Consider the following 288,358-nt stretch of genomic DNA (forward strand, 5'->3'; position numbering starts at 1 on the left):
CCTATTTTATCATAACAGTTCATCTGAAAAATTGTAAAAAGGAACAGATTTCAATTACCTTCATCAACTTAAACAAGTATGGGTAATTAGTGAAAGATTTTCATGAGGTACACAATCTTATTCTTTTTTTTTTTATTTTTTCTTGAGACAGAGTCTCACTTTGTTACCCAGGCTAGAGTGAGTGCCGTGGTGTCAGCCTAGCTCACAGCAACCTCAATCTCCTGGACTCAAGCAATCCTCCTGCCTCAGCCTCCCAAGTAGCTGGGACTACAGGCATGTGCCACCATGCCCGGCTAATTTTTTTTCTATATATATTAGTTGGCCAATTAATTTATTTCTATTTATAGTAGAGATGGGTGTGTGTGTGTGTGTGTGTGTGTGTGTGTGTGTGTGGCTCTTGCTCAGGCTGTTTTCGAACTCCTGACCTTGAGCGATCTGCCCGCCTTGGTCTCCCAGAGTGCTAGGATTACAGGCATGAGCCACAGCGCCCGGCCCACAATCTTATTCTTGATTCTAATAACTATGTACCCTTTTATAGATTTTGTAGTTGTTTTCTTTTTTGACTAACCAATCTGGGCAGCAGCAAATTGTATACATAAGTCCCTGGATCTTTAGATTTTGCTGAGTGTTAAAAGTGTTTCTTTTGGTATAGATTCCCAGTTGCCAGAAATTGGAATCACATACTTTCAGAGCCAGATGATCAGTTTCATAGGCATCACCTGGAAACTTGTCAGAACTATAAACTAGTCCAGAGCAACTGAATTAGAAACTCTGGAGGGGTGGAGCCATCAGTCTGTTTTAGTAAGCCCTTCAGGTGATTTCAACCTACACTGAGGTTTGAGAACTGACTTGAGTTTAACCCTGTGATTTTTAGATAAGGACATTAAGGTCCAAAAAGGTTGTCACAAATTAGAGAAAGTGCTAGAATCTTCTAGGTAGGTTCTAGAATGATGAATCATCCCTCAGGAAATTTGATTATTGGGCTAATTGCTAAGCAGTATTTGAAAGAATGCTAGGTGGGAATAGATATTGGGGGAAGCATCTGTCTACCATTTAACACACCTGGTGGGCTTCTTAAAGTTCAATCGCATTTTTGAGCCATTGAAGTTAAATCTGAAAGAAAAGTTTATTTGATCTAATACTTGTTTTATTCATTTGATTATTCATGTGTCTTATTCCCTGAAGCAAAGTTAATGTGTCATTTAAGTAAATACCCCATCATTCCATCACTCCTGCTTTCTATCTAATGAATCTCTAGGGTGAGCCCCTGCAGCTTTCATATTTTAAGAAGCTCCTCCCATTTAAGTTTGAGAATGACTAATACAGAAAAAAATGTTTAAAATGGTTAAGAATAAAACTAGTTGGGCTAGACCAATATTTTCAACATCTGCTAATTTGGGTTCTACAGTGAAAACTCATACATTTTACAAATGTATATATCATAAAGCCAATATAACATTAGGGTTTGCTCCAGAAATTTGTAATAGAATGGTATTAAAATGCTTAAGCTAGTTTCCTCATCATCTGGGAAAAAAAAATTCACTGTAGTAGGGCCAAGAGATCACCAGAGTAAGAACAAGAGTTGAAGCCAGGCGCGGTGGCTCACGCCTGTAATCCTAGCACTCTGGGAGGCTGAGGCGGGCGGATTGCTCGAGGTCATGAGTTCGAAACCAGCCTGAGCAAGAGCGAGACCCCGTCTCTACTATAAATAGAAAGAAATTAATTGGCCAACTAATATATATATATAAAATTAGCCGGGCATGGTGGCGCATGCCTGTAGTCCCAGCTGCTCGGGAGGCTGAGGCAGGAGGACTGCTTGAGCCCAGGAGTTTGAGGTTGCTGTGAGCTAGACGCCATGGCACTCACTCTAGCCTGGGCAACAAGCGAGACTCTGTCTCAAAAAAAAAAAAAAAAAAACAAGAGTTGACACAATGTGCCAAGCACCCTGGTGGTGGCTCATGCCTGTAATCCTAGCACTTTGGGATGCTGAGGCAGGAGGATTGCTTGAGCCCAGGAGTTTGAGGTTGCAGTGATGATGCCACTGCACTCTAACGTGGGCAACAGACTGACACCCTGTCTCAATAAAAAAAAAAAAGTTGAGACAATGGATCTTATTGTGAACTACACCTCATCTAAGATGGTAATGCCTGGAGCCAACCTCGACTTTCCACAGTACAAATAAAGGTCATAGCTTGGTATCTCAGCAGGTGTCAGGAGTTTTCGTTTTTTTCAAGATTATATTGTGTGAGGTAGTCAGGTTTAAGAAAAAAAAGTACAGTATCTGGAGAATAAGGACAGAATCATAACTTCACAAGGTCAAACACATCTACCTTAAATTTTTTGTATTTAACAGTATTCAAGGTGTTTTCACAAATTTTTATCTATGTATGCAACAGTCCTATGTAGAAAGAAATTTGTACTAGCAAAACCGTTTTCAAAGTTTTAAATACTGAATCTTTGAAGGAAAAAAGAAAGCGAAGTTGACAGAATCAGAGGAATGACAGAAAAGGTTGTGAGGAAGCAAACCCCAGAAATGGTAAGCACAAAAAGCGGAGGGCCAGGGAGCGGGCAAACCAGAACAGACAGGGGCTAATGTGGCAGGGAAAACAGCTTTAGTGGATAAATACAAAAAAGCAGGAGTGTAGGAAATTTGGGATTTACGAAACTGCAAATTACTTTGTAACAAAGAGGATGAGGTCAAAACAGAAAAATGAAAAGTCAGGTGGCACTTAAAGCTACATGGAAGTTTTCTGAGCATTATCCCTGCCCGGGTGAGGTGTGATCTTTCACAGAGGATGGTCCCAAGAGTCCAGGCTGTGATCTCCTTCGGCCTCCAGTCAGGAGCAGAGAAAGCCTCAGAAGTTCCTCCGGACGATGACCTCCACCGGGGTCGCCCCAGCGTGAGGACAGCGCCGAGGTGAGTCACGGAGAGCTCCAGCAGGAAGCCAGCGGAGCCGGCAGCGCGCTCCCGCGCGGCTAACAAAGGCAGCGGGAGGGGAGACTTCCCGAGCTCCGCAACCCAAGGTGGCCGAAGGGTTAACTGCGCGACCGAATCCTGCGCGCATCCCGGCCCCCACCCCCGCCGTCGCTAGGAGACGCCGGAAGTGGGGGAGGGGCGGGCGGCGCGGGCGAGGGTGGGAATCTTTTTCGGGCGCCGGGGGCGGAGGGCGGGGAGCGCGCGTGCGCGCGCCCGGCCGTCCGTCGCCGCGGTGACCGTTCTCGCAGCCCGTCGGCTCGCGCCCCGCCCCTGTCGCCCCCTCCCCTGTAGCGCGCTGGGGCTGTTTTTCGCTCCTTCGGAGTTACCGCCGCCGTCTCCGCTGCTCCTCCTCTCCCGGTCTCGGGCTTCCCTGGCGGTGCCGCCGCTGCTACCTCTGCGGGCTATATGAGGAGGAGGAGGAGGAGGATGTGAAGATGGCGGAGCTGCAGATGCTGCTGGAAGAGGAAATCCCGGGGGGCCGCCGGGCCCTCTTCGACAGCTACACGAATCTGGAGCGGGTGGCCGATTACTGCGAGAACAACTACATCCAGGTGCGACGCATCCCCCGGCTCGGGCGCGTCGGGTCTCGGGGTGGTGAGGGGCGCGTGGGGGATCCCCAAACGGGGGCCTCACGCCTGGGGGCGTAGGGGCGCGGGGCCGAGGCCGCCGCCGGGACACGGCCCGCTCAGCCTCCGGTGGGGAGGCGGGTGAGGAACAGGGTGAAGCCTGGGACCAGTGAATGGGTGGGAATCCAGTGGCTGGAGGAAATCGTATCTTTAAAACATTTTTAAAAGCCGTGAACCAGTCCTCAGCTCGGTGCGTGAGTCGCGCGCGTCCCGCCTCCTCGCTTCTGCCCTCGGCTGCCCCCGCACTCCGTGCGGGTCTGTGCTCCGGATGGGGGAGGAGGCGGAGAGTGGCATTTTCTATTTGACGGAATTTTGCTCCCTCGTTTGGTAGAGGTTGGGGGCGGATTGATGGATTGCCCCCACTCCCCAAATTCTGGGGGATTTTGAAGGGGCTATATTGCTGCAAAGTGAAGTGCCTCCGTTTTCTATTCCTGTGAATGCATCAAAAACCTTTTTCTTAATTTTCGGGGTTCTAAAAGGGGAAACGGCAGATGAGCAGTTGTGTCTTGTTGGAAGTTAATGCCATTTTTCTCCCTATGGAGAATGGGAAGTTGCATGATAATCTGGTTTTCCCCCTCAGTCCCGTTAGAATAGGTAATTTTCCTCTGGGAAGAACTGTGACTGTTTTAGAGAGAATTAGGAAAATGAACCACATGGTTTAATTTTTTCCCGTGATGGTTGGTTTGGCACAGGTGCTCATAGTGGTAGCGGGTGTGTGTGTGGAGGCGGGGAATATTGGGTGAGATAAGATCCAACTGCTTCTGGATGAAGCAAAAGATTCTGTGAATTAAAAAAAAAATCCTTTAAAAATTACATGAAAGGTTAGGTTAAAACTCACAGTTGGCAAATGCAGCATCTTTTGTTTTCTTTATGGTTATTCTGAATTGCAGGTTCTGCCTCCATTTTTTTCTTTATTTAAATTCTCTTGGTATAAAGGTGGAAATGAAACCAGTATGTTAAATTGTTTCTTCAGTCTTTTTTTTTTTTCTTCCCTGTTTCCATCCCCATCTCTCTAGGCATCCTTAACATCAGCTGTATTGGAAAGCATTCTCAAGTCTTAGTGTAAATTTAAAAAAATAGCTGTTAAAATTCATAGGTCCATAAATTTTGTAAGGGCCACATGGTTAATTAAGGATGGTGTTGTGAGATTTTATTTGATTAATCATATAGTGAACTCTGTATTTCTTGTAGAGAACATTAGTATTGGAGAATGAATCAGATGTAATTCAAACCTTTTCCCTCCCGAGAGGCAGTTAAGTATGGCTAGTAGGAAGGAATGTGGTCAAAAGTCAAAGATTACTATAGAAAAAATACAAATGTCCATATTTGTAGGTACTTTGCTGATAGTGGGATAGGAAAGATTCAAAGGTATATTTGCTCAATTTTTTTAGTAAATGTATTTGAAATGTATTTATGGTCCAGAGCTGTGTCAAGGATTGATGGTTACACACCTAGTGTCTGCAGAGTTTCATAGTCTGGTTAGCAAGGGAGGCTGATCTGTGAGCAAATTAATACCATATAGTTAGTTTACACTCTGTAGTGAACTGCTGGTGGGAAGAAGAACTAGGGGAAGCAGTGCTATCCTGAGAGAATTCATAATCCCTAGGAGAGGCAAAACCTAAAATATTTAAGTGGTAATTCCATTGCCTTGTGCAGCATATTATGGGAAACAGTTGTAGGTCAGCAGAGAAATTGAAGGTGGAAAAGTGATTGGATTGCAGTTACTGCAGTAAGTAAGAAAAAGAAATGGATTTGTCTGTCTTTGGAAGATAATTTTTATTGTAATTTGAAGGTACCAGTTCCTTTTAGATCAGGGGTCCTCAACCCATGGTGAATTGTATAATTATTTTATTGTATATTACAATGTAATAATAATAGACATAAAGTGCACAATAAATGTAATGCGCTTGAATCATCCTGAAACCATACCTCTCACCCCCACCATGGAAAAATTGTCTTCCATGAAAATGGCCCCTGGTGCCAAAAAGGTTGGGGAATGCTGTTTTAGATTATAGTTGCTACATTAAGGTAAAAATACATGGATAAGTAAAGCTGAGAGGTTAATGGCATCAGCAATTATCTTTTTTATGTTTTATTCATTTCCTCTAGCTGAAAAGAGAAGAATGTTACTGTCACCAGTATGTGTTTTAGCAGCGAGACTCAAAATTTAATATGGTAGTGTTTTAAAATTTAAAGCATAAATATTGATTTAATAGAAATGGATTTAAAAGTATCTTATTTCCTCAATTTAGCATCTGAAGTAGATTTTACACTTTTACGTCTTAGATTATCATCTGTTTTAGTATCCAGTGGGCATATTATTGGTGCACTCTCCCAGGATGATAGCTCTTACATGATTTGTTATAAAGTTGACAAACAAAATATAGTGATAGTGGGTTTGTGCTGATCTAGCTGTACATTGGCCTTGTGACTAAAGCACTGATCAGCAGGGGTTTTGATGCTGCCTGTGACCCTGCAGTAGATGAAAGTTAATTGATGGGGATTGGTGATCAAATGGTCAATTTAGCCTTTTTATAGCATCATGTCTTAGCCACTAGCTTGAGTTAACTAACTAAACACTCATTTTATTGTGTGGAAATGTAATTTTTGCCTATAAAGCAGAAAAAAATTGATCATATGTAGTAAGTGTTTTTGCTCAGTGTTTTTTTTTTTTTTTTCTTTTTTGAGACAGAGTCTTGCTTTGTTGCCCAGGCTTGAGTGAGTGCCATGGCATCAGTCTAGCTCACAGCAACCTCAAACTCCTGGGCTCAAGCAATCCTTTTGCCTCAGCCTCCCGAGTAGCTGGGACTACAGGCATGTGTCACCATGCCCGGTTAATGTTTTCTGTGTATACTAGTTGGCCAATTAATTTCTTTCTATTTATGGGCAGAGATGGGGTCTCGCTCTTGCTCAGGCTAGTTTCGAACTCCTGACCTCGAGCAATCCGCCTGCCTTGGCCTCCCCCAGTGCTAGGATTATAGGCGTGAGCCACCGTGCCCAGCCTGCTCAGTGTTCTTAAGTAACTGGTTTTATGCCTAGGAATATAAAAAAAAAATTTAAGGTAAATAAGAATATTCTAAATGTGGATTATATTTAGTGTGAAAGTTGAGCAAAGAGAGGGAAATAATTGTCCTTCTGAAAACAGTTGTGCTCTGTTTAAATTGTGTCTTAGAAAAGTACCCTTCAGAAACATTGGTTTTAGGAGTGATCAGATGATGCCTGTATTAACATATATATATGAAATCTACAGATAGAGCAGGATTGTAAATAGTTGTTTTCCAGATTACTAATGCAGTTAACATTAGAAGTTTAAAATCTTTTTTCTTTTTTTTTTGTGAGACAGTGTCTCACTCTGTCACCTGGGGCTACAGTGCAGTGGTGAGTGGTGTCATCAGAGCTCGCTGCAACTTGAAACTCCTGGGCTCAGGCAGTCCTCCTGCCTCAGCCTTCCTAGTAGCTGGCAACTTGTGCAGGTGCACACCACCACACCCAGCTTATTTTTGTATTTTGTTTAGAAACAGGGTCTTGGATCTCACTCTTGTTGGTCTCCAACTCCTGGCCTTAAGCAATCCTCTCACTTTGGCCTCCCAAAGTGGTTGGATTACAAGCGTGAGCTACAAATAAATTTCAAACTATATTACAAAGCCATAGTAATCAAAATGTGATACCGGAGTAAAAACATACATAGACCAATAAAACAGAATAGAGAGCCCAGAAATACGCATATATGTGTGTGTGTGTGGATGGATAGATAGATAGATAGATAGATAGATAGATAGATAGATAGATAGATAGATAGTCAACTAGTTTTGATAAGGGCACCAGGTACACAATGGGAAAGGATTGTCTCTTCATTAAAGGGTGTTGGGAAAACCGTATATCCACATGCAAAAGAATTAAATTGGACCTTTGTACCAAACACAGTATTAACTTGAAATGGATTAAAGACTTAAATGTAAGACCTAAAATTGTAAAACTTCTAGAGGAAAACATAGAGAAAAAGCTCCTTTACATTGGTCCTGGCAATGATTTTTATGAATATGACACCAAAAGCCAAGATAAACAAAACCAGAAATGAGAGTGATTGCATCAAATTAAAAACCTTCTGTACAGCAAAGGAAACAAAATGAAAAGGCAGCCTATGGAATAGGAGAAAATATTTGTAAACCATTTATCTGATAAAGAGTTTATATCCAAAATATATGAAGAACTTAATAGCAAGAAAAATAAAAAATCAGGTTTAAAAATGGACATAGGGGGCCGGGCGTGGTGGCTCACGCCTGTAATCCTAGCACTTTTGGAGGCCTAGGCGGGCGGATTGCTCAAGGTCAGGAGTTCGAAACCAGCCTGAGCGAGACCCCGTCTCTACCAAAAATAGAAATAAATTAATTGACCAACTAAAAATACATATATACAAAAAAATTAGCCGGGCATGGTGGCGCATGCCTGTAGTCCCAGCTACTCGGGAGGCTGAGGCAGTAGGATCGCTGAGTCCCGGAGATTGAGGTTGCTGTGAGCCAGGCTAGCGCCACGGCACTCACTCTAGCCTGGGCAACAAAGTGAGACTCTGTCTCAAAAAAAAAAAAAATGGACATAGGACCTAAATGGACATTTTTTCAAAGAACACATACAAATGGCCAACAGGTGTATGAAAAGATGCTCAATAGCAGTAATCATTAGGGAAATGCAAATCAAAGCTAAAATGAGCTGTCACCTCACACCTGTTAGGATGGCTGTAAAAATGAGAGATGTCTTGGCAAGGATGCAGAGAAAAGGGAAGCCTTGTACACAGTGGTAATATAAAGTGGGACAGCCATTGTGGACTTTCCTCAAAAATTAAAAATTGGACAACCATATGATCTAGCAATTCCACTTCTGGATATATAGCACAGGGAATGAAATTAGTATGTCAAAGAGAGATCTGTACTCTCATGTTCATTTCATCATTATTCACAATAGCTAATATATAGAAACATCGTGTTATGGATGAATGGATAAAGAAAATGTGTATTGTATGTACAGTTGTCCCTTGGTATATGTGGTAATTGGTTCCAGGACCCCTGAGTGTACCAAAATCTGTGCACACTCAAGTCCTGAAGTCATCCTTATGGAACCTGAGTAAAGAAAAAGTCCATCCTTATATGCATGTTTTGCATCCCATGAGTACTGTATTTTCCAGCCAAGTTTGTTTGAAAGAAATCCCTGTCTGTATAAGTGAACTCATGCACTTCAAACCTGTATTATTTGAGTCACCTGTATATACAATGGAATATTATTCAGCCATAAAAAGGAAACTCTGCTCTTTGTGACATTGTGGATGAACCTGGAGAACATTATGCAAAGCGAAATAAGCCAGACACAGAAAGACAAATACTGTATAACTCACTTATATGTGGAATCTAAGAAAGTCAAACTCATAGAAAGAATGGTGGTTGACAGGGGCTGGAGGAGGGCACAGGGGGAGAAATGGGAAGATGTTGGTCAAAAAACACAAACTTTCAGTTACAGGATGAATAAGCTCTGGGAAATTTAATGTACTGCATCGTGAATATTATTAATAGTGTATAATTGAAAAAATAGATCTTAAGTGTTCTAACTGCCTCCCACCAAAAGTAACTATGTGAGGTGATAGATGTGTTAATTACCTTGTTTGTTATGATCATTTTGCAGTCTATACATACACCACTAAATCATGTTTTACACTTCAAAGATGTACAATTTTTATTTGTAAATTATACCTTAAAAAAAGGTTAAAAAAAAACAACAAATTGACTATAAGCCACAAATGATCAGCTTTTAGTCTTTTTTTTTTTTGCACATATGAGAACACTTTAATACTAAATGAATAAGAAAGAATCATGGATATAGTAATAAAATAAATAACATAAATACTATAATAATAAAGATGAAGATTAAGGAAAAGACCAAAGAACCTTTCTCTATTCCTTGAGGTTTTACATGAATCGTAGGAAAAGACCAAAGAACCTTTCTCTATTCCTTGAGGTTTTACATGAATCGTAGGGGGAAAGTCAACAGGGGCATATAGATGCAAGATACCTACCCTAAAAGCATGATTTCTGTTGGACTTCAAAATGCCACTATTCTTGCTACTATTGATACTGCTACTACTTCTTCGCCATGTGCATGTTCTCCAAACAGCAGTTAGATTCTCCTAAAACTTAAATTATATCATTTGCCTGCTGAAGCCTCAAAATGGCTTCCCATCTTGCTTTGTAAAAGCCAAAAGTCCTTTCAGTGGCCTACAAGGCCCTATGTGATCAGTGCACAAATACACCCCCCCCAACCCTGATCCATATCATGCATTTTTCCCCACCTTTATTTCTCACCATTCTTGTTACCCTACTCCAGCAATATTGACCTCTTGACTGTTCTCCGTGGTATCAGGGCATGCAGTTCTTACCTTGGGGACTTTGAACTTGCTGTTACCTCTGCCTGACACATTCTTCTCCCAGATACTCACAAAGCTTGGTCACTTAGTTCTTTCAGGTCTTTGCTAAAATGCCGCCTTCCCAGGGAGGCCTTCTCTAACCATCTTATATAAAATAACAATGCCCAGCAAACATTCCCTAACACCTCTACCCTGCTTTTTCTCCATGGCACATATTAAAGTGACACATTTATATGTTTGTTGCCTGTTTTCCCACAGTACAACATAAACTCTTCAAGAGCAGGGACTTTATTTCTGTGCACTGCTGGAATCCTGTCACTAAAAACAGTAGCACAGAGTAAGCACTTAAATGTTTGTTGAACTGTGTTTTCATCATTATTTTTAAAAATTTTCTTGTATCACACCTGTAATCCTAGCACTGTGGGAGGCCAAGACGGGAGGATTGCTCAAGGTCAGGAGTTCGAAACCAGCCTGAGCAAGAGCGAAACCCCATCTCTACTAAAAAATAGAAAGAAATCAACTGGCCAACTAAAAATATATAGAAAAAAAGATTAGCCGGGCATGGTGGCGCATGTCTGTAGTCCCAGCTATTCGGGAGGCTAAGGCAGAAGGATTGCTTGAGCCTAGGAGTTTGAGGTTGCTGTGAGCTAGGCTGACACCACGGCACTCTAGCCCAGGCAACAGAGTGAGACTCAGTCTCAAAAAAAAAAAAAAATTTCCTTGTAGTGCCTGTGTCAGGAGAAAGCTAAACAGGAACTTTAGACTTTTAGAAATCTATATTTCACCAACTTTCATGGATTTGCACTAGAGGCTCCCGATAAGTAGGTCCACTTTAGGTCTATGCTCCAGTCTAGTAGGATTTGAAATAAGAGGAGAATCCAGTCAATGCAACCTCTTTTACTATACTCAGGGACTTGACAGCACAGAATTCCTTCCCTCCTCATCTCATCTAGAGGTTCTCTTTTCTCACAAAAAGACAAGGACCCCTGGAATATGTGCTGTACCTCGCATAGAGCAGGTACCCAGACTGACTACATTTCAGCTTCGGAATCAGCCCACACTAAACCTCTCCCGGTTCCAGAAAACCAAAATAGAAAGCCTTCTCAATCACATAATTGAATCTCATAGAAGTTTTTATTTCAGTGATCAACAGAATGCAGTAAATGGAATCTGCACTGATTCAACATTAGACATGTACCTCTACCTGAAACTGCTATTAGTTTTTGACTAGCCTAAATCTTTATAACTTTTTAGGCACATCTTTAAAGTTTTTGTACCCTGTTATACAAGGTAAGTTAACTTCTTCCTTGTGGCAGTCTAGTAATGAGAATTATGTTCACTGGCTAGATTCCTTTATAACTAAAGGCCTCTAGACTCTCAGACTGCCCATAATACCTTGAGACCATAATTTAATGTAGATATTTAAGCAAATCACAGTACAGGGAAGGCCAATAATCTACAAAGCGGAAGTGCACGGTATGAACACTCCATAGATCTTTTTTCCCCCAACATTGATAGTCAAACACTAGATAAGGAGGCCCACAGTTAAATACCAAATTATCCTTCCCCTCACTGCTATCCTTTCTGAAAGATACAACGATCTCCCCAGAAATTCGAAATGAATCCACACAAATGAGAGATTTTACCTATGTGGTCCCACAATCAAATTATAGAAAGCAGTTCCACTATCAGAATTACAGGAAGCAGTTAATGGGCTTTTGAGAAAAGCATAGTCCCACACACAGTAATACACATCTAATAGAGTTTTCCATTTATCTGTCAATTATTGTCACAAGATTAACATTAAAAACACACAATCAAATACACATATAATCCTCAATTCCCCCCCCCCCCATACACAAATTGGTCTTTGTTCTTTGTCAGATGACATAATGTTCCAGGAGTGACAAAAGATGGGAGCCAATTCCCCCATAGCCATTTCTTCAGTCATCCCATCAACAGCTCTTCATTTCTTGAACTACCTTCTTTTTCCAAAAAGGTAATGCTGAGATCAGTCAGAAAGGCTTTCTGAGGCCTGGCGCAGTGGCTCACGCCTGTAATCCTAGTACTCTGGGAGGCCGAGGCGGGCGGATTGCTCAAGGTCAGGAGTTCGAAACCAGCCTGAGCAAGACCCTGTCTCTACTAAAAATATAAAGAAATTAATTGACCAACTAAAAATATATATACAAAAAATTAGCCGGGCATGGTGGTGCATGCCTATAGTCCCAGCTACTCGGGAGGCTGAGGCAGTAGGATCACTTGAGCTCAGGAGTTTGAGGTTGCTGTGAGCGAGGCTGATGCCACGGCACCCACTTTAGCCTGGGCACAAAGTGAGACTCTGTCTCAAAAAAAATAAAAAAGAAAAGAAAGGCTTTCTGAGAAGACTGGCTTGGATTTCTGGGTCTGTTCCAGTCGATTCAAGATGAATTGGCTTGTATCAATGAAGCGCTCAATGTAGTTCACAAAACAGGCCTCAGCCCGACTGTCCAACTTTGGCCCAGGCTTGTCCATGCACTTCTCCCAACAACGTTCGGTCATCTGGTGCACACCACCTGCTGGAAGCGCTGCTTCTGAGTCTCCACCTCCATGAAATGCTGCAACTGCGGATCCACAGCGCCCAAACCTGCTGTGGAGGAAGAGGAAGAGGAATCCATCCCAGAGCGACCACGGGTCAGCACCAACTCATCGACCTTCACGTGACTCTGGGACAGAACTGGAGCCACAACCCGCCGCCCTGGGGACCGCCCAGCAAGCCAGTTTTTAGTCTTGATCTCATCTCCTATTATACTTCTTTACCATCCTTTGTTCATTCACTCAACTCCAACTACTTTGGCTTCCTTTTTTTGAACATACCAGACATTATTTCTGCCTCAGAGCCTTTTTATTTTGCACTTGCTGTGCCCTCTGTCTGGAGTACTCTACCCTCTAGTAGTTACATGACTGGTTCTTTTACCTCCTTAAGGTTTTTGCTGATATGTCCCCTTCTTGATGATCCCTTCCTTTCCTGTTCACTCTCCCCCTTGCTTGTACTTTCCATGCTTTATTTTTCTACATATTATCTCTTAAGATAGAATGTATCTAATTTGTTTTCCTACCCTGGTATGTGAGGGCAGGGATTTTTTGTCTGAGAGCAGTGAAATAAATTAGTTTTGCAAATTTGAAGAGTTTATAGATTTATGCTCATGAAAATGAAAGTTGGCAAATTTTTTTTTTCATTTCTAACTCCTTTATTTCTCTACTAGAAGCTTTTCGTTTTTTTCTTTTTTTTTAATTTTAGCGTATTTTGGGGGTACAAGTGTTAAGGTTAGATATATTGCCCATGCCCCCCTCCCCCCTCGAGTAAGAGCTTCAAGCGTGTCCAAGAGGTGCTATATCACCATTGTTTTTTAAAGCTGAGTAGTACTCCATGGTATACATACACCACATTTTATTAATCCACTCATGAATTGATGGGCACTTGGGTTGTTTCCACAGCTTTGCAATTGTGAATTGTGCTGCTATAAAAATTCGAGTGCAGGTGTCTTTTTCATAAAGTGACTTTTGATCTTTTGGATAGATGCCCAGTAGTGGAATTGCTGGATCAAATGGTAGATCTACTTGTATCGCTTTGAGGTATCTCCGTATTGCTTTCCACAGAGGTTGAACTAGTTTGCAGTCCCACCAGCAGTGTAGGAGTGGTCCTATCTCTCTGCATCCACGCCAGCATTTGCTGTTTGGGGACTTTTTGATAAAGGCCATTCTCACTGGAGTTAAGTGATATCTCATTGTGATTTTTGTTTGTTTTTTTTTTTTTTTTGAGACATAGAGTCTCACTTTGTCGCCCAGGCTAGAGTGAGTGCCGTGGTGTCAGCCTAGCTCACAGCAACCTCAGACTCCTGGGCTCAAGCAATCCTTCTGCCTCAGCCTCCCGAGTAGCTGGGACTACAGGCATGCGCCACCCTGGCTAATTTTTTCTATATATATTAGTTGGCCAGTTAATTTCTTTCTATTTATGGTAGAGACGAGGTCTCGCTCTTGCTTAGGCTGGTTTTGAACTCCTGACCTCGAGCAATCCACCTGCCTCGGCCTCCCAGAGTGCTAGGATTACAGGCGTGAGCCACTGCGCCCAGCCTCATTGTGGTTTTTTTTTTTTTTGAGTAAACAGAATTTTATTCAAACTTTACAAATATCATTTACATTTAGCCTGAGATTAAGCATGAGAAAGTTCAACCCTCATTGTGGTTTTGATTTGTATTTCCCTGATGATTAGAGATCTAGTTGAACATTTTTTCATATGTTTGTTGGGCATTCTGTCTTCTTTTGAGAAGTTTCTGTTCATGTCCTTTGCCCATTCTTTGATAGGGTTGTTTGATTTTTTTCTTGCTGATTTTCCTGAGTTCTAAATAGATTCTAGTTATCAGCCCTTTATCAGATGTGTAACTTCCAAAAATTTTCTCCCATTCTGAGGGTTGTCTATTTGCTCTCTTGACAGTTTCTTTGGCTGTGCAGAAACTTTTTAATTTGATCAGATCCCATTTGTTTATTTTTGTTGCTGTTGTGATTGCCTTTGGGGTCTTCTTCATAAATTCTTTGCCTAGGTCAATGTCTAGAAGAGTATTTCCGGCACATATTTTTTATTTGTCCAGCGTATTTAATGTAGATGTGGTCAACAGAATTGACACTAATATTTAACACATGGTACTTTAGAGTTAATTAAGCAGTTCATTTACTGTTAGTGCAAGGCTTATTCTATTGTGAATGCTCATCAAATGTCTGAGCTGATGTGCAGCTTCCTGGGAAGTAAGCAAGGGAGATATTTATATTCATATTTTTAAAAATTAGATAAACTCAGATTTACCACTGCCTGCTAAATTATAGGTTATTAAGTATGAAATGTCCAATTTCCTTAGGTACTTAAATTTGATATGTGATAATCTCTGACATTTCACTTTGACACTTCTTATTTTTATTGTGAAGGTACATCCTCATTCTTTCAAACATATGGTTTTCTTGTCTTTCAAATTGTTTTTAGATTACTTTTTATGAATCCATGGATAAGTCAAAAATTCGTGTTATTTTCAAATATGAGTTCCATTGTGGAACCAGTGCAGTGCAGACAGCTCAAAATATCAATGAAGAGGTTGGGAAGGATGTAGCTAATGAACACATTTACATCAGTGGTTTGAGAAGTTATTTTCTGGTGATTTTAATCTTGAAAATGAGACACGTGGGTGACCTGAGACCAAGGTGTATAATGATGAGCTGAAAGCTGTAGTGGAAATGAATCCATCTCAACCATGAATTAACAGTAAAGTTTGATGTTACTATTCCAACAATATTAGACCATTTATCGGCAAGGTAAAGAGGCTGGATAGGTGAGTTCTGATTGAATTACATTAGAGTTGAGAAATCTTGAAGCTTGCCTTTCTTTGCTGTCACAGCATAAAGGTGAACCATTTCTACACCATTTTGTTACATGTGATGACAAATGGATTCTTTCTGACAATCGCAAGCATCTGGCACAATGGTTGGATAAAGATGAAGTGCTCAAACACAGTCCAAAACTGAATATGCATCAAAAAGTGGCTGTGTCTATTTGGTGGTCCAGTGCTGATATTATCCACTACAGCTTCATGAAACTTGGTCAGTCAATAACAGTGGATGTTTACTGCAACTAATTGACGAAATAATGAAGATGCTTACAATTAAGCAGCTGAGATTGGTCAACAGAGATAGGCAAATCCTTTTGCAAGACAAGGTTTGACCACATGTTGCACAAACAGTGCTGCTCAAACTACAGAGGCTAGACCTAGACACTCTTTATCATCCACCATATTCACTAGACCTTGCACCAACTGACTACCACTTTGGTGGTAGTCCAGGCTCCAAGTCCAGGCTTTAGACCACTTTTTGCAAGGAAAACTATTTAGTTGTCAACAAGCTGTGAAAAATGTCTTTTGTGATTTCGTTGCCACTTGCTCTCCATGCTTCTTTGCTGCTGGTGTAAGCAAGCTACTATTAAGATGGCAAAACTGCATCAGTAGTTTAGGCACATACTTTGATTAATTGTACTGCTTCTTAAGATATAATAAACTACACTTTTGATTCAGAATTGGACATTTCATATTTAATGACCTAATAATTCTGTGCAGAGCAGAATTATGTTCATTTTTTGCCTCTAATGTCCTCAGTTCTTAGTGTTCAGTATTTTTGTTGAGTAAAATGAACTTAAGACTCGCATCATTTATTATATATTTTTTCCTTCCTGTTCATTCAGAATTATTTATTGAGCATATTCCCATTCTGCAACGTCAATGGTAAATAACTCATGGACCTACAGCCCGATTCTGTTACTGTTTTGATTTCTATGAACAGTCTTTGTTAGAAATTTTAAATTAATGGGGTTGAACTAAATATAACATGGGACTATTTTTCTTTTGTGATTCTTGCTATTGTTTGGCCTTATCCATTTGTCTGTTGAAGAATTTGAATATAGGTAAGGAGATACCTTGTTAGGAACTTCTAGAACCTACAAAACAAAGTTGGATAGGAGGAGCCAACAAGGGACGCCATCCTTTTTCCAGTATGTACCACAAGTCTTCTGTCAGGAGTTAGTGCTTGAATAGTGATTGTTCTTCTCCCTCAAAACCTTTCATTCTAAATGTAGAAGGGCAGGCTGGGTTGACAAGAGGGAAATTAAGTCATTTAGCTTGATACATGCATGGTCTCAAGCAGTCCTCCTGCCTCTGCCTCCCAAAGTGCTGGGATTGTAGGTGTGAGACACTGTACCTGGCCCATGAACATGTCTTTTATTTAGGTCTTTATGTCTTTCAATGATGCTGTGTAGTTTTCAGTGTATGAGTCTTATTCCTTCTTGGTTAAATTTATTTATTTATTTTTTTTTTTTACATATATAAACACAAGTGTATAAATTTATTTATTTTTTTATTTTTTGAGAGAATGTTGCTCTTTTGCCCAGGCTAGAGCGTCCTGGCATCAGACTAGCTCGAAGCAACCTCAAACTCCTAGACTGAAGCAGTCCTGCCTCAGCCTCCCAAGTAGCTGGTACTACAGGTATGTGCCACCACACCTGGCTACTTTTTTCTGTTTTTGGTAGAGACGGGATCTCGCTCTTGCTCAGGCTGGTCTCAAACTCCTGAGCTCAAGCATCCTCCTGCCTCGGCCTCCCAGAGTGCTAGGATTTACAGGCATGAGCCATTGGCTTGGCCTGGCCTGTCTGGTAATTCTGACTTGAGAACTTCAGTTGCATTGTTAGTTCCCATCCTCCTAGTTCTGTCTCCTGAACTCAACTTTGCCAACTGTAATATCCTTTTTAGCAGATTTCTTTTTCCTCCTTCCAATCCAGGATCCAATCTGGGATTTCTTACTGCATTCATTTGCCATGTCACTTTGCTCTTTTTAAATCTAGAACTGTGGTTCCCACCTCCCCACCCCCCGGGCCACTTGTTAGGGACTGGGCCATAGAACCCCCCAACCCCTGGTCCATGGAAAAATTGTCTTCCATGAAACTTAGGAGGGGACCGCACAGCCAGAGGTGGAGGTGAGTGAACAAGGGAAGCTTCATTTATATAGCCACTCCTCATAGCTCACATCACTGCCTGAGCTCCACTTGCTTCCCTACCCATGGGATAGTTGTCTTCCATGAAACTGGTCCCTGGTGCCAAAACGTTTGGGGACTGCTGATTTAGATATTTCCTCAGCTTTTCTGTTTTCATCATTACATTGACATTTTTAAAGAGTACATACTAGTTTTTTGTTTGTTTGTTTTAGAGTGTCCCTCAAAGTGGAGTTCTCTGATTGTTTCCTTGGTATTACATTTAATTTGTACATTTTAATGTATTTGGCAGGAAATAAGTGATGTATTCTACTCAGCACATCGTAACAGGAGTGTGTTCCATTATTGAGTGATTTTAAGTTTGACCACTTGTTTCAAGTGGTGTTTGTCATATTTCTGTCCTACAAGGATACCTTTTTTTGTCTTTGTAATGATTAGTTTTCTCAAATTGAGTTTAGTATCCATTTATGAATTTGTCTTTTAACAGTTATTGCCATGGCTGTTGCAAAATGATGATTTTCTTACCATTTCTTTTTTTTTTTATTTATTATTTTTTTTTAAGCTTTTTTTTTTTTTTTTTTTTTTTTTTTTTTGAGACAGAGTCTCACTTTGTTGTCCAGGCTAGAGTGAGTGCCGTGGCGTCAGCCTAGCTCACAGCAACCTCAAACTCCTGGGCTCGAGTGATCCTTCTGCCTCAGCCTCCCGAGTAGCTGGGACTACAGGCATGCGCCACTATGCCCGGCTAATTTTTTTTTTTTTTTATATATATCAGTTGGCCAATTAATTTCTTTCTGTTTATAGTAGAGACGGGGTCTCGCTCTTGCTCAGGTTGGTTTTGAACTCCTGACCTTGAGCAATCTGCCCGCCTCGGCCTCCCAAGAGCTAGGATTACAGGCGTGAGCCACAGCGCCCGGCCTCTTACCATTTCTTGACCATTTATTACTTGGCAATCATTCTGTTGTAAAGAAGAGCTCTATGTATCCATCCATCAAGTATGGACTCATGGAGTCGTCTTTATTTCAGTGTGATATAGTCCATTAGTCATTATTAATTTTGATCATCTGGTTGTCACAGTTTTGGCTAATTGGGAGTCCCTTTAAGCTGAATTTTCTGTCCCTTTGATATGTTTTATAGTATTACTTTCTGGCTTAATTCACTGTAAAACAGTATTTCCCTTTTCTAAATATTTTCAGATCTCAAATTTTTTTCTTAAAAGTTTCTTATCCTAGGGTATAAACATACAATAAATTGCCATTTTAGGGTATCTTCTTTTCTCCTATTTGTTGTATTTAACATTCTCCATTAATAAGGGACATGACACTGTTTTTAGAAATTTTCATACCTTATTGTGAAATGACTTTTTCATGGTTTTAACATGTATTTCAAAATTAATTTCAAACTATATAATTTCTATTGTTTCACCTGGGAAGATATATTTTCCCTTGGTATTAATGTACATTTAGAGTGAATATTATGGCTACTACTACCTCGTTTTCTATATTTGGTATTAGTTTGAGCTTGCCTCTTGTGTTAAGTACTGTGGATGGGCTTGCTCAGTATCCATTCCTTTTACCTTGTGTAAGGTGTCTTACTACAGAGGAATATGTGAAAGCTCCCTTGGAGATAGGGTTCTGGATGTGATCTATGTTTGAAAAAGTAGGTGCACTCACATGATAGAGGGGGAGATGGTTAAGAAGTTGCATTTTTGCTCTGGCTGTGGTTTGTGATAACTGGAACAGTTTGGAAACGCTGAGTTTTTCATTGGCAGTGTTGTATTGTCCAGTTACTAGCTTCCATTGAGTGTTGAGTGCCAGAATGTGGCACATAAATCTTTTGGATGATACGCATTTACCTCGCATGATGGATTCTAAGGCTAATAGTAAAGACATGGCAGTTTCCTGATCGTTGTATAGGCTGGTAATGTTCCTGGAGTTAAGATTTTCAGTGGTTGCTGTCTTATTTTCACCCCTTTGATTGTGTTAGATGTGTCTGTTCTTGGTGGATCAATTCTGTGATTTTGTCAGGGACATGATATCTGAAGGTGCATCTTAGAGCCTACTCTTCTAGTGTTTCCTGTTATCTGGTAAACACCCAGTTACTTGTATAAACTTCTCTTAGGTGACTGTGACACCGTTTCTTTTAGCTGAACCATGACTGATCTGTGACACCATTTCTTTTAGCTGAACCATGACTGATATACCCTTGATCCCTAAGAAGATTATTTAACAAAATATTCACTGTATAATTGGTTGTGATTTTGCTTATTTTTTTCTTGCCCCTGCAAACGTTATAATCTTTGGTATTAATAGATTACTGTTAAGACCTTTGTTAGTTGTCTTTTGGTGTAGAGAAGAGACTATGATGTGCTTAAATTTAATCAGTGCTACTCCTTGTTGAAACTCTAATAATATCTTACTTTCTTACCTTTGAATTAGAATGTAGTGTCATTTGGTTTCTTTCCATCTACAAGGTGTAGGTGCAGGAACATAGGTGAAAGACTTCTACCGTGTTGCCCAGCCTGTTAGGACTTCTAACTTGAGTTTGAATTTACATTTATGGTCATGTTTTTCCTTATGAATTTTTTTTTTTTGTAGATAGAAAAAAGTGACTATGGAAAAGGAGATCAATCTATAAATAATTGGTCCAATATTTGTAATTGTAGTTATAAATTTGAGAATTGTGGAGAAAATAATAGGTTCTCATGGTTTAATTTTATTAGATCTCAGAGTTTAATATTTTCAGATCTTTGTTAATCCAGGTGTAAACATAAAGAGAATTATGAAATAGACATATTTCTGATTTTCCGTTAGTCTAAATGCTAAATGTTACTGTTCTTTTATACTTTTCCATCTGATTCTTACTCCATGGTAAAGCTTTGTGCTTAAGCTTTGTTTATTGAGCAGCATAAAGTTACCATTTCACAATTACAAGTAAAGACTGTCTGCATATTATTGTTCATAGAAAGGAAACTTAATCTTTAATGACTTAAGAAAACAAGAGTGCTAGTAATTGCTTTTAAGTGCTAATGGTCTGTTCTGATGAAAAACTCAAGAACAATATAACTTTTTGTAAATCTTTTCTGTTTTAATAAGATGAGTTTGCTTATGACAAATATTTGCTTATAATTGTTACTGACTTTTCCAAATAAGATTTCAGAATAGTAAGTTCTTTCTCAACTGCTTCAATCCTTGAGAGGTTTAATTTTACAATATGCAAACTAGAGAGGTCTGCCAGATGCTATTTTGGTATTTGGCATCTTTTTCGGATTTTTGCTAACAACAGCAACAACAAAAACCTTTATTTTTTTAGTTGTATGTTAGAGGAAAATACTTCCGCTTGGGGATATATGGGACTAGTAAGCATGTTTATCACCAGTGTGTATAAGAAGGAAAGTGAGAACTTGAGATAATGATCTTCTGTATTTTGGGTTTATTATTGGAGTTGTATAATCATAAATACAGCACACTTTCTCTTTTCATAATTCCTATAGCCTTTATCTTCTCTGTCTCCTTTTTACTGTTGTTGGTTGAATTGAATTAACTCTTTCTTCTTCCCATTTTTAACTCTAGGATATGTAAACTTGTGCTTTTCACTTTTTTCATTCCATGTTTTTGTTATCTCTTTCAGTTAACATCTTTTCTTTGAGGGAAGTGGCATTAACCTGTAAAGTAGGAAAAGGTGAGCTAGCTTGCTTTGGGGTGAGCAGAGGCAAAATAATAAACTTGTGGCCAAAAGGAGAGTATGTAACATAAAGTGTCATTCCTGTATTTTTATCTTCTGAGTCTTGCAATGTTAGCTTTTGAAATGGACCCAGTAAACCTTAAACCTAAGCTCTTGTTTTTGCTGCTCCACTTCATATACTATAGTGGATTTTTAAATTTATTCAACCATTTATTTCTTATTTACTAAACTTGAATTTGTCTTAATTTTGTATAGTTTACCCTTACTTGGGTAGGATTTTTATCCTCACTTGAGTTGCAAATGGAGTTTTCCTTTTAAAATCCTAATTAAGCTAAAATGATTGCCCTGGCAAGTATATCAGGTGCTTTTTTGGTTGTAGTTATATTGGAGCCATTGCATGTGCCTAACAGCGTAATAAGTGATCACATAGAAAGCAAGGAGTGATGGGTTTGGTCTGTGGCCATACCACAGAAGTGAGTTGAGTTGAGATCCCCTAGTAATTCATTTATGTTAGTCTTTGTTTTTTTCTTTTTCCATCTGTAAATGGGAAGAATGATAGGCTTCTATGACTTGGGGTACGAAAAAAAAATAGGGGCCGAGGCGGATGGATTGCTCAAGGTCAGGAGTTCGAAACCAGCCTGAGCAAGAGCAAGATCCCGACTCTACTATAAATAGAAAGAAATTAATTGGCCAACTAATATATATAGAAAAATTAGCTGGGCATGGTGGCGCATGCTTGTAGTCCCAGCTACTCGAGAGGCAGAGGCAGAAGGATTGCTTGAGCCTAGGAGTTTGAGGTTGCTGTGAGCTAGGCTGGCGCCATGGCACTCACTCTAGCCTGGGCAACAAAGTGAGACTTTGTCTCAAAAAAAAGACTCAATAAATAAACAAGCAACTACAATTTCCCAAACTAAACTTTGGTTTAATTTGAAACCTAAGTCATAACAACTATGCGTTATATATACACACAGTTGGCCTGTTCAGGGTAAACCTAAAGTATTATGGAGGTATCCTTTCAGTCCTTATGTAATTTCTATTCCTAGTTCTTTAAAACAGGGACTATCATCTTATTTGTATCTCTTCTCTCAACTGCTCTGAAAGGCTAGCATATGGTAATCAGTAAATGTCTGCTGAATTGAATTCTAAGTTTTTCCTCTGCACTTTTTCCTTGGGAGGTAATGTCATCATGTCACTTCATGCTATGGTTATTTGTGTAATATTCCTATTTCCACTATGGGATTATAGGGTAGATGTGTCTTCAGAATAGGGATCACAGTTTATTTTTAAAGATTTCTTTTTAAATCCCTATGCCATCAGAACCTCACACAAAAGAATAAATATTAGTTTGAGGTTGAGTGCCATGCAACCTCAAACTCCTAGGCTCAAGTGATCCTCCTGCCTCAGCCTCCCGAGTAGCTGGGACTACAGGCATGTGCCACCATGCCTGGCTAATATTTTCTATATATTTTTAGTTGGCCAATTAATTTCTTTTGTATTTTTGGTAGAGATGGGGTCTCGCTCTTGCTCAGGCTGGTTTTGAACTCCTGACCTTGAGCAATCCTCCCTAGGATTACAGGCGTGAGCTATCATGCCTGGCCTACTTATTGGGTCTTTAGTAATGAGTTTTTTGGTTTGTTTTGAGACAATAGGGCCTCTCTGTTGCCTGGAGTGGAGTGCAGTAGTGCCATTGTAGCTCACTGCAGCCAATTCTGGGTTCAAGAGATCTTCCTTCCTTGGCCTCCCAAATAGCTGAGGACTATAGACTTGCACCACCACACCAAGATAATTTTTTTTTATAAAGATGATGTCTCTCTGTGTTGCTGGGGCTGGGCTTGAACTCCTGGGCTTGGGGAATCCTCCTACCTCTGCCTCCTAAAGTGCTGGGATTATAGGCATGAGCCACCGCACCCATTCAGTAATAGGTTTTTGGTTTGGCAATTTGTCTAAGGTCTGGTAGTTGTTTAAGGAAAAAATTTGATGGAGTATTTATCTTTTTTTTTTTTTTTTGAGACAGAGTCTCGCTTTGTTGCCCAGGCTAGAGTGAGTGCCATGGCGTCAGCCTAGCTCACAGCAACCTCAAACTCCTGGGCTCGAGCGATCCTTCTGCCTCAGCCTCCCTGGTAGCTGGGACTACAGGCATGTGCCACCATGCCCGGCTAATTTTTTATATATATATCAGTTGGCCAATTGATTTCTTTCTATTTATAGTAGAGACGGGGTCTCGCTCTTGCTCAGGCTGGTTTTGAACTCCTGACCTTGAGCAATCCGCCCGCCTCGGCCTCCCAAGAGCTAGGATTACAGGCGTGAGCCACAGCGCCCGGCCTGGAGTATTTATCTTTTATAATGTTTTCAGAATTATGCAGTTTGGTTGCATTCTAGATATTTAGGTAATTCACCAGTTGATCAAATATTAACATGAAAGAAATGATTTGAAAGAGAAAAGGTTTATCAATAGCATCTTATGTGGAAATAAATGTAACAATGGTTCAGGTTAGTACTTTCAAGTTAATTCATTTCTTTTTTTTTTTTTTTTTTTTTTTTTTGAGACAGAGTCTCACTTTGTTGCCTAGGCTAGAGTGAGTGCCATGGCGTCAGCCTAGCTCACAGCAACCTCAATCTCCTGGGCTCAAGCAATCCTGCTGCCTCGGCCTCCCGAGTAGCTGGGACTACAGGCATGCTGGCCACCATGCCCGGCTAATTTTTCTTTTTTTAATATATATATTAGTTGGCCAATTAATTTCTATTTATAGTAGAGACAGGGTCTCGCGCAGGCTGGTTTCGAACTCCTGACCTCAAGCAATCCGCCCGCCTCGGCCTCCCAGAGTGCTAGGATTACAGGCATGAGCCACCGCGCCCGGCCTGTTTTTTTTTTTTTTAGACAGAGTCTCACTTTTGTTGCCCAGGCTAGAGTGAGTGCTGTGTCATCAGCCGAGCGAGCTCACAGCAACCTCAAACTCCTGGGCTCAAGCCATCCTGCTGCCTCAGCTTCCGGAGTAGCTGGGACTACAGGCATGTGCCACCATGCCCAGCTAATTTTTTTTTCTATATACATTAGCTGGCCAATTAATTTCTTTCTATTTATAGTAGAGACGGGAGTCTCGATTTTGCTCAGGCTGGTTTCGAACTCCTGACCTCGAGCAATCCGCCCGCCTCAGCCTCCCAGAGTGCTAGGATTACAGGTGTGAGCCACCGTGCCCGGCCAAGTTTATTCATTTCTAATAGTCTCCACGTTAAACCTGAAAAGTTTTTCAAAACTCAATTATTTTTATTGATATGAAACATGCAGGAAGTAATTAGCTTAATATGTAATGGTGGAAAACATGCATAATATATACACAAGCCTTTTTACACGATGAAGCAACTCTGAAAGATTTCTTTTTGATGTGGTTAATGATGAGTTATATATTGACTTGATAATTAAAAGTAAATTTATAAGCCAAAGTTTAATGATGGCTAAGTTAATGGAAATTTCTTTAAAAAAAATAATAATTTAATATCATTCCACCTGGGTGAAGTGAGGAATTTATTTTTTATTAAACTTTGTTTTTTATTTTTATTTATTTTTGAGACAGGGTCTCTGTTGCCCAGGCTGGAGTGTGCTGGCCTCATCATAGCTCACTCCAACCTTAGACTCTTGGGATGAAGCCATCCTCCTGCCTGGGCCTCCTAAAGTACTAGGATTACAAGAATGAGCCACATCGCTGACCTTGACTTTATTTTTTTTAGAGCATTTTTAAGTTCACTGCAAGATTTAGCATAAGATGCAGAGATTGCCCATCTACCTCTTCCCCCAACATATGCATAGCCTCCCCTGTTATCAGTATCCCTCTCCAGAGTGATACATTTATTACAGTTGATGAACCTACATTGGCACATCATTATCACCCAAAATTTCTTTTATTTTTTAATATATATATATATATATTTATTTTTTTTACAGTACAAAGAACTTTTTCCCCCTGAACTATTTGGGAATTGAGTTGCTGACCCTGATGCCATATCATTCCTGAATACTTTAGGGGGTGTGTGTGTGTGTGTGCTTTTCAAACAGGAACATTTTTCTGCTTAATCGTAAAACAATCATCAAAATCAGGAAATAATATTGATAAATCAGTGTCTAATTCTCTGATTTCTATTACAAATTTGCTATTTGTCCCAATAATGTCATTTATAGAAAAAGGGTTTAGTTCAGAAATGTGTGTTGTAGTTAATTGTCATGACTTTTTAGTCTCCTTCAATCTGGAACAGTTCCTCATCTCATCTTTCTTTGGTTTTCATGACCATGACACATTTGAAGATTATAGGCAGTTATTTATTCAGAGTATCCTTTAATGTTCCAGTGTTTCCTCATGACTAGAATCAAATTATATATTTTTAGTAGGAATGTCACAGAAGTGATACTGTGTTATTCTCTTCCTTCCCGTCAGGTGGGTTATGATTTTAATTTGTCCCAGTGCTGATGATGTTCATTTTGATACCAGTTGATTACAGTTGTATCTGCCAGGTTTCTCTACTGTGAAAGTTACTCTTGAAATATTTTTTGTAATTAATAGTATCTTGTGGGGAAATACTTTGATATTATGTATATTTTCCATTCTCATTAAACTTCCAGCCCATGTACAATATTAGGGTTCCCCAGAGACAGAACCAATAGTATATGTGTATATATAGATACTTATATGAGAGTGGATTTATTAGGGAAATTTTCTCATGTGATTATGGAGGCAGAGAAGTCCCATGAAAGTATCAGCAAGCTGGAGACCCTGGGATGCCAGTAGTGTGACTCAGTCTGTGTGCAAAAACCTCAGAACCAGGGAAGTCACTGGCATAAGTCTCAGTCTGAGGCAGAAGGCCTGAGAACCTGACAGTTGCTGGTGTAAGTCTTGGGATCCTAAGGCCTAGAGAGCGTAGAGTTCTGCTGTCTGAGGGCAGGAGAAGAGTGACCCAGCTTTAGTTTCAGATAGGGGTGGGACTAGAGTGGGGCGGGGAGAAAGAATTCATCTTTCCTCTGCCTCCTCTACTCCCCCTCCAGAATCCCAGTTAGTTGAATGGTGCCCACCCACATTGAGGGCAGATCTTCCCCACTCAGTCTCCCAGGAACTGACCAAGGGCCAGTCCTTTCTTGGAATGTGCAGAGTTTGAACATCCCAAGCCTCTGTACAATAACCTCCAATAAAAATTAATGTGTTTAAGGAAGGAAAAAAGCATCTCTCTGCTGAATTTTTTGCAGTGCTAAACATTTACATCATAGAGAAGTAACTTGTTTTAGACACTTGTGAAATACCAAAATGGACAGTAATTTAGGGGAAAATTCAGAATCAGTGCAGCAAAATAGAAGGAGACTTATTGAGGACAGACGTTATTCCAGCCACTTCAATACCCTGATTAGAAGGAATCAGTAGTCAACCTTACGTAAATTATAAATTTGTGTACTTGCCAAAGAAGAAAGGAATTTTGACTGAGGTCTTTCTTGCCCCGCAGAATGAGAGAAACTGCCTCCTGGGCTTTTTAAGGAGGAGCCTTGTGCCTTGGGATGGTTAGTCCTGGCAGCAGGAAGTCTGCCTTGGGGCTTTCAGAATCTCAACTCCTTTTTCTTGTAGAAAAATCCATCATTTCAGGCGTGGTGTGGTGATATATGCCTATAATCCCAGCATTTTGGGAGGCTGTGGTGGAGGGTCACTGAGGCCAGCAGTTTGAACCCGTCATTCTGGGAAGCAACTCAAAGTGTCAAGCAGTTAGTTTTATAATATATTATTAAAAAACATATTGGGGTTCATGGAGCTGGCTACAGTAGGGTTTCATATTTATTTGCATGTGGATGTCAGTTGTCCCAGCATCATTTGTTGAAAAGATTTTTGTTTCCCCATTGAATTGTCTTGGCCTCTTTCTCAAAAATTGCCCATAAATGTACAATTTTATTTATGGACTCCCAATTCTTTTCCATTGATCTATATGTCTATCCCTATGTCAGTACCATAGATTCTTGATTACTGTACTTTTTGTAGTAAGTTTTGAAATTGTGATATGTATGTCCTCCACCTTTGTTCTATTTCAAGATTATGTTGGCTAGTTTATAGCCCTTAAATTTCCACATAAATTTTAGGATCATTTGTTAATTTCTGCCAAAAATGCACTGGGAATTTTGATAGTAATTGTGTCGAATCTATAGATAAATTTGGGGAGCCATATTAATGGTATTAACTCTTATAATCTGTGAACATAGGCTATCTTTTCATTTATTTAAGTCCTTAATTTCTTTCAGTGATGTTTTGTAGTTTTCATTGTTTAAGTTTTGTATAGTCACATGCAGTGTAACAATGTTTCTGTCAATGATGGACCCACATATGTGATGGTGGCCTCATAAGATTGTAATGGAGCTGAAAAATTCCTGTTGACAAGTGACATAGTAGCTGTCCTAATGTCATAATGTGATACATGACTCACATGTTTGTGGTGATGCTGGTATAAACAAACCTACAGTATTGTTAGACATATAAACGTATAGCACATATAGTTATGTAAAGTGTATAATAATAAATGACTATGCTACTAGTTCGTGGATATACTGTACTTTTTATTATTTTAGAGTGTATTCCTCTACTTATTAAAAAAAAATTAACTGTAAAACAGCCTCAGGCAGGTCTTTCAAGAGGTATTTCATAAAAAGGCATGGTTACAACAGATGACAATTCTATGGATGCTGTTGCCCCTTGATGACCTTCCAGTGAGACAAGATGTGGAGGTAGAAGGTAGTAATATCTTGACCCTGTGTAGGCCTAGGCTAATGCATGTTTGTCTTAGTTTTTAACAAAAAGCAAAAGCAAAAAAAAACAAACAACAAAAAACAAGAAAAAAATTTAAAAATAAAAAACTTACAGGATAAGGATGTAAAGAAAAAAAATATCCTGGGCAACATAGTGAGATCCTGTCTCTACAAAAATTATTTTTTCCCAAATTATGAAGGCATTCTTTTAGTTTCTTTATTTTCTCCTAGTTTTTTGGTATTGCTTTGAAAAAGTCAACTTTTATTTTGATTCTCAATTCTTTGTTCCTTTTTTTTCCCCTTCCCTCCTGGAAGCTTGTAGAATCATTTGTACTTCATGATGTTTCTTGCAGTGGGCATTTTTTTCATTAATTGAACTGATCATTTGATGGGTGCATTTAGTGGAGACTTATACTCCACCTCAGCACTGGAAAATTGTATGATTTTTGATTCTAGTTTCTTATGCCCTGTTATCCCTTTCTGATATTTCTGTTAGATTTTGGCCTCTTGGATTGTGTCTCCAAAGGTCCCCCCCACCCCCATTTCATTTTCTCTTAAAATGTCTCTTCATTGTCATCTTAATGGGATTTGGTCAGTTAACTGAAGCAAAACTATGAGTAAACTGTTTTATAGCATATTTTAAAATACAGGTATTTCTAAAAGTTTTTGGTGTTATGCAATCTTTTTCAGGTAATAGGATGGCATTAGAAGGATTACAAGAACTTTTATGCTTATATATGCACAAAGTATTCTTCACATTATGACTTTTTTTTTTTTGAGACAGAGTTTCACTCTGTTGCCCGGGCTAGAGTAAGTGCCGTGGTGTCAGCCTAGCTCACAGCAACCTCAAACTCCTGGGCTCAAGCAATCCTTCTGCCTTAGCCTCCCTAGTAGCTGGGACTATAGACATGTGCCACCATGCCCGACTAATTTTTTCTCTATATATTTTTAGTTGGCCAATTAATTTCTTTCTATTTATGGTAGAGACGGGGTCTCGATCTTGCTCAGGCTGGTTTTTTTTTTTTTTTTTTTTTTTTTTTTTTTTTTTTGAGACAGAGTCTCGCTTTGTTGTCCAGGCTAGAGTGAGTGCCGTGGCGTCAGCCTAGCTCACAGCAACCTCACACTCCTGGGCTCCAGCGATCCTTCTGCCTCAGCCTCCCGAGTAGCTGGGACTACAGGCATGCACCACCATGCCCGGCTAATTTTTTATATACATATCAGTTGGCCAATTAATTTCTTTCTATTTATAGTAGAGACGGGGTCTCGCTCTTGCTCAGGCTGGTTTTGAACTCCTGACCTTGAGCAATCCGCCCGCCTCGGCCTCCCAGAGAGCTAGGATTACAGGCGTGAGCCACCGCGCCCGGCCTCTCAGGCTGGTTTTGAACTGCTAAGCTCAAACAATCTGCCCACCTCGGCCTCTCAGAACATTATGTCTGGAAGAATGGGAAGCATCTTGAATGTTTTTTAAATTACAAATGCATGAAAAAGGCAAATGATGAGGAAACTGTTTTTAAAGCTTTATATTTAAAAAGCAAGATTTATGTTAGATTTCTTACCAAATACTTATTTTTTTTCTTAAGGTTAAAATAGATATTATTATAAAGCTTGTGATTTATCACTTTTTAGGTAAACATGTATAGTTAAGTCTAAAATGACCTACTTTCAGATATGTTCCAGAAAAGAATTATGGTATTTTATAGCCAAAAATGATCTCATAAATCCAGTATTTTCAATGTAATGTATAATAACTGAGTCCTTGAGATTATGTGTCTTATTCAAGACCAAATGAGACAGTAGCAGAACTAGAATAATAACTCAAATGCCCTTATCCTTTTTTGTATCCACAGTGTTTCTAAGAAACCTCACTTGTGGCTTTAGTGATAGGTTTTGCCCAAAACAGTCAACCACAGTCTCAGCAAATAACTAGTTGAATTTATTTTCTGAATCTCACAAAGATTAGTCTGTGATCAATTGTTTTATTTTTAATGTGACCTCCTTTTTCTTGAGCTCTCCTGTGATACTTTCAGTGTATAGGTGAATATTAAGTTTAGTTGCCTCAGTTATTTCCAGTTAGCCTATATATAGGTTGTCTAGACAGATGAAATAACAACTTGACCATTTTAAATGTCATGTTATCGAGAACTGAAGCTAGTATTAATAAATGTTAAACTATTAAAAGGAACAGTGTTTTAGGATTGGTTGGTTTCAAGTGACAGAAACTGAATTTGAATAAGCTTAAACAACAAAAATGTGAACTTATTCATTAAGCCGTGTGAAGAAGTAGGAATGATTGGAATTGAGGACTTAAACACCTTTAGAGCTCTGTAAGTCATTTCTGCTTCTTTCTGCATGTTGGCTTCATCTTTTCAAATACTGTCAGATATCCTTACATGTATTTCAGGCCTTATTTATTAATAGCTTTGAGGTAAGAGGATGAAGGAATTCTTTGTTCTAGAATCAGTTTGAAAAATCCAGGGGAGGGTTCTGTGTCATGGTCCTGTCTTTTGTACAAAATCACTGTGGCCTAAAGTGGGCAAAAGTATTGGAGTAGGCCCAGGGTAGGTCAGACCCTGGGATATGAAGAGAAGGCATCATTTCTTTTTCCTTTTTTATTTTTTTTTTGAAGACAGGTTCTCTTTCTGTTGCCTGGGCTACAGTGCAATGGCGTCATCATAGCTCACTGCAACCTCAAACTCCTGGGTTCAGGGGATCCTCCTGCCTTAGCTGCTCGAGTAGCTGGGACTATGGGCATGCAGCACCATGCCTAGCTAATTTTTTCTATTTTTGGTAGAGATGGGGTCTCATTTTTGCTCAGGCTGGTCTCGAACTCTTGAGCTCAAGTGATCCTCCTGCCTCAGTCTCCCAAAATGCTAGGATTACGGATGTGAGCCACCACGCTGGCACTGGCATGTTTTTCCTTTTTAATCTAGATGTAGAGAATGCTTCTGAGACAAACGTGATCCACTGTGACAGGTTAAATAAAGTTTCCCTTAAAAGTCACCATGAGTCTTTTTATATATACCTTTATATTTCCCTTCTTTCTTTTTTTTTTTTTTTTGGAGACAGAGTCTTACTCTGTTGCCCAGGCTAGAGTGCCATGGTGTCAGCCTAGCTCACAGCAACCTCAAATTCCAGGGCTCAAGCAATCCTTCTGCCTCAGCCTCCCAAGTAGCTGGGACTACAGGCATGCGCCCCCATGCCCGACTGATTTTTTCTTCCTTCCTTCCTTCCTTCCTTCCTTCCTTCCTTCCTTCCTTCCTTCCTTCCTTCCTTCCTTCCTTCCTTCCTTCCTTCCTTCCTTCCTTCCTTCCTTCCTTCCCTCCCTCCCTCCCTCCCTCCCTCCCTCCCTCCCTCCCTCCCTCCCTCCCTCCCTCCCTCCCTCCCTCCCTCTTTCTCTCCCTCTTTCTCTCCCTCTTTCTCTCCCTCTTTCTCTCCCTCTTTCTCTCCCTCTTTCTCTCCCTCTTTCTCTCCCTCTTTCTCTCTCTCTTTCTCTCTCTCTTTCTCTCTCTCTTTCTCTCTCTCTTTCTCTCTCTCTCTCTCTCTCTCTCTCTCTCTCTCTCTCTCTCTCTTTCTTTCTTTCTTTCTTTTCTCTCCTTCCCCTTCCTTTGTATATATATTTTTAGTTGGTCAATTAATTTCTTTCTATTTTTAGTAGAGACGAAGTCTTACTCAGGCTGGTTTTGAACTTTTGACCTTGAGCGATCCTACAGCCTCAGCCTTCCAGAGTGCTAGGATTACAGGTGTGAGCCACTGCCCCCGGCCTAATTTTTTCTATATATATTAGTTGGCCAATTAATTTCTATTTTTAGTAGAGACAGGGTCTCTCTCTTGCTCAGACTGGTTTCAAACTTCTGATCTTGAGCAATCCTACAGCCTTGGCCTCCCAGAGTGCTAGGATTACAAGTGTGAGCCACCATACCTGGCCGCATTTCCCTTATTTCTGTATGAACTTATAGCATCTTCTAATTTCGAAGTTGAGAGGTGAGTTTTCACTTACCGCATTTTCACCTCTTATGAGAGGTGTTATGACATGTTAATTATATCAGTGAAAGTATCTCCAAATCACATTATGAGGAAGAAAACCCTCTTGGGTAGGTTCTTATAACTTGTATGTCATAAGCAGTTTTATTTCTATTAATAATTTGTGGTTCTTGTTGAGGGGTGGTGTGTGTATGGGGAGTGGACATGGAAAGCATCTTATTACTTTGGGCCTTTTAAATCCCTATTGACTGAAATTCTTTTTTTTTTTTTTTTTCTTTCTCTTTTTTCCCAAGAGACAAGGTCTTGCTTTGTCATCCAGGCTGCAGTACAGTGGCATGATTATAGCTCATGGCAACTTCAAACTCCTGGGCTCAAGCGATCCTCCTGCGTCTACCTCCTACAGGAATGCGCCACCATATCCAGCTAATTTTAAAATTTTTTTGTTGAGATGAGGTCTTGCTATGTTGCTCAGGCTTGTCTTGAACTCCTGGCCTCAAGCAGTCTTCCCACCTCAGCCTCCCAGAGTGCTAGGATTACAAGTGTGAGCCACCATGCCTGGCCTCGATTGTGATTTTTAAAAAGCTTTCTATGAGACCAGCCTGAGCAAGAGTGAGACCCCATCTCTACTAAAAATAGAAAGAAATTATATGAACAACTAAAAATATACAGAAAAAATTAGCCGGGCATGGTGGCGCATGCCTGTAGTCCCAGGTACTTGGGAGGCTGAGGCAGGAGGATCGCTTGAGGTTGCTGTGAGCTAGGCTGATGCCAGGGAACTCTAGCCCAGGCAACAGAGTCGAGGCGCTGTCTCAGAAAAATAAAAAAATAAAAAGCTGTGTTAATAATTGACCTGCAAAAATTTGTGTTTTAATTTACTTTTATTTAGTTATTGGTATACTAATTAACAGCTGACACCAGGTTTTTGGTGCTTGGCAAATGTTTTTATGTTTTACCTTATTTAATTTTAGCAATCTCTTGAAATACTACTCTCATCTTTATTTTAGAAGTAAGAAAACAGGCTTGTGGTTAGCTTCTTAAACTTTAATGTGCATATGAACCACACAGATGTATTGTTAAAATGCAGATTCTAAATCAGTAATTTTGGGTTGGGCTCAAGGTTCTGCATTTCAAAAAAGCAGATTCCAGATGATGCTGATGAAGTTAGTCAAAAAACTACAGTTTGAGAGGCAAATGCTTATTATAGAAGTTTAAAAACTTGCACAAGGTAACACATCTAGAAAGTGGCAGAGTCTGTGTTTCCAGACTTTCAGTGTGAAACTGCTATGCAAGTGAGGTTGAATTTTATTTCTTGTTTATTACTCATTTTAATTTTTCTTTCATGAATTTCCTGATGTATTCCTTGCTTTACCTTTGTGTTTTTCTTTTGGATTGACGTCTTTCACTTTATTTGTTGTAGGATTTTTTTTTTTTTTTCGGCATATTATGGGGGTACAGATTTTAAGGTTTCAATAAATGCCCATTTCCCCCCCCCCCACAAGTCTGAGTTTCCAGCATGACCATCCCCCAGATGGTGCACATCTTACTCATTATGTATGTATATACCCGCCCCCCCCGCCCCCCTGCTCAATACCCTATTACTGTAGTACCTATGTGTCCACTTAGGTGCTACTCAGTTAATACCAGTTTGCTGGTGAGTATATGTGGTGCTTGTTTTTCCATTCTTGGAATACTTCACTTAGTAGTATGGGTTCCAGCTCTAACCAGGAAAATATAAGATGTGCTATATCACCGTTGTTTCTTAGAGCTGAATAAGTACTCCATGGTATACATATACCACATTTTATTAATCCATTCTTGGATTGATGGGCACTTGGGCTGTTTCCACAGCCTTGCAATTATGAATTGTGCTGCTATAAACATTCGAGTGCAGGTGTCTTTTTGTAGAGTGTCATTGGATCTTTTGGGTAGATGTTTTTAATAGATTAGTAGTTAGACCAGTTTTAGGTTTACAGAAAGATGAAAAAATAGAGAACTCCCGCCATTGCCTCTATTATTAGCATCTTGCATTAGTGTGGCACATTTGGTAAAATTGAGCCAGTATTGATGCATTATTATGAAATATTTATATTATTATTAAATGAAGTCCATAGTTTACATTAGGGTTCACTTACAGTTTCATACAGAATAGTTTCATTGTCCTAAAAATTCCCGTGTGCTCCAGCTATTCACCACCACTCCCCTAAACCCCTAACAATCACTGATCTTTTTTATTATTTCCATAGTTTTGCCTTTTCCAGAATGTCCTATATTTGGAATCATACAATATATGGTCTTTTCAGATTGGCTTCTTTCAGTTAGCAGTATGCATCTAAGGTTCCTCCATGTTTTTTTTAATGGCTTATTAACATATTTATTTTTAGTGCTGAATAATATTCCATTGTATGACATACCACAGTTTATCCATTTACAAATTTATTTATTTATTTTTTTAAGCATCAGTTTGCTGAAATGCCATTAACCTATTGAAGGACATCTTTGTTGCTTCTAAGTTTGGCAATTATGAATAAAGCTCCTGGCCTCAAGTGATCCTCCTGCCTCAGCTTCCCAAAGTGCTAGGATTACAGGCATGCCCAGCTAATTTATGTCTTTAACTATTGGATGCTTTTTTTTCCCCTTACATTTTGAAGCTTAATTTTATAATTTAAAAATTTTATAATATAGCACAAGAAAGATAGTTGTCTTTCTTGAACATTGCTGTATATTTAGAAAACTTTATCCATCTAGAGATCAGATAATAAAAGAAGCTCTCATTTATTGAGCTCTGCCATTGTGTCAGGTTTTGTGCTATAAATTCTTGGCATATATAATCTCTTGCAGTACTTGTTTTTCACTGTCTGAGTTAACAGTATCTTCATCATTATCTTTTGTATCCCCAAACCCCCTCTGTTCTCTTCATTCTCATATGATTACCTTGCCTCATACTTCATAAACTGTACCATATGAATATATTATTTAATCAGTCTCATGCTTTTTTCTCTTTCACCATCACTAAGTCAATGAACAACCTTGTCTGTTTCTTATTTGATTTTTGTTTTAAGATAAAGTTATAAATAGAAATTATAAAAATTGAGACTAAAAATATTGAAACCCTTGTGGTAGAGGTATTTTTTTAAGAGTGTTCTTAGTGCCTAGTAAAACCAGAAAGTAGTGTTTCATAGTGTCAGACTTGGGTGTATCAGAATGCTGCTTTTTCAGTCATATGCTGAAGTGGTTCTAGAATTGCTGTATTGGGGAATTTTAGGGGTAGCTCTAAATTTGAAAATGTATTTTCTTTTTTTTGAGACGGAGTCTCTGTTGCCCGGGCTAGAGTGCCATGGTGTCAACCTAGCTCAACAGCAACCTCAAACTCCTGGGCTCAAGCGATCCTCCTGCTTCAGCTTCCCAAGTAGCTGGGACTACAGGCATGTGCCACCATGTCCGGCTAATTTTTTTCTATATATATTTTTAGCTGGCCAGTTAATTTCTTTCTATTTATAGTAGAGACAGGGTCTTGCTCTTGCTGAGGCTGGTCTTGAACTCCTGAGCTCAAATGATCCGCCCGCCTCAGCCTACTAGAGTACTAGGATTACAGGCGTGAGCCACTGCACCTGGCCTGAAAATGTATTTTCTTGAACACTAATTGAATGCCTATGGATGTAGCATCCCTCTCCAAGATGCTGTTTGGCTATGGCTTGGGGGTAAAATTAATGGCCAAGAAAAAATTATTTGGATTTATTAATAAGTTCTAATTCCAGTGTTGTAATGTAATGACTTAGAAGCCAAGAAGAATGAGCTTTTTACAAATTAAAAAATTTACGTATATAGTTTATACAGCGAGATTATTATATATAAAATGTTTTACCTATAAAAAATTGTAGGCCGGGCGCGGTGGCTCACGCCTGTAATCCTAGCACTCTGGGAGGCTGAGGCGGGCAGATTGCTCGAGGTCAGGAGTTTGAAACCAGCCTGAGCAAGAGCGAGACCCCGTCTCTACTATAAATAGAAAGAAATTAATTGGCCAACTAATATATATAGAAAAAATTAGCCGGGCATGGTGGCACATGCCTGTAGTTCCAGCTACTCGGGAGGCTGAGGCAGGAGGCTCGCTTGAGCCCAGGAGATTGAGGTTGCTGTGAGCTAGGCTGACGCCATAGCACTCGCTCTAGCCTGGGCAACAAAGTGAAACTCTGTCTCAAAAAAAAAAAAAAAAAAAAAAAAGGTTGTATACCTAGTGTGGACCTGTTGTGGTTATTGGTACAAAGTAACAGTGATGTAGAAATTTTCTGACATTTTCACTTGAAGATTAATAGGGTCCATCCTGAGTAAGAGTAAGACCCCCGTCTCTATAAAAAATAGAAAAAATTAGCTGGGCATGGTGGCACGTGCCTATAGTCCCAGCTACTCGGGAGGCTGAAGCAGGAGGATTACTCGAGCCGGGGAGTTTGAGGTTGCAGTGAGCTATGATGACCCCACTGCACTTTAGCCAGGGTGACAGAGCCAGGCACTATCTCCAAAAGAAAAAAAAAGAAAAGAAAAAAAGATTAACAGGGGATGTGGTTCATTTTTTTACACATTTACTTAAGGCTTGTCATGAAATGGTTTATCTGATGTAAAAGATACATAACAAAACAATCTGTGAGAATTACTTCTGTTTTTCTGAATCATCTGTGTAGTCTGTTAAGAATTCAGTTTTTTTCTTACTTAAAGATCTCTGAACGTTTGACATCATTGATGTTCTCAACATGCCTTCTTTATATTGCACTTCATGTTACCCCTATTTAATCTGCACTACATTTTATTTACCTTATTCACCTTTGTAATTTATGTGAATCTTCTCCTGTAGTAGGTTCTTAAGAGCAGATATGTTTTAAAATTTCTCAGCTCTGAGAATAATGTCTTGTGTATAAATCTTATTCTGTCTTGGCTTCTTTGTCATGACACTATTATAACATTTGTTATATTGAATGAAAATGTAACTTTTTTTTTTTTTTTTTTTTTTTGTAACAGAAGCCACAGCTGGGTGTGTGTTGCTTGTAATTTCAGCTACTGGAGAGGCTGAAGGGAGTAGGATGGCTTGAGCCCAGGAGTTTGAGGCTGCAACAGTGAGCTTTGATCATGCTACTGTATGCAGCCTAGGCGACAGAATGAGACAGCCCTCTCTTTAAAAACAAACAAAATAGTGGCCACATGGTGTAGCGTTGATCCTTACAATTTCTTCCTATCTGTCATTTTTTGTTATTTTTATAGAGAGGATGGTACCAGAATTTTGCCTATTCTGTTAATAAAAATAATTGCTAAGTTGTCTATGAATTTTGTACAAAAATAAATATCATTAATTCTTTCCAGTTCATGGAATGAAGTCTTAATCTGTGGGATCAAGATCCGAAAAAATATCTATCTCCTTCAGGCTACATGTTTTCTGGGACTGTGATCTTTTTTTTTTCTTTTTTTTTTTTTTCAACTATTTTGTAAATGCATGGGACTGTGATCTTAATGCTTATAGGACTGTATTTGCATTTTTTATATTTTTTACTATTTAGATATAAACTGTTGGCCGTGCGCAGTGGCTCACGCCTGTAATCCCAGCACTCTGGGAGGCCGAGGTGGGCGGATTGCTTGAGGTCAGGAGTTTGAAACCAGCCTGAGCAAGAGCGAGACCCTATCTCTACTGTAAATAGAAAGAATTGGCCAACTAATATATACAGAAAAAATTAGCCGGGCATGGTGGTGCATGCCTGTAGTCCCAGCTACTCAGGAGGCTGAGGCAGCAGGATTGCCTGAGCCCAGGAGTTTGAGATTGCTGTGAGCTAGGCTGATGCCACGGCACTTACTCTAGCCTGGGCAACAAAGCTAGCTCTGTCTCAAAAAAAAAAAAAGATAAAAACTGTCATAATATTTCTTAGACTTGATTAATGGACAGAATTTTAATTTTAAATGGAAAGAAAGAACTTGACTTTCTGTGCTGACTTAATTCAGTAAAAATATTTAATGTTCAAATATAAAGTTAGGTATAAACTACTTACGATTAAGGCTAAGGTGATTAAAGTTCTTGTAACAACTATAGATTCAAAATAAATTTCCAAATAAGACAAAAATATGAAATTAATAAAATTTAAATCAAACAGTAGCGTCGTAGATGATATTTTGTCAAAACTCAGTTGTCATTTGAACTTTGAATATGGTGGTGGGTTTACAAACTCTTTTGTTTACTGTTATGGAGTGTGTTATGAACCTGTTTGTACTACAGATGTGCCTGATCTGACTTGTCTCCTTCCTTAAAGCTATTTAAGCAATTGCAAACCCTTTTTAAAAGTTTTCATTTGTACAGTACAGTGTAAATGCATCATTTATATAAGTTTGTCTATTTTATCTCATTAATTTATTCAGCAATTAAAGTACCATGGCTTGGTTCTAACATAGTTGAACCCCAAAGCAGTACTGAGTTTGCTTTATGTTTCTTATTAGTTATCATTTGGTTATTCCATATAATCCAGATTATGTTAATATATTAATTTTATACTTTTGTATATAAATTGTTGTGAAAATAACAAAATACAAAAATTATTGAAGAGAACTGCTGGTTCTTATAGAGTGAACTCCTGTTTGGGAAAAGTTATCTAGCATCATTCATAGTTATTCTTAGATTGATGCCATCTAATTTATAAAAATACTAAAATCTATGGTGCTTATTTGAATAATCTGCTTAGGCTATCCTACTGTGAGAAATTTTGACAAATATCAACTAGAAGAATTGAGATTTATTGCCTTCAGCTATAGGATATTCATGTTAAAAATGTAAAAGTAAGCATTTATAGGTATACTTTATAAGCACAATTTTAATTTTATATAAATATGTGACTTTAATGGCTATATAATTTTTAACATCTTTTATTTGCCTCAACCAACAGTAATGAAATTTGAAAAGGATGTGACTATGTTGAAAGTAACTGTTATGGAATCCTAGAATGTATGCTGCTTTGTAAAAGTATTTGTCTTTGACCAAGTTTGGTGTCATTGCTGTTGTTAATTTAAGCTTTGATAAGACTGATTATTAAGGATTAGAATAGAAAAGGGAAAAAAAAGAGAGTGATTCTTAACTCATTTCAAGTTAAAATGGTGTTATTTGGTTATTTTGTTAACTGTCTCTTCAAAAGAATTTTACTTCCTTTGCTTCCCCCAAGCCTGGGAAAAATTTCTATCTAGGGTTGGTTCTGATTTGTATACTATGTGGAAGAGATTGGGTTATAGTGAATTTTGGACAGTTAATGGTCGATCACTCAAGGAGATCACAATTATATTAAATATATAATTTATAGTTTTAGAAAGTGTTTTTATGTTAATTATCTTATTTGTTGTTTACAATTTATCAGAATGGTTGAATGATGAATTTATCTCCTGCTTCATAATTGAGGAACTGTGATTCTTGTACCAGTTGACATATTGTAGCAAATGATAGTGCTGAGATTAACATAAAAGGTTTCTGGTTCAAAGACTGTGTACTTTCAACTAAATCATGGAGTCTTTCTATAAAACTAGGGCAAGTAGATGTTGTTTGGCAGTTAGTATCGTGTTTCCCCGAAAATAAGACCTACCCATAAAATAAGCTATAGCAGGATTTCTAAACATTTGTGCAATATAAGCCCTACCCCAAAAATAAGACCTAGTGGTGGGCGTGGCTACTCAGCATAGTATCTGCACAACCCATGCATTTCGTCTCGAAGCGGTAAAGAAGACCAGTAACCCTTCTCATCTGCCCCATGAGAGCTCTATTGCTCCACATGAGAGATTGGGGCCAGTGGTTCTAAAGAAAATAGAGTCACAAGAAATTCAGGATGGAATTGGGGTTTGGAGAGTTATGATGATGTTCCAGAAGAAGATGACTTAACTATATTTGAATAAATGTAGATTGTTGTACCGTACTTAAAAAAAATAACACATCCCCTGAAAATAAGCCCTAGGGTGTCTTCTTGAGGAAAAATAAATATAAGACCCTGTCTTATTTTTGAGAAAACACGGTAGCATAGAATATGTAACTTTACCTTTGCTTTGTTCTGTAACCTTGGAAGTAGTCAGTTAACTACTTTTTACTGTCTAGTCTCTATTTTTTCAAGTAGGGTTTATGATTCTTGGCAATTTATATCCCATAGAGTTATAAGACTTAAAATGTTTGGGAAGAAAGGATCTTTTTATTACTTTTAATTTACTGTCATTATCACCACTTTTGTTTATCATTATATTACTTTAATCAGACATTAGGTCATGGCCATATTTCACAGAGCGAAAGGAAGGAGAAATGCAGGAAGGTAGAAAAAAGAATGTCCAGATTTATGCATACAAATCAATGCTACCCTTCCAAGTGATGTATACTTGCTGCCATTATGCAAAATATCCATTGGATCTTCTTTTTCAAATAATAGCTTCAGAGTTTTATTTGTATCTGTACAAAGATTTTTTTGTTCAACATGAAAATATTTGTGCATTCAGTTAATAGTTCAGTTTTGGGTTTACATGATACCAATAATTAGTTTTCAGAACATTTTTGATTTTGTGTAGATGTAGCAACAGAATGATTTTGGTGAGTACTTTTGTAGGTTAGTTTGCTAGAAATGGGTTATCTTTGAACTAATAATCATTGGTTTGTTTTTTCCTTTAGTCAGCAGATAAGCAGCGAGCCCTAGAAGAAACCAAAGCCTACACCACCCAATCTTTAGCAAGTGTCGCCTATCTGATAAACACCTTGGCCAACAATGTCCTGCAGATGCTGGATATCCAGGCATCCCAACTACGAAGGATGGAATCTTCAATTAATCATATTTCACAAGTGAGACCACACTATTTTTCTATTTGCCTATGGCCACCCTTTATAATAAACACAGGTTATCTGTAATGTTGGCAGCCTTTATTATGTGACTTAACTCACATGTATGATTTGGGAAATAGAAAACCAATATTAGGTGGTTGCTTTACTTTTTGTTTTACAGATTTTTTAAAAAAAATTTTAGAATATTACAGAGGTATAAATGTTTTGATTACATGTTTTGCTTTTGTGCAGTTTGAGTCAAAGTTACAGGTGTGCTCATCACTAAGGTAATGTGCATTGTACCTATTAGGTATAAATTTACCCAACCCCTCCTCCCTCTTCCCACCTACTTGGTTTCTATTGAATTTTACTGACATATGTGCACATGTGTGTTGATTAGTTCCAATTTAATAGTGAATACATGTGATGTTTGTTTTTCCATTCTTGTGATACTTTGCTTAGAAGAATGGTCTCTAGTTCCATCCAGGTTGTTACAAAAATTATTAGTTCACCTTTTTTAATGCGTAGTACTCCATAATATACCACGTTTTATTAATCCACTTGTGTTGATGGGCACTTGGGTTGATTCTACATCTTTGCAGTTGTGAGTTGTGCTGCTGTAAACATTCTAGTGCAGATGTTTTCATGATAAAATGACTTTTTTTCCTTTGGGTAAATTCCCAATAGTGGGATTACTGGATCAAATGGTAGGTCTTCTTTTAGTTCTCTGAGTTATCTCCATACTGTTTTCCATAGAGATTGTACTAGTTTGCAGTCCCACAAACAGTATATAAGTGTTTCCTTCTGTCCACATCCACTCCAGCATCTGTTGTTTTGGGACTTTTTGATAAAAGCCATTCTCACTGGGGTTAGGTGATATCTTATTGTGGTTTTGATTTGCATTTCCCTGATGTAGAGATGTTGAGCATTTTTTTATATATTTGTTGGCCATTAGTCTATCTTCTTTTGAAAAGGTTCTGTTCATGTCTTTGACTCACTTTTTTATGGGGTCGTTTGATTTTTTTTTTTCTTGCTGATTTTCTTAAATTCTATATAGACTTTAGCTATCAGCCCTTTATTGGATGTGTAGCATGCGAATATTTTCTTCTATTCTGTAGGTTGTCCGTTTGCTGTCATGATAGTTTCCTAGGCTGTGCAGAAGCTTTTTAATTTGATCAGGTATCATTTATGTTGTTGCTGCGAGTGCCTTTGGGATCTTCTTCATAAATTCCTTGCCTAGGCTGATGTCTATAAGAGTTTTTCCGACATTTTCTTCTAGAGTTCTTAGAGTTTCATGCCTTAGGTTTAAGTCTGTTATCCACTGTGAGTTGATATTTGTGAGAGGTGTGGATCCTGTTTCAGTCTTCTACGTTATCCAATTTTCCCAGCACCATTAATTGAATAGGGATTCTTTCCAACAAAGTATGTTTTTGTCTGCTTTTTCAAAGATTAGGTAGCAATATGAGGATGGTTTTATATCTAGGTTCTGTGTTCTGATCCATAGGGCTATGTCTCTGTTTTAATGTTAGTACCATGCTGTTTTGGTTACTATAGACTTGTAGTATAGCTAGAAGTCTGGTAAAGTGATGCTTCCTGATTTGTTCTTACTGCTTAAGGATGTTTTGGCTATTTGGGGTCTTTTCTGGTTTCATACAAAGTGTAGAAGTATTTTTCCTACGTCTGTGAAAAATGATGTTGGTATTTTAATGGGAATTGCATTGAATCTGTAGATCACTTTGGCTAATATAGACATCTTAACCAGGTTTATTTTCCTGATCTGTGAGCACGATACATGTTTTTCCATCTGTTTACATCCTTTGCTGTTTCCTTCCTCTGTGTTTCCTAGTTCTCCCTGTAGACGTCTTTCACCTCCTTGAATATATTCCTAAGTATTTTATTTTCTTTGTTTCTATTGTGAAAGGTATTGAGTCTTTGATTTGGTTCTCAGCTTGACTGTTGTTGGCTTATATGAATGCTACTGATTTGTGTACTTTGATTTTGTAACCTGAAACTTTGTTGAATTTATTTATCAATTCCAGGAATCTCTTGGCAGAGTCTTTGGAGTTTTCTAGATATAAGATAATATCACCAACCAAAAACAACAGTTTGACCTTTTCTTTCCCCATTTGGATATTCCTTCTTTTGTTTGATTGCTGTGGCTAGGATTTCCAGCACTATGCTGAATAGAAGTGGAGGTAGTGGGCGGCCTTTTCTGGTTACAATTCTAAGAAGGAATGGTTTCAATTTTTCCCCATTCGATATGATGTTGGCTGTGGGTTTGCCATATATGGCTTTTATAATTTTGAGATAATTTCCATCAATGCCTATTTTGTTAAGCATTCTTATAAAAGGGTGCTGAATTTTGTGAAATGCTTTTTCTGTATCTGTTTAGAGGATCATGTGGTATTTGTTTTTACTTTTGTTTATGCGGTAAATTACATTTATAGATTTCCATATGTCGAGCCATCCTTGCATCTCTGATACGAAGCCTACTTGGTTGTGGTGGGTTATTTTTTTGATGTGCAGCTAAATTTGGTTTGCTAGGATTTTATTGAGAATTTTGTATCTATTATCATAAGGGATATTAGTCTGTCATTTTCTTTTTTGTTGTGTTCTTACCTGGCTTTGGTATCAAGCTGATGGCTTTGTTTACTAGCTGGGGAGGATTCCTTCCTTTTTGATGTTATGGGATAATTTCTGCAGTATGGGAAGCAGTTCTTCTTTGAAGGTCTGGTAAAATTTGTGTGCGAAACCATCTGGTATGGGACTTTTTTTTTTGTTGGGAGATTTTTTTTTTTTTGAGACAGAGTCTCGCGCTCTTTCCCAGGCTAGAGTGCTGTGGTGTCAGCTTAGTTCGCAGCAACCTCAAACTCATGGGCTCACATGATCCTCCTGCCTCAGCCTCCCAAGTAGGTAAGACCACAGGTGCCTGCCATCATATCCTGCTACTTTTTTTTTTAAGTTTTTTTTTTTTTTTTGTATATATATATTTTTAGTTGGTCAATTAATTTATTTCTATTTTTGGTAGAGACGGGGTCTCACTCAGGCTGGTTTCGAACTCCTGACCTTGAGCAATCCGCCCGCCTTGGCCTCCCAAAGTGCTAGGATTACAGGCGTGAGCCACCACGCCTGGCCAAGTTTTTTTTTTTTTTAAGAGATGGAGTCTCAGTATGATGCAGGCTGGTCTCAGACTCCGCCTCAAGTGATCCTCCAACCATGGCCTCTCAAAGTGTTGGCATTATAGCCAATGAACCACTGAACACAGCCTCAAATACTCTTTTTAGACGTAAATGATTAGAACGGTTTTAATAAAAAGAATTTTTAAATGTGCAAATTATTGTTTTTGATAAATCTTGAGAGTTCAGGATTCTTTTGAAATTGACTAATCTATTTTTGAGAGTTGAGAGTCTAAAGTTCAGCAAATTTGTATAATGAAACCAAGTATAGTCTAGGCAATCAAATTAGATACAGTAGGTCAAGCATATATTTTTCCTATTTGAAAATTTATCAGACCAATCCAGAAGGATTTGTTATTTTTGATAGTATTTAATCTTTAATCTGAACTTGCCATTATAAGGGTTTCTTCACATCCCATATAAACGTCTATAGATGTATAATTTATTGCTTGTTGTATTGTTGTGTTTAAGTTTTCTTAAAAAAAGAATGAGTTTTAATGAGTGAGAGAGAAATTTTATTTTGGGACATCCTCCTGAAGGAAATAATCAGTGGCATTTTAAATGATGAAATAGATGAACTTGGTTTTCTATAGGAGAGAGGCCTATTCTTGAGGCTCTTAAAGGTTTTACACATTTGAAGTATTGGCAAAGGACCTGAAAAATAAAGTAAAAAGAAAAGAGCAAATATAGAAGAGAAATTAGTATATTAGAGTTTCTAAAAAGAAGGAACTTTTATTAGTTATTAAGAGTAAGTAGGAGAGATGTGGGTAAATGATGACAAGCAGCAAATGGCAATGAAAGATAATCATTTATTTTCTGATTAGAATTATGTAGTTCTTTGGTAGAAAAGGGTAGCAAGTTCAAGGAGCAAGGGAAATACTCTGGATTATAAATGTATGTGTTAATTCTGTTAATAAGAACATTTTCTTTGAGTATCTTATGAATTGGCATTTAATTAATATGGTCTGATTAATGCCATCTTTTTAAAGCTATTTGGATAGAATAAGTAAAAAATAGGATAGAGATTAGTAGGTCAGAAATAGTAAAGTCTACTTTACTATTTTTACAGAGCTGTCAAGAATATGTTGAACCATTTTTATTTGGAGTTGGGTGTCTAGATGGCAATACTTGGAGAGGTTAAGGGAACTACAGTTCTACAGTGCCTGTTAAGTTTATATAAAGTATATCTTAGTATGTCGGATGAGGGGTTGAGTATAGGAGAAATGGACTGATAGAGGCCATGTCTAAGAAAGAAGAGTAATTTAAAAAGATTTATGTATTTCCTAGCATTTGCCAAAAGGATTAAAATTTTTTGATTATGTTGAATGTACAGACAGAATTCTGTATTTAAAAAAATACAGAATTCTGTATTTTAAAAGTCAGTTGAATATCAAAATTATTTCCTCTTTAGACTGGAAGGTTATTCTGTAGTGTAAAAGGAAATGTTTTCTGTTTACAAAGCAAATACTCCAAAGCAAGGGTTGCAAACTTTTTCTATAAAGGACCAGAGGGTAAATATTTTAGATTTTTGTGGGCCACATATGGTCTCATTATTCTTTGTGTGTATGTGTTTTTAACAACTATTTTAAAATGTTAAAACCATTCTTAGCTTGTGGGCCTTATAAAAACACCCTGTGGGCTACCTTTGGCATGTAGCCATAGTTTGCTAGCCCCTGCTTTAAGATATTTTGTTTCCTAAATGTTTGATTCTTAAATTATATTATTATTCTTTGGATTATTATTTAAAATGTTATATGTTTCTATTTATTTATTTATTTTTGAGACAGAGTCTCGCTTTGTTGCCTAGGCTAGAGTGAGTGCCGTGGCGTCAGCCTAGCTCATAGCAACCTCAAACTCCTGGGCTCAAGCAATCCTGCTGCCTCAGCTTCCTGAGTAGCTGGGACTACAGGCATGCACCACCATGCCCGGCTAATTTTGTCTATATATATGTTAGTTGGCCAATTAATTTCTTTCTATTTATAGTAGAGACAGGATCTCGCTCTTGCTTAGGCTGGTTTCGAACTCCTGACCTCAAGCATTCCACCTGCCTCGGCCTCCCAGAGTGCTAGGATTATAGGCGTGAGCCACCGCGCCTGGCCTTAAAATGTTATATGTTGCTAGAGGGAGCCCAGGGGGTTCTTGTCTTAAGACTATATTTTTGTGCAAATTGGGCAAAAATACTGGACTCTGAGAATTTGTAGAGAAGATTGAATTGAAGCAGCAAAGAAATCAAGGTTCAGTCGGATCAGAGCAAAGATAGCATGTTTATTGGAACAGCAGTAGGTGTCAAGAGTTTTTAAGATTGTCTAGTAGAGTTGTTCAGGACTAGTAGACATTAGTTATCTCAGGTATTCAATTTCTTTTCCCATCAGTATCTTTTTTCTGTTTCCCAGGTACAAACCTTGTTACTTTCAGTCTCCTAGTGTTCTCCCTTTTAGTGGAAATGAACACTGAGTTGGATTGGATGGGAAGGGTCAGTCCATCTACATTTTACTCTGGCTCTTCTACAGACTTGTGTGACATTTGACTTCTTTGAACTTTAGTTATCTCATCTGTAAGATTATAGGACTAATTGGATGATTTCTGAGCTGTCTTCCATCTTGAATTCTTTATTTTTCTGAGATTTTCACTAATGAGCTTGATTTATATTTGCTTGTCTTTCTGTTCTATTGGCTCTGCAATCCACCTCAATCTGTGTCCATTGGTTTTAGCCCTCTATTATTTTGGTATAACAGAACTGTTTCCCAGATTACTCTGAATTGGAATCTGAGGATGGGAATTCCATTGACTCTACCAACTATAGGAATAAGGAAGAAATACTTTAACAAAACAAAATAATAATCCATTCTTTCTAAGTGTCAGAAGTTTTGAAAAACAGGGCAGAATTGATTGGGAATGTATAGTATCAGACACTTTTTTTTACTAAAAGGACAGTATAGTATTAAGTAGTTTGTTAATGTATGCATAAAGCAGTATTAAAATAGGTTCGTAATGTGGATTACCTTACGTGTTTGGAGATAAATTTTAAGGAAATTCTGTCTAGCTTTGTTGCTGTTACCCTGTCAATTCTTTTTTTTTTTGAGACAGAGTCTTACTTTGTTGCCCAGGCTAGAGTGAGTGCAGTGGCGTCAACCTAGCTCACAGCAACCTCAAACTCCTGGGCTCATGCGATCCTCCTTCCTCAGCCTCCCGAGTAGCTGGGACTACAGGCATGCGCCACCATGCCTGGCTAATTTTTTGTATATATATATTTGAGTTGGTCAGTTAATTTCTTTCTATTTTTAGTAGAGACAAGGTCTCGCTCATGCTGGTTTTGAACTTCTGACCATGAGCGATCCTGCCGCCTCGGCCTCCCAGAGTGCTAGGATTACAGGTGTGGGCCACGGCTCCCAGCCTGCTGTCAATTCTTATAAGTGAAAAAATTTACAGAACATTATTCAAACTAAAATTCTTATATATTTGTAAACTAAAATTCTTTTGAACCAGGCCCATCTTTTCTTCTCAGATAGTAAAACCAGTTAGTACCATCTGTATTCAAATTCATCGTGTCTTAAAATAAAAGATTGAGAGGTCAAAAGGCAACATAAAGAACTTTAAAAAGTAGTGCTCATCCTACCTTCCCAAGAGATGACTGGGACTTACTGGGCCAGGCATTGAATTAGTTTAGCAGGTAGCAAGTAAAAGAGATAGAAAAATATGATTGTAAAATAATAATGAAGATTGAAAGTAATTTTTCTCAAGAGTTGGGTACTGAAAGGCAGTGGCAGGTCTAAACCCTGAAGAACTCAACATACAGGATAATTTTTGTTTAAAGGTTTTATATGTATAGCCTTGCTTAAAAATTCCCAATTTTAAATAAAGGAAATACCTCTGAAGTTATTATATGTAATTATGCACACAAAGTGGAATTTATATACTTTCTAATTAATTACCTATATATAGTTTTTATGCTACTTTATATAAAATAACTGAAAATTACCCATTTAGTTTTAGTGACTAATTTGTTTTATGAATAATACATAACTTGAAGGATATTTATAATTTGTTTATTTGAAATATTAACTTATTAACAAAAAAGACATTGAAAAACACCCAATTTAGTTAATCCACTGTAACTGTTTGATTGCAGATGTTTCCCCACACTGATGGGCAGCTAACTGAGGTAGTGCTATCCACTACAGTCAACTCTCAATTATCTGTGGTAATGGGAAACAACAATGCATGGGTAATTCTAAAACGGAATATTTTATACAGTATGCTCCTGTCATCTGCTGGGTCCTGAGCATGTGATTGGGTTCATGAGGGAGAGGTGGGAGTGGAGTTCAGGCTTGCAGAGGGGCTTGGAGTCAGTATGATTATCTCAAGGCAATACGAGGTATCCTGTAGGAACCTGGGTTTGGCATTATCTGGCTGAAGTGTCATGGGGGAAGCCTGCAGCATGCAAGACCAGCTTGGCAAAATCAGTGAGAAGGATAGGGAAATTAATTAGTAAGGAACCATGGGAGAAGAGATGTTTAAGCCCTGCACAATTGCAGTGATATTCCTTGGTGTGGTTTTTTTTTTTAGGTGAACAGGATCTGTAGCAAACAATAATACTATTGATAGCAGTGTACTTGTGTTAGTTTTGGTCTACTTTGCTAAGGGAACACATTTTTCGCTTGTCACAGGTGAGTGTCGTTATTGAGGCCTCTTCTTAATAAGTTTATTATTATAAAACTAGTAACTTTAGAAACCTAGGATAAATTGGAAATGTTTTCTTACTATTAAAATTCTTCCTAAATATGTGTTTAACAGTAGTTAGAACATTTAATGAATTTCAGCAGTATAATATGAAAGAATATTATGGGGACACTTTTCAGTTAGCAATGATTGTGCCTCACTCACATAAGCTCATTCATTGACTATGATACTGGCACTGCACAAGTTGAAAGAATATTATGAAGACAATGGCAGTAATAATTGCTGAAAGTTGTGAATTTAATAGAGGAAAACCATATATATTTTTTAAAATACATTATGTACATTAAAGAGCTTAAATTTCTTTTAAAACTGATGATTGGTTATAAGTTGATGAATGTTGAAGCTGGGCAATAGGTATGAGAGAGTGTTTATCATATCATTTTTTTAAAAAGTTAATGACTCCCAATATCTATACTTAGGGAATCATTAGAAGTATTAGCCTTATATCAGCTCTTGTGAAAAGTTTGGAAACAGTTGCTATTTGAGAGTGAGTAATGTAACAGACCAGCTAACTATAGTCCATTCTCTAGAGATCATTGGTTCTCAACCCGGGTAATTTTTACCCCAAGGGGACATTGGGCAATGTCAGACATTTTTGGTTGTCAAAACTTGGGGTGGGGGAGTGCTACAGTTATCTACTCGGATGCTTCTCTATATCTTGCAATGCTCAGGACAGTCCCCCCCAACAAAGAATTACTGGACTCAAAATATCAGTAGTGTCATTGTTGAATAACTCTGCTTTAACTTTTCTAAGATGTAAGCATTCTTTTATAGTAGACCGCTAGAAACATTATATAGCCAAACTAAATTATTTTAACTTTCCATAGATGTACATTTTCAAGAGTTATGTTTTAAATATATACCTTCAGTTTTTATTGAAATTTGATGTAAGATGCTACAAAGAACATGATTTTTTTTTCTTCATATGTTTCCACTTTGCCTTCTCTCCCAGGAAGCTTAGAGCTAAATTTTATGCTCTGTTGTAACAACTGTGCATTATTTAGGCTTACAGTTCTATTGTATTTTTCTTTGCTATTGGTCTTCTTTTTATCCGTAATGTTATAATGGTCTATAGGTTTGGGCTGTGTGTATATTTATGTGCATATGAAGAGAACATACAGATAATATGTAAATGTCCCCAATCTCTAGACCAATTCTCATCTCTGTATGATGAAATGAACATATTTCTAATTTATATTTTAATGCTTTTTAAAAAAGTTATATTTTAAAACAATCTTAAAATATGTGCCTGTTATGAAAATACTATATATTAGTGCAATAATTGCAAAGTTGCTTCCCACTTTTCATTCTCCAAGGGTTTATTAATTTTTCTAGCATGAACATTTGAAATTGAAATTCCAGTTTGCTGTAAGGTTGAGATTCTGTTATGGTTGATCAGGTTTGCCTGTAGTCCCAGCTACTGGGGGAGGGTGAAGCAGGAGGATCGCTTGAGCCCAGGAGTTTGAGGTTGCTGTGAGCTAGACTGATGCCACAGCTCTCACTGTAGCCTGGGCAACAAAGTGAGACTCTGTCTCAAAAAAAAAAAAAAAAAAAAAAAAGAATTGACAGGATTCTTTGGTTTCATTTCTGAATAAGTGAAGTACATTTCTAAAAACTGAGGAGAATAAAAATAATGTCTTAAGAGGATTACATTCTCTGATAAACCTTTTATTGGTCTGACAAAGACCAGTTATACAAAAAAAGGCCATATTTTGTTTTTTTAATTTTGAAGCATACTTGAAAAGTATGAAATAATTTTCCATATTTTTAATGATTCAGGATGACTCATTAAACTTTATTCAAAATGTGATTAATTTCCATTTCTCTAGAGTTAAAAATTAGATAAATTTTAATATCATAACTAATATGCAAACTTCTCTTTTCTATTAAAGCTCTCCCAAGCAATTGAAAAGGAAAGCAGTTCTCATAATTTACCTAACCTGCACAGAAAAAGTTCAGACACAGTTTTTTCTTAAAAAGAAATGCTTAAAATGATAATTTTACTATCATGTTTAGTTTTTAGTTTGATGCTTCATTTAGACACTTATTAGCTCTGCAACATATAGATCCTGTTTTTAAGATCTCTTGGTTGTAGAGAAATAAGGCACTTAGAATTTGTTTCAAGTTTACCTCATATTTTAGGCAATCTAGAAGGATGAATGATCAGCTTTCAGATTTCTTACGGTGGTATTTAATAATGTCATGATTGGTTATCATCTTTCCTTCTCATAGTTATTACCAGGTTTTTCTTTTAGAAATGGAAATTTGAGGCTGGGTGCGTTATCTCAAGCCTGTAATCCTAGCACTTTGGGAGGCTGAGGCGAGCGGATTGCTTGAGGTCAGGAGTTGGAAACCAGCCTGAGCAAGAGCGAGACCCTGTCTGTACTAAAAACCAGAAACAAATTAATTGGCCAACTAAAAATATATAGAAAAAATTAGTTGAGCATGGTGGCACATGCCTGTAGTCCCAGCTACTCAGGAGGCTGAGGCAGAAAGATCGCTTGAGCCCAGGAATTTGAGGTTGCTGTGAGGTAGGCTGATGCTATGGCAACAGAGCGAGGCTGTCTCAGTAGACAGACAGACAGACAGGTAGGTAGGAAGGAAGGAAGAAATTTGAAGTAGGACTGGGGAGGAGTTAGCAAAAAAGTATGTCTGTTAATTGCTACTTGAGCCAGGAATGGTAGTAAGAGAGATGAACAATTTTAGTGAAGTGTTTATCAAACTCTTTTGACTGTAACCCACAGGAAAAAAATGTTACATTGTATTCAGTACACAATTAATGTATATACTTATGCACACAACAGATGTTTCAAGAAACAATACTGTATTTGAAATAATTGCTACTCATATACCACTAAATTTTAACTTGCACTTTAAAAATACTGCTTTTAGTGTATTAATTACCTGTGTATGTGAAGAAATTCACCTTTTGTTGGCAATTAGAAAACTGTAAGAACACATTGTCATTCTGTACTAAATTATGTCCTATGTGCACATTTAGTGAATGAATATAAATGAATGAAATAGTTTATAAACATTGTGTCATGATAAAATATAAGCAGCTTGGCCCAAGCAAACTTAAGTTTTTTGTCAAAAATTACTCTCATTTTTAACATTATAGTTATATTTTGGCCCTCTTTATTTTTTTTATAAAAAGATGTTTAAACACTAATAGAAATTACACTAATAGGTTATTTTTTAAATGTAGCCAGATTAATCATTAGGGCTTTCTTAATCATCATGTTAGGCTAAATCTTAATGGAAAGGGAAAAATTAGCATGCTTTAACCTAGGGATTGGCAAACTTGTTGTGAAGAGGTCACCTAATAAATATGTTAGGCTTTGTGGACCATAACATCTCTGTTGCAGCTACTCATCTCTGCCATTGTATTGTAAAAGTAGCAAAAGACAAGTAAGCGTTGCTGTTTTCCAATAAAACGTTACTTATGGAAACAAAAGTTCGATTTTGATACAATTTTCATGTGTCATAGCATTTTTTTCCTTTGGGTTTTTTCCCAACCATTAAAAACCATATACACACATGGAACTAAAATAAAAAAAAAAACAAAAACAAAAAACCATAAACACCACTGTTACCTTGTGAACTGTAAAAATCAGGTTATGGGCCAGATTTGGCCTGTGGGTGAAGGTTTGCCAACATTTTGTTAGCTTAAAAATGGAGAAAGTCAGTAGTCCTGAAAGGAGAAAGTGTAGCAAGCATGGTTGAGAATATGAATAGCAATATTAGATCTCTGAGCACTTATATTTTGATCTTTCTGTGTATCAAAGATATACATTTTTGTGTTGTTTTTATATCATATTTTGCAGACAGTTGATATTCATAAAGAGAAAGTTGCAAGAAGAGAAATTGGTATTTTGACTACCAATAAAAACACTTCAAGAACACATAAGATTATTGCTCCCGCCAACCTTGAACGACCAGTTCGTTATATTAGAAAACCTATTGACTATACAATTCTAGATGATATTGGACATGGAGTAAAGGTATGTGTAATTTTTATCAAGCTTTTTAAACAGTAGTGCATAATAAAACTAACTTTTTAGAAAATTAAGTTTTATCTTTCCTTTCCTAGAGGACCAAGTCTTGGCCCAGTTGTGGTTGTGAAGATTCCTCGCAACTGTAACTGTTTATCTCACTTCTTCCTTTTTCTTAGTGCTATGTTCTCAAGTTTTAAAGAACCATCTTTGAATGAATTACATTTGCTTAACTACTTAAGATAATACCTCATATAGATTGAGTAAATAAGTGTGGGGTAGTCTAATTTTAATGATTTAATGACTGAATAAAAAAATCATTCAGCGTGCTATTAAAATATTCACTTTATCATAAATTTTTCAGCAGACTTTTGGCATTAGTTTTTAAACACAACATACTGAAAAACATGTACTTTGAATTTTTCTAAGATAATTTTATCTGAACATTTTGGATGGGAATAGTGTAGGTAAAAGTAGTGTATGAATGAATATTTCCACTGCTTTTGAGTATTTAGCCATTATATATTTTGGTTATCTTTTAAGATGTTTTCGAGTGCCTAGTTTGTATATACAATACCATAATCAGGCTGGGTGTGGTGGCTCTGCCTGTAATTCTATCACTCTGGGAGGCTGGTGACAGGAGGATCACTGGAGGTTAGGAATTTGAGACCAGCCTAAGCAAGAGAAAGACCCCATCTCTACTCAAAGAAAAATCAGCTGGGTGTTAGGGCATGTGCTTGTAGTCCTAGCTGCTCTGGAGGTTAGGAGGATTGCTTGAGCCCAGGAGTTAGAGGTTGTAGTGAGCTATGTAGTGAGCTATGATGGCGCTGCTGCACTTTAGCCTGGGCGACAGAGCAGCAAGAGTCCACCCCCTTCCCCGAAAAAAGCCACAAAAAACCAGAGGGAAACTCTGGCTCAAAGGAAAAAAGTACTATAAACTAAGGAACAGGTAAGGGTGTGAGGAGTGGAAAAATAAAACCCCCCCAAAAACTAAGGAACATGTAAATTTTATTTAAATCTGTGTTTGTACTTTAACTATTCAGAGCTTTAGCTAAGTGCAGAGTTATTTAAAATTTGCATCTGATCAGTGATTTGGAAGATAATGAATTATCAAATGTGACTTTAAATAAATATACATATATGCCTATATGAAACTGTACGATTCATTTTTTTCCTAATATAAGCATATTTAAATAAAAACAACTCAAACTACAAGGTGTCACCAAAGTCTCCAAACAAAGGTACAATTTTGTAAAATGTTGTAATGAATATTTTATAAATAAAGGTACATTTGGCTACAATTTCTCATTTTCCCTATGTATGGCAACTTTTGGGACACCCTGTATTATGGCTGGAAATCAGTTAAATCTAAATTTAATGTAGATCTAGGTATAAAGAAAATACATGGTATAAATTTAAAAATTTTTTTCTTCTCTGAGTTTTAATATAAGCACTATTATCTAGAATTTGATATTTAATTTTATAATTGATGCCCACATGCATTTAGATTTCTAATTATAGCATGTTAAAATAGGCTGTGTAATTGGATGGTTAATGACTGAAATTTATTCTAACTTGGGAAAATTTATTCAAGGCTAACAACTGCTAATGGAATATTTTAGCATATTGCCAGAATCTAATGCCAAAGACACTGTAAGTGATAAAACATCACATTTGTGTTTGCCCACTTATATAATTAGAAGGTGATTTTCCTCCCCATTCTTTTTTAATCCTCGAAGTAAAATGTTATTCTTTTAGGACTCTGTATGTAGTCCCTTCATTGTTTGGACTTTTAGTGTTTAATAAGGTCACTAATTTGAAGAAATATTTAATAAAATTATATCTTTAAATAAAACAATGTCTTAAATAATTTCATCAAAGAAACTCCTGTTCATGACACATTCTGCTTTAACCACTCTTTCTATGATCTACTGAAACATTATTTTGTTAATGCTGAATGCTTAACTTGTTTTTTGTTTTATTCCTTTCTCTTCACATCTTGAAGTTTCAACTAACCTTTCAATGCTTTTTTTCCTTACCTCTTTTATTTGCTCCATTTATGCATTAAGTGGTTGCTTAGATTTAAGGTAAGAGATTCCAGGGCTTGATTTCCATTCTTTGTCCTTATGTAGAATATTACATATGGGGAGTAAAGAGATATTTGGCACTTGGCCTTTGAAAGCAATGAATAATCTCTCTTTTTTATTTTATTTTTGTCATGCAACTTTGTGATGTCTTCATGTTCTTTGCGGGCAGATATTCTTGTCTATTTTGTTCACTACTCTATCTTTTGTGCCTAGAACAGTGCCTAACACATTAGGTGCTTAGTAAATGTTTGTTGAATGAATGATTATTTTGCAGTGTTAACATATTTTGTGAAACTGAAATGCAAGCTACCCTATCATAAAATGTTATGAAATATAATTAGCTGGATTTTTGTAAATATAGAAATTTTATGAATTGGAGGGCCAACTAATGTGCTTTATTTAACCCTCCCCCTGTGTAATAGCCTTTTTATTCTATAAATGGTATGCTTTCTCATACACTTTAGGACAATATGTCATTATCTTTTGACTTAATCAACGTAGAGATATTGAGAAGCAGAAAATATTCAGTGTTGTGGTTTTTTTTTAAGTTGCAGTATCAATATTTTTTTGCTAAAATGATTTTCAACTAGCTATATAAAATACATACTTCAGTATAAACTTTGAGTTTAAAAAAGTGAATATTATATGCAAAACATCAAAAGCTCATGATAATGTTTAGCAAAATATAAGTTAAGAATTAGAGATAATATTTCCTGTTGTAATTCATTTCAGTAATATTTTAGTATTGGGAGGATTAATGGTTAAGGAAATTCAACAATATTCAAGAAGCCTGTTAAATAGGTTACTACAATTATTTTCATCAAACTTAGCATGCATTTCCTCTTTGTTCTTTTTTTCTTAGCCAACCTTTATAATTTCTTTTTAAATTTATATTTTTTCAACTGAACACCGTGTTATTTGCCATGTCATCAATGTAGTAAATGATAAGAAGACAAAATGACTGAGTTCTGAATCATTAAGTACTAACCATGGCCACAGAAATTCTATTCGATCATAGTAGATAGATCTGACTAGAGGAGTCCAGGCAAATGTACATCATGTGTTATTGATTGGATGGTTGACTCCAAACCTTGAGTCTTGGTGAGTAAAACATGTGGATTTGTGAGGAGATTCCTTTTGCTTAAAATAGGTGGCTTGCAGTGAACTAGACCTAAAGCAGGCTGTGTGGTTGCCTTGGCCCATTTCCTCTAAAGTCTTCATTCAAATTTTGCTTATTATTGTGTTAATCTCCAAAGTGATAGAAGTACACAAAAAGATTAACTGAAGAAAAGGCACAGAAATGGACAAATGTTTTACCCATAAAGTTTGATCATCTTGCCCAAGCCACTCTATCCTATGCTCATTTCCTGTAAACCCTGCTTTGATTCCTTCTTGAGTTTCCTGAGTTCAGGATCTATTCTCATGTGGGAGACAGGCCAAACTGAGAGGCTCCTAGAAAAATCTAACTACAGATCACACTTAACGTAATATCCCTTAACATCACACTTAGATAAAATTCCTGAGCTTTTTGGGGACCTATGAATTAAGTGCCTTAGAAGTTTCCTGCTGGTCAGTAGGATTATGGATTCCTTATCCTCATTTAAATCAGGGTAGCTGATTAAATGGAGCTTTAAAATGTGCTTATAATTTAAAGTATATTTAAGATCTAGCCTTTTTTCCTTCTTAGTTCTTTTTAAGCTCTATTTTTGTCCCATTGCTGTCAGACATGTAATACTTTTCATAAAAAAAGTATTTTTTATGCTTTTAAAAAGTAGAAATACTTTTCTAAAAAAGTCATACTTTGGGACTAGACATATGGAATTTGACTCAGAAGAGACTGCCTTGTTTTAAAAGTTGAATTTGTAGGCTGAACATGGTTAACTCCTGTAATCCCAGCACTTTGGGAGGCTATGGCAGGTGGATTGCTTGAGGCTAGGAATTCTAATCTAGCCTGAGCGACACATACTGAGATTGCATTTCTACAAACATTTTTTAAAAAATTAGCCGAGTATGATGGCATACTCCTGTAGTTCCAGCTGTTTCAGAGGCTGAGGCTGGAGGATCGCTTGAGCCCAGGAGTTTCAGGTTACAGTAAGCTATGATGATGCCACTGTACTCTATCTAGCTCAGGCAACAGAGCAAGACCCCATCTTCAAAAAAGTTGAATTTTTAATATTTTGTACATTTGATGATGAACCTTAATGGTTCTTGTTATCCAAAATTTGGTTAAGTTTTTTCTTCAGTCAAATTATGGATTTTCATTCATGAGACTTTTAAAGCAATGTGATGTTTTTACAACACAGGGCATAAAAAGGCCAGTGGATAGAATGCCATATTGGAGGTGTTTTAATATGTACCTGAGGCCATATAAAAGTGAAATGTACCTTGAACTGGGGTTCCCTTTCCCTGCTTTTTAACAGTAAAAAGACTTTTAAGACCCTGTTACTGAGGTCAATATGATGTATTATACATATTGATGTGGTAATACAATAATACAATTATACAATTAATATAATGGATTTTTCTGTTGAAAGCATTAAAGTCACGAGTGAAGTTAAGCTTATGTACTTTTTAAATAAGCATATTAGTTTATCAAAAATAATAAAAATTATTAATATAGTGTTATTTCAGTTGAACATTGCCCAAGCAGACTGAATAATTAATGAGCAGTGATGAAGTATTTTACAACTAACAAATTAATAATATAACACATTTAGAAATTTTGCTGGGCTGGATGCAGTGGCTCATGCCTATAATCCCAGAGCTTATAGGGAGGCTGAGGTGGGAGGATCACTTGAGGTTGAGGGTTCAAGACCAGCCTGGGTATAGTGAGACCTTGTCTCTATAAAACAATTTTTAAAAATTAGCTGAGGGTGGTGGCAAATGCCTGTAGTCCCAGCTACTTGGGAGGCTGAGGAGGAGGATTGCTTGAGCTCAGGAGTTTGAGGTTGCAGTGAGCCATGATTGGACCACTGCACTCTAGCCCAGGCAACAGAGCAAGACTTGTATTTCCCTATCTCTGTCTCTTAACCACTTCGGTACGAGCGTCGACTTTAGCCGACAGTTATGATATGACTTTCCTAATTTTTCATTTATCAAAGTAAAATTGTGAACATTTAAAAATAACGTAATGAAAATATATATGTATATGTTACCTATTCTGATTTTACATTACAAGTAAACTGCCTGTAAAGTAAAACAAGCTTTCAGTGCTTTCATGCTTTCCTCATCACACAAGAGCGAAACAGGTTTGTCATCAATGCACAGCACAAACTATAGTGCGGACTATGAGTGCCGGCTGTGGGCAAGGCTTTGCGGCCGGTGAGCGCCATACCAAAGTGGTTAAAGAAATTTTTTTTTTTTTGCTGAAGATCTTGAAGATCCATAATTTAGCCCCATGTAAAAATGGGCTAATGTTTTCACGTGAGTATTGTCTTTAGTACATGTTTGTCATTCCCTGCAGAAATATGATAAAATTTCTCTCACACGTCCTCCATCTTTTCCATGTAGCTGAGAGTTCAGTCTTAAACATTTATTTGACACAGCATTTGGAAGAAGTACTCTGTAATTATAGCAGCCCTTGGGTAATCCATCTGTTTTTGCCTGTCAGTTCCAATCTTTAACTGTCAACTCTGTTTTGACAAAAGCCTGTTGTTAGAAACTGTTTTCAAAATCAAGCAGAAATTTGTGCATCTTTCTTTTTCTTCTACTTTCTTTACCTGTTTTATTCCCCCCTTACTCCTAATCTTGTATTTCCGTATCTCTGTATTGTATTACAGGACTCTTGACTCTTTAAGTTTTTGCCTTTTAACCTTCTTACTATTTCATCTATACTGAATTGATACTTCAGTTCCCAGTTTTTGGTTTTCCTCAGAGGATCTTTTGGTCCTTTTCCTGGTAGCCCTTAGAAATTGAAGTAGTAATATATATTCTGTGAGGAGAGGGATAGAGTTCTCTAGGAAGCCAAAGAATCATGTACTGGATGGTACTATAATGGGGAACAAAATGTATAGAGAGTGAAGGCCCAAAGATGCTTGACCACAGCTTTTTCCCATCTTAAATATTTCACATATAGTTATAAACTACATACATTCCTCTTTGTATATTTAAATCCTGTTCTTTTTAAAATTAATCTGGCTCAGGTTTTTCCTCTATGAAACCTTTTTAAATAATTTCTTCACATACTGATAAATTCATTTTTGTTGATTTCTGCAGAATTTATAGACATTCCTTTTTGTTTTAAATATGTGAGTCTTATTTATTCTAAAATACCTTAAAAGCACAGAAATCCTTTTATAGACGATTGTGTCTCCCTCACTCCCCCTTTTTTTTCATATGCCTTCCGCTCTTGTATCTAGTAGTCTGATAGGTGGTTGAGAAATGAGGAATATTCCACACATATCATTTTAGAATGCATCTGCCACTGTTCTTTTGTACCAGGTCATCTGTCAGTGGAATATTTCATAGCAGAGGTAGTGTCTTCTATGAACTAGAGATACTTGGCTGGCCAACTTTAGAAATAATGCTATAGTTCGGAGGATGCTAGAAAGCACTGAGATTTGTAATAAAAGTTATATTATTTATCAGTATTCAAGGAGATACTGAATGTACCAAAAAGAATAGAGCATGAGAGATGGGTGCACTATAGAAAAAATATTAAGGCATAACAATTGGCCTGATGGGCAATGCCAGTTTTATAGATTGCCAAAGTCTGGGAACCTAGATGACTCTTTGGTCATAAAGAACTGCTCCCACCTCTAGTATTATCTGCATTCCTTCATCATAGGCCAGTGGGAAAGTGAGTTGTGGCTAGGCATTAACCTTTATCCCTAAATGAAATATTTCTTATGTTTAGAGATTTTTCTCTGGTAGTGGGGATAAAAAGGGACTTTTCCTCCTGTTTCCTGAAGTTTCATTCCAATTTCCAGATAAAACTTTGAAAAGTATAATGAGCACTCCTATTCAGGATGCAGGACTATTAACTGTGTGTTTATGTTCCAGATGATATTTCTGCTATGTTTGTAACTTTTAAAAATATTTCAAGTGGCATTGCTATTATAAAGTGGCTGCAGTGTTGCTTTGTTTTATTTGTCCTGAATTTATGGTGTGTGTATACCAATATACACAGGAGCACACTAGTTGAGTTCCCCTCCATGAACACACAGTTTAATCACGTGTTTTGCTACTTTTTGAGAAATGTTGTTTTCTTTTAAAAATTGCCCTCAAAAAATAGTTTTTAGGATTAATATGGCTGTCCAGTAAATATATTTTTACCAAATTAGGTTTGAAACATAGTTTAACGTTAATTATAATACAGGTTTTACCTATTGTAAAAAAGTTTAGGCTGTGATTGTATAGTGGTTAGTACTCGGTGTACAAAAAACAAAAGTTTTGTTTGGCATTTATTCCTGTCCATCCTTTTCCTTAAATTAAATGGCAGTATTTATATTCTTCATAGCATATTCATTGTTTTACTTAGCATAGAAACATTTTCTCACAGAGGAAAACTGCCTTGAAGAAATACTGAAAAACTCTTTTAGCTTAATAGAAAAGGTAGTGCAGTATCAGTGAAGTATAAAATTAGATTAGGCATTCTACAAGGACTCTGATTTTTTACAGTGTTTAAATTACTGATCCAACCTCATTTTCCAACAAATATAATCACTTGGTGATTCCATAGATCATAAAATGTACTGAGTTTTATTTATAGAAATGCCCACCAGATTTTAATTTATAGATGATTTTATATTATTTTTTGGGTAGATTGAAAGACTTGTAGGCCAGGCGTGGTGGCTTACGCCTGTAATCCTAGCACTTTGGGAGGCCGAGGTGGGCGGATTGCTCAAGGTCAGGAGTTCGAAACCAGCCTGAGCGAGACCCCGTCTCTACCAAAAATAGAAATAAATTAATTGACCAACTAAAAATATATATACAAAAAATTAGCTGGGCATGGTGGCGCATGCCTGTAGTCCCAGCTACTCGGGAGGCTGAGGCAGTAGGATCGCTGAGCCCCGGAGATTGAGGTTGCTGTGAGCCAGGCTGACGCCACGGCACTCACTCTAGCCTGGGCAACAAAGTGAGACTCTGTCTCAAAAAAAAAAAAAAAAAAAAAAAAAAAAAGAAAGACTTGTAGAAGATACTGCAATTTAAACAAAAACATTTTATATACCAAAACCTAAAACAAATCAAAGTTAGAAAGCTGTTTTCAAGTATTCTAGCTGTTCCATGTATAGAATAAAATTCTCTTTTACTCTTTTTCAATTCCTGCTCCTTTTCCTTCCTGTTTCTGGCAAAATGATGCAGTTTCAGTGTTTGATTCACTTCTCCCTCATCACTTAAAGTAACTTTGGATTTTATTTTGTTTAAGGTTGAGCTTAAAGGACTTTGGTTATTGTTTTAGAAATCTTCTGGTATCATAAATTAAGATTTACAGTTTTAAAAGCTGTTGGTTATTTGTCATATTACTCCTCTAAAATTTTCCTCAAATGTGAATTGATTTTTTTAAAAAAACTGTTTTTGGCACATTCTTTTAAAGATATAATTAGTGTACCCTCTGCTTATTAATGAGGGGGAGAGCAAGGATAAGTTAATCTTTATTCTTGATAATCAGCTTGTTTTGTATTTATTTAAAAGAAACAACAAAAGGATTACAGATAAAAGCTTCACTTTAAAATTATTGACATTTCAAAGGTATCATTTGTCATTAAAGATTGTTTTAACATCACACACAACTTGTTCACTGGGCTATTCATTTGAATAATTTCTTTCTTGATATATTATTTCTTGCTATTCAGATAAGTATTTTAGGATTTTTAAAAATTCCATCTTGGGCTGGGCACGATGGCTCATGCCTGTGATCTTAGCACTCTGTGAGGCTGAGGCGGGAGGATAGCTCAAGGTCAGGTGTTCGAAACCAGCCTGAGTAAGAGCGAGACCCCGTCTCTACTAAAAATAGAAAAGAAATTAATTGGCCAACTAAAAATATATAGAAAAAATTAGACGGGCATGGTGGCACATGCCTGTAGTCCCAGCTACTCAGGAGGTTGAGGCAGGAGGATCGCTTGAGCCTAGGAGTTTGAGGTTGCTATGAGTTAGGCTGACACCATGGCACTCAACCCTGGGCAAAAGAGTGAGACTCTGTCTCAAAAAAAATCCATCTAAGCCAGAGTTAGTTTTGATAACCTCAGTACTCTGTGTACAGTTATGATTTGCTTTCTTAAAATTTATATTTTGAAATTACAATTACAACTGTATTCTGAATTCAGTAATATAATGTCTTGCAGTTTCATTTTGCAAATATAATTTGAATGCTCTAGACATTTTTTAAAAAAATTGAGATCCTTTTTTGACTTATGTTTTGAAGATGGCAGTTCAGAATATTAGGGGCTTGAAATAGGGTCAGTTATGAACCTATATGGTAAACATTAACTCATATCCATTTGTAGTCTCAGACAACTTGAGGTTGCATTTGAACTACATTTGTGAGTGACTTCTGTTAGCTCCTTAAATTATCCAAATTTCTAAAGCTTTCTGTAGAAGTGCTGACATACTGCTTTGGTTATATCCATTGTTCCCAGATTATCCATCTTTCCTACACTGGCATTTTCAGTTAGGGTTAGGAGAGTGAGTGGAGTCATGGTTCAGCTCGGACTTAGGACTATGTCACATCTTTCTCATGCTTGAATTAACCTTCAGTTTGGGCCTGAATGGGTCCAATTCCCATTGGAACTAGGACATTGCCTGTGGCCCTTGTGCTGCTCACAGTTGAATGGGATACCTCAGCCCTAACTTTCTGGTTCAGATGTTTAGGAACATGACTTGAACTTCTAGCAGTTTCAGGTAGGTAATTCCCTCATAAGAAAACATTAACAAAATCTAAATTGTAAGCCTGGTCCACAATTAAATTTTTTTCTTTACATCATATAATTTATATTCTCTAGTTACAGTGGATCATACTCATAGTTGCATATTTTTATTTGAGAAATGTATTTTGTTTGTGATATACTTGCTGTCTAAAGGAAGCTGTCTAAAAAATAATTGCTTAAAGACATTATTGTTTATTAAAACTAAATTTTTTACAATTAGTCTATGTAATTTCAATTGAATGTGATATCAAATAGTCTAACCAGTGATCTGTTGGTGTGATGGCCTAATGGCAAATAAAGTCTTTGCATACAAGTTTATAATCATTTGAAAATCTCATGTTAGGAAGAGTCCTTTGAGTACAACTGTAGAATAATTAGTAGAGTAGAAATTGCATATGAAATGCATGGCCTCTAATTTTTTTTCCTATATTCAAACCTTCCCTTCCTTTGTTAAATAGCATAGCATTATTTCCCAGCAGTGCCACTTTATTTCACTCTGCATATAAGTTGAGTTGAGTTTTCCTGAAAATTTTTTAGGTGAGTACCCAGAATATGAAGATGGGTGGGCTGCCGCGTACAACACCTCCAACTCAGAAACCCCCCAGTCCCCCTATGTCAGGGAAAGGGACACTTGGGTGAGTATGTAACTAAGTATTAATAATAATTGGACACTATTTCATGTAGTGTTGTGTTTTAAAATGAAACACAACATATATTTAAAGTGTTTTTGAATATTTGGAGAACATTGTCTTATTAGAATTATCTTTTATGTGTGTAAATTTCCCTTTTCCTGGGAAATACATCTTCATACTTTAAAAATATTTTGTTTAGAAATTATTTTTCTGGGGCCGGGCGCTGTGGCTCACGCCTGTAATCCTAGCTCTTGGGAGGCCGAGGCGGGCGGATTGCTCAAGGTCAGGAGTTCAAAACCAGCCTGAGCAAGAGCGAGACCCCGTCTCTACTATAAACAGAAAGAAATTAATTGGTTTATTAAAATTTAAAAAAAAAAAAAAAAAAGAAATTATTTTTCTAATGAATTTTAAATTTGAGGTAAAAATCTTAGCCCAATTATAAATGTCAGTCTAATTTTTAATTCCTTTTTTTCAGAAAATGTTTATACACTTTTGTATTGCAGTTGAACTCAGACTATCCTTCTCAAGAAGGCAGTGTAGATTATAAAATCCTGTAAAATTTGTTATGAGATTATTGAATAGGTTTAGTTTGGTCCTACAGACCAAACTGGGCTCTGGATTTGACTTTTCTTAAAAATGATCAATCAGTGCAAAAGCATGACTTTTTTTCTCTACAGCATCATAGTATAAACTTGGTTTATTGTGATAGAGATTTATGATCAAGTGGGCATAATATAGCCCAGAAGCCAGATGGCTAAAATTCTGGTCCAGCTCTGCTGTTTACTCTGTGGTCCTGCATAGTCAGCCTTTCAGCAATTAAGTTTTTTCATCTGTAAAAGGGGGGTAATATTTGTCCTATATAAACTTTTCAGGGTCACTATACCACAAATTGGATTTTAAAAATGTGTAAGTCAAAGACAAATTGCTTTGGACAACCATTGGCTTTATGATATATGCTAAAAAGTTATTAATTGACAATCTTATTTTTGGCCCCCTCACCAAAAAAACAAAACACCCCCAAAAAACAAAACTTAATCAAGCACTATGGATCAGGGCATGAGTTGGGATTTAATGGAGGATTATGTTGGAAGAGAAATAGTTAGGACAGTGGGAGACAAAAGAATAAAAATGAATTCTAACCAGGAATAGGATAGCTTTTATTTGTGATAGACAAAATTCTACCATAGTTCTAATTCATCTTAGAGAAGAATCTAGTGGATCAAATAAGATTTAAACTTCAGACCTTTTTTTCATGTATAGTGCCTAATGGCTTTTGTTAGGTTTAAATCAAGATTTTTAGCAAGATAACCCACTTAGTCTCTAGAAAAATAAAATTTCCTGTTGCTCTCAGAAATTGAACATATGTTCATATACCACTATTTGTTTTCCTTGTGTATTAGCACTGATAATGCAGAATACTTGGAAACCAGAGTTACTGAGCACCACTCTACCAATTGATGGTCACAGCCTGGTTTCGCCCCTTGTTCATGTCATTGCCTTCACTGTATAGTGCTCAGTTATCAAAGGGTTTTTTTTCTTGGATGAAACAACATTTTTATTGTCTGGGAAAAATTGCAACTTAGATGTTGGAAAATTAACGTTTCCTATTTTATTTTTTATATTTACGTTATAATTTCAGAGATGCTTGAAATTATAACGTAAATATAATTAAAATTTACTATTTTAAATCCAAAGTTCTGACATTCTTTTTTCTTCCTTTGACCCACTATTCCATCCAATGCCCCGTATTTATTTTAAATTATTAATGTTTATGTGTATTTATACAAGGAGACTTTAAAAGGTAGTAGAGTGAATGGAGTCATTGCAAAGTGATCTCATCCAAAGTCAGCCACAATGTGAATGGCCCAGGAGAATAATATTTAAAGGACCTCTGGGAGCCTTTTGGGAAGTCAGTTATTGAGAAATTACATAAGTCACCTGAGAAAATTATATTAGGAAAAGAAAACTTCTTAATTTTCACATCTTGACCAATTTTTATTCTTTTAAAAACCAAAATCTTATATACAAGATGTCAGTTTCATGTCAGTTGAGTATTTATCATTGTTAAAAAGTATTTTTAGAAACTTAGAGATGAGAACTGATTTAATAATCACTTATTTTCCAGTGTGCATCCTATTCCCTATCATATTTCCTTTCTTATTCTTCTCATCCTCTTCCTTTAAAAGGAAGTTTTGGGAAAAAGAGGGAAATATATATTAATAAATTCCAGTCTGGTTTATATTTTATAGTTCAAAGTAAATAAGCTTAGAAAGACTGTGGTGGTCTTTCCCTCCCTCTTGTGAATGTTGAACTCTGAGGGGGTAAAGAGAAAAGAGAGATTAAGGTGAAAGTTGAAGGAGAAAAGTGAATTCAGAATGGAAGATGAGATTAAATTTTGTTTTTTTGTGTACAGCTATACTTTAATTTCTATGTATTTAGTATATAGGAAGGGAAATGAGTTGTTATGGCTAGTATTGATCATCAGTGTGGGGATTGTAGATCCAAAATCTAGTTCCTATGTTTGATGAACATCTTTGGTTAGGGAGAGAGGGGAGAGGAGGATAATTAGTGCATTCATGCAGTACTGTTGGGAACATGATACTAAAATAATTTAAACTCTAAGAATAGGATATGGGAGACATTGGCTTAAATGGTGGAGAACCTTTGTGCTCTCTGAGAATAAATGAACAAAATTGCATTAGCACAGGGAATTGAGGTTGGAAACTAAAAAAAATAATACTCAACAAAACCCTAATGATAGAGAAGTGAAACTTTAGGAAAGACTGAAATTGGTAGCTGGGTTGTGTTAAAACACATTTCCTATCTCTGATTACAAATTGTATTTCACTACTGGCAACTCTATGAATTTATTGTGCCGAAATTTGCTTAATCATACAATACATACGCTCTTCTTTTTGTAGGCGGCACTCCCCCTATCGCACACTGGAGCCAGTGCGTCCTCCAGTGGTACCAAATGATTACGTACCTAGCCCAACCCGTAATATGGCTCCCTCGCAGCAGAGCCCTGTGAGGACAGCTTCTGTGAATCAAAGAAATCGAACTTACAGGTATTTTTTCTACCTCAGTGCAAAATGTGATGGTCATAGTACCAGAATCTGTTCAGATAACTTCAGTTAGATCTCTCTCATTTTCCAAGCACTAATAAGTTCTTTTCCTCACTCTACTCTCCCAAACCTCATCTGATTCCACTTCTCTCTCCTCATGTTCTGATGCAACTTTGAGCAGTCAGGTACTTGAAAAAGAACAGACATCTTGAAGTGCAAACTTCTCTACAAGGTTAATAGTTTAGTTGATCTGAAAAAAAATTATGGACCAAATGTGGGAAATTTCAAGTTGTTTTTTGGTGGAACTTTACAGATGAAAAACTATATTTAATAAAACATTAATATGGAATAGTATATTAAGATATGATTGTAAATTAAATAATATTTTTAGGAAAATGTTTTTATTATAAAACAAGTTTCTTCAGACAGGCATTAAACTGGAATATAAGAAGGTAATATTTGTTATTCTAATGTGTTGAGTCCCAACATTTATTAGTCATATTTGTGGAGAATTTTTTCTTCTGAGAAGTTTCTTTAATATACTCTATTAAAAGGTGGTCAAAACAAGCTGTAGAACTCAGTTTTACCCCAACTTTATTAAGAAATTCGTATGTGAAGTGAAAGGCTTCAGAAATTTTGGGAAGTGCTGATATCTTATTACATGTGGATATTCATATTTTGGTGGCTCTTATTTCTTTAGCAGCAGTGGGAGTAGTGGAGGAAGCCACCCAAGTAGTCGGAGCAGCAGTCGGGAGAACAGTGGAAGTGGGAGTGTGGGGGTTCCTATTGCTGTTCCTACTCCTTCTCCTCCCAGTGTGTTTCCAGGTAAAACATTAATGGTGCTTCATCTTCCCTTTTCCTTCCTGAATTTGATTTTAATTTGTGATTTAATAACAGTGGGCTTTCTTCATAATCAGGATTTTTTTCTTTAGGGCTCCATAAATGTTGGAAAGTCTTTATACATTTGTTATTTTTAACCAAGTGATTTGTAAGTTTTTGCTCACTTTGCACTTCCTTTTTGCCTTTGATGATGTGGCTCAATTGCTGCTTTGAGATTTCAAGTACCACTTTGGTATGGAGTTATATGTTTAATTCCAGCTAGTGGTATGACAGTGCATGTCTTTGGACACAGTAGGGACTCAGTGTGAGAATCATATTGCTAACAAAGGACGAGGCAAATATAAAAGTAGTTTTGACAGTTAATTTTAGTGGATCTTGGAACTTAGTCTCTGAAAATGCTACCCTTTTTTTCTCTGAAACAAGAAAATATGCCTATTTGATCTGAGGACACAGTTGAAATTTAGTTTTAAAAGCATCACACAGATATAAATAGAATATTACATAGTTAATTTATTTACAATAATAAATAGATAATACCTTTTAAAAAATGAAGAAAAAGATTTGTGGTTTTTTTAAATTCTTTTTTACCTGTTAAGATACTGCCTGGAATGTCTATTTTCTGATTTGTGTAATTCAAAATGGAATACTGTTTTGTTTTGTTTTTTTTTTAGTATATTACATTCAGTTTTGTATACTATTTAAAGAATATTGTGCTAAAAATAACAATATAAAGGGAACACTTTTTTTTTTCCAGAGTGCTGCTTTCAGGTAAAAAGGAATGTTTGCTTTTAATGAATTAAAAAATCTATACATTACCTTGGGCATCTTGAATTATTTGCTGTATACCTAATAATCCTTTAACATAAGTTTCATCCTTTATTTCAACTCTCTATTCTTCTGGTTAGTGTTTAAGCATACTGAATATCTAACATTGAATATTCCAATGCCTTTTCTAACCTCCCTAATGTGACTGCGTCATTAATGCTGCCTCTTACTCCTCTTTTCCCATCAGCCCCCGCTGGCTCTGCTGGCACTCCTCCCCTTCCTGCTGCTTCTGCATCTACCCCTGCCCCTCTTGTTCCTGCTACTGTCCCTTCCTCCACTGCCCCAGACGCTGCTGCTGGGGGTGCCCAGACCCTTGCTGATGGCTTCACTTCTCCAACTCCCCCTGTTGTTTCTTCCACTCCCCCTACAGGTGAGTATTGGCAATATTCATTGACAGGCAGATCTGGTCGTCTGGCTTTTCTTACCTGCATCTCCAGCTTTATGATTTTTTTGTTGCTGTTGTTTGGTTTGGTTTAGTTGTACTTCGTATTAAAACAAAATGAAGGGCCAGGCGCGATGGCCCACGCCTATAATCCTAGCACTCTGGGAGGCGGAGGCGGGTGGATTGCTCAAGGTCAGGAGTTCAAAACCAGCCTGAGCAAGAGCAAGACCCATTTCTACTATAAATAGAAAGAAATAAATTAATTGGCCAACTAGTATACATAGAAAAAATTAGCCGGGCATGGTGGTGCATGCCTGTAGTCCCAGCTACTCGGGAGGCTGAGGCAGCAGGATTGCCTGAGCCCAGGAGTTTGAGGTTGCTGTGAGCTAGGCTGACGCCACGGCACTCACTCTAGCCTGGGGAACAAAGCGAGACTCTGTCTCAAAAAAAAAAAAAAAAATAAATAAATACAACAAAATGAAGAATAATGAACTAACCATAAAGTAGCATGTGACCAAAGGTTAGAAATTTTCTGGGAAAGTCAGGGTAAAGTTTTTCATACATTTTTCCAATAGGGTAGCATAAATATTAATATACATGTTTTATTTCTTAAATTTCATTTATTAGAGATTTGTGAATTTAGTATGGAACTACCTTCTATATGGTTTTGAGATCGTCATTAGAAATATTGTTTGTTAGCGGTTAAGTCACTAACAAAAAAGCCTATGATAGTAATTCTAAGATATATTTTATAGGAAATATTTGATATAACAAATTGAAAGTCTAAGTCTATTTTACCAGAATCTGTTGCTTATCATAGCAGCATTGAAAATCATAGACAATGGACTTTTAAAGAATTTCAGGTTTAAGTTGGCCGAGAGTCTACATATTCATAATTAAATGTTAATTTAATAACAGGTGCCTGGCTCATAGTAGTTACTAAATAATGTTTATTATGTGAGTGGATAATTAATTATAGCTTTTTAAAAGCAAAAAGCAAGATAAATGCCTTATTAATTATCAATTTATGACAGTGTAATATCTTTTATACAGTGTCTTTAGGTCTCCAAGTACTTTCTGTACTTTTTATTAAGGTACAATTTATTTACAGTAAAATTCACCCTTTTTAGTGTATATATCTGAGTTTTGGCAAATGTATACAGTCATGTAACCACCACCACCACCTCAATTGAAATGTAAAACAGTCCTGTCATCCCCCAAATTTACTCCATGACCCCTTGTAGTCAATCCTTCTCCTCCCCTCCCAGCTCCTGTTAAGCCCTTGATCTATCTTTTATCTCTAAAGTTTCACCTTTGTAAAAATATCATATAAATGAAGGCATATGGTTTGAAGCCTTTTGGATTTGGTTTTTTGGTCAGATATATATGAGATTTACTCATGTTGTCGAATGTTTAAGTATTTCATTCCTTTTTATTGCTGAGTACTGTTCTATTATTTGAATATACCACAATTTGTTTATCCCTTTCCTAGCTGAATGACATTTATTTAGATTGTTTCTAGTTTTGAGTGAATAAAGCAGCCATAAACATTCACATATAGGCTGGGCGCAGTGGCTCATGTCTGTAATCCTAGCACTCTGGGAGGCCAAGGTGGGAGGATTGCTTGAGCTCAGGAGTTAAAGACCAGCCTGAGCAAGAGTGAGACCCCGTCTCTACTATAAATAGAAAGAAATTAGCCAAACAACTAAAATTAGAAAATATGAGCTGGGCATGGTGGCATGTGCCTGTAGTCCCAGCTATCTGGGAGGCTGAGGCAGGAGGATCGCTTGAGCCTAGGAGTTTGAGGTTGCTGTGAGCTAGGCTGATGCCACAGCACTCTAACCCAGGGAGGAGAGTGAGACTCTGTCTTAAAAAAAAAAACAGAGTTTATACAATACAATTGAGTTTCAGAGTTTGATACATATGTAAAAACATTAAATGCTATAGCAAATCTTAAGTGCCATTATAATATTCTTTATACGACATCATATTAATCCAAGTCTGATACATTTATGGAATTCCTGAGGCACAATTTTAGTCAGGTAAAACCATTTTGTAATCATAAATAAGATGAAAATTTGTCAGAAGTGTTTTTTTACTTACACAATATTTAATTAAAATTACCAAGAAGATGGAATCACATATTAAAACAGAATAAAGACAGTAAGACTGCTGAGAAATGTAAAGGCTGGAAGAGAGGGTATAACTGCATTGTTTGTGAACATAAAGATTTGAACAAAGCAAACAAGCTTTCATTAAATTCTAAATTATTTTTATTAAGCCTTGTCTCACTGAGTTTCATGTAGTTCATTTTAGAACTAAAAAATTTTCTGGATAACTTTAGGCACACATGGATAAATGACTGTGCCCAGTATCTTCTATTTCTTCCCTATCCTTCTTCTCCCCCTTTCTCATGAAGTGCTTTAATGAACTCTTGCCCTCTGGCTTCCTGTTGGTCTTGGCAAAAGTGTTTTTTTTTTCTTTTTCACTTTTCCCTCCCTTTCTCATCCTCCTTCCTTTTCTTCTTCTTTTTCTCTCCCCTCCCCCTATCTTCCTTTGTCTTTTCTTCCCTTCATACTCCCCTCCCTTCTCCTCTTCTCTCACTTCTCTCTCCCTTGACTCTGCTACTTTCCTGCCTGCTGGAATGCTGTCTCTTGGGTGCTCTAGTGCTCTGTCTAAGCCCTCAGCTGAATGTAAGTCAGGGCAAAATTTAGGAACTGGATTGTAGTATTGGCAAATTGATGGATTTGGGAAGTGTTTCTCCAATTGGCATTAGCTGTTGAAGACCTCTCAAGAAAGCGAAATACAATAATGTTGATGTTAAATATGTACTGGTTCAGGAGTGATATTAAAATTAAGATATCTTTTGGTTGATTTTGCATTTTAGTTTTTTTCATAATTGTGAATTTCTTTAATTGTAAAACAAGATAATCTAGCTTTAGAGATGGATATTTTTGATTGAATAAAGATGTGTTTAATTTGGAAGCATGTCATTTCACCTTTTGATGAAGTACTTTTTCCTTTAAACAGATTTCTTTACTACCTTAAATTATTATTATCATTAGCATTATTTATTATTTTGGAATAAGACTGTGCATCAGACATTTTTTCTTTTGCTTTCCCAAATGTCATTCTTGTTTAGTTTTCTATGTTTAGAGGCTGTTTTTTGGGGGATAAAAATTTGAATTAATTGTGATGATTTTGAAAACTGATAAAATTATTAATTTAACAAAATCATAATGTGAATTAGTAATCTATTTAGATGTAGCTTTTGCAGACTTAATCATATTTTTGTTTATTTTCCTCCTTTTGCACTTTGATATATAGTAATATCAGCTGAGTAATCAATATTGCCTTGCATTGTGTTTTTCAGATAGCAATTAAATTTTAATAATTATTAAGATTTAGGCATGGTAGGTAAAGTGTTTCATTATCCAAGGTAATTTTCTTTTATGATAAATTTATGTTCTGTCGCCTTTCCAGGTCATCCTGTTCAATTCTACAGCATGAATAGGCCTGCCTCTCGCCATACTCCTCCAACAATAGGGGGCTCATTGCCCTATAGACGCCCTCCTTCCATAACTTCACAAACAAGCCTTCAGAATCAGATGAATGGAGGACCTTTTTATAGCCAGAATCCAGGTTAGATTTTCTTTTGCGTTCTATAGAATGTGTCAGTGGAAAACATTCAATTAAAAATACGCCCTTATATAAATAACTAGCACATGATAGATGGTTTATACTATTTATTGACTGGAAGATGAATGAATACTATGTTGCTAATACTGTATTTGTCAGTTATTTTTTTTAAATCAATATGTGATTTCCAAGTAAAGTTGTAGGACTTAATTTTTCCCAGCAGAATCCTTTTGAATGTGCTAGTGGTTATTTGCTGTTAAAAATAATATTGTGGTGATTAGTATTTCCTTTATTTTTATTTATTTATTTATTTTGAGACAGAGTGTCACTTTGTTGCCCAGGCTAGAGTGAGTGCCATGGCTTCAGCCTGGCTCACAGCAACCTCAAACTCCTGGGCTCAAGTGATCCTATTGCCTCAGCCTCCCGAGTAGCTGGGACTACAGGCATGCATCACCATGCCCGGCTAATTTTTTCTATGTATACTAGTTGGCCAATTAATTTCTTTCTTTCTGTTTATAGTAGAGACGGGTCTCGCTCTTGCTCAGGCTGGTTTCGAACTCCTGACCTTGAGCAATCCACCCGCCTCAGCCTCCCAGAGTGCTAGGATTACAGATGAGAGCCACCATGCCCGGCTAATTTTTTCTATATATATTAGTTGGCCAGTTAATTTCTTTCTATTTATAGTTGAGACGGGTCTTGCTCTTGCTCAGGCAGGTTTCGAACTCCTGACCTTGAGCAATCCACCCGCCTTGGCCTCCCAGAGTGCTAGGATTACAGGTTTGAGCCACTGTGTCCAGACTATTTCCTTTTTATTTAATTAGACATCCTTGCTGTGTGAGTAACAAATAATGAAAGTTGAGTGTACATGAACAGAATTTAGAAGTGTCAAAGGAAAAGGAAAATGACATTTTTTAAACTACTTTGATTATATTATCTTACTTGATTCTCATATCAGACCCATTATGGGAAAACTGGAACTTGGGAAAAATTGACTTACCTATAATAATTAATGATAATAAATAATTGCAGCATACATAAATAAAAATTAGTTTGGCACATATTTAATGCTATGCATAATCATTATTTTGCTTAGTCCCCAGAGAAGGCAAGAGCAGATATTAGACTCTATGATTATTATAGACATAGCATGTCAACTTATGTTTTTTGGATTTTTGCCAATAGGCTAGTAGGCCCATGTGTGAACAACTCTGATATTAGGAGATAACCCATTCTATCTTTGATAACCCTTGAATTTTATGCCATTGAAATTTGTCTATTGTACTGCTACCTATGGTTATAACCTTTGTAGTCTTGCAGAAGAAATTCGATCTTCTATATAGCACTTACAATTTAAAGAATGTTTTTTGTATTATCTCATTTGATTCTTACAGTCATGTACAAAATAAGATTGGTGATCATTTTCATATGTATTTTACAGGTGAGGAAACTGAGGCTGAGGTGATGGATGATTCCATGTTCTTTCTGTTGCCCTTCTCACCTTTAGATTTTTAAAAATCTTTTTCTTACTCTCTGAAGTCTCTTCTTTTCTGGGGGAGGGGGAGAGGATGGGAAGATGGGAAGGATGCCTCATTATAATGTATAGTTCATGAAAGCCTGAGACCTTGTCAGTCTTTTGTATAGTTATTTCCTGGATATGTTGCTCAGGAACTATTTGTTGAATGTCAAATGAATCCCTTGTTCCCTTATCCAAATCCCTTCATTGTTCTGTGTCCCTGTAAATTAAATGCTATATTTGTAGTCTAACAAATTCAAACCATAGTGTGAATACCAACTGTCTTAATTAAAATATACTTCTCTTACTGCTATCTTTGATCACACTTAATGTTTTTGGTTGTACCATTCTTTTAAACTCATTTTGAACTTAAATTTTGACAAAACTGTCCATCTTTTTCATGCATTCTCTTTTTAAGCCATGTTTTCTAAACCCACAAGTGTTGTTAAATGTTGTTTGTAATTAAATGCATTTTTTATTCCTAAATTTCAGTTTGTTAGACATAGCCTGTTTCACAGTTCTGCTGAAGATAAGCTCTTTTCTTGGCTCTCTTAGGAGTCTAGACAATTATTGCTTATGGCCTTATGCAGGCAGCTTCCTTATCCTGTCCTGTAGAGTTTTGAAAGAATGGTCTCAGTCCAAAATGGGTTGGTTCCATAATGGAGCTGGGAGATGCTTCACTGTTACAGTTTAAGACCAGCTATACATGATATATAACAAGTAAATACAGGGATATTTCATGCTTTGTGCATGTACGAACCAGAGTAGTCCTATGAACCCCTGTAGGTAGAGTTTATTTGAAGGCTGTTTAAGCACATATTAAAGTGCATTTTAAAATACATATTTCAGTACTTCTTTCTTTGGAACTTTTACTTTCACACACTTGAAAGTATATGTTAAAGTAGAAATATACTCTGCTTTATGGAATGATTTTAAGTATTTTTTCACACTCATGGAAGTAAGGTGAATAGGGATTATTGGGTCTTCAGCGTAATGTGTGAGGCAATTTAGTTGTAGTTTTGTTTTTCTGTTCTCTGTTAAATTCTGCCTTTCTTTTTTGGGGATTTGGTAACTGTTTAAAGAATGTGACCACAATTTTGTTGGTTAATCAGAGTGCTTTTTCTAAACTAAAGATTTTTTTTTACCAAACCATGTTCTTTGCATAGCATTTTTTGTAAGACTTAATGCCTTATGAACCAAGTGTGTACTTCCACTTCATTTGCATTAGAATATTATATAAGAGCTGGGCACAGTGGCATCAGTCTATAATGCCAGCTAGTTGGGAGGCTGAGGTGGAAGGATTGCTTGAGCCAAGGAATTCAAGGCTGCAGTGTGCCTGTTAATAGCCACTGTACTCAAACCTGGGCAATGTAGTGAGACATCATCTCTAAAAGAAAAAAAAGAATATTGTATAAGTCTCTTGTATTATTTCCACTGGCCCTATACTTCTCCTTGTTTTTTCATATTTAAAATAAGAAAGATTCCTAGCACTCTGGGAGGCTGAGGTGGGTGGATTGCTCGAGGTCAGGAGTTCAAAACCTGCCTGAGCAAGAGCAAGACTCTGTCTCTACTATAAATAGAAAGAAAGAAATTAATTGGCCAACTAATATATATAGAAGAAATTAGCCGGGCATGGTGGCTCATGCCTGTAGTCCCAGCTACTCAGGAGGCTGAGGCAGCAGGATTGCTTGAGCCCAGGAGTTTGAGGTTGCTGTGAGCTAGACTGACGCCACGGCACTCACTCTAGCCTGGGCAACAAAGTGAGACTCTGTCTCAAAAATAAATAAATAAATAAATAAAATAAGAAAATTTGTTGTGCTTTCTTAAGTAGCTAATTTTATGATTTAACAAAAATAATCCTAGGTATGTGTTTTATGAGCCGGTTTTTTTAAAAATTAAAAACAGTTTTTTAAAATTTAACAGTTGGAGACTTGATGTAGATGCATGTTTCTGAAGAAGTGAGTTAATGTGAATGTAAACTCAGTGGGATTCGGTGAGGTATAAATTTAGCAGAACTATTACTGCTACATTTGTTAATGTACAATTTGGTTAAAGATTCCCCCCCCCCCCGAAAGACAAGCCCCTGGATGGTTTGAGTTTTTAAAAGGGGATTATAACATAGGAATTAAAATATGGAACACCCAGTGTCTATTGCCATTTGGGAGCACAGATCTTTTCTAATGAGATTATTTCAGAAACAAATTATTGACCAGGGCATAACTGAAATCCCTTTGGTTCTCAATGTTCCTTAATCTAATCCAGCCAGAGAAACAGAAATACCAATTTATCATTCATCTTGCCAGTAGTGAGGAGGGTCATTGAAACACATAGGGCTAACATGAGTAAACAGTCTTTACTTTAAATGTAAATATGAGGCACCTTGGTGGTAAAGAAGACTATGCATGTATCTATATATAGGTATTTGTACATATATATTTGCATATACATATGTAAACCTAGTTTGGTAAGGAATAATCACTATTGTGGCATTTAAGTAAGTACTAAGGCCTTTAGTAGAAAATAGCATTTTACTGCTCATATTTTCTTACAACAAAAATTTAAAAAAAATCGAATTCACAAAGTGGAATGTTGATTCCAACAGGGACAACTATATGTGTATATGTATGTGTATATATATATATATACATATATGTGTATATATATATATATATATGAGAGAGAGGACTTTCTGAATGGGTATGCTGTTTTACAAATGGAAAATGTCAGGCTTTATTAATGGTATTAAAAACTACCAAAAAGAAACAGGGTAAAAACAATGTTGGGATGATGATATTGCAAAAGAAAAGCTGTATTATATGTTCACTAAATGATTAGTTAAGTTACAGTATTACCATAAATCTCCAGAAGAATACATATATGGTGAACTTTAGCAAAGTATAAATAGCAAGTAACAAGAGGCTGTTTTTGAATCTTTTTTTTTTTTTTGAGACAAGAGTCTAGCCTGGGCTAGAGTGCCATGGTGTCAGCCTAGCTCATAGCAACCTCAAACTCAAGCAATCCTTCTGCCTCAGCCTCCCAAGTAGTTGGGACTACAGGCATGTGCCACCAGTGCCCGGATAATTATTTCTATATATTTTTAGTTGTCCAGCTAATTTCTTTCCATTTTTAGTAGAGACGGGGTCTCACTCTTGTTCAGGCTGGTCTTAAACTCCTGACCCTGGGTGATCCTCCTGCCTTGGCCTCCCAGAGTGCTAGGATTACAGGTGTGAGCTACCGCGCCCGGCCTGTTTTTGAATCTTTATTTGAGGCAATCTTTAGGGTGTGCTGGATCCTTGAGTGTAGCCTTTTGACTGAATCCAAATTTTACAGAACAAATCCTTTTAATAACAAAGCCTTTTCTAAACTCTTTGAATTGAACATTTAAAAGCACCAAGCCTCAAATCCTTTTAATAAAGTGATTTGTTCTGTGAAGTTTGGATTTAGTTGAGGAGCCACACTTGGAGATCTGGAAAGCCACATGTGGCTTCGAGGCCCCAGGTTCCCCACCCCTTAACCAGGTAAACCAAATAGACACTTTACACGGTTCGACACAAGTTATATTTTTAAATTGTTTTAATCTGCTACTCTTTCTTGGGATAGCTTCATATGGTGATTTTTTTCAATATGAAAAGGAATAACAAAATGATCCAATTTTTTAGAACCCTTCTTAATCCGTAGGACTAATAGCTATTTGGTAGCCACATTCTTTTCCATTAGAGAAGCTCCTTTTACTGATAGGTTAAGTTCACTTTTAAATACTCTCTGTTCTAAGTTGATATCCATGTTTAGAAAATATTTTACTCTTAAAATAAATAGCTTAAATTATTTCTATCACTGGAATGTATAATACAAGTATCTAAACTTGAATGGGCTGTCATAAGTATGGCCTCTAAAGGTGATGTTCTTTAGTGGTTTTAGAAACAGTATTTAGAGTTTTTATGTTGTCTGACTTTCTCGGTATTTATAAAGCTGTAAAAATAAAATGTAAAAGCCCAGTTTTATTTTTTCCAAACTCTTTGAATTGAACATTTAAAAACACCAAGCCTCAAAGATGGTGCTTCAGAGGACTTTATAAATAACCAGGAAGGTTATTCTTAGAATATCTGTGTAATTCATCAGCACAGACTCATCCCCTGAGTTTGGTTTGCTCTGAGCACATAGCTATCATTCTTATAGCTGTTCTACTTATGATCTCTATAAACTATAGTCACTTGGTGAGCCTGTCTTCACATTAGCTTCATTGTTGTATATTGTGAAAATAATATAACTAAAACTAAGTTTGGAGACCTTTTGGCAGTTATAGGGAGAGTCCTGTCATATGAGGAGTCATCTTAGCTAAATGGAATGAAAACAAGTTTATAAAGTTACTTCCCGCTCTTACGTGTGCACAAAATGCCTTGGGCTAGAACTGAATATTGCAAACAATTCTTTACATCAAAATTCTCCTTAAATTTTTCTAGAATAGTTCATTTTCATCTCAATTCTTTTAAGGAAGATAAATCTAGCTAAAATGGCTCAATATATTCTGGTTCACAGGTGTTCTATTTAGATGAAATCTTATGGTCCAGAAAGAAAATGCTATGGTATCAGAGTTAATTTGGACCACCATGTTAAAGGTTTGCTCTGGGCAAAAAGTATACAATTTGGGGTGACTTTTGTAAACCCCAGATGGGACTGAATTTTTGAACATGTGTGGACTAGCTTTGAAAAAAAATCTTAACTTGCTATGAAGTAAGTCTGTTTAAGGAAGATCTGAGATTGTTTTTTTCCCTGGCTGCTGTTGGTGGACTTATTCACTGTGGTTTCAGATTTGTACTTTAAAAACTAGAAAAGAAATAAGCATATTCATCTTAAAAAAAATTCAGTATACCCACAACAAGACTGTTGTAGGTTAAACACCTAATCATTCTTTTTTAGCCAAGTACCAAAAGGTTGTGTTTTTATTTGATAGAGAAACAATGACTGAAGTGGGAAATTTCCTACTTTTCTGTTACAGGGAAGATTGGGATATGTGCCAACAGAAGTGTTTCATCTTATTTGATGTGAACATGCACCTTATTTCTACTCTCCTAGTGCCAACTGCTGTCTGCTGCTGTTTCTCAGTTTTATCTATTTTGTGTCTGCTACCGTCTCTGTTCATTGACTTCTGTTTATCCCAAGTATTGGAAACAAGGTATTGTGAACAATTGTTCCAAGCCTCTGAGTGGGAGACAGACACACAAGCCAAGGATTTGCTGCGAAGATTGTGACTTTAGGGGAAAAACCTAACCAAATGTATCTTTTAAAGAAAGGTACCATTTCTAGGGTTATAGTGCTCTGTTCCTTATGTCAAGATATTCTTCAAGATTATTTGCTTAACTCTGCCTGTGCATTTGTTAATGTTCTCCTTGCAACTATCCATGGAATTAACTGTTGTTTCTTTACTGATGAGTACTCTCTCTGTACCTTCTGATTTTTCACATAAACTCAATCTGTATTTTCCCATTACCTCTCATAGTTATGCTTAAATGACTTTCATACATCTCATTTAATTTATCATATCATTATCTCTCCCTGACCTACCTACTTGCCAGATCATTTCTTACCCAGCATTACCCATCAAAGTGAATGTAGTTAATGGCACGTCTACTTCATAGTTATGAAGGCTAAAAATTTTAAGAATCACCTTCAGCTTGTTGCTCTCTTTTATATACTAGCTAAATCATTAGTTGTCACATCTTTTCCTACACTTTACAGTTCTCACCTTTTTGTTTCTAGAAATGGTTTTGATTTATTTAATATTATGTGCCAGGCACTAGGTTATGCTTTCTGCATCCATTGTCTTTTTTATCTTTGCAACCACTATGTGTAGTAGGTTGTATTATATCTTTTTCATCTCATATTTATAAAATAGGCTGGAAGAAGTTAATTGACTTGCTGTCTTAACAGCAGGGAAATGATACATCAGAGACTTGAGGCTGGGTGACTTTAAAATCCAATCTCTTTCCACTAAGCACTCTTTCACCTGGCATATAGTGTCCTTCCCTTTTCATGTCTACTCACTCATCTTTACAGATCTTTTACTTTCTCTTTCAGGTATCTTATGCTAGCCATATGGAAACATTTCTGGTCCTATGAATTGATCATGCTATTTTATGCCCCTCAGCCTTTGTCCTCACTTGGTTCTCTCAGCTTGATTATCTTTCTCATCCTCTGTCTGCTTGGTGAACTCCTTTTCTTCAAGTACCTGCTCAGAAGTTATTTCTTTGTAGCCCTCCTTAGTACCACTGCCACCCCACCACCACTCAGGGAATTGTTAGAAATATTGTTGAGTGAAGATTATTATTATCTCTTCTATTCCTGAATGGGATATTATCTCTTTGAGGGCAGAGACTCATTGATCTTTTCAGTTTTATTTGTCTTAACTATAATTTGGAGCTAAAAAAGCATGCTCTGTAAGAAGGTGCATAACATACTTCATACTCATTCTAAAGGAAACTATAACCATAGAGTTAATCTTGTGAAATTGCTTGGTATGTACCAGTTTATTCATGCATTTGTGTATGTTAAACATTTGTTGAAGCCTTACTATTTCTAGGCACTGTGCCAAGTGTTTGAGATGGAGGGAATGATACCTTGGGAAGGAGAATGCGATGATTTGAATAAGGCCAGTACTTTTCTGTAATGTCAGGGAGGAAATGTGCCAATGTGTTAGAGTTATGAAAAATTGTAATGACATAGCACCTGACTCTCAGAGAATGGTTTTGATACTGGTTTCCAAGCAGAGTGCTTGCCACTTAGTAGGAAGTCAGTAAATATTTGTTTAATTAATGAATGAAGAACCAATTAATTTGGCTGTTATTAAAGTAATAAAAAGTATAAATTTAGAATATTGGGATGTAATGGTTTTTTTTTCCTCCTGTATTGACAAAGATTTAAACTTACAACCTTCAAGGGAAAATTCAGAAAACCAACTTATTCATGGTAATCTATAGAAATTCTTTGAGAGGGTATGTTATCAATATGAAAAAGATCAATTGCCATTATATGTTAGGGTAGATCTGTTATATGATAAATGTTTGTTTTCTAATTTTTAAAAACTTACTAAAAATTCCCTAAATACTTTATGTGCTAATGAATTATCCATCAAAAGGGGATTCTTAAGAGCACTTACAAAATGTTTGTGAATAGTGATTTCCCTCCTTTATATGTTTGCTTTATTATATTATCCGTTCCTTTTAATGTAACTCGCCCTTACCCCTTATCCTCCACACCTTTTTTGTTTTTGCAGTATCTCTTGCTCCTCCTCCTCCCTCCATCCTACAGGTAACTCCTCAGTTACCTTTAATGGGATTTGTGGCCAGAGTCCAAGAAAATAGTAAGTTTATGTCTTCTTTATGCTGTAGATCAGATTATAGGCATAAAATGTCATTTATATATGATTGACTAAATGGTCATTCATTTGCTGATATTTCAAATATTTGAATATTGTGAACAAGTCACTCAAGAGCTAGTGGGGATGATAATATAATTAAGATGGAATTTTCTATTTTCAAATAGCTTAAAATCTAGTAGTGAAGTTTAAGACAAATATAAAATGAAGCACATGTAAGAAAAGAAAGATCACACCTAGATGAGGAGATACTCTTTAATCACCAGATATCCCATCTTTTTTGTCTGGTTTGCTTAGATAAGTGGTAGTCTAGTTTCCTATCACTGGAATTTTAGGGTCTGGTAGGTGGCCTGTGACTCTTCCTTCTGTCCTGTGATTCCAGGTGTAACAAGGGCCATGCCATGGTAGGGCCGAGAGGACCAAGCTGCCAGTCTGTCTCCTAAGAGGCCTCATAGATTGGCAATGAATTTATGGTGGCCTATGGTCTAGTATTGAGCCATGCAGAATCAGATAAATGATGTTATTGACACATTAAGCCTTCTGCTAGGGAGGCATTAAGAAAGGTCAGGAGGCCTGTATCAACATTCAGTGAGGAATTGCTGTCAGAGATACCATGAATATAGTCAGTATGATGGATGAATTCTTGTGAGCTGTCTACATGAGGGGCCACATCACAATCATAAGGTTGCATGATGTGCATGAAATCTGAATTAGGGGAATTATATTAAATGTAAGCTCCATGAAAGCAGGGAATTTTTTTTTTTTTTTTTTTTTTGCCTGTTTTGTTTGCTGGCTGTTTCTCCAGCACTTAGAAAAGCATCTGACACATAGCAGACACTTTTGGTCCTCCTTTTTTTTGTGCTTCTACAGCTGACTTACTGCCTGCCCCCCTTTATTGACATTCTTTTTTAAAATGTGTTTGTATTTTAACTGGTTATAATCCAATCATATTGGCCCGAGGGCGCAGTGTCTCTTTCACGTGCCTTTGCATCTCTGTTTGCTGATTTCTGAAAATAGTCTGTTTTACTTCTGTTTATTGGAAGGCACCCCCTACATACCTGTAATGTTTACCATACTATGATTTCTTAAGATGTTTTATTAAATTTAAGAGCTATTTTTTCACATATAATTAGGTAGATTTTATGTTTTTAAATTATGCTATTGGGACCCACTGTTGTTTTGGCTTGTGTGTGACCCACACTAGCCCAGGGAGAAAATGGCCTCTCAGCAAGGTTCAGCTGGTCCAGCATGTGGCCAGCACAGCTATAGTGTAACCCTGCGCCAGGCTTGTGAGGTCAAGTGTAGGATAGAAGGTCACTGTTCACTGTTCTTTTTAAAGATTTTCTGCTGCATCTAAACAGGGTAAATTGGGACCAAGTAGAAAAGGATTTAATTATAGTATCAGAATTGAAGGACATTTCCAACGCTGTGTCTTTCTACACATCCATATAAGGTGGAAAATCTAAGTGTCATTGTAGAAAAAGTTTTTTCTCATCACAAATTCATTTTAATCACTATGATTAATGAAGATAGTCACTTGAATAATACCTTGGTGAGAGTTTTTTTTCTGATTTTACTACCATAATGAGTGTGTAACTTGGAGAATTCCACTAGTCAGTTGCTACTGCATGTTTTACAAGATGATGTTACTCATTCCGAACAGAGTGGTTGTGAGCAGATTCTGGAGTAAAGGTCAGATCTTAAAACTGAAATTGCAAGATGGATTTGAAGACTAATTCATGAGTCAAACAGGAATGTTTGTATAGGACCTAAATGGTTATTTATTTTTCAAAAAAACTAGATTTGAAAGTTGAACAGGATTATGAAGCAGGATGTCATTAGTTTTCACCAGTCATTAGTGAAAGTTGCAAAGTTTGTAGAAACATCAAAATGTTTCATGAATAGACCTAAAAAACCCCATTTTATTGAAATGCATGATTACCACTTTAAGACTTAGAAATGTTTTAAGTAGATGATTATAAGACATTATTATAGCAGCATTACCTATATTTTAAAAAGTCATTCTCAAATTTGGCCACCCTATCACAATTGATTACCTTTTGGGATAGTCTTTTTCATCTCTTTCTATGGTCATATACATTTTTCATATACAAAATGTACAAAATAAAAATCATGTATAAGATATGCTGTGACTGATTTTGCAGAGACATAGCAGGACTTATACATTCAAATGAATGTTATCTTCAAAACATTCACCTTAGATATATACCTTTCTTTTGGAATTATCTTCAAAGCTTTTCGGGTATATTATTTTGAAGATACTCTGTGGTAGCACATATTTACTCTGCATTAAATTTGATATTTGGAAGAAGTCTGGAATCATTTGGAACCAGTTATAGTGAACCAGTTATACTAGGGTAAGAATTCTGGTTAAGATCCTATTATTCTCCTTAAGTTCCTCCTGCAGCTTCCTACTGCTCTTTGGTTAGAGTCTAAGCTGTTGTAAGGTCCTTTCAGCCTAGTCCTCTTCAGCTTCCTCATGCCTCTTTCTAATGAACTTTCTATGGTTCTTTGGAAGTTTCCTGCTTTCTTACCTTTGTACTTGTTTTATTCTTTATATCTTACATGAAATATCCAAACCCCTATACCATCCTACCCCCTTCTCCCCATTAACTCTTACTCATTCTTCAGGTCTCAGGAAGCCTTTCCTCACCCACATAAGAGGTTGGTCTATGCTATGTGTTTCCATAATATCTTAAAGCATTGCACTTAATTGTAAATGAAAGTTTGGTTATCCATGTCTTCATGCCTTTTGCCTACTGCTCTTCCTCAGTGCTGAGCGTAATACTTAGTCATAGCAGGCTCTTAGTTGATGTTCGTTGAATGAATAATAATGAAACATGATTTTAAAGTTATTGAATTTATCTTATAGTAGTGTAGCTTTTAAGATAACAGGCATTGGAGTTCAGGTGTTCTTCTACTTACTTGCTGTAGGAATACTTAATCTTGGAAAACCATTTTCCACATCCATAAAATGAGGATTCAAAAACATCTCCCAAGGTAAAGATTAAATGAGATAATGTATTATAAAGTGCTATCTGAATAACTGGAGCGTTTTAAGTCAAAAAATGTTAATCTTATTAGACTGGCTGTAAGCAAATTGTAAGAAAGGTAAAAATGAGCAATGGCAGCATTTTTGAGTAATTTTGTAGTGTCATTTCTGAAAGTGATTGTTTTGAAAGTTCCTTTGGATCTATTTTTTGTGTGTGTGCTTGTTTAATGTCAGTCTTTTTACCTTATGAATGCAAATTGGATATATTCTTTCTCACTCTATCCATGTGTAATTTTTCTTAAAGTGTATGCTAAGATCTCATATCTGTATCTTTTTTTATCAATAACCATTAAAACTAATGAATTTTTGTTTAATGAGTAAAGTTTATAAAGTAGATCACTGTAGAGTGGCACAGCAGATGGGAAGAATACTGAAATAGGACAGAGTATGGTGTTGATGTGACTGAGTCTTACCAGGCATCTATAATCTTCTAAAATCCATTTGATTCAATCAGTAGGCTTAGATTAAAAAAAAAGAAGAAGAAAGAAAATAAACAGGATTGCTCAAAGAATTTTACAGAAACAGAATTGGAACCCATAAATAATAATTAGTGCTGTTTATTAAAACTGGGGAGCTGATGAATGCAGGTTTATTAATTTTATTCTGTTGAGTTGTGCTCAAGTGTATACCAAGCATTTGGAAAGCTTTGAGTTCCGAGTTTGAAGGTAATCATTTAGATGTTACTGTGAGATGTTACTGATTACCTGAGCTGTGGAAGCAAATCTCCATAGGAGAGATTTTAAATATTTTAAATCACTCTGATAGTACACTTAGATATTTAGCCTGATTCCCCAGAATCATTCTGTAAACAAACAAAAGAAATAAAACATCTTTATGGATGAAGTTACCCAAATTTACCCAGTTTGATAAAATACTATAAAAAATTTTGAGAGGAAAGTAGCAGATTATTAAAATGTGTCTATTCCTTGGATTCATTCTAATTTGTTATAAGTGAAATATGGTTATAAATGTCCAAATTATTAATATTTATGATAACTTCTCTTTGGATATAGTATAAAGCTACCTTGAAAAGAGGATTATGTATTAGCATAAATAGGTTCTAGAGGGTCAGTTAATAATTAGGCTAAACTTTATTCAGCATACATCAGCACTAACCCAAGGGGGAGAGAGAAAGTCATGCTTGGAGATTTAGAACATTAGTTAACACAAAGACTTCTCTTGCACACTCATTTTTTGAAAGATGATTATTTTCAAATCTAGGTTTATATTCTATGAACTAGAAGCTTGGAGAAGAAATACTGAACTTTGCATAATGTGTAGTTTTGTTTTCAGCTTGATACATTCTTAGTTTCAGATACACCACCTCCACCACCACCTGTGGAAGAGCCAGTCTTTGATGAATCCCCCCCTCCACCACCTCCCCCGGAAGATTACGAAGAGGAGGAAGCAGCTGTGGTTGAGTATAGTGATCCTTATGCTGAAGAGGACCCACCATGGGCTCCAAGGTCTTACTTGGAAAAGGGTAAGTTTCAGAAGGATATCTGGTGGGATGGGAAGAAACTTCCCTACATAGAAATGAAATTTGCTGGTACTAAAGCAAATCTTGAGTGATTTTTACTAAGTAAAGTTTTATTTATTTATCTTTGTTTAACTTGGGTAGAGAACAGAAATCATGTGTTCTTGTGTGCCTGGCATAATGTAAGACTTATACATAAGTAAGGTTGTCTCCCCATTTTGCAATATAGGAAGTTAAAGTTCAAAATTTATGTTACGGAATGCAGCAGAATATACTGTTACAGAAAAGACAGTATTTCATATAGTTATATAAGAAGCTCTTACATATAATATTTGCCATGTACAAGGCTCTGTGCTATTTTATGTGGATCGCCTCATTTAATATAATAATGCTTTTGAATGTTAGCACTATTATAATTCCTATTATACAGTAGAGTAAAAAGAAGCTTAGGAAAATTAAGTATATTTGGTAAATTAATAAGTGATAGAGTTGGGATTTGAACTAGGTCTTGTAACTCTAGACCCACGCTCTTAACCGTTGTCCCAAGCTTGAGCTCTGGTATCTGGCAGACCTGAGCTATACAGTTTAACTAGCATTAAATTCTTCCTAGCAAACTCCTACTTTTATTTGTCACTGCTCGTTTTCTATCTCTTACTTTTATAAAGCCATCTGCTCTTATGGTCTTCTGGCTCAATGATATGACTTCTACCTACAAGTGTAAACAATGTATGAATGTATAGTAATTGTCAGACATCATTTCCGTCCTCACAAGATTGTGACAGTCCCTTGTCTTGTTCATATTTATATCTCTAAAAATCAACATGGATGCTCTATTAATGATTGTCAGAAAATGAATAGTGCCATTAATTCTGTCTGGGGATTCCCATAAAGCTGCTCAGAGGACATGACATTTGTGACATTCCTTAAATGAAAAGTAGGAATGTCACAGGCAGAGAAGAGGGAAAGGAAGGACCTTCCAGGCAGAGGGAATCCCTTGAGCATGAACGTGTGGCTGTTGAGGGCATGGTGAGTAGTGTCCCGTGTAAGGGGTTGTCGGTGGGTCATAGGGAGAGAGTGGTTGGTATGGCTGCACAAAGGGAAGTAAGCTGTAATTAGGTGGTGGAAGGCCTGGAATATGATGCTGAGGTGTTTGGACTTTTTTCTTTTGAAAAAATCTGGTAGCTGAGGTAAATTGTGGAGGATTTTTAAACAAGTTAATGATAAGGTATCATGTACTTATTTAGCCTTTTTTTTTTTTTTTTTTTGAGATACCCAATCCTGAGGTAGAATGTATTGAATAGGAGGAAAAGTGGAAGTTGGGAATACCAATTTGGATAAGGGCCTAAGCTGAGGCATTGGTGCTGAAAACCTTGTTCACATAAGTCAGTTAGATGCAAATGGAAGGAGTTTTCACATGGCATTGTCACTTCACTCTTTTAACTCCTTCAGGGTTATTTGCCAAAAATCAAATAATGCTCTGCATTTAAAAATCATATTTTATGGTGTGTTATTAAGGTCTTAAATTTTGTTGAAAGCAAAGGAATGTGAGCCACCCCACTTGCAAAAGGATTGGGTTATGCGATCACTGAAGTAATTCTCTTTCTTAATAACAATGCCAGTATTTTGAATGGTTCCTTTGGTATCCAGAAGTATTTTACACTTTGAGATAGTGCACCACTGTACTTTTGTTAAGCAGGAGAACGAAAAGAAAATGAGAACTTGTATGACTGATGCCTGACTGAATGTGTGATCTCAAGTAGATTAGTTTTAGGAAGCAGTATTTATAGGAGTTGAAAATCTAGAAAAAGAGTCTCTATGTCATCCATACTGCTTTAGAAAATCTTCAGGTTCCCCGAGTGATAAAGGTACTCCATCTTTAAAGAAGCGTGCAATGACTGGGGCAGTGACCATGATAATGGAGAAAAGTGTTTGGATTTGAGAGATTTTAGGAAGTAGAATTGACAGGACTTGGAGATGTAGGGGAAGGTGAATGAAGGGAAGGCAAGGATGACACCAGGTTTCTTGGCTTGGGCAGAAACTCAAGGAGTGTAAGAGAACTAGGAGAAGATACTGCCATGGAAATGGAGGAAAATATCAAGAAAAGGGGACAGAGGTAGTCATCATTGCCAGACAGGGTGGGAAGGTCAATTAGGAAAAGAACTGGAAGAAGCTGTGAGTCTCAGTTAGAAGGTTGTTTCCCTTGAGTGAGCAGTTTCATTAGAATGGAGAGGGTAGAAGGAATATGGCTGCATTCCTTAAGCAGCATTATTTCATAGAAACAGAATCCCCAATAGGATCTAAAACATCTCTTAATTTAGATTACACTGTTAAGTAGTTTAACAAACTCTTCATTGATAGTGTCAAGGTTTAACTGTGTTCCACCTCAGGGCAGGTTATACATAAATTACAAATTATGTTAAATGAGGTTTTACCGACTTAGGGTAAACTTTTCATTTTCCATATAAATAAAATTAACTCATAATTTTTTTTCAACTTATGTGATTTAATACAAAGTATATTGAAATAGATAATTTTACTAACGTTTTGATTTTCTAGTAGCTTGCAAGTTGAGGCTACTTAATTTCTAGGTGTGGTTGCTAATGCCCTACAATTGGTGGTCATTCTTTTTTAGCTTAGACTAGTCACTTTTATGTAACATTGTCATTTTGGACTCCTTCAACATTGTTGTTATTTTAGTATCACCTCAACTTTTTTCCCCAATACATGTTTAAGTTATAAGTATCCAAAATGCCAGGCTCTGTGTTTGGTGCTAGTTTGCAGTGTGGAGAGATTTTATGTTTAGATTGCTGTTCTTGTTTCAGTTTACTTTATGAGAGACAATAATTTGAGTCCTCTTACTGGTCATTTATGACCATCATATGACACCATTATTCTTTGCTTATATTTAACACTGCAGCATACTTTATATAAAAGTATAGGATTAGAGTAAAAGACAAGCATTTAAACTAAGAAGTTTTGTCCAGTTACTAGACATTCATAAAATATGTTAGAATACCTAAAATTCAAAGGCTAAATTTGAATAAAGCATTTTGAAATTTGGAGTGTATTTTTATTGTAGCAGAAATGTTGAGAAAAACAATGTAGGCACCATTAGTCTTTCTCTATTTCAATCATAACTGCACAGAAACCAGATATTTAGCATTTCCTTTAAAAGTTTTTTTCCTCATGTGCTGCTAAATTCCTTGTGTAATTTAGCTACTGTGTGGTGTGTAATATAGATGTGTAATTGGAAATTATTTATTAGACTTTCCTCAATATTGCCAAAACCATTTTTTCAGACTAAATAAAATCTAGACAGATTTTACTTATCTCACCATCAGTATTTTGAATATCGGTGAAAATAGAGTAAGATACTCATATTTAATACATACCTCTTTAGAGTTATCTTGATAAAAGTCTCTTGCACTAAATCAAGTCTGTTTTTCTTTTGATGAATAGCTTTATGGTGAAGAATTAAATGAAATAAACTACTGGTGCATATCTTATCCAGGAATGAAAATGAATATTCTTAACAGTGTATTTTTTTTTTTTGAGACAGAGTCTCACTTTGTCACCCAGGCTAGAGTGAGTGCCGTGGTGTCTGCTCAGCTCACAGCAACCTCAATCTCCTGGGCTCAAGCCATCCTGCTGCCTCAGCCTCCCGAGTAGCTGGGACTACAGGCATGTGCCACCATGCCCGGCTAATTTTTTCTATATATATTAGTTGGCCAATTAATTTCTTTCTATTTATAGTAGAGACGGGGTCTCACTCTTGCTCAGGCTGGTTTCGAACTCCTGACCTCGAGCGATCCGCCCGCCTCGGCCTCCCAGAAAGCTAGGATTATAGGCATGAGCCACCGCGCCCGGCCTAACAGTGTATTTTTTAGATTAAAAAAAAAGGCAGTTAATGTCATAATAGTGGTCACTAATTTTAACAAAAGATGTTTAGCAGTTGTTAAAGCTCTCAGTGCTACACTACTATAGAGTTCTAGAATATTCAATGTAAATCCTATCTAATCCTATTTCTACATTTTGAAGGAGAAAATGGATGCACATAGAGCTTAATAACTTCACTTCTGCTAAACATTTTTTCTATAGCAACAGCCTTTATAGCATCTTCTGAATTAGTGTTCAGTGGGTTTGTGTTTTTATAAGCATCAAGAATGTTGTCATTCCTTTAAAAATGCTAGACAGCATTAGGTTGACTAGAAATACTAAATACTCTAACTTGTGTTCTCTTATATTTATAGTTAAACTTGTATATCATTTCATTACATTTGTGTTTAGGTGTTTGGTTGTCCTTTGAGAAATACACACTGAATTATTTCTAGCTAGGACCCTCTAAAGTACTTTCTTTCTGGCATCCTTAATATATCACTAGAGTGGAGAATATTCACAGTTTAAGAAGGCTATTTAAGTTTTACTAAAGCAGACCAGAAACACAAATTTCCATTAGCTAGGGCAAGTTGCGATATCTAAAGTCCGTGATGTGCTTTCTGTTTCTCATTTATTTATGTGAGGCATAAAGTTGCACGAGAAACTAACAAAGACAGTGTATCTTTTCAGAATAATGGATAGATGGAAATTTTATTGAGTAAAATTCTGAGTGGTATAAAAAAGGTACAGGGGTAGATAAAGAGATTGGAATAAAAGATAACACTTGAAGTGGATTTGAGCAAGTTGCAAGGTATCCCAGTGTAACTTAAGAGTTGAGATAGATGTAATATTTATGAACCAGAGATTATTTGTGATAGTTGTTGAAGGGGCTCTGTTACCAAGTGAGTTAAGCAATAAAAATCACAGGAGACCGTGAGTGTTTTGGTTTTCTTACCACTTTTAGTCTGCTATTGTTATATTAAGTTGATGACATAATGTGGCATATGTTTTGAAAGAATATATATGGTGACTCCTATCATTCATGCATTTAACTTTTGGGAATTCATCCTCCTTTCTGCTCAGTGAGTAGGCATGGGCTCTAGAAAGTGTGAGAAAGGAGACATAAATCTGCCATTCCCTTAGTCTTGTCTTATTTCTTATTTGTCTTTCATAGTGTAACTCACTAGTATAATTCTGTTTAAAGGAAAGCATTTTTTTTAACATAATATGTCTCAACACAAGCCCAAATGAAAAAATAGCCATCTTTCTTGATTCTGAAATTGTGCATCTCTCTTCAATGAGATAGTTTCCCATAGCCTTTTGAATGGTAAATTTGACTAAGTGTGTTTTTTTATCATTTGTACTCAATTTAGAACTTAACCTCCCTAGAAAATAGTATGCCATTGTATAGAACTGGGTATTACTAAGACAAAAATATAAATTTTTGTTGGTGTTTAGAAAGTCACAACGTTTGAGTGCTGCAGAAGTTGGGAAAAGGATGGATGTTCGCTAATTTGGTTCTTTACAGGAATATTCTTTTTCACATCCTATTGTGTTTTTTCCCCTCCTAGTTGTGGCAATTTATGACTATACAAAAGACAAGGAAGATGAGCTGTCCTTTCAGGAAGGAGCCATTATTTATGTCATCAAGAAGAATGACGATGGTTGGTATGAGGGAGTTATGAATGGAGTGACTGGGCTGTTTCCCGGGAATTATGTTGAATCTATCATGCATTATTCTGAGTAGAGCTCAGAAGGGCTGTGCTTCCCTTACAGGAATAGTCAGGTCTTCCCAGGTTATCTGAAGGCCCTGGGGATTCCACTCCAGTGAAATAGAATGAAGGATACAAATGATAAAAATTACTTACTTTTTTGATTTATCCCCCAGTATTAAAACAAAAAAAAGCAAGCTGAGTCTGAACAAATGGATCTTTCTGCCATCATTTGTACTATGCTGAGCTGTCTGGATTGAAATAAAGTGACCATTTCTGAATATGTCAAGGTATAACAACGTAACTATGTAGCTAAAACAAATCTGATTAAGACTGATGCAGAAAAATCTGGGATCTTGCTCAGGAATACTGTACACCGTTGGGATCTCTCCTCCTGCAGAATCTGTGGCATTGGATGTTCTTCATTGCCTGTGCTAAGGGGTTAACCTTATGGCCCAGTGGATACCATAGCCCCTCATTTTCTTCCACTTGTATGAAGAGGAGGGAACCAACATTTAAATACCATTCTTAACCATTTTTACTATTGTTGTAGATGGCTTCTTTCCTCTTTAACACTGTAAATTCTGCATTCTCTCAGCACTTGAGTGCTTCAGATGAGTTAATGCTGAACTCAACTTGCATCCCTTCATGTTTCTGTTTGTAGATTATAAGGATGATGAAATGTGAAAGTCTCCAGCATTCCAAGGGTGGTTAACAATTGCCACAGTTTGATTTTAATGTGCTGCTGCATGGGACTGCGTTGTTGCTAATGACCAGTGTATCCATATGTACAGTGTGGTAGGCTGGTTCATATGCTGAGGTAGGTGTGCAAAGCTAGATGTGAAGGTTCCTAAGGTTCTAAAGAGACTGAATCATAGAAATGTTCTCCTCAACAGGCATCCTGAACCCTTGCCTCAGGTGTTGTTTTGAGGAGTAGGATCTTGGAGGCCAGGCCAACTGTTACTGTCACTTCTTTCATTATTTAGAAAAACACTGTTCTTTTTTGGAAGATAATAGTGGTTATTTTCAAGTCTCTTGACAGTTCCTAGGAATAAAAGGCTTGCTACTGTGCTCTCTGAATGTTATTAATGGCCAGTGTTAGTTGCTGCTGTGTCAATTACTCACTTAACTCTAGAAAAGGTAAATATTCTCCTGATTTTATGATTGGACTCTGAAGTAGCTGCTCTTAGTAAGAATTTGAACCTTATATTTCAGACTAAGAATTTAATAGTGGGATAAGAGTAATAGGCCAAAATACCCAATCACATTGATGAAAATATAATTGAGAGAAATAATAACAAAAAATATTTCTCTCCAATCTGTACAATAACAGCTTCAAATCCAGTGGGTTTTGTAGGGCAGATGGCTTTAATTGTCACTACTGTAATCAGGGTAAGAAATATGGAAAAAATCCAGGAGAGTTTGCTTCTCAGTGAGTGAATATTGTAATGATGGGCCAGCTCATGGTTAGGCCCAAAGTTGCCAGTGTGGGTTCTTCCAAGTCCCAGTGACTTGACCAGAATACAGCTCTGCCAGGTAACTTCCCTGTGCTACATTAAAGGGGAAAGGCAATAGCTGTGTACATTTCAATTGTAGGCCTTGAAGTGGCCTACATGATAGGGTAGGACAGGTAGTAGAGGAACTTGATTGAAAAATGAACAAGTATAGTAGTATATGAGGAAATGCAGATGAGTGTAGGCAGAAGTTAATATTTCACTTGCAGATTTGTTATTTGAGCATAAAACTTCATCACCATTTAACCAAGATCCAGCTATAGTTTCCTTATCAACTTATTTTTGTTTTGAAGTTGCAGTTTTTAAAAAAATACATTGCAAGTTAGATTTGCTATTTTGTGTTTAGGTTTTCCCAACACTTTGGATTTAGCTTTCATTGACTTGTGTCCAGTACACATTGCACGTTGTTCTTTTATTAGGTCACCTCAACATCTCTTATTCCTTATTTTCCTTCAAAGAGCCCTCAATGTCCTCTGAGCCTTTAGTTCCATTATGGACCCAAATTTGACTGCACGTAGATAGGTTAAGCTCTTCATTGTACTGGTGTATAACAAGGAAAACTGATTCGAAAATTAAATATTCCAATTATTTATTTAAATAGCTTCTTTCTGAGACAGCTTAGTGGATTAATAAGGCAGAGGGTGTTTTGAAATTCAACAAATAGTTCCCACAGCTCATCACTAAAGAAGCAGAGAAGACAACTGTGCAGAAAGCAAAGTTTGTGGCAGTGAGCGGGAATGCAGCTTGCCTGTTGGACCCCTGCTGGATTGGGGAGTGCAGAAGACACTAACGTCCATTATACTGAAGACCTGCAGTGGGGGGAATCCATGGGTCAGCTGATTTTTTCCCTGTATTATTTAGTACTAATGTGTGTGTGTGATTTTTGTTTTATAAACAATACCTGTTGGATTTTCTGCATATTTTGAATTTTTGTATAGTTTTGAATTCTGTAGATTGTCTTGGAAGGATACTGTGTAATGATGATGGGCCAGGCCTATAGTAATTGGAGACTTTTAATGTATGTAATATTTCATAGATTGCATGCTATTAATAGTCTGTGAGGGTAGTATTTCCTGTTTTATTGTAAGTTTCCCCATTTATCTTTTTATAAACTAGAAGTTGGTTGGCATTAGGAATTCCAAGTGAATGCAGAAAATCTTACATGCTACATACTGTTAATATTGTAGCAGATAATCCGAGTCTAAAATCTGCTGACCAGTAAGCAACCATTTTATCAGTATAGAGGGAATATAATGGGAAAGGGCATTCTTTCCTTTTGAAGTGTTTCCTTTTGATTGTGTTTCTATTCCCCTTCCTTTTTTTTTTTTTTTTTTTTTAAGAGTGACTGAATAGTTGTCTCTTTTTCTTTTTTGGTATTAATATTTGAAAGTCCATGTGGATATAAATGAAAATACACTTTCTTGTTGTCTTTGACCTTATTATGGCCAAGGCAATGAACCAGAAACAGAAAAATAGTGCCAATATGTCAAAATCTAGACCTGAGAGATTCAGCCTGCTGTGTTTGGAATAAATATGAATCTTTTAAGCTGTCTTGTTTAGTATTTTCCATCTTTTGACTACTTCCTTTCTATGTCCTTCAGAAGCACCTGCTGTTCCCATCTCAGGATTGGCAAGGGCCTGCACATTTTGCTAAATGTTCCTAAAAGTCATTGGGTATGAGACGTTTTCAACCTCTCCTTTCTTTCCTCTTGCTATTCTTTATTATCTAGCTGGAGAGAATGTTTTATGCATCTTTGCAGTATCTGTCCTGTAGCTGTGCTTCTTAGTGCTAGTTTTATTTTTAATTAAGATTTTTCTGTTTGGGAGTCATCAAAATCATGGTAGTTTGCTTTTATCTTTTTGTGTTAATTTTTTAAGTGACCTTTCTACATTAAGAACTGTTCTTTTGTCTTGTATAATCTTTTCTCCTCTGTGGAAAGAGCATGGCATGTCTTGAAGGACATCTTTACCTTTGAAAAGGGTTTGGTGGAGGAATTGGCAGGTGACTGCCAAGTCTTTCAAAAGAATGGGGATCTATTCACTTCTTGGCTAAGAACTCCTGATTGGTGTGTTAAGGTGATAATTTTCCTTAGATGATTTACTTAGAATCACAGAATATTAGAGCTAGATGAGATCTAAAAAATTTTTGTGGTCTCATTTGACTGATGAGGCAAGATGTTTTGTTTTAGATGAACAGCTATTTTACAGTGGTAGAGTTCCTGACTCAATGCCCAGTACTCTTTCCAGTGCACCGCAGCTGTCTTAACTAAATGTGCTGTAGTTTTCTTTAAAAATTAAGAGTTCTACTTGATGTTTTCAGGAATATACTTGAAAAGATATGCCATGGTTTGATAAATGCCCTGAGTTGTTTAAAGGAGTGTACTAAATACAGCCTTAGTGAAAATAATCTTCATTTACCCCTTCTAAAACTATACTCAGCATAAACACTTTTCCATAAGGTGTAGTAAAAATACTGGCAGGAGCATAGCACAGCAATCTGCCTTATTTGAGAGAGCCTTATAAAATAGTTATTAAATGGAGGCATTGAGCTCATTACCTTTAAGTTTCCTTTATGCTGATCTTTGTTCCTGTTTTATTGAGAATATCATAATTCTAAAAAGAATGAAATGACAGGGCCTAGTTGTGTATAAATGATTCTTGATAAATATCTTAAGATTTTTTATAAAAAAAAGACCAAAAAAGCTTATTTTCACATTAAAATGAAACCTCTTTTGCAACTTCAGAATTCTATGGAAAGCAGTTTTTAATCATATTTTGTGTCCATGTACCATTTTTCTTAAAATGGTTTACAAAAAAGAATGTAAACAATTTGTGATTTGGCTAGTTGTACTTTTTAAGCTCCCACAGGGAGAGCTGGTGGTGGTGTGAGTTGAGTAAAACCCATTCAGGAAAACTCGAGGGAGCAGTCTGTTGCCAGTAATGTTCCTTGTATGTGCCATTAAACCACCTCCAGATAAGTGAGGAAACATTCACTTTTTAATTTTTTAATTGTATTTGGAATTGTTGCTGTGTACTAAGAACTTGACCTAAATAAAATCCCACAAAGTATATTTAAGTGTCTTTGTGAAATTATGTAAGTGACCCTTTTCTAAGGTGGTATCAAAGTTTAATTGTTGGAGATAATTCTTGACTTTGTAGCTGTTTTTAATTACCGAAGTAAGTCTTTTTAGACTTTAGATACTTAAAATGTTGAGCCTTAATCAGGTTTGATTTCTGAAGTTCTTCTATTCAAGATAGCTGCTCTAATTATGAAGTGTTTTCTATCCCTATTTTTGCTCACCCAACCTGGGCTTTTATCACTTTCTTCCAAATATATCTAATTCTGTTAATGTAAGATTTTTTTCAAACACTGAGGATGGGTGCTAACTAAAATATATCACAGACTGGTCAGAGGTGTGATTTAAAAGACCCAAAAAACCTCAAACCACAAGCAAGCCTTATGTGTGTGGTTGGTTAAGAACTCAGATTATGAACTGACTAAAAGAATTTTTTAACCACTTTGGTGCGGCACTCACTGGCCGAGAAACCTTGCCCACAGCCGGCACTCATAGCCCGCACTATAGTTTGTGCTGTGCATTGATGACGAATCCGTTTTGCTCTTGTGTGATGAGGAAAGCTTGAAAGCACTGAAAGCTTGTTTTACTTTACAGGCAGCTTTACTTGTAATGTAAATCAGAATAGGTAACATATACATATATGTTTTCATTTCATTATTTTTAAATGTTCACAATGTTATTTTGATAAATGAAAAATTAGAAAAGTCATTTCACGGCTGTTGGCTAAAGTTGCTGTGCGCATTCATCTGTGGCTACTGACTATAGTCCAAGCCACAGGTGTCATCTGGTACTGAAGTGGTTAATGATTATGTTTGAAAGTAACAATGGAGAATAATGCTTCAGTTTTCCCCACCTTCCATCTTATTTCCTCTGTGCCTTTCTCTTTTGGATATCATTAGGTGATGTGGAATAATGTGGAATACCCATTCACATTTTAAAGGCATACTTTTAAGAAAAGGGTTTCTCTTATCAATAGGAATTTTAGGCATGAGAGTAGTCTTGTCTCAAGATGTTTAGTATCCAGCCTTAATTATCCTCTTAAGTAACTGCTTTTGAGTTACTTTGGGATGACACATTTGGTTGAAATTCTTTGTGGATTTGGGAGCAGGGGTAGATGCCATTTATTCTGTTGTCTTGTCTGCCTGTGTTCATTATACAATGTATACTGCTGCTTCCGAAGCCAAAATATAGGTGCAGTTTCCACAACCAGGTATGACTGACACATGGTGAATGAAGGGGGGAGGGCTTCCATATTTTTACCTGAGTTTGGTAAATAATGATGATCTAGAAACAGCACACATTTGTGTACATACCTTCACATGGCATTCAGACACATAACTATTACTCCAAATCTTTGAAACAGCGTCTTTTTTTTGTACCTAGGTCTTCGTTTAAAGAAAAAAATAATTAAAACTATCATTCTTAATTGTATTGCTAAAGTCTGTTGGTATAAACTATTTTTTACTTAAAAGTTAACAAATTGAACACATCAAAATGTAGTTTGTTGAAGGGAGGCAAGATGGTGGATGAGAAACACCTCCAGCCAGAATGTCCCTGCAAGAAGAAACTGTAGATGAAAGAGAAAAAAAAATAGGCAAATATAGATTGGATGAGGGTCGCAAGGATGAGTGCCTGAACATGCAGGAGACTCCATGGGAAGAGGTGGTGGAGCAGAACTGGAAAGAGAAAGGCATCAGCAGGGATTAAGTCCTGAGAGACTTGGAGACAAGTGACAAGGGTAAGTGGAACAGTTAAAATTTCCCTCCCTTACACCTTGGACTGCTGGTGAGCTCCTGAGCTGCTGGAGAGACTTGCCAACACCAGCCCAGAGACTGCTGCTGCCAGTGAACAGCGAGCCTCTTGCAGACAGGGCACCAGACTCCCAGCTCCCTTGGGGCACCTCCTGCCCCACAGACGCAAGCCAATGGGCAGGCACCATATTGCTTCATTCTCCCCTTCTTATACCCGCTGCTGCCTAGAGAGAGAATTTAGCCACCACCCAGAGGCATCCACAGGGAACAGGACCTTTCCTTTTGGGGCCCTGCAGTGGACTAAAGGGTGTTTGATTTGTGAGCTCCATGCCTGCCAGCCATTCCTGGTGCTGCTTGCCCAGTGATTCCAGCAGAGCGGGGCAAACCCTAAGGCAGAGAGACATTCATCTAGCTTGGGTGCCCCATGGGTGACTTGGGACCAGCATTCTTCTCCCTGGCATGGTCAGGGATTGATCTCTGGGGCCCAGGGGACAGGCCTGCAGGCCAGATCCTGTATATCCAGGTCTTGACCACATTGCCTGGGGGCACAGAGGAATATTTGTGAATTAGTCTACTGAGGTGTGTGTTCCTTCAGGGGCAGATCCTACTGAGTCCTAGCTGTAGTGTGCTGGAGGTCACCCCTCCTCCCATGGGAGGGCCATACTCCCAGGTCAGGCTGTGATCCTGGGCAGGGAACCTCCTGGCCCACATCATGGTTAAGGTAGGGAGCTCAGCTGGCGTGAGGTCCTGCCTGCTGGCAGAGGCCCGGGTGGAAAGGAGCAAGGCCAACTCCATACTGCGATTTTCAGACAGCCCCACCCTGGCAGCTTTGCCCAGAGGCAGGGAGCAGACCTTTGACCCCTGCTAAAAGCATCTGTGGAGCTAGAGGGCAGGCTCACCCCCCCACCCACCCCTAGGGGGGTGGAGAATAAGGACACATCTGGAAGTCCCATGGCCCCACCCATCACCTGAGGCACCAAATGCCTCTCCAGAAGAACAGGAGCTGGTTACAGGACCCAGAAACAACACTGCAGCTTGCTTCTCCCAGCAACTGCCACCTAATGACAGGGAGGTCAGTTTGAACGCCCTTTAACTGTATTTACCAACTCATACAGGATGTGGTTGATTCTCACCCACTAGCTCAGAGACTAAACTGTGCCATTATCTAAACAAAAATCCAAAGGTAAGAAGCAACAGCTGCTCCAGATGGAAAGGAATCAGCAAAAGAACTCTCAAAGTATGAAGAATTGAACTTAAAAGATACCTCCAAAAGGGAACACCAGCTCTCTAGCAAGGGGTGAAATCAGGGCACTGAAATGACAGAATTTTAAACATGGATTATAAGAGAATGCAAGAGAAAACGGATACCCAACACAAACCACACAAAAAAATCCAGGAAATGGAAGAAAATTCACTAAAATTGAAATATTAAAATCAAACAGAACTTCTGGAAATGAACTTATTCAAGGAATTATAAGACAGTGAAAAGATTCAAGAATAGGCTAGATCAAGCAGAAGAATCTCAGGGATTGAAGACAACACCTTTCAATTAAGTCAGTCACAGAGCAGAGAAATAAAAGAGCAAAGCCTACAAGAAATGTGGGATTATGTGAAAGAGGTCTAACATAAGAATTATAGGCATCTCTTGAGGGTGAACAAGAAAATACAGTAGGGTTGGATGAACTATTTGAGGATATAATGGAGGAAAACTTCCCTGGCCTTGCTAGAAATCTAGATATCCAGGTATAAGAAGCTCAAAGGACTCCTGGGAGATTCATTGCAAACAGGATGACACCACTACACATAGTCATCAGACTGGCCAAAGTAAACACAAAAGAGGCCCTCCTACGAGCTGTAAGGCAAAATAAGCAGGTAACCTACAAAGGAAAACCCATCAAACTACTCAACTGAGACCTTATAAGACAGAAGACTCTGGGGCCTCATTCTTAGTCTCCTCAAACAGAATAGTGCCCAGCCTAGAATTTTGTATCCTGTAAAACTTAAGTTTCTTATGAGAAATAAAGACCTTCTTAGACAAGCAAAGACTGAGGGAATTTCATCAAGATGAGACTTGCCCTCCAGGAAGTACTCAGGACAGGGTTACATACAGATCAACACAAGAGACACCAGTGTAAAATCATCCAAAGCTAAAGGTCAAAGGCCAGATATCACAATGGCTCAAGATAAAGCAACAAAGTTCAGTTCTACAGGATGAACAGAAATCTGCCTCACTTATCAATTCTTTCAATAAATGTGGATGGCTTGAACTGCCCACTAAAAAAACATAGGCTGGCCAAATGGATAAATATACACAAGCCAACTATGTGCTGTCCTCAGGAAACGCACCTAACCCACAAGGATGCATTTGGGCTCACGGTGAAGGGATGGAAAACAATATTTCATGCAAATGGAAACAAAAAGAAAGCTGGCATAGCAGTTCAGATTTCAAATAATTTAGTCTTCAAGTCAACAAAAGTAATGAAAGACAATTGTCACTATATAATGGTGAAGGATACAATGCAACAAGAAGACATAACAGTTCTAAATATTTATGCACCTCAGGTGCACCCAGATTCATAAAGCAAACCCTATTTGATCTAAACAATGATAAGCAGCAGCACTGTAATAGCCACAGACTTCAACACCCTTCTGACAGAATAGGACAAACTTCCAAACAGAAAATAAACAAAGAAACAATAGACAAACAGAACTCTAGAACAAATCGGCCTAACAGACATTCATAGAACATTCTATCCAAAAACTACTGAACATACATTTTTCTCGCTCATGGGATATTTTCTAAGATTGACCATATCCTAGGCCACAAAACATGTCCCAACAAATTGTACCATGTATCTTCTGAGACCACAGTGGAATAAAATTAGAAAGCAACAGAAACTCTCATCTATACACAAAGTTATGGAAACTAGACAACCTTCTGCTGAACAATTATTGGGTTGAGGAAATTAAGATGGAAATCAAAAGATTCTTTGAACTAAATGATAAAGGAGACACAAATTATCAAAATCTGTGCGACACAGCTAACGCAGTCCTGAGAGGAAAATTTATATCCACGGATGCCTACATCCAAAATACAAAAAGATCATCAACAATCTATGAATCACCTCAAAGAACTGGGAAAGGATGAGAAAACCAATCCCAAACCCAGCAGAAGAAAAGAAATAACAAAGATCAGAGCAGAACTTAATGAAACCAACAACACAAAACTATACTGAAGATTAATAAAAGTTGGTTCTTTGAAAAAAACAAAATTGACATGGCTTTTGATTAACAAGAAGCAGAAAAGGAAGGACTCGAATAAACTCAATCAGGAATGAAAAATTACAACTGATACCATGGAAATAGAAGACATCATGTGTGAATACTATATAAACCTCTATGCATATAAACTTGAAAACGTGGAGGAAATGGACAAATTCTTAGAAACGGACAAATTGTTAGAAACACACAGCCTCCCTAGGCTCAATCAGGAAGAAATAGAATTCCTCAACAGACCAATTTTAAGAACTGAAATTGAAGCAGCAATAAAAAATTTTCCTCAAATGTAAAGTCCCAGACCAGATGGTTTCACACCTGAATTTTACCAGACCTACAAAGAACTGGTGTCTATCCTGCAGAAATTATTCCACAACATCGATAAGGAAAGAATCCTCAACACATTTTATGAAGACATCGTCACTCTGATACCAAAACCAGGAAAGGACTCAACAACAAAAAAACTATAGGCCAATATGCCGTATAACTGTAGATGTAAAAATGCTCAATAAAATCCTAGCAGAACAAATTCAGGTGCTTATCAAAAAAATAATCCATCACGACCAAGTGGACTTTATCCCAGAGATCCAGGGTGGTTCAACATATGCAAATCTTTAATCCACCACATAAACAGAAGCAAAAATAAAGACTATATGATCTTCTCAGATGCAGAAAAAGCATTTCACAAAATTCAGCACCCTTTTGTGATAAGAACGCTTTAACAAAATAGGCATGGATGGGACTTACCTCAAAATGATAAAAGCCATATATGACAAATCCACAGCCAACATACTGAATGGGGAAAAATTGAAAATATTCCTGCTTAGAACTGGAACCAGACAACATTGCCCTCTATCACCACTTGTATTGAAAATAGTGCTGGAAGTCCTAGCCAGAGCAATGACATAAAAGGAGGAAATCAAGAGCTTCCAAATGGGGGCAGAAGAGGTCAAACTCTCACTCTTCACTGACAATATCATCTTATATGTAAACAACCCCAAAGATTCTGCCATGAGAGTATTGGAATTAATAAGTAAAGTCTCAGGTTACAGAATCAATGTACAGAAATCAGTAGCATTCCCATACACCAACAGTCAAACTGATGACCAAATCAAAGACTCAACAGCCTTCACAATAGCAACAAAGAAAATACGTAGGAATATATTTAAGGAGGTAAAAGACTTCTACAGGGAGAACTACAAAACACTGAGAAAGGGAATAGCAGAGAATATGAACAGGTGGGAACCCACACCACGCTCACACGTCAGCTGAATCGACATTGTTTTTGTTTTTATTTTTTTTGAGACAAGAGTCTCACTCTGTTGCCCAGGCTAGAGTGCCGTGGAGTCAGCCTAGCTCACAGCAACCTCAAACTCCTGGGCTCAAGCGATCCTTCTGCCTCAGCCTCCTGAGTAGCTGGGACTAGAGGCATGCACCACCATACTCAGCTAATTTTTTTCTATTTTTGGTAGAGACTGGGTCTCGTTCTTGCTCAGGCTGGTCTCAAACTCCTGAGCTCAAATGATCCACCTGCCTCAGCCTCCCAGAGTGCTAGGATTACAGGTGTGAGCCACCATGTAGGATCGATATTGTTAAAATGTCTCTACTACCCAAAGTGATCTACAGATTCAATGCAATCTCTATTAAAATACCAACATCATTTTTCGCAGATCTAGAAAAAATTCTACACTTCATGTGGAGCCAGAGAACACCCTGTATAGCCAAAGCAATCTTAAGCAAAAAGAACAAATTGGGAGGCATCAATCTATCAGACTGCAAGCTATGCTACAAGGCTATAGTAACTGAAACAGCATGGGACTGGCATAAGAACAGGGACATAGACCAATGGAATATAACTGAGAACCCAGATATAAAGCCATCCTCATATAGCCATCTAATCTCTGACAAGCAGACAAAAACATATGCTTGGGAAGAGAATCCTTATTCAATAAATGGTGCAGGGAAAATTGGATAGCCACATGTAGAAGACTGAAACAGGATCCCCACCTGTCACAAAAATCAACTCACGGTAAAAATAACAGACTTAAACCTAAGGCATGAAACTATAAGAATTCTAGAAGAAAATGTTGGAAAAACTCTTACAGATATCAGCCTAGGCAACAACAAAAATAAATGGGACCTGATCAAATTAAAAAGCTTCTGTACAGCCAAGGAAACTATCATGAGACCAGACAGACAACCTATAGAATGAGGGAAAATATTTACATGCTACACATCTGAGAAAGGGTAGATAACTAGAATATATATAGAATTCAGGAAAGTCACCAAGAAAAAAATCAACCCCATTAAAATGTGGGCAAAGGACTTGAACAGAAACTTTACTAAAGACAGACTATTAGCCAATGAACATATGAAAAAATGCTCAGCATCTCTAATCATCAGGGAAATGCAAATCAAAACCACAATATCACTTAACTCCAGTGAACATGGCTTTTATCAAAAAGTCCCAAAACAGTAAATGATGGCATGGATGTGGAGAGAGAGGTTGTACTAGTTTACAGTCCCACTCATTCACTGACAGTGGAACTGCAAACTAGTACAACCTTTATGTAAAGTAATATGGAGATACCTTAAAGAGCTACAAGTAGGACTACCATTTGATCCAGCAATCCCATTACTGGGCATCTACGAAAAGGAAAAAATGACATTCTATAAAAAAGACATCTGCACTAGAAGGTTTATAGCAGCACAATTAACAATTGCAAAGCTGTGGAAACAACCCAAGTGCCCACCAATACATGAACGGATTAATAAAATGTGGTATACATAATACCATGGGATACTACTCAGCACATAAAACACTGGTGGTCTAGCACCTCTTGTATTATCCTGGATAGAGCTGGAGCTTATTCTACAAAGTATCACAAGCATGGAAAAACAAGCATAGCATGTACTCACCATCAAACTGGTATTCACCTGATCAGCAGTTATGTGCACGTAATAGTAACACTCATAGGCTGTCGGGCAGGGGGGAGGAAGAGATGGGTGTGTTCACGCCTAATGGGTGGGGTGTGCACTGTCTGGGGGATGGACAGGCTTGAAGATCTGACTCGGGCAGGGCAAAGGCAATATATGTAACCTAAACATTTGTATCCCCCATAATATGATGAAATAAAGAAAATGTTTATTCACCATCATACTTAATTTGTTCTTATTCTGTATGGCCTATTTTGAGGTACCCCAACATAAAAAGCAAAAGCAGGCTCTTAATAGTACCGATCCACAAACACTCAAGTCACCATGTTTAAATGAAATCTATTTTTTTCTTTTTATTAAGGATTGGGTAAACTGACATAATGAAAACATGTAACTGAAAAACAAATTTACACTGACTGTATGACTACTGTCCTAAGCCATTACAATAGTTTACTGACAGTAAATGGCAAGAGCAACTTAGAAAATAACTTAATCCAGCAGAACAAAAACATCGTCAGTAGTACTGAATATATCTCTTTCATATATATCTCTCTATATAGTTTTACACAATCAGGGAGCAAGGCACATAATGAAATGAGAGCATACATTTATGCAGAAGAAAATAACAAAGCTGAAAGAAAAATTGTAACTTCATCTTTACTGAGCTGTACATAATCCTTTGAATGATGTCCTCTATCTGATACTTTATAATGCTGTTCCTTGTGTCTTTTTCATGCTTTAAAAAAGTATATTTCTACTTTGTTTCTATATATTTATGGCAAAGCTCCCACAGCCTAGAAGTCTGTGTGTGAGCATTGACTCTTTTTTTTTTAAAGAAATGGGGAAGGAAGGGAGGGAGCAATCCCAGTTAAATATAATGTGCAATTTTCCTTTAAAATAGTAAACAATGTTTTTACAACACTTAGCACAAGCTAATGATGTTTAATCTTAAATGTACATTCTGTAAGAAGAGTTCATGAGTGGCTGATAATTAAGCAAAATCATTTGAAACATTCCAGTTTATATTTTTCTAGGAGGGATTATTTACAAGTAGAGAAAAAAATTTAAGAGGTGGGGAATCATGAAAAATGGCAGTTTTTGGTATTACGTCACAATAAATTTAAGGAACAAATGAAGTTTCCAAAATGTAAGGTTTTCCCCCTCCCCGGTAAGTGCTGTAGGCATGTTTTACTGCCTAAGAAGAAGAGGTTGAGGCTTCCACAATCATGAGCTTGGTATTAATAGCCATCCATGATCAACATACCCACTTCCCAGTGTAGCCATCTTTAAAATATGACTCAATTCGCTTTTCTAAATGTCTTTGGTAAAAAGCAGCCAGACCCCGTTTTAGGTAGAAGCCATCTCTTTTGAGACAATCACTTTTTTCCATTTCTGCCAAAACTTGAAATACCTTCCTTTGCTTTCATTAGCACCTCAAAGTTTGCTTCGATTTTTTAAAAAAATGCTATTCTGCCAAAGGAATTCAAGGCACTGGGGATTACAGCAAATATTGTTTTCTCTTCTAAATGTTTTATTACTTCAAGCAAAGAGCAAACCAGTTGGGGAGTTTTTCCCTTCAAGTGTCTATCAAGTATGTTGTTTTGCTTATATCCAGCAACTTCATTCTACAGCTAAATTTCAGATTTGTTTTACATGGAGACTGTACAAGGGCACAGTAAGAATTGAAAACTTATTTTCTTTGAGAGATAGAATGGTAAAGGTATAGAAATGTTCTCAAAAAGACAGTAGGTATTTAATTCTGTTCTACTTGCATTTCTCTTTGGATCAACTCTCAACTTTGTAAGAGGTCATATTCCTACAGGGTTAGGGGTACCCTGCTTTATACAGATGATGTCAAGTATGTGTGTGTATAAAATCAAAGTGCCAAAAGGTACTTTCAATCTAAAGGTGTTTTTTTTTTAATAGTTATCCTTGCAAGTGTATAAGCCCAAATTTTTATATCTAATTTATTGAAAGTCATTATACCTACAGTCACATAGGATTATATAGGTTTAATTTAAACTTGAATAAAATCTGTGGGATTACATCAGTTAAAATATTCTTTAGGCTAATTTATAATCTTGCATCCTTGAAACAAGCTGCTTATTCTCCCAGAATAACAGCTTCTGAGACTTGAATTTGATATGCAGCTCCTATTAACTTTGATCTCAGGAGTTGTCACTTTACTAAATTACTATGATTCCCCAATTTTTTCTTTCTTGGTAAACTCAACATTGTTTCCAGTGACAAAACAGATGTAGAGAGGGGGAACCTAAGATAGTTCACAGTCCCCGTATTTTTTTACAGGGTATGCTGTCAGTGGGCAGGAGCACCTTTTTTTTTTTTTAGAGGACTGTAAAACACCCATCTTTATGTTACTTCATTTGAAATTTTCTGATGGAAACAGTTTTCTATAACTTAAAACTCTGCAATCTTTCTCATTTTAAAAAGTCCCAGAAATTTAAAAAATCCAATTTATAGTTAAGTGGGTATCTGTAAAAACCTCAATAGTTACTGCTCCCAATGAGAATTATAGCAGCTAAGGGAAAAATAAATTTTTAAGTTTGAGTAGTAAAAGCCAAGCTGGTAAAACTCAACACAGAGTAGTCTAAAATATAATAATTATATTACCTATGAACCTGAATTAGTTTTACTGAGAATAGGTTCTTTTGTCCTTCAGAGTTTGTGCCCAAACTTAAAAAGCATAGAGTGATGCAATTTTGAAATTATTTACAGTAGAAATTAAGAGTGTCACTAATAAAGCAAGTCACTATATCTGATAGGCACCTGTTTACACTGCTCTCCATAGCAGGATGAGATCATCCATGCTGCTGACTTCAGTATGGTTAAGTCAACTGTCCAGATTCCTTCTTTGACCTGAAGCAGCCAAGCTGGGCTAGAGCTGCCGAGCAGAAGGCAGTGAAAGAAGGCACAGTACTAATGACATCTGGCAGTAGATGCTTTCCAGGATTACACCAGAAAAGAAGAGGAACTACAAGATATACAGGAGTCTCAAGAAAAAAACCCTACATCCCAACAAAAATTCAAATGTAAGAAAAACTCACTAGGGAGTAAAACACTAGAAGTATAACCTAAAGTTCCATTTTAGATTTTTTAAAATTCAGTTGTTTCATACATATGGTATAATTTAGTTTTGCTTTTTTTTTTTTTTTTTTAAATTAATAGCCATTTCCATCCTCAGAGAATATAAGGGAAACAGCTGGTCAGACAAGCCACTGGACTAGGGGTAAAAATGACTTAGTCTCCTTCCTCTGGCCCTGCTCTCTTCCTGGTATCACTAGTGTTCAAAAGGATGTGTGCTTTTTCAGGAAAATATACCAGAAGTATCTGTTCAGGATGGCTATCATCAGGATTGACACAAGCAAGAAATCCAGGAAATCCTGCATTGAAAAATAAAGGCTGTTGTTTTAGAGATCTAATCATGGGTGAAAGAAGATTGGGGTACATTATTTTCCCCCCAAGGAAAGCTGAAATTGTCCACCTTCATATTAAAAAAAAAAACCCCACCATAATAAAACAACCCAAAGCAAAACCCTAGGGATAAATACTTAGGAAATAGGATTCATATTCTTAATAACTATTTAACCCACAAATATGGTTAATCCTTAGAATATAAAACTGCACGCAGAAGACTGGGAAATTACTTCACTCATGAGTCACGCTGGAGCTTGGCAATCTACTCAAATGATACCCAAATTGCTGTACATGCTTAAATTAATAATGCAAATGTGCTAAAATGTCACCTCAAAAGCCTATCAAGCACACAAAACTTTGTGAACAATTGGAAAGATCCAAAAAGTATCTTTTCAAGCAGCAGAGCTTTATAAAACTACACCATGGTATATATTCTTACTGCTCCATAACCACATGAATGTACTGAACAATATCCTCGAGATGCTGGAGACACAGCAATGGAGTGGTGCCACTTACTCTCCGTGATGCAGTTTTCCTGGAGAGTGGATTACAGTAAGACCTTGTGGACACAGTACAAGTTTTGCTTGTTCTCTAATTATTTACCATTGCTGCTCCACTTTATTGGCATCAATTTTTCCTTGTGGGACAGTGTCACAAGATTTCTGCAGTTTGCATTAGTAATCAATCCTTATACATAAAAGGCATAGACTTTCTACAAGATGTGCTCACAAGTGCTTGGATGGCCAGTTTTTATTCTCTTGTTTCAGAGCAGCTCTAAGATTGCATTTTATTCCTAACAGTCATTTATCATAATAAACTGATGAGACAGTAGACATCTCTTCATGTACCAAGGAAAATTCACAGGAAAAAAAAGCATAGAGAAGTATGGTGTGTCCTTAGACCAATGATTCCATGTTATACCAAATTGCACATGCATAATATGTAATGCTACTTACTGTACTTGGACTACACTACTTTATCAGAACACCTGGACAAACTTCCACAACTGGGCAGCAACCAGCAAGGGTCCTAGTAGCTCTAGTAGCTATGGATGAAATTGTCAAAACCTCATTTATTTTCTTTTCCTCCATGATAGTGGTATACTTAATGAATTATTTGTATTAGGTGTTATAGCCCATATACAACCTGATTAATGACATTTGCACAGGGGCCAGTTTTGTTCTTTCTCATCATCCCTCCTATAGAGCAACACACAAAATAGGCATTTCAGAAAGTGTGTTTTTTGTAATGATGTCCCATATTGGGCACAAGATGTGTATATTTCATACACCAATAGTCTATAGATATCTAATATCAACATCTATCTAAAGCACACACTATAAAAACGTTAACTGGTGACCCAAAGATATATTGGGACAGAACATAGGGATATTGTGTTGGACACTCTTACAACAAATCAAAGCAAGGACCATGAGGCCAAACTGATGAAGATTCGTAAAACAGTACTGAAAAGGAACTATCCAGGATTATAGCACTAAATTATTTGTGTATTATAGGCAAAGAACTTACCTGTGAGAGAATACATCCTAGATGTAGGTAGGATCATTGCAGCAGTACTGCAACTAGAATGGTCTAGTTACACCATGTATTTACTTTCTAGGCACAACCATATACAGATGACGTTTGTGAACATTTCCCCATCCTGCACTATTTACCCGTTCTGTGAAGCCGAGAGATTTTCCTGATTTAAAGTGCCCCTTTACATATAATAATGAAGTGTCAGTCAAGCAGTTCTAACTTCAGCCAACTGGGGGAAAAACAAACACAAAAGCCCGATAGATACACCAAACATTCCGGTTGTTTTCTCAAACTGAGAAATAGCACATTATACATCTATTCCTTAATTATGTAATACACAACATGCACAAATAGGCTACACATGGACAGACACTTATACCTTCTAAATAAGTAATTAGAAGTTTTTGGTCCAATCCACATGATAGGTTAAATGAAATCATAAAAGACAGTACACACATCCCCTTCCAGCCCTCTTCCACGCAAAACAAACAAAACCCACTTTTAGATTAGGAGAGAAAATAAACAGAATCACTCTCAGCTCATTCACTCTACACACATACACATACATATATGTATACATATATATGCACACATGCACATGTACACACACACATACAGCTGGACACTACCTGAATAACACCACCACCATACCAGGAGGCTCTGAACACCTGAATTCACAGATGATCAGGTGAGCTGATTGTAGAACAGATTACAGATATCATGAAAATAAAGTCCTATGGTAGCTACCAGTCTCTCGAGAGCTTGGTGTTCTGGTCTCTTTTGGGGGGAGCTGGAGGGGGTCCTCTCCGCAGTGTTGCATAGCCTGATATATGACTGCCTCCATAACCAGCCTTCTGCTGCTCAGACAGCAGTTCAGGGGGTGGCGGGGGCAACGCCATATCATCCATGGTGGCTGTGGGTTCTGCTCGGGACATGCGGGAGGAAGAGAGCGAGCCATGCCGAGTGATGGACTTCCGTTGCAGTGTCCTGTTGAGGTCAGCCAGGAATCCAGGCTGGACACTAAGGCTGGATTTGGGAGAGGTGGGCACTTGTGGCACAACTGTGGCCATTGCTGGCTGCTCCGAGATCTCCGCTTGAGTGAGGCGGGTGCTGTCATTCCGTTTGGGTCGTGTGGGTGGAGGGGCTTTCTTCACTGATGTTTTAGACCACGGCTGTGGTTGAGGATTAACAACTGCCACTTTTGGAGAGGTGTTGCCCGAGAATACTGCTGGAATCTCTACGGGGGGCAGAGGAAGCTCTATTTCAGGTGGAGGGGGTGGAAAGTCAGAATCAGATGGGGGAGAAGGAAATTCCACCACAGAGTCCTTTCCATGCCCACTCAGAACAGAGGCTTTTGCTGACACACACCCCTGTTGGAGAACTCCAGGAAGGTTAACTCCAGAAAGATTTAGTTTCCCAGGTTTGGGCGGTGCTGCAGGAGGTGGTGGGGTCTCCTTGCTGGGAGACCCTGATTCTGCCGGTGGTGCAAACTTGCTCACTAGACTGTCAACCGAGGGTCTCTTAGGCTCAGGGTGCTCTGCACAACCACTGGATTTAATGCTGGAGTTGCGCTGTGGGGTTGGGGGTGGTTTCTTTCCCCCAGGGCTGGATGTCTTACTGGTCTTTTTGCCTGGAGATCCACTTTTGTCAGGGGCAGGAGAAGCTGTGGGTGGCGGTGGTGGGGGGGCTGGGGCTGGTGGTGGCAGTGGAGGAGGAAACACCAGGCTGCTCTCAGGAGGGGGAGGAGGGAAGTCAGGAGAGGGGACAGGGATGGAGCTGGGCTGCCACTTGGGTTTTGCTTTCACAGCAGGAGGGGATTGTGGAGCTACATTTGCTGGGATGGGCTTTAGGGGCTGAGATTCTGCAGGAGGAGGGGTTGGAGGTGGGGGGAACTGGCTGGCAATCTGCTTCACCACTGAGGGCACTGAGGGCACGGGGGACAGTGGAGAGGGAGGGGGTTTCACACAGAGGCTCTGTTGCTTGGGTAATGTAGGTGGGGGCACTGGACCAGGAGGGGCAGGCGGAGAGGGTGGAACATGAGAAACAGGGAAAGCCAGCTGCTTTTTTGCTGGGGGCACTGGAGGAGTTGGTGTGGGTGGCGCAGTTTGTGTCACAACAGGCAGCACAGTCTTGGTGCTGGTTGGTGGAGGGATGGTCACGAGAGGTTTCGGGGGCGCTTGGGGAGGGAGGGGTGCAGGGACTGGAGGAGCTGGGGGGGGTGTTGGAGGAGCAGCCTGAGTAATATGCTGAACTTGATGAATCTTCAGCGGAGGAGGTGGGGGGCTGAACTGTGGGATGGACGGGCCACATGGTGCTGGCTTCAGCTGGGCCATAGCAGAGCCAGGGGTTGGGGGCGGGGGCGGGGGAGGGGGAGGTGGAACAACTCCATTGGGGGGCACCAGGATCTGAGGCTTTACTGACTGCGATTGCATCACTGGGGGTGTTAGAGGCTTAAATAGGGGCCCTGACTGCTGAGCTGCATTCTGCAGCCTTGTTATCGTGCTGTACTTGACAAACGTGGGCGCTGCTGAGCCCGCAGAAGGTGCGGATTGGCTGGGGAGAGGGGGAGGGGGTGGGGGTGGAGGTGGGGGAGGGGGTGGGGGAGGGGGTGGGGGTGGCGGGAGGGGTGGGGAAGGCTGTGAAGCAGTGTAAGGGGTGACTATCTTAGGTTGTGGGGATAAAGGGGGCACAAGTGAAGTGTAGGGCCGATTCATAGACTCCATTCTGGCCTAAAAAAAGTATAAAGGGGGGTGGGAGAGAGAAAAAAACAACAAACAAAACAGTTACAGAGGTAAGCTTTGATTGTGTAGAAGTAAAAAGCAAGGAGTCTGGGACATGCATGAAAAGGAAGCAGCAGCTGGCGGTGACCATAAAGATGGACAGCGTCAGGAAGGTTAAAATCTGATTTGGGCAACAAGGACACAGAAAATTTATTTTTACCAAACAGTATTCTCAAATAGCCAGACTGCCTAATCACCTAGGAAAAACTTCCCAATGCAAAAGCTGTCTAACTGGTGATAGGATGTATGATTTCTGACCTTGGCTGTATAACTTTCTCACACCCTGCCCTGAAAGGGAAGCCTCTGTGGAAGGCCCTGAGCGCTGCACGTGGGCAAGGGGAGATGTGACGGCTCAAGTTCACCTTCTATCCTCGACTGGACTGCACCCACATCAAGCAGATGCCGTACTGGGTTGAGAGTGCTGGTGGAGGGCGTCCTGAGGAGTGAGCACAGCTTTTTGACGCTAGTAAGCTGACACATGAGAGCATGAGAACGTTCAGCAGGCGTGCACAGTCACACAGCAATGAATGAGCTTGACACACACACTTGAGTTCAGGTGAGACACTTGCATCCAACATGCACAGTCCAGCAATGCAGGTAAAGGGGGAGCATTCTTTACATTTGTTTTACTGGAAAATACATAAAGAAATGCTTTGTAAACATTATGGCAAAAGATCACAAAAGTATCATAAAGAAACAGAAGAAAATAAGAAGAAACTTTGGAAGGCTGGAGTAAAGGAAATGTATCAGGAAATGGGAGCTAGGGTTTGCCAACGATCTGCTGGCGAAGCCATCTTGGGTACCTCATCATTGCTGAAATGACCACATCTGGCTGTTTACTTTATGGAGTTAATCATGCAAGATGGTGATTTAAGTACTTTTTTGAAAAAAGAAAATAAAGGACCCTTGGTTTAGTAAAATTGGGTGCATCTTTTAGGCTCTTTGAACAAACTCTGAGGATCCAAGATAAACCATTTGTTTTCAATTACATTTGACATCTAATTAGAATCGAGGATGTTTGTTAGTGGACTAGAAGCCTCAATACAGGGCACAATTCTAATGCCCATCAGGACACTCACATGTCTCCTTAAAAATTACACATCAAGGTAAAAGCATTAGTCTGTAAGATTTGGTTATAGGAGTCACTCGGGTTAATGTGTTTCCAGAGAACAGCCCCTGACCTTAACTTGACCCTGTCTTGGCTGCTTCAGGGGCGCAGGCCTTAGCTGTGCTGGCCTTCTCATGTGGCACCTGAGACTGAGGTAACAGGAGAAGAAATACACAATGTGATCAAGACTTGCCGCACAGTAGGATTTATATTCTTTCTGAAACACTTTGTGCAATGATGGACTTGGCTTCTTAATCACAGAATGTTTGGGTCTTTGTTTTCCTTGGCCTTACATATAACAACTAAGTAGTTTTATAACTTAAAATTGCACGTGGATCTCACCATTCATAACTTGGTGAGGCAAAGGGTTTTTCTGTAGACATCCGAGTTATGTAAAGCAGCTTCTCTAAATACATTTTTAGAGTACTAGCTACATCCAAATTGATTAAACGGGGGAAAGGAGACAGAATTACTCTTAAAGTTTGACTCACTGATACGGAATTAAACTATCAGTGTTTTGAGACTTTGTATCATTAGAACTAATTCTCAAACACTCACTTCTGAAACAAAGTGCCTCATCCCACACTGTGCTACTAATGGCTCCTCCATCCTCCCAAAGACTGGTTAATCAACCACATACACAGTTAGGAATAAACTGAGGGAAAATGTCCATTTAATTCTCATTTGTGAATGTACCTGTGTAAGTGATTCAGACCATAAGAACAACAATGATAACAAAAATCAAAATTATTGGGTAAAAACAAAATAGGCCAGATGTTACTCTTCCTCAATGATGGAGTAAGTTCTTGCACACTGCAATGACAACAGCCAGGACACAGCCTTGCCTGAACAACTGCAGAGCTGTTTGATAGAGGACTACAGTGTCTTAACTCAGGTAAAGAACCACTCTACTTTTCTAATTATGGTCTTGCAATAATTATAGTCATCTTCAATGTCACTGAACAATTACTATGCAAGGTTCATAAATCCAAACTTTTATGGGGACTGATTTGACTTTAGTCTTCCACATAAAGGATAATTTGAGAAAATTCATCAATGCCAGAGAAATGCAAAAAAGCACAAAAGAAAGAAGATAAGGAATGAGTCTGAATGAATTAAATTACTAATAGATAAAGAAATAATTGTAAGGAGCTTCCCTGGAACATATTTAGGGCATTGGCACTAGTTGGTGCTGTACCATCAAATTAAGAGTGCAAAGGAGGAAACTGTTATTTCTAAAAAGTTTGAGCCACTGATGAAAGAGTTAAATTGCTGGGTTTTCTTCGTTTTTGAGATCTTAAGTCATTAGAGCCAATTTGCAAATATTTCCAAGGGGAAGTCAAATCAACAGGTCTGAAACAGCTTTACTCCTTACAAAAGGAAGGGTGAAGATATGAGAAAGAAGTCCGAAATAGGGCCAAATAAAGATTCTTTCTTTTTTTTTTTGAGACAAGTCTCACTCTGTTGCCTGGGCTAGTGTGCCGTGGTGTCAGCCTAGCTCACGGCAACCTCAAACTCCTGGGCTCAAGCAATTCTCCTGCCTCAGCCTCCCGAGTAGCTGGGTCTACAGGGATGTGCCACCAAGCCCGGCTAATTTTTTATATATATATACCTTTAGTTGTCCAGCTAATTTCTTTCTTTTTTTTTTTTTTTAGCAGAGACGGGGTTTCGCTCTTGCTCAGGCTGGTCTCAAACTCCTGAGCTCAAACGATCTGCCTGCCTCAGCCTCCCAGACTGCTAGGATTATAGGCTTGAGTCTGGCAGGATTCTTAATAAAGGAATAAAAGAGTGACAAGTTAAACCCATAGAATACCACAGATTATTCTATGTAAATTAAAACGAGTGTGTTACCTTGTTGGACTCTTCCAACTGAGTGCCTCGCTTCCAGGCTTCTGAGAAGATGGAGCTCACGATGCTCTGGGAACGAATGTGGCCTGCTGGCTGAGTGTCGGAAACTCCACTGTCAGACTGATTCGAGTGATTTGACTGAGACTCTGTTTAAAATAGTTTTTACAAAACTGGATTAAATGAGTCACTATTCTGACAGTAGGAATATATATGAACATTTAGATAGTCTTTTATTTTTTTTTTTTGGACGAGGTTCTGGGGCCCCAAGAGGGGGGTCCCCAGAAGTCGCCCTAGATAGAGCTTTTTACACAGGTCAAATGCTATGTAGCAGTCATCTCCAGCACTGGTTTTTTTTTACACCAGCTACTGGCTTCATGGAAGACAGTTTTTCCACAGACTGGGTTGGGGGTGGGGAATGGTTTTGGGATGATTCAAGCACATTACATTTATTGTACAGTTAAACCTCTCTGCTAATGAGATAATCTGTATTTGTGGCTGCTCCCCAGCACTAGCATCACCGCCTCAGCTCCACCTCAGACCATCAGGCATCAGATTCTCATAAGGAACACGCAACCAATACCTTGGATGCGCAGTTTATAGGAGGGTTTGTGCTCACAAACACAGAATCTAATGCCGCTGCTGATCTGACAGGAAGCAGAACTAATGCACTGATGCAAGCGATGGGGAACAGCTGTAAATACAGATGAAGCTGTGCTCACGCATCTCCTGCTGTGCAGCCCAGCTCCTAACAGGCCACTGACAATACCGGTCAGAGGCCCAGGGTTTGGGGACTGCAACTATGTCGGACAGCAACAAGCTACTTTTACTCAACTCATTTCATTATAAGCATTGCCTGTATTTTCCACTAGAAAACCTTCCTTGACTTGGGGTTACTAGGAATTCTTGGATTCTTTTTAAAGAGTTCACCATGAAGAGACTGATAATTACAATAAAGGACTCCTATAACATTAGTCGTATCTTGACAACTTGATTTCATGATTGTATGAAATCTACTCCCAACAAGTAAAAGAATTAATGAACCATCAGTGGAGGTCTGAGTTTTTTTCAATCATGTCTCCATTACTTTGAGAATTAGCCTTTAAATAATATCTGCTCCAGGCTGTTCCCAGAGTTGTAATTTAAGAATTCAGATCTATAAACAATGATTTCCTCCTTTTCCCTAGCAATGAACAATACTTAGAATTCAACCCCCTAGTGAGAACTGTGTTTCCTAGGGATTTAAGAATTGGCCCCATAGGGCAGCAGCCGTGCTGTGTCCTTGTCCTCCTAGGCAAGGCACCGAAAAGTCTTCAGGGGAAGCAAGGCTTGGTGGGAAAGGCTGTGAGGACACAGGTCTCTGACTGACATTTGAGCTGAGGGGTCTGACAAGATTATTTCACTGGACTCCTCATTAGGTAAGGTAACCATGTGGATGCACCTAACTTGATGCCTGGCATCTAGTGGAGACTCAAATGTTAAAACTGATCTCATCTACTCTGTGATGTGTGGATATCATTAGACTGTGATATCAAGCAAGCAAACCAGCCAAGTTAGCCAAGGTAGTCAAAGATAATAGCCACAAGGAAATCCTAAACCCAAACTCTTTTGGATAAAGTTAAGACAGTATCCTTAGGGCAAAAATACAATCAACGTAAGATAAAACCTACTCTGTTTTCTTCTTTCTCAATCACATAATAGCTGAGTAGTTTTTTAAAAGTCACAACTTCACTAGCCTCATTTATTATCCCTATTTAATATCTTGAACAACAATTTATAAGACACAAGGCTGGAACCCATGAATCCTTGAGCTCTCTTCAATATATGATTTTATGATTTACATTAAAAAGTCTACTTAATACTTTATACAAACTATATGAATGATGTTGGCATAGGAAAAGGCACTAAACCTATACTACATCATAATGTGTGAAAGTGCTTGATTTAAGTACTATAGAAATTTTTAAAAAATATTATTAAAAACTTAAAAAAACATTATTCATCTTTTCTCAATCTTCTATCCCTTAATTTCCTTTTGCTACCTACTTTTCCTATTTGCTACTCTTACCTTGCCTATCCTAATCCATGTTCTGGAAGGGTTTTATTTTTCTCCATTTTAATAAACATTTTATCTTAGAATAGTTTTAGATATTTACAGATTAGGTATTTGAATATCAAAATATTAGAACAGTTTTAGCACAGAATTTGTACATCTCTGGCATCTAGTTTATCTCATTATGTAGCAATATGCTTGGTTTTAAAGAATTTCTTCTCGGGGGGGGGAAAAAGTATCCTCTTTTAATTTTACTTCCCTTTAGCTTCCCCCAGTTAACATTCTACCTTACTACAGGACATTTGTTGCAACTCAGGAAATGACACCAGTACATTACTATTAACTAAACTCCACACTTCATTTGGATTTCACTAGTTTTTCCCTAATATCCACTTTCTGATCCAGGATAGCACATAACGGTTGTCATGTCACCCACAGCAGTTTCTCAGACTTTCCTGTTTTTGATGACTTTGACAGTTTTGGGGAGTACTGGTCGGGTATTTTGCAGACTGTCTCTCAGTTTTGGTTTGTCTGATGCTTTCCTCTTGATTAATCATCTGAGGTCATGGAATTTGGGGAGGAAGACTACAGAGAAAAGAAGCCATTCCCATCACATTACATCAAGGGTACCTGTTGTCAATATGACTTATTACTGATGATAATTAGCCTTGATGACCTGGCTGAGGTAGTGTTTGTAAGGTTTCTCCACTGTGAAGATACCCATCCCCCCATGTGAAAGCAAGTCACTATGCACAGCCCACACTTGAGGAGTGTGGAGTTAAGTTCTACCTCCTCGAGGCAAAGTGTCTTAATCATTTAGAAATCTTCCATACAAGAAGGTTGTTTCTTCTTGCCAGTTATTTATCCAATAATTTATATCAGTGACTTATGGATATTTATTTTATAATTTGGGTTATAATCCTTTACTACATTATTTATTGTATTGCTCAAATTGCTCCAGCTTTGGGCACTGGAGCTCTTTCAGGTTGGCTCGTGTGTCCTTCTGACATACTCCCATCATGTTTTCTTGAGCACTTTCTTACTCTCTGGCATGGCAAGATGCTCTGAGCTTATCTTGTATATATTCTCTGCCATAGCCCTATCATCAGTCCACAATTTCCATAAGAGTCCTTTTTCTGGAGCATAGTATTAGAAACCATGATCTAGGCACTGGGTTTTCTCATTATTACTGGGTGTCACCTGCTTCTAGCCCCTCTCAGTGGACAAAACTAGGAAATATACATATACACACAAACCTGTGTATGTATAATAATTTGTTTTTACTTAATTATTGAGTCATACAACTTTTTAATCAAATACTACTTAAAGTAACTATTTCTTTTATCACATATGGTGTGAGAACAATTAAAAAATTCTGCTTTTAGATGACATGGATATCATTCACGGAACATTATAAAGTGAAAGAAGCATTTATCTTAAGAAATAATCACAGCACACTAGCTTAAAGGATGTGGGAATCTGAAAATAAGCACCTTTTGAGTATCACTGATTTCTTGTGAAAATTTTAAAAAGTTTGATGACTTGAATGGCTTTCTTTAACCGTGATACTGAACTAGCTCTAGTTATTTCCATTCCCCTGAAATGTCAGGAAACCTGTAGGGAAAGAAGGCAGCTTCATCATGGATTTTGAGTACGAAGACTTTCCCCAAAAAACTTTTTACCCCAAATTATGCATCAGTAGTTGTTTTTCAGCTGTATGTGTGAGTTTTCGATAAACTTCATAAATAACATGAATCCTGGCTTTGTAAGTCTACATACTGATTTTTCATTTCAAATGCATTTGTGGAACTAGCCCATGATATTATCCCCTCTAACAATTAAAAACAAAAAAATCAGGCCAAGTACAGTGGCTCACACCTATAATCCCAGCACTTTGAGAGGCCAAGGTGGGAGGACCGCTTAAGGCCAGGAGTTTGAGATCAGCCTGGGCAACACAGCAAGGCACTATCTCTACAGAAACATTTAAAAAATTTTTAAAATGGGTGTGGTAGCACGTGCCTGTACTCCTAGCTATAAGGAGGATGGCTTGAGCCCAAGAGTTGGAGGCTGCAGTGAGCTATGATGGTGCCACTGTGTTCCAGCATGGGTGACAGTATAAGATCCTGTCTCAAAAACAAACAAAAAAAAGCATCTATTGATTATAATTTAAAAATTAGATATGACCCTGGTTTTCAATAATCAAGCTGAAATTTCTAGGTCTACCTATCAGTCTCTATAGAGACTTTGATATTTGCAGGAAAACAGTGCTTTGAAGCATTTTGAACTACCTGGGATGCTGGAAGAACTGGATCCTGATTTAATGCTGGAGCTGGATAAGGAAGTCCAGTCATAAGCTGACTCTGTCCTCTTCAAGGCTTCTTGATAGTTCATGTAGAGCTGCTTCCCATACTAAACAAAAGGAGTAAATGGTGACATATGAACTTTACTGGGTATGATACAGAAAGATCTGGTAGAAAGGGGGACACATTTTCTGTTTACTGATTCATAACAATTAAAATCTGAATTAAAATTAATACTTATAATACTGCAAAAAGTCTTTTAATACCAATAAATTTTAATCTACTCTTATTTTTCCTCATTTTTAGAGAGGCTGCAAGAAGTCAACAATTGACTAGATTCAATTGTTCATTGTTCATGATTCATATGTTCATTACAAATATAAACATATTTTTTTCCCATTCCAAATTCTTGGTTCAGGGCCAGCTTCTAGCACTTTTTAGGATACTGTTCAATATATAGTTGGTAAATGATCATGACCTAAAGTAATTTAAAAATTTATTTTGTTTTTGCTAAACTCTGCTATGTAAGAATCACATAATGCATTCTTCAAAGCCAAAATAAATCACTTTGACATTACACAAGCTTTTGCCAGCAGTATTCTTTCCTGGATACCAACTATTAAAAGCTTTATCCCTATCAACAAGGAGAAAAGACATCATTACATGAAACTTGGACCTGAGAAAACACGACAGTGGCAAAATTATGAACATGAAATAATCAGAATAACTGTTGTGATAATCAAAATTATATCATCAAACATCTCATTATTCTGTTCATCACATCCAAAGAAAACCTACCTTTGCGATGCGGATCCCATTGACCCACTGATGCAGAGTCCTCACATCATCACAGCAAAGGTATTTGATATACTGAGATTTCTTCTGGATCTGTGGGTGCTGCAAGATTAAAGGCAAAAATCCTAAGTCCCCTGGAGAACTAAAGAAAAACAAACTCTATCAAAGCTTAAATGACAAGTTATAGGCCATTAATATAATGGCCAAATAATTTATACTTCTTATATGGATGTAAGGCCAAATAAAATAGCCCTTAAGTATTTTAACAAAGTAAATGAGAAAGAAACTTGTGTTAAATTTTATGTTAAGATGTCCATGTTAAAATAAACCTTCACATTCTGGGAAATTTCCAAACATCCCTTCTATGTTTCAAAGAAACAAAGTCCACTAAGGTTAACAAAGTCAGTAGAATTCTTTATCTATAAGACAAAGGAAGAAAATGTTTGATTTCAATTTGATCCCACGGAAATCATGAATTCAGAAGACTCCAAATCAGAGAGAGTCTTTGGTAAAGTTTCCAGTGCTGGAGGTAAATAATTGGGCTGGGTATACAAAGCTCAGTCGTGGTACCTGGGACAAGGGTCCACAGTCACACCTGCTGCTGTGGTGGAGGTAGGTAAGCACTGCTCCATAGGCCCCTCTCTCTAACAAACTGCAAGACCACAGCATGTGCCCTCTAGGGGGAAGAGCAGCTTTCAACAGCATTGTAAGATTTACTTTTTTCAATCCACTGTACTTTTCAGTTGAGGCTTGACTGGGAGGGGGCTGACTTGACCTTGGCTATATGAACAGGTTAACTCCACTGGGCCTCAACCACTAGTTCCTTGGGAAGAAAAGCCCTAATCACTCTTGTTTTGCATGTAATGATTTATGATTACTACTTCCCTTTTCAGTTATTCTGAAAAACAAAACAAAAAATTGCTATATTTTGCCTAGAAAAAATTGTAAATTTATGTTCAATTATAAGAAAGAAAGGAGCTTTAAAAGAATTTAGTTTTCCAAAATTCCCTAATTATATTCATTTGTTGTGGAAACCCATGAGATCAATAAAAAATAAGCAATTTGAATACATTCTCAATCCAGCAAGAATGGCCACCAATAGAAGCTATGTATTTGCACTGCTAAAGATCAATCACTGGTCTACAATGAAAGAAAAAAAGGTAAAACCATTTATTCTATTCTATTATTTGCTTTATAGAGCTCAGCTCTTATAACAACATTTAATACTAAAACCAAATTTCTTGAAGGCTACAGTCAGTTGTAAACAATAAACCTTCAACAAAAAGAGGTTAGCAAAACAATAACTAACATTTTTCTCTCCTAACAATTTAGGTCCTCTCTTGGAATAATATGCTTCTTGTCCATAGTAAATCACATTATAATAAACCATCATAGCAATCTTGAAAGAGCAAAAGAGAATAGGTAGAAGAGTATATATTTTTCTATAAAAGAAGGAAGAAGCCGGGCGCGGTGGCTCACGCCTGTAATCCTAGCACTTTGGGAGGCTGAGGCGGGCGGATTGCTCAAGGTCAGGAGTTCGAAACCAGCCTGAGCAAGAGCAAGACCCCATCTCTACTATAAACAGAAAGAAATTAATTGGCCAACTAATATATATATATAAAAATTAGCCGGGCATGGTGGCGAATGCCTGTAGTCCCAGCTACTCGGGAGGCTGAGGCAGGAGGATTGCTTGAGCCCAGGAGTTTGAGGTTGCTGTGAGCTAGGCTGACGCCACGGCACTCACTCTAGCCTGGGCAACAAGCGAGACTCTGTCTCAAAAAAAAAAAAAAAAGAAGGAAGAGAAATTTTACCTCATTTATTTATTCAACAAATATTTACTGAGCAAGAAACTATTTGCCAGATGCTTCAACTAGGTTTTGGGATATAGTGATGAGCAAAACAGAAAATGTTCTTGACCTTAAGAAGCCATCGTTTGTGCAGAAAATGAAACAGGCTGACTGAAAAGAGCTTTCTTAGTGTTGCTAACTAGGACTTAAGACACTGTTCTCCTGTGTCATGGAGGCTCTGCCTACCAGGCAGGGTTCAGAGATCTGAACAAGCTGCTGGTGATGGCTCCCAGCCTTCATCAGCCCCCTCCCTTCATGGCGATTTACAAGCCATTCTTGGCTGCATGGGTGTTCACCTATAGCAGAAGCCCTGACTGAGTGTGCATGTGTGCTTCTATTCGTTCTCTACAAAAAGTGGGGTTTTTGGTTTGTTTTTTATTAATACAACATTAGGGAAAAATCAAAGAGAAATTATCCTCCACTATTCCCTCTTTGTCTCTCTAACCTGGGGATCCAGAAAATACTGTGAAGAATACTATAGTGTAATTATTTGAATATTTTTAAGTCAAGCATCAGATTACTTGCTAGTTTAAAATTCCTTTTAGAATCTCAAAAATTATTTTCATTCCTACCCCTGTAATAAAGGCACTCATCACTTTCCTTATTGTCATACAGGCTCTGTACCAATACCTCTGGAGATTGACTGTTCTACTATTATTTTATTAATAGTGGCATTTACTGAGTACTTACTATTTACCAGACACTATGTGGAATATTTCATATATATTAGCTCATTCAGTCTTCATGAAAACCCTCTGAGTTACATATTATTACCTCCATGTTCCAAGAAGAAAGCAAGGCAAAAGGGTTAAGACAGCACTCAAAGTTGCTCCCAACACATGAAGGAATTGGAAAGTGAACCCATACAATCTCATTCAAGGGCACGTGGTTTTAACTACTCTGTCATACTACTGCCTTATTAAAATCTGCCTCCTCTGAAGTTTCTGTCTTTCCTCTTTTCCCCACAATATTATGCTATTACTTTTAAAACTACACAAAGGCTAAGAGGAAGTGTGGAGGAGGGATTCATTGCTAAAAACCAGAAGCTCAACATTTAAGCCTCTTAAAGACTCCAAAAAGAATACATAATCATATTGCTCCCCAAACAGATGAATAGCTATTAAGAAAGGTTGTCATTTCATTTTTAAAATGACACTGACTTGGAAACATGCATTCTCTGATAAAAGGTAAACATTTTGAGAATAGAAACATTTAACAAAATAAGAAATTCTGGATTACTTTTGTGCTATCAGATTATTTTTTTCTGTTTATGTGAAAAAAGTAGCTTTAGACAGATAATTACTATAACTCTGTTAACTATTAATAAAAGAGATGCTCTACAACCACAGTCAAGTGCCAAAGGAGAACAAATGAACTTACTACTTAGCAAACACATATAGCTTGATTCTCTCAGCTGGCATACAAGAATTAGTAAGACTATAGAGTATAACATTCCATCCTATCATCTCCATGATTATCAATATAGCATATTTCTATTAATAACAGTTTGAGAAACTTATGTTCACATTCCATCCCTAAATACAAACCACTTTTCCCTTTCCACCTACCATATTAACGTACTCATGTACTGCATGATGATATCATTTCAATGATGGTCTGCATATGACAGTGTTCCCATAAGATTATAGTATCATATTTTTACTATACCTTTCCTATGTTAAGACACACAAATACCATTGTGTTCCAACTGCCTACAGTATTCAGTACACTAACATGCTGTACAAGTTTGAAGTCTAAGGTAATAAGCTATATCATACAGCCTGGATGTGTAGGCTGTTGCTTAGGATGGAGTGCAGTGATGCAATTACAGCTCACTGATGCCTCCAACTCCTGGGCTTCAGGGATCTTCCTGCCTCACCCTCCTGATTAGCTAGGATTACAGTCACACAACACCACACCTGGTTAATTTTAAAAATTAAAATTTTTTTTGTAGAGACAGGGACTCCTTTTTTGTCTAGGTCTCAAACTCCAGGGCTTAAGCAATCCTCCTGCCTCAGCCTCTCAAAGTGCTGGAATTACAGGCAATAACCCTGGCCTGCCTCATTGCTTTAGAAATGAAATTTTAGATCTATAAGGTAAGCCCAACTCTGACAATTATTGTGTTATATAATTTTTTAAAACATAGGTTTTCCCTTAACTTATTTAATTATACATGCATATATGTGTCCCAACAAATGTGTACCTATTTTAGATGACATACCAACATGTGTCAAATTTGCTCCTATATTGTAAAAATTAATAAGCTGTTCCTACAAATATTATTTTTTCATTCTTATTACAAAGACATTATTACTTTATTACCTTTTAAAAACTAATTATCAAACAATGCATTGTATTACTTTCTACAAGTATGTATACGTTTCCCATACACTACATTTCACTGTAAGGACTCAGACTCAGTTAATATAGCCTAAAGCAGACAAAAGACATCAGGCCCTATAAATATTTAAGTTTGCATTTGTGTAGACACTGTGCTGTAGCATGTCTTTATTTAATTTGTTAGAACTCATATGCTCAAGAATAAAAATATTTACATAGGCAAAATCTAATACAGACTTTAGAGGAAAAAAGGCCTATCTTTAAATTCTAATTTGTGTGACCCTGGGCAAATCAATCCCTCTAAACCTCAGTTTCCATATCTGGAAAATGGGAGTTCTAGAACACACTTGAGATTGATATGTGCTTCTAGTGCAGGCCTGTCACCTTAGAGTTCTTGAATAAGTGGTGGCCATCATTCTTTTTTTTTTTTTTTTAGACAGAGTCTCACTTTGTTGCCCAGGCTAGAGTGAGTGCCATGGCATCAGCCTAGCTCACAGCAACCTCAATCTCCTGGGCTCAAGCTATCCTCCTAACTCAGCCTCCTGAGTAGCTGGGACTACAGGCATGTGCCATCATGCCTGGCTAATTTTTTGTATATATATTTTTAGTAGAGACGGGGTCTCACTCAGGCTGGTTTCATACTCCTGACCTTGAGCAATCCGCCTGCCTCGGCCTCCCAGAGTGCCAGGCATCATTCTTACTATTATTTGCACTTATGGTATCATGATTTTCCATTTCAATACATTTAATATTTCTAGGTATAAAGAGATAGGTAATAAACTACTTCACCAAAAGCAAATAAGAAATACACAAATTACTATAAAAACAAACATAAGAAAAATCCCTTAGCACAAAAATATTCTTAATCTAAGATTTCTGCAAATTGCAAAAGGGATTAATAGTGCATGGTCATAATTAATACTGATTATAGCAGACACTGATGGGTGCCTTCCCTATAGCTATCTCCTCTTCCCCACTTCTTTTCTGGCAGAGGCTCACCTCTCTGTGTCCCTCAGGGTGTGAATTCTGACTAGTCTAAGCTAACCACTATGGCTTCGCTCCCTCGACTATGGTTGGTTAGGAGTGGGAAATGTACTCTGGGCTAACAACCCTCAAGGGGAGAGCTGTTAAGTAGGTTCTGGGAAATAGTTCTTTACTCTTGCAAAAGACAAATACAGGGAGAAACAGTCTTTCTTCTGAATTTTGCTACATGTGATGCCTAGAACTGCAGCAGTCATCTTGTGACTGTGAGGTGATCCTGCCTGGAAATAAGTTGATATGCAGAATGTGGAATGGGGAAAGATAGAAACAATTTGAGTTCTCACTGACAACCCTGAGCTACTGAAATAACCAACTCTTACTGTCTTCGTGTTATGAGACCCTTAAATAACTTTCATTTATGTGGGTATACTGATAATGAAGGAATCAAAAATCTATCACTCTGGCATATTGACTAAGTTAAAGATACTTGAAAAACAGCAGGTACAAAAAGATCACTTTGACCTTTGTGCTATTTCTTAAAAGCAGAAGATGAAATTCTCATGTGAAAGCTGCCCTCCCAATACCAGAAAGACAAAACATCCTTATCCTCAAGGATGAGAAGTCAGAACAGAGAGAATTCTATACAGACTTTGTTAAAATAACTCTCATCTTTAAGCCTCTCCATATAATTTAGTTGCTTCGTCACAACTTACTATTCTTTGTTCAATCCACTCTATAAGCAATTGACTCTATTTCTTTGGTCTTCATTTTTTTATTAAGCCTCTTGTACCACATAAAATTTATATTATGCTTTTCTCTTGTTAATCTGTTTTACGTCAATTTGATTCTTGGGCCTAGCTGGGACCCTAAGAGGATGGAGGGAAGTTTTTCATCTCTACAATGTTGACCTTATTAGAAATTAAGACTGAGAAAAACTGAAACACAAGAATATACAAACACACATCACACTATCCAAGAGAGCAACAATACTATCACGTTATGTAATCTCTTAGAAATCCCTACTATACATTTTTGAGAGAATGAGAGGGCAAGAGTCAAATAACATCTTAGCATAATTTTGACATCATGGTTTTAGGGATTTCTCAGGGGATCTTGGATCTCATTTTGAAAACTGCTGAATTAAGCTGCTTTATACTAACTTAAAAAAAATTATTTGCCCCTGAAAGTAACCTAAATGATATAGTGGTGTTCTTCAGCAAAAGGTTTATATAATAACTCTAATTTTATCAAAGCAATCAAAACTCTACCTCAAAATCCTAAACAAAGGGTACTCCTTAATCCTAAGTGACAATTCTCAGAGAAAAGTAAAATCAAACATGATATAAACATATAGATCTAAGTAGTTATCAAGGAGTCACAAAGATGGAGCCAGTGCAAAAATTTAATCATACCCATAATTTTCCTTAATTTTTGTATGTTGTCTTTATCTGTGATTCAATAGATAACTAAAAATTTGCTTAAAATGTCAGATCTTCTCAAAAGTACAGATACAATTAGTGTCAGAAGCTCAAAAGCCTGGTTAAAGAAGAAAAAAACTCCCTAAAAACAGCCCACAGATAGGTCACAATACACACATGGGGTATCATGGCTACAGTTTAGAGAAAAAAAGAGAGCCAATTCTGGACCAGATGAGAGCCAGTCCAGTTTGAAGTGGGGCACAGTGCCCTCTAATGGTTCTGCTAAGTAGATACAGGAAAAGACAAAATACACATGAAAACACAAAATACATTTGATCCACATCAGGCTCTGATTAAACTAAGCCTGCTATTAAAGGCTCTGATTAAACTAAGCCTGCTATTAAACAAGAGTCTCAAATTTATAATCAAATATATTTTATATGATGCAAAGCTTACAATGTAGTAGCCACTCCTCCTTAACATTACTCTAATTAGGGCTAATTGGCTATGGTCAGCTGTGATACAGCATATGGGGCTTTTCCTTATCACTCCCATTCCATTTTAAACCTGTAGCATAAAGCAAAATTAGTACACCTGATGGAGATGCAAACCATTCTAAAATGTTCAATAACCTGCTCTTATGTCCAACATCAATTAAAATTCCTAAAACAGAGATATATGTTTACCTTTAGCACCAGACAATAGTCCGTAGGTGCTTTGTATTTGTTCCGATAGTCTTGGCCATAGTAAACATTGACATGATCCAGCTGGAGAAAGCACACCAGATCCCGAGAGACCTAAGATAAAAACGTCCAAAAGACCTAATTAATAATAACATGCAAACCAAATATCGTACCTGTTAACAGTTTATAGTTGAGAATCAAAACTTTACTAATACAACCTAGAAATTACTGCTCTTTTGCAGAAGACAAGACAATGAGATTCTCTATAAAAGTTTCTTCTTTAATTCACAAAGTAACAAAAAAGGCATTTTTTGGTAACTTTTCACTTGCCATTCATAAGGAACACTGACTTGTTTGGAAAGGTCACATTTTAAAGATATTAATACTATAAATATAGCATATTAAATACAAAATAGTAAGTAACTCTTTAGGAAAAAACAAGAAAATATCAAGTAATTCAGTGCCCTTAACACATATTTCAAGTACAGCGATTCTCAACTGGAGATTTCTTCATCAGTTAAATACAGGCAGCAATATAAGCTCAGAGGATTGTTGTAAAGACTAGATGAGACTATAAAAAGCTTAAAAAATAGTATATAAAACTATGATTTCAAATTTGGTATAAGAATTAAGATAGGTCCAACTAACAATCAGAGAAGTGAAAATTTGGAGGTTTCCTCTTCTTTACAGTAGGTTAATAAAGCAATATGCTGTGCACCGTATAAGAGTTGAAATAAATCATAACCTGGGTTCACCTTGCCAGCAAACTCACTACAAATTAAAAGCAATTAGTAGTATAACAAAGAAGTTCAAAAGCCAACAGAAGGGACATACCTTTGCTTTTCCTTTAGGGACATAGTAGATACCAGATGCTCGCAAGAGAAAATAACGCTTTTTCCAAGACTTCTTGCCATCATCTTTCAACCAAAGGACTCCTTCAATTTCTGGTACAGTTACAGAACTTCCACAAAAACATTCCTAAAATAACAAGGTAATTTGGAAAGACTTATGATCCTTGAATTCTCAAAACAAAGTTGTGTTCACCCCTGTGCAATGCATGACATGGTTACTGAACCAAAATGGTTTTAACTACGCTGCTAATTTTACCTCAATTAGTACTTTCTATTCTAAATATAATATGAATTTATTTTAGAACTACTATGGCAATCCTGAAACATTTAAGTAGAAACACCAGTCATACATGTAACAATGAATTTTTTACCTATAAACTTTCACCTAATGTTCTGAAGAAAAACTTGAAACATCAACCGAGTTGCATATAACGGTATTTTAAATGCATTTGTAAACAGCATAGTTATACTAAATTTAATAAAAGTGTCAGGGATAACATAAGCATTAGGTTTCCTTTTTTTCCAAATTAACAACACATTTAGATTAGCTGTCAAGCTAAAACGAAATATATTGTAAAAGAAAGCAACATGTCAAATGATTAAACTTTAACAATTTAAAAACTATCAATTTATATGATTCCAAGACAGAAGACATTTATTTTAAAAATATTTAATACTAGGTTGAAAGGAACATAAACTCAAAATTCTGAATTCTATTGTCTATATCTAGATAAAAATATAATATTAAAATCAATCGTGTATTTGTAAGACAAAAGAAATCCTCACTAAACACTAACACAGGACATTTTGAGCTGAAATTAATTTTTCTCCCCAAAGTACAGAAAAATTAGGAATTATAAAGAGAAATTTTACTTAATTGTAGCTAGTATCACTATGAAAACCACCTGCTGATCTTCATTTTCCTAACTGATAAGTAAGAGTTTAGGCCGGGCGCTGTGGCTCACGCCTGTAATCCTAGCACTCTGGGAGGCCGAGGCGGGCAGATTGCTCGAGGTCAGGAGTTCAAAACCAGCCTGAGCAAGAGCGAGACCCCGTCTCTACTATAAATAGAAAGAAATTAATTGGCCAACTAATACATATATAGACAAAATTAGCCGGGCATGGTGGCACATGCCTGTAGTCCCAGCTACTTGGGAGGCTGAGGCAGGAGGATTGCTTGAGCCCAGGAGTTTGAGGTTGCTGTGAGCTAGGCTGACGCCACGGCACTCACTCTAGCCTGGGCAACAAAGTGAGACTCTGTCTCAAAAAAAAAAAAAAAAAAGAGTTTATTCAGGTTTTTATGCACACTAACTTCTTTGATTTTAGTTCTTTAAAATCAGCCCAAAATTCAATTATGTTTTAATTTATTACTCTTCAAAATGAGATTTTCTCAAATGTGATTATTATGATCTTTAAAATTATTTGAGTTATTTAAGACCAAGTCTTGAAATATTTTATGAAGAGCTAATTACATTCAAATTTCTGTCTGGGTAAGCAGATAAATAGTTCAACCACATCCTTCAACAACCAGCCATCCCCCCCCCCCAACTTGCAGCCCCCGAAAGCTCCTTTCTCCTTTTAGTTCACTAGATATGGCCTAGCAAAATAACAGTTTTTAAAACATTCTTCAGTGGCTTACCAGGTTGACACAGTTATCAGAGAACACAGGCTTTTCTAGTTAACAACTGTAACTACAAATATAGAGCACTGACATACTTGACTTTGAAAATGTGCTTAATAATTTAAAAATGTGCAGAAAGGTGGGGCAGGGGTCATACCTCCAACAGCACTTCTTTGTTTCTATCTGCCATCTCAGCTGTTTCCTTTTTCCCCAGAAGATAATTCTGGAAAAACAAATAAATGAAAGTTACAGGATAAACCCATTCTGTTATTCCCTTGGCCCAGGTGTGTTTATGACTTCTACTAGAGAAACAGACTCTAACTTCCGTTGGTATAGAGGGGAGTAGTCCTTTGAATAGCTCCTTGCTTATGGCATCATCACTAAAATGCTTCACACCAGCCTTCTCCTTGCTTATCCATTTGTCATGAATTATTCTATAAACTGCCCTCCCCCAAATTGTGAGGTGATAGTACATGCAACAGCTGGCAAATATATTTTGGGATATTGAATGGAAGTTACATGTAAAGGATCTGAAAAATTTAAAAATTACTAAACACAATAAGTAAGGTAAATCTCCTTAAAATATGCTCATCCAAATGCAGAAAATTAAATTAAATTTAAATTTAATTTAATTTATGTTCTGGCTGATTTTTACAAAGAAATTCTAAATTCTCTGAGACTATAAAAATCTCATTTGCTTGACTCAACTGAAATCTGAATTCTAATCATTAGTATACAATTGTCTCTCTGTATCCATGGGATTGGTTCTGGGACTATCATGGACACCAAAACTGATGTTTAAATCCCTTATATAAAATGGTGTACTATTTGCATATTACCTATGCATATCCTCCTATATACTCTAATCATCTCTAGATTACTTATAATACCCAGGTACAATGCCTACCCATCACTTCATTCACTGGATTCATTCAATGTGGTACCTGACATGCAGCAAATCCAAGTTTTGTTTTTGGAACTTTGTGGAATTTTTTTTTACTCAATATTTTCGATTTGCAGTTAGGTGAATCCATGGATGCAGAACCTCCACCCTACAGAGCTAACTATAATTATTTTTCACAATTGCCTAGGAAGATCAATTGATACTCCCAAATATGTATTTTTCACTAAAACACTCAGAAAAGATGTGTCATAAATTAAACCATCTGAGGGATAACTACTCAATACTTTTTTTTTTTTTTTTTTTTTTTGAGACAGAGTGCTGTGGCATCAGCCTAGCTCACAGTAACCTCAAACTCCTGGGCTCAAGAGGTCCTCCTGCCTCAGCCTCCCGAGTAGCTGAGACTACAGGCATGTGCTACCATGCCTGGCTAATTTTTTCCATATATTTTTAGTTGATAAACTAATTTCTTTCTATTTATAGTAGAGACGAGGTCTCGCTCTTGCTCAGGCTGGTTTCGAACTCCTGACCTTGAGCAATCCACCCGCCTCGGCCTCCCAGAGTGCTAGCATTACAGGCATGAGCCACTGCGCCCAGCCTCATTACTACTTTTTATTGTATAATTCTTATTTTTCCTTACCTACTGATTTTTATAAAATATCTTGGTATTCGGAAGTATTAACTCAAACATTATTTTGGAATAAAGAAAGATGCCAAATAAATCAAGGTAACATACATTAGAATGTGGTGCTATTTATATTCAAGGTTATTGTGATTTAAAAAGGAATGATTCCAAAAAGGAACTAAAAATTGTCAACTGGATAAATGGCTGAAGTAGAGAAGTACTTTTATTTGAAGAGATGAGAAACTGGGTTCAACACAGCTCTGGATTAAGGGGGAGAGACCTGGTAACTCTCTGGAGTTATATTTCTGCTTCCAAAAGCTTTCAGCCCATCTGGCTCTGGGGGACTGGGAACCCTGAGCCCCAGCAGATTTTCCACCTCAGTATTAGCACTAAATGTTCCTATAGGTTTTGCAGCTACATTGCTCCAACCAGGTGGTTGCCAGTTTTTAACTCTATTAACTCGGCAGCCAAAGAATAAAATAAGATACACATTTAAAAACCCTGACTTCTAATCCTAGCTCTTGGGAGGCCGAGGCGGGCGGATTGCTCAAGGTCAGGAGTTCAAAACCAGCCTGAGCAAGAGCGAGACCCCGTCTCTACTATAAATAGAAAGAAATTAATTGGCCAACTGATATATATATAAAAAATTAGCCGGGCATGGTGGCACATGCCTGTAGTCCCAGCTACTCGGGAGGCTGAGGCAGGAGGATCGCTCGAGCCCAGGAGTTTGAGGTTGCTGTGAGCTAGGCTGACGCCACGGCACTCACTCTAGCCTGGGCAACAAAGTGAGACTCTGTCTCAAAAAAAAAAAAAAAACAAAACAAAACAAAAAAAAAAACCCTGACTTCTATAAGTTACTCAGTCTTACCTGTGGGTTTTTGAAAAGTGCATATTTTTCTATACGTTCCATAAATATAAGCTTGTTTTGGCTATCTCTTGTCCAATTAAGAAGATTTTCAACCAAATTTTCATGGTCTTCAAAGATTCTCTCTGTTCCAAAATAAAATATCAATATTTTGTTAGCATTCACCAGAACTCCATTAAAGACATGAAACCTTATGAGGTAAGGTTCAGAACCACAGAACCTTAAGTCATACTACAGCCTTTGGCCCTTGGAGATTACTTGGTCTTCCCTTATTTTTCAAGTAAGGAAACATGCCTGAGTGATGATAAGTGACTTAACCAGGGGCACACAGCTGATATACGGAAGAATTAGGACTAGAATCTAGGTCTTCTGACTTGTATTAATAGCACATCATTCTTCAGCCTTAAGCCAAGCCTACTCTTAAATGAAACACATTAGTTACATTTTATAAGTTTCAATATGGAGTATTTCCAAGGGTAGGTACTTAGTTCTTGGCATTTAAAAAATTCCCAGGATGATTTCTTTGTGAGGCTGAGGCAGGAGGATTGCTTGAGGCCAAGAATTCAAGAGCAGCCTGAGTAACACAGTGAGACCCCATCTCTACAAAATAACAAAAAAATTAGCCAGGTGTGGTGGTGTGCACCTGTAGTCCTAGATACTCAGGAGGGTGAGGCGGGAGGATTACATGAGCCCTGGAGTTTGAGAATATGTTCTAGATATTATTCTTTGAAATTTGTTCATGTATTTCACGTTTTCCCTGAACATCAAATGCTGGTATAAAGACTTCAGTACAAATGCAAATAAATGGTCTCTAATAAATGCACCAATCTATGTAGTTTTTTGTTTTGTTTTGTTTTGTTTTTGAGACAGAGTCTTACTTAGTTGCCCAGGGTAGAGTGAGTGCCATAGCGTCAGCCTAGCTCACAGCAACCTCAAACTCCTGGGCTCAAGCGATCCTACTGCCTCAGCCTCCCGAGTAGCTGGGACTACAGGCATGTGCCACCATGCCCGGCTAATTTTTTGTATATATATTTTTAGTTGGTCAATTAATTTCTTTCTATTTTTAGTAGAGACAGGGTCTCGCTCAGGCTGGTTTCCAACTCCTGACCTCGAGCAATCCGCCCCCCCTCCGCCTCCCAGAGTGCTAGGATTACAGTGAGCCACCACGCCCGGCTATGTAGTTCTTATTTGAAAGAAAAAAGTATTTTGTTACCTTTTAAAAAAACTTTGTTTTAGCCATTGTAAAATCTGAAATGAACTAGAAATGATTTTATATGCAAAGAACTTTCAAAATATTTGATAAAAAATGTAAAAAAGCCAAATTATAAAAGGTATTTTTATAGAAAAACATATAAAGATATCTCAAAATGCTTTTATCAATATGAAAACTGTTGTAATTACATAGAAATTAGAAACAATGATATTACCCATTTGTAATTCAGAAATGGTTTCCACCAGCGACCAGTCTAGACTATAACCACAGTGGGATTTGTCCATCAGGTTATCCAGCACTTGTCTCACTGTCTGCCTCTCATCCACCATCATTGTTTTGGAACTGTCATCAGACATGTGGACTCTAATCACCAGCTATAACAGATAAAAAGGAAAAGTAAATACACACCAAAAAATGGCATTCTAGAAAAGGCTTTCTAACATTTAATAATATTCTGATTAATGTTTTTAAATATAAATTAAAACATAAATAATGACTTTATTTTGCACGAAAGATAAACTAAAAACCAGACATCAACCCACCTGAATAAATTTAAGGCATTTAAAAAATATACCAGGTAAGATTATAATGTTAAGACTTTTGTTTTACTCTTTTAGGAGAATTTAGAACCAGAAAATTACTTCTATTATAATCCATTTTACCCACAAAAAATACATGTAAAAAATATATTATTAGGAAGGAAAACCCTTCTATCTCCCCATATCATAGCAGTACATTTATAAACAAAGTAATTCTTTATAAATCCATAAAACTGATAAAAATCTCAACCCAGGATAAAGCCCACATATCACCTTTTTCACTTGTGCCTCTTTAATTTTCTCTAGGGCAACTCTGATCTTCTCAGCTTTCAATTTTGCTGCCTGTTCTTCCTGTGAATATAAAGTATTTTATATAAACTAATGCTAAGGTAATATTTGAGAAGTCTTTTTTTGTCTTTAAGTATGTTCCTCGCAATGAATTTCAAAGAATATAACTGCACACTTATAAAGAACCCACTTTAAAAATAACCCTGTTCACAAAGAACAGACATATCCTAAAGAAACATTTTATAGATGCAGACTTGAAGATGTCTTACAATAAGACTAGTTTCTGTATTCTAGTGGAAAAAAAATCTGTGATGTAGTAAATTAATAAGTTTGATTCTGTCAATCTGAAACAAATGAGTTCTGGGGTAGGGAAAACATGAAGGTACAATGGCCACCTTTGGGCCTGCTTATTTATTAAATCTGCATAATCCTTTCACTCTGAATTTACAGCACCTCTAAAGTAAGGGTAAGCTTTTGCATACAAATGGTTTGTTCTGTTACAATGAAAATATATCATCATCATAAAAATGTCAGAAGCAAAAAAAAAAATACCTATTTGCTATTATATAAAAACTTTAATAAATAAATAAAAATGTAGGTATATTCTCATTAATATAGCAATATAACAAATACAAGAGGCTGCCTTAATGCCTAAATTTTATTCTGTCTTGGAAAATCACATAATATAATCAATATCTCATGTCAGTAAACTCAAATTGGTTCTATTAATTCACTGATAATTTTTTTAAAATGCTAAATTTTCAAAATAAAATTTCTATTAACTTCTACTTCAGAAAACAGATTACAAACAGTAATAAAAATTGTAAAGAACTAAAAATATACTTAAACCATGTCTATTTTTTTTCTAAAATAGCATATGGTACTCCAGTGTTACTTACTTGTAATTTCCAACAATAGGCCATCATATACTGTAGCATTAATCTCCAATTTAAAAAAAAACTCGTACAATTAAACTTTTGTTCATAAAGGACTATTTTCTCTAAGCTTTTGATTACTCCGGAAAATATCTAAGAAAAACATAAACTGCTATCTTATATATTCTTTTATGTAATATAAGCCTAAAAAAAAAAGTAAAGAAAAAAACCTAATTATATCAGCCAAACTTTATTCTCTCTGGATTATGATTACAAACCACAATCCATGTGCTATTCTTCATTAAAAATGTAAAGCTTCCAGGACAAAAAAACAAAAACTCAATTCATTTAATAGATTTATTCCTTGTTTGCCTAAATTCTTTTGGTTTTCTTGTTTATGAACTGCTTTTCTTTCCATTTTATACTCCAGGCTGTCTCCCCTCATTTTAAGCTTAGTATTTACTATTCCTTGGAACAGAGAAGAAAACAGTGGTTAGGGAGGTCAGTGGGCTTGTTTGCCAGAAATCTGATCCATTTCAATGAAAGAAGCCAGTGAATTAACATAATAACCAAGGTCTGGAAATACTATCTGTAAACCCAATTAGGCAGAGAACAAGAACTTTATTTTAATAATGGAGAAGGGTAAGACAACACTTAATTCTCATAATATTATAGATATATTCCTCTGACTAAAAGATTATAACATCCTATTTTTTGCCACTCTTATGCAAATAACAAATAGAATTATAAAATATGATGTCTATATTTTAACATACTTTTTTTCTCTTTTTAAAGCAGGCTATAAAATGACAAAACTAAATTACTCAATTTATAGGATTCTGAGTCTTACAGAAACAAAATCATTATTAGGTAAATTACCAAACCCTATACACATCTTTGATGAACAAAGCACCACTCTGTAAAGGAATATGAAATACTACCATTTTCCAGTGTTTCATATGAAATCAGTTGACAGTTTTTTGGGACGAGAAAGAAGAAAGCCAAAGTTTTAAGAGTGTTTTCTCTATGGGGTAATGATCTTATATTCCTCATGGCTCATTTGCCACATCCTTATATTGGCATGAATGGCAGTATAGAATAAAAAAGTTTACCAAGGCATACTTATTTCGTGTCTCAGGAAAGTAAATTTAAAGTCTGATGGGGAAATATTGATATATGGAATCAATGTTTTGTGTATATGGAATACAAACATGAAGTTCTAAAAGGTCAAATTCTTTATATTATAATTCGTAGATGTAAAATTTTTAAAAAGCTTAGAAGATGCGCTCAAAACTGAGAATATTTCTTAAAAAAAAAAAAGAATATTCAAGAGAATGAGAAGACAAGCCTTAAACTGGAAGAAAAATATTTGTAAAAGATACATCTGATGAAGGACTGTTAGCAAAAAATTAAAAAAAAGAACTCTTAAAACTCAAGAAAAATTAACTTGATTAAAAAAAAAAGGGGGCCGGGCGCGGTGGCTCACGCCTGTAATCCTAGCACTCTGGGAGGCCGAGGCAGGCGGATTGCTCAAGGTCAGGAGTTCAAAACCAGCCTGAGCGAGACCCCGTCTCTACCATAAAAATAGAAAGAAATTAATTGGCCAACTAATATATATATATAAAAATCAGCCGGGCATGGTGGCGAATGCCTGTAGTCCCAGCTACTCGGGAGGCTGAGGCAGGAGGATCGCTTGAGCCCAGGAGTTTGAGGTTGCTGTGAGCTAGGCTGACGCCATGGCACTCACTCTAGCCTAGGCAACAAAGCGAGACTCTGTCTCAAAAAAAAAAAAAAAAAAAGGGAAAAGACACCTCACTAAAGAAGATAAATAGATGATAAATAAGCATATGAAAACACGCTCAACATTATCTGTCATTAGGGAATTACAAATTTAAACAAGAGGATACCACTACACACCTAATTAGAGTGGCCAAAATCTAAAACACTGACAATACCAAATGCTGGTGAGGATGTGGAACAACAGGAACTCTCATCCGTTGCTGGTGGGAATGCAAAATGGAACAGCCACTTTGGAAGACAGTCTGGAAGTTTCTTACCAAAAAATATATATACTCTTACCATATGCACCAATTGTGCTCTTTGTATTTACCGAAACAAGTTGAAAACTTATGTCTACAAATGTCTACAAAAACCTGCACATGGATGTTCATGCCTTTTCATAACCACTAAAATTTGGAAGTAACAAAGATGTCTGATGTCGTCCAATAGGTAAACAGATAAACAGACTGTGGTACATCCTGACAATGGAATATTATGCAACATTTAAAAGAAATGAGCTATCAAGCCACAAAAAGACATGAAGGAATCTCAAATGCATATTACTAAGTGAAAGAAGCCAATCTGAAAAAGCTAGTTGGTGTATAATTCTAACCATAAGATACTCTGGAAAAGTCAAAACTATGAGGACAATTAAAAGATCAGTGGTTGCCAGGGGTTAAGGAGGAAAGAGGAATGAATAGGGCAGAGCACGGAGAATTTTTACAGCAGTGAAACTATTCTGTATGATACTATAATGGTGAATACATATCATTATATGTATTTGTCAAAATCCATAGAATGTACAACAGCAAGAGAGAACCTTAATGTAAACTGTGGACTTTGGGGTGATAATGATGTATCAGTGTAAGTTTGTTGAATGTGACAAATGTTCCACTGTGGTGTGGGTGTCCACAGTGGGGGAGGTTGTTGGGGATGGGGAAACAGGAGGTATATGTATTTTCTGCTCAATTTTGTTGTAAACTAAAACTGTTCAAAAAAATAAAGTCTATTAAAAAAAGGAATGTAATAATTTAAATATTACACTTTGATATTGGTTACAAATACAAAAACACATTTTCATACTCTCATTTCACTTTAGCATATTATTTGTCAAATACAATAGAATACAACTGGTGCTATCTTTTGAAGCACTGACATAAAAAGTCATTCAATTATAGGATTAAGATTAACTACCATGTGAGCTGTATTTAACTCACACTAGTTTTGAGCCCGAGGCCTCATGAAACATATGTAACTCATATGTCTCTTTACCTTGGGAGCCATGTGGAACTATTTCTCTAGTTGCATGTAAGTCATGCACAGAAAACAAAAAATGACAAATTTTTCATTAAATTAGAAAGGATTGTTTTTGAAGTTTTTATTCTATTTTCATAATAAAACACCACGGCCCCAAGGAAAAAAATTTTTTTTCAGTGTGGCAGTCAATGTGCTAAATTCACAGATCAGTTCCTGCTCCACAGGCTAACAGGAAAAGAACTGACACAATGGATTTAAGGAATAAACAAACAAAAGACTTGTGCAAACATTAAAATACATTAAACCAATTAGATTTCCCAACCACCAATAAGAAATTTTTTATGTAAAGCAGGTAGGTGGGGGTTATTTTAACAAATCCAAATTCAGCTATTTTTTCCTTTGCTCAAAGTGCTATATAGTTACATAAATTGATCTGTGTTAAAACAGTATCAAATTTGAATATAAGAACCAGTTTAATTAAAACATAGGCAAATTTTAGTTTATTCTTCTCCAGTTTTATTAAAGAATAATCCTTGTTAGAAGCTTTTTGAAGAAACAGAACTTATCTTTTAGAGTCTGAATGTCACCATCACTGTAGCAAAACTATAATGAAAATATTTATATCAAATAGCAAGATTCATAGTATCTTATGTTTGCTGTGGGTAATAAGCTGTTCCTTATAACCGTATCTTTTAACCATAACAACCTGGGAAAAAAAGAAATTGTCCTGTACTCATACAGTGCTATACAATAAAGATCAAGAAATGTTTGCTGATGTGTTCGGTTTATATACTTAGAAGACCTCTACTACTTTATATATAAAGACAATGCAAATCTATGTTCAATGTCTGCAGCCCAAATTTAGAGCAAACGACAAAGCTTTATTCATCTCACTCATGTTCTGACAAACTCAGGTCTTAAGTCTTTTGCCCTGTATCTTTTCACTGTTCCTTTCTTCCATGCTGTCTCTATCCTAAACATAAGTAAAAGATACTTCATACATATAATACAAACGTAACTGTCTCTCCTACCTCGTCTCTTAAAAGAGCAAGAGACAACCCATTTTCTATTGAAAAACTCCTGTGTGGCTATCAATAACCATCAAATGCCAAGCCTCCTCAAATTCACATAAAGGACAAAAACTGGGTGAAGATCTTATGATTAAATGAAAGCCAATGCTGTGGATACAAAGTGTTAGAACATTCTCTACGGTGTAAAAATTAGAATAGTTAGAGAAAGAGTTACAGCTGCTAAGAGATGGCTAGTGAATTCCTTCAACTTAGAAATTAAGGCTCTATGGGTTCAGAACAAACCTAATTGAAATTAAGGGGCTAAATAGTGGTTAACACTTTCTTTAGGATCTAGTTTATTTCATAGCTTTCAACAAAAAAGTAGTGTAAATTAAAATGATTCAAACAGAACTTGGAGTGACAGTTTAAATAGTGCTCGATTACATAGCACTGCTTAGAACCAAAATACTAATAGTAACAACTATAGTTAATTACAGTTGATTCTTGAACAACACAGTCTGAGCTGTGCAAGTCCACTTATACACAGATTTTTCTCAATACATACAGCTGGCCCTCTAAACCAGTGGGTTCTGCATCCACAACCAAACATGAAAGGAAAATACAGTATTCGTGGATGGGAAATCTGAACATACAGAAGGCTGACTTTTTGTGTCTGTGGGTTTCACAGGGCCGACTATGGGACTTGAGTATGGCAGATTTTGGTATTCATGGGGGTCCTAGAAACAATCCCCCATGGATATCGAATGAAGACTGTAGTTTATTTCCCATGAAGAAATCATGAAACTGATAGACTCTCAGTAAAAACATTAACTGAACACCTAAAACTTGCCACACGGTGAAGCATGTTACACACGGTATCTCATTTAATTTACAACAATAATGCAAGGCCAACATTATTATTATATCCATTGTACCAATTAACTAAGGCTCAGAAAGACTGTTACCTTTCCAAATCATACAAGTAGTTACCAAATGACTAACTAGTTGCTCTTTCCACTATAACGTCATTTTCTTTTGTCCTTAAGTGCTATAACTTAAACTTATGGGATACTAGTAAATAAAATCTGCTTGTCAAAAATAAAAGATATTAAGCAATGTAATAACATTTTAATAACTTCTCTGAAGCAAATAAAATGGTGGTTAACATTAGAACAGTTCTTAAACTTTGGTGGTTACTAAAAAAACATGCTTTTATTTGACGGATGTTTGTTGAGACTATGTGCCAGGTTTGGTTTAAGTACAAGAGTTCCTGCTCTCAAGGAGTTTACATTTAAGTCTAAGAAGACAACATAGAAATGGATGTGTAATGTGTCAGTGAGTGGTAAGTCCTATGGAAAAAAAGTAAAACAGGGTAAAGGAGTAAAGAGGGACAAAGGCTGATACACTGTACCAGGTCAGGAGTGAAGGCCTTCAGCATAGCACCAGCAATTAAAGGGTAGCAGATCAGCAATATGTCCTTTGCCCACTGCTCTGTTTATAAAATAGTCCTGTGCCCTACTGCCACTCTGAGAAAACACTGGTTAGCATTGTTTTAGCAGAGGCTCCTGGCTCAGAACTTATATGTGATGACTATTTCATTAACAGCAGTACAGTGACAACTGGATCAATGATGGAAAACCCCCATTCCCTTTGTTGATCTGGCCTAAGTGCTACTGTGTTCATTCTATTATGTATTAACTATCAGGTGTTACACTGTCCTGATGTGGAAGAGTGTGGGCTCTACTGTTTTCATCAGATATATCAGAGGAGGGGTCAGGAACTGGGCACTATGCTCTTCAGGTAAAGGGAGCCAGACCACACAGGTGGCATATAAGAGGTATACACTCATTTTAACTTCAAAACAGCCAGGTGCACTAGCAGAGAGAGCACTGACACCAGCACTGGAACTAAGGCTCATCTGAGAGGCCCCTATGGCTTGGGTTGCCTAGAAATTTCTGTCACCTCCTCCATGAACTCCATCCCGTTCTACCTTAAATGTTTAGGTTCTATGGTTCTATGCTGCTAAATCACATTCCTGTGCAAATTTCTTGCTGCAAATAAGCAGAGTGCTATACAGGAAGTAGTTAGTGCTAGATGTTGGCCACATACACCAATGCCACCATTTGGGTAATGGGAGAAGATAAGATGTGGGCAGGAATGCCTTTGATACTGCAGTTGGCAGTGCTGTCTTTTGGGTTAGGCAGATGAGAAGTTACTGACTTGCAAAGAACAATTCTCCCTGTGGTAGGAACTTTGTTTTGTTCACTGCTTCATCTCCAGGTACATAAACATTGTCTGGCACATAGTAGGTACTTAGTAAATATCTGTTGAATGGATGAATAAAGTTACTCTTTTCAATAGTTCCCTGCTGCATTTATAGAAAAATAAAAATGGCTTAGTATGGCTTGAATGATCTGGCTCCTGCCTAGCTCTCCAAACACAAATCAAGACACTTGTTCTTTCACATAACTATGGGTGGCTCTGGCAACATGGTCTGTTTTCAGCTTCTCAAACATGCCAAGCTCCTTCTCCCTTGGCCTATGTACTTGGAACACTCCCTTCACCTGCAGGCTGGCTTCTTTGTATCCTCTAGGCTTTAGCTTAAATGTCACCCCCTTATGAATGCCTTTTCTGATCGCCATCTAAGTGAAATGTTCCTCTCTTATTTCCCCAGTGTTCTCTACTCCTTTACCTTATTTCCTTCGTAGCACTTAACATGATTTTGAATTTTTTTGCATGCTTGCTTGTCAATGTTTATTATCTATCTTCATAAGCAGAGCTCCTGAGAGTGGGGAATATGTCCATTTTACACAATGTAGTATCCCGCCTCCCAGTACAGTGCATGGCTGAATAAATACTGTTGAATAAATAAGCAATGGAAAAGGTAAAATGTTAAACTTAATTTGAGAGCAGTGTTCAAAAAGGACTAGAAGAGGGACAGGCAAGAATAAAGAGACAACGGTAGTAGCTCCGGTAAGAGATAAGAGGGTACCTGTAGTGGGGCAGTGCTAATGGGAACAGAGTGGATGGGCAAGCTCAATAAATCCTGCAGATTATGACAAGCTTCATCAGAGATCTGAGATATTAAATGAGAGGAATAAAGGTGCCATGGACGACCAGTAAGCTTAAACCTGGGGGATTAGGAGAATGGCACATCCTAAACAGAAATAGAAACATCAAAAGAAGAAGATAGATATAAATTGAAGGGCCCAGAGAGAGTGTAGGTAAGGAAGCTAAACACTTGTGGGATTTAAGGTGCCAGTGATCTTCCAGGAAACACCTAACAGCTATCTGGAAATGTATTCTTGGGAAGAGATCTATCTAGAATAGAGATCCTGGTTGAAGCTATGAGTGTGGACAAAGAGAGAATATAGAGAAGAGTGGAGTGCTGAAGAAAAGGAAAGAACAGCTTTGCTATGATTATAAAGTATGTGGCTATAACCTGCTTAGAAGTCTACATTTATCTTTAGAAGCTTCTACTGCCAGTCATAAACCTGCTCAAAGCTCAGGTAAGAGAAAGGGTCCCACTGCTGACTTTGTTAAAGCATCTTTTCTTTGAGCTGCTTCTGGGGGAGATAATAATTTCAGTCTATCATCTTCTTTCACAAAGAAATAAATAAAACTCAGATACAATAATACCAACTTAGAGAAATTACCCATAATTACTATGTATATTCTTCAGAAACTATAAGCAAGTCTGATTCTTGAATTTAATATTAAATAAGCCAATTTAAAAAAAACCACGACTTGAAAAGAGGTAGAAAGCTAATAAGCTTTCCTATTCTATTATTCTCTAATTAATGATGATAATGGCTAAAATATTTTAGATTGATATAAAATACTAGCCCAATGAAAATCTAGTTGAACTGATTCAAACTATTTTTTTTTTTTTTTTTTGAGACAGAGTCTCACTTGTTGCCCAGGCTACAGTGAGTGCCGTGACGTCAGCCTAGCTCACAGCAACCTCAAACTCCTGGGCTCAAGTAATCCTTCTGCCTCAGCCTCCCAAGTAGCTGGGACTACAGGCATGCGCCACCATGCCCGGCTAATTTTATATATATATATATATACCAATTAATTTCTTTCTATTTATAGTAGAGACGGGGTCTCGCTCTTGCTCAGACTGGTTTCGAATCCTGACCTTGAGCAATCCGCCCGCCTCGGCCTCCCAGAGAGCTAGGATTACAGGCGTGAGCCACCGCGCCCGGCCTGATTCAAACTATTTTGAGGGCAGAGAACTGAGAAATTAAAATTTTAGCCTTCTCTTCCAATTTGACTAATATAAACTAATATTTTGTTTAATATGAATAACTTTTAATTAAACAAGGAGGTGATGATATAAACAAGAATTAGGAAGAAAAATTTGCTAAAGAAACTCACAGTATGGATAAACAATAGTAGTAAAAGTTGAAATTAAAGCAGTGTTTTTTAGACTTTAAAATGCAATACAGTGTTAAACAAGAAAAAGTGCAACATACCTGGAAAGACTATCAGGCATTTACAAGTTTAAAAACTAGTGAAAATTACTGAAAATATTTTCTACTTTCAATATTGTCTGGAAATCATTAGGATTAGTAAATAATTACCTTCAGTAAGAGAAAAGTATCTCTATTAAGGACAATGGTGCTGAAATAAGAAAGCAATAATCCGAGCGTACAATCAAAAACAGAAATTATATTCTACCTACAAGGCAGTAAATAGTTACATGCATGTGGAAAGAAGTATCACCTTGGTCAGCAAATGAGAAGGTTTTCCTGCAATGTTTCTCAGAAGAAGGGAGGTTTCCCTGTCCAGATAGGAGTGCTTGTGTAGAAAAAGAGAGAGAAAGAGAGAGAGAGAAAAAAAAGCAATAATAGAAGTCAGTAGAGGTTTTATGTGTTTAGACAAAGCAAGAATGATAATTAATCTCATATTTTTTCCCTAAAGTACATGAAATATGTCCACAAAAAATTAAAAGAAAAAAAAAAGGAAAGAAAAAAAAAAAAAACAACAGAAAAGAGAAGAAAGGGGAGATAAAGAACCATCTATGCCTGTTGGGGAGTACCAGCTGACTCCTGCTGATCCCTGGCTCTTTGGGAAAATATTAATACATAGTATGTGCAAAGAGCACAGAGCCTGTTTGCCTTTTGGGCTAGTGTTTGTGAGTGCTGTGCACAGAGCACAAATAAATGCATGTCACAGACCAATGACTAAACATATTTCTTCCTCTTGTTAAAGCCGTTACAAGACCTTCCTAGCTTTAAATAGCTATATTCTGATGATGAATAAGACTATATCATTTAAAAACCTTCCGCAAGTATTTCTCATCAATTCAATGATAGCTACACCAAAGAGGAAAAATTACCCATCAATATTTTTCCTGGTGGATACACCTATTTTCAGTAAAATTTTATTAATCCACTCATTATGTCAGAATACTAATAGGAAAACATTGCACAGTAAAGGACTTGCATAGCAAATGAATGACATAAACAATATATTAAGAAGTGTTGAGCCTTTAAGTTAATTTAAGTGATTAATGCTTTCATAAAATGATTTGTGAATAACTTAGTCGCTATCATTTTCCCCCTTAACAAATTCTGAGTAACATGTTGTAAGTTTATGTAACTATATTGTATTCATATTTATATATTTAAAAACTTATTTTCTTTTTTTTTCTTTTTTGAGATGGGGTATTGCTCTGTTGCCCAGGCTAGAGTACAGTGGCACCACTGGAGCTCACTGTAATCTTGAACTTCTGTCCTCCCAAAGTGCTGGGATTACAGGTGTGAGCTACCATGTCCAGCATTTGTTTATCCTTAGATTGCAGCTGTTTTGACATACATGTAATTCAGTTCTGCCTGTCCCTAAAAAATTCTGAATTAGTATTCATTTTGTTTAACTCTATGTAGTTACTAATCACTATTTAAAACAATGATTGTCTTAAATCATGACACAGCTGAGTAAAGTTATAGAAAATATTCTATAATGTTATATTTTATAAATTAACTGTATATCAAGTTAATCTTGACATGTTTTTTGGAGAAAACTTAAGTAAATAAATACTGAAGCAGCACCCACTCTTAGTACATGACTATAGATGATTAAACACACTACTTCAAGATTAGAAATATTGTTACAGAAGACATTAAGTTAATCTTTGCTCACATCTACACCACATTGAGTTTGCTATATCATATTTCACTGCCTGCATTTTTAAAGTTGTATTTTAACTCAGCTTATAAAGTTAAGAACTTTACAAGCATATCTGCCCCCTCACTCCTTAAAAAAAAAAAAAAAGGAAAGAAACCTAAGGTTTAAAAAAAATTGGACATATTCACTAAGATTAGCACTAACAAGATGAAACAATTACAAGAACAGAGAAAATTATTCCTAGGTCCTCATTTACCTAGATGGTATGGTCCTCCTAAAAGTAAAGACCATTTGGTTCATCTTTAAAGACACTAGGGTAAGCAGAAATTTTGAAAATTCAATTTAGATTGAGGTTAACCATCACCCAAGACCAGAGGGAAAATTAGGAAGGACAAAAGATGAAAAACACAATTAAAAAGAGCAACTATAACTTTCATTGGTCTTACTGCCATTCATTTTTGGCTATTTATATGTTATAGGAAAAAAAAGTATTGTTACATGAATATGTAAAACATATATAACATGTTAACATGTATGTCAAGAAATTTCTTGAGAACTTACTATTTATCTTAGTCATAAAGATTACATTTTCAGAATAAGATCCCCAAATGAGGATATCTATATTCAGATAATATTTCAAATTTTAAAAAATAAAATCTGCCTCAGGCCATCAAAACAAACTGATTCAGTAAATGTAATTTCAGACATCAAACTCAAATTTAAGCTCTAAAAAAAACCTTACAAGGTTTAATCAATTCGCAAACTTGTACCACCCTCAAGACTTCAAGTCATTAAAAAACTGATAACTTGATCAGTAAGAGGCAATGATACTTATTTGTATTTGCTTAAAAACTCAGAAATTGTCCATTTTGAAATATTAAAATATTTAATTAGTTTAAAATAAGGGGTAATTATAGTTGGTGACCCCAAATATGCCACATTTAAAAAATAAGACCCAAAACAACAGCTAAACATGATCATAAATTATGTCCTACTTGGACAGTCATGTAGCTATTTTACTCCTTAGTCACTAGCAAGGAGGGAGGCCACATCTCCAGGTTCCTTCTATCTAAACTACAAGTATGTGTAGCAAAACATCTAGAAACCAGAAGCAGCAAACTCCTTCTTTCAAGAAATGCCTTCTTTATTTATATTCTCCCACTGAAATCAGTCATACATTGCTCCTAGAATCCCTTGCTCTTTAGAAAGAAGGGGTAGAGGTGGGGTGAAACTGGTTACTGGAAAAGGATGCAAGAGGGATGTTATTCACTGTAATAGGGAGATACGGACCAACTGGCAACTATAATACAGTGCGCTAAGTGGTATGTGAGCAAGCAGGAGGTAAGTACCTAACCCCAAATTAGGGGCTTAGTAAAGTATTAATCACTCTGAAAAACCTCATAGTTCTGGAAGATGAGAAAGAGGCTGCTGGTGGGGATTAAGGGGGTAAAGACAGAGAGCAAATACTGGTTCTCAAGAGAGTGGTGCTGTCCTCAATGAGGAATTTCAGAAACTGCTGAGGACATTTTGAGCTGTCGGAATGAAGAGCAGAGGGAGAGTTACAGGTATTTATTGGGAGGGAAGTCAGAAATGCTAGATGCCTTGCAAGCATGGAATAATGTCACATAGTAACAACAAAAGTCCCACATCCAACATTTTTAATTTTCTCATATGGAAAATCGTATAGATGGGAAATTGTGTTTATAATAATCTGAACTTAGAAACCAACTTACTCCATTTTCCACATAAAAATATTTTGTATAATTTTAATATTAAAAAAATTTTCCAGGAATGCTATTACCCCATAAAATAAATTGAGGGAAATCTGCACTTTCTTTTGTTCAGAAGTTACAAGAAACTGTTCATAATGCTGGAAAATCATTTCACCAATGAGAAACTAGCTTGAAGCAAGCATTGCCAGTACCACAACTGGCAGTATCAGTGTGCACTCTGTCACATGTAAGTAAGTAAATGACAGAAGAGATATGAAATTCCTTTTAATGGAATTGAGGACTAAATAATATTAAATTAATGAAAACAGATGAAATGTAAGAATTTCACTTAATATAATTTTTATTAATAAAATATTAATTTATTTAAAGATCTTCATTAATAAAAGTTTAAAAATATTTCATATTACTGTCTTACTTAAAATATTTATAGCACAATGAGAAATCTACACTATAAAAAAGCAAATATCGAAATCATTTTTATCACTACCACATTCCACATTATAATGCTGGGAATGATTCTGTCACTAAAATTATAAATAAACTCATCCTACTTGTAAGAATTTTGTATGTTCCTATTTTCTCTAATTTGACTGTAAATTGTCTTAGCATATTATCCCTACTTCAGTTAAAGTTATTTCCCTTTTTCTCTTACCATATACAAGCATATGGTCATGTCTGCTACCATTTATTGTAATATGTTTTATTTATTTATTTATTTATTTTTGAGACAGAGTCTCGCTTTGTTGTCCAGGCTAGAGTGAGTGCCATGGCGTCAGCCTAGCTCACAGCAACCTCAAACTCCTGGGCTCGAGCGATCCTTCTGCCTCAGCCTCCTGAGTAGCTGGGACTACAGGCATGAGCCACCATGCCCGGCTAATTTTTTATGTATATATCAGTTGGCCAATTAATTTCTTTCTATTTATAGTAGAGACGGGGTCTCGCTCTTGCTCAGGCTGGTTTTGAACTCCTGACCTTGAGCAATCCGCCCACCTCAGCCTCCCAAGAGCTAGGATTACAGGCGTGAGCCACCGCGCCCAGCTTGTAATATGTTTTAATTCTGAGGTCTGCTTATATCTCTGCTGTTCCTTTTAACATTTTTTATTTGTAGAGATGGGGTCTTGCTATGTTGCCCAGGCTAGTTTCAAGCAATCCTCCCCTTAACTCCAAGTGCTGGGATTATAGGCATGAGCCACTGTGCCTGGCCTCTGCTGTTTTTCCTGTATTTTTTGCCAAAAAAAAAAAAAAAAAAAAAAAGACCTCTGACCTTCTCACTTCCCTTAAATCCAAAGTTTTGGTAATAAATGGTTTGACGATCTCACTTTGTCTTTGAATGGTCATGGCCAAGCATTTACATACTGAAATAGGTATTTTATTATAAATTACTTTTTGGTTATTTCTACTTCATATTAGGTGTTAGGGCATTACATTCATATAAAAAGTATGTAAGTAGGTTTATTATCTATGGATTTCATTTGGGATAATAAAGATGGTGTTATAAATTATTTGTTATAAAAAGGGGGTATTGGGATTGAAAAGGTTGAAAACCACTGTTTGGCAGAAAAAATAGATGACAATGCAAATATTATAGCAGTTGATGCTTAGGAATGTTGGAGGAGGGGCTAGAGCTGAGGTTAGAGAAGTGGTTTTGACTCTGCAGGATATAACCTATTAGGAGGATGTGAAATCAACTCATTGGGTTACTACCAGTATTTCCAGTATTTTTAAAAGATAGGGAGGGAGGGAGAGAAGGAAGGAGAGGAGAAAGATTAGAGGAAACCTAATTCAGCTGGGTGGAGTTTTGGGATTTAGGTGTTTGTTTTTTTTTTAATGCTTCATAGATGACTGAAGCAGTACTGTCCAATGGAAATACAATAGAAGCCACAAGTGTAATTTAAAATTTCTAATAGCTACATTAATTTTAAAAAGTGCAAAGGCAAACGTTAAAATATTCATCTTTAACCAAAATATTTTAACTAGTAATTAATACAAAAATATTAATACGATTTTTTTTACATTCTTTTTTTCATCCTAAGTCTTTCAAATCCAGTGTATATTTTATCCTTATAGCATATCTCAATTGGATTAACCACACTGTAAGTACTTAATAGCCATATGTGGCTAGTGGCTATCATATTGGACAGTGCAGACTCTGAAGCATCCAGATTTGTTAACTACTGACCAAAGAATACATTTTTTTTAAGAAACAAACTAGGTTTTCAGCTAAGCATCAGCACAGAAGAATCATTTCACTTGATGCCGTTCTGAAGAATAGTTAAGTCTGTTCATATCTTGAGAAATTTACAAAAGCCCTTAGGTTTCAGGTTCCAATACAAAAATTCTCTACATCAGATGTGCTACCACCTATATAGGCTTACCATGAGTTTTAATAATCAATGGCCCAATATCATAAAGTTGCTTATTTGTCTTTGCTAATTTATTTTTTTGTTTGGTTTAATTTTTGTTTCAAAAATTGAGGTTATATGACAAAGTTTCATCTTTTGGAGTTCTTATGAATACATTCCTCTTCACTGATATTTAAGCAGTCCCATGACATGTTTATAGAACTTACAGGTGTCAGCTCAGCCTGTTCTTCTGTGAAGTCAATATGACGCTTGGCCTGCTTGCTGGAACATCTCAGAGAAATAGCATGCTGTGAAAATGCAGGAAGGAAGAAAATGATAGGTAAAGGAGATGAAAAGGGCAGCTCTCATTACTATGCAGGAAGAGAAAAAGATCACTGAAATGAAACAAAACAGTAATGAAACAAAATAGTAAAGAAAAGTTGCATGCAATTACCTTTCGTTCTCTTATGCAAAAATTGTAAAGGTAAGAACTGGAGGATCCTAACCCTTGGTAATTTAAAGATAACCTCACTCAACTTCTAGACAATGGAGTTTATGGAAAAACTATGTAGAAACATTATGTCCAGTATCAATCCATACTAATAAACCTCAACTGGGCCTTGACCACTGTTTGGCAGTACTCTTAATCTTTTCCCCTCACTCTGCTAAGTCATCCTCTCAAAGTCTAAGTTCCCTTGTTCCTCAGGCTTCTAGCTTCCCTTTTCCCTCTCTTCATATGACCTCATTTCCCGCCCATTACTAAGAAAATCACATCCACCTATCATGAGGATCTTCATCACTAAAATGTATACTGTAACTACATCCGTATTCTCATACTTTCCCCTACTTCTATGTTAATAAATGTGCTTTGTTTCCCCTTCCAAAGCTAAGCATGTCCTACATCCCACCCATTTCCCCTCCAATATCTTCAGTCTCTGATACTCAACTATCAAATCTATACTGCCATATCTTTGTTCTTAGGAAAGAGAGACTAAAGGAGCATGATAAATGTAACCAACTCTCTAACGGTTCACGGAAAAAAATGTAGACAGAACAATAAAGTGTGGCAAAAATGTTAAAAATTAGTAAATCTGCTGAATAAATTTCATGAGTTATTTGTATAATAGTTCTTTCAAGCTTTTATAAATTTAAAATTATTTCAAAATAAAAAGTTTAAAAAAATCTATTCTCTTAATCTTGTACAAGCTCCCATTACATATTTCCAAATGCTTCTTGGTTTAATTTTTTAAAAAAATCTAAATCTAAAGTATTCAACAAAAGATGATTGTGTACCATGTTAAACAGGATGATGGAACACTATATAGTTCTTGAAATTCAGTACACCCTTACCAAAAAAGGATATATGTATGTGAAGTGAAACAATACAGAACAGTACATACATAAAGATTAAAACTTAATTTATGTTACATTAACAAGGATAAAAATGGATTATGGAAGAATATAGTTTACTTAATGTAAATTAGGTTCCATTTCCATAGAGTACTTAAATATATATTTTGTTACCAAAAAATATTATCTTCCCTAAATCTAACCTTTACCTACTCTTCATCACTATTTTCACAAATCTAAAAGCTGTGCTCAAAACATAAAAAAATAAATTTGAGGGTTAATTCTCCACATAAATTTTGCTCTAAACTTTCTCACTTCCAAAAACTTTCATTTGTGTTACAGAGTCTTCAAAGATTTCTCATTGATCTTTCAAAAACTCTCCACAAATCTCTGTGAAATTAGTTATGGACCACCACTTTCTTGAACTGATTCTGTAACATGTTAAAATGATCTACCATTTACATGCCAGAATCCTTGGGGTAGGGATGGGAGGGCACACATTGAAAAACACTGATCTAAACATAGAAGCCAAACCATCACCAAGAAATGGCCTTATACCAAAGCAATGGTTACAAATAAAACCATTCCTTGTGATAGCTAACACTCTATGACTAGAAAAAAGTGGAGGTTACGACCACCCCTTAGTGTTTTCATAAAATAGATTTACATTTATTTTTAGTGATGTGTATGCATTTTTCACAAATAATATATTAAAAATAACCATAGATGGTTAAGAATGCAGACCCTGGGTCCAAGCCCCAGCTTGGCCATTTACCTGCAATGTGATTCTGGACCTATCATTTAACCTGTTTCCTCATGTATAAAATGAGGTTAATAACAGCATTTATCTCCAAAGGTTGCTATAAGAATTAAGCCAGTGATAATAAAGTTACCATTATTATAAGAGTAGGAAACTGCCAGCCCTCATCTGAATTTTATTTAAGCCTTAATTTACTTATTAGTTTAGAGCAACTTTTAGAGTTATTAAATTTTAACTGAAAATACTCAAAACTCTACTAAAACACCACAAGATGGGGATGTTACTGCATAAATCCCTTGCCTTTTTTTCTCCTGCCCACATAGTTCTATATCTAAGTTTGGCTCTAAAAGCAGTCTACTCTTGTCTTTATTGTCTTTCAATTCTGTGATGAAGTAGTGAGATCTGGTGGTACAAGCTCTACTACCAGTCTGTTTGGGTTCAAATTCTTAGGCAAGTTATTTAGTCACTCTCTGCCTTTGTTCCTTCCATCATAAAATAGAAGTAATGGTAGCCATTCCACAAGGTGTTGTACAGAGTCAGTGGGTTAAGACATGTAAAGCACAATGACTAACATAGAATAAGCACTCAATATAGTAGCTGCTATTATTTTCTCTTCCCCCCCTTTTTATTTCTCTCTTTTTACTGGACATTAAATGTTTGAATATTTTTACAATAATTTCTTTTATATTTTATATCCCCTATTAATTTTAAATACAGATGAATATATTTCTATTCTTATTCAAAAAAAGGTCCTTTACCAGCTTTCCACACCCATATTTAGACCCCAACAAAATAGATCTAAAACCAAATAAAAACACTTTTTATTTCTGAAGAGAAGAAAAACTCTACAGATTTCCAAGAAATACACACAATAAAAATCAGGGCATATGTCAGTGGTGGGGTCGGGGAGGAGAAAGAATGTGTTTTAAAAATGTTTATGTGAACTAGACTTTTCCTCTGGCTTTTACCAAGTCATCAGCCTCTTTTTAAATCTGAGGCCTATAACTTTGAATTTGGCAAAAGGTTTTGCTGAATCTTATAAATCTTATGATGGGGAAAAAAACCTTTGAGTCTGCTATAAACTATAGTAATAGCTTTAAAAAGTATTCTCATTTTAAAAACACAATTTCATGTATAAAATTCCAAATTCAATGAAATCATTAAGATTTAAATTCCACCAGAAAAATAAATATGAAGGTATATCTTAACATTAACTTTTAATCACTAAACCCTCTTTTTTACGAAATTTATAATGTGCAATTATTATTTAAATTTGCAAACTGCTGTCTTATTGAAAAGTGTTGTTTCATGAGTTAACATGAATAAAGTACCACAAAGATGAGTAAATCAGCTGCAATATATTTCACAATGGTTGAGAAATATAAAGAGAATTTATTTCAACTACAATGAATTCTAATTTTAAAAACAGCAAATGATCATTGCTGATGGACTTCATAAGAACACTGACTGAAATTAATCTGTAATTCATTTTATGTGTATCTATGGATAATATTTTTATGCTAAAATGTTCTTTAACATTCAGGAAACAATAATTTTTAATAATCAGCTTTGCTTTATTTTTAAGATTTTAATGAAATCATGAAGCAAATGTGGTTTTGGAATTCAAATACAGACTTCCCAGTGATTTGAAGTACTTATAATCTCTTCAGTCTTGGTTTCAATGGAATAATGCACTTACCAAAGGAATAGTTATGAGGCTTCAATGAGATGACATATGTGAAATGCCAGGAAACACGGTATTTTAACAAAAGCCAAGAAAAAGAAAGGCAGGGAAAAAAGGCGAACACTTTCTGATATGAAACTGTACTGTGCCTGTCGCTGGTAGACTTCAGAGAACAGCATTAGTATTAGTATTTTTTAAATGACAAGAGGACAATGACAAAATTTTGGAAGCTAGAAAGTTTATGGCTAAGTGGTAACCAAATTTAGCATAACCATGAAAAGCTGAATGCTAGGCCAACACTGAAGAAAAGCAGAGGAGCGCTCGATCTACATCATGTAACCTCAAAAGTCTCCAGAAGCAGCAGCAGAAGTAATGGTGGAAGTAAAAGCAGGAGGATTGGTTGAAAACATATTTAAGAAAGCAGTTAGTTTCCAGATTCTCTCCTTTACTCGCCCACCAGCAGTGGTCTCAGGTACAAACTAATATTCAGCCACAGGACCCAACAGACCATAGCTGGGCACCAGGTTCACTCAGTTCTGTAGAAAGACAAAGACAGCATGCTGGCATCAGGCATGCCATCTTCATGGAGAGTCCATAGAGATCACCAGGGGACTTTTTTGAAAACTTAAGTGATAGCTCATTGCAAGGGATACTATGTGGATAAGTGCAGAAATCACCCTGACTTGGGGATACTTCATACTCCACAGGAACTAGTAGTACCTTGTAACAACCAATGAGGTTAAGTTACAGGGCCCCTCAACGGACATATTCATTCTTATCTACAAGAGTTACACTGCACAACAGGAAATCAAGGTCTGTGTCTTTTCACAGGCTTATATAGTTCTTTACGGACAGTTCTCCTGGTCCATACGCACTTACCAATCAAGGGTCAATTTGCAATAAACAATATTACCTAGAGGCATTCTATATTTAACCTTAATCCAGTAAATTTTCAGGAAAAGAATGCCAGGAGAAGGAAAACCCAAGGTCATCCGCTATGGGAAAAAAAGGGCTCAGACTTCCTGTTAACCCTTTCTACCTAGAGCAATAATTCTCAAATGGGGGTTGATTTTTTTCCTTACAAGGAACATGTAGCAATCTCTGCAGGCCTTTTTAGTTTTCACAGCAGGAGGGGGTGTATATGCTACTGACTGACCATCTAGTGAGTAGAGGCCATGGATGCTGTTAAACATTCTACAAGGCCAAGGACAGCCCCTTACCAATAAAAAATTATCTAGCTCAAATGTCAATAGTGCTGATGACTGATAAACCTGACCTTGAAGGATCAGAATAAAGTTCACTAACTGAACATAGAGGACCACCCCCATGTCCCAATCCTTCTTTCCCAAATGCGCTGCTAAATTTAACACTGGCAGTCAGGTATATGCCCTCCATGCAGAGAACTGGAATAATCTTCTCCCTTCTTTATGCCTGGTTTACTCACCGAACCTTCTACTAAAGTCTTAAATATTACACCATTGATTATTGGTATCCTTGCCCATGGATGTCACTAGATGCCATTTAGAGTGGGAGAGAGGGACTTTTCACTTTTTACTTTATTTGCCCTTATATTGTTTGAACTTTTATAGTAGATGTATTTTACATAAAGACAGACACACACAAATGGTTATTAGAAGATCCTTAGTGATTAGTTCATAACCTGTCCTCATGCACCTTGACCCAACTCAAACTACAGTAATATGACTGGAAGTAATATCAATATGCAAAACAAACAATGATCAAGAAAGCACATCCTAAATAAAATATTGCCCATATCCCAGCATGTAAATAAATCTAAAAAACATAAAGTGACACATACTAAGTAGCTGGAGTTAAATATAATTTCCAGGTATCAGAAAATAGAAATCAGTTTTCAAGTTTTCTACAGAATATATATACCACTTAGATACGTTTCATTATTTTATTTATTTAGTTTTTTGAGGCAGGGTCTCGTTCTGTTGCCCAGGCTAGGGTGCAGTGGCATCATCAATAGCTCACTGCAACCTTACACTCCTGGGCTCAAGCAATCCTTCTGACTCACCCTCCCAAGTAGCTACCCTGTTTCCCCGAAAATATGACAGGGTCTTATATTTATTTTTCCTCAAGAAGATACCCTAGGGCTTATTTTCAGGGGATGTGTTATTTTTTTTTAAGTATGGTACAACAATCTACATTTATTCAAATATAGTTAAGTCGTCTTCTTCTGGAACATCATCATAACTCTCCAAACCCCGAATTCCATCCTGAATTTCTTGTGACTCTATTTCCTTTAGAACCATTGGCCCCAATCTCTCATGTGGAGCAACAGAGCTCTCATGGGGCAGATGAGAAGAGCTGCTCGTCTTTTTTACCGCTCTGCGACAAAATGCATGGGTTGTGCAGATACACTACATAGCCATGTCCATCACTAGGTCTTATTTTTGGGGTAGGGCTTATATTGCGCAAATGCTTAGAAATCCTGCTAGGTCTTATTTTATGGGTAGGTCTTATTTTCAGGGAAACACGGAGGGACTACAGTAGTGTGCACCACCATGCCTGGCTAATTTCACTATTTTTGTAGAGACGGAGTCTTACTTGTGCTCAGGTTGGTCTTGAACTCCTGACCTCAAGCGATCCTCCCATCTCAGCCTCCCAAAGTGCTAGTATTACAGGCATGAGCAACCATGTCCAGTCTTCATTTTAATAAATGAAAATTTATTCTTTAGATATGATTTGCTAACTTCCTTTGCAATAAAACTCAAGTTTATCTCCAAATCACCATCATCCATCCTTCTTTTGTGCTTTACAGTACCTATTAGAACAAAGCTAGGCACATAGGTAGGTCCCAGAAGTTACTGACTGATAAATGTTGATCTAAAGAATTAAATCAATTGGGGTAAAAATCAATAATGTCAAATAATAGTTAAAATTTCCTCTGTAATTCTATAAATAATGTTTTATAAGATTTACTGTAGTATTAATTATTCATAGAGTTTTTAAACCCTGTATTAAAGAGTAAACACAAGCTTATTGAAAAGATTGTCTTTATTTTGCCCCCACCAATTTTCTTAAGTTTTTATTTTTTATTTCCTTTTGAGACAGGGTCTCACTCTATCACCCAGGCTGGAGTGCATAATCATAGCTCACTGTACCCTCAAACCCTAGGCTCCTTCCACCTCTGACTCCCAAGTAGCTGGGAACTATAGGTGCATACCACCACGCCTGGCTAATTTTTACAATTTTTTGTAGATCTCACTATGATTGGATATAGTCAGGATCTCACTATGTTGCCCAGGCTGGTCTCAAACTCCTGGCCTCAAGCAATCCTCCCATCTTGACCTCCCAAAGTGCTGGGATTACAGATATGAGCCACTGCACCTGACCAAGTTTTTATTTTAAAACAAACATACATTAAAAAGCAATTTTTTTTTTTTGAGACAGAGTCTCGCTTTGTTGTCCAGTCTAGAGAGAGTGCCGTGGCGTTAGCCTAGCTCACAGCAACCTCAAACTCCTGGGCTCAAGTGATCTTACTGCCTCAGCCTCCCGAGTAGCTGGGACTACAAGCATGTGCCATCATGCCCGGCTAATTTTTTATATATATATCAGTTGGCCAATTAATTTCTTTCTATTTATAGTAGAGACAGGGTCTCGCTCTTGCTCAGGCTGGTTTTGAACTCCAGACCTCAAGCAATCCGCCCGCCTCGGCCTCCCAGAGAGCTAGGATTACAGGCGTGAGCCACCATGCCCAGCCAAAAAAGCAATTCTTATCAGCTTAATAACTATTAATAGCTTTGCAAGCCACAATATTTTAAATCATGTAAAACAACTGATATTAATTTAAGGACTTCCAAATATCAAGGACTTCCAGTCACAAGAATAAAAAAGAAACTAAACCTCTTATAAAGATGTTTGTGACATTGCAATATCTAGTAATATAGTCCTTGTATATTTTAATTTTAAAACTTAGCTCAGAAGTTATCTTTGACAAATTCTAAGTGTAGAAGAACTAAGTTAGTTAAAATTACATTCTTTAATATGTCTCCTTTATTTTAACACTAAAATAACAACAAAAAAAAGTTTTCTCTATTTACCTCAGTAATTGGCTGCCCCTGATGTGTCAAATCCAGTTCCTGAGGGCGTGTTACTTTATCAATATCCAAAGAGTCCATGCTGGAGGCTGCAGAAGTGATGCTAGAACGAGAGGAGTTACTAATAGAACGTACTTCAGCATCACTCACAGTGCCTGCTGACGCGGTTCTTCTGTGCTGATTAGTTACAGGCTTAGTATCTTCTAGTACAGATTGCTGAGCAGCCTCATCCATGCTCAAGGAGGCCTGTTCTAATTGTGCAGTGATGTCATCCAGGGAGTAGTTGGCATGGGAAGGTTTAGTTATTTGATTAGATGAAGAAGATAATGCTTTCAAGGTGCCATGTTTTGACGTATGTCGGCTAGCAGGTAATTTCTGAGTAGCTCTTGTTTCTGTGATTTGTCGCTTACTATTTCCTGAGCCAATACTGTTAAGCTCCTGCTCTATAGAGCAAAGATCGGCCATTAGCGCATCCAGATCCACAGTCTCTCCCTGATTCAGAGCTTCTGCAATGAACAGCACACATGTTTTTAGAACACACTTTATCAGAATTTGTATATTCTATTATGTCAGTTAATAAATGCAGGTGGTAAAGCAAAATAATTCATCCTATTGAATCTAACATCAATCAAATAAAGTATTTCTAACAGTTTTTTTATTAAGAAAAATTTTTAAAAACAAATAGTTCCTTTTTAATATTAGTAGCAATCAGAGGAAGAATAAAATTATGAGTTCAAAGACAAAAACACTATAAAAATCTTACATTGTTTCATGGTTTTAGTTGCATTCCCCCATGCAACTTTTTCCCAGAAGCTTTAATAAGTTGTTAATATGATCAGTGCCCTGATAGAGATATTAAAATACTGAAAGAGCTGAGGGCAAAGAGAAGTCAAAAGTCTAAAAAAGTTACAGATTGGTATGTCAATTTCAAATACCACAAAGTTGACAAGTGGAATACATGAAATAAAGGCCATAGGAACTGATTAAAATTTGCAGGTAATTTCACTGGACTTTAGTGCGAAAACAACAATTTAGTTAAGTTTGCTGTGGAGTTCTACCTGTGTACATTGTCAATCACTAATATATCAACCAAAAACATTTTATTTCCAATTACATCTTACCATTCAAGTTGTATATGGAGAAGCGGTAAGAAAAATTGGCCATGTTTGTTTCCTGGCGAAGAGGAGATCTTTTTACTGGTTCCGTGGGTTTGTCAGAATCCAAGCTCTTCAAAAATGAAAGTTTAATAAGTCATATTAAATTCAAGGCTTCAATTATATAAAAAGATGAATGAAGCTAGTTTTATGATTAAGTGAATTGCCACATAATAATTAATAAAACCAAAGTTCTTCTAAGCAATAGCCTTAAGGAAAAATTTCATTTGTTTCATATTATTATTTTGGTTATAGTTATTTTAATTTTTAGATATATGCTTACTTTTAAAGGGGCTTTAGAATGTCATAGTTCAGAGTAAATATCTTTCCAAATACATAGAGTACAGTGACTGGCCTCATTTTACATAAATTCACTATAAAATACGCTAGTATATGAATATGGACATGGTAAAATAAGAAATAGAAAGAAACCATGCAGAAAGTTCTGTTCTTTCTTTCCTCAGAGAGATTTTGTTTTTGGTCCAGAATAGCCTCATTCTTTGGCATGAGGTACCCTGAAGATAAGGGACAGTTCTGGATTTAAAATCAGTGAGACCAAAGACCTTAACAGAGAGCAACTACAACTTCAAACAATGATGAAATATCCTTGTTTTTTTCAAGCTCTACCAGCAAACTGTAACCCAGCTACACTGCTTGTGATAGGGCTAGAAGTATAGTGCCCTTTGGGGTAAGGTGACTTTTAAGTTATTTCACCACCTTTTAAGTAATACTCTTTTCCTCTTTAACCTTTCTATAATAAGGAAAAATGATATTATGACAGAGAAATTCAGCTTAAAATACAGGAGAAAATACAAAGTACCAAACCAGTAGAAATGTCAGCTGCAGTGGGGCATCATGGAGTTCCTACTCTACCTAGAGCAGCTGGACAGCTACCCGTCTTTCCTTTTCACCTCACCCCCCAAGTATGGACAATAAAACTGCATGGTCAAGGATACCCCACTTATCAGGTGGCCCCATCATTTTCTATTTCCTCTTTCTCCCCCAGAATAGAACTGCATGGTCTAATCATCTTCTCTATACCAAAATTACCTTTTTAAAAAAATCTAAGAATCAAATGAAAATGGTTTGGCAACTACAGACATAAAACACTTCGGACAAAAAAAAATGTTACTTCTTGGTTGGGCGTGGATGCTCACGCCTGTAATCCTAGGACTCTGGGAGGCTGAGGCGAGCAGATAGTTTGAGCTCAGGATTTCGAAACCAGCCTCAGCAAGAGTGAGACCTCGCCTCTACTAAAAAAGGAAAGGAAAGGAGAGGAGAAAGGAGAGGAGAAAGGAGAGGAGAAAGGAGAGGAGAAAGGAGAGGAGAAAGGAGAGGAGAAAGGAGAGGAGAAAGGAGAGGAGAAAGGAGAGGAGAAAGGAGAGGAGAAAGGAGAGGAGAAAGGAGAGGAGAAAGGAGAGGAGAAAGGAGAGGAGAAAGGAGAGGAGAAAGGAGAGGAGAGGAGAGGAGAGGAGAGGAGAGGAGAGGAGAGGAGAGGAGAGGAGAGGAGAGGAGAGGAGAGGAGAGGAGAGGAGAGGAGAGGAGAGGAGAGGAGAGGAGAGGAGAGGAGAGGAGAGGAGAGGAGAGGAGAGGAGAGGAGGAAAGGAAAGGAAAGGAAAGGAAAGGAAAGGAAAGGAAAGGAAAGGAAGAAATTAGCTGGACAACTAAAAATATAGAAAAAAAATTAGCCAGGCATGGTGGTGCGCATGCGTGTAGTCCCAGCTATTCGGAGGCTGAGGCAGTAGGATTGCTTGAGCCCAGGAGTTTGAGGTTGCTGTGAGCTAGGCTGATGCCATGGCACTCTAGCCCAGGCAACAGAGTGAAACTCTATCTCAAAAAACAAACAAACAAACAAAAAAAGTTACTTCATCTGATTAGAGATGAAGGGAATGATCACTATGAAATACTAGTAGGATTTGCAAACATTCTCCCCAAAATTCAGTATTAACAGATTGTGGTTACAAAGATGTCTGTCTTTCAAAATGATCTAGTAAGAATTACATGAAGAGTTTATCAGTTTCAATTCTCAACTGCTACAGAAACAACCTAGTACTTTAAGCTTCTACCTTACTCACCATACTTTTCCATTATTTAACCACTTTGGTACAGTGCTCACCAGCAGCGAAACCTTGCCCACAGCCGGCACTCATAGTCCGCATGATAGTTTGTGCTGTGCATTGAGGACAAATTCATTTTGCCCTTGTGTGATGAGGAAAGCTTTAAAGCACTGAAAGCTGTTTTACTTTACAGGCAGCTTTACTTGTAATGTAAATCAGAATAGGTAATATATACACATATGTTTTTATTAAGTTATTTTTAAATATTCACAATTTTATTTTGATAGATAAATGAAAAATTAGAAAAGTCAAGTTTTGTTATTAACGCTAAAGTCGACGCTGGGCTGTGCGCGTTCATCTGTGGCTGTCGACTATAGTTGACACTGGTACCGAAGTGGTTAAGGAATCTCATATTTACTCATTTTACAGAAATGTTCTTCCCAGAGATATTATGTAAAGAGAAATAAGTTTTTTTCTATCAGTCTCATTGCCATGAAGTTAAATTTATTTTAATAAACATAACCATCTTCATATACTGAATACAATATATTAACTGGGGCAGTACCAATGGTATCCTTTTATTCCAAAAAGTGTCCTAGCTTAGAGGATAAGGTCACTTTATTTTTTTAAACCCAAGATCCAATAAAGTAAAATGAAAAAATTTTGCCACTGTTTTCAAATGTAACCCAGAATGAATTCTGTCAGTATTGTGGAATCATGTAATAGAAAATACTTACATGTGAGGAAATTATTTATGTCACAAAATATGTTCAAATTTACTTAGTTATGGAATAGTTTGCTGAAATTTAGACTTTAAAATTTTAGACCTCAAAACTTTTTAGCTAAAAATCTTGAATTTATAAAACAGATATTAAGTAATCCCTGTAGATGAACACAGCCTCTCTCACAAGTATTTCTTTTAAAACATCCTTAAAATAACCATAGAAGATAACATCTTCTCTTCTTGGGTGACTATTCATTTATTGTTAATGTTCTGAACATTTTTCCTTTCTAGCAGTAATTTTTGAAATTTAACTTATATCCATATCCTTATGTCTGCACATTTAACACACAGTGATGACTTCAAATCCTCAACCAATTTTTCAAGCGCTACTTCTAACCTGAGTGAGTTTGTCTAGTTCCCCAAGCCAGGCTCCAAACATTTTGTCGAGGTCCTGATCTTCCTTGTCACTGTCCTCTTCAGCACCATGGTCAATTTCTTCATCTGATAGCTGCTCCATCTGAAATATTTGTGTAGAATAAATAGTTACAGGTTTAGCTTGGAAAAATTATGCACTATATACTCCGATATATACTGCAATTCTCTGGAGTTGAATCTTCAAAAGTAGAAATTATATTATTAAATACAAAAGAAAATTAGAAGTCCTTAATGGAGAATGAAAACAGTGTTGACAAGTGAGTAGAAATGAGGAATAAAGTCTTAAATTTTTAGGAAATTGTAAAAGAAAAGCAAACTATCAGATTAGGACCAGAATCACAAGTAACAATACTAAAAAAATTACAGAACACTCCCTTCAATCAGCAGAGGATACAACAATAGCACAGTTTTCTCCACTAAGACATGCTGTAACACCCAAACACCACAAAGAAACAATTTAAAAAGAATTAAATGCAGCAGGTTATTATCTTATTTATTCTATAAAAATCTGTTTAGATACAAAGAAACATATATTGTGCAAAACCTCAGTCCAAGTATTCAAGAGTATTTAGAGAAAACTTGACAAAACAAAATTTTTCATCTAGTGTGGTCTGTTGAATTGGCTCCTCCTCCAATCCTACCCTCATTTTCTCCCCTGTCTTCTTTTTCTACCTTATTCACTTCTCTATCAATTTCTACAAAATCCAAGGAGAAAACAGAGTTGAAAACTTTTAAATTCATATATAAAATTTCCTGTGTATGGTGACTTTTCAAGTATAAGTCCTCTGGAAGAAAAAATTATTTTCCCTCTTCTCATTAATAAAATAATGTGACACCGGACATGGAACATGCACATTGTTTTATAAAGATGGAAGTAAAGTCACATAAAATAACATAAATGACTGGTCTGATTAATATAAAATTTCAATATTAAAAACCCCGAGAAATCATTAAATAAAGCTTAGCTTTATTTAAACCAGCATATTCCAAAATAAAAATTATAGTCAGGCAGGCATGTTAGTTGGATGGTTTGGACTGGAGACAAATTAAAAAAAATTTTTTCCAAGTAAGCAAATCATTATAACCCTTGGTTTACAAAGTTATGGTAGGTATTTTACATTTCTTAATATCATAGTTACTGACTAAAACCCAACAAAATTTTATTTCTAAAAGAGAAAAACCAGCATATTCTAAATTTGACCGAACATAAACCCTTTGCCTTCATCTTCTGTCCCAGGGACACAATGAATATCATCACTATATGTTATATTAAATACTCTTGGCTCACATTCCTAAAACAAATTTTAGGATCTAGGGAATATTTGGAATATAACCTGTCAGTTGGTTTAAACAATTCCCCAGAGATTATACAGTACATGGGCATCCCATTAGAAAAGATATCCTTAATCTCGAATAACAACTTGATCACACACATCAAGGCCCCTCCAAAATTTAGGTGTCCCCTATGTGACAGTATTAAGAGGTGGGGCCTTTAAGAAGTGATTAGGCCATGAAGTCTCCTTCCTTGTTAATGGGATTAAGGCTCTTATAAAAGGCTTCATGAAGCATCGGGCTAGCTTGCTATTCCACTCTTCTGCCATGTGAGGCACAGCCTTCCTCTCATTCCTCTTTCGAAGCAAGAAGGCCCTCAGCAGACACCAAGCACCGGACCAGTGATCTTGTACTTTGTGGCTTTCAGAACTGTGAGAAAATAAATTTCTGTTCTTTATAAATTACCCCGTCTCAGGAATTTTGGTGCAGCAACATACATGGACTAAAATGACATCTTACAGCCCCAAAGCAGCAGTCAACAAAATTATCTCTAAATAAAAAAAGGTTAAGAGACATGTAAGGAATCTAATTATCTGACAAGGTGTCATGAAGTTAAATTTTAAATATTCTTTATAAAATTTTGCCAAAAGGGTCAACTAATGTTGCAAAATTAATGAAGTGACTCAGTTCTAAGATATTCCGATCATATCCCACTTAATCACTTTAAGGAAAATAATTTTCTAAGGCCTACTACTGGAAAGGACCACAGCTCATCAATATCTCTAACAGAAATTGGTAATTTCTGTTTATTAATCTTTCATCACTCTAACCATGCATTAATTAGGGCATTCTATTCTGGCAAATAGGAAATGGATCTATCTATCTTCCAATTCACAGATTTGGCTCTTAAAGAGATTTAGTTTTTATAACTCACTTATAATAATATTTCTAGGATTTTTATTCATTACTAATTTACAGCTCAATCTTAATAGAAACCTGATATCATAGTTCATTAAGCAATCTACTTATGAAAAACATAAAATGTTAGTGAAAAGAAAATCTCATCTGACCAGGTGACTTAATTACTCAAATAATAGTTGCTAGTTTGAGAAGATTTATGAGCTATAATCAGTCTTTATGAAGTTCAGTAAACAACAGAATCCAGACTATAACAGTCAACTTCCGCTTCCTAATCTTTAAAACTAAGCACAAAAGAATAACCCAGAAGCTAAAATATTCTAGGATGAATTTTGCTTTAAGATAGTGATACTTATGCTTAGTTATATTTTATATCCCTAAGCACATTTAAAACAACTGGGCCTGCAGTATTGCTAACCAGCAGATACCATTATGTCACTTTTGGCAGAGATGGCAGCTTCAGTAACTTTAATGAATATTTCAGGTAACAATATGTAAAAGCACTGTATTTATGGTGACTATATTCTCCACACTAAATTTGGTCACATGATAGAATGTTTATCCAGGTGACTCATCGGGAAAATTTGTGATGTATGTGTGTTAATATGTAATAACACATAGGATGAGGAAGTTACAGTGAAAGAGGATGGGGAGAGAACATTAGTCACAGACCTCTATGAACCAGACGTTGTGATAGGAAGGTATTATCATTCCCATTTTATAAATGAGGGAAAGCAGATCAGAGAGGGTTGTGAGCTCTAGGTGTTCTTGGAGGAGGACTGATAAGACAGCACTCCAGGTCCCCTACTTCAAGCAATATCTCTGATTTCAGTCGTTTTACAGATGGGGCTTCCACATAAGATTTCATTTATGCCAAGAGTTTATGTAAAAAAAACGGGGGGGAGGGTTTAAATCCTACAGTTCGGCTGGGCACGGTGGCTCACGCCTGTAATCCTAGCACTCCGGGAGGCCAAGGCGGGTGGATTGCTTGAGGTCAGGAGTTCAAAACCAGCCTGAGCAAGAGCGAGACCCCGTCTCTACTATAAATAGAAAGAAATTAATTGGCCAACTAAAAATATATAGAAAAAATTAGCTGGGCATGGTGGCGCATGCCTGTAGTCCCAGCTACTCAGGAGGCTGAGGTAGGAGGATTGCTTGAGCCCAAGAGTTTGAGGTTGCTGTGAGCTAGGCTGACGTGGCCACGGCACTCACTCTAGCCTGGGCAACAAAGTGAGACTGTCTCAAAAAAAAAAAAATCCTACAGTTCCCTTCTGGCACATACTGTAATTGTCTATAGGAAAACACTATACTTGGAAAAATGAAACAGGAAAATAATTTCATAAGGTAAATATACAATAGTTCAAAATAAATATGAGTATTCTAAATTATCATGGAGCTAAAAAGAACTACAGTCACATGCTGCCCAATGAAGTTCTGGTCAATAAGGTACTGCATATATGACGGTGTCCCGTCAATATTTTTACTATGCCTTTTCCATGTTTAGATATACAAATTACTTACCATTGTGCTACAGTTGCCTACAGTATTCAGTATAGTAACATGCTGCACAAGTTTGTAGCCTAGGAGCAATATGCTATGCTATACAGCCTAGGTGTCCAGTAGGCGATCTCATCGAGGTTTATCCAAGTACCCTCTATGATGTTCCCATGACGATATTGCCTAAAAACACATTTCTCAGAACATATCCCCATTGTTAAGTGATGCATGACTGCATAGACTGTACAAAGTCTAGTCTATTTTGTGATTTCCTCTCTGCTATTAAAACAAGTTATTTGGGTTAAAAAATCCCTTTAAATATTTTCATTAATAGTTTCCTTTTTATCTAAACTACTACAGACGCAAATAGAGGAAAATATGGTTAGGGAACAGTGACAGAGCCATAAAATTAACTGAAATTTTGAAGTAACTACCGAATATTAACTATTATGTCACTTTTGCCAATTATATATTTTTTGAATTTGTCACCACATGGATTATTTTATAAAAACAACTTGAGAAACTTAGAGACTTTCCAATAAAAATTTAGGTCCTACAACATTTCTTAAAGAGTTTACACTCTAAAACACACTCTCTATTCTCTAAAAGCTGATAAATTGTATTCTCCAACCTCCTAAAACAAATAAGAAGCTTCCAGAAAGTTTTCTTATAGGCTTGACACTGTATAGCATTAGCAAATCTAGTAAGGAAACTCATTCTTACTTGCCAATTCCTTGACATCCACATCTCACCATCCTAAAAATTAGTTGTAATTGCTATATATCACCAAATAAATCACAGTTCTAAACCTCAATTTTCCCAACAGAATGCCTCTACTAGAAACAGGAACATCAGAAAATAATCAAACAATCAACTGTACCTACAAAGGGGAGAAAAAGTAAGAAACAGAAAACAGAACTTATGAATCCTGTTTCTAAAATAATTTGGATTTTGAAATGTGATGCTTTTCCTTTATGATATCCCAATAGGCCCAAGGAAATTACAATGCACACTACAATAAATCCTATGAAATTATTCTATAATTATTAGATTAGGTACTTTGTGAGGTGAATATATTAAAGTTTCACTTGAATTTCATGCTCCATTATACATAAGGAAAACGATGTCCTAAAACAGTGAATGTACCCTACCACAAATAAGGTTTACTCCTCAAAGTACAGGCTTATTGAGGACAGAATAAAATCCAAAGTCACTGGCAGGCTGAAAAAGCCCTGTGTAATTCTGGCCTTCAGGGACCTCTCTTCCCACCCTTCCTTTGCTGTCTCTCTCCACCCCCTCCATCCCCACCCCAGCTTCCAGCAACATTGTCCTGCTTGCTGATCCTTGGGATATAGACTTCTTCCAACCTCCAGCATTTGCAATGCCATATCCTCTGCCTGGAACTCTCTCCTCCAGATACCCATATGGCTCACTCATTCATGCCTTTGTTTTAAATGACCATCCTGTCAAAAGAGCACACCATCCTTGTTACTGTCTGTCTCTTGTACAGTTTTATTTTTCTTCATAGCACCTATCTCCATCTGTTATGCTTATCATTGCTCTTCCTCCACTAGAAAGCAAGCTCCATAAGAACAAGGGCTTTGGTTTCCTTCTGTATGATACCTGCTTAGAACTGTGCCTGGCTCATAGCAGGTGTTGTTAAATACCTGCTGAAAGAATATTTAACTATATGTGTGCCTGTATGTCTCCCTCTCTCTCTCTCTCTCTCTCTCTCTCTCTCTCTCTCTCTCTCTCTCTCTCTCTCTCTCTCTATATATATATATATATATATATATATATATATATATGATGCAGACTTTTTAAAAGGTCCCTAAAGAATCTATGTGGCCAACGTCCACAAAAAATCAACATATGCAATAAAAGACTGAAATGAACACTAATAAATGAATACCTGCTATTCTTTAGGACCAAGTGCTTTATAAAGAATTCCCCATTTAATCCCACACTAACTCTTTAAGATATTGTCACTCATTTATAAATGAAGAAAATTGGGTTAAGAGAGATTAAGTAACTTTTCAGAAGGCTCACATCTAATGGCAGTGTTAGAATTTGAAGCCAACTGTGTGACTTAGTCTATTATAAAAACTGGTTTTCAAACTCTTTTCCAATGTGTCGCTTTTAGTTGCTGCCGTGTACATAGATGAGTTTGAGAAGGGTTCACTAAAAAACTTCTCACTTTTATTCATTCATTCAACAAATATTTACTGAGCAGCTACCACATGCAAGGCACCATGCTAGGTACTAAGAATAGGGAGTGAAACAAGTGAGATAAAGTCCCTTTCCTAATAGATCCATAGTCTACTGGCATAAAGAATGAAGGGGAGTCAGCTATAGAAGATCTAGGGGAAGAATGGGCAGAGGGAACAAAAAAGCAAAGACCACAGCAGGAATAAGCCAGGTGTAATTAATGGAAAGAAAGACTATTCTGTGGTTGGAACACAGTGACCTAGTCAAAGAGTGGTAGGATCTGAAGCCAGAGAGGTAGACAGGGAACAGCCTCAATGGCCTAGTAAGCTTAGTAAATTGCTAGGATTTTATTCTAAGCATAAGTCCTTTCTTTAAGCATAAGCAGAGTCTTGGTATAAGGGCATTAATGCTTTTTAAGAAGATATAACTGCTCTGTGGTGAACAGACTATAGTTGAGGCTGCTATCATTTCTTACCTAGACCACTGCAATAGTCTACTTGGTCTTTGTTCTAGTCTAGGTAAGAAAAGACAAAGGCTTCAGCTCTGTCAGTGGAGATGAACAATGGAGGTGAAGGAAATGATGATGATGGCAGCTAATACTTATTTAGTAAATACAGATCAGGCACTCTTCCAGGTGTTTTAGTCACTTAATCCTTAACAGAGAAGGTACACAGTTTGCCTACGGCCATGGCTGCACAGCCAGAATTCAAACTTAGGCAGTTATGCCCCTGCGCCTAACCACTGTATACTGTCTCTCTGTGAGATGAAATGAAGTAATGTAGCAAAACTCAGGATATTTTTCTGTGGTAAAGCCAAAAGAACGTAATGAGGGGTGTGATAATTCCAAGATTTCTGGTTTTGGCAAATGAGTGGGTGGTGATACCATTTACTAAGACTAGTGAGAAGCATGTTGGGGAAAAGGGTAGATTCTGTTTTGAAGATAGAGTGAAGATGCCTAGCAAACATCCAACTAGAAAAACAATAAGGAAGGGTTAAGACTCAGCAAATGAGAAGCCTTAGTTTAACCTGAGTATTATTTTAAATTATATTACAGAAAAATCATAGAATACAGTTAATGATTTAACTAATATTTTAAACTAATTTATATTTATTTTATTCATGAAGTAAAAATAGAAATAATGGGAATATGATCTATTATTATTTATACACTGGTTGGTTTCATTTCACTGATAACAGTGAATAATTGTGCCCAACTATTACAGGTTAAAAATTGTATGTAGTAAGCTCTACTACTCATAATGAAACTATGCCTTAGTATAAAACAATATTATTCCTGCTAAATTTTCCATGAAATTATTTATTTCAAGCCTATTTTCCCTACTAATCTTCCTCTCAGGAGATATTTTGGTTTACTATTCAATTTGCTCATTCTGATATTGGAATGGTGATTCTTTACCAAGAAGGCTGGGCTTAAAATAACGTTAAATAATTTTATTAAATATATTAGATGTAGGGCAAATTATAAAGAGCAAAGGAGAAAGTGTATATTTGTGAGAATGTCATGAGATTGATTCAAATAAAACAAAAGGGAAGAGTAAGATTTAAAAGAGAAAGACTAAGGCGGAATCTTGAAAGGCAAGCCCATTTTTTCCCCCTGAACGCACCCAAATTCTTACCATAGAAGTGAAAGGGGGAAGAGCAGAAATGGCATTTTAGTCAGAGGGCAATACGACTGTGTATAAGAGTTTTTAGAGCAGGGGAAGACTATTAGAAGGCTACTGTAGGAATTAGGCAGAGATAATTATAGATAAGGAAATTGAAGTCCTGAAAGGAAATACAACTTACACAAGTCACTGTGTAACTTACACTGTGATAAGAAAAACACATGGCATATAGTTAGGGTGCCTTATTTATTACTCAGCTCTTTTTTCCCTTTAATAATTAAAAAATAATTGCTTTTTTTTTTCAAAAATAAGCAAGCTGAGCGTGGTGGCCCACGCCCGTAGTCTCAGCTACTTGGAAGGCTGAGGCAGGAGGACTGTCTGAACCCTGGAGGTCTGGGCTGCAGTGAGCTATGATTGTGCCACTGCACTCCAGAGTGAGTGAGACCCTGTCTCTTAAAAAAATACACACGCACGCGCACACACACACACACACACACACACACACACACACACACACACAAAACCACATGAAAACTCTTAGAACACAGGAGAGCTACCATTAGAGCATTTCCCTGGGTCTAGCGTACTCAATGTTTCAAAGAGGCAAGATAAGTTTTGATTTTATGTAACACTTATGGAACCCATCTGCTATATGACAGACACTGGAGTAACAGATATGAAGATGATAGCCTCTGTCCTCAAGGAACATATAATCTAGTATGGGACAGACAAGGAAAGCAACAATGATGAAACACTGTGTGAACTGCTATAACGGTATGTTACATGAGTGTAATTTAATTCAGTTTGAGAAGAGAGGAAAAGGGTAATGCTTCAGTGGAGACCTGAAGAGTAAATATGTAAGGGAAAGGGGAAGGGTGTCTCTGAGGCAGAAGGACCAGCACGCAGAAAGATACAAAAGTGTGAGAAAGACAGACATGCTGAGAACTGTAAGTGGCTTAGCATTTCTGAATCATAGGATATGTGGCGTAGAATCACAGAAAATGAGGCCAGAGAAAAGGAAGAAGCAAAATTATAAGCCATGCCAAAGATTTTGGACTTACCTGTAGGGTTTTTCCAACTGTGGTCTGTTGATCACCTACCTCAAAATTACCCGGTGTGTTTCTTTTAAAGTCAGTTTTACTGAATACTAACACAAGAGGGTGGGACATTTTTAACAAGTTCCCTTAGGTATTGCTTATACCCACTAAAGTTTAACAAACTAACATATAAACAACTGTGCTATGTTATAATCACTGAGAGGACTTGTGAGTATAATAAGTAATGCAGTTTTGTGTAACCGTAATTTGGTTAAAGGCAGAACATAGAATGAATATTCCCCTAAAACCATAAAGAACGTAGGCAGCAAAAGGATCCCATAATTAACATACCCCAATTACTCCTCTTCCATTACCACAATCCCATGCTTATTAGTTATTCAATTAGAAATAAATTTTACTTCTTTATTTCCAGTTATGATTTAGTAGCTTTCTCACAAAAAGTTTTAGAAACACCTCCTATGCTGCTCTAATCTGATAATTCTAAAGAAAAATATCTCTTGCCTGTTTGGAACCATTGAGTACTCTAGACCCAGATAAATGCTCTCATTACAGTTCTTCTTTCCTGTATTCTGAAAGTTTTCATGTAGTTTTAAGTACGTGTATGTGTGTGTGTACATATATATATTTAAAGAGACTACAGAAGGCGGGGTGAAGACTTCCATATTCAAGAAGTGCCCCCAACTGTGCCAGATACAACTGTTGCAAATAAAAGAGGAAGGAAAGCTAAATCAGATAAAAGGAAAAAAAAAACGGTTAAATTTAGTAAAGCATAAAAAGAGGAAGAGGATGCATCAAAAGGAGGAGGAAGTCAGACCAGAGAAGGAAAAGAAGTAGGACACACATAATGTAAAATGGAGTGAATATTATAAGGGATGAACTACTCATCAGATTGGGCAGTACCTGGTATGTTTGTTTCTCTTTTGACTTAAAACTACACTATTTAAACATAAGACCTTTAGTTTTGCTGTGAACTAAGTGTTATCATTTGTAAACTGTCCAATGGAAACTGGGAATTTAATAAACCAATAGCTTTAAAAGTTTTAAAAATAAACTTGCATGAGCTATTTATAGAATCAGGATATTAACAACACTGTGTGTACAGCAATATTTTCCTCAGGTTTTACCTTTTAATTTCATTTTAAAAAATGTCTTTTTTTTAAAGAGATTGTTAATAGTTCTATCTTTTAAATTACCAAATAAATTCTTTTCCTGGTGAATTCTTCCACTATTTTGTTGAGTACATTCTTCTCTAACCAGAAATCAGATATGTAAAAAGAATATTAATATCGCAGGACCCTCTCTGCCCCCAATTCCTTATGCAAAAGAGAAGGCAAAGGTCTCAGGCACCTCTGCAGAACTGGCCCCATAGTTTGTTCATTAAGGAAATTCCTTAGTGGCCTCCCATAAGCAAAGGCATGCAAATTGTAACTTTAGGTCTGTAGGCTATTTCTAGCCCCTAAAATGAAATCTCTTCCAATTTCACACCAATAATAAATTACAAGTTTATCTTTACAGGTGAAGAAAAGAGACAAGACAGTATTAGACAGTCTTCCACCTACCCAGGGAAATCTACATAATTGATGCTTCCTTTACTCCCTTTTTTTTTGTCCTTTAACATTTGCCTTATCTTATGCAAAATGTAGATTTTCCTGGGTCTCACAATAATGTAACCATTTGTCTCACTATACACACCCCCTGCCCTTTTTTTCTACAGGCCTGTAAATGCTGAAACTTCCAAAATCTCCTCAGAAAAACAGTCACGGGTTTGTCTGTGGTTCGTGTTTTTCCCAAGCACATCCTCAACTCTGGCTTAATAAACCTCCACTGACTGAGATTTTTGTCTCACTTATTTTGGGTCAATGGATAAATGCTTATGTAAATATTTTATTTATTTATTCTCTCTTTTATGCAAATTATGATATTTTATATAGGTAGCTTAGTTTGCATATAATGTAAAGGCAAGAAGCTAAACTGATTTTTCCCCAAATTTTAAATTTTCCATCCCCTGGTACTTTTTAATCTAGATATTTATGTTCTATTTATATACCACCCTCTTTTTCTGAGGATCCTTTCCCACTATATCATAATTATAGCTTCTGTTCTTAATTTATCAAGCAGATGAGTTAAGAAAAAGAAAAAAAAATAAATCAAAAGTTGCTTTTCGGATATCTATCACTGTAGTTTCTTCTACAGGTTAGTGGCCCTCAACAGAAAGGCACCAAGTTCTACTTAGGGTCTAACACTTCAAAAATACTTTGCCTACAAAGAGCTTAAGCTAAGCACTATGCAAGTTAAAAAGAAAAAAAACAAAAAATAAATTCCATGACTTAAAAGAACACTAATACTAACTGTGGGAAAGAGAACAAACAGAGAGATATCTTGATGAACAAATTCTCTAGGAACAAAGTTCCTTTTGTGGGCCAGTGCATACAGCATATTTAAAGGATGCTATGGCCTCCCAAGCGTTGAAAGGGACTAAAAGGCGCAATGCACTGTTGTTCAGAGGCTTCCCAGGCACAAGCCTGAACAGGGAACTTACATGGATGGTCTGGTTCTCTGGGAGTGAACTGACACCTGGAATTCAGTTTTGTAAAGTTTCCGCATGGAACTGACTTTCCTTAATAGGGAGATACACTATTCTTGGGGCAGCCAAAGTGAAATTCTCTTTACCCAAAGGAAAGAGAAGTTCTGGGGGAAATGACTTACAGCCTTATGCCTTCCCTTTTATTTATATCTCTGTTTCTGACAACCCAGGATATAACTAACACATCCTCTTCATTATCACATACATTAACTGTGAAGTAAAGATCATATAAGAAAGCATAAAAACAAACTAGAACTATTTTGACAGTTGGTAGAGAATATAATTCCTAAGAGCTATAAATCAAATTCAAAGGTAATGTTTTATAAAGCACTTAAACACACATCTTAGAAAAGGAATTCATTTTACAGAATGATGAACCATAGCTTCATGAGAATAAGCATTCCTTTATTTACACTGGATTTTCATAATATTGAACATTCTTAATCTATTAAACCTTATCTAAACCCTATCAGGAATTCCTTGTCTAAAATGGAAAAACAATCCTTAGTTCAATGCTATACAAAGAAACTCCTAACACTCCTAAAAATAAAGAGTTCTAATGATCAATCTTATAATTACCTATTATAAAGTACACCATAAACCATTATCTGAAACCACAGAGCAGCTAAAAACAAAAACCACAAAAACTGAAAAACAAAAAATAAAAAATGTAAAATTCCATTATTTATATACCAGCTTTCAACTTTATTTCAACATGGTGGATGATGCCTATAAACCTAAACTATTCGGGAAGCTGAGGTGGGAGGATCACTTGAGCCCAGGAGTTCCAGGTTACACTGAGCTCTTATCATATACATACACCACGGCACGTTAGCCTGGCTGACAGAGTAAGACCCCATTTTGGAAATCAATAATAAAATAAAATTAAAATTAAATAAAAGGAGAAGAAAGAAGAAGAAATTTCTATTGTTTTAAGCCACCCGATGTGTGGTAATTTGTTAAACAAGCCCTAGAAAATGAAGTCAGGCTCTATGTACATACACACATATATAGTCTGTAGAAACAGGTCTTCTATTACTGCTTCCAGAGATGTTCATCTTGCTCATTCTGGTCCACAAATTAGACCTTTTCTGTTATACTATATAGGTACATAGTTATCTTTGCTACTGTTACTATGCATGCATTCACCAGCCTCAACTGGAAGTAGAGACTATAACTTCACTCATTCCTGATAGGGGAAATTGTCTTGAAAGTCTCACCAAGGAGGCAGGCAGTGTTTTCCTCCACTTTTGCCCTTTTTCCCTATCAGACAGTTAAATGCAATGGTAAGAAATCTAATCCTCAAGGCAACCTGTGCTTTGAGGGAAAGAGAGTGCCAGGTAACTGCAGGCTGCAGTTTGGAAGCCATTTGGATTAGACTTTGAATTATCAGTATGAACTCAAGATTTTAAACATATAAAGGGAGGGACAGAAATAAGTATATATATGTTTGTAGACATGTCCACTGAGAGGGCCTAGTGGCAATGATATCCCAGTAGCACCTAGCACACTTAGTACCCAGATTTTAGTTTCTAAATACTGTACATACTCAACACAAAAGCTAACCAGAGATCCTTGGAGTAATGAATGATTTCAGTGCTAGGGCAGGGGAAAAAAACCAGGATGAGCCCCTAGAACATCATCTTGTGGTAGAAAGTGCTCAATTAATGATGTGCACATGTCAAATGGACATAGGAGCCAGCCTGAAGAGGGTCTGAGGGCCTAATCTGGCACAATTTAAATATCAAAATAAATTATAACCCACTGAATAAAATCCATACTGAATTAAATAAAATATATGGGAAAATTCTTCCTTACTATAGAATGCCAACTAATAAAAACAAAATGATAGAAAAATGACCATTCTGCAACCATTGTCATATTAATAATCACTAGTTTTTAAAGTAATTTTAAAAAACCAAAGTTACTAATTTTTTTTTAAATCAAGGCAAGAATCATCAGCAGATGCTAAAACTAGAGGGTGAATTTTTTTTTGTTTAATAGAGATAAGGTCTCGCTCTGTTATCCAAGCTGGTGTGCTCATTGAACTTCTGGTCTCAAGTGATCTTCCCACTTCAGCCTCCTCAAGCAGCTAGGAGTACAGGCACACACCACCATGCTGGACTAATTTTTTAATAGAGATGAGTCTTGCTATGTTGCTAAGGCTGGTTGGTGGGTGAAAATTTAATCAGCCTATTTTCATGTTCTCAAAATATCTCCTCACAAATTATTGGGGAGACACTACCTTAAGTAAGTGATCAAAATATCACCGGTATTGAGGCTTCCCATTATAATGCACTGAGAAGGACACACCATCATTCTGTAGTATTCCTGCCAAAAATGCATTACCTAAATCAAATCATAAGAAACATTTTATAAAATAGCTGGCCTACAGTACTTAAGAATGTGATGGCCAAAAAACACAAAGAAAGGCTAATGAAATGTTCTATATTACATGGAACTTGAGACATGACAACCAAAGGCAATGCTTAAACCTGGACTGGATTCTGAACACAGGGAAAATATACAAACACAGTTATAAAGGACAATAGCTGACAAAATTTGACTATGGATTGTGGATGACATCATAGTATTGAATCAATGTTACATTTTCTGCTTTTGTAATAGTACTGCAATTACATAAGAGAACATCTTTGATCTTAGGAAACATACACTAAAGCAGGAGTCCTAAAACTTTTTAAACAGAGGGCCAGTTCACTGTCTCTCAGACCATTGGAGAGTGCGCACTGTGGGCCTGGGATGAGTAGGCTGCTAAGCAAGACAGGCAGCAGCAGCAAAAACACCAGGAGGGCCAGATAAATGCGCTAGGCGGCCCGCATGTGGCCCGTGGGCCATAGTTTGAGGATGCCTGTAAAGTATTTCGTCATAAAGTGGCACAACATCTGCAATTTATTATCATGTGGCTCAGGAAAAAATGTATAAGTATATATACATACATATATGGGGACAGTGAGGGAGGAATGATAATTAGGCAAAATGCAAACAATAAGTGAATCTGGCTAAAAGGAAAATGGGCATTGTTTGTATTTTTCTTGCAATTTTTCTGTAAATTTGAAACTACAGTTATCCCTCTGTATATGTGGGGGATTGGTTCCATGACCCCTGTATATACTAAGTCTGTGCATACTCAAGTCCCACAGTGGAGCCTGCAGAACACACATATAACAAAAAATCAGCCTTCCATAAACTTGGGTTTGTATCACCACAATGACCCATGTTTGGTTGGAAAAAATCTGCATAATAAATGGACCCATGCAGTTCAAACCCATGTTGTCCAAGGGTCAAGTGTATATCAAAATATATTAAGGAAGAGAGAGGAGAAGGGAAGGAGGAGAGGTAAAGAAAAAAGAAAAACTTCCTGCACTCAGGAAATTGTTTAGTTAGGAAAATAGTATATCAACAAATAGGTCATTTAAAATTCAGAAATAAACTTAAGGAAAAAGAAAAAACATTAGCTATAAAACATTTTTACCAAAGAAAATATGCAGTCTAATAGTCTAAGGACACTGAAAAATAATTGTGTATTTCTCAAACACATGGTTTTTATTATGTATGCATAATTGTTACCTTTCCTAAAGTATATTTGCCCAGCTTACACAGTTAACCTTTTTAGCTTATTTTGATCATCATAAAATTAGTGTTTATTTAATTTAAACTTTTAATTGGTATAGCTTCTTAGAAAAATAATTACTCATCAGACAATTCTTTCACATAGGCAAAATAATCATTTCTAACCTTTAGATTAAAAAAAGTAATTAAAACAGTAAAACACTTTTACTTTGCATTATTCATTAACGTACTTCCTGACCTCTTGCCAACATCCAGAGATAGTAAGTACTAGAGTTGATCAAATATTTGCTACCCAAGAAAGTTTCAAGATGTCTGCTTTCTGTTTCATCTATCTCATAAATGTAAAATTCTTAGGAAAGATATTTTACAACTCATTACTAGAGGATAGAGGATACATTAAATACTGTCTCCATGCAATCAACCAATTCATCAAAATAAAAGTCACATTGCTAAACTGTAATTATCACAGAACAATTCATCAGGGTCAGTTGCCAGTAGGCTCAACTATTTTCCTGATTCCATGCCCTCTTTTCATTTCTATGACCACTATCTTGGTTCAGATCTACACTATATCATCCTCAGATTATTCTAGCAACATCCTAATTGACCTCTCTTCTTTAATCTATCACTGTCAGGCTAATCCTCCTTAAAGATTCTTTTCATGTCATTATTCTACTCAAACAGCCAAAACAGTTCCCCATTGTGAACTAAGTATAAACTCTTCATCAAATGGTTTCAGACCCTCTGTGACATGGTCTCCTTGTAAATTTTCAACCTTATTCTCCCAAAACAAGCCATGCTTTCCAAATTTGGCCTTTCTTCCTATTTTCAACCTGCCTGCAACATCTCAAGCTGTTAAAAAAAGTGACAGAATACATTTCTCTCCCAAGGATCCCATTAAAATGGCAACCTCCCCCCCCCCCCAAAAAAAAAAACCACAGTTACAAAAGGGAATAAACTCATAAAGGCACTGAGGACAAGAGATGGCAAAGGCATCAACAGACCAGAGATTTTGGCAAATTTCTGGAAAATAAAAACAAGTAAGATCACATAGGCAGAGCCACCAGAGTAACAGGAGCCATGGCAAGTATTTTCACTCAACATTTATTCAACAAATATGTATTAAACACATACTATGTGCCACTCACTCGCTGTTCTGGAAGCTCTGGATATAGCTATAAATATAAGTGAGGGATCTGCTAACGTCAAACTTACATTCTAATCAAGGAGGAGAAATACAGATAGTGACAAGTACGGTGGAAATTAAATTAGGGTTGTGTGGATTGAGTAGCCGTTTTAGATGTGATGAACAGCGAAGGCCTGTTCATCACATGGTATTTAAGTCATGGTATTTAAGCTGAGATACGAATGACAAGAAGGAATGAGACATGTTAAGATAAAAGAGCATTTTAGGTAGAGGGTACAGATTTGGCAAGTGCCTGATCATGTAAGGATTTGGTTAAACTGACAAAGAGTTGAATTTTAACCTAAAGAAGCTCTCTTGAGGGTAACAGAAAGTCATCCCTTGCCAAAGGTTGTAGCAGAGGGGGTCATCTTTTTTTTTTTTTTTTTTTTTTTAAGACAGAGTCTCACCCTCTTGACTAGGCTAGAGTCCAGTGGCATCAGCCTAGCTCACAGCAACCTCAAACTCCTGGGCCCAGGGGGATCCTTTTACCTCAGCCTCCCGAGTAGCTGGGACTACAGGTGCACACCACCACACCCAGCTAATTTTTTCCATTTTTAGTAGATATGGAGTCTCACTGTTGCTCAGACTGGTCTGGAACTCCTGAGCTCAAGCAATCTTCCTGCCTTGGCCCCTCAGAGTGCTAGGATTATAGGCATGAGCCACCATGCCCGGATGGGACAGAGGTGGAAAAATGGATGCCCTGCAAACAGCAGACAGTATTCTTTAGGTTAGCATCCCCCTGAGAATTTAGGCATTTGCTTCCAGGGCTAATGAAACTAGAAAAAACAACTCTCTCAAGCCCAGGATGCAAATGTCAAGTGCCTGCAGGGGTAGGGTAGCCAATATAAATACCAGTGGTAGCCAGTAGTGGTGGTGTCTGAGAAATGTGATGTCATACCTCAGCTAAAGACATTAGAATTTTTTTAAAAGTTTATTCTGGTAGAGGTTGCATGACCTTGTGAATGTACTAAAACCCACTGAACTGTATACTTTAAAAGGGTTAATGTTATGTATTATACCTCAATTTTAAAAAACTAAAAAAAAAAGTTCAAGTGCAGTGCTAGTTAAACAAAATAAGAGTTAGATACCATTTCCTATGAGAGGCCCATGAACTTTGTACCTCTCTATGGCATTTAAAGCTAATCAGCTGTGTATTACATGGTAGTTGTGTATTTGCCTTATCACCTCCCACACCCCAACTAGGTTGCAAGTTCTAGAAAGAGAGAGACCATATGGTTCTCATTTTTCATCTCAGGGTAGCTACCAGAATCATATTCTTTTTCTTGATCTGAATTTCAACTTTTTCCTGCCAAATATTTCTAATATTGGATGACTCAAAATTTAAGACGAAATCTAATTTAAGATGACTCAAAGCTAAAGGTGCATTTCCTTCAAAAAAAGTGGCCAATTTATCAGGTTCTAATTTAAAGAAATATTAATTTAAGGAAACCAACATATTTTAAAATTAACTTCCCTATCAATAGAGGAATGGTTTAGAAACATCACAGAGAAAATTCTACAATGCATTTTAGCTTCAGAAGATTTAAAATAACCCCCAAACAAAACAACAACAAAGATTAATTTTTATATTTCTATAAGGCTGTTTCCAGGCACACGATTTGATTCAATAGCTGTGTTAATGACTCTCTGGTAAAAATTAACAAGAGACTATTAGTAAGCGTTTCTGTATGTGACAAGAAACCCAACTTAAACTAGTTTTAAGCAAAGAATCTATCCAAATATAAAGGAATTTTATCAATATATTTGTCACAATATCTTTCCTCTCTCAACTTCCTTCATCTCTCTTCCTCTACCCTTCTAAGGTTTCATTCTAAAATTCTCTACTCCTATTCTACAATTTGCTTTACATCTCCATGTCTTTGGATCTTGTTTCCCCATTCTGCCCCATCAATTGTCTCAGTATCTCTCAAAAGAGCTACCCCCAATACCTACATATGAAAACTCAAGGCTGGGAAGAAATCACTATACTAATAAGTCCCACATATAGTAGTTCTCCCTCCATCTTTGCATGCCTTAGTATTTTATTCCAGCAGGAGTCAGAAATCCAACCAGAGACAGATCATTATTCCTGACATTAACCAGGTACAAATGGGAATAGATAAGATTTTATAATCAAGAATTGCCTTGGACGAAACAAATAGAATCTAGTTACCAAAATTTTTAGAATGAGTTTGTTAGGTGTTTAAACAATACATACTAATCATCCCCAACATTTTAACATGTAATAAATTTTGGTTAACAAGAAATCCCAAATAAGCAAATCTTTCTTTTTACACCCTAAATTTGAATTAGTAAGAACAGACTTTCATTATCTTACACCATCGAAAGGGTCAGTTTTAGAAAGGGCATGGGCCTGGTGCAGTGGCTCACACCTGTAATCCTATCACTTTGGGAGGCCTAGGTGGGAGGATCACTTAAGGCTGGGGAGTTGGAGATTAGCTTGAGCAAGACAGTGAGACCCCGTCTCTACAAAAAAATAGAAAAATGAGCCAAGTCTGGTGGCATGCGCCTGTACTACCATCTGCTCAGTAGGCTAAGACAGAAGGAATTTGAGGTTGCAGTGAGCTATGATCACACCACTGCCTTCCAGAGCGAGATCCTGCCTCAAAAAACAACACAAAACCCCAAAAAGTCAGCAAGGTTTCCCTAATCTAAGCTATCTAGGACTAACCAAGGAGTCAGGAGGCATGAAATTCTTGTCCTAATTCTGCCACTAATTAGCTAGAACTCAATCATTTAAATTCTTACCACTTATTGTCTTAATCTGCAAAAAAAAAAAAAAAAAAAAAAAGATGGGCTAGCTGATACCATCCAGCCCTCCCAACCCATTCTTGTCTGAAGTGCTACTATTTAATTACGACTTCACTAAATCCTATCCTATTTATCAGTTTTCTCTCTCTGATCTTAATTCCAAAGGAAAGGTCTCTGGTGCCAGATACTCTTTACTCACACTGCTTAAGGGAAGGGAGCGGCTTAAGCAACTGGCTTTCCCACCATCTCCACAGTCCAAACTCCTAACCACAGCTATCTGTAACCTGCCTTAGTTCAAATGAAACCTCAAGAGTCTGGAACTTGCTCAGAGTGCTCTGACTTCTAATTTAATACTTTTAAAGTTTTTCTTGTATTTTTGGTTTTGTTCTTGGAGTATGTTCATTTGTCTGAATAGTTACAATGGTCATGGATATGGGAAATAATTAAATTTGACTTACTATACAACAAAATATGGATTCCAGGAAGCATAAAGGGCGGCTACCAGTGAGAGAATAGCCCTCGATGGGCTTGTTGCACATCTAAAATCTATTCTGCATTCAATGATCTTAAAAATCTACATCAATCTCACATTTTCCTTTATAATATGAATTAGAATAAAGTGTTTAAAACTAATTATCATCAAATAAAATTAAAGTCTCAGGATAATACTGCCATACTTATTCTTTGGTTTTGCATTCCCAATGTCTCCCAAAACCCCAAACCTGTGTGTATGTATACATATACTTTGGGAGAATCTGGGGGAGAGTATAATACTCTGGTTTGAAAACTAGGAAAGTAGATAGTGTCATCTTCATCCTCTTATAATGAGGAAGCTGAAGTTCAAAGAGAGTCTCAGAAAGAGGAAAAGATTTAAAACATTTTATAGGCTACTTATGATTATCATTTTTATTAACCTCTATAAAATTTAAGCAAAACTTCAAAGAAAAACCTGTAACTTCACATCTTCCCACAACACCAAAGAAACCATAACAATGCCTAATCATTATAAGTTCTGGTTAGATAGCAGAGTAGGTGAAAAGAGAAGGGAGTTTTCAAAATATCAGTGATTCTAATTCTGCCACATTGGCTAGAACTAATAATGGTCAGATAGTGTCAAGTTTAGTGATCTGTTTTTATTGTAACTAAAAGGTTCACATGATTGCCCTCATCCATACTATATATATATATATATATATATGAATGACATTATGGTTACAATATGCCATTCCATAGGTGGATGGCTAAACTGGTGTCCTTCATTCTATGACTGTTTCATATGCATTCCCAGTGGAAGAAAATGAACTTCATTCTGTCAAGAGCTGGGGATCTCCAGTTATCAGACCACCTGAGTTGGAACCCCAACTCAAACACTGAATAGTTCCGTGAATGTGCCTATAGGGAAACAAAGAATTACATCCAGCTTCTCCTCAGAAATCATGCAAGAAGAGAGTGAAATATTTAAAGTGTTGAGAGAAATAAACCAACCTGGAATTCTGTACTCTACCAAATTATCCTTCAAAAGTATAGGAGAAATATTTTCCTAGACAAACAATAATTGAGGCAATTTGTTGCTAGTAGACCTGCCTTGCAAGAAATGTTAAGAGAAGTTAATTAAAGAGAAGGAAAATGATATAGTTACATTCAGATCAACATAAAGAAAGAGGACTGAAGGAGGAGTGAGGGGATAAAACTCTTATTTTTCTTAATTGATCTAATAGGTAACTGCTCAAATAATAATGTCAATAATATATTGAATTATGTTTGCTTATGTATATATTATCCATATGCTTACATATAAGTGAAATGAATGACAGTAATGAAACAAGGAATAGGAGGAATTAGGGTTATTTTGTTATCATAAGGTACTCAAACTATACCCATGAAGTAGTAAAGTATTATTTGAAAGTGGACTTGAATTAGTAGTAAATGTATACTGCAAACCTAGAGCAACCACTAAAAATGGTAAAAAAAAAAAAAAAAATGAAGTATAACTGATAACTAAGAAAGGTAAGGAAATGGAATCACATAAAATGCTCAATTAAAACCAAAAAAGGGCCAGTTGTGGTGGCTCATGCCTGTAATCCTAGCACTCTGGGAGGCCAAGGGGAGGATCACTTGAGCTCAGGAGTTTGAGACCAGCCAGAGAAAGAGTGAGACCTGTCTCTACAAAAAATAATTAGCGAGGCATGGTGACACACATGCCTGTAGTCCCAGATACTCAGGAGGCTGAGGCAAGAACATCACTTGAGCCCAAAAGTTGGAAGTTGCAGTGAGTTATGATGACATCACTGCACTCTAGTTGGGGTGACAGAGTGAGACTCCATCTCAAACAAAACAAAACAAAACAAAAAACTCACAAAAGGCAGAAAAAGAGTGGAGGACAAAAGTAGAAACAAAGAACAAGGGCAACAAATAGCAAACAGTAATAAATATGGCAGATATTAATCCAACTACATTAATAATCACTTCAAACATCAATGGTGTAAATCTATCAAGTAAAAGATTGTCATAGTGGATCAAAAAAACAAAACCCAACTATATGTTGCCTACAAGAAATTTTAATATATAGACACATCTAGATAAGAAGTAAACAGATGGAGGAAAATATACAATATTGACATTAATCAAGAGAAAGCAGGAGTAGCTATCTTAATTTCAGAGTAGATTTTAAAGCAAGGAATAAAGAAGGGCATAACATAATGCTAAAGGATCAATTCCCCAAAAATACATTACAATCCTGAACATTATGCCTAACAACAGAGTGTCAAACTATGTGGGGCAAAAACTAATAGCAAAGAGAAATGGATGAATCTGCTATAATAGTTGGCGACTTCAATATCCCTCTATCAGAAATGGACAGATCCAGTAGGCAGAAGATCAGTATTGAGGTTGTTGAACTCAACAACCTCATTAATCGACTAGATATAATCAACATCTATAGTCTAATTCATCTAAGAACAGAATATAACATTTTTCTCAAGCTCACAATAAACATTTCCCAAGACATATTACATTCTGGGCCATAAAACACACCGTAACAAATTTAAAAGAATAGAAATCTTATACAGTGTCTGCTCTCAAACCACATGGAATTAACACATTAACTGCCATGTGAGTTGTATTCAACTCATGCTAGTTTTGAGCCTGGGGCCTTGTCAAACATATGTAACTCACATGTTTCTTCACCTTGGAAACTGTGTGAACTATTTTTCAAGTTGCATATAACTCACACACAGAAAACAATTAAAAATAACAAATTTTTAATTAAATTAGAAAGGATCATTTTGCTTTAGAAGTTTTAATTCTATTTTCGTAATAAAACACATGGCTCCAATAAAAAAAATTTTTTTTTCTAGTGTGGCAGTCAATGTGTTAAACTAGAAATCAGCAACAGATAGATAATTGGGAAATCCCCGAATACATGGAGATTAAACAACACACTTCTAAAGGACACATGGGTCAAAGAAGAACTCTTAAGAGAAATTTAAAAATATTTAAAACTCAATGAAAATGAAAATACAACTTATCAAAATATGTGGGATGCAACAAAAGCAGTACTTAGAGGAAAATTTACAGCACTGAATGCCTACATTAGAAAAGAAGAAAGATCTAAATTCAATAATCTAAGTTTCCACTTTAGCAATCTAGAAAAAGAGCAAATTAAATCCAAAATAAGTAGAAGAAAATAATAAAAATCTGAGCAGAAATCTATGAAATTGAAGACAGGAAATCAATAGAGAAAAATAACAAAACCAAAAGCTGGTTCTTAAAAAGAAAAGTCAATAAAATTGATAAGCCTCTACCCAGGCTAAGAAAAAAAGACAGAACACAAATTACGAATATCAGAAATGAAAGAGGGGGCATCTCTGCAGATCTTACAGACATCAAAAGGATAATAAAATAATACTACGAACAACTTTATGCCTGTAAATTTGCTAACACAGATGATATGGACCAATTCCTTGAAAAGTATAATTTGCCAAAACTCACACAAGAATAGACAATCTAAATAGGCCTGTATCTGTAAAGAAATTGAATTAACAATGATAACCCTCACAAACAGAAAGCACAAGGTTCAGATGGGTTCACTGGTGAATTCTACCAAACATTTAGAGAAGAAATTACACCAATTACTGATAATCGCATGATCAGAAAAAAACATTTGACAAAATCCAACACTTACTCGTGATAAAAATTCTCAGTATGCTAGAAACAGACAGGAACTTCCTCAACTTGATAAAGAATATCTACAAAAAACCTACAGCTAACATCATACTTAATGGTTGGAAACGTAAAGCTTTTCCACTAAGATCAAGAACAAGGCAAGGATGTCCACTCTTAACACTCCTTTTCAACAGTGTACTGGAAGTATCAGCTAATACAATAAGAAAAGTAAACAAAAGGTTTACAAATTGGAAAGGAAGAAATAAAACTGTCTTTGTTTGCAGATGGCATGATCATCTATATAGAAAATCCAAAAGAATCAACAAACTCCTAGAGATAATAAGCAATTATAACAAAGTTGCAGGATATAAGGTTAATACACAAACGTCAATCACTTTGCTTAATATCATCAATAAGCAAGTGGAATTTGATATTTAAAACTCAATACCATTTACATTAGTACTCCCCCAAAATGAAATACTTAGATATAATGCTAACAAAATATGTACAAAGTCTAAATAAGGAATAGTACAAAACTCTGATGAAAAAAATCACAGAACTAAATAAATGGAGAAATACTCCAAGCTCATAAATAGGAAGACTCAATATTGTCAGGATGTCATTTCTGCTCAACTTGATCTATAGAGTCAATGCAATACCAGGCAAATCCCAGCAAGTTATTTTGTAGATACTGGCAAACTGATTCTGAACTTTACATACAGAGGCAAAACACCCTCGGAGTGCAGGTGTTGGGTCTGCATGGCCCTTTGTGGTGCCGCTGGAGTGCACCAGACTGTTCTCCAAAGTGCCTGAAGCCCAGCAGTGGGTGCCATTCCAGTTCCTGGAGCCTTGCTCTGGTGGCTGCTGCAGAATCTGCTGCCTGTGTCCCTGAGGAGTCGTTTGGGGTTTTTTTCTTAAAAAACATTTTAAATTTTTAAATTAATTTTAAATTAAAAAAAAAAAAAAGAGGCAAAACACCCATAACAGCCAACACAATGTTGAAGAAGCACAAAGTTGGAGGACTGATACTACCAGACATCAAGACTTACTATAAAGCTACAATAATTAAGACAGTGTGGTATTGGTGAAAGACTGCATAACTAGATCAATGAAACATAACAGAGAGCTCAGAAATAGACTCACAAAAATATAGTCAACTGGTCTTTGACTAAGGAGCAAACACAGTGAAATGCAGCAAAGATAGTCTTTTCAACAAATGGTGCTGGAACAACCAGGCATCCACATGCAAAAAGGAATATAGTCAAAGACTTTACACACTTCATAAAAATTAACTCAAAATAGACCAAAGATCTAAACGTAAAATGCAAAACTATAAAACTTCAAGAAGATAATACAAGAGAAAATCTAGATGACACTGAGTATGGTGATGACATTTTAGATATAATGAAAAAGGTATGATCCATCAAACAAATAACTGATAAGTTGGATATTATTAAAAGTAAAAACATCTGCTCTATGGAAGACAATGTCAAAAAAAATTAGAAGACAACCACAGACTGTGAGAAAATATTTGTAAAAGACCCATTTAATAAAGGACTCATCCAAAATATATAAAGAACTCTAAAAACTCAATACTAAGAAAACAAGTAACCTGATGAAAAAATGAACCAACAACCTTAACTGACACCTCACCAAATAACATATACAGATGGGAAATAAGCATATAAAAAAGTGTTCCACATCATATCCCACCAGAAGAAAAATGCAAATTAAAACAATGAGATACCATTATTCATACATTAGAATGGTCAAACTCCAAAACACTGACATCATCAAATGCTGGTAAGGAGGTAGAGCGACAGTAACTCTCATTCATTGCTATTGGTAATAAAAACCCATACAAACACTTTGTAAGACACTTTGGCAGTTTCTTACAAAACTAAACATGCTCTTATCATACGATCCAAGAATGGCACTTCTTGGTATTCACTCAAAGGAGCTGAAAACTTATGTCCATACAAAAACCAGCATATGGATGTTTATAGCAGCTTTATTCCAAAACTTGGAAGCAACCAAGATGTCATTCAGTAGGGGAATGAATAAACTGTGGTATATCCAGACACTGGAATATTATTCAGAGCTAAAAAGAAATGAGCTATCAAGCCATGAAAAGACAAAGAAGAACCATAAATGCATATTAGTAAGTGAAAGAAACAAATCTGAAAAGGCTACATACTGTATGATTCCAACTATATGACATTCTGGAAAAGAAAAAAACTATGAAGACAGTATATTATTAGTCAGGGTTCTCCAGAGACAGAACCTATAGGATATATGGGAGGGACTTTATTAGGGGGAACTGGCTCACAGGATCATCCAGGCAGAGAGGTCCTAGATAGACTGTCTGCAAGCTGGAGCTCCAGAGAAGCCAGCTGCGTTACCTTAGCCTGGAAGCCTCAGTGAAGCCAATGGTGCAGCCCTCACTCTGAAGCCAAAAGCCTGAGGGAGGCTACTGGCGCAAGTCCCAAAGTCCAAAAGCCAAAGACCATAGAGTCTGATGTCCAAAGGTAGGAGGAGAAAAAGTGAACCATGCTGCAAGGAACAGAGAGCAGAGAGTGAGAGTCCCCCTTCTTTTGCCCATTTGTCCCAACCAATTGGATGATTTCCACGTACATCCACAGGGGAGGTCTTCCTCTCAGTCCACTGACTCACACATCAATCTCCTCAGTGAAAATACTCTACATGATACTATAATGATGGATACATGTCATTATACATTCATTTAGACCCACAGAATGTACAGTGTTCACTCACCAATAGTCCTCATCTAAGGAGTTTGGGTGATAATGAGGTGTCAATGTAGGTTCATCAGTGGTATCAAGCGTACCGCTCTTGTAAGGATGTTGATAATGGGGCTATACACATGCAGGGGTAGCAGGTGTATGGGGATCTCTATACCTTCCTCTTAATTTTGCTATGAACCTAAAACTACTTTAAAGACTTTATTCTTTAAAAAATTGCTATTTAACAATAAATACTGACAGAATTCTAAGTTCAAGCTGAATTAACTGTGCTTATTTTACTAAAAAATACTTATTTTTCACTTAAGATTACTAATTCTTAATAGGAAATAACATTGTTCACTCAACAAATACTGTGAGTCAGGCAGGCACTGTGCTAGTAAGTATAAGGAATATAGCTATTTTAAGGACAGACATGGTCCTTTCTCTCATGCAGTTTTATAAAATTCTCTGACAAAAAAACTTAACTTTTTGTACCTTTTATATTCTTTACTTTTATGCACCTACGTGTTACAGTATTTTATATCTGAAATGTTTCAACTATATACAGAGGGGGGAGGGTAAAAAAAGACAAATTATATAAGAATGATACATTCAGCATTATCAGAGCAAATAATTTCTACTCTAAAAGCACTCATCACATAACTTGAAAATTTTTTTGAAAAACCCAAACATAACCAGATATATTTTTACTTGACTATACATGATTACCAAAAATTAAATATGTTCCAAAAAAATAAAAAATTCACAGGAAATAAAAGCAGCCATGGGTTTATATTAGCCAAATAATCATCTAAATTATCTATACAGATGTCACAACACAGGAGTTAATGCATTTTAGGCAATCCTCCAATATCAAACAGTTTTACAGTTAGGATAGCCAACATCTCTTAGAGAAAGCACTTTTACTCCCCTGTGAATATATATAAACAACAATACTTTCATTCAAAACTCTTTTAAAGCTTTAATTTGTGATTGGAACCATTTCTTAATGGACATTTGCAATAAAACAATTTTCATGGATTAAGAAAACTATATACTAGAAGTATAACTATACTTCTAGAAACGTACTAAAGAATGTTAGTTTAAAAAAATAACCATTGGATACTCATCGAGTTGGTAAAAATAGTAAGTGTAATAAAACCAGGGGTTGGGGAGGATGTGGAGCAATGGGAATATTCCGGTAGAACATATATATTATTTCTCACCACTTTGGAGAGCCATTTGGAAATTACATATGCTATGAATCGGTAATACCACTAAGTGTCCAACTTAGAGACAAGTGCTAGGAGAAATGTAAAAATGTTCACTGTGGCTTCCTAACTATCTAACTGTCCTCCTAAATGGGAATAGAAAATTTGGCTAATCATGATACAAAGAATGACTGGATCTATAAGAACCAGCATAGAAAATGTCAATCATATGGTTTAATAAAAAAATGCAAATTTTAAAGAAGATATAGTATATTTATATAAAATTCAAAAGCACAGAACAGCAATAAGTAAAGTTTTATAGATACATACATATGTTTTACATGTATTAAAACATGCTGAGGGCCGAGCGCGGTGGCTCATGCCTGTAATCCTAGCACTCTGGGAGGCCGAGGCAAATGGATTGCTCAAGGTCAGGAGTTCAAGACCAGCTCTGAGCAAGCGTGAGACCCCGTGTCTACTAAAAATAGAATGAAATTAGATGGACAACTAAAAACATATAGAAAAAATTAGCCAGGCATGGTGACACATGCCTGTAGTCCCAGCTACTCAGGAGGCTGAGGCAGGAGGATTACTTGAGCCCAGGAGTTTGAGGTTGCTGTGAGCTAGGCTGACACCACGGCACTCTAGCCAGGGTAACAGAGCAAGATGATGTCTCAAAACAAAAAACAACAACAAAAAACATGCTGGGAACAACACAAATTATCTGGGGAGGATTTTCATCATACATGTTACATTTCTTTTTTTTTTTTTTTTTTTTTGGAGACAGAGTCTCGCTTTGTTGCCCTGGCTAGAGTGAGTGCCATGGCGTCAGCCTAGCTCACAGCAACCTCAAACTCCTGGGCTCAAGCGATCCTCCTGCCTCAGCCTCCCGAGTAGCCGGGACTACAGGCATGCACCACCATGCCCGGCTAATTTTTTCTATATATATATATATATATATATATATATTAGTTGGCCAATTAATTTCTTCCTATTTATAGTAGAGATGGGGTCTCGCTCTTGCTCAGGCTGGTTTTGAACTCCTGAGCTCAAACGATCCACCCGCCTCAGCCTCCCAGAGAGCTGAGATTACAGGCGTGAGCCACCGCGCCCGGCCAATGTTACATTTCTTTAAAGAAAATTATTTGAAGCAAAAATATAAACAATTGATTACTACCAGTGGTACGCAGGTGCATATGTTTTATACTGTGGTTTAAAATGTTTCAAAATTAAAAACAAATTTACTTGGTTTTTAAAAAATCTTTCATTTTATTTATTTTTGTAAGAGACAGGATCTGGCTCTGTCACCCAAGCTGAAGTGGTCACAGTTCACCGCAACCTCGAATTCTTAGCCTCAGCCTCTTGAGTAACTGGGACTATAGGCCCAGACCACCAAGCCCAAGTGATTTTTATTTTTGTAGAGGTGGGGCTCTTGCTATGTTGCCCAAGTTGGTCTTGAACTCCTGGCCTCATGCACTCTTGCCTCGGCCTCCCAAAGTGCTGGATTTAGATATGAATGAACCACCATGCCCAGCCTAAAAATATTTTAAATTTTAAATAAAAATGTATGCTTATTGTAGAACAAGTTTAAACAATAAAGACAGGCCTTTAAATATTAATATCCACAACCATACAAGCCAAAAGAATTGTGCCAGCAACTATACAGCTTTAAACTTCTTTTACATGTCTAAAGATATCTGCTTTAGTCTCATTGTCACATCAGAATAGATGGTCTCTTTATGCATTAGATAATGTTATTATACAGAAATATCTCTATATCAACTCTTAATTTATATTATAAAAATAAAGCATATGTAAATTATGATTTGGCTGTCTTATCTTAAAAATAAGATAGCATACAGTGTTTATATAATACATTCTAAGGCAACTGAAAAATATAAAACATTCCTGAGAGAAATTAAAGACCTAAATAAATGGACAGATATACTATCTTAATGGATTAGAAAATACACTATTATTGTCAATTCTCCCTAAATTGAACTAGGTGTGCAATGTAACTACAACCAAGATCCTAGAAACTGACAAGCTCATTCTAAAATTCATAATGGAAAAGCAAATGACCTATAAGAGCCAAAATAAACTTGAAAAGATTGAGGGGCTTACTCCATGTGACATCCAGATTTTCTAAGTAATCAAGACAATGTAGTACTGGAAGGAGGGCAGAGAATTATATCAATGTAACAGAATGGAGAATCCAGGAATAGACATACACTTAACACAGTCAAATGATTTGCAACAAGGATGTCAAAGCTGAAGTAGGCAATGAGGAAAGGGGAGTGTTTTTTAAACAAATGATGATGGAACAACTAGATATAAGGCGAGGGGGGGGCTGGGTAGGGGACTCTTGACCGATATAGCATACCATAAACAAAAATTAATTCAAAATGGATCAGAGACTGAAATGTGAAAGCTAAAATTAAAAGCTCTTATGAGAAAATACAGGAATATGTTTTTCAACTTTGGTGTAGGTAAAAATGTATAATATTAGGACACAGAAGACATTATGGCCATAAAAGGAAAAACTGATAATTTTGATGAAGTCCAATATAAAAATGCCTGCTTTTTAAAAAAAAGTAAAAGAAGTTAAGCCAAAAAATTCTGCTCTTTGAAAGACACCATTTAAAAACTAGGTAAGCAGACTAAGGGAAAATATTCACAAATATGTCTGATAAAGAACTTGTATTTAGGCCGGGCGCTGTGGCTCACGCCTGTAATCCTAGCTCTTGGGAGGCCGAGGCGGGTGGATTGCTCAAGGTCAGGAGTTCAAAACCAGCCTGAGCAAGAGCGAGACCCTGTCTCTACTATAAATAGAAAGAAATTAATTGGCCAACTGATATATATATATAAAATTAGCCGGGCATAGTGGCGCATGCCTGTAGTCCCAGCTACTCGGGAGGCTGAGGCAGAAGGATCACTCTAGCCCAGGAGTTTGAGGTTGCTGTGAGCTAGGCTGACGCCACGGCACTCACTCTAGCCTGGACAACAAAGCGAGACTCTGTCTCAAAAAAAAAAAAAAAAAAAAAAAAAGAACTTGTATTTAGAATTTATAAAGAATTGATACAACTAAATAGGAAAAAGATATACAACCCGATTTTAAAAATGGGCAAAAGACTTGGTGTCATTTCCCAAACAGCTAATAAGAACATGAAGGCCAGGCGCGGTGGCTCATGCCTGTAATCCTAGCACTCTGGGAGGCTGAGAAGGGCGGATTGCTTAAGGTCAGGAGTTCGAAACCAGCCTGAGCAAGAGCGAGACCCCGTCTCTACTATAAATAGAAAGAAATTAATTGGACAACTACAATATATAGAAAAAATTAGCCGGGCATGGTGGTGCATGCCTGTAGTCCCAGCTACTCGGGAGGCTGAGGCAGCAGGATTGCTTGAGCCCAGGAGTTTGAGGTTGCTGTGAGCTAGGCTCATGCCACGGCACTCGCTCTAGCCTGAGCAACAAAGCAAGACTCTGTCTCAAAAAAAAAGAACATGAAAAGTTGCTCAGCATTATTAGTAATCAGAAAGTCTAATTAAAGCTACAATGAGATACTACTACATACCCATTATAATGGCTACAATGAAAAAGATTGATAATATCAAGTGTTATGATATAGAGAAAGCAAAAGTGTCATATAATGCTGTCGAATATATAAAATGACATAAATTTGGAAAACTTTATGTTTTCAAAAAAGTTAAAAATATACCTACCCTATAACTCAGCATGTCCTCATAGGTATTTATCTAAGAGAAATGAAAACATGTCCACAAATGTCATAGTAGCCTTATTTGTAAAAGCCAAAAATGGAAACAGCCCAAATGTCTACCAAAGGTAACTGAAAAACAAAATGTGATACATATACATAACGGAATACCACTTAGCAATAGAAAGGAACTAATCCAAGCAACAACATGAAGAATCTAAAAATCATTATTGTGCATGAAAACAAGCCAGACTTAGTGGGGGTGGAAGAGAATTGTATGATTCCATTAATATAAAATTCTAGAAAATACAAACTAATTTATAGTGACAGGCTGCCAGAAAACAGAAGAGAAGGGGACAAACTGCAAAGGGGTATGAAGAAACTTTGGAGGGTTATGGAAATGTTCACTATCTTGATTATAAGTGATGCTTTCGTGGGTGTATGAAAACATCAGATTGTATACTTTAATGTGAGCAGTTTATTACATGGAAATTATACCCCAATAAAGTAGTAAAAATTTTTTTTAAAAAACAAGCAAGCCAAAAAATATTACAGCATAATCAGAGTTAGAGGCCAAGGCAGTGATGACCCATGAGGATGTTGGAGTATAGAGAAGCCATTATAAGGGGGGGGGGCCTTCTGGCATGCTGGTAATATTCTATTTTTCCATCTGTGTACTGCTTATACAAGAGTTGATAAAGTGTACACTTATGTGCACTTTTCTGAATATTGTTTTTCAATACAAAGTTTTTAAAAGGAGGAACAACATCGACCTAGATGGCCTAGCAATCTCACTCCTTTATTCAAGAGAAATGAAACATCTGTCCACAAAAAGACTTGTACAAAAATGTTCACAGCCGTTTTCTTCAGAACAGTCCCAAACCAGAAGCCACCTAGTTGCCCATCAACAGGAAAATAAATAAATAATCCATGGCATGTTCACACATCTGTACAACTGAATATTATTCACCAATAAAAAGAAACTACTGACACATGAAGTTACAGAATAGGCAAAACTTATCTAGTGCTGAAGCAATCATAGTGCTGAAGCAACTATGATTGCAGTTGCTTCTGGGATAGGGAGGAGAAGCAGAGAAAGGGAAAAAGTGGAGGGTAAAGTCATGAAAAATGTTTTATATCTTGCTTAAGGTGTTGAGAAAAATGCTCACTACGGACATGGAAAAATTTTAAGTCTATCAAACACTACTGAATTACTAAATTAAATGTTAAATTTTTTACTTTTAATTAAGGGTACTTTTTTAGTTCACTTTGAATAACTCCTAAAAAGCATAATGCAAAATCCAAATTTAGGCTCCTGAAACAAGCCTATAATTTCAACTTTGGTGAAGAACAAAGTTTATTAGTCTCAATTTACTGAAATTAAAAAAAATTTATTACTATATATATCAACAAATTATAGTTGTTCATATATGGGATACAAAGTAATATTATAAATTTTGAATACAATGTGGAATGATTTCACTATGTTAAAATTTATCTACTTTTCTTCCACAAACCTTACTTTCTAATGCGTAAGAAAATCAGAATGTCTCGGCCCAAGTGCTTTATTTGTAAGATGGCTTCATATAAAATATTATACCCCATGAAATGGAACTTACTATGAAAGGCTTATTATTACCAATAATAATTCAATAAGATTGTACTGTGGTTTTCAAAATGGAGGTGACTATACCCCATGACATATGAGAGATGATTCACTGGGATACAAGAACATCATATTAGGCCAGGCATGTTGGCTCATGCCTATAATCACTAGCACTCTGGGAGGCCAAGGTGAGAGGAACACTTGAGGTCAGGAGTTGGAGACCAGCCTGAGCAAGAGCAAGACACATCTCTACCAAAAACAGGAAAAAAAAAATTAGCCAGGTGGGCATGGTGGCATGTGACTACAGTCCCAACTACCTTGGAGGCTGAGACAGGAAGACTGCTTGAGCCCAGGAGTTTAAGGTTATAAATGAGCTATGATGATGCCACTGCACTCTACTTGGGGCGACAGTGCAAGACTCTCTCAAATAATAATAATTAACAAATCGTTATTAGAAGTTCTATTTTTATTTTTTATCTTAATACACATACGTATTTTAAGTATAATATATATTTATCTTTAACATACAGAATGAAACTGGTATCTTCACTGTGACCACCTGCAAAGTAACCTAAGTATTTTGATACTAAGTAATTGTAAGTACTCTGAGTGAAGAGTGATAGTATTTGCTAGATTCTTTTTTGATAATGAAATAAAATAATCTACCTTTTTGTAAGACTGGTGTTCCAGAGAAGATATATTCTCCACAGTAAATGATTTCTTTAATACAAATAATGTTTTATGGAAAAAACATATTATATAATCCTCTAGGAAGCAGCTGCTTTGACCTAACAAAAGAAAGTTGGGAGCAAAGGTAAAGTTTAATTTCAAAAGCAACTACTGCAACAAAAGAGATGTTGAAGAAGAGCCAAGTGTTAAAGGATTTTTATTGATGTGGCTGAGAAATGATCATAGTATTTTGTACCAAACAGGTTTGCCTCACAAAAGTTGTCCAACTTAAAGATGAGTTAAGCATTTATCTTTTATAAAAAGACTAAAGTTCTAAATTTGCTGAATTTCTGTAATGATAAGTGACTGTGGCAATATGCTTAGACACAGTTTTTACAAACAAAAACATGGTTTATATATACCTTCAAAGCAAATGAGACATGTTAAAACATAATAAGAAAATAACTGTGGTCCAAAAGAAAACAATGTGTGGCATCTTAAAATACTCTTATCTGCACACTCTAAACAGAGAAGCCACTTCTAACTTTTGAAATGCCTTCCAAACAGAGTTTGAATGAATTTTGAACCTATTTATTAAAAATATATAAATGCAAATTTTCACAATGGTAAGAACAGCTGACTGATCCATAGGGATAGCAAACTTTTCACTAGCCAAATTTGCATAATTGATGGAGAGAAATTTAACAATGAGTAGCTCCAAACAGAAAGTATAGTCAAAGATGCACTTATTCTTTTTGGGTATATGTCCCTACATGAGCTGTCTTTTCAGCTAAGACAAGCATTAAAAACAAATACCAAAATAAACAGATTTAAGAGCCAGACCTTGGGATTTCTATATCATCAAGTACTAAAACCAAGATTTTTCAAACATATTCATTGCTCCTGCTTTAAAAATGTATATTTATTCTAAAAACTTAGGGTAAACAAAACTAGTTTTAAACCATTAGTATTTATAAAGTACACTGTGCACTCATAAGGGAGATCACTGATTACCTTCACCAGGTTCCAATGTCATTTATTACAATATGAAATAAGCCAAATGAATCAAGAAGTAATTATTCTTTATAAATAAACATTAGATTTTTATGAATCCTTCCAGGAGACACAATACCAACTATAAAGAATTCTTCAAATTAGGGCTTTAATAAAACCTTGTTACTGAATTTCTATTATATTTAAGGGACTGAGGGACATTTCATATGAGTAAAACCAGGTCCAATACTCCAGAATTCAGGGGCATATTAGACAGTACATAATTTTCTACAACATAAGGCCTGTAGGAATGAAGAAGAAAGCAATTAATTTTGATTGGTATCAAATAAATTCACAAAGAATGTGCATGGCAATGGAGGTGGGTTTCCAAGGGTGAGTAAAATTTTGGCTGGAAAAAAAATTTCCCAACAAACCATGCTTGGGAAACATGCATAAAGGTATTAAGGCATGTACAATTTGGGATAAAGAAGACATTGTATTTTCAAGTCACACTATTGTTTTGCTATACTGACTTAGCTACTATCAAACACAGTAAGCTCCGCCTAAAGGTAATTTCCAAAAAAACATTCAACTTTTAGTACCATTCCAAGATTTATGATTCTACAATATGTGGACCTATTTAATATGTTTATAAGTCCTAATGTTTGCCAGATATCACCATTTTTCACCAGGGGGCTTATATTTCAATAGTCTTAAACAATATTTAGCCATCAATCCTAGACTACCCTACCTTGCTATTCTTCTCACCTAAAGGGATGACTTGTACCTCCTTTCCCAAACCTAATCTCTTTGCCTATTTTCACCTCCTAGTCACTTCTGCTGCTTTGTGGTTCCTGCCTCCTCAATTTCATTCTCAACTGATTCCTTGTATTCTGCACTTAAACTGGAATCTTCCCTATTTTGGAGAAGAAAATATCTATCTCATAGATTACTCTATTATGCCCAGCTCTTCCTATAGCAGAAAAACACTACACATTTTATCAATATCAAAAATATATACTTTTTAAAAAGTCAATTTATAAATTTTATATGATGCATTTTAAGACATCTGTCTCAAAGTGTAGTATATTAAAATACTAGCGGAAAGAGCATGTGATGAAGTTTCAGAAATCATGTAATTGGGGGCTTTAAAAAATATTTCACAGCAAAACTTTTTCAGATGAAGTTTTATACAGCATCCCAAATATATAAAACTAGCAAATGTGTTGCTAATACTATTTTATGTTCAAATACATTATATTCATTATAAACTCAAAAAGAAAAATTGAGGGTCAGGGATGTTAATTACAGTCTTATGACCAAGCTGCCCATTTATTTTTGTATAATTTTGTTTTGATTTCAACCAGAGAAGTAGTTGCAAGTAGGTAGCAGCTCGTAACTTTACTTTGCAGTCTCAGGATACTCTTCAAATACACTGATCCAAAAGTTTAAGAAAATAAGATAATCTTTTCTTTCAAAAATTGACTCAGTAACAGTATCTAACAACTGCTTATAAGGCAAATAAGAAAAGCCTAAAGCTTGCAATGACCTGTAAAAACATCTATGATACAATATCAGAACTTACTGTTACATGCTCATTGTTACTACACAAATTACTTACACAGGATGAGTATATACTCAAAGAAAAATGTGCCTGGGTCTCACCTATCTAATTAGGCACAGTGCATGTGCCACAGTAATATATAGTTCAGACAATTTTATAATATATGAATAGATATGCACAAGACTGAATTTTTAAAAAATCTACTGTGATCTACAACTTCATTATCAATAACCCATTTAAAATTCACAAGTAAGCAGAGATAGTAAGAGCTTTGTTCTCAGAAATGCCTGTCTCATCCTAACTCCCAAATTAACCATGTATTAATATAACTATGTAGCACTATGGTGTTCAATGTTAAAATTTTATATATATACATACACATGTGTGTATATATAAATTAGTCTATGAGGGTGCCAAGTCCATTCAATGGGGAAAAGATAGTCCTTTCAATGAATGGTGATGGGAAAACTGGATATCCATATGGAAAAGAATGAAGTTGGATCCTTACCTAACACTGTACACAAAAATTAACTCAAAATACATCAAAGATGTAAATGTAAGAGCTAAAACTATAAAATTCCTAGAAGAAAACATATGGAAAACCTTCATGATATTGGATTTGGCAATGATTTATTGGACAGGACACCAAAAGCATAGGCAACAAAAGAAAAAATAAATGGGACCTCATCAAAATTAAAATCTTTTGTGCATTAAAGGATACCATCAAGACAGTGAGTGCTTGTTCCAGCAGCATATATACTAAAATTGTAATGATACAGAGAATATTAGCACGGCCTCTGCAAAAGGATGACACAAATTTGTGATGTGTTCCATGTATTTAAAAAAAAGACAGTAAAAAGACAGCCCACAGAATGGGAGGAAATATTTGTAAATCACATATCTGATGAGGGGTTAATATCCAGAGTATATAAAGAACATCTACAACTCAACAACAAAAAAATCAAACCACCCACTTTAAAAATGGGTAAAGGACTTGAACAGACATTTCTCCAAAGATATACAAATGGCCAATAAGCATATAAAAAGATGCTCAACATCACTAATCATCAGGAAAATCCAAATCAAAACCACAATGAGATACCACTTCACACCCATTAGAATGGCTATCATTAAAAACACAAAAAGAAAAAACAGCAGAAAATAAGTGTTGGCAAGATATGGAGAAAACGGAACCCTTGTGCATTGCTAGTGGGAATGTAAAATGGTGCAGCTGTGTGGAATACAATATGACAGTTGCTCAAAAAATTAAATATAGAATTACCATATAATCCAGCAATTCCACTTCTGGGTGTCTAGCCAAAAGAATTGAAAGCAGGGACTCAAAGACAGCAATATTCACAGCAACATTATTCATAATAGCCAAAACATAAAAACAACCCAAACATCCACAAATGTGATATATACGTACAATTAAGCACCCTTAAAAAGAAAATTCTGATACATGCCACAACACAGATAAATCTTGAAGACACTATACTAAGTGATATAAGCCAGACACAAAATAACAAATATTGTAAGATTCAACTTATGTGAATAGCTATAATAGTCAAATTAATAAAGTAGAAAAGTTGTTACTAGGAATAGGAGAAGGAGAGGTAGAATTATTATTTAAGGGGTAGAATTTCACTTTGGGATGATGAAAAAGTTCTGGAGATGGTGGTGATGGTAGCACAGCAATGTGAATGTACTTAAATGTCACTGAACAATACACTTAAAAACAGTTAAAATGGTAAGTTTTATGTTATGTATACTTTACCACTATTTTTTCAGACTATTTTTCTTTTAGAGATGGGGTCCTGCTATGTTGCCCAGGCTGGACTCAAATTCCTGGGCTCAAGAGATCCTCCTGTCTAACCCTCCCAAGTAGCTGGGATTACAGAATGCCATCACACCCAGTTAACCACAAATTTTCTAAAAAAACGATATGTGCATATATTGCTGTGGTGGTAGTATAGGATGGGGGTTAACAAGTTTAAGAATTAGGCTGCCCAGTTTCAAACTCAGCTCTGCAGTCTTTGGGCAAGTAACTTACTGTCTGTGCCTGTTTTCTCAAATATTAACAGAACCTGTGGTGAAGATTAAATAAATTAACACATGTAAAGTATTTAAAGCAGTGTATGTTAACTAGCAGTCACTTTTTTTTTATTGTTATGAGTTTAAAATACATTTTAATGAGATTTAAGCCAAACATCTGCAGAACTTCTGAAGCGCCTCCTCAAAATTCTTCAGTTCGGTAAAACAGTTTGAAAACCAGTGATCTAATAAAAACTTCTCACTTTATAGGTAAAGGAATTAAGAGTCCAAGATAAGTTATTTGACTGAGGTCACATCTTGTTTCACTGATATTAATTTTCCTAAAAATAAGAGTTTGTTATTAACAGTACTAATGTTGACATTCAACTACTTCCAAACCAAGGCAGGCAAAGCCATAGGATTCTATAATATGTATCCAAGAATCTGTGAATAGTGCCATAGTTATCTCCACGATGCTAATTTAATAAGTATTTATTTATGGGGTGGGAACCAAAAGGTAGAAAACACATCACAATTATCCTCAAAGACAGTGGTTAACACCACCTCTTCAAAAAATAGTGTTAAATATTTGTGAAAACACACTCAATTGAGCCCACAAATCCACTTCTTTCAGGCAGTTACTTTCTCTATAATCGTAGTGAGACCTCTGAATCTAAAAAATTAGCTGCTGCTTCTATCAAACAGAGATAACATTTATCACAAGGTAACATCTACAAATAATTCTTTATGAAATTCAAACAGAAGAGAGCAGCAATCCAAAAAATCATGAAGTAAGCCTTGCAGACATTTTTGTATTTACTTGAATAGGGCTATATATGGTTTCTGGGAAATTCACTACACAAAAAGCAAAATAACCCAATCTTTGAAGGTCAGACTCAACAAAAGCTAAAAAGCTTTTGAGCCTCTTTATTTTGCCCTTCCCCCAATGGTCTTCCTCCACAATTCTGCTCTCAAAGGATAGCATCACCTCTACGTGGAATGTCCTCCCCCTTCCATCTGCACCTGCTAAAATCCTACTCATCCTTAAAGGTTCCACTTCAATGCCAAGGCATCCATGAATTTTCCCCCAATGTCCCCAATCTAGAATTAATCTCTGCTTCACTTCCCTATTCTACACCTCTACTTCAACATTTTATTATATAATGCACTGTATTACAATTACCCATATTCACTTCTTCCCTACCCTCTCCCAAGATAATTCCCAGAAAGGAGGAGAGGGAGGAAAGGAATTTAGGGTGTTGTTAAACACCTCAGTGCCCAGCAACGTGCTACTCATTTAGCATACATTATCTCATTTAATCTGTATGAAAACCATCTGGCGAGGTAAACCAGTATTTCCATTCCCCTTTTACTGACAGGGAACGTACTGTATAGAGTTCAATCAATTACCACTCAACATCACACTGTTAGCCAATTGCAAGGCACTGGGACTTTGGTTTCCTTCGCTCCAAAGAGCTTTTTCCACAAACCCATTTTCTAGGTCTCGTTCACTTGGTGTCCCCCGCCCTGACCGACAGAGAGTAGTTATTCCATAAATGTCTGCTGAATTTAATATTCTCATGGACTCAATACCACCGTTTAACAATCCGATCACGCCTCATGCCTAACCCCCGTTACCGTTACTGTTCCTTTACAGCAGACTTTACACACATAAGCCGCTCTCCACATCTCCATGAGAAATGCTGCAGACAACATAACCCCTTACTGGGAGACTGAGTGAAGAACTTTTCCATTCTCCTAGATTTTCTCAGCTGATCTTCCCACAGTATACAACAAGTGCACACACGTAAAACACATGTAACACACCCTCCCCAAAAGCTCTTATTTCATACTGAGCCACGTCTTCGTGCTTATAAGCAATAATAAGGTTTATGCGGTTTCCAACTCACACAGTGGGGACACCTTAAGACACTGTCTCAATAAGAAAACTACATCTTTCAAGCCGTCTTAACACGAAGGCATCCTACCTTAATACTATTACACTGCCCCCTCCCCTTCCCTGCGCCCCCCAGCCCGTGAACTGCAGTTTGGATTTCCGGCGGGAATGCATATGCACACGCAAAGGTGAGAGGGGCTAAGAAGCAGCGGAGCAATTACTTAGCCTGCTTAATCAGAAAAAAGACACAGAAGGCGCCCCGCCTTACTAAATCTCTGCACTGAACTCATCTATGGAAGACGGGGCGCATCGAAACCTAGGCACCCACATCGAGACGCTGGTTTCCGCGGCCAGTCGGGGGAGAGTCCTTTCCTCCACGCGCTCCCAGGCTACCACCCCCCGGTGCCGGGTCGGAGAAGCCCAACCGCACCCTCTCCAGGCGGCCCCACACCTCATTGTTTCCCTCAGTCGCGGTCCCCAGGGGTGCAGGGTGCAGCCCAGGCCCCGCCGACCCCCACCCACCGGCCGCCACGCCGGGCGCGGTCCCCCGGCTACGGCCCAAGCCCGAGGCCGGCAGCGACCCCGCCCCAGGCAGCGGCCGCCCGCACCGCGCCCGGATGGCGGGGCCGGCGCCTGGAAAATGGAGGCGGGAGCGTCTCGCAGACCCGCGACCGCCCAGCTCCCTCGCCTGGCCCCGAGGACTAAGCGGAGCACTCACCGTGGCAGCCGCGCGGCCCTCTGGCTGCCCCGGCTACCGTCGCGGCCCCGGGCAGGGCAGCCGCAGCTCGCGCTCCTCCAGCCGCAGCCTCCGCCTCCTCCCCAGGCGCCGCGCTCCCTCCACTGACACGCAGCGAACGCCGGCCGCTCCCGCGCCGCGCGCTCCGTGACTGACTGACTGACTGACGGACCGGGCGGCGGAGGGGCGGGGCGGCCGCAGCGCCCCGCCGCGGCGGAGTCGAGTGCGGCCGCGTCTGGCGGAGACGCAGAAGGCGGGGCCCTGGCCGGGCGGCCGACAGGCTGACCAACTCGCGCCGGGCCGCGCGCTCCCCCGCCCGCCGCTAACCACTCACTTCCGGCGCAGGCCGCCGCGCCCGCCCCTCCCGCCCGCGCCCCCCGCGCTCCCCACCCGCGCCCCCCGCCCGCCCGCCTCCCCTCGGGCGCCGGACCGCGCCCTGCCGGGGCTGTGCTCCGTGCCCCGCCTTTCCTCGGCGCGTCCCGGTGAACCGCCTCCAGGAACGAGTGAATCAGAAAATGAATGAGTGGGGAGGAAAATCCCGGTGCGGCCCCACCCCGTGTTCGCCTCTCCTAGGAAGCGGGCCCAGCCGCCGGTGTCCGAGGGCTGCGGGAGCCGCGGAGCATTGGGCGGCTCTGTCTGGGCGCTGTACGCAGCCACCTTGAAGCCATCACTGACAGGATCATTGTCCCTGAAATCTGTGAGGCCCTTCTTTAAGAAATCCCATTTTGGCCAAAAAGTCTCTCTGCAATTTCATGCAGTGTATTAGGAAGCTTTTAGAAACTGGACTTTTCAATTATCTTTAATTATTTAATGATTTTAAAAATTATTTAACGTTTTAACTTAGAAATCTGTTTATCTTGAGTTCTTAATTAATGTTCCCCCCTTACTGAAAGTGTGTAGGAGTAAGGTGTTGCCATTTTTCTTATCACCAAGCTCAGATACTGTTTATTTGGATGCAGGTTTGACTTAGGCAGACTTTGAGGTTTAATTTATGTCCTTATTTTTTTTTTATTTATTTCTTTCTTTTTTTTTATTTCGGCATATTATGGGAGTACAGATTTTAAGGTTTCAATAAATGCCCATTTCCCCCCCTCCCCCCAAAAGTCTGAGTCTCCATCATGACCATCTCCCAGATGGTGCACATCTCACTCATTATATATGTATATACCCGCCCCCCTCCCCCCTGCCCAGTACCCTATTACTGTAGTACCTACGTGACCACTTAGGTGCTGTTCAGTTAATACCAATTTGCTGGTGAGTATATGTAGTGCTTATTTTTCCATTCTTGGGAAACTTCACTTAATAGTATGGGTTCCAGCTCTAACCAGGAAAATACAAAATGTGCTATATCACCATTGTTTCTTAGAGGTGAATAGTACTCCATGGTATACATATACCACATTTTATTAATCCATTCTTGGATTGATGGGCACTTGGGCTGTTTCCACAGCCTTGCAATTATGAATTGTGCTGCTATAAACATTCGAGTGCAGGTGTCATTTTTGTAGAGTGTCATTGGATCCTTTGGGTAGATGCCCAGCAATGGGATTGCTGGATCAAATGGTAGATTCACTTGTATCGCTTTAAGGTATCTCCATATTGCTTTCCACAGAGGTTGAACTAATTTGCAGTCCCACCAGCAGTGTAGGAGTATAGAATTTTTTTATTTCCATCTTGATTTCTTCATTTATGAAGTAATCATTTAGTAGGAGGTTATTTAATTTCCACATTTTTGTGTAGAAATGTGAGTTTCTGTTAGGGTTGATTTCTACTTTTATTCCACTGTGATCTGAGAAGGTACATGGTATGATTTCTATTTTTTTAAATTTCTTGAGATTTACTTTATGTCCTAGGATATGGTCAATCTTAGAGAATGTCCCGTGAGCTGATGAGAAGAACGTATATTCAGTGGATTTTGGGTGGAATGTCCTGTAGATGTCAGTCAGACCCAGTTGTTCCAGGGTTTTGTTTAAGTCCATTATTTCTTTATTAATTTTCTCTTTGGAGGATCTGTCTTGTGCCGTGAGCGGGGTGTTGAAATCTCCCGTGATTATGGAGTTGCTGTTAATCCATTTGCTTAGATCCAGTAAGGTTTGCTTTATGAAACTGGGTGCACCTAAGTTGGGTGCATATATATTTAAAATTGTTATCTCTTCTTGTTGAAGTGTGCCCTTCACCATTATATAATGACTCTCTTTGTCTTTCACTACTTTTCTTGGTTTAAAAACTAAATCGTCTGAAATTAGAACTGCCACGCCAGCCTTCTTTTGGTTTCCACTTGCCTGGAATACTGACCTCCACCCTTTTACTTTTAGTCTATATGCATCCTTGCAGGTTAGATGTGTTTCCTAAAGACAGCATATACTTGGCCTGTATTTTCTTATCCATTCAGCCAGCCTATGTCTCTTGAGTGGAGAGTTTAAGCCATTCACATTTATTGAGAGAACTGATAGGTAAGGTAGATTACTGTTCATTCTCTTGGGTTGGATGTTGTTGCTTTGATTTCTCTCTTGAGCCATTGTATTATCTGGCCTTTAATCTTTGGGTTTTGGTTGTTTTTATATTCGTGAGTTTTTATTATGGTGTTCCGTGTGTAACACTGTTTTGAGTACTTCTTGTAGGGCTGGTCTTGTCTTGGTGAATTCTCTGAGACTTTGCTTGTCTGAGAATGTCTTTATTTCTCCTTCATATATGAAGCTTAGTTTTGCAGGGAATAAGATTCTAGGCTGGGCATTGTTTTGTTTCAGAAGAGTGAGAATGGGGCCCCAGTCTCTCCTTGCTTGTAAAGTCTAATTAGAGAAGTCTGGTGTTATTCGAATTGGCTTTCCCTTGTATGTCACTTGCTTCTTTCGTCTTACAGCTCTTAGAAGGGCCTCTTTAGTTGATATTTTGGTCAGTCTGATGACTGCATGTCGTGACGTCTTCCTGTTTGCATTGAATCTCCCAGGGGTCCTCTGAGCTTCTTGAACTTGTATATCAAGATTTTGAGCAAGGCCTGGGAAATTTTCCTCTATTATATCTTCAAATAGCTTGTCCAACCCTTGGGTGTTGTCCTCTTCCCCTTCTGGTAACCCTATGACCCTCACATTAGGTTTCTTCACATGATCCCACATCTCTTGTAGGCTTTGCTCTTTTCTCTTGTTTCTCTGCTCTATCTCTGTGATGGTTTTATTTAGTTGGAGGGTGTTATCTTCAATCTCTGAGATTCTTTCTTCTGTTTGATCTATCCTGTTCTTGAGACTTTCCACTGTATTTTGTAGTTCCCTGAATTGATTCTTCATTTCCAGGAGTTTGGTTAAACTTTTCTTCATTGTGTCTATTTCTTTAGTGAACTTTTTTTCTAGGTCCTGGAGGCTTTTTGTGGTTTCTTTGTGTTGGTTATTGAGTTGTTCTTGTAGGTTGGTAAGTGTTCTTATGATCCACATATGAAATTCCTCTTCTGTCATTTTGGTTGCCTGATTTGTGTTGGTGTCCGTTTCTAGGGGGCTGGTGCTCCTCTTTGGGGATGTGTTTTCCATTTGGTTCTTCATATTTCCTGAGTTCCTTCACTGATTTCTTCCCATGTCGATCAGTTATTGTTTCTTTCCTTTAGGTTTTTGTTTGGGTATTCACACGCCTTGTTTAGTTTCTGAGCCGTTAGGTGGTGTCTGTGGGTGAGATTCGACCACTCCCTGTAAAGAGTCAGTGGGTGCTGTGAAAAGGCTGTGCAGGATGCCGTCCCTGTCAGTAGGTGGTGCTTGCTTGGAGGAACAGGGTATGCTGTTGTTTTTGTGTCCTGTTATCAGCTCTTGTTCTGGGCGCAGCTGGGTTGGGTAAGCCTGCCCTCAGGCACCACCAATGCCTTTAGCAGGGATCAAAGTTCTGTTCTCTGCTTCCAGGAAAAGCTGTCAGGGCGGGGCTGGAATGGTCCCGCTCAGCCAGAAAGTCTGCTTGTGGGGGTGGGGCTGTCTGAGACCCGAAGTCTGGAGCGGGCCTCACTTCTTTCCACCCTCCCCAACTCCCCAGCTACTCCTGGGCCTCTGCCAGCAGGCCAGACCACACGCCACCAGGCCTCCCCGGATTGTGATGCCGGCGGGGAGGTTCCCTGCGCAGGAACGCCACCTGGCCTGGGCGCACGGCCTCCCTTTGGGAGGAGGGTTGACCTCTAGGACGCTGATCTGCCCCTGGAGGCACACACACACCTCAGCAGGCTGTTCACAAATATCCCTTCTGTGCCCCGGGCAATGCTAGACCTCGGTGCACGGGATCTAGTCTGCAGGTCCGACCTCTGGGTCCCAGAGTTCAAATTGTATCCCCACCAGGGAGAGGAGTTCCGGTCCCAATTCACCCACAAGGAGCCCAAGCTGGGTCTGTGGCTCTCAGACTATGAGTTTGCACCGTTCTCCTGGGAACACTGTGCCAGCAGCACCTGGGAGGTCTGGCGGGTAGGGAGCTCACAGTCTGAGTTCCCCTTAGTCAGCTGTAGGGTCCCAAAAGGGAAGGTCCCCTTCCCTGGAGGTGCCTCCGACTGGTGGCTGTATTGTCTCTCTGGGCAGCCTCGGGTAGGGTCGGCGGAGGGGAGAACGAGGCAATATGGCGCCTGCCGCGCGGCTCGGGTCTGTGCACACGGAGGGGCCCCGAGGGATTTGGGAGTCTGGTGCCGCGTCTGCTACAGGCTCACCGCTAGCTGGTGGCGGCCGTCTCTGGGCTGGTGTCCGCAGGTCTCTCCATCCACTGGGGAGCCCACCAGCAGTCCCAAATACAGGGGGGGAAAGGTGATTTATCCACCTACCCTTCCCGTTGTTCTCCGGGCTGCTCTGGCGGTCTCAGCTTCCAGTTCTCCTCTGCAGCCTCCTCCCGTGGAGTCTCCCGGGGTCTCAGGTACCCCTCCTTCCGGCCCTCGTCCACTGTATGCTTGCCTTCTTGCTTCTTTTTTCTAATTTCTGCTAGAATCTGTCTTTTCTTCAGAGACACTCTGTCTGGCGGTGTTTCTTGTCCGCCATCTTGATCCTTCCCCTCTATGTCCTTATTTTAACCTTCACCTAAAGTTGATCAAAGGAAGGGGGAAAATGGAATTATTCTCGCTTGGCTACATGCAAAGGAAATTTGTTGACAGCATTAAACAATTAAACAGCATTTAAACAGCATTAAACAACAACAATTTGTTGACAGCATTAAAACAATTTGTTGACAGCATTAAAGGAATTGGGAGTGTGAACTGAAATTGGTGGCAAGGAACAATCCTTTTTTATATCGTCTCATCCACTTGCTAAGAATTTCTGTGTCTTGAAATTTCATGAATAAAGAGTTGACTGTACCTTTCTGAAATCCTAGCTCCCTTTCTAGGAACCACAGTGTGCATTTCTTTGTCCTGTGGCCAAATCCCGGTTTGGTTAATTACATTTTTACTTCCTGATACTCTTGAGGGCTTTCAAGTGGTTTTGGTCTTTTTTACACAATCTGTTCCAAACTGGTACACAATCTGTTTCAAACTGGTATTTAGAGCCATACAATAGTTACTGGTTGCCTTTTACTCATGAGATACCTGTTCTTTGGAAACATACCTGCAGTTACGTATTTTAAGTTCAGAAGGTGCTTCAATATTCTGGCATAGAATACTACTACTGTCTCTTATAAAGGTCTTCCTTTAAGACCTTTAAGACCTATAAGAATTGGTGCTGCTGACCAATTCTTTTAGCCTTCCGGTTCCTTTCTTGTGGAATTCATCAGTCATTACTTCTAATCATAATTATTTCAGTAGGTTATGATCTTCCCTAAATGAGTGTAATACAACAATTTATTCATTATTCTATCTTCTACAATATATAGCATAGTACCTTGCACAATAAATATTTATAAATTAAAAATGCTTTTAACATTTTCATAAGTGATCATTTCTTGCAAATCTGTCTATAGCCTCTCACCTCATTTCCCTTGTGACTAGCTTTGCTGCGATTAGACACACCTGGGTGCCAAACCTAATAAATTCCTATTGACGTCAAATGTTATTACCAGGCTGTGTAATACTTTACAAGGAAGGTATCAAATCTTAAAAAAAAATAGACCATAGTGTTCTTTTTAGATAGCTGTTAGCCAACTACTCTCTTCCAAGTGCATAGGTTAGTGAAAGCTAATTAGAAGAGAAAACAATGTCACACTTTCAGTCATTGAGAAAAGTGTGTTCTCATCAGTTCCTTTAAATCATTAAATCATTCATTCCTTCAGTAAGAGTTTATTAAGCTCCAGCTAAGGCCTAGGAATACAAAGACAAGAAAGACATGACATAATGCTTCAGTCTAGTGGGTAACCAAGGTAGGAAGGCACTACTAGAGAATAGGAAGTTTCTTCCTAGGTGAAGAAAGCCTTCCCAATAAGAGATCCTTGAACTGAATATTCAGTGACAGGGAGGAGCTAACCAGATGGTGAAGGAGGGAACAGGCATTCCAGACAAAGGCAACAATATCTGCAGGTGTGTGGAGACACCAAACAGCACAATGCCTTAGAGAGGCCCTGCAAGTAATTCCATTTTGTTAGGACAGGCACAGAGAAGGGCCAAAGAGGTGAGGGAAGGGTGGGAAGGGCCTCATTAACAAAGGGGTTCATGTGCTAAACTAAGGAGTTTGAACTTGATACTCTGGGAAATATAATCAATAATAAAATCTTTGAAGTATTTTAGGCAAAGAACAACTGAGTTTGTGGAGACAAGACTGGATCAGGAGACAATTAGGATGTATAGCAACAACCCAGATAAGGTGTGCTGCAGGTCTCAATAAAAGCAAGAGGCAGTCAAATGGGGATGAGGGACTAGATGGGAGACATATTAAGGAGGTGGAACCTATGGCATTTTATGTATAATTGGACATGGGGGAGTAAATGAAAGGGAAACAGATGACTCTCAGAATTCTGGTTTAGGAGACTGGATAGTGGTGACCTTTTCTGAAATAAAGAGCCCAGAAAAAGGAGCAAGTTTTACAAAACCAAGCAATTTTTGAGGGAGCTATTATATACAGCACTTCCCAAATGTACTCAACCATGAAAACCCTTTTTCCAATGGCCCATCACACAAGACCTATTCCACAGAACATACTTTGGGAAATGCTGACCCAACTGGCTGAATGTCTGTATGAGAAAGAATAGTACCATAAATCCAGACATCTCAAAGGACCTTAGACCATCATTTCCCAAGGTGTGTTCTTTGGAACTGTAGTTTTATAGACTTTTAGTAGTGTGATGCCCCCAAGATTTTAAAGTTCCTTTAATCAAATAAGTGAGACATAGTAGGTTAAACAGTTCAATAGGTTTCTAAATTAGAGAGGTTTTTTTAATGGCTTTAAAATGTTAATGAGCACTGGGAACTTCTGAGATAGTTATTATATACAGTGCTTCCCAAATGTATGAAACCCTTTTTCCAATGGAACATCACATAACATAGGTGTTCCACAGAATACACTTTGGGAAATGCTGATCCAAACCATATTTTTGGTTTATAGTAGGGGAAGCTGTAGCCTAAGACATGAAGTGACTTGTCTAACACTACCTATTACTGGCTGATATTGGACTAGAATCCATATCTTCTGACCCCAGTCACATTCTCTTTCTACTATATATTGCTTTATGAACTATAAATTCATTCTAGCACTTTGCATCAATCATGGGGAGAAAAATATTATAAAAATGTATGGAATATATCCTTTTAAATGAGGTTTAAAATCAGTAATTTTTAAAGGTATGCTAATTTTTAATGGTTAGTACTTTACATTAGGTGAAAAGATTTGTACATTGGAAAAGTGGGACCAATTATCACCTTAGTATGATCTTTCTAATAATTGAACAAGAGACTTATAAAATTAAATCACCTAAATAATAGGACATTCATCTAGTCATGCTAGTCCTGAGATAGCTTTAAATAAAATAAACTTTCAGAAATAGATAGAAACATTTAAATTCTCCCCAGGGCCTGCAATTCCAGTACTTTTGGAGGCTAAGGCAGGAGGATTGCTCGAGACCATGATTTCGAGACCAGCCTGGGTAACACAGTGAGGTCATCTCTACAAAAAGTTTTTTTAAAAAATTAGCTGAGCACAGTGGCATATATTTGTAGTCCCAGGTACTTAGGAGGCTTACATGTGAGGATCATTTGAGGTCAAGATTTCGAGACAAGCCTGGGCAACATAGTGAGACCCCCATCTCAACAACAACAAAAAAACCCTTAAAAATTAGCTTAGTGTGGTGGTGTACAACTGTAGTACCAGCTACTGGGGGAGCCTGAGGCAGGAGAGTGGCTTGAGCCCAGGCATTTGAGGTTGCAGTGAGCTATGACCAGGCTATTGTACTCTAGCCTCAGTGACAGCGATACTTTGTCTCTAAACAACAACAACAACAACAAACGAACAACTCAAGAATTTTTGTGTTGATTTTTTCCCCTTTCATATTGAAAATGTCTGGTAATATGAAAATCCACACCAGATTTTGACTTCCTCTCTGCACAATTCCCCTGATTCTAAAGACTCTAATAGCTAATGGATGGTAGGATTTTCTCATCCTAAAATCATAGTCCTTATCCCCAGAGGAAGAGTTTTAGTTCTTCCTATTCTTAGAAAAATGACACAAGTTGTTTTTTCCCAAGAGAGTTCTTAGAACTCTGGAGCAACTTTTGTTTTAACAGTAGCTTCTGTACACATTACCTTTGAAACTAGTTATCAGTGTTTTAATTTACATTTCAGTAATTCATAAAACATTTGTTTCATTTTTAAATGCTGTATTCATTTTTAGTAAGCAAATCAAAGACTATCACATGTGGTATGTTTTAATTTTATTATTTATTTATTTTTAATTATTTTTCTTGAAGACAGAGTCTCAGTCTGTCACCCTGGCTAGAGTGTGATGGCATCATCATAGCTCACTGCAACCTCTAACTCCTGGGCTCAAGGGATCCTCCTGTCTCAGCCTCCTGAGTAGCTGGGGCTACAGGCTCATGCCACCATGTCCTACTAATTTTTCTATTTTTTGTAGAGATAGGGTCTCGCTCTTGCTCAGGCTGGTCTTGAACTCTGAGCTCAAGTGATCCTCCACCTTGCCTTCCCAGAGTGCTAGGATTATAAGGGTGAGCCAACATGCCTAGACATCACATGTGGTATAAATATGTTGAATGTATGAATAATTACTTTAAAAATTCAGTAGTTATAAGTAGTGGAGAAAACACTATTATTACTCCATTTATCAAAACTATTGCTTTAGTGTTCACTGTGTCCTCACCTCTGTCTAGAATCACTAGAGAAATACAAGAAATAGTCTCTTATTTTTAAAAATGATACCACACATTGTCTGCAAGGATGGAAAGAAACAGGCACTTTTGTACTCACAGGCGAGAATATGAATTGTTACAACCTTTTTCTGAAGGAAAGTTTGGCAACAGACATTAAAAGGAGTAAGAACAAAGCTTAGCTAAGACATTGTTTATGATGGCAAATAATTGGAAATCCCCTAAATGCCCAGCCATAGGGGATTGTTTAAGAAAATGATGATTCATTATAAGAATATTTTTTTATGTGAAAATATGTTCAGTTAATAAAAAAGTTACAGACATTATGTACAGTATAAATTTATGAAAAACATATAGGAAAAATCTAGAAGGAAATGCAAGAAGACAAAGTGTCTAATGCAGAGTGTTATGGTTTTCTTTTATTAGTTTATCTTTTAACAATGAACTTGTATTCTTTAATTGGCAATTAAAATGAATGAACTAAATATTTATGAAGACAAATCTCTAAAACATTGAGAAAAACAACACATAAAGCACATATTATTTAATAGAAGATAATTAATTTTACTTTAAAAGTGATCTCTGCATTCAAGAAATTTTTCTCATGAGAGAAGAACATATGAAATAACCAGAGAACAACTAAATACTAAGCTCTGATGCAAATTTTTAAGTATAATAGGTGTTAAGGGAACAGCAAAATCAACTGAGGTTGGAGCAGGTTAAGAGGGTTTCATGGGGCCAGGCGCGGTGGCTCACGCCTGTAATCCTAGCTCTCTGGGAGGCTGAGGTGGGCGGATTGCTCTAGGTCAGGAGTTCGAAACCAGTCTGAGCAAGAGCGAGACCCCGTCTCTACTATAAATAGAAATTAATTGGCCAACTAATATATATAGAAAAAATTAGCCGGGCATGGTGGCGCATGCCTATAGTCCCAGCTACTCGGGAGGCTGAGGCAGAAGGATTGCTTGAGCCCAGGAGTTTGAGGTTGCTGTGAGCTAGGCTGACGCCACGGCACTCACTCTAGCCTAGGCAACAAAGCGAGACTCTGTCTCAAAAAAAAAAAAAAAAAGAAAAAGAAAAAAGAGGGTTTCATGGAAGAAGTGAGACTTAGCTGGTACTTGGAATCTGAATGCCAAGGAGAAAAACTTAGAGTTAGGGGTATAATATAAGGTGAGGAGGGCCTCACAAGGTCCACACTAGAGGCATCTCACCCCTCCCTGTCAGATATTAACAACTGCAGAACACTTGATCCTTGCCTGTAAATGTATTTCTGCTTCTTGCATAAGAGTGGAATTTACATACCCTAAGTAATATAAATATGTAGTAAATAGAGTATGACATATCCTTTGTAATATTTTAAAAAATTATTTAGTTTTTTTTTAGGAGTAGCCCTCTGGGGAGGCATTTTGTCTGCAAAATCTGTAGAACTGGACATTTCCAGATATTTATTTAGAACAAATACAAACTATTATGCAAGAGCAGTTGTCACAACCTGAACCCTTGTGAATGTTCTGACGTCTGTAACAATCAGACCACAAATGATTTCAACCAGTCAGAACTCAGCAATTCTCTGATTACACACACATTACAGAGTGCTAATTTTATGCCAGGTTTTGAAGGTGACAGCTAATAGTAGTATTAACTAAAAGCAATTTTAGATTTTCCTATTACTATATATTTATCACTTAACACTTTTTCCCTTTATAGTTAATTTAGGGCAGTGGTCCCTAACCTTTTTTGGCACCAGGGACTGGTTTCATGGAAGACAATTTTTCCATGGACCGGGGTGGAAGTGGGGGGGTGAGGATGGTTTGGGGATGATTCAAATGCATTACTTATTGTGCACTTTATTTCTCTTATTATTACGTTTTAATATATAATAAAATAATTATACAATTCACCATAATGCAGAATCAGTGGGAGCCCTAAGCTTGTTTTCCTGTAACTAGACTGTTCCATCTGTAAGTGATGGGAGACGGTGACACCCAAAGTGTGTTGCTTATGTCCAGTCTACCCTATAATCTTGTTTTGGTTGCTATTACTGCAGAAAACCCTGCTTCACAAAGATAGGATGTTGGAAATGGAAGCAGGCTTTTCAGTGCTTTTGTAGCAATCTCAGGATATTCCGCCTTGACTTTAATCCAGAATGTATGGAGATTTGAAGTTGTCTCAAACATACTTCAAAGGCCACCATCATTTGTGATCTCAAGCAGTAGATACTATTCTAGCATGGACAAAGTCGATTCACCTGGCTTATTCATAAATGGATCGTGGATCCTTTCCTTCCCAGTTCAGGGGTGTTTTGTGGTTGGGAAGTAATGTTCAAACTCTTTTGAAAGCTGAGATAGGTGATCATGCACCAGCTGGGAGAATGAAGGCCCTGGCTCAGTCTCTTTCAAAATCTCTGCTAATGTTTGAAACATGTCAAATATCCCAGTGTTCACTCTGTGCCCCATAATTCCAGTTTGTCTTTGAATGCAGCCACTTTATATGCTGACTTGAACACAGTTGTCATTCTCCCCTGAAGTGACAGGTTGAGTTTGTTGAGTAGGTTGAATAAATCACACAAGCAAGCAAGTTTTGTAACCCATTCTGTGTCATTGAAATGTGCTGCCAGTGGTGACTGTTTTTTTAAATCTCTGGAGTGCCTCTTGTAACTCAAAAATTTTGGCCAGTGGTCTACCTTTAGAAATCCATCTCACTTCTGTGTATAAGAGAAGACACGTGTACTCTGTGTCCATTTCCTCACAGAGCTGCATGAACAGACATGAGGTAAGGCATGTACTTTAATGTGATTGATAATTTTAATCACGTCCTGCAAAATTCTCTTTAGTTCAGGTGCCATTTTTTGGCTAGCCAGCATTCCTTTATGGATGACACAGTGGCTAGACTCACGTTCAGAAGTGACATCCTTGATCTGAACAGTGAAACCAGAAAGCTGTCCAGTCATGGAAGCTTCTCTGTTCATATACCAACACAAAATGACCAATTCAATTTCCTGATATATAATCATTCGAAGACATGGATAGTTCTGCAGCTGTGGTGTTGGTTGGCAATAAAATTGCACATCACATATCCTCATGCACATCCTCCTGAAAAATATATTGCACAAAAACAAGCATTGTTGCCTTGCTGTCAACATCAGTAAACTTGTCAACCTGGACTGCATACCATGGTGACTCATTAATCCTCTCTAACAATTGTGCCTTAATATCCTCTGCTATTTCATCAATTCGCCTGGTTACGGTGCTAGCTGAAAGAGGAACACGTGCCATCTTTTGAACTGTAGCCTCTCCTAAAAGTTCATAGCAAATGTCCTTAGCAGCAGGCAGGATCAACTCTTCACCAATGGTAAAGGTCTTCTTAGCTTTAGCAAAGCGGTTAGCCACTAAGAATGATGCCCTCAGTGCATACACGTTTGATGAAGTGGTGGCTTTCAATAATTGCTTCTGTTCTCTGTGTTCATGTTTTTTTCTTTTGAAAAACTCCAAAGGCTTGTCTTTTAATTCAGGGTGCTTGGTCTCCATGTAGTGAAGCAGTTTTGAAGGTTTCATGGCTTCGTTGGATAGTTGGTCGCCACATATCGTACAAAGCAGGTTCGAAGAATGTGAATCACTTGTTGCAATGACCCATAATTTAAGCAGGACTCTTGGTATTTTCTTTTAGATGCAGCTTTCATTTTGTTGGCAGTCTTAGAGTCTTCTGCTGTCTCATCATTGTGTCTTTCCCCCTTGACGGGTAATGGAGAGTTTCTTTGAGAAGCTCTCCAGCGACATTTGTTTTTCACTTATTTTTGCTAGGGTTAGCTTGTGGGCTTAGCAGAACTGTGACTGAGACAAGTGCTCAGTGCGGGAAAGAGGTGCGGGTGGAAGTGGCAAGTAAAATAATGGGCGGGCCATGCATGGACTAAAATAAGTGTCAGATTCTGACTTAAAGCCCGCCATCAGATGCAGCTGTACAATTGAAGTACATCAACTCACTTGCCATTATAAAACCTGCCTCCAGATGCAGCTTAATTGTTACTTGCCACTCACTGATGATAGGGTTTTGATATCAGTCTGCAAGCAATTGATTTATTATGGTCTCTGTGCAGTCAAACCTCTCTGCTAATGATAATCTGTATTTACAGCAGCTCCCCAGCACTAGCATCACCGCCTCAGCTCATCAGGCATTAGTTTCTCATAAAGGAGCATGAACCTAGATCCCTCACTTGTGCAGCTTACTGTAGGATTTGTGCTCCCATGAGAGTCAAGTGCCACCACTGATCTGACAGGAGGCGGAGCTCGGGTGGTGAGAGGGAGCCTCTGTAAATATAGATGAAGTTTTGCTTGCTCACCTCCTGCTGTGTGGCCCAGTTCCTAGCAGGCCATGGACTAGTACTGGTCTGTAGCCTGGGGGTTGGGGATCGCAGATTTAGGGCACTAGAGAGTGAGTTGAAAAATTATTCTCTCCCATTGCTACCTCGTGGTCATATTTGTGTGATTCTTTGTACTGGCTGACAAAAGCTGTTTGAAGATATGTCATGGAAAAGCAAAGTAAACAGATGACTAGCTGATCTCTAGAACTTCTGTTCAGTTATGTGCTTTGAGGCAAGGCTATGAGAAAGAACATGACATCACCTAAGTGCTGTCACTGGGTCCCATCAGTCATGCCTTTCAAATGTCCCTATATTGTCCCTTCTTCACTGTTCTCTCTGCTTCCAACTCTCTCAAAACCATCATCTCATACCAGGGTTTTGCAGAAGCCTGTGGGCTTGTTTCCTGTAACCCTTTTCTCTCCCTTTGAAACACCCTGCATAATACTCCTAACCAATATCTAGTGCTACCAGGACCACTTTCACTGTGTCATTTTTCTGTTAAAAAATTGAAAAATGTACGATGTTTTTATTTTGAAAAATGTGCATCACAAAATGTCACGTACAGTATGATTCTGACATTGTTGAAAACAAAAAACCCAAGCCCACAAATATGTATATATATTTTTCTTATATTAATTTCCTGTTGCTTCTGTAACAAATTATGATAAATTCAGTTGCTTAAAACAATACATTGTTATCTTACAGTTCTGGAGATCAGAAATCCAAAATCAGCCTCAATGGGCTAAAATCAAGGGTTGACTGAAGCTCTAGGGGAAAATCCATTTCATTGCCTTTTCTTGCTTCTACGAGTTGCCTGTATCCCCTGGCTTATGGCTCCATCCTCAATCTTTAAAGTCAGCAGTGTAGCATCTTCCAATCTCTCTCTGACTCTGACTCTCCTGCTTCTCTCTTATAAGGACCATTATGATTACATTGGGCCCATTCAAATAATTCAAGATAATCTTCCTATCTCAAGATCCTTAATCACAACTGCAAAATCCCCTTGCCATGTAAAGTAACATATTCACAGTTTCCAGAAATTACAATATTGATATCATTTGGGGGAGGGGCATTATTCTATTACATGCATCCATAGACACACACAAATGCACCGTATGCATGAAAAACTAAAAGGAAGCATACCAAAAAATTAATGGATTGATTATTTCTATGTTAAGAACTTCAGGTGATTTTAATTTTTCTTCTTTGTATTCAATCAATATTTCCAGTTTTCAAAAATGATCTTGCATTATTTTTATATTCATAGAGAATGTCAATAACAAAAACAGTTCAGTACGTGTTACTGTAGAGGATATCTGCCATTTCCTCTGCTCTGCCCTCTTTTCTTCTGGAGACCATGTTTCCTCTCATTCCAGCCCCCAACTCAACTCCATAGTTCTAAGAGTTTCATGGTACCTCCTTACCCTGGTCACAGGAAAGAACATGTGATCCACACTGGGGTAAATAGAGGCATTCCCAGCATTATTTTCTCTCTTTCTTTTGTTTAACTGGAATTAGGAGAAAAAGTGAATTCTTCTCTGATGGAACACTCAGGAAAATGTAAACCAGAAAATGCTGGTGATTATGGTTCTAATATCACAGAAAACATGAGAACCAAGCAGATACGAGAAAAACAGAGAGGATGAATCCTGACGGTATTTGCATCCTTGCTTTGGGTTGTCTGAGGACCAGTTATATTTCCCTCCTTCCCTAGGTTTGGATATATAAACCAATAGATTCCCCTTTCTGCCAAGACTGACCTATCAATTGCAACAAAAGAGTTGGGATTAAAATAGGAATGTTTTCAAGCCTGCAACAATTCCTTGTTGCTTATAACTGTCTCAAATTATTAATAGCTCTTCTGACTGGCTGCAAAGCTGTTCACAGCCCCCTCTTCCTCTGCCTCCACTTGGCTATGTCTGGCCTTCTCATCTTTTCTTACTCAGTTTACAGAGTTTGCTTTTGTGGCTCTTGTCATTCACCTTGTCTGTACTACCTATATCTCCCCTCCCTGCCCATCAAAATTCTATCCAACCATCCCCAGCCACCTCTATGAAACATTCCCCAAATCAGCTAGGGAAGGCATCCTTCTCTGAACATTTATAATATGCAAGGTCTGTACCATGAATTTCACACCTATGTCCACTTATTATGGTTTAAGGTCACTCCAAATAAATTATTAACCTCTGAGGACAATAACTATACTATGTTTTACAAATTGCTCTCAAAGAACCAGCTGTGCATTTTAATTAATTAAATCACAGGTTAAGCAGAACACAGAAATATTAAGGTATAGTCCTCCAAAGAAGAAAGCACAATGGCCATTGTGAATATTTATAAGTTAGAAACAACCTGGGACATTGGAGGACAGTTTTCATGATACTAAGGTGTCATCCTTATGCTGCATGCTTTCTCATCATTTCCACAAAGATAATTTAAGAATGGGAAGTAAGATGTGATGGAAAAAGCAGCAGCCAGAATTATTTAGCTGTGGGAAGGAAAAATGGAAGAGAACCTAACAATCTTAACATTTGTAAAACTTTGCTATTCAGAAGATAGTTTCTTCCTCCATGGGAATTACAACTGAGGTGGGGAATAAGCACATAATCACATAATGAAATTTAAGTGTTTCTAGATAGATTTTGTACCCTAAGGGTGCCAAACAATAAAATGAATTCTGAACTCTGAATTTTGTATAATGTATTCTTATGGTAGTTCTAAAAAAAACTTTGGAAATGGCTTTAGGGTGATTTTACCTAAAGGTAAGGAATTGAATAAGATGATCACAAAAATTTCTTATAAACTCTAAGAATCTACTTTATAAAACTTTAATTTTATACAGAGGGGAGAACAATTTTTAATTTTTAAATATTATAGCCCCATATTCAGATGCTTTTATCATTTTCTCCATGAATGGAGGATCTCTTATTCCAAATATGTACAGGGATAAGTTAAAAACCTTCGTCTGATCTATTTATCTGCTTCTAAGAGAAAACTGTGCTCAGTTGTAACCCTATTTCTGCCTTTGAAATTATATGTGCCTTTTTTTTGCATCAAGTGGAATTATAAATTTTAAGTCCAAATCAGGTATTAAAAACACTCAAAAATATTCCCTGCCTGGACAATGACACCCTTTTCCCAATAATTCTAACATGAACACAAAACAGAGCCCAACTCTGTATAATTGGGTGCATCAGGACCAGTAGAGCACCAACAATATTCTTCAGCCCATATCCAGAACGAGGGAGAAATGAGTAGATAGAGCATGGGGCACTTTTAGGGCAATAAAAACTCTTCTGTATGATACTGTAATGGTGGATACATGACATTATGTATTTGTCTAAATCGGTAGAATATATAATACAAAGAGTCAATCCCAATGTAAACTAGGTCCTTTAGTTAACGATAACGTATCAATATTGTCTCATCAGTTGTAACAAGTGTACCACCCTAATATGTTAATGATAGAGGAAACTGGGGAAGAAGGGTAAAGGGAGTGGAAATACTCTGTACTTTCCATTCAATTTTTCTGTAAATCTAAAACTGCTCCAAATTGTCTATCTTTTTTAAAGCGATTCCAAACATGAATTAGTCCTTAGTTAGGGAAAAGAAAGCATGAAATAGCTATATTGCTATCTCTTGTTAAGAATATTATACATTACCAATATCTGTAACAAATTGTCTCCCCAATCTTTTAAACGTGCAATTATACATTACCAATATCTGTAACAAATTGTCTCCCCAATCTTTTAAACGTGCAAGACAATCTTGTTGCTGTAATGAGCAGAGGCTCATTGGAAATAAATGAAACTTGAAGGAATGCATATTTTCTGTGACTTTGCTTGTACACTATGAGCCGACATTGGGGAGAAGACCAACTTTTCCTCCATAAGTAACTGATAATAGTGCGGCAGACTTTTTCCTTTCCTTTTCTATCTCTATTTCTACAGCAACAACTCAGTATCCATTTGGCTTTTATTTGGTGGGCAAAAAGCTATATTGGCATCAATGCTGGATCATGGACAGATAGATAATAGTTAACATTTTCATTCACTGCTCTACTCGTTACACTATATTTTAGAACTTGACCAGATAATGGGCTTACCAGTACTCCAGAAAGAATAATTCCTTTGGAAGCCCTCTATTATAGACTTTATAGAAGTTGGACACTGAGCATTATTAAAGGCAAGTAAAAGGATACTGTGAGAGCACATAACAGGGAATAATACACTTGAGAAATGAATGTTGCCTGTCAGTTCAGGGAGTAAATGAATGGGGGAAATGAAATGATTGCTTGAATGAATGGGGTGGTTTTAGGAATTATACAGGACTGTGTCTTTAAATGTACACTGGTACACCAAATGCTTCAAATATATTTCAAGATCACATTCGCAGATGAAAATAGCTAGCTCTTGCATGTCGTTCACTGCAGTAAACAACACTGGATTTTTTTCTAAAGGATATCAGTTGTTGGTGAAAAGGACCAGTACCCTGTCTCAGTAGAGGAAGGAAGTATAGCTTCTTTGTCTGTGTTTCTCTGTTTGGTTGTTATGGCTCTGAATCTCAGTGCTCAAACTCTAACAAGTGAAAAAAAATTTTTTTTGTTTTCTTAATTTTCACTCCGAGTCTCCCATTACCTGACAAAGGCCAGAAAGTCAAGATCTATCATTGCTGTGGCTCCCCTCCCCTGTTGTTCCCAAGCTCCTGCCAAGGAAATGCGGAGGCCGTACACAGCCTCAACGCACAGGGAGGTCCTTCCGTCATCTGCCTACGCTGGTCCCGTGGAGGCACCTTCTGTCTAGTCCTCAGAGTCCCTCAGATCCAAGGACTCTGCTACTTTCATAACACCTTTGGATACAGGAGACTTTGGCGAGTTAGAAATGCATGGCCACCTCTTCAGGGCACTGTCAGGGAACAGAGGGCAGGACAGGGGTACACAGACATCTCTCATTGTGAAGGCATACTCACCCTTTTGCACCAGAGTTCTCTTTTTCCACCTAGTTCTCTTTTCCCTCCAGAGAATCCAGCATGAACTTCCCTGTGGGCTTATGCATTTGGGGAGGAAAAAAAATAAAAAAAGAAGGAAAGTATCTTGGGAGCAACTTCTGCTTTCCTCCTTGTGATGTATTAACACACCCCGAGGCAAAGCAGCACGAGACCTACTACCTTCACAAATATGGGATAAGAAAGAGGAAAATACACAGAGGAAGCCATAAATACATAGCTTAAAAGCTTCATCCTCCCGCATAGTCAGATTGCCCAAGCTTGCTCAGCTGAGTCAATAGGGAGACTCTTTTGCCTGTAAACAGGTTAATCACTGGTAAGCTGATTGATACCTACTATCTTCTACAAGTTCTCCCAGAAATTCTGATGGAGAAGAAAAATCAAAGGTCAGAGGAAGAAAAACGGGTGTATGGAATTGTCTCCATACTTCACATTTATTTTTGTGGGTTTTTTTTTCCAAGAGGGGGTTTTACTATATCACCCAGGTGGCTCATGAGCTCCTGGGCTTAAGTGATCCTCCCACCTCAGCCTTCTAAGTAGCTGGGATTACAGGAACGAGCCACATTTATTTTTATTATAAGTTTAATTCCAGTAGGTAAACTATTAGAAATATGAGCACATAAAATCTGGGTCAACTGATAAATTAAAAAAAATTTCAGTAGGGACTGTCCTGACTCTCCCTTCAAAAATGTAGATGAAAATGTAATTTAGATAGTTACAATTATACTGTAAGAAGAATCACCTGATGGTTTGTAGTAAATCCCCTCACATGCATTTGTGTTTAACTCGCATTCACTGATTTTTTTTCTCTAAAATAACTTGGTAAATAGCAAGGCCAGTCAATACCAGTAGTTTCTTCAGTGATAATGTTTGCAACTTCTGTAATAACTTTTGCTCTGTAATTACTATTTTTCTTTTCCTAGAAGCTCACGAATTGAAAAAGGGAAATAGGAGTTTCCATTTTGTCTGGAGATTTTGTAGTCTCTGTTCCTCTGCTTCAGTTTTGGATACATTTATGCATGTGACAGCAATGCTAAGTAAAAGTTATAATTAGAATACCATGGTAATGTAGGATGAAATATATATATATATATATACATACACACACACGCACATACATATGTATAACAGAGCTTCTTTGCTGTTTCCACAACAAATAATGGGAAACCACAAAGGCTTCTTAAGCATTTTTCTATTTGAAAAGCCATCCATGTAGAATATTTGTTAAAGCTCTGCCCTGCATTAAGTGATATATTTTTTCTAAATATTTTGCCATCTTTCTTATTTATATTTTTATGATTTTGTGTAACAAAAACATTCTTTCCTTTAAGTATTATCCAAAGGGACTATAGCTTTTAGTAAAATATCAGTGTTTGTTTAAACTGTTTTTTAGTTAGGTCATATTTCCTTAAACTTATTCTAGAGAAGACGATATGTACATCTGCCACCGATTATCCATGTCTATATATCATGGTTCATAGAACTGGGGACATTAAAATTGCACACATGGAAGGCCAACAAAAGAAGCTATTAGCTCTCTGTGTAATGTGAGGATGTGTGCCTGATTCTTTCCTGAAGGCTCCAAGAAGGGGGAGAAAAATCTTTTTCTTCCAACATTCTCTAAACATCATAGTAACTGAAGAGCAAATTATCTACATGAAAATTTTTATCACATAAAAACATATACTCCTAGAGTATCATATAGAACAAAGAATTATCATAGATGACTTCTTCTGGATTTTTGGCTTTGCCTAACCTCCTCTTACCCTAATCCATGTCAGGTAGACCTGGGTATTCACTCACTCAAAAACTTTTACTGAGGGCTCACTGCGTATCAGGTATAGTCCTAGAGATATAAAAGCAAATGCAGGCTGGGGCTGAAATGCTGAATTGTGTCCCAGAGTCACTGTGGGAGCTCAACACTAGTGACTAGCTTGGCTTTGAGGGTGGGGGGTGGTGAGAGTGGGGGTTTTGAGTTTCAGATTAACCACCTGGCATAGGGTGGGTGCTTTGAAGGTTAAGGCAATGGGATGCTGTTCAGCCAGACAGTCTATTTAGAGTACCAGCTATGCAGTCATGTTAGAGCAATGAGCAGAAGCCCAGGCAAGTGGTTGGTAGTAGGGAGGCCTTTCTTCCTTTTGGTTTCTGGCCTTGAATACAATCTTTCTGCATGTTGCATCAGTATGTAGTGATCAAAGGCAATGTGCTAAGATTGGTGGAGTACGAAGAGAGGAGCAGGCTGGATCACTGACATTGTAAAGCCATTGCTCCATGCCCTGTCCCAGTCTTCTTGTCATGTGGAAAATAAATGAACACTTGTTTTGTTAAGCCACTGTTAGGATTTCTGTTGCTCACAGTCAAACATATTTCTAATTGAAATATTTAGGTTATTAAATATGAAATGTCTGATTTCGAATCAAAAGTGTCATTTATTATATCTCAAACAAGAAGCAGTACAATTGATCAAAGTATGTACCTAAACTATTGATACAGTTTTGCCATCTTAACTGTAGCTTGTTTACGCTAGGGGCAAAGAATCCTGCAGAGCAAGTGGGGATGAAATCATGAAAGTTGTTTTCCACAGCTTGTTGAGAACTGAATATTTTTCCTTGCAAGAAGTGGTCCAAAGCCTGGAAGAAGTGGTAGTCAGTTGGTGCAAGGTCTGGTTAATATGATGTATGACACAGAGTTTCCAAGTCCAGCCTCTATAGTTTGAGCAGCGTTGTTTGTGAGACATGTGGTCGAGTGTTGCCTTGTGAGAGGATTGGCCTGTCTCTATTGACCAATCTCTGCTGCTTAATTGCAAGCATCCTCATCATTTCATCCAATTGGTTGCAGTAGACATCTGCTGTAATTGATTTACCAGGTTTCTTGAAATTGTTGTAGTGGATAATACCAGCGCTGGACCACCAAACAGACACCATTAGCTTTTTTTTTTTTAATAAATATTCAGTTTTGGACTGTGTTTTGGCACTTCATCTTTATCTAACCATTGTGCCGAATGCTTGGGATTGTCAAAAAGAACCCATTTTCATCACATGTAACAATAGGGTGTAGAAATGGTTCCTCTTTATGTCATGACAGCAAAGAAAGGCAAGCTCCCAGATGATTTCTCTTCTGATGCTCGTTTAATTCACGCAGAACCCATTTATCCAGCTTCTTTACCTTGCTTGTTTGTTTCAAATGGTCCAATATTGTTGGAATAGTAACATCAAACCTTGTTGCTAATTCACACGTAGGTCCCCACAAGGATTTCTTTACCTGCTTGATTATGCCTGAAATTCTTTTTCTTGACAACTTCTTTCATTGCCAGTTAGAGATAAAAGACAAATAAATGCCTAGTTGAAGTGGTACATTGCCTGAACCTCATTCATACCATGGTAATAGGCCAATTAATCAATAAACCTAAGTGACTGATTTGCAGGAGGTGATGGGTCCTTGAAGGATGATGAGGTGGAGAGATGCTGCAAAGGGCAGGAAGACTGGGATGGGTCTTATTAAAAAATGGGGGGGGGACCCTAAAGGCAAATGCCATTTATTCCACTCAATAATATTGCTTTTGAGTTGCATAATACACAGTTCTCATTATGTAGAAGCTGTGTGTGTGTATGAGATTTAAACATTGCCAACTGCACTATAAAGCACTTTCATTCCAGATGGAATAGGTCCAGGTTTACATAGTAAACTATTATGTAACCACTGTTAATCACTCCTTCTACTAAATAAAATAATAGTGATGACAATGCAGATGCACATATGACCATGTTACTTCTGACAGAAACACACAAAGTATGCAAATTCAGATGATTCACCCAAATCATTGGCTCCATCTCTTTCTCAAAGAGGAAGAAGCTGAAATCCTATTATCCCTCTGTGTGTTTGTGATGCTCTGTCTCCATTTACTTTTACATATTAGGAGCTCACCTCTAATGCCAACTTAGGAGTTTTTATTTTCCATTTTAATCCCTGAGTAAATGATCTTTTTCATATTTCAAGTATACATTTTACCAGAAAATGACTGCATTATGAATTTGATGTGAAAGCTAAAAGCATAAGTGAGTGCTTCGTATCAATTAAATTGAAATTGGGCCTAGGCATGGTGGCTCACGTACTTTGGGAGGCTGAGGCAGGAGGATTGCTTGAGGCCAGGAGTTTGAGGCTGTAGTGAGCTATGATGATGCCACTGTACTCTAGCTGTGGTGTCAGAGTAAGACTCTGTCTCAAAAAAAAAAGTTGAAATTGGACTGAAATTATCTTTCCTCCTGTACATTCCACATATGCTATGGGCATGGTATGAAATGTTTTTATAGCAAGAAAAGAGTGTTGAAGGCCATTTTTGTTAATATTGAATGCTTGTTTTTTACTTATTTCTTATGAAAATAAATTTTATTTTTAATTTTTAGAAGTAAAAAACTTATAACACTTTAAACTGTTGAAACTTAGTTGATAATTTCATACAGCATTAGTGGTTTTTTTTTTCTTTTCTTGAAAATACTCAAATATATTTGCATTTCATTCCTTAGAAAACAGACTACAGGATATTTTCATTTAACAAGTACTGTGAAGAAAAACATTCTACAACATCCATGTTTTTCATCATGATACTTGTAATATCAAGTTTTATGTCAATTTAAACTATCTCAGAAGAAAAAAATAACACAATTAAAATCACTGGTTCTCTTATCTTTAGTTCTGTCTCCACAAATAAAACCTATCACTTTTCACAATAAGAATTGTTTTTTGAAGTCTGGAAAAGAGTTTTGTGATCTTTTAATCTTTTAAAACCACATTTAAAAGTATGCTATGTGGAAATTAAGGACATGACAAAAATAAAAGGAAAAAATTATGACAAAAGAGAATCCTAAAATAACTTTATAGGATTTTTGCAATTAAAGTACATTTAGAATACTAAAGAGAAATACAATCAGATTTTGTGAGAAGTCTGAAATTAAGATTAAACGTGATTTTAGACATTATTTTCAAGTGCTTTGGCAGAGATGGCCAGCTGTCCACCCAAATTCTTCCTGCCTCTTATGGTTAGAGCTGTTGCTAGAACATGGCTCCTGAGCCCGGGCCTAGATTTCCCAGCCTCCCTTGCATCTAGGTGTGGCCGTGTGATAGTTCTGGCCAATGGAATGTGAACAGGAGTGATGGTTGCCACTTCTGGGCCAAGACTTTCAAAAAAACAGGTGTACCTTTTCTATCTGCAGTCTCCTCTGCCATCTCTTCTCCTTCTGGCTGGAGGCACATGACAACGGGGCCCTACGGGAGCTGGAGCCACAGATGCATTGAACCTGGGTTTTCAATTCGCATCTGGAAAGAAGATGCCTACCAACCTATTCTGAGGCAAAATAAACACCAAAATGTGTAATAGCTGAAAGACATTAGAAGCTTATTTTTTATCAATAGCTAGTGTTATGCCAGCAATACAAGTACCCTTATTATTGTCATTTACTGGAAATTTCCAATAAGAGATTCTGCTGGACTTACTTTAATGAATAGATGAGACTCATTTGCAATTAACAGCACCATTTGGATGGGCACTAACTTTTTAAATTGTGATAAAAAATACAACAAACATTTACCTCCTTAACAATTTTTAAGTGTATTGGTTAACTGAACTTTTTGTACAACAGAGCTTCAGAACTTTTTCATCTTGCATGGCTGAAACCTCTACTCATTGAACAATAACTAGACACAGATATTAAAAGTTTAATAGAAAATTTATGTTCTTAAGGAGGTAAAATATTTTCTTGAAGTCTTACTTTCAGTACAAGCATAGCATAACATTTAACATTGTGTATCTCTTACTATGTGCCAGGCACTGTTCTGGTGCTTTCTTGCATCATCTTAATCTAACAAAAAACAAATGTGCAAGACTTCTGAGGGGGGTGGGAATAAAACTGGATTGAGAGGCAAATTCCTTTTTCTCTATCAAACCTAGGACTGACTATTACATATTTCAAGTTAATGAATCTGAAATGAATCTGATTATTACATATTTCAGATTAATGCAGTTTAATATAAAGAAGACTGTTTAAAATAATTATAGGATTTATCATTAAATGTTCATTAAAATAGATAAGCACAGCATGGTTCTGATATTTCTGATATTTTACTGCTTATGGTGGTGGCTGTACCAATTTTTCTCACAGATGGTTTTCTTAGTCTGTGCTGCCACAGTTCGTTGTTTCTGCTCTAGACCCAGGCATCCTATGTACTCACTAGCAAATTGGTTTCACTGATCAACACCTAAGTGGACATATAGGAATAACATTTATTGGGCATTGAACAAATGGGAGAGGGGAGGAGGGGATGGGTATATATATATATATATATATATACACACACATAATGAGTGTGATGCGTACCATCTGGGGGATGGACATGCTTGAAGCTCTGACTGGGGAGGGGGCAAGGCAATATATGTAAGCTAAACATTTGTACCCCCATAATATGTTGAAATAAAAAAAAGTTGATGAATGGAGTGATTAAAAACTAAGATCAATCTTCATCCAGAAAGCATACCAAAGGGCTGCTAATTAATAGACCTTCACCTTGCACAGGAGTTTTATCCTTTGCCGTGTTGACTCCAGCTCTACTTTCTGGAGTGTCAAAGAAACACAGAAAAATAGCAGGTCTGCACCTACTTATAAAAAGTGAATAGTTACCAACTACCAAGCACACACCAAATCATACAAAAGTGCTTACTCTAAATGCATCATGACTGCTATCTGACTTGGTTGCATTTTCCAAATCAGTTGTGTCGGGTGGGGAACCTTAAACTCCTTAGTTTAAATTTAGATCAAGCTCTCATATCAAATTCCCATACTTCTCTCTTGATTTGAACCTCCTGGAATAATGCTCTCTTTAATCCTTTGCTCTCATTCCTGCTTATCTGCTTTCATTTGTTCTTACAGCCTAATCCACTTTATAAGATCTGTTCAGGCTCCCACCAAGGCTAATGCTTTAGTCTCCTCTTGGCTCTCTGCAATCTCCTCTTTTTAGCCCCAGCAGCTGAGATCCTGAAGCCCTCATTTGTAGGCTCAGCCCTATACTTATGTTTGGGAACAACTCTCTGTCAGCTCTGGGAGAATTTAAAGAGCCCTAGGCCGGTATCTGGGCAAGGCATCCTCAAGCTAGCCTGTCTGCTGACTCCAGTTTAACACTTGCTTTTTATTTATTCAGCAACTACCATCCCCTACCGTTCTTGCCCGACCTTGTGCCAGGTGCTGCGTGAAGCACTGGAGACACAGCATACCAAGACACAGTCCTTCTCTTGAGGGCCTTTCACTTTGGAGGGTCCGATGGGCAAGTTACCCAGCAATCATGGCAGGGTGGTAACTGCAGTGACGGGAGCATGCTCGGGATGCTCTGGAGCCCCTAGGAGAGCCCCCAAACTTGGGTTGGGGGTGGGTGTCAGAAAAGGCTTCCCAGAAGAGTTGATTTCTGTACAAATGTCTGAAGGATGAGTAAGCACATAGAAGTGTGTGTGTGTGTGTGTGTGTGTGTGTGTGTGCGCGCGAGAAAAGCCAGAGGACAAGCAGAGCACAAGCATCTTCCAGGAACTCTAAGTAGCTCTGTTTGGCAGCATAACTAGTAGTTAAGATCATGATCAGGAGGCGAGAACTCCTGGGTTTGATTCTGACTCTGCTGCTCTGTGACTTTGGGCAAGATATTTAATCTCTTTTTGCCTCAGTCTCCTCGTCTCTAAAATAGGAATGATAATAGAACCTTCCCTATGGGATTGTTGTGAGAAGTAATAAACCTAATAGGTATGAGTGCTTAGAATGGTGCCTGGCATATAACATAATAAGGGTTTGTAATTATTTAGCTATAGTATCACATGAAAGATATGGAGTGGCCAAAGACAACATTGCGAGCCATGGTAAGAAGTTTGGACTTTAAAACCATTCACTGAATTCCTATTTCCCTCAGGATAAGCAGGGAAATTATGCCACCAGATTGCTGCTTTAAATAGATCATCATCCTGCTGCCGTGTAGACATCCATGTAAAGTGGTCTGGAGGAAAATCTGCTCATTCACAGCACTTTCTGGACAGATGGTGGGCTTCCTGATCTGTCCCCTGCCCCACTGAGCAGCCACCAGGGAAGGTGATGCCTGTGGAAGAAGGAGGTGCTGGGAAACTAGGGAGTTCGTAAATGGCTTTTGAGGTGTTTGTGAAAGCAAGTGTAATGCCTCCTAAGCAATTGAATATTTAGTTCTGAGAACAAGAGTTGAAAGTGGTCAGCATTAAAATATTCACAGGCCTGGAAGTAGAGGTGAGATCATCCAGAGAGGCTGAGTAGATTGAGAAAAAGAGAGATCATCATTGAAAAAACAGGAAGAAAAAAGAGCCGTTGAAGGATATTGAGGAGTAACTGAAGAGGCGGGAGAAAATCCAGAAGTGTTCGTGTCGTGTGAGCCAAAGGAAATCACTGCAGGAGGAGTAATCAAGAGTGTCAAATGCTGCTAAGAAAATACATAATAAGATAGGAATGAAAACAGTCCATTTGTGATAGGGAAGGCTCTGGCAAGAAGAGTTTTAGTGGAATGCTTGACAGAAGCCAGTTTGCAGTGGGCTGAGGGGTCAGCAGGAGGCTAGGAATGGAGAGGAGAGTCTGAGGGAGAGAAAAGAATTCAGAAGGGTAGATTCAAGAGGACAGAGAGTTTGGGAGGCTAGTGAATTCAAGAAACTTAGAGACAGAAAGGATGAGATGGAGTGTGGTAGTCAGAGGCAGCTGTGCAGCTGAAAGAAGGCGAGACTTTAAATGCTGGTGGTCAAGAGCCAGTAGACAAGGAAGATGAGAAGGGTGATAGCTGGAGAGAAAACAAGGTCTCCAAGGCAAGGCAGGGAGAAAGAGGGGTGCTAACCTTGAGAAGGAAGAGAGACTCTTCTTTCATTGGGGCAAGAGGGAAAGAGACAAGGATAGACATGAATGCAAAAACATAGGGTGGCCTGAAGCTGAGGGAGTTCCCTTCTGATGGTTACCATTGCCTTAGGAAATAGGAGGCTGAGTCTTTGGCTTCGAGGGAGAGAGTCAGGGATGGGGTAGCAGGTTTGAGGGGAGAGAAAAATGTGCGAGTGAGAGGGTTCCCTGGAAGAACATGCAGGCTTGATGGTTGATATCCAGTATTTTTTTTTGGAGACCATGCATATTTTTTCCTCCAGTGGTTTAACACAGTAGAAAGTTTATTTCATTCTTATGTAACATTTCTGAAGGATGAGCAGGTGGAGATCATACAGTTTAGCAACATCCAGTAGGCATTGCCATGGCTTTTTCTCTGTCCCCAGTAGCTTTAATGTAGGAATAAAGAGAGATTTCATTAGATAGTGCAATGAAAAGGCATCTGAGCAAGATAATTGAATTGAGGGGATTGGCTGAAGTGGTGAACAATAAGTGAAAATATAGAAAGCAAACTGCAGGAGGGCAACATGTGACCAAATAACAGGATGCCAGTGTCTTGTACTGGTGTCCCCTGAAATAGCACACAACCTGCCCAGCCTTTTGTGGGATGATAGGCATGGTGAAATTAGTTGTCCAGAAGCTCTCCAAAACAGGAAGGAGGAGGCAAAAGGGGAATAAGGAACTTAGTTTTCTAGGAGTGGGGTTAAACATGACCTAGATTGATTATCTGAAAAAGGGACCTAAATTCGGGCAGTATGGATTAGTTACTTCCCAGGATCTTTAAACTGCAGCAGTTCTGGGTGCCCTAGATCCTGGGGATAGGAGTGGGGTGAAGGAAGAGCTCCGAATTTTGGTTCTAGTGGCAGGGTTGTCCCCTTGTTAATTGTATTATACTTATAGTATAATATAATATATAAAGAATAGTATAATATTATGTAACAGTGTAAGTACTTATAGTCATGACATCCTTGACATGGCACTTGACTCTCTCTGGGGTTGGAGTTCTATCTCACTCACTAGGGCTCTTGGGGCTGAACTCATGGCCTGCAGACCCAGTCCCTCAGTAGGAATTGATACTTGCTAAGACCCCTCTGTTTCTGATGGCCATCTACTGTCATCTCTGCTTCCAGCCCATTCCCAGGTTCCTCTGATGCTTGGTTTCTTCTTTTCTGACACTGAATTTTCCTGACACTGACCCCTTCCTTGTCTGGGCTTCTGCCCAATGCCTGTGCTTGGAACAATTTCAGAGCTCTTTCTCTACAGGAGCCTTTCCGAGGGGTCACTACGTGCTAGATTCTCTGGTCCTTCTTGGGTCTGGTTCATCTCACTTCAACTGACCTCCATTATGTTGCTCGATTCCTGCCTCTTAACTTTTTCAAAATATTGCTCTTGTGCCTGGAATATTTTTTCCTCTTTTATGGTATCCTCCTGTTACTATTATCTTTTAAGTTTTTGTTTTAAAGGATTCTTTTTGAAAGTATATTGCATAGAACACTGGTATGTGGAAGGGTGTTAAAATAATTTTGTAAAAAGAAACAAGAGTGGTTTCTGTGGGCAAATGTTTGGAAAGTACTTGATTAAATAAAATTAAACAAGATTATTTGCCATAGGACCTCTTAGAAGCTCCAGTAAGCTATATGCATTGTAAATTCTCTGAAAGGGTATTTAATAAATATTTCCCAAACTTACTTACTGATAGAATCCAGGCTTGTAGTTTACCTAACATCTTCTGGGACTTTCTGAGTTGCACACCTGGGGGAAAATTCTGTTTTAGGGGAACTTAAAAAGGCACTATTGTGTTTTTCTGGGGAAAATGGCTTAAAGACAAAACAAAACAAATAAACAAAAAGGCACTATTTAATAATAAATCATGTATTAATTCAATTATTTTTCATTCATCCAATCAAGATTTATAGAAAGGCTGCAATCTCAGGCACTGACGATTAGCCTTTGAGGAACTCACAAACAGATGAAAGCAAGATTATGTCCTCTGAACTCATTCGCACTAATTCCCCTCAGTGACTGCTGGTCTTAAACGTGTTTTGCTACTGACTAACCTCATGCACAATTGGATATTTCTAACAATTCGAAACAGTTGGTGTAGTAGAGAGAGCACTGGGTTTAGATTCAAAATATCTGCTTTAAGTAGCATTTACCCTCTTAGGCTTTGTTTTCTCATCTGTAAAATGGGGATGATAATTAACTATTTGGTGGGGTTGTGGTTAGGATTAAAGGAGGTAATATATATGAAAGTTATTTGTGAGAGCTATACAAATATAATTTATTTTTCAGGATGGATAATTTACTGAGAGGAAGAAAACCATGATGGTAGCCTTAAGTAATAATGCTTAAGTAATAATGCTCAAAGCATTATGGTCAGAGGTTCAAGTTTTTAAATTTTTAGACAACACTCCTTAGGCAGGAAACAACAAGGATCCAAATTAAAATAACAGTGCTTGCTTGGGCAGCACATATACTAAAATTGGAATGATACAGAGAAAATTAGCATGGCCTCTGCGCAAGTATGACATGCAAATTCATGAAGCGTTCCAAATTAAAAAAACAAAACAATCTCATATTTTTCAAATTTAACTTTTTAGGAGGTTGTCTTGGTCTGTTTTATGTTGCTATAACAAAATACCTGAGACTAGTGATTTATAAAGAAAAGAGCTCACAGTTCTGGAGGCTGGAATGTCCAAGATGGCAGCCACATCCACTGAGGGCCTCACGCTGCTTCATGGCACGAAGGAAAAGAGGAAGTAGATGTGTGCAAAGATGGCAAAGCTTGAGAGGAGCCTCGCTTTATAATAACCTACTCTAGTGTGAACTTTAATCTATTGCAGGGAGAACAGACATTAATACATCTTAGCAACATAATCCCCTCTTAAAGGCACCACCTCCCAAGACCACCATATTGAGGACCAAGCCTCAGCATGCATTTTGGTGGGGACAAGCCATATTGAAACCATAGCAGAAGTGAGAGGGCACTATTAAGTTTCTGCTCTCCTCCAAAATTACCATTATAACTATATTTGCAATCCAAAATTTGGGGAGGTGGTGGTAAGTTTCTCTCCATCTTGGGTATGCTTTTAACTGTGTAGGAGGTATATTAAATACACTCAAATCCTTCATTACTTGTTTTAAGAAAAGCCTGTTTGTAAAAATCAGGTCTTTTTATATGTATTGGACACTAAAATGTTTACTAGAACCAATTTAATTGCTCTATGCAAATCCTAATTTGAAAGTCAAGCATGTTAGGAAGAAAAAGAGGGAGATGGTAAGAGGAATGTAAACTTCTGAATCAAAAATTCTGCTTTTCCATGGGAAGGGAATTCACACATTGCTTTGGGAAGGCAGTATTCTTACCAACAATGATATTCCATGCCTCTTAAATACCACAGGGTCTACTAAGGAATCTATCCTGTGACAGTGCTCTATTTGAATTGTTAGTCAATAAATTTCAACACAATGGAAGCTGTAAAAACAGTATAAAAAGATCTGGAAAGGCTCTCAGCTATTCTGCCTTCTGAAACAAATGGCTTGTTATAAGGAAAAAATCTTGTTCCTATTTCTTAAGTTACAAATTAAACCATCTGGGTTTTCATTTAAGTCCAGGGACTTTATTAACATGGCAAGACATAAAAGAATTGCCCAAGGTAAAAGTCGTATTGCCACTGATTCATTGCAATTAACTAATTTGATGAACTCTTTTTCTCCTCCCCATGGAAGGAAGAGAAGCCTGTGAGCTGGAGAGGGCCTTAGAGATTACCTTCTTATAGATGAAGAATTTTGGGTAATTTTTGCTAATGCAAAATGATGGGTATTGCATGTATATAATACCTTACTCCAAGGCATCATTCCTTATTATACAGATGGAAAGAGAAGTGCTTTCGATATGCTTTTTATGACATCTAGAGTCAACCACTTCTTGTATATATGATTCTAATTATAGTAGAAAAAACTGTCAGTATTTAGTTGTTTTTCTCTATGTGTAAAAAAAAAAAAGAACTCAATCCTTTATTTGAAAAAATAGCTTTTCCCTGCTCTGCTTGAAAATGCTAATATCCAATGCCTATTTCTTTCTTTCTTCTTCTTCTTCTTCTTTTTTTTTACTGGAGTGGACAAAGCAAGCTCCTATTCCATCTCCCTGCTCCAAAAAGCCCTTTAATATGTTGCCCTTAGATAGAGGACATATCAAATGTTAAACTGATAAGAACAGATAAGTACTACATTTGATCTTAGCCAAAAGGCCAAAAAGCAATCAATGCCTGTCTCTTTTCTATTTTTAAATTTAATTTTTATATTTTTATGTAACCTTTTAATTGATAATCATTAAACATATTCATGACGAACTAATGGTGTTTCAATACATATCATGTATAGTGATCAGAGCACAGTAATTAGCATATCCATAATCTCAAACATTTATCATTTCTTTGTGTTGGGAACATTAAATATTTTCCTTCTAGTTATTTCAAACTATATGCTATGGTTAACTGTAGTGATTTTTACAGTGCTATAGAACTGCGATTCCCAACCCCGAGGCCTTCGACTGGTGTCAGTTAGGGGCTTATTAGGAACTGGGCCGCACAGTAGGAGATGAGTGGTGGGCTAGCTAGCAAAGCTTCATCTGTATTTACAGCCACTCCCCATCGCTTGCCATCCTACCCTCCCCCCATCCCAGTCCATGGAAAAATTGTCTCCCATAAAACCAGTCCTTGGTGCTAAAAAGGTTGGGGACCCCTGCGAGCACTAGAACTTATTCCTCCTGTCTAGCTATAATTTTGTATCCTTTCACAATTGTTTTTTAAGACATTTTCTCTAAACATCTGAATTTAAAATGATGTCTTTGGAAATGAAAATACTTCTTTTATTTACTTTCCAAGTAATAAAACTGACTCAGAAAAAGCATTGGCACTAGTTGGAAACCCCACTGGTTCCAAAATCATACATAATTTGTACGCCCTTGAAGTTTGGAGCTGTTCATGGAAACCCATGCCATCAACCCTCCAACTCAATTAAATTCAAGTTTGTTAACATCATGCTGGCTGTGTAACCTCAGTGCATGCAGGCAAAAAAATAAAAGGAAGCACTGGTAACAGACAGCTGTGCTACCCTATAATTCCTATCATTTGATATTCACTCCTTTGAAACAATAATGTTTCAAAGGAGTGAATATTTTATTTCAGAAGTGAAATTTTCAGGAGTGAATTCAGGAGTGAATATTTTATTTCAGAATATTTTATTTCAAATATCTTATTTCAGAAGAGGAATATTAAAATTCAGGAGCTTCTGGATGAAATGCAACACTGGACCATTGTCTCCTATTAGCACCTCAAGAATAAGCAATTCATTCACTTTGGGAAACATTAATAAACCTACGAACAGGAGACCACTGATATAGTAGAAGGAGCTGGCCAGGGGACTAAGGACATCAAGACTCTAATTACCCCTCCACTAATAAATAGCTGTGTGATTTTGAGCAAATCACTCTCCTTCCCAGCCTGTCTGTACACACTGGTAGAATGAGGGAGTTGTTCCACTCCAAATTTCTCCATCTCTGCTAAGGAAGAACAGGCAGAATGGGGCAAACTGTATAAATGTTATAACTATGAGCCTTGTTGTCCTGATAGGTCTGTCTCTGGAAAGGGAGAGAGGTTGAAGGCCCTAGTCCCAAAGCAGATTTCTAACCCTTGCTCAGGCTCTGTGTTTATAGCTTGAGCTGTTGTCTCAGGTGATTGATGGTTCCTGATCAAGGAGTGAAATCCCAGTGCTTAAATTTGCTCCACTTTGGGCCCCACCTAGCCTGGCTTGTACTCAGCTTTTTAATTTGTTTAAAACATATCTGTGGACCCACTTCTTAAGGACACTCTGTTGTTTGCTATAAACATGAAATAGCCCCAAATGCCTCAATTTCTTCTGCTCTGTGGAGCTCTAAGTCCCTGATTTACTCCTTCCTTTCATTATAGACAGGGGTCATAGGCCCTCGTTATAGACGGGGGTTATAGACGGGGGTCAAAGTTGCCCTTTAAAGGGGATATCAAGTTTACCCAAGGCTGATTCTGATTCACTCAGGACCCCTTCCAATAGTAGAGCCAGTTTATCCAACCATCTTCCAGCAGCGAACCTTAAAAAATCACCTAGCCTGTTAAAAAATCCAGGTGCTACATTCTTTCTGATTTTTGGAAATCATCAGGCATAATGTGAGTTAAACACCTTTTCTCACACATCCTGTCATGGTCAGACAGAGGCTGTTCCTGTTGTCTGTTGTGTTGGAGCACAACAGTGTGCTCCATGGGAGAAAAAAAACACAACACATCCAGGATTTGTATTGGAACAGAGTTGTTGCTCTTGATCGAAGCAGCAACAGGGTAAAACCGACTTGCAGAGCTTGGAGAACGATAGACAAAAGCTGCCCCCACTTTTTTCAGGTTAAAAAAGTAATAAGTGAACAAGGCAAATAAGGCAATAGATGAAAAGGATCTACAAAGACCCTTCTGTATATCCTTCTGGAAGTTTGCAATACATATACATGTTCACACATATGTATATTCACATTTTTTCTCTTTTTCTCTACTTCTCTTTCTACATAAATGAGCTTGTACTGTTCATCCACTTCTGCTTTCTTTTCTATGATCAAATAACCAGTCCCTGAGGAGCATTTAAACTCTACTTTTTGATTTTTTAGTTGAATAAGTCAGAGCATAGATAAAGGACCCACACTTTTTAGAAAGTCCTCTTTATAAGATTAATCTGGGCTAGAATACATATCTTTTTCAAAGAAAAGACCCTTTTTTATGTTTTTTGGTAAGTAGTAGGCATAGTCTCTGTAGGCAAAGCTTCCCTGTGCTGTAAAATCTACATGATATATGGTACAGTTGCATGTATTACCTATGCTTGGTGTTTGTTAATTGACGATAATTATCATCTGTCATTTTAGAGGAAAGAAGTGAGCTACAGAGCTATCAAGCCACGGGATGATGGGAGCAGGCCAAGAGCCAGTGCTTGGCTGTGGATCTTGCTTTTTACTCATTAACTTTTCTCATTATTTCAAGGACAGTTATTACCATTACCATTAAAATAGCTGGTTTTAAGCTGTCAGGTACACATACAGACTAGAAGACTGATAAATCTCAAGATACAAAGTTAAGTCTAAAACACAAGAGATGAAAAGAGGTCCATGTCAGTAAGTCAAAAATAAACTATTATTATTACTGGTATTGTGATACCCCAACTGAAAAAAAGTGGTAAAAATTACTTTGCCATTAATTTAAACACTGAAAATAATTGAACACAGTGCCTCATAGGATTGTTCCTCAGGTTGAGCAAAACTACAATTTTCGGCAAGATGATTTTCTATTCTTAAGTGCCTCTTCTGTAATTCCAGGAAGACGTGATTTGTAGTACAGAGAGCAATGGCAATTATCACGTTTCTCCCATGGGCTGGAGCTAATGCTCGTTCTCACCTTGCTCCTTGCTAAGACGTGCAGCAGACATCAATCATCATTATTGCACAGCCTGTCTGCATCCTTAATTAGGAAATAGCACACAGTAAAGCTTAGTGGCAGAATATGCAATATTATGCATTTTGGCGGATTGTCTGTGGTAAGAAGCAATCTCAAATAAATTGCACAATAGCTTGTGCAGTGTGAGCCCAGGACATCACAGGGTCTTAGGGAGACAACCATTTGTCTGGTAAGATTGCAGGAATCTAATTGGACATACTTTACTTGCTTATGCAATTTGCAATTACGTTTTTGAGTACAAATAAGGCTATTTCCAGGGTTATCCCTGGTATTTTATGATGGCTTTCCAGGTTGCTTTCCTTGCTATGATTGATCGCTTCATGCTGCTTCCTTGGCCCTTTATTTGTCATTTGATGTGATCCACTGTTGATGGTTCCAGCACCATGAGAGATTATTGGAGGGGAAAACACGGTGATTTATATCATATTGTCGCCTTGCTGCTTTGTTGTTTCATTGTATTGTGATGATTCATCTTGGCTAAGATTGGGCAGCAGAGATTGGTGGAAATTATTCTAATTTAAGGAAAATAAAGGCATTGAAAACTGCAGCAGGGAAGGAAAGGGAGCTAACATTTGCTGAGCACCTACTGTGTTCCAGGCAGTATTCCAGTAGTATTTTCTTATTTGGGTCTCACAACACACTTGTGAGATATTATTATCTCACTTTACAAATGAAGAAAATTTGAATTATGTAATAGCTTTATGTCATACAGGTCAAAAGTAGTAGAGCCAGGATTGGAACCCAGATTTGCCCAACACCTATAATTTTGCCTCTCCATACAATATCTAATATTTGTGCAGAGCTCTATAGTTTACAAAGCACTTTCCCATACGTTACTTTTCACAATTTATTTTCGAACCACACTTGGTGAGGTGTGCATTATTATAACATTTTACAGACAAGCAAAATGAAGCTCAAGTAGGCTGTGACTTGCCCAAGGTTAAACATATAATAAGTAGCAGGACTAGGGCTTGAAGACTTAATGAACCTAAGATTATCATTTTGCCCATGATACCACTGAAGCCTTGGAACAAACCAGTTCCTATTTTAAAAACTGCAGATTGTTTTGCACTATATTTCACATTATCTATAACTATAATTTATACCTATAGCTCATGTATTTGGAAAAATAATTGTAAGAATCACAGCTTTAGACATAGATATTGTTATATAATTAAAGCAAAGATATTAATAAAAAGACCAAGCACTGAATGGTGATATATTAGAAAACCTAGGCTTAGAATACACACCCAAACCTAGGATTAGAAAGCACAGTGTACTTTCTATGCACACTGTAGTTGTGCATAGAAGTAGCAGAAGTTAGATCTGAGGAGGTGGTGGGGCAGCTGGCCATGACATGCCCAGTGTGCGGAACTAGGATCTCTTCACATTAGTGCTTGGTGTTCCATTGTTTTTCTCTAACTCTGTACCCAAGGACAACCCTTAAAAAAAAGATGATAGAAACAGGTCCTGATCAGTTCCCTCTGTTTTTGCCCATTTTGCTCACAAACCATATTGGTCTGATTGTTGGTAGTGCTGTCTGACTCATGTGCATCTGGGTCAAATAATGGTAATTGCTAACCTAGAAAAGAAAAAAAAAATGAAAAAAGAGGCATCTTGCTGTAGCATTGATGTTACTAGATGCTTTTCAGTCTTGTTTAATAGAGGATTGCCTCGCCCAAGAAGAAGACTCACTAAAAATTTGAGAGTGGAGTGGGGAAGAAGTTGAGGGAGCAAGAAGAAACAGGTTATCATAATGAATGCATTCTTTCTGGACTTTCTATTAGTTTCACTTTCTAATCCCCTCCTCCCTTTTTACCCCTCTCCCTCTCACAAAGATGGTTATCTACTAAAAGCATTGACACAAAGGTGTGAACAGCTGCTATGCTTACCTATTGAAAGAGAAATTGGACCTTCAAGTGGTAGAATGTCCCTGAGAAGTTCTTCTGAGTAGGGGCAATTTCTGTTGTTCTTAGATTTCAGGCAGCTGCTTCGCTAAATCTATCCATACTCCCCTCAAATACTCTATTCAATATGTTTTCAGCAGCAAAAATTTATTGGGCACAATTTGTGTTGAGCACTGTGCCAAATGCTGGGAATATGTTAATGAGAAAACAGACATATTCTCTTACAGAATATAAACTCCAGAAAGACAAGGACCATAATATATGGAGTTAGCATTGTTTTGTACCAGCCACAGCCATCCTCTCACTTTGGCAAATGGCTCTATACTCCCTTGAGCTTAAAAAAAACAGAGAACTAGTAGCATGTAGATGGGTTGTGGGTTTGCAGATGATATAAGTGAAGTCATGAATAGAGTATCTGCAATGGATACTGTGTTGCAGGCTTTATTTCTCCTTTCCTTCCTTCTCTCCCTCCTGTCCTTCTCCTTTTCCTTCATTTCTTCCATCTTACACTCTTTCCTCCCCTCCTCCCTTTATTCCCTTCCTTCCTTTCTTTCCTTCTTTCCCCTATTACCACCCAAATTATTCATGAAAACTGAGATGGATTTACAGAAATCAGGCTCCAGGGAAGACCTTTATTTTGGGGCTAGCCACACACCACAGACCTTGCCTATTTACTAGCTATGTGCCTCTGAGCTTCATTTGCTCCACCTGTCTAGGAAGGCCAGTTAATGGCTACCCTAAATTATGCATTGCATGTGCTTAATGGGTGCTCTGTCAATGGAGCTATTATAATTATAACCATTTAGATTTAGAACTCTTCACGAAATAATTCATTATCTTTATAATACTGGAGGTATTTTCCTAAGGCATTATTTGTGGAAAGATGGTATTTATATAATAATAATTGTGTACATTTACAAATGCAACAAATTCTTTGCAGGACTTTTCTTCAGCGTACTTATAGCTTAGGTGTTTTGATTGCCCTGTAGTTTCCTTATATACCATTAGGTCAACTAAGCAGTTGAAAAGTTAAAAGGTATGTGTAACACATAGAAGAATACCCACAAAATATACATTTACATGATGCAGGAAACTGGGTCTATGTCTCTACCTTTTGTCCTTGATTGTTTTTTTCTCCTGTGTCACAGTACAATGTGGCCAAATGGTGTGACTCAGCTGTGGTATTTCAAGTACCTTGTGTCATCTTAATGCCCCCAAGTTCAAGTGGAGCTAAGGTTCAAGTGTTCAGATGCCAGGTTTGGAGAGTGTCTGCAGAAATGCAAAACTTCCATGTTGAAGGCCCTAATTCGTTAAACTTTTGGTATGATTTGGGAAAACAGAGAGAAATTCTATGGTATCAAAAGCAAATTACACTGTATCATAAGAAACAATTACAATTTGTGGACCATTGTCTAGCAACTACACAGCTGTGAGGAGTGTTTGGAAGTTTTGCTGAGTCCAGTTTGGTCCTCAGATCCAATGTTTTAGCTCCTACATAAGTTAATTTTCATTAGAAGGAAGGGTTCTTACTAACGGAATACGTTCTTTATAAGATGATATGCATCCTTTGACCAAACTTTCAGTTATAAGATAAATACATTTTAGAGATCTAATATACAGCATGGTGACTATATTTAATAATAATGTCTTGCATACTCAAAACTTGCTAAGAGAGTAGATCTTAAATATTATCACTGCCACACATACACAAAGTTATGTGAGGTGATGGATATGTTAATTAGCTTGATTGTGGTAATCATTTCACAATGTATATGTATATGAACTCATCACATTGTATACTTTAAATATATATAATTTTTATTTGTCAATTATACCTCCATAAAGCTGGAAAAAGGCAATATACATATATGTAAGAAAAAAATACCAAAATGATTTTTCTATTTGCTTTTTGTAGCTCTTTCTAGAAATATACTAAGTGTGACAATAAAGTAAATATATCTAAACAAACATTCTAAGTTTCTTACCCTTCCCAGTAAGATTGTATATTTACTCTATTGATGCTATTATTTTTCAAAATATTTTTAGTATAGCCTTTAGGGCCTCTGGAATGTTCTTTGAAACAGCCTCAGTTGTGGAAAGTCTTCATCTTTTGAAGATGGATGTGATTTTATTTTGTTCTGTTTTGTTTATTTTATTTTATTAAATGTAAGTAGAGAGTTTATTTGGGCTAATCTTGAGGGTTGCAACTTGGAAGCATAGACTCAAGTTGCCCTGAATATACACTGAGATTAGTAGCAGTTACGAGTGATTTTTAAAGGCAAAAGAGGGGGACAGGGAGTGGGTTGATATAAAGTTGTTTGTCAGGAATTTTCATTGGTTTACAGAAAAAGCATTAATTAGTGGTTGGCTATACATTGTTGAGCTATTTGGTGTGGGTTATGGTGTCTGGTGTGGCACTATTACGTTAATTTATAGCTACTTGTAGCAATAGCAAGCAATTTGAAGAAATGAATACATAACTCTGCTGCCTCATTTCAATTCCTGTCTGGGCCTGATAATTTGAAAAGACTCGCATTTTTAAAAAATCTCCAATGATTATTTGAAGCCAGATCTGGGTAATCAAGCTGGATAATTCCACTTGAGGTTACAACAAAACAACATCTGATAAATATAAAATCTGATAAAAGATTATAATAAATAAAGCACGTAAGTTGACTTTAAAAACAAATCACAAGAATTTCAAAATAACTTTAGGCAATACCAACGTCAGTGAAATTGTACTGCCTTGAAGGGTGACAGCTTTAAAATTTTAGCTTTTGATTCATTTGTGAAAATTCAGTCTTGTAACTTAGTGGTGACCATTTACACCAATGTGGTCTGGCTTAGAAATTCCAAAAACTTAGGGATTGTACTCTCAACAATTCAGGTACATTTTTGGTCAAGTGCTTAGTACGATGCCAAGTATTCTGTGGCAACTGAATAAATAGTAGATGATGATGATGCCTGGCCTTGATGTCATGGAGTTGATAATCTAAGAATACTTGGCAAGACTTTGTGCCTATATGCTGGCTGCTTCAGGATTGCTGGCATTGCCTTAGAAAAAAGAGTAAAATTGCTACTTATTAGTAGTTTTTTGTTCTTTTTCATGGAAATTTATAAAACATATGCCTCATGCTTGCTTAGGACATGGCTTATAGAAATTGTCTAATAAAGCCACTGTATGCTGTAGAACAACCACTGACAATGAAGAAGGTTGGCACAGGGCATCTGAGGAAAGAAAGCCATGAGAGGCCATGCTAATGATACCAAGGACTGTTAACCCAAGAGGAGGACTCATAAATGGTTGACCTGCAAGGTAAAGTTAAGCCACCAAGGTTTTCCATTTTCATTTATAACTTGGGAAGCATTTGCATTTTTATTCTAAGGTATATTATAGGACTTCTATATGCAAAAATTGTGGCATATGCTCTCAGTGTACAAAAAAGAGTTCTCTTTGGATTTTGCTCTGAGGGAGTTTATATGTTAGCAGAACAAATCAAGATAGGAAGAAATAACAACAACAAAAAATACAAAGTAGGAAGTGAGGAAAATTATTTGAGAGGTACAGATAAAATAATTGGTCAGAACAAGAGTCAAGGAATGCTCCATAGATAACATTTGAACCAAGATTTGAGAGGGAGATCAGAGAATGGCACATCAAATATGCAGAAGCAAAAATTCATGAGGGGGAAGAGTGAGTTGTCCAGTTGTCTGGAATGTGGGAGTGTGAAGAGGAAGGATTAGAAATAAAGTAGGAGAAGTAGATTGAGACTCAGATTGTAGGAAGTCAGGAGGAGTAAACAGGATGAGTGATACCATCTGAACTTTGCTTTATTAAAAGCAATCTGGCAACACTATTTCAGGGTGAGATCTATGCTCAGCTAATGTAAAATAATTGGCTAATGTCCAAACCTTAGCTTGAGATGTTGTCAACCATTAAATGTGAACCAAACTTGACTTATAAATAAATGCATCTTTAATTCTGTGGTTGCAGCATTCCTGATTGACTTTGTAAATTAACTTTTCACAGATGAATGGTGTTGGTATACATGTGTTAGCTTTATATTGTCCACTAGCCAGACATTAAAAAAAAAACAAAACGGTGAGTTGGGTGAAGTGTTCTTGAAAATGCCTCAAGCATAGATAACCTATTTCTTTTTTCCCCATAAAATGTTAAGTCTGGAAAAATTCTTAGGGCAAAGGTAGGGCTCTATTCATTTACCTGTTTATAACCCTTTTGGTAAGAGGAGACCAATGGAATGATTTGTTCAAATTTTCTTAAACCTTGCTGTGGCAAAGCACAGGTGCAAGCTTGGTGCAAGCTTCTTTTCAGTTCCCCAGGCTACAATAAACCCAACATCTGCTCTCTTCCCAGTGCGAATTTAAAGCCATGCATTTGGGACTGGAATGCAGACCTGGAAGTCAGAAAGCTTGACCACGTTACCTTCCATCATGGTGCTGGTTCTGTTACCAAACAAGATAAAAAGCAACCCCTACATCTAGAAGTTCTGATCTGTGCGTTAACTCCAAGCGACACCAAACCCAGAATGAGTGAAGCTATCTGCAAACGCAGGAGTGTGGGCACAGCCGCAATGCTGATTCACCCTAGAAGGTGTGGGCTTTCACTGAATTAAAGTTGCAACGCTTTGAATGTAGCTTTTAACAATACAGAGCTCTCATAACCAAGTGTGGGAGTAATAACAGGACATCAAATTACAGGGAACCAGAGAAGGGATTCCACTATTGCAGAAGCAAACCCAGGGAATAGTGTTTACGCGAGACACAAATTTGGTTCCCCACACAATTCAAGTGTCCCTTCCAAATATAGATTTTTTTTTTCATGTGGTACCAATGACTGAAAATGTGGGCCACACACACAGAATAAATTCAGTACCATGAGAACTGTGCATTATGGTATTACTTAGAATGTCTCCTCAGTGGTTTTCCTCAGAGTATTGAGATTAAGTATAATTTTAGCTCATTGTTGACTGTAGATGACAAAGGAGAGTGGAAAATGTGAATAAAATATATCAAAGAACACTCACTTTTACCTTGTCAACTAAATGTAGTTATTATGCGCCAGACTCTGTCATAGACTCTACAGGGTGGACAAAATTGAATAAAAAGCAGTCTTTTTCTCAAGGAGCTTTATATCTAGCACGGAACATGAGATAATGCACAACTGACTAAATTACAAGGAAAGGTATGTTACATGCCACAAGTGAGCTTACAAGCAATGCACCATGGTGGTTTAAAGCAGAAGAATGGCCAGGAAGTGTTAAATGGAGGAAATAGGTATGTGTCTTCAAAAGTGTGGGAGCTGGGAAGATGGTGGCCCCATCTGTGGATATATGGAAGTTGGGAGGAAGGGTAGGTTTGCCTGAGAATGTGTGAGTTTGAGAAATCAATGGAACATAGTAATCATGATGTCCTAGAGGTAGAATTTGAGACTAGGAATGTGGATGGACATGTAGGGATAATAGAAGTTGTGGAGGGGGTGAGATCACCAAGAAAAACTACATAGAGAGAGAGAGAAAAAATATTACAGGGAACCTTGAGGGAAAACCTAATTTTAGGGCACAGGAGAAAGAAGAGAAAATGAAATTAAGATTCTGAAGGAATGGTCTGGGTAGTAGTAGAAACTGGAGAGTGCAGTGTGATCGAATTTAAGAAAAAATTTCAGGAAGAAGTTGAGCAACACTGAAGACTATAAGTGAAGGCTCTAAGCTCTTTATATGTCAGATAAAAAAAAATAAATGAAGGCTCAAGGAGGATGAAGACAGAAGAAAATGGGATTTAGTGATGAGAAGGTGGTCGATAAGAGAGCAGCTTCAGTAGAATGGTGGGAACAAAGGCCAGATCAATTACTAAGAATTTGCTGAAGTATACAAAACAAATGACACAAAGATCACAATTTTTCTTGTTAGGACAACTCCTCTGTCCTTTAAGGGCATGGAAATAACGCAGTAGCAGAGGGATTATTTTACAATGGATTAAGCATTAAAACATACCACCATTTGGGGAGGTTATCTGAGTCTTTCTCACACATGCTGATGTAAACCCTTCTTTGAGATAATGGAGTGGCTGGTCTTCACACTTGTTATTCACACTTGTTAATAGTCCAGATTAGATGTCTGGAATAGGTCATGGAAAATAGCAGAGAAGATTCCACTTCAAAGGGTTTAGCATGTGAAACTACTTCAGTCATTGATTTTTTTCTCTGTCTTGGAGTACTGATTTCTCCTCCTGACTTGTGTGCTTCTCTTTGGACCCCAAGCTTTTTTCTTTAACGGTGTTTTTGAGTGGTGGCAGAGGAAACAATGGGGTGATGGTTACAAAACAACACGGCAAACCTCCCTTTTGCTTTCCGCAGAATTCACCAGCTGATGATTATGGAAATGACAGGAAGATTGCAACAACAGTATCTTTTATTTCTATATCACTTTCTACTCTTAAAACATTTGCATATATGCTCTCCTTTGACCACAAATCAGTCCTATGGGGATAAACAGAAATCTTTTAGATGGGAATAAATAGGTAGAGAGGATAGATGATTTGTTTATTGGCTCTTTCCAGCACCATTGTCAATGTTATCTTCTTTTTTTAAGGCTAGTTTTCTTCCCTGATTAAATTGAAGATATGTAGATACACAATATTTCGATATCATTGTTTTTTTAAAACCTATGTGCTAATTGGGTAGTCAGATATATTCCCTGACATCTCCCTGAGACTAAAACACCCTCAATGATACTCTACGTAAAAGAATAAACAGTGGAAACAGCATTGAGATAAAATTAGAGAATTATTTTTATTTATTGAAATTAATACTGAAAGTGGAATGTCCCAACATGTAAGGGGTTAGAAGGAGGCAGTTTGACTTTATCTTAATCCTGAAGGGTCTTCCCTCTTTCAAATGGACAACTCTTCTATAAAAGCCCTTACCTGGGGGATAAATAGTGAGAGTTATTTAGAGTTAAAGAAGAGGACTGGAGATAAAAAGGGGAAGTTGAAGAGGAGGAGACTCATTCACCCCTGAATTCTTTCATTCATCCATTCCTTAACATTTATAGATACCACTGTATGCTGGATATTGTGCTAGATCTGGGTATGTGGAGTTGCTTTAGTGAAGGACTTTCTGACAGAAGAAGAGGACATACTTTTCTTTCGAGAGGCAAAGTTTTTCCTGAAAGGCCTAAACCACCCTGGCATTGGAGAAGAGTTTGCTGGTAGTTAGTGACTGAAAGAACGAAGAAAGGAGGAGAGACTGACAGTGTAATTCCTGAACAGTATGGGGAGTAGGCTGCCACTGCAGCTGTCAGGAATCTTGGCGACCCTCAGGAAGGCAGGCGGGTTGAGGAGGGTTGGAGAGCTCTCAGTCACAGTTTTGAGTTTGAGCCACTGCTGGGCCTCAGTAAATGGTTGGGGTACTGTGCTTTGATTATTCTGCACCAAGAAGACTTCACAATAGGCCTAAAGAGAAGATGTGAAGAACAGCTTCTAATTTGAAACCAAGAGGACATTTAGAAATGAATCCAGACATTTTTAAGGGAAAGCCTCGTATGCTGTTGGTAGGAATGTAAATTAGTATAACCACTATGGAGAATAGTATGGAAGTTTCTCAAAATACTAAAAATAGAACTAGTATATGATTCAGCAATCCCTATGCTAGGTATATCCAAAAGAAGAGAACTTAGTGTATCAAAAAGATGTCTGTACTTCCATGTTTATTGCAGCACTATTTACAATAGCCAAGATTTGGAATCAATCTAAGTGTCCATCAATGGATGAACTGATAAAGAAATTGTGGTATATATACACAATCGAATATTATATAGCCATAAAAAGAACAAAATCCTGCTATTTGCGATAACATGGATAGAACTAGAGAACATTATGTTATGTGAAATAAGCCAAGCACAAAAAGACAAATCTTACATGTTCTTATTCATATGTCTGAGCTAAATATTAAAAACAATTGATTTCATGGAAACATGGAATGATGGTTACCAGAGTTTGGGAAGTGTAGTGGGGAGTGGGCATAAAGTGGGGATAGTTAATGGGTACAACAATGTAATTAGATAGGTAGAATGGACAATATCTGATAGCACAACAAAGTGACTATAATCAACAGTAAGTTAGGGTATACTTTGAAAATAGTAGAATTGGAATGTTCCTAACACAAAGAAATGATAAATGGCTAAGGTGATGGATACCCCAATTACCCTGACTTGATTAATTCATATTGTATGCCTGTATCAAAACATCACATGTATCCTATAAATATATACAACTATTATGTACCATAATAATTAAAAATAAAAAATCTTTTCTATCGTATTCTTGATAGCAATGGTGCATTTTCAAAAAAACCAAAATATGCCAGGACTGCTCATGTTTCAACTAGTGTGTTGATTTAATTCTTACTCAAGGAGAAAATTGCCATGTGGGTCATCAACCCCAGTTTCTGTGGAATCAGATCTTTTTCATTCTCTCTGAAAGCTCTTATATAAGAATTGTCCAGAGTTAAATGAGGGGTGACAAGTTCATAGCCCAGAAGGAGCATTGTGTCTCTGGGTCACCAAAACTTTGATCATCCATCCAACCCTTTAGCAGGGAATTTCCTGGAAAAATCTCTGGCTCCTAATGAGCAGTAGAAATACATGAATGGGAAGGCTAGATTTGGAGAGCTGTCTGTATGAGAAGAAAGTACACTGATACAGATGACAGAACGCAGATGTGTATTCTATGAGTTGGCAGGACTGTGATTATGTTGATTGTGTTGACATTTGACAGTCAGAACTTAGGACACGATGTCTTTGAGACAGTGCTCTGAAGTTGGGTATATTTTTTTCCTGGTAGAGTTAGAGGTAGTGGTGAAAGTTATTGCATATTCTATGCTGATAAGAAAGACATAACCTCTATGGAGTTCAAAACATTGGCTGGCACCCCTCCTGGCTGATGAAGCAAGCTAGAATAACTAGTTCTACTGGGGATTATCTGAGCCAGTCTGCACAGATCCCTGACTATTGTGAATCAGCACTTGTCAAGTTCCACAGGCAATAAGGAACAAGAAATACTGGTTTCTACCATCTGTTGGACTCAGAAGGACTGGGGTGACTAACTGACTGTAACAGCAGCCTCAGAACCTTTCTGGAAGAGGCAGAGTTTATAAATAAACAGAAAACAAACACAACTGATTCAATCTGAAATTTGTGGTTCTGGTTTGATGTGGTAGATATATTCAATGCAGCCTAAGAGAGAAAGCTGGGGTCTAGACATCTATGAAATTACTAAAAGATTGCAATCACTGTTCAACATTGCCTATAGGAATCATATTCAGTATTGAGGACTTGTAATAATCATGTGATTAATAGAATGATTACGATAGTGTTCTGCAAATGAGAGTATGAAATGATAGTGAATGGAGACCAGTATGGTACATGTAATAAAACAAAATAAAAACATGCCAATAATAGTTTTCTTAGAGTATTAGCTATTCATTGCACATGCCTCCAAATTCTGTTTGTAATTGCAAATAAGCTAGCATTATAAAATATTTTTTCATGTTTTACCTCTGTTTAAAACTAAAAATTCTCTTTTTAAAAAATAGCCAAGGCTCTTTACAATTTATCTTCCCTACTTTAAAAAAGAATAGAAGCAGCATCTCAGATTTTTTTTAACAGTTTATGCGGTCCTCATGTGAAAGATGTATATGAAGGTGTACATATTTGCATTTTTAGGGCTTTTTGGAATTATAAACAGATGGTTAGCTCTGGGCCTGGAATTAGTGCTGTTTATTTCCCAGACTGATAGAGCAGAGGTTGTAGTTCCATACATGCCACCCTGATTCCCAGGATTAGTAATACAAAAGCTGATCTGTGGAGAGAGGGAGAGTTTTCTGGAGGCACGTGCAGCTGCCACTGGCACATGCCAGCACATTCGCCAGTCTGACAGCAGAGGTGATGTCCACTGTCACCCATTCACTTCAGGGTAAAGAGAGGCAGATGATGCCCACTTCTCCTTGTTAGCCGCACACAAGCAAGGGTAAAGCCAGGGTTCTCATGACCATTCCTTTTTCCTGGATCACTAGTTGTCAGATCTTGGATAACCATGAATTAGCCCCTGTAAGTCATCTGAATGAATACCTACTTTATTTTAAACGTAAGTTAAGTAAGGTCCTGTTAAAGATTGCTGTGCCAGGCTGCCTCCCTCCTACCTCCTTTTATTAGTGTTGCAACATGGAGATTTAAGTGGGTGATTTTTCTCTTTCCTTTCCATTTCTAGAATAAGTTCCATTACCAATAAGAATTGAACATTGTTTTGCTATTCCCAATACATTTAATACCATCTATTATTTTAATTGGCCTAGTCATTTCAGAATTTAAAGCAGTAAAGGCTCAAGCAAGCTTTATCAGGGAAGCCTGACAGCTGGGAAACTGGAAGAAAGAGAACAGTTCAAATCCACGTAGCTTCATTCAAATCACTCATGTACTGGCCTACGCCATAGTTCTTACACTGACCTTGGTTTAGAAAACTGTCAACTAACCTGCTTATCATCCAGATGCCTTGATTTAGCTCACCAAATTTCGTCCTTGGGCCTGTGCATACTTGCAAATAATTTCTTCAATAATTTAGCATACATTACTGGTTGTCTCAGAGTATTTCAGTGATAACGTAATCGTCCTTATTTATAACTAGAAAGCTAGAATAATCCAGCAGCGGAAGCCGATGACTGGGAGGCAACTCACCAACGTCTTTCCATGGTCTTGCCAATATCAGACCAGAGGAACACAGGCAAATTACGAAATTCCTCTGGACAGTGTCACAGAAAAGCAGGAAGAATTTCAAAGCTGGGCCAGGAGGTACTGTTTAGGCGGAGGTATGAAACATAGTCACTGTTTAAGTAATTATATAAAAGCGTGCTTTTAGAGAAACAGTGAAATCTTTACAGCTTCTGATCGGACATTTGATGCGCCTCCCAATTTGTGCATTTCCCACTTGAATAGGGCTGGATCTCTTGGCTAGGATGGCCTCCTCCCTCAATTTCAGAAGTGTTAAAATAACAAGCAATGTCTGGCTGGGTGATTTTCCACAGTCGTCCTGTTTAAAGGAAGAAGCTTGTTCTACCGTCAACAGTTATGGGAACTGTTTGCTTTGGATGGGCTTGGTCCGCATGGGCTGAGGAGGGCCCCTGGTTTCTTACTCTGGTTTCTTGCCAAGGTGGAAATTCAGTGCCAAAGGCTTCCTTGTTCTGCTGAGGCATCCTCTAATTAGAATAAGTTTGGCCTGAAGAAAGTGTGTTGGAGAGCAGTAGGGATAGTAGCAGTGGCTTTAAAAAAACAAAAAACAAAAAAACAGTCACTTTAAATAGTAGATTGAGCTGACCACTAGTATGAAGCAGAGTTCATTTTGTCATACCTTGGAAAGAATAGTCCTTAGATCTGTTTTTGCACCACTTCTGATTAGAGAAGGCTCTATCCTGAGACTATAATGTGTGTTATGGAAGCCCTTTGAGATTCTTACACTGCTTTACATCTATTAAAGCAAGAGGATAAGCATTCTGGGTGAGTTAGCACAGTCTGGAGCATATGTACAGTCCGTGGGCTCCAAATGGGTATCTGAAGGTGAGTTGAGCACGGCTGCTGGAAGCCAGTTTTATATTCGTGTCGTTCCAATACTTGCTGTACTGAGAGTAGAAGATTTGCCTTGAGTTTGAACTTTATCTCTGTCCATTATTGGCAAGCGACCTTGGACAAATTGCCTAAGTTATCTATGCCTTTTTCTTTTCCTCTGTCAAATGGGTGTTGTGTGAGGTTTCAATAAGTTTATATATGTGAGGCACTTAGAATAACACCCAGCACCAAGTAAGTGCTCAATAAACATTAGCTACTTTTATTTTCTCCTTCTCTTGAAATTACAGGTTATGCTAACTGACTACTGACTCATTGTCCATTGATGCTTCTGGTTGGAGAGGGATTTATAAGACAGTGAGAAATGTGCAGATGTGCCATTTGTCCACCCTAACTCTTAGGTGTATCCATGCACAAAAGCAAAACAGGGCCCATTAAATGTTCAAACATTTATGAAGACTTTTCTCAGAGGTGGCCTTTCTGGCTTTTAGGCAGATCAGTTTTATATTTAATATCATTCTGTCCTTTTGATGGTTGAATTCAAGCTGTGTTTATTATAGCTGACTCAATCCAGAGGTGAGGTGGTTGTATGCCAATCATATAAGACTACTGACAATGATCTATGGCAATAGTCATTTCTGCACACACATTGTGGTTGGCAAAATCCATATATTCTCTCGGGTGTGGGGCAGAACATCAAAATACCACTGCAAGTGGGAGGTGGGGCATTTACAAGTAGCAGATCATTGTACAACCATTTCCTGCACTCCAACCTCCTCTGACCTCAGCTACTTTTTAAAGCTCCTGATCCACAGCTCCTGTAATGAGCCATATCCCTAGCACCTCCCCCGTGCAGCTCCACTGGCCACTCCCTGTCTTGGGTGCTGGCTGCCGTCTGTCCCGCAGTCTTGCAAATTACACCAACTGAATCCAGGATCACCTTGTTGCTCCCTCTGTCAAGGACCCTGCAGTTCCTGCTGTGTATGTATTTAACATGCAGGGCACACACTTGTTTATTCATTCATCCATCAGGCATTTATTAAGGCCCACTATGTACTAGGCATTGCACTAGGCACTGAGGATACAGATGACTGAAGGTCTTGATAGCAAGGACCATATCTTGGACTCTAGCAGGAAGAGAAACACAGATGGATCATCACAAAGAAACATGGACTTTGAGCCTGAGTGCTTGGGTTCAAATTCTTATTCTGCCACTTACTTGCTGTGTGACTTTGGGCAAGTTGCTTAACTTCTCTATGCCTAGTTTCCTTACTTGTAAAATGGGGATCGTCCTTGTACTTACTTTATAGGGTTGTTGCAGGACTTAATATTTATGAATATGTAGGAGAATGCCTGAAACACAGTGAGTGCTGTATGAGTATTTGTTAAGTAAATAATTGCAGCAATAGAGACATACACAGGGTACTATAGGAGCACCTTGTCCAATTAGCAAGATAAAGATTTTGCTTTCGTTCAGCTCTGCCCCAGGTTTGGGGATCTCTTCCAACTCAGGAGAATAGCACAAAGAAAACAAGTCAGGCGGAGTTGGGCTGTTCAGCATCAGTGCAGCATTACCGCAGGCCAGCCTGTCCTGATCTTGTGCTTCTTTTCCAGTAATGAACTCTTTGTCTTGTTCCTTGTATCAGACTTTGACCTTGTATCTTTATTGTAGGAAATGGGTTTTTGTCCTCTTTTCCTGCATCCTTAGTTTCTGCTGCCTTAATTTCTGGTCAAGCCCTCAGTTCTTCTGGAGCAGAGGTTCTGCCTGGATCTTGCCAGTCTGCCCTTGCGCTTCATTCTCCAGGCAGGGTTCCCGCTCCCAGCCACCAGACCCTCTTACTGCCTGGATTTCTGAAAGTTACTTGCTCCAGGATTCCCTATTGCTGTGCTCCTGCCACCCATTCAGCCACTCACCTGCCTATCATTTCACACTCCTGACACTATGCCCTGCTCACCTGGCTGGTGTCTTCTAATCCACGCCTTCCAAGCAGCTGTCTGTCCCTCAGGGCAGTTGTTTAATCTCTGGTTTTATCATCTCACTTGTGACTTGTTCTGCCACCACTTAATCTTCCCAACTGACAGAAAGGTGGTGGCTAGGAAGAGGGGCTGAGTCAGTTAGCCGTTCTGTGTATTGCTCATGAAGTGACCTTGTTTAGTTGGCCAGTTCAAGGGAATTTGGGGTGTATTAGGAAGTAGCTTGTAATAAGTAACTGTGCATGGATGGCATATGTGTACTTTGGAGGGGGTTGTTGTACATGAAGTTCTCTATGTGAGCACTTTCCCTTCTTGATGCCCAAGTTAAGGACATTTCTTTACTATTGAATAATTTGTCTTCCTCAGTACCAGTCATGCATGTTATCCCACCCACTGCTGCCAAATTACTATAATGAAACCATAATATTGTGTTTCTGGCTTTAAAAATTCAGTTTTTTTTTTCTTAAAAGAAAAACTTTTTTAGAGATATGGGGGAAGGTGTGTCTTACTTCTGTTGCCCAGGCAAGTTCAAGTTGCTGGACTTGAACTATTGGGCTCAAGGGATCTTCCTGCCTCAGTTTCCTGAAAGGCTGAGACTACAGGCATGAGCCACTGTGCCTGCCTTAACTTCAGTTCTTCCTACATACTTTTTCATTCTTAGTATCTGCGTATGGATTAAACCTTTCAGGAAGTCCTGGGTTTCCCCTCTACTTTCCCCCATTCCCTTTTTTTTTGCTTCTCAGAGTTTTCCAAACTTGAATATAGTTTAAATGCCAGCCCAAAGAATTTCTCTTTCCTTGGACTCACTTCTGTTGAACATGGCCGCTTTCTTCTTGGATGAGAAGATCTAATAATCTCCATTACAATAATAACCTCAAGCTCCATTACTGACGAGGGTGTCATGAAAGTGAGTCAATAGTGGAAGTGAAATAAAGGGCAGAGTATAATCCCCTGCTTTCAGTGACATAACCTAATTTTCATTAGGCCCCATGTAGCTGCCTAATTTCCATTAGGCCCATGCTGATTTCTTTTAGCCCCATGCACAGAAGACCATCTTATTTTCCCTTCCGTTCTGTTTGGTACTTAAATTTAATTGAAAACTTAATTATAAGTGCTAGAAGTCATCTTCAGAGTATTTCTCATTTGTGAATTATTTTATTATCTATTTTTTATGGTACGCATTTATTTTCTTGATTGAAATAATTTTCATTTTAAATAGCCTCTGACATTTGCAAACGTTTTAAAGCACATTCACATATGGTATCTCATTAATTCTCACAACAGCCCTATGAGGGAGGAAGAACCATTATTATTCCTGCACTACAGATGAGGAAATAATGTGTGCAGAGAAAGATTGTCAGAGGATCAAGTGCATCGGAGGGGCACCGGAAGATCCAGGAGTTGCTTGCAGCTCTGGCATTTTTGACTACTAACTGTGCCTCTAGGCAAATTATTAATATTTAATCTCTTTAGGCTTATTTCTTCATCTGAAAAATAAAAGATTTAGATTTAGGCTTTTTTTCCAGTCCTAAGTCCATATGATGTTTGTTTAAGCAGGTACATTCATATTTACCTTCCCTACTCAACCTCTGATGGGCGAGGAATATGAACGCATACACACACACACACACACACACACACACGCACACACACACATACACACACACACATACACACACGCACACACATACACATGCACACATGTGCGCGCGCGCACACACATGCTCACATGCTCACATATGCATCAGGGACTCCTTTGGCCCCAAGAGTTGAGGCCAAGCGATCTCAAAGTGAGGGGTGCTGCTGGGCTGGGAGAACTAGGGAACTGAATGTGTGGCAAGAGATGATTTGTTCCTGAAAGATGTCATGGGTATTCTTGCGAGGTAGATGGCAAGTCCCAGCTGGGGTAGCTTTTGGTTCAGTTCAATGCAAATTTGGAGACATTAGAGGATGGGAGAAGGTTAGAAAAGTATCTCTCTTTAGAGATAAAGAAAGGTATCTCTTTAGAGGAGAAACAAACTGGACATCAATTTTGAAGATTCTCTGGATATTAATAGAAATGTGATAACCATTAGAATTATCAAAAAAACCCATCAGGCCGGGCGCGGTGGCTCACACCTGTAATCCTAGCTCTCTGGGAGGCCGAGGCGGGCGGATTGCTCAAGGTCAGGAGTTCAAAACCAGCCTGAGCAAGAGCGAAACCCCGTCTCTACTATAAATAGAAAGAAATTAATTGGCCAACTGATATATATATAAAAAAATTAGCCGGGCATGGTGGCACATGCCTGTAGTCCCAGCTACTCGGGAGGCTGAGGCAGAAGGATCGCTCGAGCCCAGGAGTTTGAGGTTGCTGTGAGCTAGGCTGACGCCACGGCACTCACTCTAGCCTGGACAACAAAGCGAGACTCTGTCTCAAAAAAAAAAAAAAAAAAAAAAAACCCATCAAAACTCTCAGATTATAACTACTCTATAAATGCAAAATTGCGATGCCTTTTGAAAAAACAATGGATTTATTAATCATTGCATGAGAGTCTTGTGTAACATTTTGGGAAGGGGGACACTTTTTCTTTCTTTTTGTTGTTGGTTACAATGTTATGGGGCCTAGCACTCTGGCATGAGCATGTAATCCTAGCACTCTGGGAGGCGGAGGTGGGAGGATTGCTTGAGGCCAGGAGTTTGAGACCAGCCTGAGCAAGAGCAAGATCCCATCTCTACAAAAAATATAAAAATTAGCCAGGTATGGTGGTGTGTGCCTGTAGTTCCAACAACTCAGGAGGCTGAGGTGGGATGATCACTTAAGCCCAGGAGTTTGAGGTTGTAGTGAGCTATGATGACACCATTGTACTCCATCCTGGACTACAGAGTGAGACACTGTCTTAAAAAAAGGGGGGCCTGGTGTGGTGGAGTGTGCCTGTAGTTTCAGCTACTTAGGAGGTTGAGGCAGGAGGATCACTAGAGGCCAGGAGTTTGAGTACAATATTATGGTACTAATAATCAGAAATGGGCGTGACTATAAGAATATCTGTTGCAATGCATAACTTTGAAGGATTTTAATTCTAGTGTTCATACCAGGAGTCCTCAAACTTTTTAAACAGGGGGCCAGCTCACTCTCCCTCAGACCATTGGAGGGCCATTGGAGAGTATGGCGCACATTCCACACATGCGCACTGTGGGCCCAGGACGAGTCAGCTGCTAAGCAGGACAGGCAGCGGCAGCAAAAACACCCGGCGGGCCGCATGTGGCCCGCGGGCGGTAGTTTGAAGACGCCTGGCTCATACCATGGTGTGTGTGTGTGCCTATATATTAATATTTTTAATAGTTAAGTTGCTTCTATTGATTACATAATGCTACTTATGGTATCTGCTAGAACCATCATATCTTGAACACTGGTAATCACTGATAGTATCATGACAGAACCACTGGAAGACAGTAATTCTCAACTGTGGGCAAGGAGCCTGCCTACGTTATTTACCCTTGTCTCCTGAGTACCCAGTAATAGTAGGCCCTCAATAAAACTGTAGGTGAATAAACCATATTCCTCCTAAAACTGTAGCAATTATTGTAGTCATCAACAGTAGAAACATTTGCATGGTGCTACTGCATGGTGAGCAAAATATGAAACAACCTCTCTGTATGAGGTTAAGCTACCAGGGCTTCAGGTAGTATCTTCAATAATGTTATTTAGTGAATGTCATTCCTTTATTTCTGAGATCACAAAGCAGTAGAGTGTCTCTGGTTTTTGAAAGACACTGATAGTTTCTGTATGGGCGAGATTCCTACCGCTGCTAAAAATTTTGAAAAGTGAATTTTCCTTATAAAGGTTGGTGAGAATACCATAAGCATCTTAGTTGCTCCTAAAGCCTGAAGAAAGAACCAAATGTAAAATTGTCAGATGGAAATTTCCTGTGGTCACAGGTCGAGACTCCACAGAAGAGCACAGGGCACCAGCACCCCCACCTGCTGTTGAGAGGGGCAGGCTAACATCAGGGCCTGCTGACAGGTGCCCAAACTGTTTCTACAACCTGTGGCTTCCTCATCCACCTCCAACAAGAAACTCCTTGGGAGAATGTTTTTTTTTTTTTTTTAAATAACAGCTTCATTGAGATATAATTCGTATATCATCAAATTCACCTTTTTAAAGTATATAATTCAGTGGTTTTTATATATAATTCAGTATATTAAAATTCCGTGTATTCACAGAGTTATGCAACCATCACCACTATTTAATTTCAGAACATTTTTGTCACCCCCAAAAGAAATCCTGTACTCATTAGCATTCACTCCTCATCTCTCATTTTCCCAGCCCCTGGCAGTCACTAATCTGCTTTCTGTCTCTATGGATTTGTCTATTCTGGATATTTCATTTGAATGGAATCATGCAATATGTGACTTTTTGTCTGACTTCTTTCATTTAGGATAATGTTTTCAAGGTTCATCCATGTTGTAGCATTTATTATTATAGTATGCACATGGCTGATATGCTACATTTCATTTATTCATTGATCTATTGATGGATATTTGGGTTGTTTCCAGTTGTGGACTCTTATGAAGAATGCTGCTATCTTGGGAGCATTTGGCCTTTGTTCCCTGGAGTTGTGAGTGCAGAGTATGGAGTCTGCTACTCGCCTAGACATGAGCTTGGCTGGAGCTACCCCTCAGAGCAAAGAGAAGAGAGGAGATTGCCGTAGGAGTAAGCTGCCATTCCATAGTAAGCAGGGTAAGCATTGTGTTTCCTGAAGACTATAGCGGACACCTTGGGAGATAGAGCCACCTTGAAAAGACTCTGCCCAAGAACGCTATTTGTATGGGGGATTGTTGTCTGAACAAGAGCTAAGCGAAACTATTAGTGGTCAGTAGGAGACAGTATATCATCCACCTAAGGGAAGAGGAAAGTGCTGGAAATCCCCAGTGGGGTTGAGAGTTTTTCTAAAGAACTCATATAAGCTTTCTACAAGAGAGAGTCAGCTGGCATTTGAAGAACATCTGTCCCACAGAGCAAACCAATGGCCAAATAAAAACATTCCCAGCTAAATAATGAAGAACTTTTTACTTCTTTACTTCTCCTTTCTCCCTCAACTGGGGAGGAACAACAAATGACAGAGTGATTGGGGTGTGGCTGGAATAATGACTGTGCCCCACTTCCCTATTGCAGGTTCCTGAGACCTGGTAAGACCTAACCTAAAATGTAGGGAAGAAGATTCAAAGAAGAGGAAAGAGTGAAGTTTTGATATTAAAGAAAATTGGACCGTATAATACCTTTGAATAAAACTGTTACAAAAGTGAAAAGCACTGGAAAAGTTATGCAGGTTGCTCAAGATATTGCCTGGGGTCAGAAAAGGGAGATTGGACAGAACAGGTTTGAAGCACAAGACTGGGAGAAAAGTAAAATAAAACTATATCCTGATTGCACCCTACAGAGTCCAGCCTGATTAATGAACAAGTTTTTGTCAGAGTAAATTTATCTATGAATTTGGACAGCTTGGTGCTTCTTTGGAGTGTGCTAGAGGTGCTTTGCTCTAATGGGATGTGGTATCTACCAGTGGGGCTGCCAATCCAAGGGCCTTGTCTCCCCCGTTTCAAAAGCAGGTGCATGAGCAGCGGACCAATTATAATAACCTGTTGCCAGGTGACAGTGATGGATCTAGAGGTGGACACATGAATCAATCAGGAACAAGCAGAGTCCTTTGTCCAGAGAGGGGTAGAAACATTGAAAATTTTTCTCTTCCCGAGATCATGAACAGTTAACACCACATGCACCTGTTGCATTCAGGATTACCTTTCCCTCCCTCCATGTGGAGAGAGCTTGCTGGAGAATGAAGCCAATCCAGAGAGAAATGAGTTGAAAGACAGAGACCACCCAATTCATGATTACATTGATGAAAAACAAAACAAGACCATGAATCTTTTTTGTTTTGTTTTTCTTGGACCATCAGTACACAGAGTTGAGTTCATCATACTCCTCAGTTTTTGGCGTATGTCACTACTGGAGTGCAAAAGGCACCTCTCATATAAAAAATTATTGTTCCCTTCCATCCCCCATCCCCTCTCTCATTTGCATCCCACTGTAGACACCTACTTAAATGTGTTTACATATTTTTCAAAGGTACATACATATCCAAGAACATATATTGGTATCATTCTGTGTATGTTTTTAATATCAATAAATAGCATTGTATCATGGATTCACTAAGATCTTCTTTTTTGTGTGTTTTTAACCCAATACTGTGTTTTGAAGTTCTCACCACGTTACTACATGTAACTCATTGGCCTGACTGTGGCTAGGGCTTCTAGGCCGACCCAGGCTCCCTGCTACCATAAATATGGCCATTGACATCTTCATGCATGAAGATGGGGATACTCATAGAAGTGGAATTGCTGAAACGAACTTCTGGATGTTTCAATTACTATGTAAATTAATAAATTCTCTTTCTGTGTAAGCCAGTCAGCAATGGGTTTGTGTCACTTGTAACCAAAGTATTCCTGGCTAATCCTTGCCTGTTGGGGGTGAGGGACACATGTCTCACCTGCTTGGCCACCTATAACTTCCTGGGGAGAGGTCAAAAATAAAGGAGCCCCTTTTTTCATGTCCCTTCAGCACTTTCCATCCATGTTTTTAGACTCAGTAATTGGCTTTTCCTTTGGAAAAAGTCTCATCATTCCTGTTTCATGTGATGTGTAATGTGAATCTGTAGGTGTTGTTTTATTGAAAAAGTGTTTTAATTTAAAAAAAAATCCATGATAAACGCACAGAACATAGAAAAATGTTTTCAAACTTTGGAACTGCAATTATGTTTGCAACTCTCTAGAAATGAAAATATCTATTAATGCTAAAAATACTTTACTAGATCAATCATTTCAATAATAAAATCTTATTAAAACAATCCTTTCTCACCACAGGAATGCTAGTTATGAGACTTTGGTTAGGGAGATTTCCTTCTGCAATGCATAGATCTTTCTCCAAGTGTTTTTGTTTACTGAACATTTTGGGACTTCTCAGAAGTCTTCCTGCCACACGCACTGCAGAAACCCCCATTCCACACACAAAGGTCAGTGGAGGTAGCTGAAGAATAGGGGGCTAGCTCTCTACTCCTTGACAGTGAGCTGATAGCAATAAGATGAAATTCAATGGACATAAATGTAAAAGTACTCATTGATGTTAACCTTAATATTAAGTGAGTTCAGGAAAGGGTAGGCCTGGTTTGATAGCAGTTTCTGTGAAAAAGACTTAGAGGCTGTGCTTGTATGGGGGCAGGGGGTAAATGGGAAATCTCTGTACCTTGTATTCAATTTTGCTGTGAACCTAAAACAGCTATAAAAATGAGGTCTATTAGGAAGGAAGGAAGGAAGGAAGGAAGGAAGGAAGGAAGGAAGGAAGGAAGGAAGGAAGGAAGGAAGGAAGGAAGGAAGGAAGGAAGGACGAACAGAGAGGTGTTAACTGACCTTAACACATAGCAACAGTCTGAAAAGGCTGTTAGATGCACCAATGCAATCCAAGGCAGCAGTAACAGAAGTGCTATACCACGTTCAGCCTGGGGGGGGGGGGAGAAATCACTCATTTTTCCTTTGTTGATTTTATCATCTCTGGGGTATTACTCTGAGCACCAAGCTCAATGACAAGTAGGAAGCTTCTAAAGGATAATTGACCTGGAAAAGAAATCTAGAAACTGTCATGCCAGGGAAGACCAAATAATGATACCAGCTGTCTTCAAATATTTGGAGTATTTACATGTGAATAATGCTAACACTTTACCTTATATAGCACCTCACACTTTTGGAGCGCCTTTATTTTTAATGTTCACTCTGATTCTTATGTTGACCTTGCAGGGTAGACCAGGCAGGCATTGCTCTCACTTGAAAATGAGAGCAAGGAAATGGGGAAACTGAAGCTCATAGACGTGAACTTCACTTTGCTCAAAGTAGCATGGCTGTTAAACGGAGATGCTGGGACTAGTGTATAGACCTCCTGACTTGTGTTTAGTGTTCTTTTAATTACACAGGACATTCTGTGCTCACGTGGAAGGCCAACCTAGGGACAACACATGTCAGTGAGGCCGAAAGCAGTAAATTCAATATCAAGAAGATTTTTTTAAAAAACTGGTAAGAGCGTTCCCACGATGGAAGGCGTAGCTCCCGCAAAGTTGTAAACTCTGTCGAGGGTACTGCTCCAGTGGAAATTGGACAATGGACCTTCAGGGATATCGTAGAAAAGATTCCTGTACGGAAAAAGACGTTGGACAACCTTCTTTGTTTCGATACCTGTTATTTTCTTTGCATTGTGCTGGGAAGGAAACAAACATGTAAATATACTGGCAACCTGCTATGTTTTCATTTGTCTGTTTGCTAACTAGAGCTGAGATCTGAAAATGAAATTTAGATTGAAAAAATGTTATTCAGGCTGGTGGCAGATAAATGATTCAGTGATATATTTGTGTCAGTCTTATTTCTGTTTACCCACGGATCACGGTACATTGGTGTTGATGTGTCTGACACTTCAGCCATATTCCTTAATACCAGTTACATGGGCAGACAAGAATAACAGAATGATCATGAAAAATCAGGTTTGGGGAACTGAGCTGCCTGGATTGAGGGCTAAGACTAAGTCACCTCAGAGGCTCACGAAGTCTGATGCTTGTGTAGCCTCCAATATCTTTATTTTTCTACTGTGTGTCTGAAGCTCATGGTGTGATTGAGGTTAGTAACTATGGAGACTGGTGTGATTTATTTATCGCAGAGGAGGTTTAGCACGGACAGAATAAGAACAGGATTCCTCATGCAAACGGAATGTCTGCTCATGCTTTAGTCAGGGATCTGGGGTGGGGGGAAGATGAATTAGTACAGCTGAGGAAGCTGAGGAAATGCGTTATGAAGTCGCAAGAGAGCAAAAGGGGTAAGAAAGGGCCTGAAGAGGCACAGGGATCGATATTCCTTGTCAGCCCTTGTCCTTGCGTAGGCAGTTTTCTCGTTTTGTAGTACATTCTCCATCCAGAGCTCACCCCTCCGGTCCAAAGCCCCTTTCCACACACAAAGCCTTCCCCGTAAAACTAACCACTGTTTATGTCTCCGTTTTCCGACTCAGTCACACGGTTTCTGTACCACGCCTGTGTGCAGCGGATTACGTTGAACTGGACCTTTGTATTATTGTTCCCAGGGTTGGCCCATGGCTGTGCATTTTGTGTTCTGCCCGAGGGCACCTGGCCCAGCAGGGTCCGGCAGGCACGGAGGTCCAGCCCACGCTCCTCTCTCCGTGCCAGCAGCCCACCCAGAGGATTCTCACAGAACATCGAATGGACCGGTGGTGGCCCCGACTGTGTCCTAAGTACTACCTCGGGTTCGCCACATCTCCCTGGGTTTGTGTGCCCTCTGAGGGCAGGGGCTCTGTCAGAGCTACTCCTGTAGTTCCCACAGGGCCTCACTTAATGCCCCGTCACTTGACTGCACAGAGACAAGGAATAGAAGGAGGCCTTCCTCAGGAAGGGAAGCGCAGAGAAGGTGGTGTACAAAGGGGAGAGAAGGGAGAAGTCCTGGGGACATGGAAGCGAAAGAATTTGAAAGCCCAGAGACCATTTATTGACTCTGCTCTTTTCCTTTTTTTCCTCTTTTTTACACTGCTAATCTTGTAGATATCACCTGCTATTTTTCTTGAGCTCCAGGGGCAGATTTCTATGGCATTTTTGGCTCCTAATCTTTAGTCTGTCCAAGGGCTTTGGAAGACTGGAAAGGTCTCCATAAGGGTGACATGCTACATTAGCATGTCTGGGTCCTGCTGGTTGCCAGGGCTGGGCTGGGGGCAGAGTGATTCAGATACAGGTTTGGAATTACCAAAGGGAAACAACAGTGATCTTCTGGAGATGACTGGACATGGTTCACTGATCCTGTGGGGAAAATCCTTCTCGTCCCAAACAACATTCGTCTTCACTTTTCAAAAAATAGAGTTGCCCTTTGTTGTCACTCAGGCACAGCATTGTCTTCTGCAAACCATGTTTTCCAGCGGGGCTCACCTCAGCCTCCTACGTCACAGCCAGGCCTGGCTGACCTCCCTGAATTTAATTTCGCTTTCTTCAGAGTCAATGTAAATTGTGCACGTGACTGAAGAAGACATCACAGACTGCTTCAAGGCTTCCTCCCTGAAACTTCCCCTACCTCAAGCCCCAAACCAAAAATGCCATCAACCCGCCACTCTCAAGGAAGCCACCGAGGAGCCAGAGCCTGCCTGAGGGGTGATTGTCAGCACTCAAAGACCAGTTACAGAAAGAAAAAGAGAGGAAGAAGGAAAAAAAAACCTCACCAAAAATATGGAAATATAAGAATTGTGGTTTTCCAGTGAGAAAACTGGATCCATCTACCGCAGGCAGGACTTGTTAGGTTGGGTGGATTTTGGATGCCCAGAGATAGCCGAGAGTGCTGCTGATAGAACCGTTCTAAGGAATCAGCGTGTCTCCTCCATCTTTGACATGAGCACAGGCCTCATTAGCTAATGTGCTTCACACCTGGGTGGAAGTAACACGAAATCACAGTATGATGCAGCATAAACAGATGGGATTTTTAATGAACAGTAAAAAAAGCAAAAAAAAAAGCACAGTATGAAACCTCTGTATTCTGAAATAGATCCTTTTTGTTTAAATATGCCCTGATATTCATAAACAACAAAAATGAAGATCCCTTGAAGTAGATGCTGCAAAAACTGTCTCATGTCTTGCTCATTAGGAAGAACCTAGAACTTTTGGTTTGTGATATAGGATGGCAGAGGGGTTCTTTCAACTTAGTAGCTTTTCTCTTTGTGCACTTGCACAAAGCAGACCTCCGGAATCTTGGACAAGTCCCGCGATGTACCCAAACTTCATCTGTGAAGCTCATCTGTGAAATGGGGGTTATAAGGGTACCATAGGGGTTACTATGAGGGTTAGATAAAGATGATCCACATAAAAACAGATGTTTAGTGCAGTTCTGGGAGCCTAGGGCTCAATAAATGTTTGCTGTCATTAAGATTTAGCCCAGTGGTTAAGTGCATAGACTCAAGGGCCAGCATGTTTGTCTTTGAATCCTGCCTTTACTATTATACTTACTGGCTGGGCAACTTTCAGCAAGTTACTTAACCTCTCTGTTCATTTCCTCAACTGTTAAGTGAGGAAAAGACTACCAACTACCTGTATGGTTATTGTGAGGGTTAAATGAGGTAAGCCTTTAGAATACCATTGGGCAGACAGTGAACACATACTAAGTGTTAATTATTTTCATTATTCCATAAATAGAACTTTGTTGATTAGATGCTCTTCCTGTCTGCTCCCCATTCCCTACCTCAAATCTTGGAATTATTGGACTGTATAGCTCATCCTCTCTTTTTAAATACGAGCTACTAGAAAAGCCCCAATTCACAACACCTGTGGGGTACTGTGCCCTGTCTCCTGGGGACACACTCAGGGGTGTGTAAGTGGTGGAACCAGAAACCTTAGCTGTGCAAGAGCCTGGATAGCTTCTGTCTGCCTTCCGCTCCCTCTACCCATTCCCTAGTTTAGTCCTGGGGGCTCAGGGATGGCCCCAAGGATCTTGGGGGCCCATTGAATTTTCAGTTTAACCCCAGTTCTTGAGGAAGACCCAGAGGCTTGGGGAGGACCCCAAACTGTAGAATAGAGAAGAACTTCCAGTTCCATTTGCTAACCAGCCTGACCTTTGGTGAATTCCACAGTCTGGGGAGATTCAAGTCTTAGGAAGGTCACCTAGGGCTGGATGAACTGGACAAATAGCCTTCTAGCCTGGGATTTCACCCAGGGATAGTTTAGCTATTTTCTAGTGGTGGCAGCAGGGTGACAGTGTCTAGATTTTCTCAACTAAATTGCTTCATTAACATGCAGCTTCTATTTGCTATTTCTGTCAGTCTTAAAAGCCTCTGGGTCTTTCTGCTCACGATCTGTCGGAAAGCCAGTGCTGGCCATGAGGGGGAATCCAGTGTAAGGAAACAAGCACAGAAAGGGAAATTAACCCTGAATGAGAATTACTGCGTGTCAGCCAGAGTGCTTCATTTCTGTATCTCCTTGAACCCTTACCAGAGCCCTGGGAGGTAGGCGCCATAATTTTCCACATTTTATGAATGAGGATGCTGAGACTTAGAAAGGTTAAAAAGAGTCACAACAGTCGTTGTGGAATCTGCAATCAAACCCCATTCTTTTAAAAAAATATTTTTTAAATTTTTAATTTTTTTAGACATATCTCACTCTGTCACCCAGGTTGGAGTACAGTGGCCTCATCATAGCTCACAGCAGCCTTGAATTCCTGGGCTCAATCAATCCTCCTGCCTCAGCCTCCTGAGTAGGTGGAACTACAAGTGTGAGACACAATGCCCAGCTAATTTTTCTATTTTTTGTAGGGACGGGAGTCCCGCTCTTGTTCAGGCTGATCTCAAAACTACTGCCTTCCAGCAATCCTCCCACCTCCACCTCCCAAAGTGCTAGGATTACAGGCATGTGCCGTCATGCCCAGCTGTTTTTGTAGAGAGGAGTCTCACTATGTTGCTCAGGCTGGTCTTAAACTCCTGACCTCAAGTGATCCTCTTGCCTTGGCCTCTCAGGGTATTAGGATTACAGGTGTGAGCCACTACGTCTGCCCCAACCCCATTCTGTCTGATTCCAAAGACTGTGTGCCTGGCTGAAAGTTTCCATGATTAGGTATCTTATCAGCAGCTGCCTTGCCTGAGTCTCTGTCTCACAGAAGCAACAATGGAATTATTCTGTTTCCGTGCAAGCGCTACTGAGTCCTGTGACCTCCAGAGCCTTAGCTTAGCCCGATACTGCTCTGTTAATTCTGTACCTTGTCGCAGTAAGGTGGTGCTTCCAGGATACTTTTCTACCTACACGGGCGATTCATAGTGAATTTTCTGAGGAAAATTTTCTGAAAAAATGGTTGTCTTTGCATATACCTCAACTAAATGTCCCAGAAATGGAGTTGAAGCATTTCATGGTCCCAGTGATTTCATAGGATATCAGTCCTTCCTGTTTCAGGTCAAACCTCCAAGATAAATACTCAAAATACCCCTAAAATAATTATTGATACTCTCTTGAAAGGAGTCAAAATTTGTAAAATATAAGAGGGAACCTCTTAATATGGAGGCTTATTTGGAGCCTGAAGACCATTTGCTTTATGCGAGGTTCTCTGCAGGCTCTGTTGACAGGCACAAGAGAAGGTCCACGTGCTATGTGCATACGGTTCTGCTACAGAAGACAAGGAAGCGAATGGAAGGGTGGAGCACACAGGAAGTGTTGAGTACACATGGAGATTAAGCTAGCAGCTTATGAGATACTGGTAAGCTCGCAGGATGTTAAGTTTAGATCATGAGTAAGGAAGTATCTTGTGAGACAGGCAGAATTCATAAGATGTGTTAAATATAGATACGAAGTATTTTGTAAGAGAGATCACAGAAAGATGGAATAAAGGAAATATATGATGGGAAAAGAAAGACTCTTACTTATGGATAGGAAGGGATGAAGAGACCAATTCCTGATAATGCCACCCCTGTGCTGACAGCTATGTCAATCCTAAATTGGCCATCCATTGGTGACACCCATCCTGGACACATATGTCCTCTGTCCAAGAAATGCACATAAATCTCAGAGCTGCTGAGCAGACTAGCTGGGAAGTTACAGCTGTGGCCAAGCCTACTTGCCTTGCATCTGTCAGTGTGTGTCACTGGCCCAGGGCAGCTTCTCCCTGGGGTCCCCTTGCTGCTATCTCATCACCTTACCTCTGGTCCTCATAATCACACCATTGGTGGGGAAGGCTGACATGCCAGAGAGATACAGGAGCCATGAGCATTGCCTATCCCAGGACTCAGGTAGTGTGGTCCTTCCACCCAATGCACCCCATCCTACTTGTGTTCACTTGCCCATCTCTTCCCCTTTGCTTTTCATAGTGTGTTTTAAACTGATTTAATAAATCATGTGATCTGAATATACTTAGTTTTGAGGCTTTGAACCTTTTCATCAGGTAAGTTCTCACATGACATCCATATTAGATGGTTTCCATTTGAATCTTTTCACTAGTATCATGTGCTTTCTTGGATAAGACACCAACAGTAGAGGCTTTCACTTCATCAGAGGACCTGGGAAAGAGCTCTGCCAACAGAGTTTGGAATGGAGGCAAAACTAATTTTGGAGAGCTCCACTGTGTGTTGAAAAAAAAAGCAATCAAATAAATGTGTTGTATCACATCCTGAATATGGTCTCAGGCCCTCTGCCAGGTAGTCAGTGAACATTTTTTATGAATTTGATTTTTTTTCCATTAGGAAAATTACCAAACCTCAGATTCCACCAGAGTAGGACAAGAGGAACAAACAGCATGGGCTCTCTGTCATTCATTCAGAATACACTGGGGAGGGAGGAAGAATGGTGGTTTGTAAAATGGGTCCATACATAACAAATGATGTTAATAACTCTGGGTATCTTAGTAGATCACATTAAGTAACCTCCTCAATATATTATTTATGTCTTTCTTGTTTTTTTCTAGTATAACATCTTTTCCCCCCTCTGGTCACAGTATTATATTATTGCTCATTTGCTGTGTTTTAACCACGAACTTCTTGCCACTAGCAGTCACATGGCTCTAAATGAAATATAGATTACAAAAAGAAACACTTCCCACACATTTATGAAATGGTTTCCAGCTGATCTTAAAAGTGTCTCCAATTCCCGTTGGATGTAGGCATTTATCTGCTAATGCTTATCACTTGGGACTTTCCCTGCTCAGTTTCAAGAATGGGAACATGGAGATTAAAGCCAATGTTTTAGGAGATTAGAACAGTCATGGGCTGCATAACGATGTTTCCATCAATGACAGACCACATATACAATGGTGGTCCCACAAGATTACAATACTGTATTTCTGCTGTACCCTTTCTATGTTTAGATATATTTAGATACATAAACATTTGCCATTGTGTTACAATTGTCTACAGTATTCGGTACAGGAAGATGCTGTACAGGTTTGTAGCCTAGGAGCAACAGGTGATACCAGATGGCCTACGGGTGTAGTAGGCTATACCATCTAGGTTTGTGTAAGTACATTCTGTGATGTTCACATAATGGCCAAATTGCCTAACATTGCATTTCTCAGAATGTTTCCCTGTCGGTAAGTGATGCGTGACTGCATTTGAGAAACATAAAATTGGATGAGATACTTATGGCACTTCCATCAGAAGAAAGTTTTAAGCACTATATAGTGAAATTATGTCTCATCCCCCAAACAACAAACATAAAACAATAACCTTTTCAATGTGTCAAGGAATACAAGACTTGGTCCTTTTGTGATCAGGAGGAATAAAGTTGTGCATTCAGAATGGTAAAGGATAGGTGTGATGAAGTCCCATGTGATCCTTAAATTCCTGCAGAGGATCTCAGGTCGGAATCTTTATAGGAAGTTATTTGACAAAGAGAAAAGGGCCTATCCGGTACCCTAGGTACTATAGGACCAATGCAGACTCCCTTCTGTGCTAGTGGCTCTGAAGGTTTTTTGTGTTGCTACAGATACTTTGGTCTTGAAGATGGCTTCTTGGGAACTTGCTAACAGGAAAGGAGTTAGGGATTCATCACTTCCAGGCAACTTTAGGGAACAGGGAGATCCCTGTGGCTGAAATTTATGGATTTAGATAAATACTCATTTTCCTTCCTGTTACACAACTTGGTTTTCCTGCCTGTGGTGCTAGGTTTATAACAGTTGCAGGGTTCATTTAAGGCAATCCAACTTTGGAGTTCAATAAGATAAATGGTGGTATCTACTAGAGACATAGTAAAGAAATCACCCTTAACGTGATAAAGCATTGAGATATAAAGTCCAGAGAAACTCTCTAAGCTATAACTTTGCTTCTAAAAGTCTTCTGCCTTCTATGTGTCCCATAAGGCCTATTTCCCTTTGTTTTAGCTGTTTTTGGCTAAAATGGGTGGGGTGAGGCTCTTTGAATAGCAGTAGGTAGTTTCTTCTGTTTTCTATTATCGGGCAAAGAAGCAAAGTTTATGTCAAGAACACTTGCCAAAAAGAATGGATCAACCTCCCAGAGCCACCCAGTTCTTTAGTAATAATCTTCCAACTGAAATCACTGCTGCCTTGGTGAGCTACAAATCATGTTGGCATTTCCCAAACACAGTTCCCCAGAACTCTAGTTGCTTAAACTGCTAGTATTTTTGTTCTTCTTTTTTTTAACCATTGCATATGGTCCGGAAAAAAAAAGGTATAAAAAGTCCCGGGTTAAACAAATTTCAAGAAATTTCTTTTTTGCAGGATATTTCAAAATATTTAATGTTCTAATATACATTGCAGGTCTTGGAATTAATGATTTGCAGAGAGCTGTTTGCGAAACATGGAACATTGGAGGGAATCTGGAAAAGTGGCCCATGCGAGGGCATCAGCTGATTTCTTAACTATTAATGGTTAAGTGATGCCATTGGACAGCCCCAGGTATGGCTAACATATAGATATGAAGAAGGCAAAATAAAAATACAGAGGAATATGTAGAAGAAACTAAAAATTCCCATTTCATACTACTCAGAAATAAGCATTTTTAACTTGCAGTGTGTTTCCCTCCAGTCTTTTTACTCTGCATGTGTGTATATATGTGATTATGCTCATTATGTAAACTATAATTTTTATATTATAATCATGCTACATGTATCATTTGACATTCTGCATTTTAAGTTTAATACTTTATATATATATATGTACTTTAAAGCATAAACTAAATACAGTACTTCCATACAATTATTTTTCTATTCATTGATATTTAAGCTAGTCCCAATTTTTCTCTAGTTTAAAAGGCACATTGAAGAACCTGGGCTCATAGGAAACAATCAGGAGGCAGCCATATTTTTGTCTCTCAGACTTTTAACTTTTAAAAATTTATTCAAGGAAGGAAAGTATTCCCGTGACCCTGAATGAAAACTCAGGCTGTCCATGGTTTTCCTGATGACAAAGTTGCTTTGAGTCTCATGATTCGGAAATCAAAATACCAAAAGTGAAGCCAAAATATGAAGCCAAATTTTTTTTTATTTTTTTTTATTTTTTGAGACAGAGTCTCACTTTGTTGCCCAAGCTAGAGTGAGTGCCATGGTGTCAGCCTAGCTCACAGCAACCTCAAACTCCTGGGCTCAAGCAATCTTCCTGCCTCAGCCTCCTGAGTAGCTGGGACTACAGGCATGCGTCACCATGCCTGGCTAATATTTTGTATACATATTAGTTGGCCAGTTAATTTCTTTCTATTTATAGTAGAGACAGGTCTTGCTCTTGCTCAAGCTGGTTTCGAACTCTTGACCTCGAGCAATCTGCTGACCTCAAGCAATCTGCCCGCCTCGGCCTCCCAGAGTGCCAGGATTACAGGCGTGGGCCACCACGCCCGGCCTACAAAGTCACATTTTAATCTTCATTTAAAGGCGAGTCTCTTCTCACTTCACATCTAGGCCGGTCACATGTGGTCAGCTTCTCGCTTACCTCCCGCCCTGCTTGGTAGCTGCTGTTGCTGGCCCGAGAGGCAGGGCAGGGAGAGGGATGAGAGGAGGGGGCCGGGATGGAGAAGTTCTCACCTGGTGTTCTCCCAAGACGGGCTGGCAGTTTGCGGCTGCCTCCTCCTCCCGGAGTGCTTCCTGATGGCAGTGGTGACGGGCTCCTATTGGGCTGGCTGCTGCCCCGGGGCCCCTTGCTGTCCCGCAGTCCATTCCACACAGTCTTTCTCTGTGGGGTCCATCCTTGCCACCCACGTGGCTTGGGCAGCATCCCTTTCCGCAGGCCCCCAGGCAGACGGTTCTCCCAGGGGCATCTGCATCTGGTTCCTGAGATCCACACGCTTTGATGCACTGCGTCACTTCCCAGATGAAACCCTCCTGCTGCCAGTCACGACTGCTTTCTCAGACGTGAGTAGGAACCAGTCCTGTGTCCTTCAGCTGCAGAAGGCACATGTCGGACGTTCAAAACAGTCTTTTTGAATCCTCCTCCCCTGGCTGAGTGAACGGGGAAACAGACCCCCCCCCAACACTTTCTGGTGGGGAAGAGGGACACAGCACCATTTCTTCACAAGAAATGCCCTTCAGAAGCCCTCTTTCTCCCCACTCTCTCTCAGCCCTTTTATAGCTTCAGTGGGAGTCAGGAATTTAAAAGAGTTACCGAACTAATTTTCAGCTAAATCCTTTAAAAATTTTGCACGTGGACTTCAACCTCCTTTGGAACGAACGTAGCAACTGTTCTCTCCTTGTGCCTCAGTTGAAGCTTTAGTTTTCATCCCTGTTACAAAAATGTTTGTACATAAATCTTTGAATTTCTTTAGGAAGGTAATTTACCTTAGGATGACTTGCCAGAAGAGGAATCATTGGCTCGAAGGATTTGGAAAGAGTATTTTCCTTTTGAACTTGTGGTTGTTTTTCTCAATTCGGAGACTGAAGGGGAACGGCTGGGCCAACTTGGGGATGAAACAGGTTGTTATGGAGAAGCTAGACCCTGTGTTAAGTGGTGTGAGGGCGGGTATCAGAATTTTTCTATGTACCTATAATTTGCTTACCTAGTTAGTGCCAATAGTTTGAGGTTCCTTACGCTATAGTTCCTCTAAGCAAATCCCAGTGGAGGAACACTTAGAAAGGGACAAGACCCATGTTTGTGATGGAAATAGAAACATCTTAGATGTCAATGATTAATGTAAATTTTAGCAATAGCTAACATTTGTATGGTACCGAGCATGTACCAGGCCCTGTCAAAACTACATTAACATAGATCAATTCATTTAAACCTCTCGCATCAACTCCATGACGAGGCACCATCATTATTCCCATTTTACAGATGAGGAGGCTGAGGCACAGTGTGTTAAGTAATTGACTCATCTAATAAATGGCGCAGCTGAAAGTTGAACCCAAGCAGTATAGCTTCGAATTTCTGCTGCATGGAGTGTGTCTAAACGTGCATGGAACTGCCTCTGACACTGCACAAAACACTATCCGTTGGGATTGTCCTCACAGGTTTTGTTACCTTCCCTCGAAGAAGACTGGGAAACATTTACAGAAATTAACCTGACTTCCAGGGGCCATAGACTTGAATGTGCAAAAAGAGGACGGTAATCTGGTTGGGTGGATACCAGCTCCACCAGCTTTGGTTTTATTTATTTTCTCTTTGATGTGGAATTGGGACTCCCAGCCAGTAACGCTTGGTGTGTAACAGATGCTTAGTAAAATGTCATTGCATTACTGAATGAACGGTACACAGTTTAATGACTCAAAGGCCTGCTTTCCTTATTTATGTTTTCTATCTCTGTATTATTAATATCTTTAATTATAACACCAACAATAAAAGGTAGATACTATTGCCTCTGTATTACAAATGAGGAAGCTGCAGTTTAGAGTAATTAAGGGCTTTATCTTGTTTAAAGCCAGAAAGCCTGTCAACCACAGATGCAGGTTCCAGACCATTGTCAGTCACTCTTCTGCTCACCTGATGTCTGCAACCTGGGACTGTGGCAAGAGTAACATTAAGCATTAGCTTATGCATTTACCCTTAAAAGAGCCCATTCATAAGACCTTGCTAGTTTAATCCTCATTTAAATTCCTCGAAGTCAGTCTTGCTATTAAAATATTTCCTTGTGTCTACAAACTGATTGTTCACATCCATTTCATTAAAATTAAACCAGAATAAATTTCTACATAATTCAGAGCACTATTGTTAGAAAACCAGGCTATTGCATTTTTCTCACATGACATCTTTTAAAATTAATTATCCCATTCTGTTATAGCCTTCTGAGAACAAACCCAGCAGCTCTCTTCTGTGAGGAGCCTGGGAAGCACTTTCTTCCTCATGCCTTCTGAGGATGAAGCTGTCCCTCCTCCAGCATTGCAAGAATAAATGCTTTGATCTGGCATTAGAGGGTCTGAGTCCTTTTCCTATTCTATTCTGCCCCTCACTAGAGCGGGGAAGTATTTTAACTATTCTTGACCCCAATTTTCTCCTAAATGAAATGAAGAGCTATAACTAGGTCAGGGACAGTGTTAGGTGGCCCAGGGCAGACGTCACTCATCACTGCAGGGAGTCCTCCTTGCAGACTCTCAATGCAAATCTCCAAGCAGCGTCCATGGATCCAGGGAGCGTGGCATATAAGGGGAAACCTGGCTGCTGTCTTTGGTAAATATGAATGCTCAGCTCCCAGACAGTTCTGCTCTAACACTCGTGGGTCCCTGGGGATGATTATAAATGGGAGACACATGCTGGGTGTCTAAATATTTAAAAGTTATGAATCATGGGACTTGAAAAGATATTTGTACACTCATGTTCATAGCAGCATTATCTCAATAGCCAAAGGTGGTAGCGACCCACGTGTCCATTGACAGATGAAAGGGTAAAGGAAAGGTGGTGTGTACACACAACAGAATATTACACAGCCCTAAAAAGGAAGGAAATTCTGACACAAGCTACAACATGGATGAATCTTGAGGACATTATGCTAAATGAAATAAGGACAAATGCTGTATTATTCCACTTATATGAGGTACCTTGAGTAGTCAAATTCGTAGAGACAGAAAGTAGAACAGTGGTTACCAGGGGCTGGGAGGAGGGAGGAATAGGGAATTATTATTTAATGGGTGCAGTTTTACTTTTGCAAGATGGAAAGAGTTCTGTGGACAGATGGTGGTGATAGTAGCACAACAATGTGAACATACTTAGGGCCACTTAACAATGGTTAATATGGAAAATTTTGTTATATATATATTTTACCACAATTAAAAAAACAGCCAGGTGAGGTGGCTCACACCTGTAATCCCAGCACTTTGGGAGGCCAAGGCGGGAGGATTGCTTGAGCCCAGGAATTCAAGACCAGCTGGACAGCACAGCAAGACCCCATCTCCACAAAAATGAGCTGGGTGTGGTGGTGTGTGCCAGTTTTCCTAGCTACTCAGGAGGCTGAGCCAGGATATTGTTTGAGCCTGGTATTATAGGTTGCAGTGAGCTGTGATCATACCATTGCATTCTAGTCTGGGTGTTAGAGCTGAGACCCTGTCTCACAAAAAATACAAAACAAAACAATGTTATCCTCTGAGACTTGCCAACCTAAAATTCTATACTTTGCTAAGCTACCATTAAAAAAATGAAACCAAAACAAAGATATTTTTATACTAAAAAAGCTATAAATTAATATAACAAACTGTTAAATATATGTTTTTCTCTCCTACCTTAAAAAAATACAGCTTCATAATAACCTGGAATTCCAGGTTTGAATTTAGAATTCTCTTATCTCCCACTCCTAGAGTTCCATATTGGAATTCCGTGTTGGAGTTCATGTTGGAATGTGGCAGTGTGGGGAGAAACACCACTGGCCATGGCTTGCCCCCTTTTCTTCTCACACCTGGCTGTAGCCCTTGCTATGAAGTCTCCTTGCAAGCATGTGGTCACCCCAATCTGCACGTCACAGCTCTGCCCACGCTTCTGTAAACAGCTGTCCCCTCCCACTCTTCAGGCCTAGGTGTGAGCACCCTGGTGGTGCAGTCCATCCTCAGGATTTGGACAAGAAGACTCTACAAGCTTTGGAAGGCTTGAGGCCATTTGGGCAGTGTATACGGGGCCCTGGCCTTGAGGAGGTCATGGTTGGTGCATAGGCCCTGCGGACGCACCACTCTGTGAGAACGGGCATGGCTGAAACAGGCCAGAGTGGGCTCTCTAAAGCATTAGGCTCCTCTGGCCTCATTGTTCTTCCTCCTGTAGACATGATCAAGAACGAGTTCACCCTTTTTGCCACTGATCACTTATGGCCACCTAAATGCTGGTTACTACCACACTTATGTTTCCATGGTAATCAAGGGAATAGAGAGTTTCACAAAGGAGGGAAATGTCAACAATGTCAAATGCAGCGGAGTTCAGTAAACTAAGGACTGGGAAGTGTTCACTGGGATTGGAAATTGGAGGTCATTTATGGCATTTGATAAAACAGACTCCTACTGAAGAGGGTTGAAAGGTGGTGAGAGGTGTAGAAGAAGAGGTCAATAGTGATGTTGAGGAAGATTGTGGCTGCTTTAAATTTTTTTTTTTAAACGAAGAGATAAAGCCACATATTGAGAATGAAGGAAGAAATGAAGGAAGAAATGAAGGAGAATGAAGGAAGAAATGAAGGAGAATGAAGGAAGAAAAATGAGGCTCACACCTAGGCCTGAACCTTAAGGAGAAGGTTGAAATTTTGGAATAACCAACTGCTTAGGAGAATGGGGGAGGTTGCTCCTCAAGGCAGTTAAAATAATTGTCCACTGGCACAAGGGCAAAGCTGAGTTTGTTGGACATAAACATTAAGTGACAAAATCGGCAAGTTAGCAGCCCAGGCAGTGGGCAGAGGTTATGGTCTGTGGAAATGACCCAGGATGGGAGTTTTTGTGCTCATGTGCAAAGCAGAGGAACAGATGTGCAAGGGCATGAGGTGTGCGGGTGATACAGCAGAGCCCGCAATCCCGTGGGCTGTAGGCCTGGAGGCTGGATAGGGGCAGAAGTGGTTCCAGCAAGCGGTTGATCCACCCTGATAAGTTGGGGAGGTTAAGGAAGAGCCTGTGTAACCTGAGTGTGGGTCTGAGGGAACCAATGGAAAGGAGATACCTGGATGTCGGTGCTCAAGGTTCCAGAGGCGCAGCAGGTGGTGTAGCCAGAGTGACACTAAGGGTGAGAACTCCCTGGATGAAGCCGCCAGAGTGAGTGACTTAGGTGGGATGGGAGTGCAGATTAGCTTGAGGAGATCATGGAAATTTGATGCCAATGCTGGTTAGGTTTTACACATTGTAGTTAAGGGATGCCACAGGACTTTAAGAAAAGAGGAACCCCGACAACACCATAGAAAACGTTCTCCTTATTTAAGACACAGGCCCATGGACATGGTATCTACTCTGCATTTTCATTTCTATCACTTCCAAGCTCCTGATCATTTTTCCTCAGAGACTTGGAAGACCCTGACACTAAGGTAGAGAAGTAATAGGTTGGAATCAACGTTGGGAAATTAGGGGAAAGTATAGTAGATCTGGCTTCCGAATGTAGGAGCATGAACAGCCTCCCGAGAGAGTGTCACAGGGGAGCCTGGTCCTCCAGGCAGAGCCAGGTCTCAGGTAAGGCCTGGGCAGGGAGGGAGCACTGCCTGAGGAGCTGGAAAGACCTTACTGTCCTTGAAGAGGAGCCTCAGGGGACAGTGGAAACATCTGGGAGGGGCTGGGGAGGTCAAGCGTGATCCAAGCCAGGAGCGGAAGTGTAGATCAGAGTTGAGGAGATCATGGGAATTTGATGCCCGGGCTAGTTAGATTTTACAGATGGTAGCTAAAAGATAACACAAGGCTTGAAGAAAAGAGGAAACCTGATAACACCATATAAAACCCTCTTCTCATTTAACACACAGTGCTTGCACATGCTCTGCAGCTACCCTTTCATCTTTATCACTTACGTGGAATGCTGTGGGGATGAAAGAATAGGAGGGAGAGATGAATGGAGAGGGTGCACATCGGCTCCTGACCAAGGCTGGCAGGGATGCATGCAGGTTCCAAATGCCACAGTGGTCATACTGCCCAGGGCCTGGCCAGGCTGGGGAAACTGAGCTGGCAGTTTCCACACAGTCTGAGGAGCCTGGGATCTGGGAATGTTGAGTCAAAGAAGAGTCAGTTTAAGAGGATGGTCTGTTGAACTAGGATTAGGGTTTGGAGGGAGCAGAGCTAGAGGAGGAGGGAAGGTAGCTTGCGTTTATTAGGGCTCTGTGTCGGGCACTTCACCTGCTCTCATTTAATTCTCATAATAATCCTACAAAGGAAGCATCAGCATCCTCCATTTATAAGTGACGAGTCAACTTGCCTACAGCATAATGTGAATTTCTATATGAATGCAGATTTTTTCTCCCCAAACGCCAAAGCTAGGCAATGCATAAATAGAAAATAAAAAAATAGCATATATAAAAAAGGCAAGCCAATAAGCATATAGCCTTCATAGCTACCATTAGTTTTTAGATAATATTTTCTTGTACCTTTCCTGCCTCCTTTGTTTAATCTTGGCTCAGGGCCTATCTGTTTTATCATTTTGACAGGATTCAAAGTGCTATTTCTAACCTTCGCCAGTAAAGATATTCAAATCATATGCTTTAAAGAGTGTTCAAATCATATTCACTTTGGATTGCCTCTCTCTGGGGTGACAGCTCTGAAGCGCTGGAAGCCCTGGATCGGGAATCAGAGCCGTGGATCTGGCTCTGGTCTTTGCTGCTGATTACCTACGGGAAGCTGGCAAGATGCTCAACCCCTCCAGCTCCCTACCTCCAAGACAGGGGTAATGGATAAGAATATCTGCATTGCTTTAGGATTGACGTGTAGGTAAAAGGGCTAGTAAATGCCTAGCAGATGCAAGCACTGGTGTTCTTGAGGCAGGGCCATTCTGAAAACTTTGGGGCCAACTGTGTTTCAGAATGACTCAGATTTTTTCTGACTTTAGAAAGGAAGAACAGCGCCCATATTGCATAGTACTCAACACCCCCATTAAGGTCTGGAGCAGCACCCTGCAACCCCACACATGAATATTTCTTTACTGAGACATGTCGATTCACATTAAGAGGATCTTTATCATTGATAAAGATCATAAATAGCCTTGTTTGCATATAGGTTTGTGTAGTAGGCTGGTGATGGCTACCTAAAGATACCAGATCCTAATCCCTGGAATCTGTACATTTTACCTAATTAGTAAAAATAGTCTTTGCATATGTGATTGAGAAAAGGAGTTTGACATGTGAGATTATCTTGGATTATTTGAGTGGATCCTGTCATCACATGTATGCTTATAAGAGAAAGGCAGAGGGAGATTTGATATATATGTAGGAGAAAAAAGCCATGTAACCACGGAGGTAGGTAGATTGGAGTGGTGTGGCCACAAATCAAGGAGCACAGGCAGCTACCAGAAGCTGGTAAGGACAGACTCTCCCCTGTGGCCTCAGGTGTGAGTGTGGCCCTGCCAACACCTTAATTTTGGCTCAGTGAAACTGGTTTTGGACTTCTGGCCTCCAGAACTATAAGACAATACATTTCTATGGTTTAAGCCACCAAGTTTGTGGTAATTTGTTATAGCAGCCACAGGAAACTAATACAGTTGGGTTTTGCTGCCAAATGAGTAATGAAAAAAAAAAGGCTGAGTTTTCAGATTTTGTGGGCTCATATCTAGAACTGATATCCAAGTGTCTTTCAAAGTGGTGGCTGTGCTGTCTTGTTCATTCATAGCCTGTCAGAATGGCAGGGAGGGGCGGCAGAGAGATGGGCATTGAGGCATGTTGTGGAAAAGGGGGGTGAACAGGCCCATCTAATAGCGAAGCTTGAGCTGGGAGGGCAGGTGCTTCACCCAAGGGGCACAGCAACATCTATCCTCAGTGATTCATGGAGCAGCTGTGTGTCTCCACAGGTAGGCAACTGTCAAGAGCCCAGGTAAATAAGCACAGGTAAGGGAGTCTGGTATCAGTTATCAGTTGAGGTTCAGCGCAAGAGCTAGGACATCAGGGGACATTGGTAGTAGATAGATTACTGCTGTGGTTTGAATGTATGTGTTCTTTCAAATTCTTACTTTGGAAATTAAACCCAAGGTAACAGCATTAAGAGGCGGGCCCTTTGGGAGGTGATTAGTTTACGGGAGCTCTGTCCTCATGAATGGGATTAATATCCTTATAAAAGAAGATTCAAATTCAGAGAGCTACCTGGCCCCTCCACGTCTTCTGCCATGTGAGAACAGCAACAAAGTGCCATCTTGGAACCAGAGACCAGCTCCTCACCAGACACCAAACATGCTGATGCCTTGATCTTGGACTTCCCAGCCTCCAGAACAGTGAAAAATAAATTTCTGTTGTTTATAAATCACTCAGTCTAAGGTATTTTTTTATGTCCACACAAATGGACTAAGACAGTAAACTATAATAGAAACTGAAAAAATAGGGACTGATACAGAAGTACAGTTGTGTGAACAGGTGTGTGTGTGTACGCATGTGTGCATGCACACATACACACATGCATGGCACAGTGGCCGGTGTACTTTGGTGAGAGAGGATCTTTATTAGAGAACATCTTGGGGTGAGGTGGAAATGATGACTTGGGAAGAACATGGGCTCTGCCATGGTCCTGAGCTGGATTAGCAGCAAGGAAACTCAAATGGATCCCACAGGGGAATGACTTGGGGAGCAGAGCAGGAGCCTGGGTCAGCAATGGAGTGCTCATCATGGACCAAAACAACAGGAAGACTCATCCAATGCTCAGCCCAAGGAGGGTTGCTATGGCCCTGGAGGACTTATTGCTTCACACCCAGCTTGACCAGCAAACTGGGCTAAGCAGGGTCTAGGAGGGGAGGGTGAGTCAGCCCAGCAGTTGAGAGCTATGGGCCAATGAAGGGAAAATCTCCGGGGATGGGGGTGGGGAGAGGAGACCTGCTGACATTATCAAAGTCTTTGTCTTTTTTTGTTTGTTTTAAAACCAACTTCCTGCCGATAAAATGGTACTCATATCATGAGACAACTGTTGGTCTATCGTGAAATTACTTAAAAATCTACAACTAAAAACTAAGTTTATCTGAAGACTATTTAAAAAGTTATAATCTAACCTAAAGGGCCAAAACAAGGCCTGGTTAAGTAAACTATGAGCATCTATACAACCAAATGTTTTGTAGCCATTAAAATTGTGTTTATAAAGACTGTCTAAAGGGCTGGGAAAATGTTTATGCTATAATGCTGTGTGAAAAAGGCAGGATATAAGATTGTTTATAGAGCTCAATGAAACAAACAAAGTTAAAACTATGCATGAAAACCACTCTAGTAGAAAATCCATCAAAATATTAGTATAGTAATAGCCTCTGGATGGTGATATTAAGAGTATTTTTTTTTTAAATCAAATTTGTGCTTTTCTATTTTCCAATTATCTGTGCAGCACTTTCCTTTTAGTTGTTTTCCTGTTATATATATATATATATATATATATATATATATATATATATTACTTTTGTCATAGGAAGGACCCAATAAACTCTCCTTTCTGAAAGGGTTTACATATTACTTTCTTTAATCTGGATTCAAAGCATTTTATGTTTCAAAGGGCAATACTACCTACAAAGAAAAATGGTATTGTATTAGTACTTCCAATTATATGAAGTCTAAATACAAAAGGCAAAAAATAAACAGATTCCCCCCCCCCCCATCAACCCTGGGCTGGGTGCAGTGGCTCATACCTGTAATCCTAGTGTTTTGGGAGCAGAGGGAGGAGGATTGTTTGAGCCAAGATCAGCCTGGGGAACACAGTGAGACCTCTATCTCTAAAAATACAAAAAATTTAACTGGTGTAGTGGCACATGGCTATAGTCCCAGCTATTCAGGAGACTAAGGCAAGAGGATCCCTTGAGCCCAGGGGTGCCTAGGAATTTGAGAGTACAATGAACTATGATCATACCACTGCATTTCAGCCTGGGTGGCATAGCGAGACCCTGTTTCTTAGGAAAAAAAACAAAACAAAACCAAAAACCAAGCCTAAGGAGAAACAATCTTATCTTTTTCTTCTCCCATAAGGCAAAACTGGCAAGAATCTTCAGGCTGTGGGAAAACACCGGAAGATCATAATGTGGTGCAACTTGGCTTTAATTTTCCCATTTAAATCCTTTTGCAGCAGGAAGAGGCTGCTTTTAGAGAAGGCTGTGGAAGAGGAGAAGCTGTTTCTTTCATACTGGCCTGTGGATTCCCCTAGGGAGGGAAAATTCTTTTCAGGCATTATCTCTTCCAGGTGCCTTCCCTTAACCTGGAGCTGGAATAAGTGTTCTATTCTCACTTCCCCAATTCCCTGTCCTTATCACTTGTCATCACCTCCTGTAGAGGCTATAAGAGTCCCAGAGTGGCAGAGAGGGTGTTTTATTTATGGTGTTCTTCACAGCACCCAGCAGAGCCCCTGGCAGACAGTAGGTGCTGAAGAAATGTTTGTTCCATGAACTGAGTTAATTCTCTGAAAGTGTGAGAGAACTTGTGTTCATTTCCTAGGGCTGCCATAACACAGTACCACAAACTGAGTGACTTAACAAAAATGTATTTATTCTCTTACGATTTTGGAGACTAGGAGTCTAAAATCAAGGTGTTGTTTCTCTTTGAAACTAGAATTTTAAAAAAATGTTTACTACTCAATTTGAAACAGTAATTCATGTTAGTGAATTTGGAAATTATCTCAGTAAACGAATACCCCGAGTGGGGTGGGAATAGTTCCCATAAGCTAGTGCTTTGCGGGAGTCATTTTTCCTAAAATCTCAAATGAACTGTCCACTGCTTAACCTGAGAGGGACGCAGGACAGAACCTTAACATTGCCATGGTAAGAGACTTAAGCCCCATGTTTGTGATCCCTTAGTATGGGAGACAGAATGGGAGATAAAAATTTGCAAAGGCAAAAAGAATGAAAACTGGGCCTTGTCAAGCAACCATGGTTTTCAGTTACTCCATGCATGCCTGGTGTCTGTTTTGATAACCAACCCTATCTTTTGTAACCCAGGCAAAAAGAAAATAAATTATTTGTCCTACTGAAGGAGCTGGACTAGATTGGGAGATGGGTTCCAAACATTCCAGCCTCGAAGATAATTAAGACTCAAGAAGTTTTCTTCTTGAGTAAGAGTTCAAGAAAAGTTTATGCTGACTTCACAACTGGCTCTAACCAAAAGTCTCAGCACCCTTTTATTTGAGAAATTAACTTACTTGACCCTAGTTTGTACATAAAACTGGCTAAGGAGAAAGGAGGCCATATGAAAACAGATTTTAAAAATCTGGTTTTGAACTATACCTGGCACGCTTAAATATTTAATTCTTCCAATTTTGGCATTCAGAGAAGAGGGCGGATTTAAATAGAGGCTAACCAGCTGGCTAATTACACGTTGCCAGCGTCCCCTTACTGCATGAGTCCTGTTTATGTCAAAGGCTCCCTCTGTCCTTCATCCCCTTTCATGGCCAAGAAATGGAATGCCGCGCGTTTTACTTAACGCGAAATGTTCTGGCGGAACCCAAAGCAACAAAGGCCGCCTCACTCTCTCGGTGATCTGGACACGGCAGGTGGTACGAGGGTGACAGTTGTTGGAGAAGTCTCAGGACAGGCTGAAAGTTAGGAACAACTTAGATTCCAGCTTAGCATCCTCCCCACCTCCTTTTAGTGAAAATAATTTCTTGTGCTTAATTAAGATACTGTGAAGCCAAAAGCCAAAAGGCTAGGTTTTTCAGAGTAAAAGCAGACACCGACTTCTGCAAGCCCCGTCTGCCTTTAACCCTGGCTGAGCCCTGTGAATAAAGTGAGGGCTGAGCCGAGCGGACAGGATGAGTATGAAGTGCGGTGGCTCCTTCTCACTGTGTGATTTAAAAGAATGAACCTCCAGGGACGTGTGCACCGGATTGCTCAGGAAAGGAGCCGACTGTAAACTTGATGGAAGCCTGAGGAGAATGATGTACCGAGGTAGAGTGGAAATGAGGGTGTGTGAGCACGTGCTGGGTGGATCACCAGAGTCCACGCATACAAGGCCTTTCAGACGAAGAGGCAAGCTCTAGCAGGAATTCCAAACCGGAATGTCTCCAGGAAGGGACTAGTGGGTAAGGTAAATATAAGAGGGTGTAAGACAATAGGGAATGGTGGGGACTATGTAAAACTGCAAAGCACATATCCACTGTAAAGGCATTTAAATTTTAAAAAAGTAAAACCACTCTGCTGACCAAACATATCTGTGAGTTGTATTTTGCTCAAGACTACTAATTTGTGCCTGCTATCTAGTGAAAGTTCAAAGTGAAAAATCAGGATTTTGGATTGTACTTTTTTTTTTTTTTTTTTGGAGACAGAGTCTCACTTTGTTGCCAAGGCTAGAGTGAGTGCCGTGGCGTCAGCCTAGCTCACAGCAACCTCCAACTCCTGGGCTCAAGCAATCCTCCTGCCTCAGCCTCCCGAGTAGCTGGGACTACAGGCATGCGCCACCATGCCTGGCTAATTTTTTCTATATATATTAGTTGGCCAATTAATTTCTTTCTATTTGTAGTAGAGACAGGATCTCGCTCTTGCTCAGGCTGGTTTTGAACTCCTGACCTAGAGCAATCCTCCCGCCTCGGCCTCCCATGTACTTTTTTTTTTTTTTTTTAGTGATTTGCAAAAGTGCATTACACAAGGGAAGCTAGTGTCCAAACTTTCTGTCATGATATAAAATTGTGTGAAAACTTTTTTTTTTTTAAACTTTTTTTGTGTCTTTTTCCTAGTGCCATGAAATGAAGGACATGTCTTTGGGAAGGAAGATGTTCATCTTGGAAATTGTTCACTTTCTCAGTGAATAGCTTTGGGCAAACACTCAGAGTCTCCCTCCAACCCCACCCCAACCTCAGGGCTTATCAGCACACCACTCGGGGCCTCTCCTCAATCCAGGCACTCTCGCTTTCCCCTACGTCCTCTCCAAATCCCAGCGGCATCATAAAGGAAGCAAACCGTCATAACAGTGAGTGTTAAGTCAGTTTTGTGAATAGGGCTGGAAGTTTTTCCTGATCAGAAGGAGAGATTACTTTGTTGCTTTGTATAAATAAATCAAAATAAATTCCTCTTAAGGTGGGTGCCCCTATGGGTGGGGGGACGTTTGAATGGACAAGATTTACAGTTGGGCTAATATTTAGCCCAAGACACAACTATGGCTGTAGAAATCCTCTGGGGCTTTAGAGCCTTATATTTAGACTTCTAATCTGAGAATTTCCTGGTAAAATCCTCAATAGGGATATTATACTCCCCCACCCCACCAAAAAAGCTTTACTATACACTGTATATGCCTGAGCACATCTGAGACTAAGCAGTGTGGTAGATCTATGCTACTGGCCTTAGGTGTATTCCTGTTACTGTTGCCAAGTTTCTCAGAATGTACTGTGGTCCGGCTGGAGTTTCTGTGCAAACCTTTCCTCCGGCTGGATTACAGCCTTCAGGGTGCTCTGCTACAGTTCGACATAAATATGCATACTCCAGGCTGCCACAGGAGAAATAGTACTGGCAAACTGTTACATTGTATCTAGTAGCATGTATATGAAAAGTGAAGTAGAAATACGTATCAAGTAGGTGATGCAAAGAAGAGGGCTATCAGTCTAGCTGGAGTAAAGATTTGGAAAAGGGGTTTGGAGCCAGACTACAGGAAGTTTGGGAAGCTAGACAGAGGAGTTTGGAGATTTTCTTGGAGGTAGGGAGCCCTTGAAAGTTTTTGAGCAGGGAAGTGAAATGGTGGAAGAGACTTTTTGGAAAGCTTAACTTGGTACACATCTGCAAGGTGGTTCAGAAGGAGGTAAAGGCTAGAGGCTTGGATGTCACTGATAATAAATTTAAGCATTAACCCATCTAGAGACTTATAGCAACAATGGGATACTGAATTATGAGGAATTGCTATCATTAACTGCATGCTCTCCATATGCCAACTACTGTTGTAAGTGCTCTATATGCATTAATTAATATTTGCAACAACATGTTGAGGTGGATATTATTAAATATCACTCTTTTCAGATAAGGAAACTGAGGCTCAGGGCAGCAAAAAACTTGTTCAGTATTACCTGGCTAGGTAGTGTCAGAACTGGGATGCACACCTAGGTAGTCTGGCTTCAGGGCCCTCAACCCCTCTTCTGACATTGTGGTGGGGCTGGGACCCAGCCTGGGACTGTTGATATCACCCTGCTCATTGTCTATTATGTCTGTACACAGACCTCTACCTCAGACAGCATCCTTGCCCAGGTGTTGACTTTAAGAAATTCAAAATACTTGCCAATGCTTGCATCTATTTCAAAGGAAATGTATGAGAAAAGCAGGGGACAAAGATGAGGTATAAATACTATGAAAATATCCCCCATTACTGCTGACCATATTCTAGTAGAAGGAAGGAAATCCAGGTCTTTCTTTGCTCTTGCTTGCCATTAGACATTACTGGTGTTACTTGCCTGGCCTGGTTGGCCTTGGTTCAGTGGTTTTAGGATGCATTTACTTCCCAAATGGGAGATTCAGAACTCACCTAATGTGAAAATGTTCAATGTTTTACTGGCATCCTTTAATTACCATCAGATGAAGGAAATGTATTGTGCATTAGAACTAACTACATGTTTTTTCAAACATGTAGCTACTGTGAAAGATCCCCCAACATTTTTTTTTTTTTTTTTTAGAGACAGGGTCTCAGTCTGTCACCAGGCTGGAGTGCAGTAGAAGCTCACTGCAATCTTCAACTCCTGGGCTCAAGAAATTCTGCTGCCTTAGCCTCCCAAGTAGGGAGGACTACAGGTAGCTAGCACTACAGGTGTGTGCTACCACACTTGACTGATTTTAAAAAATTGTTTGTAGGGACAGTCTCGCTATGTTGCCCATGCTGGTCTCAAACTCCTGGCCTTAAGTGGTCCTCCTGCGTCAGCCTCCCAAAGTGCTAGCATTATAGGCATGAGCCACTGCACCCGGCCCCTCAAACATTTTGAACCTGTAGATGATCTAGACCAAAAAAACCCAATAATAAATGTTTGCCATTGAAATTTCTTTTAATACTTGTTCTTACAAATTAAAAGCCTGAGACAGTCACCCAGAAGGTGAACTAATAAGATTATGCTTTAATTAAGGTAATTCCATATAGGTTGCATAGAACAATTGATATTTTTTCTCATTACAAAGCTTTCCTATATATCAATAGCCATTAACTCAGAGAACATTAAACTTGGCTAGAACTCTAGATTTAAATGTTTACTCTTTTAATACTACCTAATAATAAATGCTTACAGTGTTAGAGGAATTCTGTTGTAGAAAAACAGAGAATACTTTAATTGTAGACTAAAACTATTTACAAATTATTGTCATCATACCCTATAGTGGAATTGTGTAACATATACATTGATTCACATCAATTTCAGCAAACATTTATTGAGGATCTGCATATAACAAAATCTATGTGATGAGGTATGATTGCTAGGTTGGATTCTCTATGCTGAATTACATCAAGAGTAAGTTGTTTACTGTTTGAGCAGGATGACCTCTGGTCAGGAGTAACTATACTCTACTTGCATCAGCAGATCAACTTATTGATTAACTGTTGAGTCTATTTTTAAGTGTAGACTTCGGCCAGCCAGTGATTGAAATGGATTTATTTTTGCAAGTAAGCAGATTACCAGGCAAGCAGCCTTGGAAGGACTATTGAGAAATATTGAAACCATTTTGTTTGGAAAGTTAAACAAATGCATTTATTCCATATAATAGCATCTAAATCAGAGTGACTGCACAATCAGAAATTCTCCAGTTGTTGACATTTAAATATACATTGATATACTTGTCAATTTTCTATAAAAATATGTTACTGAGACCTGTAAGGTTAAGGATATTAGAAAACTCATGAAAACTAATTTTAAAAAATTTAAGTAATCCTTATTTGATTTAGTCCAGCTTTAGTCAGAACTGGTATTAAAAAGTAGGACATTTCTTTCCTTTTTTTTTTTAACAGTAGAGAAAGTTCATTAAATCCTCGAGGAAAAGTTTAACATTTGGGTCACTCTTCCTAATAATATTGAGTTTGCAGAATTGATATTGATTGAGAACTAAGAATTCTATTTCTGCTTAGGAGCTTTAAAAATTGATTTCAGAGAATTAATTTTTAAAAGCCAACCTTCTCCAAGTCTACATTTCTTATTAAATTTTACTTTATATTATTTTACTGTATTTCCCTTAATATTTTGCCCACAGACTTGAGGTTTTTTTAAAAAAAACACTTTAAACTCATGTAGTATATAAACATCTTATAATAAAAGATTCAGAGGGTAGAAAGAACTCCTCCCTACCTTTCCCTTCCCTATATCACCTCCAGCTGAGTTTGTGCTCAGTTCCAGTTCTCTTTCTAGATGTTTCCATGCACATACAGCTATATTGACACAGACAAAAGGCTTTCAAGTTTTTTTCCCATTTCTATTCCATTTTCATAAAATTCATTTTGTTGATAAAAGCAGTAACACACTTAATATGATAATGTTTATCTGTTAGTCTACTAATTTGGAGGTAAATAAATAGTTGAAGCAACTGATGAAACAGATCAATTTCATTAGGGAATCTTTTCTCTGGCCATATTACCCCTGTCCACAGTTGGGTAATTCTTTTTTGTGCCTGGGGGAATGTAGAGGTGCATGCTACACTCTGTCAGCACCATAAAACAATTTATTTCTGTCTTCTATTATTACCTTTATGATCGGGAAGAACAGGGCTCTGGATAGACTTCCAGAGAGAGTGGTCTGAAACAATTTGATGACCTTCAGCCACGCCCATCTTCCTTCCCTTCCTGTCTGTCTTGCCTTCCCCTCCACTCTCCTTTGCATTCACTCTTTTCTTTCTTTACTTTTTCCTTTTCCTAATACTGTCAGGCACCCATAATTGTTGCTGATTTTGGGGGTAAATCCCAAATCTGTTTAAGTCAGGGTTCTTCAGAGAGACAGAACCAATAATACACATATATATGTAGAAAGAGAAAGAGAGAGAGAGGTGAGAAGGGATTTATTAGGGGAATTGGTTTACTCTACAGAGGCTGAGAAATCCAACAATAGGGCTCTGCGAGCTAGAGAACCAGGGAAGCCAGTAGTGTGACTCAGTCCAAGTTCAATGGCCTCAGAACCAAGGAAGCTGTTGGTATAACTCTCAAAGGCCTGAGAGCCCAGAAGGCAGCTGGTTTAAGTCTCAGAGTCCAAAAGTCCAGAGAACTTGGAGTATTGACGTTCAAGGGCAAGAGAAGAAGGATGTCTCAGCTCCGGAAGTGAGACAGCATATAACAGTATATACTTTACGAGTATAGTCACCTTTACCTGGTGGATTACACCCATAGTGAGTTCTATAGTCAGAGAGACCTATGTTTGAATCCAGCACTTGCTTGCTCTGTGGCCATAGCAAATTGCTTAATCTAGCTTACCTTGGATTCTTCAATAAAGTGTGAATAATAAGATCAGCTTTCATATGGCTGTTGTGAGGAAATAATGAAAGAATGTATGTCACATTTGCTGGCCTAATCTCTCAAACAGTGGTTATGATAATCATGATATCAGCAGTACTTGCTTCGAGGATGGCGTGGAAGAGATAGGGAAAAATCTCAGGAGATCTTGATCAGTGGCTTGGCTTTTGGAAAGGCACTTCCTGAATTTGCAAGAGTTTGTGTGACGAAGTGGAGAAAGGAAGGATCAAATGTAAAGTGACCCAAGCAATTTATTGGGTAAGACATTTTGAATTAGATAGAAAAGTTCAAAGGGGGTAAGTGCAAAAAGTTTACAGGACAAAAACAAATCACTGAGATGCAAGATGGGGAAAGCTGGGCTTCAACCTAGTATGGCAGCCCTGACAGAATTAGTTAAATAAGTGCTGTTTATTGACAAAGCCAGTAAGATAGCGAGAAGCATGGAAGGCAAAGGGCAGGAAGTGGCCTGTCTGTTTTTCCCAGAACTGGTCTGACCTCAACTGTGGCTACTTTGTATCTCCCATTTAGGAGGATGTGGGGAACTGGCAGGACTCCAGAGAAGAGCAAAAATGTAATTGAGGCTTGGAAAATACGGGCTATGAGGAAAGGCCGAAAAGCTGTAGGGTTATTTAGCTTGGAGAATAAAGGTCCAACAGATTTGAAGGGTCATTGTAAGACAGACATCGGTTGTTTCCCATCTCCACAAATAGCAGGACAAGAGGAAAGAAGCTTACTTTGCACTGGACAAGGTTTTTGGCTGTGAGAATTGTTAGTAAGAAGGCTCTCAAGGCTCAGGCTGGCAACTGAAAAAGAAAATGGATTAAAGTGCAACGACTGTGCATCTACCCACCCATTCACATTACCTGCAAGGGAGAATGAAGGAGGTATTCAAACACCAGCTTTTGTATTAGTTTGAAATCAAGCTGTTACTTACTCTTCGTTTGGAATCATTCAGTTGTTTACTACTTAAATCCAGATATTAATGAAAAGTTTGAAGGTATAGATGCAAATTAGATAAGGTCAGAACTTTCTGAGACAAGGCCTTGCCCCATTAGATTGGTTTTGGCCATCACCATACTCTTCGAGGCTGTTTATTCACTACATCTCTGGAAAAACTACATTGGGTTGTAACTTTTAGGAAGAGTCTGCTACCCCAGCACTGTATTATTGCACAGCAAGGTTGCAATGATCCAAAACTGCAGGGCTCTCTGTCTTTCATTCTGGTCCTTTGGCTGAGGATAGGGAAGGTGGAGCCCTGCAAAGATTATGAGGAGTTTCAGCTCAGGATGTGGTGGTGCCCAAGTTAGAGAGAGGGGAGTTCATTTTCTTCTGTAAATATATGGTCCTTTGATGCTTCTTGCTATGCTTCCAATTTAGGTGGCTGGTGGCTGACTTCAGTTTGGTCTAAGGGAGGGCATGCTTGGTGAGGTTTTAAAAAAGACTCCAAGTTCTTTGCCTATCATATTTCTCTTCTCCTTCTTTCCTTCTACCATTCAACTATCATTTCTGTTATTAATTTTTAACTGCATCAGTAATAAAAAACAGTATGTCTTGGGAGCTTTCCATGTTAGCATGTATAACTCTACCTCAATGTTTCAACTACTGCTTTTTTATTCCTTGGTATGAATATACTATCATTTATTTTTGATATCATTTAAAAATATTTAAGATTAGTGATAATGGTAAAATCAGAATAAGGATTACCTCTGGAAGGGTGTTGATTCGAGGTGGCATGCAGGATTCTCCTGGGAGTGTGTGTGTCTATGTGTGTGTGTGTGTGTGTGTGTGTGTGTGCTGTATATGAATGCTCTATGTTGGGCTCTGATTAGTGATTACA

At 38.0% G+C, this 288,358-nt stretch overlaps 2 protein-coding genes, 1 long non-coding RNA gene, 2 other non-coding genes and 2 pseudogenes across 36 annotated transcripts; 3 read left to right on the forward strand and 4 right to left on the reverse strand.

Annotated features, from left to right (window-relative positions):
* Positions 1-3,151: 3,151 nt before the first annotated feature.
* Positions 3,152-109,280, forward strand: ABI2 (abl interactor 2). Of its 29 annotated transcripts, none has more exons than XM_076005839.1 (13): positions 3,152-3,528; positions 40,646-40,813; positions 52,536-52,712; positions 54,773-54,790; positions 63,193-63,290; positions 66,209-66,355; positions 67,053-67,177; positions 68,205-68,387; positions 71,883-72,041; positions 80,822-80,908; positions 85,306-85,479; positions 90,921-91,013; positions 108,673-109,280. In XM_076005839.1, the coding sequence occupies exons 1-13, from the start codon at positions 3,412-3,414 to the stop codon at positions 108,690-108,692; spliced, it is 1,566 nt and encodes a 521-aa protein (XP_075861954.1). In that variant the 5' UTR covers positions 3,152-3,411; the 3' UTR covers positions 108,693-109,280. The 29 variants fall into 29 exon arrangements, with proteins under 29 accessions (XP_075861954.1, XP_012594374.1, XP_020143852.1 ...); XM_012738920.3 differs by lacking the exon at positions 108,673-109,280 and adding an exon at positions 91,238-104,445; XM_020288263.2 differs by lacking the exon at positions 108,673-109,280 and having other exon boundaries at positions 90,921-104,445.
* Positions 12,356-13,330, reverse strand: LOC105856930 (mitochondrial import inner membrane translocase subunit Tim8 A pseudogene; annotated as a pseudogene).
* Positions 106,798-201,224, reverse strand: RAPH1 (Ras association (RalGDS/AF-6) and pleckstrin homology domains 1). Of its 4 annotated transcripts, none has more exons than XM_076005835.1 (16): positions 201,026-201,224; positions 160,965-161,084; positions 157,754-157,859; positions 156,636-157,138; positions 148,999-149,079; positions 143,293-143,367; positions 133,629-133,706; positions 133,031-133,190; positions 131,607-131,728; positions 129,370-129,435; positions 127,575-127,718; positions 126,744-126,854; positions 119,475-119,573; positions 118,665-118,785; positions 114,330-114,472; positions 106,798-111,319 (listed from the first exon to the last, which is right to left on the reverse strand). In XM_076005835.1, exons 2-16 carry the CDS (start codon positions 161,082-161,084, stop codon positions 109,334-109,336), a joined length of 3,915 nt encoding a protein of 1,304 aa, XP_075861950.1. In that variant the 5' UTR covers positions 201,026-201,224; the 3' UTR covers positions 106,798-109,333. The 4 variants fall into 4 exon arrangements, with proteins under 4 accessions (XP_075861950.1, XP_075861951.1, XP_012594368.2 ...); XM_076005837.1 differs by having other exon boundaries at positions 109,610-109,827; positions 201,026-201,221; XM_076005836.1 differs by lacking the exon at positions 143,293-143,367.
* On the forward strand, positions 197,112-197,216 carry LOC142872832 (U6 spliceosomal RNA). Its single transcript, XR_012920918.1, has one exon. It is a non-coding gene; the product is annotated as a U6 spliceosomal RNA (small nuclear RNA).
* Positions 201,225-231,003: 29,779 nt separating the features above from the next.
* LOC142872828 (U6 spliceosomal RNA) lies at positions 231,004-231,110 on the forward strand. Its single transcript, XR_012920914.1, has one exon. It is a non-coding gene; the product is annotated as a U6 spliceosomal RNA (small nuclear RNA).
* Positions 231,111-232,654: 1,544 nt separating this feature from the next.
* On the reverse strand, positions 232,655-232,813 carry LOC142872774 (uncharacterized; annotated as a pseudogene).
* An 11,954-nt stretch (positions 232,814-244,767) lies between these two features.
* LOC109731012 (uncharacterized) lies at positions 244,768-251,769 on the reverse strand. Its single transcript, XR_002224210.2, has 2 exons — positions 251,570-251,769; positions 244,768-249,313 (listed from the first exon to the last, which is right to left on the reverse strand). It is a non-coding gene; the product is annotated as an uncharacterized LOC109731012 (long non-coding RNA).
* Positions 251,770-288,358: the final 36,589 nt, after the last annotated feature.

This window comes from Microcebus murinus, chromosome 8, assembly GCF_040939455.1.
Source record: "Microcebus murinus isolate Inina chromosome 8, M.murinus_Inina_mat1.0, whole genome shotgun sequence".
Classification (NCBI taxonomy): Eukaryota; Metazoa; Chordata; class Mammalia; order Primates; family Cheirogaleidae; genus Microcebus; species Microcebus murinus.

What these genes read in the sequence shown, in the direction of transcription:
- RAPH1 (XM_076005835.1), bottom strand. Translation starts at nt 161,084, where the DNA reads ATGGAGCAGCTATCAGATGAAGAAATTGACCATGGTGCTGAAGAGGAC. An exon ending in CTCCATATACAACTTGAATG is followed by an intron (nt 157,139 to 157,753) that starts GTAAGATGTAAT and finishes TGTTCATTGCAG; the next exon opens with AAGCTCTGAATCAGGGAGAG. An exon ending in ACTATTGTCTGGTGCTAAAG is followed by an intron (nt 119,574 to 126,743) that starts GTAAACATATAT and finishes TTAATCTTGCAG; the next exon opens with CACCCACAGATCCAGAAGAA.
- ABI2 (XM_020288263.2), top strand. Translation starts at nt 3,412, where the DNA reads ATGGCGGAGCTGCAGATGCTGCTGGAAGAGGAAATCCCGGGGGGCCGC. An exon ending in CAATTAATCATATTTCACAA is followed by an intron (nt 40,814 to 52,535) that starts GTGAGACCACAC and finishes CATATTTTGCAG; the next exon opens with ACAGTTGATATTCATAAAGA. An exon ending in TCAGGGAAAGGGACACTTGG is followed by an intron (nt 63,291 to 66,208) that starts GTGAGTATGTAA and finishes TTCTTTTTGTAG; the next exon opens with GCGGCACTCCCCCTATCGCA.